The sequence below is a fragment of the Mesocricetus auratus genome, unplaced genomic scaffold, assembly GCF_017639785.1.
Source record: "Mesocricetus auratus isolate SY011 unplaced genomic scaffold, BCM_Maur_2.0 Super-Scaffold_4256, whole genome shotgun sequence".
In the NCBI taxonomy this organism is placed as follows: Eukaryota; Metazoa; Chordata; class Mammalia; order Rodentia; family Cricetidae; genus Mesocricetus; species Mesocricetus auratus.
The window spans coordinates 90,943,913-91,148,938 of record NW_024429182.1 but is presented as its reverse complement, the minus strand read 5'-3'; the positions used below and the strand labels follow the sequence as shown (position 1 = coordinate 91,148,938).

General features: G+C 44.3%; 3 protein-coding genes across 13 annotated transcripts; 2 read left to right on the top strand and 1 right to left on the bottom strand.

The window, feature by feature from the left end:
* Positions 1-12,394: 12,394 nt before the first annotated feature.
* Positions 12,395-34,476, top strand: Olfml1 (olfactomedin like 1). Its single transcript, XM_005075724.4, has 3 exons — positions 12,395-12,878; positions 16,224-16,512; positions 32,225-34,476. Exons 1-3 carry the CDS (start codon positions 12,753-12,755, stop codon positions 33,013-33,015), a joined length of 1,206 nt encoding a protein of 401 aa, XP_005075781.1. The 5' UTR covers positions 12,395-12,752; the 3' UTR covers positions 33,016-34,476.
* Positions 34,477-36,501: 2,025 nt separating this feature from the next.
* On the top strand, positions 36,502-176,206 carry Ppfibp2 (PPFIA binding protein 2). Of its 9 annotated transcripts, none has more exons than XM_040756744.1 (26): positions 36,502-36,740; positions 74,242-74,338; positions 92,568-92,782; positions 119,152-119,244; positions 123,320-123,433; positions 134,564-134,695; positions 142,218-142,400; positions 145,340-145,432; positions 151,289-151,400; positions 153,263-153,324; positions 154,280-154,355; positions 155,689-155,792; positions 157,557-157,624; positions 158,673-158,730; positions 159,318-159,359; positions 163,463-163,604; positions 164,537-164,569; positions 164,966-165,107; positions 165,697-165,825; positions 170,885-171,035; positions 171,305-171,416; positions 171,627-171,715; positions 172,015-172,137; positions 173,426-173,551; positions 174,395-174,583; positions 175,553-176,206. In XM_040756744.1, the coding sequence occupies exons 2-26, from the start codon at positions 74,275-74,277 to the stop codon at positions 175,745-175,747; spliced, it is 2,847 nt and encodes a 948-aa protein (XP_040612678.1). In that variant the 5' UTR covers positions 36,502-36,740; positions 74,242-74,274; the 3' UTR covers positions 175,748-176,206. The 9 variants fall into 9 exon arrangements, with proteins under 9 accessions (XP_040612678.1, XP_040612674.1, XP_040612683.1 ...); XM_040756740.1 differs by having other exon boundaries at positions 74,239-74,338; XM_040756749.1 differs by lacking the exon at positions 164,537-164,569 and having other exon boundaries at positions 36,504-36,740; positions 74,239-74,338.
* Positions 176,207-181,286: 5,080 nt separating this feature from the next.
* On the bottom strand, positions 181,287-189,188 carry LOC101828647 (NADH-cytochrome b5 reductase 2). 3 transcript variants are annotated; one of them, XM_040756797.1, is made up of 9 exons: positions 189,088-189,188; positions 188,304-188,430; positions 188,043-188,115; positions 185,842-185,948; positions 185,059-185,188; positions 184,421-184,504; positions 183,622-183,707; positions 182,485-182,584; positions 181,287-181,701 (listed from the first exon to the last, which is right to left on the bottom strand). In XM_040756797.1, the coding sequence occupies exons 1-9, from the start codon at positions 189,159-189,161 to the stop codon at positions 181,529-181,531; spliced, it is 954 nt and encodes a 317-aa protein (XP_040612731.1). In that variant the 5' UTR covers positions 189,162-189,188; the 3' UTR covers positions 181,287-181,528. The 3 variants fall into 3 exon arrangements, with proteins under 3 accessions (XP_040612731.1, XP_040612732.1, XP_040612735.1); XM_040756798.1 differs by lacking the exon at positions 189,088-189,188 and adding an exon at positions 188,931-189,046; XM_040756801.1 differs by lacking the exon at positions 189,088-189,188 and adding an exon at positions 188,743-188,873.
* Positions 189,189-205,026: the final 15,838 nt, after the last annotated feature.

Here is a 205,026-nt window from a genome sequence, read left to right as displayed (position 1 = left end):
ATCAGGAGTCCCACTCAGATCCTTGTAAATCCCAGGGCTACCAGGTCACAGAGATCAAGCAAACAAACACACAGTGCCTGTGGTGGTGCTTGGCTCCTGTTCTTCTGAGCTTAAAAGTCACTCCAGCTATCCCCAGAGGGCTGACCAACAGTAGCATGGCCAAGGGAACCTCTTGTCTAGAACTTTCTTGACCCAGTTCCTCACTGTTCTTTTCTTCATGGAGCTTAGCTTCTTAGTGTACATGCCACTGTACACACGTGTACACATGCAACCATGGATGGAGTCCAGGGCTCAGAACAACCAAGGGGAACATAGAAATTGTGGCCCTGTCAAGGCTAGGAGATCTGGCTCCTTTGCGGCAAGGAGCTCTCTAGGTCTTACAGAAATTGCTTTATGGGAATTGTATAAATAAGTTGGGGGGGCCTATGAATGCACCTGCCTACTTAGTACAGATAGTCAGTCTTCTCAGGAAACTTCTATTTCCCTAAATACCACCAAAGCCATATCAGCCTTCCCTTCTCATTTCAGACAAGATTCTACATAATACCTTCTTAATCAGGTTGCAAGTAGACAAGGTATCCCTGAGGTGATCTCAACTCTTCAAGGCCATGATATGTGATTTTTAATGGATGTCAGAGACTCCGGTATCAACGTGTCAGTTTACCAGAGCTGGCATTTCATCTGAAAGGCTGACATTCAAATGTAGTGTTTGCAAGAAGCACAGAACAAGGGACAGGGCACACCTTACATGCTATGGATGAAAACAGAGCTGTGGATGAAAGCTGAGGCCTAGAATTCTCTTGCCTCTGATTCCTGCACCTTCTCTGGGAAAACGTGTTTCTTCTCCCCTGAGAAATGGTTGACACTGTGCTCTGTGCTCTTCTACCTTTAAAGTTGGTGTCTCTGCATGTGGGGGCTTCTTGTGTACAGGACTAGAAAAGGTATGGGATTAGGGCAGAGCTGTGTAGCTTTAGACATATATGGTCCAGAAACCCCAGTTCAGTCTATCTCTGTGAGGGGATGGCAGGAGTCTGATTGTCAAAGGACATCAACAGCCTCTTTACTGTGTTCCTTTTTCTTTTTTTCTGTCCCCTTTTCAAAGGCTTTTCATTTTTAATAAGTAATTTGAAAGGAATTTGATTCTGAGTGTCCAGAAAGCCTCTATAATAACCACTAAAGCCTACTGCAGACCATAAAACTAGGATTTATACTCTCTATCTTGAATTAAATACCCAAACAGGTTCTCCCTATAGCCACCCTCCAGAGGGCTCATCATAGCTCAGCAAGTATGCCAAAAGGAAGGGAAGGGGAAGCTGAGCCACAAGGAGATCTCTCAGGAGGGGGTGCCTCTAGATAGAGATGAAAAAAGAGTGATTGTCTTTCTGTGGATGGCATAGCAAAGGTAAGGAGATGGGAGGGCACTGAGCACTCTTTCCTGGCCCACTTGTTTAAGCACCAGCCTGAAATCTCTTGCCTAAGGCACTGATAGAAGTCTTTATCCCAGGAAGCTCATGGATTTGTTCACAGCTCACCATCTACATTTCTGATAACATCAAGGCAAAGGTGCCTAGCAATGTCTAAAGCACAAACCCTCCTTCCTCAGACTGCACAGCTCCCGCAAGGCCACAGTATCCATCCCTATGCATGTCAAGGGCCTGATGTTCTGTCAACCACAAAAACCATCATCCTCCTTCCTTAGCCAATGTTTTAAAAACAAAAACTCAAAGCTCAGTTCAATCCAGATCAGTAAGACTGGAGGAGAAGAGAGGTTTGTAGAAGATTGGGAAGACAGAACAAAGGATGTTTCCAACAGCATGGAGTTGAGCATCTACCTGTCTGGACAGAACCCACAGGTCTTCTTTGGGGTCTCCTCTGGAGGACACGGCCAAGGCTTATGAACATAGAGGGCACACACAGGAGCCATTATAGCCAAGGATATGTTTTCTGGATGGGATGCATTCTCATTCAGTCTAAAAATTCAGGCGACTACCTGAAACTAGTGGTGAAAGGCTCCAAATAGTTTACAAGAAATTTGACTCTGTGACCCAGAGATACACAATGAGAGCAACAGGAAAGCTTTAAGTTCTGAGGAGTCCTGTGAGCTAAGAATTCATAGAACCCCAGAGACCTCAGTTGGGAATGTGCACAGCAGAGATGAAGGGTGAGTAGTACTCCCTGGTAGACACAGCTGTGTAAGAGTCATTTCCTCCTTGAGTCTTACAAAGAAGCCCTGTTCAGGTGATAATCAAGACACACACCATGCTTTTGAAAGCTGCTAATCCACATACTACTCTTCAGTGGCCCTCACTTACTTTCAGTCCCCACCTTATTCTATTCTCAAGCTACACACGCTATATGACAACCCGAAAGATTCTGGGAGCACTTGGCAGAGCAATGGTTTTCGGGTGCTAAAGAACAGATTCAGAGTGGGTCTGAAGCTCAGCACGTGGTGTGCCCAGCATTTGATGAGTGCCGGGTAGGACAGGACTCAGCCTCCAGAGAGTATCAGCTAACAGGAAACTGCACAAGTGATTTTCAAAAGCCAACACAGAATGATCATAACGAGATGTGAGAGTTCTAGGAACTCTGGTGTATACAGTCTTAATTTAAAAGAGCACAGGGAGGTTGTCCTACCACGTGAATGCTGGGTAAGCAGCTGCCTCCTCACCCTTGGGACTTGGGGGAAGCTGGACTCGGCTCTTTGCTTGAAAGAGAAGAAATAGCAGTACTGCTGGGCATTGGAAAGTTCTGGGGCAGAAAGCATTTCCAGTAAAACATGAGTCAATGCTGAGGTTTTATATCCAGAACTGAGAGGCTGCTCTAGACAGATTCAGCTAGGGTTAACAGAGGTAGCCAAAGGTCCACTGAGATGTCTCAGAAGGTGAAGGCATTTACCATGCAAGCCTGACAGCCTGAGTTGTACTACACAAGCCTGACAGCCTGTGTTCAATTCCTGGAACCCACATACATGCAAGTGGAAAAAATTACACAAAATTGACTTCTGACATAAAACTAACTGTACAAAATTGCCCTATGATCTCCCCAACACACACACACACACACACACACACACACACACACACACACACACCAAATCAAGTTGTGGTCCAGCAAAAGGAAGAAATAGAGCAGTTGCATAAGAAAAGGAATACACAGTCTAAACCTAATCCCAAACAGGGCTATTTCACATGCTAGGAGGAAGCGAGCCCAGCACTAGACCATTTAAAAGAACTGTATGGAGACAAGGTGGGCAGAAGGTCAGAGAACATATAAAAAGGAGGTCCAGAAACTAAAATTCCCTGGCAGTTCTCACCTGGTAAGCCTTTGCAAATTGTTCTACATACCTTCACAATCTCTAAAAGAGTACAGTACCACATATTCAGAGATTTATGTCATTAAGAAGCAATAAGTAGTGAGACTGCAGAGATGGCTTTAGCAGTTAAGAGCACGGGCTGCTCCTCCAGAGGACCCGGTTTCAATTCTCAAAACCCACATGGAGGCTCACAACCATCGATAACTTCAGTCCCAGTGGATCCACTGCCCTCTTCTGGCCTTTTTGGGCACTGCACACATGTCCACAGACAAGCTGTCAAAACACCAACATACATAAGATAAAATAAAAAATGAAAAAAAAAGATAAATGGGCCAGTGAGATGACTCATCAGTTTAATCAATTGACCTGAGTCAATCCCCAGATTCCATGTAAAGGAAGTGGGAGAGACTGACTCCAAAGTTGTCTTCTCATCTCCACAATGGGCTGTGGCGAGTGCCCCTCAGTAATAATATCAATAACAATATAATTACTTTTTAAAATGAAATCAATAATGTATTATAGAAAGTAAATAAGTCTGAAAAGTGCTTGAGAGGAATTTTATTAAAATATAGAAGCTTAGAAATGTTTTGGTGTTTTCCAATGAAGGGGGAAGGAAATGCCCCCCTGTCTTCTGAAAATGTATTTATTTGTGGAACCAGTCTCATTCCCCCAGCGTCTGTAGAAACAAGTTCAGGTCACCACACCTTCTGTGAGTTCATGTGTAGTAATGATATCTTGTCCAGGAGACAGTGTTGACAGAGCCCCTCGGCATCCTCCTGCTCTCACATTCTTCCTGTCTCCCCTCCACAGAAGTCCTTTTAAGGATTCAAGGAGGTGATATAGTTCTCCTCCGGGGAAGAGCATCCAGCAGTCGTTAGTTCTCAGTTCTTGGACCAGTTACGAGCTCTTTGATGATTACTCATTATCAGCTACACAAACGTCTCAAAGACGAGAGCAGCGCTAGACGGGTATAAACATTAACATTTAGAAGGCAGTTTGGCCTGTGTCCATTTAGCCAAACAGCAGTAGTAGATTTCCCCTTGCCCTTTATCTTTGTCCTCAAATATAAACAAAAATAGCTGGTTACCCGCAGAAGCCTTAAGGCCACTATTGCTCCCGTGGGCACATCTTGCCTGTCAGGTTAGTACTGTAGTTTACAGAGTGCACAGCTGGGTAAAGCGGTTGTGGATTTGCAGTCTCCCAACAGCCTGTATAGTATCTTCCTATACTCTGATACCTATCCATCCGGAAAGAGGCTTCCCTATCAGTTCCAGTTTGATTTTCTATATTCTGCCATCAAAGTATATAGTATCTTCATCAATGGAGTCTTTCCATCTACTTCTGGTTGACAACCAAGAACAATGGCAATGTCATGTGTTGTTTAGGGGGGCTTTGAGAACTTCCTGACTCATAGGGTACCATATCCATATCCGGCACTGGGGTTTTCATTGAATAATCTGTGACTTCTGGGAGCAGCATCCTCCACTCACAAAAGGTACCTTTATTCAAACTTTTTAATTATATTTTTAACTACCTTACCAAAAAGTTAGGTTTCCACATTTATCCTTAGTTTTGGTTAATCTCTTTCATACCTGCTGTTGTCTCAATTCCACCTTCATCCCACAAAAACCTTTCCACTTACAGTTAAAAGTATTTGCTATAATGAAACCATTATGTTTCATGAGCTCAGAAATCCTAATACAGAGAGTAAACGCTGAAACTGCTGACACACAGCAGTGTCAAGTCTGAGCAGAGATGTCTTGAGAGCACTGGTAGACTCTCATGCATGACAGATCACACACATCTGAGTATTCCAAACTTTTTCCCATTGCCACTTTTCACCACTCTCGTATCCAGTAATGTGAGCCCTACTGAGTAGTGTGACCTGCGGTTTGAGAAATTGTGACTTACACATGAAGAGTCAGTTCCAGAAGCAAATCTGAGCCCAGACCATGAAGATAGGGGTTAGTCCAAGCAAGGGTATAGTGTTCAAACAAGACTCCAAGACTGAGTGGAAGACATGTGACAAGGACAAGGCAGCATCATAGGGGCTGGATCTGGAAAGAGTGCCCAATTCTAAGAGGGAAGCTTGCTGGCCAAAGCTGTGTTAAATGGGACTGCATATGAGGGCCCCCTTCATTATTATTATTTCATTCATGTTCCCTCTCCCTTTTATGACCAGTTAGTCACTCCTGTAAATCTCAGCTAAGATATAGTTTATTTGCAAGGATTTCAATGAGTCTGAGGAATGTTGACTCTATTGGGAAAGAATTGGCAGACAATTGAGGCACCTAAGCAGGAAAATCACACAGTAAGTTAGCACATTAGCTCATCACCATGGCTACAGTGTAAACAATAGACAGAAGGGGTAAGAATGGAGATTGACCATCAGTCAGACTCCTTCATCACCGTGCCCCTTGTTCACTCAATCAGTAACTAAGTTCTGCCAGCTCTACATCCTATGTATGAAAGACATTCATTTAGAACTTTCTACACTGACTATTCTAGCTTTTATAGATTTTTCCCACAACACTCTGTAACAAACATTATAATCCATCTTGTACCTTAAACTTAGTCTTGGATCTCTCCAACTAGCCATCACCTGATCCCCAAAGAGGGGTATCCTTAAAATGCTGGACTACTTAGTGTAGTTCAAATTCTATGGTTCTCTTATTGTACTTCTGATGACTTCTGCAATATCTATCCTGTCCTACACACTTCACAATGTCTGGATTCTCCTTATGCTAAAGGACTCACTGATACACTGCCTAATAAGACAAGGATGCTCATCTCTGCAACTGTTAACCACTCTCAGGTCCCAGCTGAGGTATTCTGTGGGAATTGTCCTGGGGCAAAGAAAGCTACCTCATCAAGGAATTGACTACTGTTAGTGTCGGGGCAGGGACCTCTTGCCTCAGTTTAGGGAATACAATACATATTGGGCTCTTTGATGATTAACCTACACTGTCAACTTGGTCAGGTTCAGAATCATCATGGAAACACACCTCTGGGTGTGTCTGGGAGGATGCTTTCAGAAAGGATTTGAGTGAAGAGGAGTCACCCTGAATAGGCAGGGTTTCTGGACTGAATAAAAAGGAGAAAGCAACCGAGCCCCAGCACCTGTGTCCTGACTGCTGATGCAATGTGACCAGCTGCCTCATGCTCCCACCATCCTCACTTCTCTGGAGGTCAAACTGTGAATCAAAGTAAACCCTTCTTTCCTTAAGATGCTTTGTCAGGCATTTTTCTCACAACAGTGACACACATAACTAAAATAGACCATTCAGACTCCAACCTCCTTGTGGAATCAGTTGAGACTTTGTGTTACGTTGGTATTACAATTCAACCACTCTCTCTGCCTGGTCTTCTTCCCTTCCTCCCTCATAGAATTATTCCAAGAAGCACACCCTCAGAGACATCTCGTATGGGAATTGTCTCAGAGTCTATGTCCTAGGAATTCTAAAATACAGCATTCTCCTATCCCCATAGAAATGCCATCATGCATCCTTTGCATTAGTTCCCCAAGTCCACTAAGCCCCTCTCTGGGTTATTGTCCTGTGCATGAAATGCTGCTTCTACCTTAGGGACTTTTTTTTTTACTTCTCCTCCTTATTATCCATTTTGTGGCATTCATTTCTATGTACCCTTAGGGTCTCAGTTAAGATTTGCTTCCTTTGAGAAGTCATCCCAGATTCACTGAGCCCTGCTTGATGCTGTCAAGGCAATTAATGCTGTCTTTACAACTGTGTAATTATAACAATCATGATACACTGTATTAAAGAACCCACATGATTGACTTATTAGGACAAGGATTTTTTGTCTACCATGTCTGTCATTATATTCCTATAGTATAAGCAAATACCTGGAGCACAAATAGGTAGCAAAAATTTGGTAAGCAAATAAAAAAGTGGGAAATGCCATTAAGTGAGGGATTAGCAGAATAAAAAAAAGAAGGGGATATATACACATATAAATGTAGCGAGTTTAATTTTTGGTGATTGACTAAATAGATATAATCCAGGATACACCTCCATTTCTGCATTTGTTATAGATAAAAATATGATACTGTTGGCTTAAAGAAATAGTTCTGAAGGAAGTTTGATGGAAAGAAAAGCAAAAACAGGGCACATCTGTAGTATTTAGCCCATATCCAGTGGGAAGTTTGGAGTTGAGGTTCAACTATATCTCACCCAGGTAGCCCCCCTTGTCAATTCACTTCTGATCAGTAACACCCTTTACTCCATTATTAGACTCTCAATTCTTTTTATATGTCAGTGCTTATATTAGTTGCCGTGGGTGTTTAGAGCAAAATACCACAGGTCAGGTGACTTAGCTAATAGACATTCAGTTTCTCTCAGTTTCAGAGGTTGGAAGGTCAAGGTCAAAGTGTCCATGTCTTTGGCTCTCTCAGGCCACGCTCCTCAGCTTACAGATAGCCACACTCTCGCTGTTCCCCCACATAGTCTTTTATCTGGATCTATACCTATGTCTAATTTTGCTCTTTCTGTAGTGACATCAGTTAGACAGGTTTAGGATCCATCACAGGAACTGACTCTCGCTTAACCACCTCTGTCTCCAAATACAACACTTCTGTCTCCAAATACAGTTGCATTCTGAAATCGCATAGACTGGGATGCAAACAGGAATCCAGGGATGCAGTTCAGCTCATAAAAATGGCTCATCCTTTCCTCTTCCCGAATCCACTGTCCCAAAGCTGCCCACCCATGCCTCTCCACCAGAGTACCCATGTCCAGAAGAACCTTCCCTCAAATTCCCAGAATTCAGAATTCCACGTGTTCTAGAACAGATGAGGAGGAGGCTATTTTGCCTGGGTGGCAATCGGGTGGTAGGAAGACCTGAAGGAGGATGAACAAGAACTTTTGTTACAATGGGAGAAATATTCTAGGTTGTACCACTCCCCCAATTCAAACATAGAAATCAACTCATTATTAAATTTTGCTTTGAAGTTTGAAGACAATCAGACATGGCTCTTGTGGTGGATGAATGTGGGCAGTGGTGGACGTTGAAGTAAGAAAGGTTGGCTAAGGTCATATTGTAAAGAGCTTCTTTCATTTTGCCATAAATCAGTCAGTGCTTTATCTAGAGATGAACACAGGGAATTAGAGGCCACTGCAATCACTCATGCAGGAAACAAGGCAATTACTTGTAAGAGGTTGAAAGATTTGAGCAAGACATTAAAGCAATAGCTGTTAGGTGGGGGTGGGTAGCTGGAGTGAGGAATAGCCAGTAAAGGGATAAGGCTGGGGGAGAGAAAGGAATCAGAAAGGAAAGAAAAGAAAGCAGAAAACTTCCCCACTCAACACCAACAACAGGAATGCCTGTCCCCTGGTGGATTCTGCTGAGCTGAGTTCTGCCTCCTTGATGAGGCAGATTCTCCTCCTCACGGACATTCTCAGTGTTGTCCAGTATCTCTCAACACAGTGGAAGATGCTGAGAGCAAGAGGGCTCTGCTAGTCATGAGAGTGGTTAGTTAGCATGAAGAAAGTGTAGCAAAAGGAGCCACCAACAGTGAAGGTGTTGGTCAGTCACTTAGGGAAGGCACTTGGATCACACCTAGACTTACAGATCCAGGATTATTCACACTGAGGAAACAGCAGTGGGTCTCTAAGAGCTGGAGTGCTGGAGTGTGCCAAGACAGAGCCAGTCTCTTTGGAATCCACCCCACCCCCCATCCAAAAAAAAAAAAAGAGTAGCAGTAAGCAAGAGGCAGCCTGAAGACTTAGGAGACACCTAAGGTCTAAGCAAGGGGACATCCCTTCACTACTGCCTGGGGTTCTTTAAAGCAAGGGGACACCCCTTCACCACTGCCTGGGGTTCTTTAGGCTTCACTGTGTGTTTCCTTGTTTTAAAAAATCAATAATGTAAGCATGTTATAGAAAAGCTGGGGGAAGGCTATGCACAGTCACACCACCAGTGTTAACTGTGACACAAGGTCTTCCCACTGATCCTTTTGCATCTTAGCTCACAATTCCATGTGAGGGCTTGAGGCATTTGTGAAAGAAAACCAGCACAGCATGGGGCATTTTATTTAAAAATGTCTAGTACAAGAAGCTGTGAAGCCAGACAGTGATGGTGCACGCCTTTCATCCCAGCACTCGAGGCCAGCCTGGTCTACAGAGAGAGTTCCCGGACAGCCAGGGCAACATAGAGAAACCCCCCTCATTGACAAATACCAAAAGAAACAAACAAAAGGAGGAGGAGGAAGAGGAGGAGGAGGAGGAGGAGGACGAGGAGGAAGAGCAGCAGCAGCAGCAGCTTTGGAGAGAGCATTCCCACTTTGAAAGGATCCTGAGTCAGGAAGACTTGGGGGGGGGCATGCTGGAGATGGAACTCAGGGCTGTGGGCTTGCTCAGCAAGTACTTACTGCTGAACTGTTTCCTCAACCCTTCAGACCTATTTAAAATAACTCCCAACTTCGATATGTACTGTCCATATAGCTCTGGGTCTAGGCCTGTCCACTGGAACATGGTAGACCCACCAGGAGCCACACCCTTGAAGAACACTGACTCTCTTTCCCCCAGAAACCATCAGCTGTCCACAGCTCCTGATGGGTGGAGACTCATGAAGTCCTTCCTACTCCAAGCTGGAAGTTGTCTGGCTTGATCTTTTGCAGGAAACCATGCCTTCTGCGAATTAGTGGGTACAGAGGTCCTGTCATGTCCAAAAGATACTATTTTGCTCTGGTCCTCTCCAACCTCAGGCATTTACACTCCTTCTGTCCCCTTTTACCTGATAGTGCTTGAGCCTTGAGGAAGGGTTAGGATGTAGATGTCCCATTTGTAGCTGAGTACGCCATAGTCACTTATTTTCGGTAGTTTGATCAGTTGTCAGTTTGTGCGTCAACCACCATCCACTGAACAACAACAACAAAAATTGTCCTATGCTAAGAGCTATGATTATTTAAGGGTAGAAAGACACAGATTGGAAGTCAATTGTGTTTTTTATTTTTTCTTTGAGACAGGGTTTCTCTGTATTGTTTTGGAGCCTGTCCTGGAACTTGCTCTGTAGACCAGGCTGGTCTCAAACTCACAGAGGTGTTTTTTATTTTGTTTTTAATAAGGATTTAAGGGAAGTCAGCTAAAGTTCAGCTAGTTTTAGGAGGAGTTCACAGATTATTCTCTGAAACAGGAGCAATTATTCTTTTTATTCTTTTTATTTTTATTTTTTATTTTTGGTTTTATGAGACAGGGTTTCTCTGTATTGTTTTGGAGGCTGTCGGTCCAGCCTGGCCTCGAACTCACAGAGATCCGACTACCTCTGCATCCCGAGTGCTGGGATTACGACTACCTCTGCATCCCGAGTGCTGGGATTAAAGGCGTGCGCCACCACCGCCTGGCTAGGAGCAATTATTCTTAAGAATAAGAAGGTGTTGACTGTGAGCCTTCATCCTGTGACTGATGGAAGCAAAGGCAAACACACAATTAATCACTGAACTGAACCCAAGGAACCCAGTGACAGAGAGAGATGAGTGATGAGCAAATTGGCAAAGAATGGGCTGGCAAAACCAGCAGAGACAGCTGATCTGAACAGGGGAGAGTTCTTGGACCCCAGACCGACAGTGGGGAGGCCATCATGGGACTGATCTGGAACCCCCAAATGTGAGTGTCAGCGAGAAGGCCTGGGCAACCTATGGGGCCCTGAGCTGTGGATCAGTGTCTATCCCTGGAATACAAACAGTCATCATGTGCCTATAGCACAAAGAGGGATGCTCTCTCAGCCTGGACTCTTAGGGGAGTGCCTGGACCCTACCCAGAGTGAAATGACAGATTCTAGATATCCCCTATGTGGAAGGATTTGGCAATAGGGTGGGAGGGTGAAGGGGAAGGGGAGTGCGGGAGGAGGGGAGGGAGAGGGAACTGGGATTGACATGTAAAACAAGCTATTTAAAATTAAAATAAAAATGATAAAAAAAAGAATAAGAAGCTATAGCTTATGATTTTACCAAGGATGTAGAGGAGAACCAGTTAGGGACAAAAGTATCGAAGAAAAGTGGAGAGGAGCATCTGTTAGGAACAAGGATATTCAAGAGCTGCCAGTGGAAATTCTCAGATTTTAGGTTTTAGCTTCCTGTGCATGGACCAAATGCAAAACCAGGTCTTGTGACTCCTGGCCAGGGGTCTTTCCATACTTCACAGGTGCTCCAACTTTCCATATTTTTGAAAGAGATTCATTAAAAAAGAAAACATGAAGGTGGAGTCCTGGGCCTGCCTATGGAAGAAGAGGTAAAGACAGGTGGACAGCAGCAGAACAGAAAACATAAAATTGGAAGGTTTTCATGGCTTTGTTCTACCATGTGGCTTGTCTTCAGCTGGACTAAGCATCCTGTTTCTAGTCTTCTGCTAAAGGGAATTCTGACACTGGCAACTGAGGAATCCTCACAATGGAATTTCATCTCCTGATGGCTCAGTGCTGCAAGTACCACTGCGTCAATCATTCATTCTCCTCCCAGGATATTTCTTCTTCTAGGGCTGGAGAGATGTCTCAGCCCATAAGAGCACTTGCTGCTCTTGCAGAGTACTGGAGTTCAGTTCCCAGCAACCACATGAGACAGGCTGTAACTCCAGCTCCAGGGGATCTCTGATACCACCTTCTGGCCACTGTAGGCCCCGATATTCACATGTGTACATATATACATAAATTTAAAAAATAAATCTGAAAACAAAAGGAAAGAAATTTCTTCTAAGTTCAATCCTGACAATTCTCAGCTGTTGGCCCCGGTAGCCAGGCCTGTGGCCCATTGTACCTCTCTGCCCAAAGCAATTCAGCCCTGTACACTGGCTTTTATGAGATGTTACAGACTAGTGTTCACATTTCCTTGCTATGCCTTTAAGAGTTACAAGAATGCAAGAGAAGTTTGGAAAGAGAGGTGGGGTCTCCTAACAGAACTTCTTGGAAAAGGATCCAAAAGATTTTTGCCAGAAACTGAACTGAAATTCCAACGCTGAGAACTTGAGGGTGGCCTGTATTGAGTTAGGCCTATGATTGGACTGCACAGTCCATTAGGGAGGAGGAAAACAAAAGTAAAAGATCTGGGGGAGGGGAGGAAAGACCTCCCCACCCGTTTCCCAATCAATACACCCTAGACCTGGAAGCAATATGCAGCCACTAGCCTGGAAAGGGTCTGTGCATGCCCAGGCTGAGGGCAGCAGCTGCTGGACCCAGGGAGCTCTCTGCACCAAGTGAGCAAGCAAGGCCTCCAGGGACTGACTTGCCAACAGCTGGACTTGATCACCAGCTTGAAACTGAGATCATGCACTGCATAGAATAACAAGCAGACTTTGTTCTCTGGCTGTGCGAAGCGTTGTTTTCCAAGGAATTGCCACAGCAGCAGACAGAAAAGCAGAGATCACTACCTGGAACCTTGAGTTTCTTTAGAGAAGCAAAGTGTAAGAAACTCTGCTGCTGGGGAGGGTGAAGGATGATGGTGGCTCTCCGGGGAGCTTGTTTACTGGTTCTCTTCATCTCAGCATTTCTGCCCCCACCACAACATGCCCAGGACCCAGCTATGGTACACTACATCTACCAGCGCTTCCAAGTCTTGGAGGTAGGTGACATGTGTTCCCTTCACTGGGAGTATGCCTCTTGGAAGTCACTCTATGGACTTTCCTGTCAGCTAGGATGCATGTCTTCCAGATACAGAATGAATCATTGCTATGATTACATTTACAGACTTGCATAGCCTAGCAGCTCAGGATAACACTTCCTGTCCAGACCGCTCTAGACTTTGAGTGAGGCTTCACTCTACGCTTTGCCCTGGCAGTTTTCCTCACCTGTAAAATGGATGTAGACAGAATTTAACTTCAATTGATATTCTGAAGATTAAAAAAAAGAAATTTCTACTTTGAGAAATGGGGGATGTTTTATCCATACTCAGAACATGGCCTTACCAGCTAAGTAAATTTCCAGGTTGCTGAACGTTTAAAACCCAGTAGTTCAGTCTTCAAAGCATATATAAAATTGTAACTGTAGTCACACTTCATTCATCTTTCACTGTATTGGGATGCTAACTGATTCTAGCTTTTCTTTTTCCGTTTTTATGATGAACTGGTAACTGATCATAAAATGTAGTATCCACAGAGACTGATCATGAATTTTTACTTTTTAATCTTAACTGGATTTAGGCTGAGAAGTGGGATTTTTTTTTTCAGGAAATGTTAAACATTGAGCTTTCACCTTATTAGAATAGGCAAAAACCGGGGGCTGGGAACACGGCTCAGTCGGGAGAGTGCTAGCCTAGTATGTAGAAAGCAATGGGTCCAATGCCTAGTTCGGCATAAGCCCGATATGTTGGCATGTACTTGTAATGTCAGCACTCCGCAGATGGAGGCAGGAAGAGGACCACGCAGTTCAGTCATCTTTGGATACATACAAAGATTGAGACCAGCTTAAGTTACATGGGTCCCTATCTTAAAACAAAAGCGAATGAACAAAATTCAGTATTTTTATGAGCCAGTCAGGTTCTTGGGGACAAATACAACCTTTCAGTTTAGAATGACAGGCTCTTACATGAGTTAAACTGGCATATTATGCATCTTCTTTCAAGGACACTGTTATCTCAAACATTTATTTTCTGTGTTTTCCTAAAAGATCTGTAAGTTGAAATGATGGTGTTACCTAGCTATAGTCTCAGTAAAATAAGCCCACAGAGCAATCCAAACACATTTCCTCACATTGTCCCGGCAGAGGCCCGGAAGCTGTGCAAGAAGCGTTCCCAGGACCCAGGCCTCTTACTGCTCTACTGCTCTCTTTCTGGACCCACCACCAAACTAGCCTGCTTAAAACGCCAAACATCTGCTCCGGCTTCAGCACCAGCTAAATTCCTATGCATTGTCCTTTGCTGCTGTGAGAGTTAAACATTCTCTCATTGCTACACAGAGTAAGACATTCTCAGCCCTGAATGTGGATTTGGAAGATCAGATATGCTCTGTAGACACTTAGATATGTTCTGTAGAAGATAAAGATATGGCCGGGCGTTGGTGGCGCACGCCTTTAATCCCAGCACTCGGGAGGCAGAGGCAGGCAGATCTCTGTAAGTTCGAGGCCAGGCTGGACCGACAGCCTCTAAAACAGAGAAACCCTGTCTCAAAAAACCAAAAAAAGGAAAAAAAAAAAAGAAGATAAAGATATGTGCTTCTCTGACCACTAGGATCTAAAGTCAAGTCCCAGGTGACAAGCACTTCCGGCTAATGCAGAAGCTTGACAGCTCAGGGATAAGGGTCTGCTGAGAAGGTTATGTGGGAGAGTAGGAAAAGGGAAAAGAGATACTTGGATACTTAAGAAATATTAATATTCATTTTCTCCCTGTCTGTGTCCCTCTCTGTCTTTCTGTCTGTCTCTGTCTCTGTCTCTGTCTGTCTCTGTCTCTCTCTGTCTCTCTCTCTGTGTATCTGTCTCTCTTGTATGTGCTGCTTCTACAGCTTTTCATGTCTCTAGCTTTTTCTCTTCCAAGTGAAGGTGCCCTACATAATTATCATAATTATGTTTAGAGTAAAAAGTTTTACGTTCATGGAGAAGGTTTTGGTCAATGCTGCCAAGTGAGCTTTAACTACCAACTCTGTGACCCAGCAACCCATTTCCATTCATTTACTCTTCTCTTCACCAAATATTCATTGAGTATTACTACAGCCTTAGCTCATGCCAGATTTAAGGGAGTGTAACTTATTTCTTGAAATCTAGCCTAAAAAAATAACTAAGGGCATAAAAATGTAGAAACATAGGGTTTTTTTTTTTTGGTTTCTTAACACTGAGTGAGAAAATGAAGACTAAATGTTTCTTTAAAGGTGTTTAATGGAACAAACAACAAACAATGGGGTTTCAATTAAAAAGATTGCACCTTATTAAAATTATGTTACATATGGATAAAGAAAATATACATATACAATGTTGTTCAGCCTTTAAAATGGAGCTCAGACATGACACTGTAGATGGACTTGCTTCTGCTGCTAAGTGAAATAAGCCAGCCATGAGAAGATAAACACTGAATGAATGATTTCACTGTTCATTTAATTTGAAAAGGTTGAACTCATAAAAACAGAGATGTATGAGGAATGAGGGAGGATATACTGACAAAAGAATGCAAAGTTTCTGTTAGAATAAGTTCTTGTGGAAGAGAAATGACTCAATCAATACCGTGTGCTGTCTAAACATGAGGACCTGAGTTCAGATCCCCAGCATCCACATAAAAAGTAAGGGGTAGAAATGTCCATCTGTAAGCTCAGTGCTGTGGAGGTAGAGCCAGGTAGTTCTCTAGGGCTTGCTGGCTAGGCAGTCTAGCCAGCCAGTGAGCTTCAGATTCAATGAGAGACAGTGCCTCAGAGCATAAGAGGTCCAAACGATTGTTAAAGACACCTGATGCTGCCTTATGGCCTCCACATGTACAATATACACACATAAACACACAGATACACACACACACACACATACACACACACACACACACACACACACACACACGAAAGAGTTAAGTCCAAGAAGTCTATTGTACCTATCATTACTATAGAAAACAGCAATATGCTGCCTACCTGAATACTGAGAGAAAAGATTTTTACCACTTCAAAAGTAAATATGAGAAATAATACATAATTATAATAATATAATAATTATATGTAAATGTTATCATTATATCAGGAAGTTAAAATAAACAGATATTTAGTAAAATCATATGCAAATATATGCTTATATATGTCACAAAAATATATTGGGAAACTAAAAAACTAGTATACTAAATGTCAGTAGCACCTATGAATTTAGGATTATGGGTTACTTACCCCCTTTTGATGATACTTTTCTAATAATATGTTTCTATGAACAATAACTATTTGTATTACTTGAATAATTGAAATAATTTACAGTAATTTGGTAACTTTGGTAATTTACTTCCTATTTGAAGCAAGGGCTGGAAAAATGTACCCAAACAACAAGGGCATACATTCAAGACTTCCAGGAATTCTCAAAAAACATCTCCATCATGCTGGGGAGGTGTCAGACCCACACGAGTGAATACAAGAGTGCAGTCAATAACCTGGCACTAAGAGTGGAACGCGCCCAGCGGGAGATTGACTACCTGGAGTACCTCCGCGAGGCTGACATATGCATCGAATCAGAGGAGAAGACACTGGCTGAAAGGGTGCTTCAAGCAGCCGAAGAAGAAAAGAAGATCCGAACTCTGTTGAATGCAAGTAAGGGATTCTTCTACCGCCCCTTATGGGCCAAACACTCTTAGAGAGATGCAGGCAGTGTGCAGTTAGGAAGCGTGATCAAGAGATGAGTGAGAACTGCGTGCATTTCTATGTGTATGGACTGGGAGCCACGTGGCAGGGGTCCTGCGTCCCAACAGAATCCCACGTCAAGAAAGTGGCTTTCTTTCCTCAGGGAGTTTCTAAAGACCTCATGGAAGGTTATGTCTATAGTCTGAGAGGCAGCTTTGGGGTCCTCCCCAGATGACTTTGGTTTAATAGATCCTTGTAGGGAGAATGGATGCTGGTGCGGGCTACATCAAGTGCCCTGGTAGCAGAGAGCTCCTGCCAGTGTAACAAGCAACAGTCTGAAACCAGAAACTGTGACAACCAAACCTCAGGACTCGGTACTGCATCAAATTGCTGATGTGGGCTGTCTGGGGTGGTGGCATTTAGGAATTTGTCCCCACCCTTTTCAGTTCTAGGCTGTCAGTAATAGTATCTCATGGCTCATACTATAATAAGTATCACAGCTGAGAAGATTTGTCTGGTGTGTGAGTCCATTTCATTCAAACAGTAAGGCTCCCACCTGTATTTTGTATTCTAAAAAGATTTCACTGCAAATAAGGTAACTATTCATGTGCTAATTACACTTCCAAATTTGGAGAAGTTCATCAGGGAAATAAGATATAATCAGGGTCATCTTTGCTTTTAGGGCTTCACATACCGTCACAGTGTAATCCTTTTAAGAACTTATGGGCCATTATAAGAAGGGTCTTGGGGCAAAGATGTGGCTCAGTTGGTAGAGCACCTGCCTAGCATGCATGAAACCCTGGGTTCCACCTCCAGCATGAGGCAGAGGCAGGAGGATCTGCAGTTTAAGGATAGCCTCAGTTACATAGTAACTTTAAGGCCAGTCCAAGCTACAAGAGACCTTGTTTTAATACTGGAACAGAGATACTATCCCAGGTACCAAATGCAGGTGATGAAGTATCATATGGTCCGGGATAAGGAGATTAAATGTGACTAGAGAAACCCCCCAAGTATTCTAAGCAGGGAAATAAATGATATAAAGGAAGAAGCTATGACCAGAGAAGACAGACCTGTCAGAGATATTGAAGTAATTTAAACAAATTATGACTCAGCATGAAGTCTCACAGGATAGAAAAAAGCTGTTAGATTTAAAAGAGATTCAGAGTTGAAATCTACACGTTTTGGTAACTGACAGTTGAAAGTATAGGATGATTAAGAGACATGAATCCAGGATACTTTCAAGGTTTGGGACTTAGGTCATTAATTGATTGATAAGAAATCTGTTAAGACAAAAAACCCAGAAGTAGTTTGGAAGCTTGTATGACTTGACAAATTTTACCCAAGCACTTACGTCTTCATTTGTTTTTTTGTATCTATAACTGAATCATCCAATGTAATTTATAAAAATTTACTTAGTTTAATTAAAAGTTTTCTAGTGTCTGGGAAGTCTAAGAATATGATGTGGGTATCTATTTGGCATCAGGGGAGGGCCATCTTGCTGCATTATGACATGGAAAGGCATTGCAAGCTAGCTCAGAAGCCCCTTTTATTTATTTATTTTTGTGTATGTGTGCATATGGACAGGTGTGTGTGTGTGCATGTGTGCGTGTGTGCTTGTGGAGGTCAGAGGTCAACTTAGGATGTTCTTCAGATGCTGTTTGTCTTGGATTTATTAGACAAGGTCTTTCATTGAGAACTGGGGCTCACTATGCTGGTTGACTATTGAGTTCTGGGGGTCCTCTTGCCTCTACCTCCACATTGCTGAGATGTATGTTCCCTAATGTTGCAGGATTCCTGCCTGGGTTCTGTTGCCAGTTCAGCTACCAAATATCACACAAGACACTGTATTAATTATGAAGCTGTTGGCCATTTGCTTGGTTTCTTACTGGCTATCTCTGACTTAAGTATTTAACCCATACTTGTTAATCTAATTATTTCTCTTACTGGAGAAAAGGGTCTGGACTTCTTACTCTGGTGGCCTATATCGTGTCTGCCTTTGTCTCTCTCTCCCAGAATCCTCCTTGACTCCTAGTCCCACCAATCTTGCTTCCCTATTGGCCAACAGTGCTGTATTCAAACCAATCAGACACATATTTACAGAATGACATCTCCCAACACCCTAACACCAGGATGTTGGTTTATTTTTCATATTTCGTTTTTTCTTAAAGAGCCACTAATACAATCATAAAAGATACTCCCCTCAATTTTCACAACATTACCTAAACCTAATTATCTCCCAAAGGCACCACCTCCAAGCAATATGAATATGTGACTTTAAAGAGCAAGCCCCCAGTATGTGCCCTTTGAGGGAGACACATTAAAACTATAACAATTTAAAACTTCAAAGTTTCTTATTCATTTTTTGGCTCACTGCTCAGATTCTCCTCCATCTATGCCAGCTCCATGAGAGCTTAGAGACTCTACTGCAGGGCTGATGCTGTGTCTCCAGGGCCTAGAACAGAATATTTGTTCAAACAAATAATTATCAGTAAAGAAGTAGGTGAGCAAGTAAACAAATGGATGGAGTGAATGCCAGCACAGCTTATTTAGAGTTTCATCGAAAAAAAGAACACCTTAGTCCTGAGTCTGAAGAAAGAGCCGGGTGCCTTTCCTATAACATGAATCAGCTGATCGAGTTGGTTGAGCAGGGATCATTTTCAGCCTTGGCCTTGTCCTGCAATGACCTTTATTCTCTGAGAGCACATGTTGGGGTGACAAGGGAGCATGAGAATAAAAAGGAGATGGGAAATAGGGTCGTTGCTGCAGGGTGAGCACAGGGACTTCTTCCACATGGTAGAGGGATGGGAATGTAGCTCAGTGGCAGAGAACTGCAGGACTTGAGTTTAATCCTCACCTCCAGTAAGGGAGGTGATGAGGGGAATGAGGTGAAATATTGTCTGAGCTACAATGTGCCTGAGCTTTCACAGAGGATCACAGGCAGGCGAAGCCCAAATGGCAGGGCTGTGTCCCTGAGTTTTTCTATTTCTGGGGTACTCTCAGACCTGCAGACGTTGAGGTGAACCCTTACCCATTCTAGCTAGAGTACAGCAGAGTTCCTGACACTAGAGTTCATGCTTTCTCAACTCCATCCTCTGTCCCACTCTGCAGACACCAGAGACTGTCATTCACATGGCTGTCACCTCTGGAGCTCTGATTCGGTGATAGCTATTTAAAACTGGGCCAACCCTCATTGTCTTTCCCTGGTAGACGGACATTTCTGCAACCTGGGCCAGTTTCCTTACTGCTTCTCCTGCTTCCTAGATCCCCACTACTGTCTCACAGACCTTCTCACTTGTGTATGCCTTATTTGTCTACCAGACTGCTACTAAAGATCCTGACATCATCTTCTCTGTATTCATGGAGGGTAGAACAGGGACCTGACATGGAGGGAGAAGGGCAAAAAAAAAAAAAAAATGCAAGTTGGGGAGGAAAGGGTTTATTTGGCATACACATCCTGATCACAGTCAACTACTAAGATTAAGTCAGGGCAGTCACTCAAGCAGGAGCAGAGGCAGGAATCATGGAGGAACTCTGCTTACTGGCTTTTTCCTCATGGCTTGATTAGTTTGCTTTCTTATATAGCCCAAGACTACCTGACCAGGGTGGCACCACCTACAGTGGGGTGGACCCACTCATGTCAACCATCAATCAAAAAATGCCCTCACAGACTGGCCCACAGACTAATCAAAAGGAGGGTCCCTCTTCCCTGGTAACTCTAGTTTGTGTCAAGTTGACAGAAACTAACCAGCATGTGATCCATTATTTTCAAACAAGGCTAGACTTAGAACATTAGGTTAGTAGCTGGGCATTGGTGGCACATGCCTTTAATCCCAGCACTCGAGAGATAGAGGCAGGTGAATCTCTGTGAGTTCAAAGCCAGCCTGGTCTACAGAGAGAATTTCAGGACAGGCTCCAAAGCTACACAGAGAAACCCTGTCTCGGAAAGAAAAAAAAAGAAGGTCCCCTTTCCTACACTTATTTTATTGTGGTGGTGGTGGTAGTGGTTTGTTTGACTATTCTGGTAGTGACTATACCAGATCAATTTTCTAAATCTGTATAACAGCTCATCATAAAGTCAGTAGTGAATCAGTGTCCTAAAACAATATAAATTGATTGGCCAGGCATTGGTGGCACATGCTTTTAATCCCAGCACTCGGGAGGCAGAGACAGGTGGATCTCTATGAGGCCAGTCTGGTCTACAGAGTGAGTTCCAGGACAATCACCAAAACAATACAGAGAAACCATGTCTCAAAAAAATATATGAATTGATTATTGCAGAGTCCACACACGGCTTCTAACTGTATGACCAAGGCCAGGAGCTTCCTGAGGCTCTGGCTCTGTAGGCTCACAGCATGCCACTGAAAGGCAGTGTTTTCCTTCAAGAGGTGCTTAACTCCTCTTTTAAGAATTTCTGTATCTGATCACATCAGCCTGTCAATTATAATCAACCTTTTGATTAATCAGAGTCAACTGATTTGAAGCCTTAATAATTACAGAATCCTTGAACCTTTGTCTGATGGTACCATGTGATCACAGTGTACACCCTCTGATTTGTCCAGGTCCTGTCTGTGCTCTAGGGAGAGAGTTGGTTATGTGCAGTCTATACAGGACAGGGATCTTGAGGGCTACATTATTCATTTAACTCAGAGCTGCAACAAATACTGGCAAAAGCCACTTTGGGAAGAAAGGGTTTATTTTATAGTTCCAGGGGATGCCATCCATCATGGCAGACATGGAAACAGCAGGTAGCTGGTTATATTATGTTATCAGTCAGAAAGTAGAGAGCATCGAATCAACCATCAATCAATCTCTCTAGCTCCCTTCCTTCCCTCTTTCTCTCTCTCCCTCTTTCAGAGAGTTAAATTGAACCTAGGACCTCATCACTCAACTATATCTTCTTGGTGGTTACCTTCTCCTTTTTATACAGTCCTGGGCCCCCAGGCCATGGAATGGTGCTGCCCTCTTGAGGGTGGGTCTTCCCATTTCAGTGAACTCAATCTAGAAATGCCCCTACAGACATATCTAGAAATTTGTCTCCATTTCAACACTTATTTTATTTTACTGTTTATTTATTTTATGTAGACAAGTGTTTCCCCTGCATGTACGAACATGTACCACCTGATGCTGAGGACATCAGAAGGCAACCAGATCCCCAAGCCCTGGAGTTTCCAGATGGCAGAGAGCCTCCGTGTAGATGCTGGGAAGAGACCTCAGATCCTCTGCTAGGGCAGCCAGTGATCTTAACCTCTGAGCCATGTCTCCATCCTTCCATTTTGATTCCAAGTCCCATCAAGCTAACTGTCACAATTAACAATCGCAGGGACCACTTTGGAATTCCACCTACCACCATGCCTTAGTTTGAACTAATTATCTGAACTTGTCTTTCTTGAAGATTCTACTATTCCTATCTTCTTTGCCTACAAGGACTATGACAGTCACGAACACCTTGGGATTATGGGTCAGGGAGGGCTGAGGCTATAGGGTTTCATTCAGACATTCTGACTCTGAACATTTCTTTGGGAAACCTTAGAGAATGCAGTAAAACTACCTTAGAAAATTCTGTCTTGTACCTAGGATACAAGTGAATTCTAATGCGTGTTAGAAGAATGGTTGTCTTCTTGCAGACATTTCTCAGCAACTACTAAGGACCATGTCCTGAGGGACAGACAAGATAACTTTTTACTAAGCAATTCCCCATGGAGCTGTTCTAAAGCCTTCAACCTTTACTGTTTTCCCAGATGAGGTCAATATGGATCCCCAATCTGAGGAATGTTGAGATAAGTGAAATTCTTAGACTCTTAACTCCCCACCCCTTCTCTCCCCACCCCTTTCCCACACATACATGATTTAGAATAGAAATGAGTGACAGATTTTAAAGTCATTCCCAATGTTTGGTGCTAAGATCATTGTCAAAATAAAACTTCGTCCATTATAATTGCCTGTTATCACACAACCCCACAGCCCCACAGCCCCAGACACCCAGATTGAGAATTTATCCAGCTAAAGCCTTTCAGAGTCCACAGACTGCATTCCTGAGTGGATAAAAGTATTGACCTCCTTTTAACTTCTAAGTAGCTTTTGAAAAAGAATTCTCAAGGCAGTCAAAACAAGCCATTATAACAGATTTTATTTTCTTTCTTTAGTCCAACTCCTTTTATTGCAAGGAAGCATGGGAGTAACCTTATGTAACCTTCACCCTGCTGCTGTTAGATAACTCATATCTTTTGTTAGATCATATTTCCAAGAAGTCTGTGGAATATCTGGATGCCTCTGGAATACATTCAAGTAGACAGCTGCATGCCTGTATTCAAACCCACTACAAACAAAACGAACAACTCACTCACTGAAACACCTCACTCACTGAAAACTAAAGAAAACATCTCTGTGAGACAGCCCTCAAGGTCCCATGGGTTCTTGATGAGTAGAGAAAAACATTAAGAGAACTATGACTAACTTGTAAAAGATGTATTAACTATATAGGAGGGGACTGAAGGTCTGTCTGCAGGCAGAAATGGAGGAGATCAAAAGGGTGCATGTGCGTGCATGTGCACACAAACCCAGTGTTGCTGCATTCTGGAGGCCAGCAACACAGGACATATGTGTACAGTTTAGCTGCTACTGTACATTCCCTAGAAAGTGCAAGCCCATGAGTCAAGAAAGGTTTCTATTTGTGTTTTTTCTTTTGCTTACTCATTTAAAAATCCTGTTTCCTGAGAGGTTATTTCTAGTACTATGAATATTAACGAAAGGTCCCCAAACATGTCATCTGGTAGCTTTTGGTTCCGGTTAGTATGGACACTCACTCATTCTCTCTTACTCAAGTATCAAATAAGTTCAACAAATGTCTAACTAAATTCCAGATACATTTTGGACTTGTGCTAACATTATGGAATACTGTCTATGGTCTTTGTTCTTCTAACCACTTATAGTAAAGTGGAGAAGCAATCTAGACACAGAGGAAACGGTCCAGAGTGAGTACTGCTGATGGAGGGATGTATAAGGTGTCACAGAAACACGTTAGGTCATAGGGTCAAGGTTGTCATGATAGGGATGGGGCTATAAAACTAGAAAGTAACCCTCAGACCCAGTTTTAATCACAGAAAAGAACTCATTAGATGAGGTCTAGAGAGCGCCCTAAGCAAATGAAGCTACATGTAGCAGCACAGTTGTGCAATGGAGCTTGTTGTGTCACATGGAGCAAATTGTTTTATAGAACTAAGGCAGAGCAGGAGACTGTGGGAGTGGGGGGAACCAAAGGATAGCTGAACTTCCATGCTAAACAATCTCCCATTTGCCAACTGGACAAATGGGAGTAATGAGAATAGTAGCTAATATTTGTTGATTCTAACTAAATTTTAGGTCATCTCCAAGCAATGTGTGTATCTTTTTTTTCTTTTTGGTTTTTACGAGACAGGGTTTCTCTGTATTGTTTTTGGAGGCTGTCGGTCCAGCCCATCCTCACAGAGATCTGCCTGCCTCTGCCTCCCGAGTGCTGGGATTAAAGGCCTGCGCCACCACCACTCAGCGCAATGTGTGTATCTTAATGACAATTGTCACGTAACTGACAACAATCCCACCAGTTAGGTATAACCACTACCCCATCACCCTGTGTATCCCTGGCTGTCCTGGAACTTGCTATGTAGATCAAGCTGACCTCAGACTCAGAAATCCACCTGCCTCTGTCTCCTGACTGTTGGAATTAAAGGTGTGTACCACCACTGCTTGGCCATTTTTACCACATTCTTTTGGCCAAATTCCAATTCTTGCTCCAGGGTCCATCCTTCCTCTACAAATTCTGGTTGCATCTATATTGGGTTTTTGGTCTTGATGCTGATGGAAACAGGGAGCAATCAAGATCAGCTTTTAGTTATGCAAATGTGTGTGTGAGAACAGAGAGTCTGTTGGTTGATGAGTCTGAGGAAATGAAAGAGAACCAGCAAGAATGCTACTAGAGTTCAGGTTGAGATGAGTATGTCTTAGATCATCGCACAGTGAGGCAAGAAGGGAAGGAGAAAGTCATCTACACTGAGTTTTCTATCCAAAAAGGTCAGACAATGGCAATGTCACAGCTAGGAATGGAAACCATGCCTATCCTTTTTTTAGTTTGCTAAGAAATTTAATTAAAAATCAACAAAAGGGGGCTGGTGATATGGATCAGCAGTTAAGAGCATTTATGAATTGTGGAGAAGACCTAGGTTTGGTTTCCAGCACCCACGTGATGGCTCACATTCATCTGTAACTCTAGTTCCAGGCGATCCCATGTCTTCTTCTGACTTCCAATGATAACAGGCATACATGTGGTGCATATATATACATATATATATATATATATGCATACAGGAATAACACCCATACACATAGAGTAAATATATGAAAAAATGTAAAGCAAAGCATTGAAAACTCTGTGTGTGTGTGTGTGTGTGTGTGTGTAAAACCAACTTGTCCTACAAATGAGAAAAATCAAGGAGTTTATCATGATAACTTTGGAATGCTTGAGATGTTGCAGTCAGCAGATAGATACCTGATGTAAAGTGGCAGTTGTTTGAGATCAGAAATCCCCCAGATGACTGGCCAGTTCCCTGCTTTGCCTCACATGAATATTTTCCAGTCACAATGCTCTTGAGTAGCCATTCTCAAACGTTCAGCCACAGAAACTCCTTTGCCATCTTAAAACTTATTCAGGGCATGCTGAATTTAGTTACACATACTGACTTTGCCACATTCATAACTGAACTAGTGATGTTGTAGCATGTACCAGACATTCTTCCAGGGAGAACACAAAGTAATGAAACAGATATGACAAAGTCTTGAATGTCACCACATTTACTTTCTGTTGAAGGAACTGTGACAATAAATATACCAGCAGATGAGTATATAATGTATCATAAAAACGTATAGACACTCAAGGGAAGAAAATCTATTACAACAAAGAGAGCTGGTTTCTTCTAGAGAAGAGTGTATCAGAAGGAAATTTGGCCACATTGGGGTTCAGCTATAGGAGCCCCAAGGTGGAAGCTGACTGGACTCACACTCAGAGCTTAGACATCTTCCTGGCTTTCAGGAATTTTCCTAGTGCTCTCTGCTTGTTGCCGATGAATGGCATACACCTAAGTAAGTGAAGAGGCATGGATCAGATTTGTTTCCTTCCTCATACTCTACTGCTAATCATCAATAAGGCTGACTAGGTTTGGTTTTAGGTAACTTAGAATATTCTGAATTTAGCAACTGAAAATGTGGGAACCTAGAAACACCTGCAATAAGTGTTTACTGAGAGGCTCTGTGTAGTCATCAAGATCAACACATACTGTGTTATTGTACTCCAGGCCCTGCTAATATGACATACATGGCTCTCCAGCAACACCAAATCAGTGTGGATCACTGAGAAACATCCCACACAAGACAGTCATTCTGTTTTCCTGCCATCCATCCCCTGAAGCACTCAGACAGTGAGATAGCACTTGCTGATGTATTTGCTTTCTAAGTTAGCATAGTAGAAATTGGGATCACGTGCTTGGGCAGTGACAAACAACTGCACTATCTGAAACTAGTCGGTTCCTGAGTGTAGAGCATAAACAGAAAAGGTCTGGATAGTGAGGTAAGGAGGAAGAAGATGAGAAGCAGAAACACAAAAAGAAAAGGAGGACAAGGAAGAGGAGAAAGTGTTGGGGGAGGAGACTGCTTACAAGGAAATCTCTAGTCCAGCACAAAGCCTGTCGTAGTACTTTTCTATTGCTGCCAGAGACACAGTGACCACACCAGCCTATAGAACATGGTTCTCAACTTTGGTGAGTCAAACGACCCTTTCATAGAGATCACAGGTCAGATATCCTGCATGTCAGGTATTTACATCACCACTCATAACAGTAGTAAAATTACAGTTATAAAGTAAAAATGAAATAATTTTGTGGTTGGGATTAACACATCATGAGGAACTGTATTAAAGGGTCTCAGAATTGGGAAGTTTGAGAACCACTGTTATAGAAGAAAAAGTTTGTTAGCATTTACAATTTTAGAAGGAGAGTCAATTACCATCATGATTGGTAGCACGGCAGCAGGCAGGAAGGAATGGCACTGGAGTAGTAGCTGAGAGATCACATCTGATCTACAAACAGGAGGCAGAGAGACAGAAAGAGCTAACTGGGAATGACATGGACTTTTGAAGCCTCAAAGCCCAGTGATGCATCTCCTCCAACAAGATTATATCTCCTAATTCTTACAAGTCAGTTCCACCAACTGGGGACCAAATATTCAAACATGTGAGCCTAATGGGGCCATTCTCATTCAAACTACCATATTGTCCTTATTGTCCACCCTGAAAGAGGGCTACATAGATGAAACCATTCATTAACTGGGACAAGAGTAACAAAATTTATAACAAAATTTTATAACGTGGTGAGAAGTGCTCATGGCTTTAGAAATATTTTCTTTATTTTAATTAATTTATTTTTTACATTCCAATCCCAGTTCCCCCTTCCTCCTCTCCTCTTGCTTCCCTCCTTCCCCTCCTCCCATCTGTTCCACAGAGAGGGTAAGGCCTCCATTAGAAAGTCTACTAAGTCTGTCCCATCATCTAGTTGAGGCAGGACCAAGACAGCTCTCCACCCCCACACTCCTGTGTGTAGGCTGGGCAAGGTATCTCTCCATGTAGAATGGGCTTCACTAAGTCAGTTTGTGCATTAGTGTTAGGTATTGGACCCACTGCCAATGCCTCATGTATTGTCCCAGTCACACCATTGTCACCTATATTAAGGGAGTCTAGTTCGGTCTTATGCAGGTTCCCCATTTGTCAGACCCAAATCATTAATCTCTCACTAGCTCGGGTCAGCTGATTCTGTGGGTTTCCCCATCATGGACTTGACTCCTTTGTTCATATTATTGCTCCTCCCTCACTTTAATTGTATTCCAGGAGCTTGGCCTCTTGGTTAGTTGTGGATTTCTGCATCTGCTTCCACCTTTCTCTGGAAGAGGGTTCAAGCTTCTCTGGGGTTACAGCCTGTAGGCTGGGTATCTTTGGCTTTATGTTTGGTATTCACTTATGAGTGAGTAATGCTATATTTGTCTTTCTGGTTTTGGGTTACCTCACTTAGGATGGCTTTTTCTAGTTCTGTCCATTTGCCTGTGAATTTTAGGATGTCATTTTTTCTTACTGATGAGTAGTCTAAATGTAGATTTTCTTTATGCATTCTTCAGTTGAGGGGCATCTAGGCTGTTTCCAAGATCTGGCTATTACACATAACATTGCTATGAACACAGTTGAGCAAATGTCCTTGTGGTGTGAATGTGCCTCCTTTGGGTAGATGCCCAACAGTGGTATTGCAGGGTCTTGAGGTAGGTTGATCCCTAGAGAAATCGCCATACTGATTTCCACGGAGTCTGTACAAGTTTGCACTCCCACCAGCAATGGAGGAGTGTTCTTCCTTCTCCACATCCTCTCCAGCATAAGTTGTCATTGGTGTTTTTGATCTTAGCCATTCTGATTGGTGTCAGATGGAATCTTACACCTTTGGATTTCAACATGTGTGGTTTGCATGGGCCCCTATGGTAACACAGACAATGGACTGGGCTGAAGTAGGACCACTGGCTTAGTCATAGCCTTTGGCAGTAGCTTGGGCCTGTTTTTAACCATGGCCTGTGTGGTAGCACAGCAAGCCACCCAGATCAGCAAGGTTCCAGGGGCAGCATGGACCTCAGATACCAACATGGACTCAAGTGGCAGCCCAGACCCCAGGCAGCCATATAACCTTCAATGGTAACAGGAGTCACACACATCAGCACAGACCCTGGCTGTGGTATGACCACAGACCAAGGCCCAGATGTCACCCAGCAGGCAATCCACAGGAATATTTTCTTATATATATGAAACACATGTTCCTCATTCCAAGACACAGTCCTTACACAGCTTAGCTTCAAGTCTGTTCCTCCCTTGCAGAAGTGACAGGTACTGTGGGGCCACCTTCTGGAAGTAGATGTCTTATCATATTTGAGAGATCATTGCTTTCCATGGTCTTTCTCTGGGCACACCAGTATACATGGCTCCCAACCCTTCCTACCACACACTGTTCCCTACATCTGAGGCTCACTGAGAGTGTCCTGGCTCCCAACTTTGAGTTCAGAAGACCCCTTCACCACTGACTAGCTGTGTGACCTTTCCAAGAAACTAATGCAAGCCTTAACTTTCTTCAGTTGGAAACTAGTGATTAAAATATATGACAAGGTTACTTATTATAAGAATCACATAAAATATTATAAAGTCATACAGTACAGTAACAAATGTATTTTATGTATTTGTAAAATATTTAATAACCTACTCAACCCTTGTACTTGTTCTTTTACATGGAGTGTCATAGGGGTATCTTTAGGAACCCACAAACCCTCCTTGCCGTCCCCTGTACAACCAGTCTATAGTTATTTAAGAGCTTAAAGTCACTCACTTCTTCTTGGTGATCAGCATAGGATCAGGGAAGACCGGTGGCTTCACTTCAGCCAGATTCAGCTGTGTTCCGGTAGAGATGGTGCCCTGAGAATCAGGGTGCTGTTCCACCTCCACATTCCCTCAGTCCTCAAGAGCTCACTACAGCAGAGGCTCCTTCTGCCATGTGCTCCTGAGATGTTTAAAGTCCCTGGATTCCTTTTCTAGTGTCTACCTGCCTACAGTCAGGTCAACCATGACAATTTTGACACATGAAAGCAAACCATCATGTTGTTGGGGCATGTTAGGAGGACTTGGCAGTTCCTGGTAGCTGAGAGACTTCTACAACTCTCATCCAAATCTGGTCTCTGGCACAGCATGAGCCAGGTAAGGCCACTGTGCCTCCATCTAAAGAATTGGCTTCCCGGGATGTGACTCTGTCCATCTAAGCCTGCTCTCCGTTCTATGTGTTCTCTGCATAAAATCTGGGATCTATTTTTTTAATGAAATAATGGATTTGAAAGTATCTTAAAAGCTTTGAAGTGCTTTATGAATTATTATTTACTTAAGATGGTTCTGTGGTTTATACCCTAGCAAAACATCTAATATTTTATTTTCTTCACTCAGCTGCTGCACTGAATCCTCAAAGCGTTGGGTTAGGCATTTGGTATAATATTGAACATGAAGTTGAAGACCCTGTTTTTGGAGAGTCTTGTGAGGGAGACAGATACTAATCTAGTAAAGAAGCAGATAAAACAGTTAGTGTACTGAGTGATCTCAAGGAAAGAAGAAGCCCACTAAGGTGATGAGACTTTGCCAGGTATGGTAGTGCAGGCTTATAATTCTAGTACTTGTGAGTTTGAGGCCATCCTGTGGTACGTAGTGAGTTGGAGATATGCAGAAGTGGGTTAGTTGAAGAATGAATGGGATCCAATCTACTCTGCAAAGTTCAAGGAAAAGAGTGTTCCAGGTAGAAGAATTCTAAGTACAAGATTACTGAGTCAAAAAGAAATTTGGCATGCTCACAGAACATAAAGAAACTATGTAATCACAACACAGTTAGCCACAGAGGATGGCTCACTAATGATAAACAAGAGTCACATTTCACACTCTAGGGTAGAGGATTAGGATGCTATTCTAAGTTTGCTAGGGAAGGAGAAAGTTTTAAAATGTCTGCTCCCTCTTTCTGCTTTGTGGAAAGTATGACATGTAGATGAGCAAGCCAGATTAAAATCAGGGAGACAAATCAGATACATTTACAGTGATCTACACAAGAAATTATGACTCAGGGTTTGCAGAGGAAGAGTAGGTGGTAAGATATATAGTTGAATATTTTTATTGAATTTTGCAAAAACATTTTAATATATTAATTAATACTTTGATGATTTCATATATGCATGGATACAATATATTTTGATCATTTTCATTCCTACTCCTTCCAGCTCTTCTCAGCCCAACCCAAGACTCATTCCCAACCCACCTCCTCATGTCCTTTAAAAATTATTATAACCCACCAAGTCCATTTTGTACTGTCCACATGCACATGGATGTGAGGCCATCACCAGAACACAACTGACCTACTAGGAACCACACCCATAAAGAAAACTGGCATTACTCCTCTAGATATCTTCAACTATCAATAACCCTCTAGCTAGGGATGTAGCTCATGACCCTAAGTACCACCACCCACTCACCACAGCTGGAAGAGTGATTGGATTGATCTTATGCAGATAGAGTGAGTGCAGTAGTCCTGTCTAGTCCTGATGATAGTGTTTCCTTCCAGTCCTCCCTGACCCCTGGCTCTTATAGTATTTGTGGACCTTCTTCTGTGGTGGTCCCCGAGCCTCGAGGGGAGGGAGTATGATATGTATGTCCCGCTTGTGGTTGAGCACTCTCCAGATATTTACTTTCTGTGCATTGACCAGTTGTAAACTCATTGTCTTCTATTGCACAAAGAAACTACTCGGATGATGTCTGAGAATTGCACTAATGGTTGGGTATAGAGATACCAATTTATAGAGCAGTTTGAATCTATATCCATGTAGCAAAATAATAATAATTGTTTCATCCCTGTGACCTGTGGCTCCCTAACAATGGGTTCTTGGCCAGATTTATAGAGATCTACCAAAAAGTCCCAAATTAGAATTGATGACCTACTTTCGCTGAAATGGCCAGTAATGCTGACCTCTTGAACATAGTCACAATGATGTTTCCAAGGGGCTAAGGTCATCTGGAAGATGGCATACTTAAAGGCCAGGTGGAAGATGCTTATACCACTCCTGTTTATATACCACCAGGCAAAAACAGCCTAACCACAAAGAAGACTGTGAAATATAGTTTCACAGGCAATGAGGAAGAGTGAATTGAAATGGAATTGGAGGAACACAGATCATGATCTCTGCCACATTGTCAGAGGATAAAATGGAGAAACAAACAGGCAAAGATGGGGGAGAAGGCATAATCAAGGAAGAGGAACTGATCAGTGCTGTCATATTACAGAAGATGAAGTAACATCCTCACATAAAAGATTGGCAGGAATTTTTATTTAGGAGCTCCCTGATAGCATTATCAAGGACAGATAATGTTGTCAGTGAGAGTGGGAGGTGAGAAAGTAAACATGGAACATATAGACTGTTCTGTAGGAGAAGCTGGGGGTTAAATGGTGGGAAAGATAAAATATCCAGAGGTTAGCAAGTTGGAGATACTTATTTGTTATTAAGACAGGATCTCACTATGTAGCCCTGGAACTGCTATATAACCAAGCTGGTCTCAGAGTCACAGAGAGCTGCCTGTCTCTGCCTCCAGAGTGCTGAGCATACACACTGTTTCCAACCATGAGATTTAAAAATAATAATAAGCAAGATGCATGCAAGTTAAGACTAAGGGGCTAGTTATGAAGAAAAAAATGAAGATTATAAGATGATTGAGGAAGCTAGAATATATATACAGTGATTGTATTACTTACCGAAAGGAGAAACAACATAGCTTCCTCTAGGAAAATTCTATAATTAAGTAGCAGGAAATGGAGGGAGTTCAGGTCTAATGGTGTTTACTTTTTCAAAGGAGTACATGCCTGTTTTCCATTTTTTGTGCTAGGATTCTCTGAGGGAAACTCTTCTGTCAGAAACCATGGTATCGTATCAGAGATGAGAGGATAGTCTCTACTAGTATTAGATCTGAAGGCAAGCAAGGTTCTTCAGGTCTGTTGAGTCTTCTAGAAAGTAGACAGCTCATATTCATAAATAATCTGTTCTTTTTCTCCTGTCTGACTAGGCTGTGACAACATGTTGATGAGTATAAAGTCCCTGAAAATAGTGAAGAAGACCATGGACCCAGATGGCTCTTGGATGAAAGATGCTCGTGGTAACTCTGCAAAAGTGTATTTATTAATTGGATCCAGAAACAACACAGTTTGGGAATTTGCAAATTTGCGGGCATTCATGGAAGATAGTACCAAGCCTGGTCCCCGGAAGCTAATCTTACCACTTTCCTGGCAGGGATCAGGGCAAGTGATCTATAAAAGCTTTCTATTTTTTCACAATCAAGGAACTTCTAATGAGATAATTAAATATAATCTGCAGAAGAAGATGGTGGAGGACAGAATGCTTCTCCCAGGAGGGGCAGGCCGAGCCCCCATCTATCAACACTCCCTATCCACATACATTGACCTTGCTGTGGATGAACATGGGCTTTGGGCTATCCACTCAGGACCGGGTATCCAAGGCCATTTGGTTCTCACGAAAATCGATCCGGACACTTTGGGAGTAGAACATTCATGGGAAACACCGTGTAGAAACCAGGATGCTGAAGCTTCATTCCTCCTATGTGGGGTCCTTTATGTGGTCTACAGTTTTGGTGGACAGGGCCCTCACCGTATCACCTGTGTCTATGATCCACTGGGCACTGTTAGGGAGGAACATCTGCCCAATTTGTTCTTCCCCAGGCGGCCAAGAAGTCACTCCATGATCCATTACAACCCCAGAGATAAGCAGTTGTATGCCTGGAATGAAGGCAATCAGATCATTTACAAACTCCAGACTAAGAAAAGGCTGCCTCTGGAGTAATGGATGGCAGCTTGGAGGGAGAGTTGTGAGACTTGGGCAGCGGTTTTCCAGAATACTGAGATCACAGTCTCTTTACAGTGTAGTATCCTTCTGGATGCAAACAGGAACAGGATCTAAAAGTTTATATACATATTATTCTTTTCCCCCAATGTCACTGCATTGGGTATCTTTTGAAAGCATAAATGAGGCCATCATTCTGAAGTTTTGACCAATAACCTGTCCCCATCCAAATCTGATGGAGATTAAGGCTTCCTCCATCTGATCTATCATAGTCCCAATCTTTCCTTATTGCCTTCCAGCATTTTCTCTGAGTCTATTCCTCTTCCACCAATTAGGATATTGCCACTCCTGACCTCAACTGATTTCTTCTTCGGCTTTCACTTGGGCTCTACCCTCTTATTCAAATGTTTATAAATACATTTTCATTGCCCGACTTTATTAGTTGCTTTTCTTGTTGCTATGACCAAATACCTGGCAAGAAGCAACTTATGACACAAAAAGGTTTTGCAGGCTTATAGTTTTAAAGGGAAGCCATCCACAGTGGTATACCCCTTTAGTACTGGAACTCAGGAAGCAGAGGAAGGTGGATATCTGTGAGTTTGAGGTCAATATGGTCTACAATGTAAGTTCCAGGCCAACCAAAGCTACAGAGAGAAATCTTGTCTTTAAAAAAAACATGGATGTTGTCCATCACGGTAATAGTGAAGTGTTGTAGCAGGAGCATGAGACAGCTGTTCATATTACATCTGCTATCAGGAAGCAAGCAGCAGTTGAGAAGTGGGACTGCTCTAAGAAACCTTAAGGCTTGCCCTCATAGTAACTCACCTCCTCTAGTTAGGCCTCACTTCAAGGCCTGTACCCAGCTGGGAACTAAATGTTCAAACACAGCAGCTTTCACTTTGAGACCATAGCACCCAGGAAGCACTATTTCTTGTTGATTTTCAATTTTTATTTCCTCTAGCCTTGCCCTCTGCCAAGCCAAGTGGATACAGTATCAAATTAAAACCAATAATAGTGGGATGATACTTTCTAGTTACAAAGACTTTTAACATTGTATAATTCTCTTTTTGCCTTTGTAGATATGTACAAATCTTTATAGTTGCTAAGCCAGAGATGAGAGTCCAGGTGAGTTATTCAAAGTAGCAAACTATAAAATGAAAGAGCTAGAAAAGACTGCAAACATCATAGTCCTTTCCATCATCCAAGGAAGGAAGTATCAATTATATACTTTTACCCACCTATCCTTAATCATTATGTCCATCAGTTCAGCCTAAAAATAAAAGTTTGCCCCTTAGGCAGTTGTCATGTCTGCACAAGGTCTTCTTATACGTCTTTCAAAGTCAGCTTTCTCCGGCAAACCAGCCCAAGGGTAAGGACAAAACTCTAGCCTCATCTTGTCTTTCTGCTGCCTGCTTCTTAATTCTTTCTTTAAATATAATAAAAGTGAGATTAAACAAATAACCTCATCGGGTTATATTTGCCTATATCCCCCCAGCACAAAAGCTTTCCAGTATTGTCTGTGTTGGGCTTACTGTAAACAGATCCCTAACACACCAAGGCCCTTGGTAAATATACTAGTCTGGATGGAAGCCAGGTAGCAGACAAGCAACTTTGCCACAGCAGGCATGCCGGGCTTTATAGGGGGTAGTTGAGAGGGGCATCTGCAAAGTGTTTCCCACATGTGTGTCCCATTTGGCTGATTCTAGGTCACAAGTGAGGCTGTAGTGCCAGCCTGTGTCATGTGCTGAGGGCTCTGCCTTTCCAGGTTGGTCACATGACAAGGCTTGCTTTGTGTTCTTGCAGCTGTTTATATGACTTTGCCAAGTCCAGGCTGGGACCACAGGCAGTAAGAGAGATACCACCATCACCACCACCACAAACCATTTGAGTAGAAAGGAACAGCCCACAGTTCTGATGAAATGGCCTGAGAACCCAAATAGTTTGCAGAATAAAGCAGATATGAATGAATAAACATGACATAACTACTCCATGAATCTAGGGATCAATACCTGCTTTATGGGTAAAGTCACATTACCTACCTCGGAGATAAAGAAAGTGACCTACTCATATGGAAGGGTGCAGGAACATTATCAAAGGAGTGAGTTCTGTACACATGGCTCCTTTGAAGTCAAGAGAATAGTGTGCTTGTGGCGTGCTGTCTGGCTTCCATTTGGGAAATGCCTAATCGACAGCTCTGCAGGATACACCTCTCCCAAACTGCTCACCCTAGTGTAGAGAATCTCTACAGGTAGAGTATCTCTTTTAGGTGAAAAGTTCCTTCCTAAACTGCACATAAGGCCGAGAAAGCCAAGTTTATATGGCATTTTGCAAAACAATTGTATACTTCTGAGAAAATACTAGCAAGAAACAGGGACCCTTAGGCTACAAGTGGGATTTAGAACTACCCAGTTAACACAGGGGAACTCATGTGAACTGTGCAGGCTCTGCCTGCAAAGACTTAGACTTCTCAGCTATTTTAAGGAAGTGAAAGAGCCAAAGGGTGTCCTGTTGTGACACAAGTCTCATGGGCCCCAGCTTTTCTCTGCTGGCTTTGCCTTTGCTCTGGCCAGGTCCCTGCAGTGCTCACACACCTGTTTGCCAGAGTGCTTACGTTCTGTTCACATGTGAATCCTCGGGCCACATCAGCAATTTTAGACTACCAGGGTTAAGAAGAAAAGAAAAGAAAAGCTGTGTCCTGTAGAATCTGTCAGCACTCCTGTGTAAGCCACTGGAGTCCAGTTTAGTAGGAACTCCTGCCAGAGTCCCTGGTGTGGCTGCCATCTGAGGTCCTGGGGATTTTAAGTAGCTAAAATGAGCAGCCTGTTCCTGGAGGCCCCAGTAGGGCAAGCACCTGTGATACAACCACAGGCCTGCACACTGGAGGTAGGTGCTGGGACTCTGTCTCCAGGGCACAGTCCTTTGGGATTTGGAAATTCAGACCCTATGGGCAGATACCACCACAGTTTTCTTTGGCTTGCTAGTACCTAACCTTGTTGGACACCGGAAGTGTTATTCACAAGACAGGACACCAGATCTTTTCCTAGGTTGTCAGCCACTAGAGGTCACGAGAGGTCGCAGGGGTTTGAGCGCAGTCAGACCTAAGGGTGACGCGGTGCCCGCCAAAAAACAAATCTCAATGGAGTCGCAACGGCCCAGTGTGTGTGTGCGTGTGTGTGTGTGTGTGTGTGTTTCGGTGCTCCTCTCTGCAATTCAAGTGTCCTGCTTCCACGCTGTCACTTTCCGCGTCCCGCAGGGAAGTGGCTAGGGGCCGCCCTACCGGCCGGAAGGGTGCGAGAGTCCGAGGTGCAACCAGTGGGTGGGACTCAGGGATGGGCGTGGTCTCATGGGAGGGGTGGAGCTTGAGACCCGCACGCGGAGCGCTGCCTGGGGGCGGGGCTGACCAGGCAAGTGGAACTGGAATTGTAGCTCTTGGGTCCCAGCGGGCCACAGAGGGAGAGAGGAGGGGTGACAGAGGGGCGGTCCTAGGGGAAGGCCAAAGCAGTCAGAGAGCCACACTCCGGGACCAGTCTCTCGGGGGCCCCCGCCTCTGTCACGTGGGCGCCGGACCTAGTCGGTGCTGGCGGGTCGGCTGGTTGGTTGGCAGTTGGTCCTTGGGCCAGTGGCCTGTCGCTGGATTCCCGGCTTTTACGTTGGAAGGTGAGAGGGACACGGGAGCGACCCGCACACCTGAGCCTCCGGGAGAGACGCTGCGCTCAGGCATCCAGGTCAGTGTGCTCTCCTGGAGCAGGTTCACCGCTATCCCGGCAACTGAGCGCCCCAGATCCAAGAGACACATGGGTGATTTGGGGGTTCGTGGGCCTTTAGACCTCTGAACATTTTCAAGACTTGGGGACACATTTATTTGACTGGGAGACTAAAGGTTGTAACTCCTGTGGATTTGCTTGCGTTCCCCACCCAACCCGAATGTGCCACCAGCCTCGTGCTTTTCCATAGGTGCAAGGGTGGTCCCGGGATACTGGGGTGTTCCGAGCGATTATGTCCCAGCGTGGTGCCCCCTGAGAACGGCAGTGGCTTCAGTTGGTGGTGGTGAGGAAGTTGAGGACGGTTCACCCAGGTTAATCCCTGTTCTGAGCATTGGTCCTCAGCACCTTGGCCAGGAGCAGTTTTGTATATCAATTGCGGAGTGCAACAAGCTTCCCAAAGACTCAAGGCACCGAGTCGCTGTAGAACGGGGTTGGGATGTCAGGATGCTTCTATTTTAAAAAGTAGGTCCTCCTCCCTCCTTCCATCCCGACTCCAGACCCGTAGTTTTCCCTGCGATGAAAATAAGGTTATATGTTTAAAAACAAGCATTTCCAAGATTCAGGTAGGATTCTATGAGACATTCAACTCTTCCTTTTAGAGCATTGAGATAATTGATATGGATCAGCCTTCCTCTGCCATATTTTGGTCTTATTCCTATCAGTCTTCATCTCTCTTGGCTCTGAATTGATTATACTACAGATTTTAATGTTTCTAAGGTTCCCATGTATTTTGTGAAGTTAAGTGCTCAACTACTGGAAGGAACTCTCCACAGATCTAATTAACTTACAGTCTTGGATTACTATTGTTATATCAAAATGATATATAATTAGAAATTTATTTCTTTCTTCATCCTGGGAGAACCAGCCTGTTCATACTCTATTTACATTCATATTTAAATGACTTTAAAGTGGACTATTATTAAGTCTTTTGCTATTATCTTAATTTGGGATTTTATTTAGTGTTGGTGGTGGTAGGGACTGGTGAACTAATTTAAGACCTTGTGAATACCAGCTAGGCAAATGCTCTACCACTGAGTATTACCTCCCAGCCCTCACATAATATATTAGTGGTATTACGTTGAGATTTGATGATGTGCCAATTTTAGTTTATTGCTTCTGGTTGAGACACGCTCAATGCTACTGTGTGTTGTGGCAACTGAGGCAGATGTACTATGACTTTAAGAGTGGTTAATTTAAGCAATACTTCTAAGAGTGGCAGGAGAAGGCGGGAACAAACTTGGAGAAATTCTAGGTTTTTTTTTTCCCATCAGAATAAGGAAAACCTGGGATAGTTTTAAGAAGATCAATTCATGTGAGGTACCCCACTGGAAGACATTAGGGATGACTTGTGCCACAGAGAGAGGCTTATAAGGCTAACTCAGTCTGTCTCCTAGAAGTGGTTACTGTTCCTCCTTGATTCCTGACTTGAGTGATAGACTAAACAAAACAACAAACAAACAAAACCGAAGGTCCCAGCTGTTGCCTGAGGCAGGTACGAGCAAGGCCTTGGGCCTCAGTGCTTGGGATGTTAAGCAGAGACTGGCTTGTGGTCAGCTGAGCTTATCAGGGTTAGAGACCTTGAACCTTGACCTTGCCAACCCCCAGATTGACTGAAACCCAGTAAACATTTGTGGAGTGAGTGACTGGTCAGATGATACTTTAGAGCATCACTCTTCAAACACAAGCTTGAGAATCACCTGATGCTCTTCAAATGTGGGTCAGGGGTAGAGTCTGACATTCTGCTTTGTTTTCCCCCTGAGACAGGGTTTCTCTGTAGCTTTGGAGGCTGTCCTGGACTTGCTCTGTAGACCAGGCTGGTCTCAAACTCACAGAGATCCACCTGCTTCTGCCTCCCGAGTGCTGGGATTAAAGGTGTGCACCACCACCGCCCGGCCAGTCTGTTATTTTTAACCTATCTCTTTTCTGTCTGTATCAAGAATTCAAAGTATTGATCTATAAACCGTGTGCCTTGAAGGCCTTGGAATTGCCTGGGGGAGTTTTTCCAAATTTTTCAGGTTAAGCGGATCCAAGGCATTTTTACCAAGTTCTCGAGGTAACAGCCCAGTGGGATAGGCTACAGGACTTGGCAGTGCTTGGAGTACCACAGCTGGGAGACCAGTTAGGAGACTAGCAGAACAATTCAGACAAATACGATGAGAGTGGAGTGTGAGCAGACAGACCCTAGAAATACTGAGTCTTTAGGGCCGTGGCCAAGGAATAGGAGGTGTCAGCCCATTATGCCCCAATCATATTGATTTGGCAGAATAAGACACTAGGAGAAAGAACAGTTCTTGGAGAATTCTGTTTCAATTTTGGATGCAATTAGACGTAATGGTAAGCAACTGATTCGTTCCTATTTCAAATCCCCTCGTGGAGCTCCAAGTAAAAAAAATAGGAGGAGGAAGAATGAATGCAAACACAGTAGGTGACAGTTTTAAACATTTATTAAGCCCCACAGACTATGCCTCCATGTAAGATATGCACAAGTACACCAAAACTAAAACGAAAACTCTGGGGTTGGGTTTTCCTGAGTCACTGTTTTTCTTGCTTCCTCCTTCCTGGGAGAGTTCTACTTCCTTTGCCCTTTGCAATCCTAGTATCTTGTTTTGTTGGTGCTTGAAGGCACCTGTATGTGTTTATTTTTGGGATCTAGGGGAGGTAAGCTCTGTCCCTCTATACAATCTTAAAGGGCAGTCTTTGGGGCAGTCTGTTAGTTGCACTCCCCAGGGGCTGTTATTATCTCTGATACTTGTGATAAAAAGCCTTAGAGGAGATGGGTACCTTAAAGGAACCTGGTGTGCTTCCTGCTGGCATCTCCAGAAGGCCTCAGACTTCCAGTGACATTCTGACTGAGCTTTGTCTGCAACAAACTGAAAATTTCTCTGGGCCTTAATGTCTTTGGTTTGGTGCTCCTTGGTAATTCTTTTGCTTTCATTTCCTCTCTGTGTCCCTGTGCACATTTATGTGTGCCTTTTATTAACTCCTAAGTTATACAGCAATCTGGTACTCATCTGCACATGTCTGTAACACATCTGTAGACATGTGTAGGATAAGACTGCCTTTCTGATAAGATAAGCTATAATATCCTTGTGACTTTTAGGCTAATTTGTTTTCTGACTCCATCTCCACTGTTTCCCCAAACTGAGGAGCTAGACTGTCCCTATCCTTTTGTGCCTCTCTGTCTGAGGAATTATGCTTCTTAGATTATAACATTGAACATTGCTTTTTTGCTTGGCCATGAGTCTGAAATACAAATCTGTTCATGATCCTTTTCTCCTTAAAATCCGCTGGTGGCATCCCTCAATGCGAAATAAGAGAAAAGTGAATGCAAACAAAATAGATGCCATGTTCAAACACTGACCAAGGCCTGTAGATTTGTAACCCTATGCAAGATGTGACAGTTTCCTCTTCCTGGAGGTACCTGTTGTCTCTGCTCTGTAACGTTGGTGAGAACCCATGAATATCATACACGACAATAGAAACTGCTCTCTGCTGTGTTCCTACACATCTGTCCATACTCTGAGCACCTATAGCTACACTAACTTTTGCATGAGACTCAATACTTAAAGATATCAGCAAGAGTTTCCCAAGTGTGCGAGTCCCACATTGGCTGTCAGGCTTTGTGTCTGTAAAGGGGGAAAGGAACAGGTTTGTTTTATGAGAGAGAAGGGAAGGAAAGGGGACAGAAGTTAAAGGATAGGAAGGGCAGGCTCAAGGAAGAATGGCTCAATGGCTAGAATTATTGGGTGTGGTGGGGTGCTGTATGACTTTCCTGGGGAGACATGAGCAGATGCCTATTCAACCCAGATAAGACACTGATGACACACTAAAGAAATGATTCCACCCAGCCTAGCTTGGTGAACCAATGGATTTTATGAGGGGTTACTGACAGGAGTGTGGGCGACTTTAGGGCAGCTACATCCCTTAGTGTGTGGGTGAGAACTCAGGAAGACTGCACCCCTGGAGCTCATTGCTCAACTTGCAGGCAGCACAACTAGATAGTCTCTTTTCTTCAGCAATTATTTACCGCTTTCGTAACTTCGGGGCTGGGGGTGGAGGTGGGGGTGGGGTTATGTGTCCTGTAACTTTCCCTACTGAGACTCCCAAGTACCCCTAGGTAAGTTTCACCAGCTCCCTGGTTTGCGTGAATCTCCCTGCTCCCTCGAGTAGGACGTGTTTCAATTCAGGGGAAATGGCTCTACATCATGGGGACCTTTGAAGAGGAAAAGCTGGAGTTCGGGAAGGGAAAAGATGTCGGAAGGCCCTGAAGATTGGAGCTAAAGAACTCAGAATTTGACCTGCATGATAACACACACACACACACACACACACACACACACACACACACACTTAGAATCTCAGGTCCTTAGCAGCATGGTAAAACCCCCCAAAAGGTTTTCCTGGAAGTGTAACTATTAGTCAACTTACCCATTCACTGGAAATGTATCTTCTAAGGATGTAACATTCTCTTCTCTCCCAGACAAACTTTGGGGGCACATTCACTATTCCATATGATGTTCCTACTGTAGTGATCAATAGATGAGAGAAGGGAGGGGAAGGTGCTGGGATTGATAGCTACTTAGGGAGAGAAAACGGTCATAAGGACATCCTGTCTCCAGAAGGGCAGGGATTCTGATGATTGAGTGATAGATGGAAGAGACTCAGTGGCTCTCGTACCAGAAGTTCCTCCTCCTCACCCATCCTTTCTACACTTCTGACCAGCCAAGCTTCCCAGATGCTGGCAGAGATCACTTCCATCTGCTAAGGCAGAGGTAGGTAGGTTATTGTAGGTGACACAATTGGGATTATTACTTGGCATGTGATTGCTGGCAAACCCAAACAGTAATTCAGTTGTGCTGGGAATTTACTTTGAAGTTCATCAACTTGTCTAGCCATCCTGGCTTTTTCTTGCCTGTTTCTACCTCATCTTGTTCTGAAGTTGAGTTAGTGTCCTTGTCCAGTCATCCTAATGAGACTTAAGTAAGTGCTTGAGCCTGCTCACCCATGGTAATGTAGCAGGGATAGTCGTGGACTGCAGACTTGAGTTGCCTAAGGCTTAGGAATGACTTACACAGACATAAGTGGGAGGAGACGCATTAACAAAGATTAGTTAGTTCTGGTGACTTAGGAATGCTTGGCCACTCCCCTGTTGTGGAATCTCCACAGGGCTTCTCTTTGAGTGTAGCTGTCTCCTCCCAGAGATAAAGATTCTAAAGAGAGGGCAGTTATCTAAATCCTGGGACTTCTTTGCCTTCATGGGGATGTTGAGAGCCCTGTTGACTGCCTGGGGGTGTTCAGCAAGACCAGTCAAAAAACCTCCCTAGCTCTCTAGGGTGGAGATGTAATTTCACAATGCAGTTATGCCAGTCAAATGCAACTGAGCATCTCAGGCTGGGCAGTGACCTCTCTGAGCTGCAGGGCTGCTCCTGTGGCTGCACAAGGTGTCCCAAGACATCATCACTTTCTCCTCCTCCTTCAATATTTTGTTTTGTTTTTTAATTATGTCACTCCTGCATGTGAGTGTAAGTACCCTTAGAGGTCAAGGGTGGCAGGTTCCCCTGGAGCTAGAGTAAGTGACAGTTCTGAGTGCATTGGCCTGAGTTCTGAAAATCCAACTCAGGTCCACTGCAAGAGCAGTGTGTAGTGCTCTTGACTGATGAGTCATCTTTCCTGCCTCCAAGAGGCTTTTTTTTTTTTAAATCATGATTCTGACATTTTAGTTAATTAATTAGTTAATTAACTATACATCACAACCAGTTTCCCTCCCTCCTTTCCTCCCAGTTCTTCCCCGCTCCCATCAGCCCCCTCCCATCCACTTTTCCATTTCTGTTCAGGAAAGGCTAGGCCTCCCATGGATACCAACAAAACTTGACATACCAAGTTGCAGTAAGACTAAGCTCCTCCCCTTGTATTAAGGCTGGGCAAGGTGACCCAGTATGAGGAAGAGGGTCCCAAAAACCATTAAAAGAGTCAGAGACAGCCCGTGCTCCCAGGTAGGAGTCCTACAAGAAGACCAAGCTGCATAGTTGTTCCATATATGAAAGGCTTATATCAGTTCTGTGCAATCTCCCTGGTTGTCAGTTCAGACTCTGTGAGTTCCTATGAGCTCAGGTTAGTTGATTCTGTGGGTTTTCTTGTGATGTCCCTACAATCTGTCTCTCTCTCTTCAGCAGGATTCCCAGTCTCAGCCTAATGTCTGCTAAGGGTCTGTTTCCCTCAGTTGCTGGATGAAGTCTCTCTGATGACAATTGGACTAGGCACCAATCTATGAGTATAAGCAGAATATCGTTAGGCATCATTACATTGACATTTTTTTTCTCCAGTCAGTCATGTTTGGTTCTGTTGTAAGTTTGGGCTGTCCACCCTGTGGATCTTGGCACTCCAGGCAGTGTCAGTGGGGAACTTACTCTTGTGGTGTGGGTCTTGGGCTAGACCAGTCATTGGTTGACCACTCCCTCAATCTCTAGTCCACCCATAGGCAGGACAGACTGTAGGTGGAAGGTTATGTGACTGGGTTGATGTCCCTAATCCCTCCACTGGATGTCTTGCCTGATTACAGGAGATGGTCAGTTCAGGCTACATATCTGATATTGCTAGGAGTCTTAACTGGGGTTATCCTGGGAGATTCCCTTGAACCAGGTTTCTACCTGACCTCCAAATGCCCACCCTTTCCAGTCTCTTTCAGCACTCTCCCCCTCCAGCATCCCCCACCCAACCTGATCACTCCTGTTCCCATCCCCACCTGCCCTCTTCTATTTGCTCTTCCCTGGGCATCCCCCTTGAGTCCTCCTTGTTACCTAGTCCCAAGAGGCTTTCTTAATTAATAAATGTCTCCAGCCTGCTTTTGGTAGAAAGATGTGGATGTGCCTGGTAAAAGCAACTCCTTAGTTGAAAGAGAGAGAGAGAGAGAGAGAGAGAGGGAGGGAGGGAGGGAGGGAGGGAGGGAGGGAGGGAGGGAGGGAGAGTTTTATAGGAGCCTAGAAACAGGAAAGAGCCACACCTCAAACTAAGAAGACCTCGTTTCTTGTCTGTATATAGAATGACTCCTCTCAGCAGCTTCATTCTCTAACACAAGACGAAATTTCCCTTTATTCAAAGAGGCTTTTTCATGAATCTCTCTGTCAGTACTGGACTGCTTCCTGGAGGCAACAGAGGTATAGCCATGCATCACAAAAAGATTCCTCCAGAAGAGCTAGAATGGAATTTCCCCTTTGATATGCTTGACAAAGGACTTATCTCATGAAGCAGAGGTAGTGTTATTTAGTTTATGGGAAACAACCTCATATTGGGGTTCCAACTCAGAATTTTGTGCATACTATCACCTAGTGCTCCCATCTCTGGGAAACAGATTTTTTAAGGTACCCGAGTACTAGATTTAATTTTATATATTATATAGATTGCAATATGAGTGATTTGTCTCTCTGTGTGTTCATGAGGGGGCCCTATGTGTGCAGGTAGACGTAGGGGCCAGAGGTCAGCCTTGGGTTTCCTTCCTTAGAAGCTATCCATTTTGTTTTTCTTGCCAGGCATAGTGGCACACACCTTTAATACTAGCACTTTGTGGTTTTGAGACAAGCTGTCTCCCTGGGTCTCTTGCACTGCTTAGGCCTGTCTGGCTAGTTAGCAAGCCCCAGGGATCCTCTTGTCTCTGCTTCCTAGCTTTGGGATTACAAATGCACCACCATGGCCAGCATGGTGGAACTGCCTCAGGCATGCTGGGGTGTGTGGCATCTAATTTATCCCTACCCTGCAGCAAGGGGGAAGGGAGATAGGGCATAGTGGATTGGCATGCCTAGAGGAGAGAAGTTAAATTGTGATTTAAAAGGAGGTAATGGCAAGTTTTGCTCATTCATATTTTACCAGAGCAAAGGAATAGTTCATGTCTCTTGACACCTGACCTTGACTGGATGTCATGGAAAGGTTTTATTACATAAGCTCTTCCTGCACCCCGCCAAGACATCTGGTTCTTCAATGTAATACTGCTTACCTGGTAACAGCAACAACATCTCCATGTGTCTGTCTAGGTTTTCATTGTGCCAGCTCACTGGTGCAGACAATGCCTGGGGCGCAGATTATTGTCCTGCTTCTGCAAAGAAAGAAAGAGACTCCTCCTGCTCTCCCCACCCCCTCATTTCATTATAGCAGGCAGCTGGTTTTCTCCATCATGAAGGCTTGGCCTGCCTGATTCTTAAGAGCCTTGGCAGTTCTAGGATGCGACTTTGACTCAAAGGGTTCTCCATTCAAGTCCCTGTGCTACACAGGTTCAAGGTTGCAACTTTGAGCAAATCTGCTTACCTTTGCCTTTTTAAGTCTCTCATTTTTGTATTGGCTTAACAATAATAGAGGCCCACTTCAACTGGTTGTTGTGAAGATTAAATGAGATGGAGTGGTCATTGCTGGCTAGAGTCCTTGGTCTGGTGTGGGCAGTCAGTAAATGGTATTATCATTATTTTTCCTTTCTCAAGAAGCCTGAGAAAAGCATTTTGTCAGAAGGAGTGGTTCACATCATGAAGTAACCTTGAAGTCTCCCTTCTTATCCTCAACTTTCAAGAGGAAAGGAGCAGATGTGACATAGAAAGGACAGCCATGGTATGGGGAGCAGAAAGTCCTGGAGGCAAGTGCACAGTGGAGTCTGTAGCAGGTCAGCTTCAGGTGACTGGTCCTCAGCATACCGAAGAAGGGATGCACACAGCTCAGCTCCGTAAGATGTGGCTGGGCCAGGGCAAAGTCCTGCCCTTAAGCTCCTGGTATCAATTTGTGTTTTTCTTCACTATCCCGTTGGAAAAGCACGTGTAGATCTGCTTAGCTTGGCTTCATTAATAGAAATAGAGGGGACCTTTCCTTGAATTTACCCAGATTTATCACATTGATACAAATCAGACAAGAGACACCTCCCCCCTCCCCCAATGATGCAAAATTAGTGCTCTTGTCATGCAAGACCTGAGAAGAGACAGGAAGGTGTAAGGATGAGGCACAGTGAATGAGGCAGCTGCAGGCTTCTGTGCTTCCGTCAGGGTAGGTTTTGTGGGCTCTGGGTAGCCAGGGTAAAGGAAATTAAGGAGGAGGCAGGGATAGTTCAAAATAATGTAAGAAATTCCAGTTTAAGTGCTGGTGATACAGTTCAGTGGGTATAGTGCTGGCATGGCATACTAGAGTTCCTGGGTTCAATCCCCAACCTTACCTAAGATGGGGTAGTAGAGGTACACAAATCTGTAATTCTAACCACTCCAGAGGTGGAGGCAGGAGGGTAAGAACTTCATACTTATCCTCACCTTAACTAGATCCAGGCCAACCTGGGTTACATTAGACAATACTACAAATAACAAAATTCCAGGTAAGTCAGGCTTATCTCTAGGCCCAGAACTGTCTTAGAGCATGCATTAGAATCTCTCTGCAAGGACATTGTCTGAGAGGTTTCCTTTGGGCTGCAGTAGGTGAAGTAAGAGGAGAGGCAGGGTCTGCCGAGGGCATTGTGGTATTGACTGAAATGGTCTCAAGATTGGATTGACATGTTGGATCTTGAATAAAACTAGATTTGTATCTACTGGGCAGCTGGAGGGTTTGGTGTGAAGGAGGAGAGAATACAGGGATCCTTGGTCAATCAAATGCCATGAATTAAGAGAACAAGAGGCATAACTGAGAAAACTGGGTTCAAGAAATAAGGAGGAAACCTTCCATTGCCAAAAGTGGAACAAAGAAGCTGGGCATGGTGGTTTGTGCCTGTAATCCCAGCACTCAGGAAGCTGAGGCAGGAGGATCACTATGAGTTTTGAGCTAACTTGGGCTACAGAGTGAGTGCTAGGCCAGCCTGGGCTACAGAGGGAGACTCTGTCTCATAAAACGAGAGTCTGGTTCTGTGGAGTGGGATGGGAGGTGGGGGATGGATTTCAATTCTAAACTGAGAAGCTGGGCCTATCTTGTCTAGGGTTGGGAATATCAGATGGCTTCTGAGCAAAGACAACTGGCAAGGAATGTAGGGCCCAGCAAGGGCAGGAGGCTAGCGAAGGGTGGTCGGCATGCTTCTCTATCTCAAGTCACAGGCTGATAGATCAGGAAATGGAAAGGCTTTGAGGAAATTCCTTGTAGGCTGCCACTCTCTGGCCAGGATCCCCAAGACATAAGTACCATGTATATTCTCTGCTTATACTGCCCTTGGCCTCACCACAGTTAGGTTTTGCATACTCTTTCAGACATGGAGGCCCTCTGTGAAAATTGTAAAAACATGACATCCTAGGATGCGGAAAACCATGGCTTGTGGTCTGAGCCATTAGCCTCCCAGAATCCAAGAGAATATAACAGGTGTAGAAGGGAAAAGGGTCAATGTGACCTGAGGCCTTGGATTCCTAGGTAATGGTTGGTATAGAAGGGCCCTAGTAACAGCACTGAGAAGTCTGACTTAATGCAGCACGGGCCACAGTGAGGTTCCAGCTGGCAGTGAAGGGCTGTGGTCACCAGGCCCTCATATAACTAGGCTGAGGTTTTGGGTGTGGTGTGGTGGATGACAAGATGGGGGATGCTGTAGTTAAGCAATGTGGATGCCCAAAAGGCATGGTAGCCTTGACTGGAAGGCAGGGAGGGAACTTGGCTTAGAGTAGGAGCTAATCCACCAGATCTGGGGAAACTCCCACCCTTTAAGGAACAGAGGTAGACTATAATTCCTAAGTCCTCTAGCCACAGTATTTCAGTCACTAGATAATTTTCAGACCATTCTCTGTAGGCATAGTGAGAACTCTAGCTGAGTAGGTCATTTCCCCAGCCTCAGTGGAATTTAGGAGCTGGGACTTCAGTGTGTAGAAAACAGCAAGTGGTTAGGTTGAGGAAGGAGTCAACAAGGCTGATAGAGCCCCAGAGATGGACCGTTCTCATTTAGTAAGCACTCACCATGGCCTAGTCATTGAGTAAAGGGTTTGTGCTTACTTAAACTTCACTGGCTGCCTCTCAAACTTGAATTCTCCAGGAAACCGACTCTGACAGGACACATGCCTTTCCCAAGGTTTTCTAACAGGTGACTAGCATCACAGTTATACTCAGTCATCCTGACCCTAAACTCACGTTGTTTCCACCCTTGCTGCCATGTTTAGAGTCCAGAGTAAACAGTCGATTGCACTGAAGACTTTATTTTCCTTAATGATGACAAGGCAGGAAGATGGTCAAATCAGCATGTGCCTGGCCATGTTATCTTCAGAGGAATGTGGTAGATGTGACTAGATTGTCATGAAGCGTATTCTAGTTCCAGTTAGCAGAGCTCAAAGACAGTAACACATTGATGATCTTTTCTTTTTAAGAATTCTTGTGTGTGTGTGTGTATTTGTATGTGTATGTGCCTGCGTATGTGTATGTGCAACACATGTGTGCCTGACACCCATCAAGCCCAGAAGAGGACTTCAGAGCCCTGGAACTGGAGTTACAGGGGGGCTGAGCCACATGCAGGTGCCAGGAACCAAACCCAGGACCCATGCAAGAAGGAAAGGTATTCTTAACCGCTGAGCTATCTCTCCATCCGTACATTGCTGTTTTTTAAAGGTATCAGAGAAACTATTAGTAATGCCTCACTACTATAGATAATTTCTGAATTCTTAGCTAAATTCCTCTATTTTCTCTCATTTAAGAAAATGTATTAAAATAGTGCACAATGATCCTGATTGTCTCAGCACATACAAAAGGCCTCTTAGCTTTAGCTACTTCATTAGTCACATCACTTGCGACAACTTCATCATTTCAGGACCCTGGCATATTTTAGCAAGAGTAGTGTTATGGAGTGGGCTGGAAGACCATAGTGAGAGACGAGAGTCAGGACAACTTGGGCAGTAACCCAGGTGAAGTTGTGGGGGTGGAGAAGACTGACTGATCCAATGTGGTAAGCATTTACCCTGAGCTTGCCCAAGCAGGGGTTTGGAGTGGCTACTAGGATCCCTGCATGAAAGGACAACATTGTTCCCATGCATAGCATGTTCAGGCTCTGAACAGGTGGGTGCTGATGGGAGTTGTCTGATCAGGTCAGGGATCTTTCTGATTCTGTTTGTTGGAGAGCCAGCTGGTTGTTGTCACTGAGTGGGTAAACCCAGATACTGATCCTCTATCCGTGTGACTCCTGCAGCTCAGGACTCAGTTCTAGTCCTAGAGGCCATTCTTTGCTCTGTCTTCTGCCTGAGCCTGTGAAAGCTGCCCATCAGCCCAGGAAGTCTGAGAAGATCAGCCTAAGAGGTTGTAATACAGGGACTGTTCAGATCAAGATGCTACAGTGTCTTTAGATCTCATGTTAACAGGCTACTTCTTGAAGAGGGAGAATCTCTACTTCCATGTCCCACCTAAAAAATGTTGAGAGATAACCAGCACTCAAGTGTCAGGGTTACTTACATATAAAAGACAGTTTTGGATAAAGTGACAATGGAATGAGAAATGGTGTTGATGAAAAGAGTCTAAGGTATGTGAGAAAGGTGTGCCATTGCATTAGTGTTAGGTGCCATGTCTTCCTAACTCCTGGGCTGATTCCTTCTTTGGTACTGATGTTTCCCTCATAGTATGGCATCCCGTAAGAGTGTTTAGGGGGCTTCTGTAGAATGCTGGTTCTATTTGAATGTCTTCCCTCAAAATCATCACTGGTCTTGATATGGGCACTCTTGATACCAGTGCACTAGATAGAGGTCCTGCTGTTTTAAGACAAAACTAGCTGTGAAAGAGATCAGAACACGGCCCTTTACCCACCTAAATCTACAGAGCCCAGCTTCAGTTTTAGCTTCCATGATGAGTACCTCCCAGATCTTTTTCTCTGGTTGTGACTTCTCTTTCAAGTCAGTCCCCAGAAAGTTGTATGCACTATTCCAGAAGATGCATTTGGCCAAGACTCTCTGTGGTTTAAATGTTTGAGAAGTGGCCAAATACCTCCAGGCCAGCTCCAATATAAGAGGACACAGAGAGTACCAGAGCACAAACACAGTACATGTGTTCTGAACTTTCTGGGTCTCTCTAGCAGTACCTAACAGAAAATCAGCAAGGCCATGGCCTTCCTGAGCTGAAGGTCTTTTACAGGTCCCGTGTCCACTCTTAAAGATCACATGTCCACTCTTCAGTCCTGCGCTCTTTGCTCAGCCATTCACCAGAGACTTAGCAGCTAACCCTCCTGCAGGAAAGTAAGCAGGCCAAGTTTATGATGCTCAGGGGCCACTTGGGGACTGACTTGAGAGAGAAGTCACAACCAGAGTGGAGTGCTGAGATCCATTGGACCAGGTACTGAAACTGAGTGGTTAATTCTGTTGTCTTTCATATCCACTGTCTAGCCTTGTGTGAATCATGTATAATAATATCCCCAGTATGCAATAACCTGAGATGTTGATATATATTACCTAAGGTAGAACTGAACAAAACTGAACAGAGCTAGCATTTAATTACTTGTCCTTCCGATTTTGCTATATGATTCTTTTTGTTCTCCTCATCCATATTTTTTGAAATCCTAACTCCCAAGTTGATGGTATGAAGTGGGGCTCTGAGGGGTGGTTATATGTGGGAGTTGAGCCCTTGTGAATGAGATTAGTCCCTTACAAATGATAATCTTCCTTGTCTTGGACTCTCCACCTTCAGATTATGAGAAATAAGTCTGTGTTGTTTATAAGTTACCTGTTCAGTTAATAGTGACATTGTTTCAGCAACTCAAACAAAGAAAGAGTTGGATTCTGTCCGCTGCACCCTGTTCCTCTTATTCTGGAGGAGGGAAAGCCCATCTTTACTGGGCAACAAGGAACTTCCAAAGGCTCCGAGTAGGTTGGAGTGGTGTATGTGAACCTGGACTTTGTATGCCTGTCCTTGTTGTGGTCCTTTTGAATTGAGTCACAGGGGTCTCAATGCCTTCCACTTCTTCCTTTGACTTTGAGAAACTGTTGGGCTGTTTTCTGTGGGGAACTAAAGACTGTTTTATGTGAGAGAAGAGCTAAGGCGAATAATAGGTTTCAAGTCATTTTCATTTCCCTGTGAAGAATGAGACTGCCTGGGTCCATGAGAGGGGACTCTGCATATCCCATGCAGAGACCTGTTCCAGCAGGCTTGTGCTGATTAGTTTTTTCAACTCTGCACAATCAGAGTTGTCTGGGAAGAGGAAACCTTGCCTCTATCAGATTGGTCTGTGGGCAGGCATATCTGTTGGTCATTTTCTTAATTGTTAGTTAACATAGGAGGAGGTCCATCCCTAGGCAGGTGGGCCTGGAGTATGTAAGAAAGGTATCTAAGCAAGCTATAAGGAGCAAGCCAGTAAGTAGCGTTCCTCCATGCCCTCTGCTTCCCTATTGCTGCCTCCAGGTTCCTGCCTTGCTTTCTCTCCATGATGGAATCAAGCCGTTTGCTTTTGCTGATGGTGTTTATCACAGCAATGGAAACCTAATTAATACAGGCCTTTCTTTAGTCTGCAGCAGCAGATGAACCAGTTGGGGGTTTCTGGCTCTCTATTCTTGGGAAAGTCCCTAAATTACCATCTTGCCTAAGAACTAACTCACAGGCAGAGAAGTGATCTAAGTGACAAGTATCTCGTGACTGTCCATCTAATGTTAGGGGACAGGCTCTGCTCCAAACCTCCCTGCCCAAATGGTATGTAGGAGCTGTTGCATTGGGTTAAAGAAAAGAGGGCTGGGCCCAAGGCTCTTGGTTTCTTGAATATAGCTTGATTAAACTGCTTTCTTCAGGTCTGATGTCTTCCTTCTTGTTGTAACCCGAGGTCTGTCCTGATTACATGGTCTTAGTCCCTGAGTGCAGTTTACCCAAGAACTGACTTACATAGAATATGGATAGATGTTAAGAAATGCCTGCAGTTTGGTATTTAATGTGAGTGTAAAGCAGAACTCTCCCTTAGACTAAGCAGGAAGCACCATTGAATCAGGATGATAAAATCACCAGCTCCAGGGAGACTATAGCCTTCTGCACATGAGCTTTCCTGATTATGTATTCAAGGTCAAAGGAGAGTGTTCCTGAGTTTTCCCAGGCTTCCAAAACTAAGTATCAGAAATCAGGGGCTTCAAATTATAAGCTTTTTTTTCCCCACAGTTATGGATGCTAAAAGTCTGAGATCATGTTGTTGGCTAGGTTGGTTCTTGTGGGCCCTCTCTGCTTGGATTATAGGTAGCTGTCTTCTAGTGGCACCCTTGCATGGTCTCTCTTTTATAACTAATGGTTAGCCTCTTCTAAGAATAGCCGTTATATTTGATTAGGTCTCACTGTAATGTAATTATCTCTCTAATAGTCTTATTTCCAAAAGCAGTCATATTGCAGATACAGTGACATAGGGGTTAGGACTTCAACATGCAAAATTTGTAGATATAGTTATGCTCATAATAGAGTGTTTTCAGAACACTCAGCAAACAAACCTCAGTGTCATGGCACAGAACACAGAGGCACTCACTGATGATTCTGACAAAGAAGATGGACCTAGCCACCAAGCTGGTAGCAAAAGCTTGACTGACCTTGTCTAAAGACTCATGTCTGAATGCCCAGAGCCTAGGCTTGCACTTGTCCCTGCGGCTGTATGCAGTAGTGATTTTTGCAGTGACTTCATGACTCCCAGGAATCCCAGGCTGGTGGTGGGGAAGCCTTTTTTTCCTCTAATAGAAGCAAGAGCCTGAGTAGTATTATAGGCTGAATCTGGGAGGATTTGGTCTTCTTGTGATGTTTATTTTTTATTAGCACCTATTAATTATACATAACAGATATCATTATGACATTTTCATATATGTATTTAAACGTATTTTGACTGTACTCATCCCATATTATCCCCTCTTCTACTCCCACGGGCATCCTTTCCTTGTCTAGTAACTCTCTCAGGCATGGGTGCATGAAAGAAAAGGAACTAACCTTGGTGTCTTTTACCCCAGATTGAGCCTGAGCCTAATTTGTTCTGTAGAGTTCTGATCCCCTGAACAAAAGACTGTCTTCTGCATTGAACTGCACAGCAACTATGGTCTCTAAAAGGAATGATGTACTTTTGTTTTAGTCAGTATTTTACAGGGTTCTTATAAAGGAAGAAGTTGCTTTTCTGACTCTATTGACTCATAAGGGCACACAGTCACAATCATATGTTATCAGTCTGTGCCCACATGCTGTATGTGTGTGAGGTTCACACGTTTTCAATGGCTCACTGATTCTAGTGAATGCTCTTAAGGCCTAGTTACCATAGATACCCTATTCTGGGTCAAGGTCATGAATGGGTCATGAAGGGGAAATGGAAGATATAGCATTTGATCAAAGCTATGCACTTAAGTTAGCTTGTAAAAACTAATTATATTGGTAGTCCAAAACCAAGAAACATTGACTACATTGTTTTTCTTAAAAGGTTAATTCTAGACAAGCTGAGTGCCTAGTATGTCAGCAAATGAGAACATAGGTATAAATGATCTCAAAGCACATTATTAACTTGGTTACAGGTTGTGAGAAAGCTTGATTTGTAAAGATGTGTTTCAAAGAACATTTCCAGACAAAGCATTTCTATACCCTTCTGTGATAACTTTTTCCTCTTTGGTGACCTCATGAATTTCATTGGGGTTACTTACAGGAGCATGTTAATTACAAGAACTGGATACCCTACTATTTGCTACACCACTGAAGAAAATGTCTCTTCCTTTCCCAGCAACCATTTGCTGCCTACAGATCCTGGGGGTGGGGGGTGGGGAAAGCCTTGTGGGTCCCTCTACCCTAGTAACCATTAACTGCTGGCAAATCCTTGGGGAGAGTATGTATGTGTGACAGTATAATGAATCTCTCTTCCCTCTTTATTATAGGATTTTGCTAGAGCCAAGCTTGTGCAAGTAGTCACAGCTGCTATGAGTCCAGGAGTGTGAAAGCCATGCAATGCCTGGAGCCATACCTTTCTCTGGCTCTTATATGTTCTTTTCATGTTGTAGAGGAGACTTTTCTCTGTCTAGCTCGATCACACTTGACCAGTTCCTCTCTGCCCATCAGGTCTCTGCAGCCAGCCGCTTATAAAGTAACCACTCAGAGACTTAATATATAGTTATAATTGTTTGACCAGTGACTTAGGCTTATTACTGGATAGCTTTCTCTCTTATAAATCAACCCATTTCTACTGATCTGTGTATCAGCATGTGTACCAGCTTACTGGTGATGTCCTGACGTCTTGCCTCCCTGCTGGCTACATGGCATCTTTCGACCCTGCCTTCTCTCTCTCTCTGTTCGGATTTCCCACCTGGCTTTACTCTGCTTAGCCATCGGCTGAAATAGCTTTATTCATCAATAAAAGCAGCACATATTTGCAGCATGCAAAAGGACATCCCACATCACTTTCTTTTTTATTTTCCCCATTTTTTTTTTTTTTTTTTTTTTTTTTTTTGGTTTTTCGAGACAGGGTTTCTCTGTGGCTTTGGAGGCTGTCCTGGAACTCGCTCTGTAGACCAGGCTGGCCTCCCTAGTGCTACTACCTGGCTTCTTTCTTTCTAGCCCCAATTCTGCATTGTTCTCATAGCCTTGGACAGGATGATAGAAATGTACCATAAGCATTCAAAAGTCACTTATGCTCATCATTTTGACCAGGTACAAGTTTGCAGTTGAGCAAAGCTGACAACAACACTAATATGTGTATCTTTGTAAAAATAGGGGCTCAGGTGATCTTTTTGTCTCAGTCTTGCCAGTGTCTAGAGCTGTAAACCCATGCCAAGCAGCACCCACCACACAGCCCCCCTGTTCTTTTTTGAATGCAAAAGGAAAGCTATTACTTTGAGTCAGATTCAAGTCGTTCAACACATGTTAAGATGAAGGTTCAAATAAAAAATAAATTTTGAGTGATTAATGTGTGCTTTGTGCACGTGAAAATTTGGGGCCGAGGAGAAATGCCTGGCTTTATTATCTGCAGGGTAAGCCACATCCTCTGCTCTTGTCAGTCCTTTGGGAATACAACTGCATCTACCATTTGCCTGTTGTCCATTCATGCCAGGCCCAAGCACAGCCAGGTCCCCTAATGGCAGCTTTGCTGTTGCCTCTGAAAGTCAGGCAGAAGAAAAAAAAAGCTAGAGGTGGGAGAAGCCATCATGGTCAGCCCTCGACCATTTCAGAGTGCTGACAAAATATTGTTTTTCATCTCCAAGATGCATAGACATTTACTAAGTGCCCACCTGTGTCATGCTTTTTCACTGAATTCCCACTAGAGAAAGATGAATAGAATATAATCCTCGCTCTTAAATCACTCCATTCAGAAATGGGGCCAAATCTATCAAAACATAAATTACTGTCATTCTTAAAAGCAATGTGTAAACATCTCCATTGATTAATGTGACTTCTGTGAGGAGCAGGGGCAAAGAGGAGGCATCCAGCATCCTTGGGAACTGGGACCAGGTGTAAGTATTAGGAAGGCCCCCTGGTGCATTTGCATAAGGCCTTACGTGAGATTTTTGTTTGAATTTACAGATGGAGAAAGCATTTTCCTGTGGAGATAGGAAAGGCTTTCGGTGTATGGATTTTTTTTTTTTTAAGAGAAGGGTCTCGTGTTTCCCCATACTAGGCTTAAACTTATTGCGTAGCAGTGGGTGATCTAGAACTTCTGATCCTCCTGCCTCTACTCCTTAATGCTGGGATTACAGTTGCATACCACTATGCCTTGTTTACATGGTTCTGGTGATTGAACTCCAGTGTTGAGTACATGCTAGGTGCAGAGTTGCATTCCCATTGGCAAGAAAACTTTTTTGTCTTTCAGGGGTGGGAAATATTCTGGTGTGTTTAGAACTCACAGCTTGATGATAGTGCACCCCGAAGGTGGAGGACCTTTGTTATGCTACAAAATGAGGCTTTTTTCCCCCCATGACAAGCAGTCCGGGGTCAGCTGTGGAAGGTTGGGGATGGACTGAAGGGAAGTTGGTCAGAAGCCCAGAGGAGGCAGCTTTGAAAGTTGGCTTGGATGTTAGAACTTACTCAGGGCAGTCTGAATGTCAATGTTCAAGTCCATATGAGTCACTAGGAATTTAGGCATAGATCTTTTCTGGAAGAGAAGATAGAATCCTACATACTAACCCTACACCTCCCCCCAAAAAAAGCCCAGAGTATTAGATGGTGGATTTTTCTTTTTACAATCTATTATTTAAAATAAAACTATTAGCAGAATGGCCTACCAAATCTGCCACCCATCACCTGGCTTCAACAATCACCCCTTTCTGGTGTCATCCTTCAGGGATGGATTTTGAGATGAACCTTTGGGAAAGTTTTAAATTTGAAGTTGTATTTGAAGCTTTTCTCTGAATCAGCCCTTTAATTAATATAATAACAACTTATCCATGTGTTCATCCCTGAAGGTGACTTGAATGTGTAAGTGTATACTTGTGCAAGTATGTGTTTGCCTTGTCAAGAAGAAAAGCGAGATTGAAGGGTGGGTTCTGAGCCTGAGGAGATACATAACCCACAGAAACCTGTCAGTGGAGTAAGGGCTTGTCTAACATGGTGGCAGGTGTGTGGAGTGGGGGACAGAATGGAGATAAGTACTTCTGGGAGGGCAGTTTGTTAGATAAGACACCCCTAATGTCCACTGGAATGTTTGTGTTGGTGAGGACCTGATTTACTCTGACAGACCTGACAAGTCTTATCCAAACTCCAGACACTGAGGGATAATGCACTGTGGCAGGCATTGTCCAGCGGCCACAACCCAGATGCCTTTCCTCCCAGACCACCCTTTTTGCATTGCCTTATGCAGGAAAATGAGTCACAGCACCAACTTCAGGTTTCTGAGGAGCCAAGCTCCCAGTTGGAGCTTATGGGGAAAGTAGTGTACCATCCTTGGCTGTAAGCCACCTGGCAGCTACTGAGGGTGCTTCTTTCCATCCTCGAAGATGGTATATTGGTCACCAGTTGCATGGGGACCAATAATTCTATGGGCACTTTGTCTTTCACTGAGTGGTCTGGCTTCATTTGAGATATGCTAATTGTTCATACTACTTAAATTTGGCAGCAGTTGAAAAACAGGACAAGAATTTGGAGGGAGACTAAGCTATCAGCTTTATAGCTGATGGCGTTATTTATAGAGAATGTGGTCCATTGGGTCCTTATGCATCCCTGTGCAGAATTAACATGTCCACCTCTAGTGGGGGCATATATAAATGTAGTCTCTAGAGACAGGTCGCCTCCCTCATTAAGATGTCTCCAGGGAGAGAGAAAGGACAGGGCTGAGCTGTACATGCTCTGTTCACTCTCTCATGCTCATCAGACACGTAAGTAACCATTGCCAGAGAAGATGCCAGTCTTCTTCCATTGGATATCTCCATGGCAAAATGAAACATTAAATGAAGGTGTGAGTGCCTGCTGTGGGTCTCAGCAGAGATTATTTGGATGCTGTCATGGAGAGTATAGAATGGTTTGAACGTTGAAAAATAATTTTTAATGTCTTATAGAGACTGGAGAAAGGTGTCTTTAGGTTAAGGAGACAGTATGCAAAAGACATGGGCATGCTGATGCTCTCCTGTAGCTTGAGTGTCAGAGATCCCAGCAGACAGAGTCAGTGTCTAAATTGGGGTTTTCACCCAGGCAGTCTTAACTCCAGCTATGCCTTTTAACGCCACCCTAGACTGTTCTGGTACTGATGCTTTTTTTTCCTTTTCTTTTTTTTTATTCTTCGCATCCTCCCACACTATTAGTGGGATGAGTAGGTGGCTTCCAAGTGCTCCTTTCAGAGATGTGGTTGCCTGGAGGACAAGTTCAGGGGGTGAGTGGAGGTGAGACTGTTCTCAGGCTGGCCTCAGCTTCACCTGCTGCCACCCTTTCTCTGGTCTCTGGTCACAGACTTTGCAAAACAGAGCTGATGATTGTAATGTATCCCTCACTAATGAGATAATGTAGACAAAGTCTTTTCACTCCTGGGAGGTAGGAAACCTACTGTGAACTCCCAGAAGTCAGTGTTTACAGGCAGGTGGAAATTGCCCAGGCAGGAAGTCATTTGCTATCATTGTGATGCATTGCAAACAGCCATGAGGATGGGGGCCAGTCTGGGGGAGGGGCAGCAGTTTTGAGTTGTTCTTGGACCTTTTTTATCTCACCCATCACATTTAGGTTTACTTTGCAGACTTTCATTTTCTGAGGCCCTCCGAAGGAAGCAAGGAACCCTCCTTTCCAAGTTCTCTAAGTGGCTGCAGTGGCTCCTCCCTCTACCTGGAGTGAGATCAGTTCATGCTATGGTATGATTAAGGAGCCCATTAAGGAAAGGCTGTGATGCTCTGCTGCCTGCATGCAGCCTGGCTCCCCGTCTGTCTTACTTCTCCCAGAGGCATGCATGCCAACCTCCCTTCCCACCCCCACTCTGAGTCCTTCCCCTTGGTGCAGTGCCTGTGTAGTCTGCTCTGCCTAACAATCCATAATAGGGCCCAAGGCTGAGGACCATGGCCTTGGTCTCCAGTGTCACTGTAGTCTCTTTAAATTAGAGATGACCAGCTTGGGTGCTGAGCAGAATGCCAGGAGCAGATTTGGAGGTGTGAATGATCAGAGGAAGGTGGAGATGCCAATTGAAGACAGTAAATAACCAAATGAAGGGAAATGTCATACTCTTCTCAATGCTCCTCCATCTAGGGTCAGAGATGCTGTCTGCATATAAGCCACTCCAGGCATTGGTTTCCTGGCCAGACTGTATACTCCTTGTGGGCTGGGCTCAACTCGACATGGTTGTGTCTCCTGCTCTTGGGTGGTGTCTCTCATAAGTAGCTTGCATTTTAATAGGGAGGGAGATATCTGTTCTGTTCTAACACTGAGGGACAGCAAGGCCATAGGTATGGCTTTGTGGCACTTGGAGGTAAGGTCTCAGTGCCCTGGGATGCTCTTTGTGCCATGTGGAGGAGGGTGTTGAGCTGTGTGACTGTCCTGCTCTTGTTACCTGGTATTGGATTGTGATCTTGCTTAAAGGGCTGTGGTTGGGCGAGAAGGGCTTGATTATTTGGGTTAGTGCTTAAGTGGAAGCATCTGGGTTGGGCGGTGCCAAAAAAGGCTGGTGGTGGGTGGCGAGGACATGTGATGGGAGCTGTGCTGGATGGAACTTCCAGAAAGCCAAAGGAATCCTTCCAGTATGCTCATAGAGCGGGCTTGCATGCAGTACACATGTTCACAGCAATCTCTTGGAGCTCACCCATTAAGGAGTGGCTGGGAATGCCCAGTGTGTATGTCCAATAACCTGGCACAACAGGAGATGCTAAGGGAGCAATGCTGCTTCAAAACTCTACCCCATGCATGAGAAAACAGTGTTTTTGATGCTGTAAAGTTCCAGTGTTTGTTGTTAGGAGTTGCTGATGGTGTGATTAGATGGGGCCAAGTAAAGCAAGCCTCTTTTATTTAAATGGCATTCTTTTATTTTCTCCTGCTCAGTCCTTCCTAGACCATGTAAAGTAGTGCTGCCACCAACCCAGATATCACCCACCAGAGGCCTTTGTCGTCTCTGGCAACAGCTTTCTGGGCTTCATGCCTCTAGAACACCTTGACTAAATGCCTGTGGCCTTGCCCTTGAGTTATGACACAGAGTTTAGTTTGTCTGCCCTCTGAGGCAGGCATCTCAGTCCAGGTAGACTATGGGTCTCTTCACAGTCAGGCCTTTACCCAATGGACCTTGTGACCTCAGGGCTTTTCAGGACGTGGCATGGTCTCAGGGCCCCAGACTTAGAGTAGGCAGAAGCAACATGGCCTGCCACCCTTGGGAATCTCTCCATGGCAGATCTGTGACCCTCTTCTTCCTTCAGTCTCTCTCTTTAGGAATGGGGGTATCTATTCTATGCCTGTCCCACATCATGGTGTGGAAGCAGATAACTTGTTTCACAAACTCATAAATGGAAAGATTTTTTTTTCCTATTTCCTACAGGCTTCTATTTGGTCTATTCATTCCCTCAACTATATGAGCTGAGATCCAAGGTCAGAAAGAAGTCCTTGCAGGGCGTTGGTGGCACACATGCCTTTAATCCCAGCCCTCAAGAGGCAGAGCCAGGTGGATCTCTGTGAGTTCAAGGCCAGCCTGGTCTACAGAGCGAGTGCCAGTATAGGCTCCAAAGCTATACAGAGAAACCCAAAAAAACAAACAAACAGACAAAAACATAAAACAAAAGACAACAAACAAACGAACAAAACCAAAGATGACCTTGCCCTGAGGGGCTTACCACTGAGACACCAAAAAGTGTACATATAATATGGCAAGTACCCTGGAGAAATCTGTAGTGGGATAGAGTGAGTCCAAAGAGAGGGGACCTGTCGAGGAAGGTCCTAGAATTGGATGTTGAAAGAGGAGAGGCTGAAGAGCGGGAACAAGGGCCAAACATCCTATACTGAGAGAGAGTTGCCTGTGAGAGCAGGGACAGGTTGGTGACTGTGGCTGGGCAGACGAGGAATAAGTCTGTGAACTTCCAAGCACAGGCTTGAAGTCCGATGACCCCGCAACGAGTCCTGCAGCTTCTAGCAAAGATGAGGCTTGGTGGTGCTAAAGGATTATTTTCAAGGACACAGTTGGTAAAGGAAAGAACTGGGGTGCAAATGTGGTCTGGCCAATGTATGCCCCATGGGTACTTGCCTTCCTTGTGGATGTCCAGGCCTCTATTCATGTCCTGGGTGATAGGAAGCTGTGAAGCAATTTAAAAACTCTAGGAACACATCCTTCTGGCTACTATGGGGGAGGTTGGGGTGGTGGCAGTGGCAGAAGAGGCTAGAGACTGAAAGAATAGACAGCAGAGTCATTTTGAAGGCATTGCTTTGACCTGGGGACATAGCTCAGGAGATTGCAGAAACGGGAGACCTGGGGATTTCCCAGCTGAGGATGAAAGAAGGGGAGACCCAGGGATAATCACTGTCAAAGGGGAGACACAGCCCAGCAGCTGCAACCAGAGGCCTCCCCTTAAGACCTTCCATACACATAAAAGCAGACCCTTGACTAGGCCACAGGATGAGCCAGAGTGAAGCTGAGGACCTGAGTTGTTGATGGAGACATAAGAGCGCCTGCTTTAGACTTGCCCATAAGGATTTAGAGAGCAGGAGAAATGCCTAAGAAAAGGATAGAGAGTATGCCTCCCTAAGTCATGGGTCCTGGCTCTCAAGAGTGTCTTTAAATTGGTTTTATGCATGAATCTGTGACTTCCTGAGTTATCTTGTATAAGGGACAAGGGTTATAGATTAAGCCAAATATAAAATTAAATAAAAAAACCCAGAAACTGATACTGATTTACTTATTTTTCTTAAAGATTTTTCTTTGGTCAATGAAAATTGCAGGTGGTTTCTACTAGGTACATTGTTTAGCTTCTGGGAAGAGAGAGGAAGGCTAACACAGTTAAACACAAGGCCCTGTGTAAGCATTGCTTACTGCTTTTTTTTTTCCCCTCGAGACAGGGTTTCTTTGTATTGTTTTGGAGGCTCTTCTGGAACTCGCTCTGTAGACCAGGCTGGCCTCAAACTCACAGAGATCCGCCTGCCTGTGCCTGGGATTAAAGGCTTGCTCCACCAATGCCCGGTTGTTTACTGCTTTTAACATCTTTGTTTGAGATGTCTTTAGGAAGACATGCACTGTTTCTGTAAGCAATTTTGGCTTTTATCAGGCTTCCTGAAATCTCTGACTAAACAGATTCCAGTGTGAGGGGCTTTTTAATCCTTCCCATGTCCCATTAAGTTCTCCTGTCTTTCTGTCCTGCCTCAGTCTCCCTGCTAAAACTTTGCTCCTTTAATCTGAAGGTGTCATCATGATTGAAAGCTTGCTTCTGAAACTGCCTCTGGTTGAGACAAGGATGTAAAGAGGGTCAGAGGCTGTGGATCTAAGGAGCATTATTTATTGGAAATTTAGAAGAAAAGATGCCATTAACTGAAGCATCAAACTGAATAGACAGTAAAGCATTCAGCAGATTGTTGTCCCTAATTTTAGTATTGTCACTAGAAATAGAATAACATTCTTTTAACAAGGTGTCTGAGAGCCATGAAGTAAAAGAAAAACAAACAAACAAACCACATATTGGTAGCGGTATTTTTAGGCTATGTCAAAACCTACAAGAACAATTTACAAAAGAAATATGGAGGCTGAGGAGAGGCTTAGAGTGTAAGAATGCACTCTGAAAGCAGGAGGAACAGAGTTGCAGCACCCATGTTGAAGCTAGGCTAGGCCACGCAAGCCCCAGAGTACTGGCAGGCAGGGATAGGCGGATCCTGGGAGCTCAGTGGCTAGCTGGATTAGCCCCTAAAATGACAAATTTCAGGTCCAGGGAGAGATTGGGTCTCAAGAAATAATGTGAGAGTGAAAGCAGAAGACATCCTCTGATGGTGTGATTAGATGGGGCCCTATCTGCATATATACAATCATACATCAAGCATACACACCCAAACATGGCCGTCTTGTCTGTCTGCCACTCTCTCTCTTTCTCTCTCCCTCACCCCCCCCTCTCACACATGGGGGGGCATGGGATTAGAAGGTATATAGTATAAAGTTTTAATCATTGTGATTGAGAATATGTGACTACATTTCCGAGTGTCTAAAGGAAACGTAACACAAAGGTAGATTAGAGTTACGTATGGGTGTTTAAATGGAATTTATCTTTACTTAGAACTTGTAAGTCTAGTTTGCAGGTGTGAGAGACCTTCAGGATGATCTTGAGTCTGTGAGACTCAGAAGGGACAGGCTTCATTTTAGAGAATAACTTCTTGGTCTTCTTTTCTTCATTATTTTCACCCTGGACGGGGTTACCTCTATCTGAGAACATGTCGGCACACATCACATGAGCTGAATAAAATTGAGTTGCCAGTCTTCTTGGGAAAATGTCCCTCTCCTTTGGCCTTGGTTAAGAAGACTGTGGGTTAATCGCACCTCCTGGCTTCCTGCAGAGTTAGAGCAGACAGGCACTCATGACTTCTTGGACTGTGGACTTTGTTTCTGTTTCTGAAAGGCACAGGTGACTAGAACAGTTAATGTTTCTCTTTCCAGGTGACATGAATCACTGGGTCCTGTAATCAGTTTTCACTAATCTGTTTGGAGCAACAGAACCTTTTATTCACCTTGAATACACCAGCTGCTTTGTAGCCTCATTAGCTAGCATTGCTGTAGCTGCTATAACATGCATAATGTCTGCCCACTTTCTCTAGAGTATAGCTGGAGATGTGATAAGCTATGGGTGTGGAATGTCTATTACCTTTTAGATGATGACTTCTACCGTCATGCCTTGTCTTTCTGTTTGTTATAGAACAAAAGGTATTTTAAAATAGGCTTAAGGCTGGATGGCTAATTAGGAGGTGGTGCCACTTCTGGAGGTAATGACTTGGCGATAAGGGGAAAGCTTGGGGATGGGCAAGGAAGGAAACTTTGCCAGACCTGGTGATCTGCCAGATGTATAAAGAAGGGAAACTCCAGGAGGACTCCCAGGTTTCTGGCTTGGTAACAGTGCTGGGATCTCTGAGATGGGATGAGGAGCACTGAGGCTGTGATCTGTTGGGGACACCCTGTGTGAAGATGCAGGGAGGGAGATGGTGTTAGGCACTGGATAGTGGGGCACTGGCTCCTACTATCTATCACTCTGACGATGAGTTGGCTTATTTTAGTCAGTAAGTCTGTAGCCACTTCTCCACAGATTATATAGAGTTGACACTCCAGAGTCCAGACACATGATAAGGATGGAGGGAAGAGACTGGGCATATACAACCTCTATCATTCCTTTTTTGCAAGATGAAAGAGATTAGGTGAAATCACATTTAGGTTGGCAGGATAGAGCTCAGTTTCCTGGAACTATTGGCTTGAGAGGAACATTGGAGCTTAGTAGGAATAGGGAAAGTTGATGTCATAGCATAAAAACAGGAAAGAGAGATCGGGCAGTCAGATGTCAGGCGTTCAGGGCCACACCACTAGTAATAAGGCATTTGGTTAGGATGGGGCAGAGGGCTGCCAAGGGTTATGACGGAAGTTGAACTTAGTAAGTTGAGTCACAGATTTTACCCTGTGTCTGCTGGTCTAGGGCCTCCTCTATGCCAGGGAAGCTGGCACTCAGCTCAAAGAGCTGTCCAAATTATCCTGATAAACATCAAAGTTTAAGGATTGCTGAGATGGGTGATGTAGTAAGGGAGGGTGGGAGGGAGGCCACCAGTGGGGCAGCTTTTGGGTGAGGTAATGGAGGGCCAGCTGAGGCTGTGGAAGCAGATGAGCTCACACTGGCCAGAGTCTGGAGAGAAGATGCTGCCTGGCTTTACATAGAAGTGTGGGCACACCTGGTTGTTCTGTTCTGTCTCCTCACATGCCTCTCTTCTCCCCACATCTCACCTGGAATCTCCCTGGCTGCTGCTTCTCTGTGCTGGAATATTCTGGGGCATCCCAGGCATTCTTCTCTGTTACTCAAAGCCTCTCCACTTGATAGTACTGTCTTTCTGTAAGTGACTTTTCGACTGCTGTCAAGAGTTCTCTGAGAACACAAGGCTGAGAGTTCCAGGGGGTTCTTAGCACACTTTCTGGGTATCCTGGTTGGTGCCATTTGGATGTTCCTGTCCTCTAGGGACTAGGGTTGGAACTACATGGCCAAACTAAGCTTTTTTCTCGGCCTGAGAGCAGTCTGCCAGTAAATTGCACTGCCTCGCCTCCAACTTTGGTCAGAACTTAAGGCATCTTCTACAAGCATTCTTGCCCACACTGCCTTCTCTTGTGTGGCTTTCATGTATTCACAGCTGTTTCTCTGCTGTGTCCTTTTTCTTTTTTCAGGATCCCTAGTAAGTCCTTTAAAAAAGTTCTATCTGTCTCCATGTGCTCCAAGCCTCTCAGGGGGTTCCTGTCTCAGGAACAGGCAGGAAGAGTGTTCATTCTTAGGTAGGTTACCTTGTTTTCTCATCTAATTGAGGGAGAACTTGTGTGAGGATTAAATGAGATAAAGTTGGATAAATCCTGATCCATGTAGCTTACAAATTTCTGCCCAACAAAGGAAGAGAGTATAAAGAAGAATTGGGGCTCACATCAATTAAATTTTGGTTTTGTGCCAGCCATACCACGCATCTTTTCAGTCTTTTTTGTATTTTTTTTTTAACAAGTTTCACTATGTTGCTTTGAGCGTCCTGGAACTCTCTATGTAGACCAGGCTGGTCTCAAACTCAGAGATCCACCTGCTTCTGCTTCCCAAGTGCTAAGATTAATGGTGTTCACTGATACAACCTGACAGATTTTTATTTTCAGTTCTGAAGTTCAAACCCAGGGCCATAGGCATGCTAGGCAGGTGTTCTACCATTAGATTACACCCCAGCCCTGATTATTTTAAATTTGTGTGTTTGTGTGTATATGTGTATGGGTATACATGTGTATTAGTGTCCTTTAGAGTCATAGAACTTACAGAATGAATCTTTCTTCTCTCTATGTATGTATGTATGTATGTATGTATGTATGTATGTATATACATGGGAATTTATTGGAATGACTTAAAGGCTGAGACTTAACTATGGTTAGTTATGAATGGAAAGTTCAAGAATCCAGTAGTTGGTCAGTCCCACGAGGCTGGATGTCCTGGAGAAGTAGGGGCCAATGCCAGTGAGGGAATAAGTATTCTGGCAAGGCCAGGTCATGCAGGCTAAGAAGGAATATGCCCTATTCCTTCTTTCATTGCCTTTCCAGCAGAAGGTGTGGCCCAGATTAAAGGTGTGGCTTCCAGCATCCAGATCCGTGTCAAAGGCATGTTGTCTTCTTGCCTCAAGGTGAGGATCACAAGTGTGCCCTCCATTTCTGGACTGTAGTTCGTTCCAGATACAGTCGAGTCAACTATCAAGAATAATCATCACAATAGGCATATGTGTGCCGAGGCCAGAGGACAGTTTTGGCTCTTGTTCCCTCAAGTTCCATCCATCGTAATTTGAGAAGGATCTTGCATTGGTCTGGAGCTCATTTATTAGGCTAAGTTGGCTAGCCAGAGAGTCCCAGGCATCTTCCTGTGTCTGTCACCTTCGTGCTGGGGTTACAAGCATGCACCATTACTCTTGGCTGTTTTCTTTATGTGGGTCTGAGGGGTCAGAATGCAGGTGCCTCAAGCTTGTATGGAAAGCAATTTATGACTAAGCCACCTCACCAACCCCTGATTGTTTAATCTTTTTCAGTACAACGTAGTCACACACTTAATAGTTAAATAATTATACATAGCTTGTTAAAATAGACACTCGCAGGTCTGTGTATTCCCATTGTTCTTCTTGGGGTGCAGGCACTGAAATCCTTTTAATGTTTTTCACTTTCTTCTCTAAACCGTAGCATGTTCTGCTGCCTATCACACTTGTTTGTCATTATCTAGTGATTCAGGGGCTCTGTAGAAACCCCGAGGGTGAGGATTTAGCTGCGCTTCCAGCTCTACCCTGTCACCCATCTACACTTTTCCATCTATCCATGTCACCAGGGCAGTTTTGGTGGGATCAATATGTGGGGTTTCACTGTAAGGGCTGTGATTTCTCTCACTTTTTTGTTTGTTGTTGTTTGTTTCTATGGCATTTCTTTGCTATTTTCTTGTTTTTGTATTTTTCTTATCATTGAATTAAGTAAGCAAATTCTTTACCAACTATATAAACCTCCTGCCTCTGGTGTGCCGTGTCTGCTGCGCAGCCTGTGTCCGAGAACGTGCGGAGGATGTCGGGGATTGACAACACATAGACCCGAAGGCTCCTCAAGAAGGCTCTCTTTTATTCCTACTCTGGCTGGTTATTATATACCCTGATACCAGAGGTGGTGGTGGGTGGTTCTGAAGATGCGGTTAGTCTTTGGAAAAGGTTGAGGACAGGGCGGTTCCCGTGAGCCAGCCCTTTTCAGGAACTTATTGACCCAGGCATTGTGTTGTTTTTAGTAAACATGTTTTTAGTAAACATTGTCTTACAGCTGCCTACTCCCAGGCTGATGGGGAAGTGGGTCTCTGCTCAAGGTTTGGTGTCCCCACACTGGTGTTCTCAGCTTCGTATTACTGCAGAAACCTCTCCCAGAGCCTAGGGCTGACATCCTTCCATGTTTGGTACATAGCTGGAACTCTGACATCGCCTCTATGACTCCTACATTCTCTGTGTCCTAGTGGCTTGTGTTTTCCAGAGTAAATTCTTGTGTTGTTGTTTTAGTGGGCAGCTAAATTAGATGTTTGGGTTCAGTTGCCTTGTTTACTCTGCCCCTAGCAGTAAGATTCATTTTCTATGGATTTGAAGATGGCATTGTGGAGCCTCAGAAAAGTTATGAAGACCCACAGCCACAACTCAGCAGAACCCAGGTCTCTGTCTGTCTGTCTGTCTCTCTCTCTCTCTGGGTGTGTGTATGTATGTCTGTCTCTGTCTTTCTGTCTCTCTGTCTTTGTTTGTGTGTGTGTGTGTGTGTGTGTGTGTGTGTGTGTGTGTGTGTGTGTGTGTGTATGCAGGTTCACATAACTCTGAGCACAGGTCTGGAGACTAGAGGTAGATGTAAGATATCTTCCCTGTCACTTTCCACTTTTATTATTATTATTATTATTATTATTATCATAAGTAGAGTCTCTCACTATGTAACCGTGGCCGAACTAGCACTTACTATGTAGACCAGGCTGCCTGGGAACTCATAGAGATCCACCTGTCTTTGCCTCTTGGTTGTTGAGATTAAAAGTATGTACCACTATACCCATTCTTACACTATTTTTTGAGAGAGGGTCTCTCAGGGAACTTGGAGTTCACTGATTGGCTAGATTGTTTGGCCAGTAAGTCTCTGGATGCTCTTGTCTCCCATTCTCCATCTCTGGGATCACAAACACAACCACTGTGCCCAGGGTTTCTTTTGTGGTTGGCACTGGGAACCAGAACTCAGGCCCTCATCCTGTGCAGCAAGTACTTTACCCACTGAGCCATGTCACCTGCCCCAGGGCTTAACGTAACTGAAGTGTGTCTGGCTGCACATCTTACTTGAGGGCTTGACGGATGTGGTTGAGGATTTAGGCACTGCTGGACCTCCCGACCGCTTCTTTTCCTCCTTCATGCTTGAACAGTTCCTTGCTCTTCCTTTCCCAAAGAGATGTCTCTTTTAGCCTTAGAGGGAGCAGAGTGCGTTTCTTAAAATAGTAATTTACAAGCAGCTGTGGTTTCTGGGAGGTCTGTGTGTTACAGGAAGAAGGTTTCAATTTCTTGTGATGTGGTGGAACTCCTTTATCATTTCTTGGCTATCTGCGGAGATACTGGGTATGAGATGAACCCACACATCATGGAAGTTGTATGGCCCTTGGGTATGGGATTGTGTAGGTTGTGCCAACTTGTACGATTGCTGGGTTCAGCTGTTTCCAGGCTGGAGAACAGGGGTTCCAGGGAATTCCAGCCCTCCTCCCAATTTGTCCTGCCCCCTGTTTAGCTTCAAGGTATCCAACTGGTTCATGTTGTGCAGCTCATGAGATCATGGTGTCATCATCACAAGTTGCTTTTCTAGACATAGCTGTTCTTTCTTCATTGTCTGCTTTTGTTGGTACAAGGGTCATTTCCTTCTTTTCTGGTAGCAAAGAGGAAAAGAAGGTTTTGCCTTAGCTGGAGCTGCAGACTATCCATCCTCATAGAGAGGCCTATGAGCACAGGGCAAAGCAAATGATACATGGATCAAACCTTTTCTTGAACAGAACATCCTGCCTTATTTTTGTGATCAAGGATGAACCTATTTCTTGTGTCAGAAGCACGACTGCTCATCTGGGCCAAGTACATGGCCATGCTCAGTACTGACTTAACTGTGTCTGTTACAAGTATGGTCACTGTGTTGGGCATGTTGAGAGTGGTGTCCTTCTCTATACTGTCTCTCCTTCTTGAGACAGAGTCTCTACACCACATTGTTGATCCCAGTTGTCTGTGTTGTTTCTAGTAGGTTGCTGATATAGAATGGTTAAGGCATTCTACCAAATTATAAAAACAAACAAATCTTTCCCCCATTGGTAGGGAAGATAGCTTGTTCTACTTCTTACCATCTGTTTACAGGCTACCCAACTTCCTCTTTGGATTTATATTCTGGTGGTCTTTTTCAATGGCCTGTCAGATGGTGTTTAATTCTGATGCACCATTTACTTTCTTCACTTCCATTCTCTTTGGAATACTTCTCAGCACATTGCTTGCAGAGCTTTCCTTTATTAGTCACATGTGTACAATGAACACTGATGAAGGAAATATTACATCCTGTTATCTAACAGTTTTCTACAAGATTAAAGCATTCCATCCTACAGGAAGCTCCTTAAGTAGGAAGGTAAACAACTCAAAATAGCTTCAGGAAGTTCCTGAAACTGACCAGATTCACTAGGCTTCTCCTTCCTGGAGTAAACTGAGCCAAACTGGAAAAAACGAGCCTGAGGGAAGCTAGCTGCCAAAAAACCTCTCAGACAAACTGAGCTGCCAAGACGATTGAGAGGAAAAAAATCTGCTCTGAGATCAGACCAGCTACATGAAAGAAGCAGAAACCAGCCAAGCTTTATGGAAGAATTTTAGGCCAGTGTTACTTGGAAAGGACACTCTCCAACCTGTTGAGCTGCCTGCAGGCTGTGCAGTGTGCTCCAGGTACCCAGCTTTTCTGAACTGTCACCCCTGCTGGGATGGGCTTTGGTGATGTAGCTGTCTTTGAGCCATTTCTGCTCCTGACCCATATTTCTGTAAGTAGCCCTAATAAAACTCACTGGTTCACCAAGGTGGACTTTGGTGGTATCTGCATTTTGGTTTGTTGTGGGTTCCCAATCTAGGGTGAGTAGATGTGTGTGTTGTATATTCCCAGGAAAAGTTTTGCCACACAGTGCTTCCCTATGGGGAGGAACAGAGAAGGCAATGAAGACAGCACACATCGTTGTCCGTTATCAGATAATACTAGCCTCTGAGGTTTGTGTATTTTATGATAAGCAGTGATGTATGTGGTTGTTTCCCCTGGTTCCTAGCACAAGGCACCTAAAACTCTTGAGCTGTAAAGTAACTTTCAGATGTCTAGCTAAGGCTAGAGATGTACATAGAAAAGCTTTTGTTATTTATAATAGACCACTTTCAATAATATCTAAGTATTTGCAGATGATGTGACTCCTAGAGAATGAAGGCTGGTGACCAGAGGAACCGACCATGAGAGTGAAGAATTAGAACTAACTCTGTGTGTGTTTGTGTGATGAGTATGTATGTGTGTGCCTGAGTATATATGTGTGTCATATGTGTGCAGGAGCCTGCCAAGGTCAGAAGAGGCATTGGCTTTCCTGGAACTGGATTTACAGATGGTTGTGAACTGCTGCCTAGGTGCTTGGAACTGAACCTGAGACCTCTGCAAGGATAGTAAACATTCTTACCCCATGAGCCATCTCTCCAGCCCCATGGGTTAGAACTCTTAACCCTATACTTAACTCTTTGCAAAATACGAATCTTAAGCTTTGTGAGCCAGTTTAGCAGACTACCAAATCCGAGGAAGGGATTGTGGACCTTTGTTTCAGCCCAGAGACCTGAACTTTTCTCTGACATCTGGGGTGGGGACTTCCTGTGGGACTGAGCCCTCAATTTGGAATATGAGACCAAATCCTAGTATGTATACTGTATGCAGTTCACAGAGAATTAAAGAAAAGTTTAGTGTAGGAGGACCATATAGATTAAATGTCACACATGTGAAAAGAGAAGTGAAGTTTTCTTTTTTTTTAAACCCAGGATTCTGCAGGCAAAGGTTGCCCCATTGTGTATTCTTTGCTAACACAGAGTCTATCCTGGACACTTAGGAATGGGGAGAATGGCTGTTAGTGGGCAGAAGGGGAATGGCTGGAGACCTCCTGGCTTCCCTGATTTAGTACGATTGCCTGTGTTCACACAGCTTGGGGAAGCTTGTGGCATATTGTCTCCTGTACACCTGACACTGTAATGCTTGCTTCACAGTGGCACTGTGACAGCTGGCAGGAACTCATCATTACTCATGTGTTCTGCTGTTGCTTCAGATCCAGCAGGTCTAGAAATGAGCTCATCAGCTCTGCCTGGAGAAGCTTCCCCAGTCCTCTTAGACTCAATGTGGCAAGGATACCCTTTGACTCATGCCCCTCTTTCTGTGGGCTCCGAGGGTGCTCCCAGGGTTCACCCACTTGCTGTTTGCCAACTCATCACTGGGCAGACATTCTAGGTGGTTATTATAAGACCTCTCTATTGCAGGGGTCCATATCATGAACCCTTGGGGGTTGCCAACCACCAAACTGACCCCATCAATTTTCATCCTGGTCCCCATCATGACCCGTCAGTGGAGCCTACCTGCCTGCTGAAATATGGGATCTTTCCTTAAAAATCTTCACTCTGTTTCCAGCTGAGACCATTTAATACGTTATCTGTTGGGATTCAGAGCCGTAAAGTAGTGATTCCCAGGTTCCTCTTACTAAACTGTCCCGATCCTGCTTATGGGAGTCTGTGGAAGGCTTTGACTCATTCAGAATAGCTGGTTGCTCATGTATAATCTCATCAACCATTTTGACCTTAGCCAACTATGTCCTGCCCTTACATGCCTCCCTGCCTCACACACCACCCTCTCTACCTGGAAGAACATTCTCCTTCTGAGAAAGCTCCAACTCATCTGTCAAGACTCAATGACGCTGCCTATCCTCCCGTGTCAGTACACCTCACAGTGTCGTGATTATTTGTTCATATTTCTGTCTTTTCCAGTAGACTGTGTGGCCTATGGGAGCAGTTATCAATACTTCCCCAGTGCCAAGCCTGGCAGAGTTCAGGGGGTGCTAACTGCCTGGATTCATCATTTCCTCACAGTTATTTATTTACAAAGTGCTTATGCCAGGTACCCTGCAAGGCACTGAGACAACAGAGTACCTTGTTCCATTGGGAAAGTGGAAGTGAACACATGATGGATAAGATACTTAGGAATTGTGTACTTTAGGAGCGACGTCTAGGGAAGGCCCCTCTGGGAAGGTTCTCTGAAGCCAAGAACTTAGGGCGAGAGTAAAGCAGCCTAGCAGAAATCTAGGGAGAGAACTCAAGAGCGGAGAGGATGGCAGGTGGCAACTCACAGAGGAGGATGTGGTCTTAGAGTGAGGAGCAAATGGAAGACCAGAGCTATAGGAAGGGCGGCGCCAAGCTGGCCTGGCAGCACTGCCGTCATGGACCATGGGAAGGAAGGAAGGATTGTGTTCATTTTCCCTTCTAGGAGCAGTGAGGTGGTTTTTGGAGGGCAGTATGTCAAACCTCGTGCCCCTACGACTGAACAAGCCCTGCTTCAGCTACCTCTCCTTTCCCTGCTACCTTGTCTGTTCTAATCCAAGCTTTCTTGCCTTTCAGACCCCAGTAATGCCACACTCTGGAGCCTGCCTAGACCACTTTCCTGCTTCATGGGTGCTCTGACCCAGGAGTGTGTGGTCCCTGTACTATGACCTTGAAGTACTAGTTAGGTCCCCTGAACTCCTCTATGAGTGAATATTCATAAGCTAGCTGTGTAGTAGGTCTTGACTCAACACCGACTCCCTGCTCCCCCACTCTTCCATTCTACCCCTGCCCCTAGCCAAGTGCCCTCGCTTCTGAACTTTCTGTGGACCTTGGCCTTGTGGAATGCTGCTTTTTCCTCCATGTGCAGAGTGGCCTCCTGCAGGGGAACCAGCCTCTGAGTGTAGCTGGGTTCTTCCTCTCTGGCCCACTGCATTTTAGCTTCAAAGCTTGGCTTGTGAACTGGTCTGGCAAAGATATGTCCAGAGGTATTTATTTCCTTACTTTAAAAGCAGAACAGCCAAAGCAGTCCTTATTGTATGCAAGGAGAGTTCAATATGACTTTACTGACCCTTTGTCCCAACACCAATCTTGTGAGTTTGATGCTGTTGTCCTCATCTTGCAGTTGAGGAAGCCAAGGCTCAGTGATCACACAGTAGATAGTATATGATAGATCTTGGACCTGGACTCAGACTCATTCTTTGTGGTCTTAAATTCCTTAACTATTTCATCTCCCAAGCCACCTCTGATTTCCTTCAGAGGTCCCATGTCACAGGGGAAGCGAGTGGAGTCTCCTTCAGAACCATCTGTTTCATTCTTTGGCGTGGGCACTATGCCTGGGTCATTCAAAGGGTGATGCACATTAGACACATGTGTAGGTTGTGCTGAATGAGCAAACAATGACTCCTGTTCCCGGTTTACAGACATGAGCTCAGTATCTTCTTAGGATGACAAATGCTGTTGTAAGACCTCTCCCGTCACCCAGGAAGGTGAGAAATAGGAAATGTGAGAGGAGGCAACAAAAAGGCAGTATAGCTTCAGTGTCTGTCTAAGAGGCAGAATTAAGTACTTGCCCTGGGTGGGTGGGGATGGTAGTGAGGGGAGGAAGTCCATCATCCTTAGTGATGGGCCCTGAGAAAAGGGAGTGAGCATTGGGAAGTAGCTGGACTGGGTATCCTAGGAGGTGGTCTTTAGCCTGAAGAGGCTGGAATTTAATGGTGTTGAGTAAACAGCTAAGATAGTCAGAGGCAGTGTTCTTGGGACAACATTCTCTCCATATCTTTGCACTTGTGACCCTTCTAGATGGGACACACCAGTCATTTGGGAGAAGGAAAATTACAGTTGGAGCATTTCAGTCAGGATAACACACATCCGGGGAACGACTGTGTGGTAAGGGATACATGTGGCTCGAAGACAGTGGGGCCTTCCCCAGCAGTTAGAGCTTATGGGGCCTTGACTGTGAGCACGGAGAGATGTAACAGTTGTGTCTTGCTGTTGCAGGGGACTCTGGGTAAGTTGGTAGCTTTCTATTACAAAATGTGAATGCTCAAGATTCATGTTGAAAGAAGTATTCTTCCCAGGAAGGAGAGTGCATGGAGATGTTGGAAACTAAATACCCCTTACTAGGATCCCTGCTCCCCCACACATCATCATGTTCATTTGTAATTCTTGTTATTTTGTGTGTGCCACAGTATGTGTGTATAGATCAGATGACAACTTTTGGAATCTGTTCTCTCCTTCCACCTCTACGTGGGTTCTAGGGGTGGAAACTGATGTTAGGGTTATACAGTAAGCACTTTTCCTGCTAAACCTATCTTGCTGGCCCTGGCCTGGATTAAAATTTGTTTTTTTTTATTTTATGTGTGTGGGTATTTTGCCTGCATGTATGAAGGCATCAGATCCTCTGAAACTGGTGTTACAGATAGTTGCTGTCATGTGAATGCTGGGAACCAAATCTAGGTCCTGTGGAAGATCTGCTAGTACTCTTAACTGTTGAGGTATTTTGCAGGCCCCAGCTGGATTCTTAATGAAAATGTGTTGTGTGTTCGGTGAACACAGTATTCTACACTTAAGCATTTGTGGGAAAAGCAGCTTTCATTGTAACTGCATTTAGCACCAAAACAAATAGATAAAGCTTTTAAAGTAACTGGTTATGTTTATTGCTATTATTTTGTTCGTGGTGTCATGAGGTTTTTGTATATGCCCAAACACAACAGACAGAACACATTAAATATGTACAGTTCTTTATCAATGATTCCTCAGTACAGCTGCTGTTTTAAACCCTGAAAAATACATGCTGATGAACCTAAAGCACTTTCATGGTCTTGCACATATAATGCATACCTTCTGTAATTTCTCCTTTGTTCTGTATTTGAATTTTCAGTAGCAGCTGGAGGAGACTAAGCAGACAAAAGGAGCCATGGCTTCTGATGCTAGTCATGTGCTTGAAGCTGCCCTGGAGCAGATGGACGGGATCATTGCAGGTAAGCTCTCGGGTCCCTAGGACTGACTGACATACTCCCCCCCTACCCCCCAATCTCAGATCCTAGTTCCTTTTGTTGGCATAGAGAAAAGCCCTTTGTTTGACTAAGTTTAAGTGATTTGCATTTAAGTAGTTTAATGTACATGCCCCTCTCTCTCTTATGGAATTTTCTTTTATTGGTCTGATAGTTTCCGAGTCTCTGTTGGCTTAGGTGGGTGTACCAGAGCCTGTGTAGAACTCTGTTACAGTTTGGATCCTGGCTGTGAGGCAGTTTGGGTGCAACGAGATTGATTGTGTTGTAAAATTTTCAGAGCGCATCGTAGCTTATTACCGTGGAACTGAAGCTTGAAATTGAGCTGACTTTGTTCCCTAATCAGCGTCTGCTCATTTTCCTAGCTGTCATCCAGTGTGATGAGGAGACAGCAGGCAGTTTTGATTCACACCGTGATTACAGCATTCTTTCTCTCCTATCATTTTTAAAATTCACCATTAAGTGTTTGGTTTTTAATATCTGCATTAGTCAGTAGGGACTATCTTTAGAAAGGCTACAGTATAATTGTGGCTACGTGGGGAAGTCTACCAGTGGGCTGTTCTGGCTGATTGATTCCTTGACAGGAGTAATCAGGAAGCTGTACTCGTGCTAACAAGGCTGTTATTGCAGACCTTACCAGAAGGTCCCAGGTTTTCTTCCTGTCCTTACTGGACACACTTCGGTGCCCCTATTTGCAGAGTATGCTGCTTTGTGCTCCCCACTGTGTGAGCTGTATGGCTGGAGAAGGAGCTACAAGGCTGAGTGGGGCTTGACTGCAGGAAGTGCTCAGGACACCCGATACTGTCCCTTGCCTGTTGTTTGCTTCTCCCCATTGCAGAAAGACATCTGAGTCAAGGAGGGTTCTGGGAGTTGGAGCTTAGGGTGAGGGAGGCTGTCAGTATCCTACAGCTTCCTCATGTTACAAGATCCACTGTAACTCAACCAAGCTGTCATCTGGCAGGCTCTCAATTTCTCCATGAACAGAGGTGTCCTTGAGAGGCTGTGACCAATGTCCTGCTTTTCTAAGTCTCCATAGTTCGGGATGTCTTGTTCTAAGTTAGGGTGTGTGATAACTTGCTGAGAAGGCATCATCAAGCCAGTGGATGCTTCGCTCTTGTTCTTTACCAGTGTCACAGTGTGTAAGTCCCTACAGTAAGCCTTTAAAGTATTTCTTGTTGTATTAGTATTGCAGCTTTGTCAGTTGCCATTGTGTTGGCCAGCTTGAGTCTTGAGGCTCACCCCGTCTCTCCTTCAGAATCAGTTTGTCCAAGCACAGAAGACAACTTGTTGGGATTATGGTTGGAATTATGTTGAATTTTCATATTCATTGGAGCTAGGGATGCAGTTGGAATACAGAGCACTTGTCTGGCATGTACAAGGTTCTGGATTCAATCCCTACCTCTGCTCAAAAGAGCAAGAAATGATGTCTTGACAGTATTGAGTCTTGAGGAATGAATACACTTGTTTCCTAAAGAAGTGTGGGGTAAGCATAGGGACCAAAGCTCAATCCCCAGAACTGTATGAAATAGCCAAACATGGTGTCTTGGCTTATTAATTTCAGCATTGGGGATGCAGAGATAGGAGGGCTCCTGGGGCTCACTAGCCAGTCATTCTAGCCTAATCAGTGAGTTCCAGGTCAAGAAGAGGTCCTGTCTCAAAACATCAGGTAGGCAGCATCAGAGGACTGACTCTCTCTCTCTCTCTCTCTCTCTCTCAATGAATAGCTCACAAGGGAACTGGTGACATTGTATTAGAAATCTGAGGGATCTGTAGAGAAGCTTTCCCGGAGAGGAAACAGGAAGAATCATGGGCTGGAGAGAGTCGGTGTATATAGCTAAAAGTTGATATACCAGGGGAAGGAAAAGGGACCCAGCATAAGATGCAGAAGAGACAAATGGGATTATGGCATGGCCAGAATGGGGAGGACCTCAGACGTAATCCTGAAGGCGTGGGAGAAAATGAGAGATTTGTGGGAAGAGTGACTTCAGCTACATTTGCAGGCTTACTTGGATGCTCGGTGGGTTGAGACTAAGGGGGACAACAAGAAAAGCAGAGACCAATCAGAGCTGTATGTCAGTCTTATAGACCCTGGGTAAGTCCTTGGATAAATGTGCATGCCGTATATAACAGAAACCACCAAAACCTGAATGAGTGAAAGGGAGCTTCTGTTGTGAGAAGTGGACTCTTACCTTTGAGGACAAACTCAATGTTGGAAAAGTGTTCTGTCCCTCTTTTAATTTATCAAGAGCTTATATTTTAGCCAGATAGGATGGCTCACATCTGTAATCCCAGCATTTGAGACAGGAGGATCATTACAAGTTTCAGGCCAGCCTGGGTTACATCATAAACCTCTGTCTCGACGAATAGCATTTATTTTATAGCACTTACTATGTGCCGAGAACTGCTGTGAGCACTTTATGTGGGTAACACAGCCCCCTCCCCAGGGGGGAGCTGCTCCTTTCCTAGTCACATGCAAATATGAGGAAACTGATGCTCATATCACAGAGACAGTTTGTAGAGCTAGGATTAAAATCACGTAGTCTGCATACAGATATTCTTCCCTACCCACCTGCCCAGAAAATCTTAGGTTGTTTTTCCTACAAGACTCTCACAGTTGTTCCACATGGAGACCCAGAAAGTCTATCCAGCCAGATACACCCTTGCAGGATGGAGGGCAAAGGGAGAGGATAAAGAAACAGAGCTCTTTGTCCTGGAAAGTGAGGAAACAAAACGAGTTTCCCATGTTCCATACGGGCTGTACTAAGCTACACTCCCCCCCTCCCACTTGTCCCAGATTCTCACCTGGCAAGCCTCGAGGATCCCTTAAATAATCTGTCAGTGCCAGAGAGGACTGTTTAGAAGCGCTGTGTGGAAATCAGGAGGCAGGAGCAAGCAAGCACAGTATGGGCTGAGCCTTCTCTCCTGCCTTATTTATATTTGTTTATAGCACATGTATAGTGACCAGTTATATTCATATTACTCTTTTTTTATTGCACCAGAGTGACAGTTTCAAGAGGACAGAGGCTGTACTATGACATCTCTCCATTAGTCTGTAACACACAGTAGTGGCTTAGTAAGCATCTGTCATGTCCATATTTTATTTGCTTTTGTGACTAAACTATCCTTTCGTTGGTTTCCGTATATATCTTCTCTCTGGCATCATACTGAATTTCACTTTTATTTTCTCTTCTTGTACCTCTGGATAGGATTATTTTTTAAGGCTATCACTAGTTTTGAAGACTGAGTAGTTGCTAAATCCTAGTTTCTTAGTTGTAATTAGTCAACACCAGCATATTAATGGTTCAGCATTGGTTCAGCATTGAGTGTTTTACTGTCTAGAGGACATGCACTTCTGTGGTATTCTTAGTGAAGAGAATGCTAATTACCAAAAAGTGTCCTCAAGATTTTTAATACCACCCATGTTTTCAAGAGGGTTGGGACTTCTTGGGCCGAAGAGCTTAGAACTTGTATGGTTTATGGTTTATTAATATGGTCTATGGAGCTGTGGTTTGAATTTGACTTCTGTCAGTTATATCCTCTATGACATCTTTGACAGCTGTTTAACCCTTCTGCAGTTCATTTCCTGTGTAAATGAGATAGTAGTATTAGTGCTGTCTATCTCTTATTATTGTGAGGATTAAATTAATGATGATCAGGTACTTAGTGCCTGGTACTTGGTAAGTACTCTGCTGGTCTACAGTATCTCTGCTTTATTGATATTAGTATTAATGTTATTTTCACCATCAAAAGGTACAGTGCTATTCATTTAATAGAGATAATACTGACAATTCTGTCCTTATGGCAAATATGTCCCCCACCTCCTCCAGAGCCTCATCCCAAGGTGATCAGTGGTGGTGGTTTGCTTTGGGGGGTTGCACAATAAAAATTGGTTTTTGTACATGCAAAAAGAAATTCCTGTAAGCAAAAAGCAGGACTGTTAATCATATACTTGAGTTCTTGAAACTGAAAGGGTACACCATAGGTATGAAGATACTTGATTAAAATCCCAGATGTTTGTGAGAGAAAGTGGAGAGGAGGCGACTGTTACAGGCCCTTGGACCAGTGTCAATAATGATTTGCTTCTAATACAAAGACCATTGTTGCAGATTGCAGGAGGATGTTAACCTTCTATCCAATCTTCCTTCTCATTAGTCCCCATGACTCCATCTGCAGATAATACCGTAATTGAATTGTGCTGTTGGCAGTGGAAGTCCAGCCATGTGTTGCCTAATTACATCCCTGTGGATGGCACTAAGCAGCTGACATGGATGCTAAGTCTGCATAGAGCTTTACTGTGTAGACACAGGTTCAGTGGCTGTTCTGTCAGGCCCCTTTTGGCACAGGACCAGAGCCCCATGGTCAGGACAGAGGGCCACTTATTCCTCTTTGCTTTGGCAGAAGGTCACTCATGCAGTTATCTCTAAGATGTACTTATTGATAAGGGATAAAGACTGTTTTAGGACAGCTAAGAAAGAGGTTACCCATCTTTTGGGCCTTCTGCCAGCCCTGATTAGTGTCTGGCTTTGGATGAAGGAATAAAAGACTTCATGGGGGTGGGAAGTTCTGGTCAAGACTAAGATAGTTCCTTTGGCCCTTAAGTATCAGCCGTAGGGGTTGTGGCTGAGGATGTGGCTGTCATCCCAGTACTCATTAGCTGGTCTTGTCCACTCCTCTGAGTTACATCATCATAATCAATCATCAGTAACAGCACACCACCTTTACTGCCTGTCTCCCACTCAGGATTTATGTTGAGAGCCCTGTAACAGCTGAGATTTATAAGCTGGGTATATGGCAGCACATGTCTAATGCTAGTATACAGGAGACTGAGGCAGGAGGATTGGGAGTTTGAGGCAAGGCATAGGCAGATATTGTCACTAAGTAAAATAAAATATATACATACATGCATACATATCACCAAAGTTTTGAAAATAATGTTGTGTTTGTGTGTACATGTGGTGCACATGACATGCGTGCATGTGGAGTTGAGAGGACAACTGTGGAAGCTGATTTTTCTCCTTCCACAATATCGTTTCTGAGTTTTGAACTCTCTTTAGTTTTGGTGGCAAGCACCTTTACCTACTGAGCCATCTTGCTACCTCATCCTACCTTCTTTTAAAGGGAGAGATGGAGTACAGTTAGAGATGTCGAGGGACTGAAATGTTAGTGGTTGCCTTTAGTGTAAAGAGGTCAGAGTGCTCCATTGTGACATCTGCTGTTGGGAAGCCAACAGTGTACTTTTTCCCAGCTGGCAGAGCCCACGTCCCACTCTGCAGTGTGGTCTCATTTTCTGTTGCTGAGAGAGTTTGGATAAGTCAGGAATTGCTCTTTAAATGTTGCTGTAGTTGAAGATATAGGATAGACCTGTCTGGTACTTCAGGCCTATTGTTTCCTGTTGAAAGGGTGGTTGTAGTTGTTGTTATTGTTATTATTGTTATTGGTTCTGGATATTCAGGTTTTAGTTTGTTAACTTTTTGCAATTTACAATTTTCTAGGAATATGTTAATTTTATTAAAGTTTTTATTTTGCTAGCAGGTAGATGGTTATATTTTGTCCATCACGTTTGTTTTTATTTGTGTGTGTGTGTGTGTGTATGTACACATGCAGATACAAGTGCATGCAAGTATTTGTTGTACACATGTGTCCGTGTAAGTGTAGTTCAGAGGTTAATCTTGGATCTTTTTTTTTTGAGCATGTGTATATTTTTGTGTGTTGTATGTGTAGGCATATGTATGTGGGTTTACACTTATATAGAGAACAGAATATGACATCAGTATCTTCTGTTGCTTTCCAGCTTAATTTTGCAGCACTAAGCCTGGAGCTCTAGTTGACTGGACTAGCAGGGTAGCAAGCTTTTGATTCATTTTGTCCCCTCTAAATGCTGGGATTGTAGGAGTGACCTCCACGTCTGACTCTTTATATGTCTACTGAGGATCCAGACTCAGGTCCTGGTTCTTGCATGGCCAGCACTTTATCCTTAGCTGCCATGTTGCCTTTTGAGATAAGGTCCTTCTGTGAGGCCTTGGGCTTGACTGTTTGGCAAGGCTGGCTGACCAGCAAGCCCCAGGGATCCTCCTGTCTCTGACTCCTCGGCACTGTAAACACATGTGCATGATCCCACACATGGTTTTATATGTGGCTGAAGCTTGGATTCAGGTCCTTATGCTTGCGTAGCAGGACCTTTACTGACTGAACCATCTGTCCAGGCCCAGTGGGTATTCTTATCTGTGCCTTCTTCATATTTGGATCAATCTTGCCAGAAATAATCTTTCTGTTAGTACTCTGAACTAGCTACTTTTGGTTTTATCCGTCAGTTTCCATTATTGTATGTGCTTGGTTGATGCTGCAACGATAAACGGCACACTTGTTGAGGGCAACTCACAAGAGAAAATGGGCAACCCAGATGAATTAAGTCTTTCAGTACCAAACCGAAAGCCGAAAAGAGAGTGAGTGCCCTGCTGTTCAGTCTTTTATTCCTTCTTCCGTACACGCCCCTAGCCACGCCCAAAAGTGGGCCTGGCTAGTGGCGTAGTTCCCCCACCCTGTCTCTAGTCATGCCCAAAGTGGGTGTGGTTAGCGACGTGGTTCCACTCTTTCGTTACCACATCCATAAGCGTCTTTAGAGCCCCTCGTGGCTAATGGCGGAGTCCTAAATGTCCCCCTACACTTGGTTGTGTATGTTATTCTGTGAATAGCTGCGTATGCACATAGTGATATCTCTGCACTACATGTGATATCTTTCTATTTCTATTTAATTTCTTTGGTAACTTCATTTTACTTTCTTAGATGTATCTTTTCTTTCAGAATCTTACTTTCAAACAGAAATAATCATATGTATTTTAAATTGATTTCTACCTCGCATTTGGTTGCAATGACCTGTAGCACTTACATGGTGAAGTTTACTGATGCTCACATGATGGAGCTTACACCACTACCACTGATCCCTAACGTTCCTTGTGAACTCATAGGCATACATGTTTTTCTAGTTGCTACATGCAGTTATATATATTTTCCAATTACATTAACTTGAGTGTGGTTATTTGCATTTTCTTTGTTCTTGGTGATCTGAGAAATCCTTTGAGAACTCCTGTAAGATGGTGGGCTTTTTATTCATCTATCTTTGTGTGGTGCTAGGGATTGAAGCCAAGACATCCTGCATGCTGGGCAAGCACTCCACAACTGAGCATTGCCTCAGCCCTTAGATGAGAGGCTTTGGCCCCTCAATATGGCTATTTTGTATAAATACGGAGTCATTTGTGTGTTCTTATTCTGGTTCCAACCCAAGTTGTAAGACTGTGGTTTCAAAATTGATTGGCTGAAGTTGTTTACTTCTGCATCCTGGCTTTATACAGAGGTCCTCCACTCATTGTCACTCTTGCTCAGGCCTAAAGAGGTGTCCCCTTCTCTCAAGTGGGGCATTGAGGCTCAGACCTTAGGAGGCTGAAGCTAAGGCTCAGCATTTGAGAGTATGCACTGCTCTCACAGTGGACCTGACTTCAGTTCCCAGCACCCAAGGCACACTAACAGCGTTCTAGGAATCTACTGCCCCCTTCTGACCACTGAAGGTGCTGCAGAGCCTCACACAGTTGTACCTACATACATATAATTAAAATTACAAATAAAAATTTTAAAACAAAAAACTTCAGACTATAGCTCATAGAGGATTTGGCAGTGACTTATTTGCCAGACATTGACCAGTTGCTTCCACCACAGAGGTTCTGAGCCCCAAAGGCTCCCTTCAGTTCCACTGCTTTGAAAAGGACTTGTTTGTGCGTATGCTTTTGTAGCCATGAAGTGTCTTAGGAGTTTTTCTCTGTAACTTGCTTTGTATGCCTTCCCAATGGAAGTCAGAGTTCTGTGGCTTTCCTCAGCTCATGGCTCCTTTCTCTTTCTTTAGACCAATGAATGGCTAATTACAACTCTCTAAGCATCTCATGGTTTACCTCTCAATTGCACCTGTAAAGTCCTTGACGCATGTGAGGTAACAACGTTGACAGGAGCCAGGAACTAGGATATAGACACAGGGTTGGGTAGGGTGAATAGTTCATACAGTGGAGATGAAAACATTAGCTCTACTGTATTACTGACTTGAGAAGCTAGCTTGATTTGAAGCTGTAATGTCTGTCATACACTCCACCCCAAACACACAGCAAATTGAACTTAGTCTCTGGTTGCAGATGTCACTCTATAGAGGTAGACTGGTTTCAGAAAGATTTCCCCATAGAGGGAGCCTCCATTCAGACGATGGGCAACTCTGGAGAGAAACAGTGAATTCCTTTGACTACTTAGTCAGAGAACTATCTCCCCCCCCCCCCAAAAAAGAAGGAAGGTCAGGGTTTCTCTGTGTAACAGCCCTGGCTGTCTAGGAACTCACTCTGTAGACCAGAGGCCTCAAACTCACAGAGATCCTCCTATCTCTTCCTCATAGTGCTAGTATTAAAGGCGTTCACCACCACTGCCTGAACTATTCTTTTTTTTTTGTGGGAGAAATCAACTGAACAAAGGAATCTGAGAGACAATAAATGTGGCACTAGGGAAATCTGTCTTATTTTCCTGTAAAGTATGGAAATAGAGATATTTTAGTCAATTTTGTGCTCAGTAACAGAGCATCTGAGACTGGGTGGTTTATAAAAAAGTAAAGAAAGTTATCATTGTTGTAAACACAAGAAGAAAATTCCAGTGTCAAGGATGTAACATCTGATAAGGGCAGTCTTCTGTGTCATCCCATGGTAGATGGCAGAAGGCAAGAGAAATGCCTGAGAGAGAAAAGAAATGAGCGCAGAGCGCATGCTTTTATTAGAAACCCACCCCCTACGTAATTGACTCGTTCCCATGAAAGTCATCAATCTACTCATAAGGGGAGACCCTCACACATTTAATAATTATCCTTTCTCTGGTTCTCCCTTCCTTCCTTCCTTCCTTCCTTCCTTCCTTCCTTCCTTCCTTCCTTCCTTCCTTCCTTCCTTCCCCCTTCCCTTTATCATTTTATTTTCTTGTTCCTTCTTTTGTTTTCTTTCCCCTTCCCCTTCTTTCTTCCTTATGGTTCCCATCCTCCCCATTACACTCCTTCCCCCTTTCTTCTTGTTGCATTCCCTTCTACCCTTTTTGGAGACTAGGTCTCACTTTCCTAGGCTGACCTCCAGTTTATGATTCTCTTGGCACAGCCTCCTAAGTGTTGGATCCCAGGCATGTGACATCACACCTGGCTCCCAAGTATCTCTTCAAGATCCCACATTTCAACATTATTATGTTAGAATGAGGTTTGCATGTTTGTCTATTTTGTAACACTTGTAGCCCAGGTTAGCCTTGGACTCTTAGTGGAGCTGAGGATTCTCCTGCCTCCACCTCTGGAGCGCTTTGTTTACAGGCATGGGCTACCAGAATTAATTCTGGGGATCAAATCTAGGGCTTGGTAGCCCTTTACCAAGTGAGCCATATCCAGCCCTAGGATGAACTTTGGGGAAACCTTCAAACCATATGAACTCCCTGTGAGTTCTTGATTTTCTGTTGGGACCTCCCTTATAGCTTAGTATAAGGTCACTTTTGGGAAAGTGTTCTGTCTGTGTAATTTAATGAAACAATCTCTAATGAGGGCAGACCTTGGTCTCTGCATACTTTATCAAACTCGATCTTCACTACTTTCTGTCTGGTTGTGACTGCTTGGTTTATCATTTCCCCAGAGAGATGAGCTTGATTCTCATCTTTGAACGTTGTATGATTTGTTTTTCATAATTTTTGCATAGGATTTATATATCTGAGCTCACAGAGTGAGACATGCTGTAATTTTCTTTGGTAGTGATCAAGATGTCTGAAGTGCCAGTTCTGGGGTGGGCGAGGAGGCATAATTCACCATTTTCTCTAAAACCTGTCTGGGTACTCTGTCCTTGAAAATGAGTTTCCTCTTTTCTGGGATAAACTAAATAGTCTGTTAGGTTAGAACTATTCAGTTCTGAAATGTTTGATAGAATTAACTTGTGAAAGCATTTGTCTTACTCTTTTCTCTGTCAAAAAGATTAGAACAGTAGTATAGTTTCTTTATTAGGATTATTGATGATTCTTGTTACAGGATTTTTGGTTTGTTACAGATTATTGATAATCTTTATTTTATTCTTGTGGCTGTTTTTAGAAGTTGGATCCAAGTACCTATTCTTATGTATGGTATACACAGTTACACCCCCTGATCCCAAATATGTATGTGTTTATGTATATACATATATGAAAATACCATAACATATATTACTCTGTATATAGGTTATACACACTAGTAAAAAATCTTGTCATTAAATACTATTAACAAAATTCTATCCTTCTGTTTTGTCTTATCCTCAACAAGTATTTGAACATTAAATTAAATAAAGGGAATTACTATGTCTATAATGAGTTTGGGGTTTGCTTCTTAAAATAATAATTCTCAGGTAGCCTCTGTAGTTATCAAAAATCAATATTGGCTGAATACTAGCTAAAGTAATATGACAACTAAAGGAGATCAAGAGGATAAAAACTGGAAAGGGAGAAGTAAAACTATTGCTATTTGCAGATGACATGGTAGTATACAAAAGCAACCCCTAAAAATTATACTGTAGAACTTCTACAGTTAATAAGCATCTTTAGAAAAGTAGCTGGCTAAAAACGTACAGCAACAAAAAAAGAAAAGTAGCTGGATACAAGATTAATAAAAATAAATAAATAAATCAGTAGCCCTCTTCTATACAAATGATAAACAGGCTGAGAAAGAAATTAGGGAAATATCACCCTTCACCATAGCCACAAATAATATAAAATATAAAATATCTTGGTGTAATTCTAACCAAGCAACTGAAAGAACTGTATGATAAGAACCTCAAGTCTTTGAAGAAAGAAATTGGAGAAGATATCAGAAGATGGAAAGATCTCATGTGTTCATGGTTTGGCAGAATTAATATAGTAATAATGACTATCGTACCAATTTCAACTTACAGATTCAATGCAAGTCCCATTAAATTCCACACAGTTCTTTACAAACATTGAAAGAGAACAATACTCAACTTCATATGGAAAAACAAACAAACAAAAAAACAGGATAGAGAAAATAATCCTGTACAATAAAAGAACTTCTGGAGGTATCACCATCTCTGATTTCAGGCTGTACCACAGAGCAATAGTAATAACACCCACATGGTATTGGCATAAAAATAGGTTGATCATTGGAAATGAATTTAAGACCCAGATGTAAGTCCAAACACCTATGAACACCTGATTTCTGATAAAGAAGCTAGAAAGCTACCATGGAAAATAGAAAGCATTTTCAACAAATGGTACTGGTTTAACTGGATGTCATCATGTTGAAGAGAAAGTAGGAAGTAGCAATGAAAGCTTTGGCACAGGAAATGACTTCCTGAACATGGTACCAGTTGTGTAGACATTAAGGTCAACAATTAATAAATGGGACCTCATGAAACCGAAAAGCTTCTGTAAAGCAAAGGACACAGTCAAAAGGACAAAATGGCAGTCTACGGAATGGGTAAAGATCTTTACCAACCCCACATCTGACAGAGGACTGATTTCCAAAATATACAAAGAACTCAATAAATTAGAAATCAAGAAACCAATTAATCCAATTAAAAAATGAGGTACAGACATAAACAGAGAATTCTCAACAAAGGAATCTCAGATGGCTGAGAAGCAGTTAATGTTCAACATCCCTAGTCATCATGGAAATGCAAATATAAATGATTTTGAGATACCATCTTACTGTCAGAATGGCTAAGATCAAAAACACAAGTGACAGCTCATGCTGGAGAGGTTGTGGAGCAAGGGGAACACTCCTCCGTTGTTGGGGGAGTACAAATTTGTACAGACACTTTGGAAATCAGTACAGCGGTTTCTCAGATGGTTGGAATTGACTTACCTCAAGACCCAGCTATTCCAATCCTGAGAATGTACCCAAAGAATGCTCTGCCACACCACAAGGACATTTGCTCAACTATGTTCATATCAGCTTTATTTGTAATAGCCAGAAACTGGAAATAACCCATATGTTCATCAACAAAGAATGAATAAAGAAAATGTGGTACATGTACACAATGGAGTATTACTCATCTGCTAAAAACAATGATATCATGAAATTTGCAGGCAAATGCATGGAACTAGAAAAGATCACTCTGAATGAAGTCACCCAGACCCAGAAAGATAAATATAGTATGTATACTCACTTATAGGTAGATATTAGCCATACAATAAAAGATAACCATGCTACAATCCACAGACCACCCAAAGAAGCTAACTATCAAGAAGGTCTCAAAGGGGGACACATTGAATCTCACTGTAAAAGGGGAGAGGAGTCTGGATGGGGGGTGGGCATGGAAACAGGAGGGATCAAGTGTGGGGAGTACTGGGAAAGGCAGCTGGAGTCAGGGGCATCTCTGAGATGAGCTAGAATCTTAGTGCAATGGAAATTCTGAGGAAGGGTGACCATAGCTAAGACTCCTAGCAGTGGGGGATACAGAATCTGAACTGGCCATCCCCTATAACTAGGCAAGACTTCCAGTGAAGGAATTGGGACTCCAATCCAGCCCCCAAACCTCTGCCCTACAATTTTTCCTGCCTACAAGGTATGCTGGTGTAAAGGTGGCACAGAAATTATGTGAGTGGTCAACCGGTGACTGGTCTATCGTGAGACCCACACCATGAGAGGGAATCCACCCCTGACACTGCCTGGAGGACCAGGACCCAGAGGCTGGACAGCCCAGAGACCTAGGATAATGCCAAACATGGCTGACAAAAAAAAGTCACTGAAATGATTCCTAATGATATTCTGCTATAGTCATAGGTTGGTGCCTAGCCCAATTGTCATCAGAGAGACCTTACCCAGCGACTGATGGAAACAGATGCAGAGACCCACAGCCAAACATTAGGTGAACTTGACGAATCCTGCAGAAGAGGGGGAGGAAGGATTGTAGGAGCCAGAGAGGTCAAGGACATCACAAGAAAGCCCACAGAAAGAACTAACCCGGGCTCACAGACTCACAGTGACTGAACCACCAACTAGAGAGCCTGCGTGGGACTCACCTACGCCCTCTGCATACGTTACAGTTGTGTAGCTTGGTCTTCTTGTGGGACTCCTAACAGTGGGAGCAGGGCTGTCTCTGCCTGTTACCTGTTTTGGGGACCCCCTCCACTGGGTTGCCTTGTCCAGCCTCAATTGGAGAGGAGGTGCTTAGTTTCACTTCAACTTTGATATACCATGGCCTGGCTGATACACATGGGAGGCCTGACCTTTTCTGAAGAGAATGGAGGAAGAGTGGATGGGTGCAGGGAGGGGCGATTCCAGGGAGGGGAAACTGGGATTGGGCTGGAAAAAATTAATTAATAAAAAATAAAATGCTTAATGCAACATTTTAATGAAATTAAAAATTGCATACTTTTGTCTTATCCTCAACAATTATTTGGATGTTAAATAAAATTGCTATGTTTATATTAAGTTTGGGTTTTGCTTCTTAAAATAATTCTCAGGTAGCCTCTGTAGTCATTAGAAACCAGTGATGTTTGAGTGACCTTTCTAATGCAATAGTTTACACTTTGGCTTCATTTTAGAATGTCAAGAACCTTTTCACAACCCTAGATCATCTGAGACCAATTAAATTTAATTCTCTGAAGTGGGACCTATGTATCCATAGTTGGCAAAACTCCCTCTATGAATTCTGTAAGCATTCAAAGTTACAACCTTTGTGCTGATTTATATTCCCTAAATAGCACTTTGTTATTCAAGGTAATGTAACACTGTGTTCCCAGAGAGAGAAACTTGTTTGTAGCACTTGAGTATAAGTTGAATCACTTTTTTTTTTCTGAGAAATAATTGAGGAAGGGAATCCCTTGCCATATACACAGGCATCTCCAATACTAATCTATTGTCTTAATCTCTTGACCCCAGGATTAGGGCACACATTCTCTTATTTGCTGTATGTGGTTTTTGATTTAGGTTTGTGGTTGTAATTTTGTGTAGGAGTTGGCCATCTGCAGGGACTATGTGTGTCACGGGGAGGTGAGCCCTGTGGGAGATTGTGCCTTTGGCAGTGTTTGGCTCACATTCTGGACCATTATGTGTGCTGCGTACTGATTTCTGTTTGGGGATTTTTTTAGGAAAGAATGCACAGTAGGCATTTGGTGTGCACTTGTGGTTTGCAGAGACCTGTAGTCTGCATTTCTCACAGTGTGGCCATGTGTGGCTTTACAGACATGCCTGGGGCTCTGCATGTTTCTCTGCCATGGGTGAATTTTCTCAGAGCCCCTGAATGAAACAGATCATGCTTATGGCTATTGAAGCTATAGACTTTCACTCAACTTACTGCTCTCGCCCCTCACTGAGACTCCACCTCCAACCCTGGGTCGTTCCTCTGTCTGGGTCTTTGCTCGGAGCTGCTCTAGAGTCAATTTGAACATTTTTCACCATTCCGTTTTTTTTCCCCTGGGTCCTCTACATTTTAATTTTCTTTCAAGCATGGCTCTGAGATGGGTTGTTTCAGCTTTTCTGTTTGTCCATTGTGGGTGAAGGGGACTCCTGGTGGTTTGGTGTGCTAACTTGCCAGGAGATCCCCTTAGGCTTTGCATGACTTGTGACAGATCATGTGATCCAGCCACAGAGCTCTGAGATTGTTGAAAATATATCAGTTCTTCAATTGTACAATTACTGAGTGAAATAAAGGTCATCAGGGCTGAGGAAGGGAATGCGTCTGTATTCACTCATTCCAAAACTGTTTAAAGAAGGGCCAGAGGGCTGACCCGATGACTCAACAAGTAAATGCATGATGGGTAAGTGTGAAAACTTGATGGGTAAGCGTGAAGACTTGAGTGTAGATCTCCAGCACCCATGTAAAGGCCAGACATGGAGCATGCGCCAATAAATGCAGGCCTGGGTGGGGGTGGGCTGAGGGGCAAGTGAATGCCAGAGGTTGCTGGTTGGCCAGTCAAACAGAAGTGGTGAGCTCAAAATAATTATGTGAAGAGCAAAGAGGAACATACCCAGTGTCTCCTTGTGGCCCACATATGAGCACACTTGCATACATGTATACATATATACATACACACTAGAAGTCTCTTGTGCTAGTATTGTGTAGTATCCACTATGGCTTTCAAAAGCATGTTTAAACCTGGAGTACCTGTGCGCAAGTTGCAATATCTCACTGATAGTCACTGCCAACATTTAAAAATTGTTCTTTCTATTTATGTATACATGTTTAAACATCCATACATAGTAATTATATTAATTTTTTTATTATCTGTTTTATGTGTTATGAGTGTTTTGCCTGCATGTACCACATGCATGCTGTGCTCATGGAGGCCAGAAGAGGGCATCAGATCCCCTGGGACTGGAGTCAAACCAGGTCCACTGGGAGAGCAGTACTTTTGAATATTCTAGAAGTAATTTAAATACTCACCTAGTTGGTGGTATTTACCCTCATGTTTCCACAGTTAGCACACTATTGAAATCTTTATTGTGTGTTTGTCTTTGATGAACATCTGGTTGTACTTCCTCAGGTGAGATTTGTAAAACTGGAATCGCTAGTTAAAAAGTATGAATAGTTTTACAGAATCTTGTCAAATTGCTTCTTACAAAAAACTGGGCCAAGCAGGCTCTGCATGTTCTCAATGTGTGCTTATCAACATTGATCATTACATTTTCAGCTTCAGTTATTTCACCAGTGAAAAACCGAACTCCCATTTTAACTATTCCCTGAACTGTCCAGAAAACATTTTATTTCTATATTTTAATTTTCTATTTGTGTTTTTGCAGGTGTCTGTGAGTTAGCTGTGCAAAACTCTATACCTGTTTTGTGTATGAGAAGTGAGTTGGGACTTTAAAAAAAAACTGATTCATAAGGTGTCTCTATATGAAGGGTCTATCAATGTTTTATTATAATTGTTATAAGTAGTATTTTCAGACTTCTTTTTATGTAGTAGAAGTTAATTTTATATAGTAGAGGTGCAGTATTTGGTCATATTTTGTTCAGTTACTCTTGTGCCTATCAAATCTTAATCTAACCCAATTTTCATTTGCTCCTTTATAATCTTACACTTTGATATTTATGTATAATGATCATCTCTCTAAATTTTATTTTTATATGTGGTATTAAATACCCAGTGGTAACATCATGTAAAATTAGAAAAACAAAAGCCTCTGCATTTTCAGTTTCTTTCATTCCAGCTGAACGTATCCTTTACCTGCGTGAAACTCTGCAGTTAGACTGTGTGGCATGCAACATTGCCCAGTGGGTGAAATCACTCGCTGTGCAAGCCAAATGCCTTGAGCTCAATCCCTGTGACCCACAGTGGAAGGAGAAACCCAGCACCCCACAATTATCTGACTGCTGCACGCATACTACATGGCGTGTGCAGCGTGCACACACACACAGACAAACACACACACACACACACCATCTTTATCTGTTGTGCCATGTTGTCAGCCCCAGTATTACACACACACACACACACACACACACACACACACACACACACACACAGTTTAAAAACAGGAAAAGAATATGCATTCAGAACACACAGGAATGATTGCTGAGCAACTGTGTGGAGATTGGATAGCTTGCTGCGTTTCTAACCATTTTCTTCCCTGAGGTTTGGCTTATGCAATTCCCAATCAGCTCTAAATTGGACGTGTAGGAGCCAGAAAGTGCTGAGCACACATCAGAGCACGGATACTTGTGCTGTCTCCTAGCTCCCCAGAGCCTGACTTGTTTGTGGATTGTGACCTACGATTCCCTCTGTCATACATTTTCAGAAGGCAAACTGGCAATCAAATTCTGTGGTAATTGTTTCCTTCTGTGTGGATTTTTCCTTCCCAAACTGCTTGGCAAGGACGATGGTGGCTTCTAAAAGAGTAAAGGGACCTGGAATTACATGCCAGATCCATAGTGGCCCACCACCTCCCATTTTCCAGGGTTGTCCTAACTTTCGGTAGCTTGCCCTATCGGCCTTATGATCCAAATGCCCTTTAAAAAAAAAATCCATCCTTTAAACTATGTTTTACAATGTATTTTTTTTTTCCAGCCAAAAACACAGAGTTTGGTAGCCAGACTCTGTGGGGTCAGTTTGGGCTTTCCTATAGCTGAATGATAGGGTGTAGAAAGACACGAACAGTACTATTTTAGACACACTAAATTAGAAGGAACTGACCCCACATCCCAGATCTCTGAGGATCTTCAGGCACTCATTTCTTTCTCTTTAACTATCTATCCACTTGAGCATGTGTGCAGTCTTTTGAATGAATTACATTTCACCATCTAGTGGGTGCTGGGAACTCAGCTATGCCTGGCTTAGACTCTGTTTTCAGAGTCTGTGCAGTCCATCATGAGGAGATGGGCTGTGGATGTGCATAGGAACTGAAACAGTTTTAATACAGCAATCTCCCGATTAGAGCATCCAGAAAGATTCTACTTTGCCATAATCTATCACCAAAATGAGTATAGTAATCCTTGTCCATAAGTGTGGTCAACTAACCCAACTAACTGAAATCAGCTCTGCTATTTGTTTCTTTATAATTCCATAACTGTGTGATAATGTTCCATTGGGAAGGGTCATATGATATCATCTGGGATGGCTCATCTAGGTTTGGAGGACCCAGCATGGCTTCATTCACGAGTCTGTTATCACAGTGAGGTAGTTGGTGGCAGTTGGGGCTGTCTTTTCTGCAGGGTAGGTAGTTTTTGTTACAAGGAGGTGCACTGGACAGGAAGAGCAGGAGCTTTCAGCCCTCTTGAGCCCCAGACCCAGCATTAGCAGTCACTTCCATGGTATTCTAGTAAGAACAGTGACTAGGCTAGCCCAGGGAGAGGGATGCCCATAATGAATGGGAGGACTTTGGAGTGGCCATCTGTGCAGTCTAACACTGACTAAAAAGAAAGTAAATGTATTTGTAAAAGGTAAATAATTGGGTCTCATTGATTTTGGTCACTGGTGGGGACTGGCTATGTTTTTATCAGTTGTCTTCATGTTCAAGCTTTGTATGTCAGGCTCAGTGGTCTGTACCCATCTCTCATGGACCTCCCTTCCCACCATTCCAGCCGAGAGTAAAGATGCTGCTGCCATGTTTCCATGGTGAGGCAGGAGCGATCCTCCAGCCCTTCTTTACTTCTCACTATCTTTGCTCTTGATAAGTTCACTGACTGTGACATCCACTCTTCTCACCAAGCTCTCCTCTTCCTTTTTGTCCCAGGCACTAAAACAGTTGCAGATATTAGTGATGGTACCTGTGAGCCTGGGCTGTCTCCTCCATCCTCCTGCATGAACTCCATACCAGTGCTCCATCTCATTGAAGACCTGAGACTGGCCCTCGAGATGTTGGCCCTTCCTCAGGAGAGAGAAGCCCTCCTGAGCCAGATCCCTGGCCCAACGGCTGCCTACATAAAGGAGTGGTTTGAGGACAGATTGGTGAGTGTGGGTCCATGGCCTGATAAGGGAATTGTGGGACACATAATTATGCAGCAATGGAATGTATCCAACTGCTATCCATAGAGATGGCAAATCAACCTGTGAAGAGATCATATTACCTGGAGATGGGTAAGAAAAGGAGCTAGCTCAATGAAGTCAACTGGGATGTAGCCATTGGAGGGCTACAGGAAGGAAGCTGGGCAGCCAGAGAAGGAATGAGAGGGAATGAATGAGAGTGCACTAGTGTGGCCACTTAAGCTCAATTTGAGGAAAAAGGCTGGGTACAGTCTTTTAATGCTATCGCCCTGCAGTCCTTTTCAGACTTAGAAAACATGTGCAGAGCAGGAGGCAGGAACAGGAACATCAAATTGGGAGGGAAAGTTTGATCTTGGAAGTTGAGATATCCTTATCCATAAATCATATCATTTATGACTAAGCAGCCTTTATCCTGAATGTCCTAGCTTCCTTCCTGTTTTAGAGATCTGTCATTCCATGCCTTCCTCATTACTGAACAGTTCCTCATAATCTTCATTACATGTGCTATTCAGTACTTTCATTATATGAGCTGTTGGCCTGGTGCCTGTGTCATGTACCTGTACCAGGGTAATAGGTAGTATAATGATCTCCCAAAGGTGCCTTTGTAATGATGGCCAGAACCTGTGAATATGTTTATGACCTTAAACATGAAGGGGACATAAGAAAAGTTTCATATAAACTAACCTTAAAAGTAGGGGGCACAGCTTGGGCTGTTCAGGTAGGCCAGTGTAATCACAAGAGTCCTCATAAACACATCCTGTTCTGTTCTCTGAGTTCCTTTATGAGTCTCTGGGGCCTTGTTATTTTGCTGGTTCCCTTTCAACTTTGTCTAGAACCTTTCCATCATAGCTAGGAGAGTCACTGTTGTTTCTGAATGGAAGTCCTGTCTGCCCGTAGTTGAGCAGTTTCTTTGTCTTTCTTCTTCACTGTACAGTTTAAAACGAACATAAGTGTCCCTTGGTCATCTTATGGCTGTACTGTCCCATAAATGACTGTCATTTATGTGACAGTCTTTCTAATATTGACATTTAGATTAAGTCTTTCACCATATGTGAAAGCATTGCTGAGGTATTATCCATCCTGCCTCTGGAATTTTCTAGCAGTATAGTTGCAGAGATCAACTAGGGTCATCATCTAAAATATAGAGTGTTTAGTTAAATTTAATTTTAGAAAAGCAGTGAATAACGATGATCAAGTATGCCTTGAGCAGTTGGCTAAACCTGGCAGCCATAATCCAAGAATGTTAATATCTTAAAGCCTTTGACACATTTTTCCAAATCTCTTTTCAGAAGAATTTCATTGTTTTTATTTTCATTGGCTAAGTTTGAAGTGAGTCTATTCCATGTTATCCTGAGATCGGAAATAATTACCAAGATTAAAAAATGGCTTTAGCGGCTTCATAAGGGACAATGTTTTATTGCTGCTTTTGTACATTCCTTTCTTTAGTGAGAAGGTTAACCTTTTTATTAGTTTATTAGTATTGTCTATAGTTTCTAAGCTTTTAATCTCATACCCTGCATAAAAAAACACATATATACATGATTGCCTATGAATTATTTTGTTAATATAGTTAAATTATCAAAGTAAGGTTTTCAAATGGGGGATTTAAAAGGGTAAGTCCAAACATAATCACAACCTGGCTATTACCTTAACCCCTTGGGTGGGGCTATTCTGGTCTCTGTTCATATCTTGTGCTCATTTTTTCTTTAGGTGTTTTGGTGTTACCATATCAAAATGACATTTTATTTTATTTAGACATATTTTTTAAGTGCTGTGCTTTTCAAACCATAGGATTTTAGAAGGTTGTAGTTAACTCTGCCACTCTTAACTGCTTGAGTCTCTTCTCTTCCTCATAGCCTTACAAAGGCCTGACTTAACCTCACTTCAGATAACCAGGCACCTGTTCCTCTCCTGCCAGTAGGTTCATGGTTTGACTTCTGTGTGACATTTCACTCAAATGCATCAGTATTTTTAATGTGTGGCTTGAAAAAAGTTGATCCAACTTTTAAAATATTTTGGGGAAATACATTAAAAATACTTTCTTCTAAATGCAGTCATTGTGTTGCTTGGGGAAACATCTTGTGTTTTCAGAATTGCACAGTTTTTAGGGGCTGATTATTTACAGTGATTGCAGAATCTGCTGTTTAAGACAGATTTCCCTAAAAGCTATTGCATTCATAAATCTTTTAGAGTAATTATGCCCATCAGCCACATGTGAATGGTGTACTTTTCAGGGGTCAGAAGTTCACATAAACATTCCAAGAAACCAGAGCTACATGTTTGATTCTGAGCAGAAGTGACCTGTGTCTGCATTTCAGGTCTGGCGGACCCAAAGTCAGTTTACACTCTGACTCTGCACACATTCCACACTAGGTCTTTCCTGTACAGACACAAAATTTAGAACAGTTCTCAAAGTACTTTAGATTGGTCCTTTAGGTGAAACTTGTCACACAAATTTTGGTCTATTAGGCTTTTGATCAGGCACTAAAATATCTTAAAGTGGTTAATTAAAGTTTAAAAAGCATTGCTTTAATCACTGAGACTCCACTTGGTTTCTTTTTAAGATGGGGTCTAATTAACCCTGGCTGGTCTGGAACTTGTGATGTAGACCTGACTGCCTCACTGGCCTTGAACTCATAGAAATATGCTTGTTCTGCCTCCTCAGAGCTGGAACTAAGGGTGTGTGTGTGTGTGTGTGTGTGTGTGTGTGTGTGTGTGTGTGTATTTAAGGCTCTCAGATGGATTAGGACTGGAGTTGCAATGAGAGAGGTAGGTTGAGGTATGTTTCCTGCTCAACACAGGCTACACATCACGTGTGTGTTTGTACTGTTCTCTCCTGCAGATAGACTGCCTTTGTGATGGACCTCAGAGTTTCTGTTTTGTTGGCGTATTAGCCTGATATGGCTCAGCTCTGTCTGATAACATCACTATCTTTTGTGCTTTCTCCAACAAAGCACTGTCAACAGTAGGGATTAGAAAAGCGTAGAGAGGCTGGGCATCCCATCTGGCTCTAGATGACTTAAAAGGCCCTGGCTCCTCCATCTGCTTGTCCCACCATCTCTCTGGCCTAGATTTTCTTAGGTGTATTCTCCATCCATGGCTGATGGAGCTCAGGCATCATGTCTTCACATAGACATAGCTATATAGCTCTGTCCAGAGTTGATCAATTTCTTCTGAACAGTATGCCCATTTTTATTTATTTTTTATTAAAGGTGGAGATGTTTTTCTGAATCACTCCCTAGACTTCCCATTGGTCCAGTGGCCAAGGTGCTACTGAGGCATCAGAGGAAGCTGAGAAAGAATAATAGGGCATTAAACCAAGAACAAATTGGATAGCCTTCATAAAAAAAATCCAAAGGTTTCAGTTGTGGAGTATTTTGGATTTCAAGTTTTTTTGAAAATTTATTTCTCTTTTCTTGATTAGGGATGCTTAATCAGTAAATTCTGTGTAAATAATAAAAAAAATCCTTTTTAAAAAAGCAAAATAAAAAACAACTCAAGTACTGCTAGTCCCTGACTTCATTTTATCCTAATAAGTAGTTCAAGGTGAGCTGAGGCCTGGCTTGCAGGGAAGGCTGCTGTCAGAAAGGAGAAAAGTAGAGGGAAAGAATGGCCTCTAGGCAGATGTCCCAGAATGTCTACAGCAAATAGTGCACGCACACACACACACACACACACACACACACACACACACACACACACACACATTCTTCTAGCTAAGCAACAAACAAGTCATTTCTGTGTTTTCTTTTTATATTTTATTTTTGATACAGGTTCTTATGATAAGTATGTACCACCACACCTAGTTTTAGGTGAGACTGGGTATTGGACCCAGGACCTGGTACATACTAGCAAGCATCTTAATAACTGAGCTACATCCCTAGCACCCTCCTCCACTGAAACAATCAAACAAAACCCTCAAATCCCCAAAGAATCTCATTGACTTGCTAAATGACTTTGGAGCTAAATCCTCCAGGCACATGAAAATACCAGGTGCCAATGAAATAGAAATGTAAAACTTCAAACAAGTGCATTTATTTGGGAGTGTGTATGTGCATGCGTGTATGTGCGTGTGCGTGGGCAGGTGCCATAGAATGTATGTGGGGATCAGGGAATAACCTTGGGTGTTGGTTTTCACCTTTGTCTTGTTTCTAAGTCAGGGTCTTTCTTGGTTGCCACTGACTGGATACCCTGGCTTTCTGGCCCATGAGCCCTAACAAGGGATTCTTCTGTTTCTTCTATCTCCCCATCTCACCATAGATGTGCTGTGATTACAGATACACACCACATCTAGCCTTTGCCTGGGTACTGGGGATCTGAACTCAGGTCATCAGACTTGCACAGAAAGTACTTTTACTACCCTGAGCATGTCCCTAGTCTAAATGTAAACTTCAACAGAACTATAGATTAGCAGCTTTTGTGTCAAATGACCCTTGCTAAGAATCAGTGAACTCTGGCCAGAGAGGAAGGGTTGTGTCATGGGAAGTGTGGTATCCTGCTGACGTTCCTTAGGGATGCTAGCTCTTCAGACACCACAGTGTCCCTAAGATAAAGGGGCTTGCTAGAGTGTAGCATTGGATGTAAGGGAATGACTGCTGGTTAGAATAGGACAGATTGGCTGGAGCTGGCCTTCCATTCCTTTATGTCTTAGATGGAAAGGGCATTCCTGGTCTTGCTGCATCAGAGTGGACAGCTGGGTGTGTTTGAGTGTTGGGCTTGTTCTTTTCTATTGATCTTGCCAGGACTGAGACACAGCTGTAGCAACATGGCCAGCAGGAACCCTGTTGGCTAGACTCTGCCAGGATTATCTCCAAGAGCAACAGACATGCCCAAGATTAATCAGTGCTGAGCTGTAAGTTTCTAGAGCTCTGTGGCCTAGACCCTTGTCAATAAGTGGGTTGGGAAGTAGGCTCCAGACCTGGAAGGGCATGTGTAGGGCTCTCTGACTGGGATTTGTCTCTGGTGTCTTAGTGAAACATGGGACAAGAGGTTTGGATTTCCTTGGAGTCCATGTCTGAATTCTGGACCTACATGTGGAAAACTGATTGACAAGGCTTTTGTACAAGGATTTTCTTAGAGTCCAAGGCATGCTGAGGCTGCCTGCATAGAGGATTGAGTGAGATGCTCCCATCCATCCTATATGCAGCAGAAATGTTATCTTTAAGTGATAGGACTGTAGTCCTATATGTTTGGTGGAAGTGTAAAGCTGGGGTCAGTGCTCATGGAAGATGCAACCAGGATCCCCACTGGAAGTTTGAGACATCTGTCTTCTAATGGAAATTGAGCTGATTTCCAGCTGTGGCACCTTCCATTTTTCTGTGCTGTGATGAGGTGCAAGTTGATGCCCCTCAGAAGGATGTGGCTATAAGAGCTCCTGAATTTCACCAGACTGAGCAGCAGTCAAGAAAGAAGTGTTCCTTAGGGGCTTGACATGTACCACAGGCAGGAAAGACTTGGTACCACTAGGACTGCTCCTGGGACTTTGGCTGTGCCTCAAGAGAGGTTTCATGTGGTCTGCAAGGGGCTTGTCTACTTCATACCTGTTTGGTTGTCTGGGTAAAGTTTTGTTGATGTGGTCAGCTTCACTGTTTGTGGAACCTTCTAAAGAGGTTAGCCATTGAGACAAGCATTCAACTACGGGAGCAGACCTGTTTGCTAATATAGAGCTGAGTTGAACCCCAGAGCCAGCAGTCTCCAGATGGAGCAGCAATGGAAGTTTCTCTAACATTCTGGTACATACACCCCCCCCCCCCCATCTGCCAGCAGCTGGTATAGCCTGCTGTTTGATATTGTGGATATAGGCCAAGGAGATCCTTGGTGAAAGTTCAGGATGAAGTCAGAGAAGGGGCAGGGAAGCCCAGCAGCAGCAAAGCAAAGCAAGGGCAAGCCAAGGCAGCACCAGGTTGCTGGATGTGGGCCAGTGGTTGGCAGACTCTCCACGAGGCTGCTCTTCTCTTTGGAACTGGAGCATATACACGTCCCCACCCCTCCCCCCCTCCCGGGGAACCCAAGCTCTCCTTTGTAATGTAGCAGGTGTCCAGGTCAGTGAGCCTAGGCCTGTGAAAGAAAGCTGAACCAAAGCGGTTATAGGAGGTAGGAAGCTTGGCAAGCCAGTGCTCTGTCTCCCGAGACTCAGTTTCCTACTGGAAATACCAGCTTAGTTTCAGTATCTGTAACATCTGGCCAAGCTACCTAGCTAACTTGCTTGCTTTCTTCTTTCTTTCCTACCTTTATTTATGCATATACACAGAAGGGTTTCGTGTAGTTCAGGCTAGACCTTCAACTTACTGCACAGCTGGGAATTAGCTTAATATTTTCATTTTCATGCTTCTGACTCTCTAATGCTAGGATTGTAGGCCTGTGTTACCATTCCAGGGTTATGTGGTGGTGGGAAGACAGGATTTATGTGCATGCCAAACACTCTACCAACTGAGCTGTGTCCCCAGCCCCTGTGGATAAGCATTGTAAGCAGTGTTTTATTCTGGGGCTGGAGTAACAGACCTCTTTTGAAATGCCAGTCTTGGTCTTAGTCCAGATCTCTTACTTTGCACAGTGGAGACAGTTTGGGGAGTCTCAGCTGAGACCTGCTTCTCAAGAACAGTGCAGAGACCTGTCTTGTGTGGGCAGCCTCTGCTGCGAATGCTGGGTATGAGCGTGCCTCTGAAAATTTAACTAGTTAGTGCAGGCCCCCTCACATAGCCTTTGAATTAGTCTCTCAACAAAGAAAGAAATCCTGCCTTGGAAGGGGCCTGGCCTCCTCCCATACCAGCTCCCAGCTCCTCACACAAAGCCTTGAGCATCCTCCCCGCCACATTCAGTTTGTAATTCTTCACTTGGCCAAAGAAGCAAAGTCTGTTTTCCACATTGGAAAGCTAGAGGCAATTCAGGAAAGGTAGGCGAGAAAGCTGTTTCATGGGTTTTTAAATGTGAGCCTAGGCTTCTCTTGCCACGTGATTCATTTCTCTGTCACCATTCTCCAGCAGGATCAAAATGCAGGTCCAAATACGTTTATGTGAACATTCTAATCGTACAAAGCTACAGGCAGCGGATTTGTAGGGAACTTTTTCTCCTGGTTTTTGAAAAGAGAATATGGGGATACCATTCAGTGGCTTAAAGCAATAGTAGAGTGCATGCTTAGAATGCAGGCAGGAGACCTTGAGCTTGATTCTCTCTCTGTGTGTGTGTGTGTACACCCAGACACTCTCTCTCTCTCTCTCTCTCTCTCTCTCTCTCTCTCTCTCTCTCTCTCTCTCTCTCTCTCTCTCTCTCTCTCTCTCTCTCTCTCGCACGCACACATGCACACACTCACATGCACACATACAGGCTGGGGAGTACTTAGTTTTATAGAACAAAAAGGGTTCACAGATTAGTGTACGTGTGCTAATTTCCAGTGTGTGTTTCATATCTCTTTTATGGCGGGTATAGCGTGCAGCTGAGTGAGCTCTCAGAAACAGGTAGGGACCAGTCTCCTCCCACCCCCAATCCCTGGGCAGGCCCAGGGGCACAGGGTGAGGTGGTGGTGCTTTATCCATGTGCAGTACTTCAGGAAACCAGTAGGTGGGAGTCAGGGACAAAAGCTAGACTAAAGGCTGAGGACTGGGGATCAGATCATAGGTTTTATAAGAGAAAATAGTCCGGAATTTTGGGTTTCCTTCTCTCTGTGAGGCTGCCGAGCAGTGCATCTGGGTCAGTCAAAAGCAAGTGTCTTTTTCTCATTTTCCTTAGAAACCAGTAGAAAAGCAGCTGTCGGGGAAGGCTCCATTGTAGGGCTGGGGAAGGAGAGATAGGCTGCCTAGGCCTGGGTCCAGGAGCATGGATTTGACCTTCCTTGTTAGTTGCAAGAAAACCTCTCCAGCCTCCTTGACCTTGCTCCTTTTGCCGGGGCACAGGAGGATGGCTCTCCACATTCCAGGAGGCATTTCCCGGGCCACGTGGTGTCTGTCAGCCCTGCCCGAGAAACACTTCTTGTGCCTTGGGGGATTATGAACACAATTTTCCTGGCACAATAACCAACATTTGAGGGACTCTCAGTTACTGCAGATTTAACAGTTTTACTTTTTTTTTTTTTCCTCCCCAGGTTTTTATAGCTCCCCCTCCTCCCTAAGCAAGTAAATTCTAGCAATCTGGATCTTTTCATGACCTCACCAAAAGAGACCGTTTCAGCCCCCAGGAACCAGTGTTTATAAATGGCCAAGAATGTACAAACACTGGTGAAAGGGCAAATAAATCTTGCCCTCTGAGTTTCCTGCTTCGGTCCCAGGGGACGTGGTAAAGGATGTTGCCAGGTTAGCATGACCTGAGGTCTAAGCATGTAGACATCCACTTACCCTCAACCCGCAAAGAAGACCTGTCAGATACACTGCTCAGAGCCTTCTGCCCCCTCAGCAGGGCTGTGGCTGGCAGGCCAGCCACAGGAATTCATTCTCCCAGTCCTAAGTTCTTTGAGGAACTTGGAAGTAGGTTTTTTATTTTATCCTACTCGAGGTGTGGTCCTAGGATCAACCATGTGAATATCTCCCTTGAAGTTTGTGAGCAGTGTGCAGTTAAATTCAGGCTCCATTTCTACCCTGCTGGTCAGAGTTGGCATTTTCAGTGCAAGTCCCTCCGACCAAGATGGGGAAGCTTAGCCCTAACCCAGAGGTTTGTGAACTCTGACCTGTATTTGGCCTTTTGCCTGTTTGTTGTCTCCTTGGATCAGCTAAGAATGAGTTTTACCTTTTAATAACTGAGGGAAAAAATCACAAGAATATTTTATGATGTGGAAATGATAAAAAAATCAAATTTCTATATCCATATATAAGGTTTTACAAACATTGAGCCACACTTACTGGTCTAGCATTCAAGATTAGTGAAGACTGCATGGCCCACTGGGCTTCAGATAGTTCACGTTTGTCTCTTGTCCTGACCCATTGTGGAGGTGGGTTCTCAAGGCTTGTGCATTCTGGGGTCACAAGTGGGGTGGTAGTGGTGGCTAGGATGCAAGCCTGTAGTCAGGACTTGCTCCCCTGAGCTCATCCCTCTCCATACCCTCTTGTCACAGCTTTGCTTGGGTACAGCCTGTGTCTGACTGATGGGAGGGTTGGGGGTATCCTTACAGCTGTCACCATGACCCAGATGTCCTTACAGCTGTCACTATGGCCCAGAGCTGAGTCCTGTCCAGGATGCAGATGGTGGATTGGTGCATAGTTCTTCCCCATAATGTGCTACTAACTCTGGGTAGCTGGTAGGAGTCAGTACTGTTTTTCAGAATCTATTAATGGACTTAACTGATTCACTAAAGTCAGTGGACCACCCAGAAGGCACCTTGACCAGGATGGTCTCTGCGTGGGTGTGGTATAGCTGGGCTTCACCTGCAGTACCATGAGGGGCCTCTGGTGAGCTCCTGGAGGTTTCTGGAATTGTAGATGCCTCATGTTTCTGTGTTCATGCATCTCACGCATCCCCACTCCTGTCCTCCTTGCGAGCCTCATGTCCATGCTCTGTTCCTTTGGGGTGTTATTTTGTGGATTGGGGGTTGAAGTGAAATGAGTACAGTGAAGTAGAACATACTTTGGTATTTTTAACAAGAACTGCTGCTTGAGGACATGTAAAAGTGGAAAGAGTTTAGCTGAGCTTTTCTGTTTTTCTCCCTCTCCTCCCCCCCCCCCCCAGTCCATCACTCACGAGTTGAGTTAGTAGAGGATATTGGTCCTGGTTTTGCCTCTTTTGACGAACAGGCCATTAAACCGTTGTTTTCTCTTAAGTAGAATAGTAGTCTTGTTCATCTCAGTATTAGAGCCTCGTTCTTTCATTCTGAGGATGCATAAGTTTCTTCTGTGTAACAAGATTTGTACTGGGTGTGAAAGTTAAAAGAAATGGTCAGAAATAAGCCGTGTTTGCCATAACCTTGTGCAGTGGAGCCTGTAGTTTGCTGTGCACTGGATATCCCTAGGGTCTGGGGAAGAGAGCTCTGGCCAGCAATGGAGGGCTTGGGATGTACCAGGAGGCTGCTGAGGACTTGTCAGGGGATGCTTTCTGCCCTGATGCATCTGGGCCAACTCTCCTAGGGGCTTTGGTCTGTAGTTGATGAGAAGTATCTTCATACCACTTCATTCCTGACTCTTCTCCTAGCTGAAGTAAAGGCAGGCACTGAGCTCCTTTGTGGAAAGCTTGAGTTTCCATTATCATCACTAGACAATAATTTTGTTGTTGTTGTTGAAAAAGACCTCCCTACCCCTACATTCTTCTCACATTGTACTGAGGTCTGGGCATTGGATAGGAATGGAGGGTCCTAGACCATACCAGAACTAGGCTAGGGTGAGGGGAGGGACCCAGAGCTCATACATAGCAGGGCAGTGAGCCTGTTTTTTCTTTCTGGCCTCTGATCTGGGTGTGTCTGCAGGAATTTACTCCTCCCCTCGTGCCAGCTGCCTGCTAAGCCCTCCTCCCTGGCCTCTGATCTGTGACTATGCTGCTAGCCTTATTTGTGCCCTATTTTTCTGGCTCTGCTTGCGGGCTGTGGTGAACACTGATGCCATGTTGAGGGGGCTGTTGACACCCAGTGGAGTCTTCTCTTCATGCTGAGATTTCCAGGAAAGACGCAGGAAGGCCTAGCAATCACATGACATGCTTCTGCAAGTCACTCCCCACAGACAGCTGAGTGCAGAGACTGCATGTAACCACCGTTCCCACTGCACCCACATCAAAGATCACTTTCGTATCAGTCATAGCCAAAGGCCACACATTAAGGCTTGGGCAAGGGAGAAAAGCTGTTGTAGGGGGAGCTCTCAAAAGAGATGTCAAAGTATGAGGAGAAGAGGGGTGGTGGCATCTGGGGAGTGTTAGAGGGACACCCTGGAAAGCCAGCACGTGACCCGACAATGGGAAAGCACACAGTTCCCCCTCTCTTCCAAGCTCTCCAGGGCTCATTCTTACCTGGAACCACTTCCCGTGTCTCCCTGCTTTGTAAAGTAGTCCTCCAGAGGTGAGGATAGCCAGGAAGCAGTCCAGAGCCTGGACAGGAGCAGTAACCCCCTGGTGTGGTATGTGGCCTCCAGGGAACCCCAATGGTGGTGGCTCACAGCCCAGAGCAGCACCCCCTGAGGGAGCCAGCAGTAAAGGTCTCAAGGTTGTAGCAGTTGATCTCTGGTAGATAGTGCCAGCAGTGCCAAGGACAACAGACAGCCTACCTAGGCCCGGCACACCTCTGAGCCCACAACTGGGACCGGAGCTGCTTCTAAATCTGTCCTTTTTGGAAACCCAGGCTTTCCTTGGGGCACAACCTGTGGTCCATCTGTGAGAAGGGTAGGTGTGGGCTTCAGGGTGTGTGTGTGTGTGTGTGTGTGTGTGTGTGTGTGTGTGTGTGTGTGTGTGCGCGCGCTTGCTTGCTTGCTTGCGTGTGTCTGTGTCTGTGTGTGGGAACCAGCAAGCTCCTCTGGGAGTAGTGCTTATTTTTAGTTGTCTCCCTAGTCCCAAATAAACTGAGAGCAGCTGGGAGCCTGTGGGTAAATGCAGAGGGAAGCAGAGACAGGAAATCGGGGGCTCTCAGTAATGAGTTCCAGCCACGCCAGAAAGGAGAAGCCAGACAAGGCATTTTCTTCCGGACTGTTTCCCTCTGGCAGGCTCTGGTATTATCACTGAGAAGGTTCCCATTGCCCACGTGTGAGTGAGTGTATGCGTTCAAGTGTGTGTGTGTGTGTTTACAACTCCTGCCTCCCCTTTGATGAGCTTTGATTGCTCTGAAGGACTCTGAAGTCAGTCTTGGTCTCTGTGTGTGTCCATGTGTCTGTGTGCCTGCCTGCCCGCCTGCCTGCCTGCCTGCCTCCTGTGGGGGCGGTGGGGGAGGACCCTGGAGCAGCATCGTCAAGTCTGAGTCTTGTGTATCTGAGCCTGTTTAGAGAAAGAAAGGCTATAGGACACAGGCCAGGGAAGTGGGGAAACTGGAACATAACTTGCTGTTCCTGCGGGGGAGGGGGCAGAGGCAGGGAGGAGGAGAGGGCTTGAGCTCCAGCCAGAATAAAGGGCTTTTTCTCAACCAAGGACTCTAACTGCTGACATGGGTACCCAGCATGGATGGGGACATTGATGTTTACAAGCATTTCTCGTGGCTGAAGAGGGTAAGTGACTGGCTGCTTTGTCTGGGTCTCTCTGGAGATGAGTAAGGAGAGAGACACTTTGGGGTGTTTTGGCTGTGGTGTGTGTGTGTGTGTGAGTGTGAGTGTGAGTGAGTGTGAGTGATAGGGGGAGGCAGTTGTCCAGCAAACCCTGTTGTAGCCAAGTTCTTCATGAGAATCTAATTATAGACACCAAGGGAGAAAACAGGCAGCTGCCTTTGTTTCTGCCCTGACAGCCTAGTGAATGAACCTCTGTACTGAAAGGCAATAATAGAGTGAGGAAAGTTAAGTTCTTTTAATGTTGGCTCTTTAGCATTCAGGATCTCTATACACTGTGGCCTGAAAATTCTGCCCACTGTTTCTGGGTCCCAGGACACAGAGAGGAAGCTGCTAATGTCTTAAATGCCTGAATTCGGAAGTCATTTAACTCATTTTCGGCCCTGACGTTATCTGGAGTAGAGGGTATATCTGATGCCAGCCCAGTGAGCTTCTGTGTTTCTAGAGGAAGGCTCCAGGCTAGTTCTCTTTGAAGTGTTCTGAAGCCCAGGATTTCATTTGCAAGTTGTTTGTGCCATTTCTGTAGTCATTTGTGTAGGGTACGAGGGAGAAACGAATGAACCGTGGGGGCCAGGTGGCATTGTGCTCAGAGCTCTGGTGTTCTTCTCTTGTAAGGTGGGCTCACATTCATTTTATAGTGAAGAATTCTAGGCTGAGTGTGTTTGAGAGGGAGGAAGGGCAAAAGCACCTGACAGATAAGAGGTTTGACATTGTAACTGCAGAAGGACAGGAAGTGTCCTGCTTGGAAGGGACACACAGAACTTCGCTGTCTGGCTTCCAGGCACGGGGCTGGCTGCCTTTTTGTGTGCCCTCTGTAGCTGCAATGCTCCCTTAGCAAACACTCAGCTCCTGGTACTCTGTGGACAGCAGGGAGCAAAGCTGAACCAGCCGCAGAGGGGAAAGGAGGCCACACAGTCCCAGGAAATAGATGTCAGACTACAAGCACACAGTAAGGAAGGCTCAGGAGGTTGATGATTGCAGAAGAGGGCCAGGAGCCCTCTTTGAGGACATGCTTCACAGAAACCCGGAAGAGTAACAGGAACGAGTCAGGTGGAGTATGGGGTGAGAAACATTCCGGGCCAAAGCAAAGGTGGGTGGTGCACATGCAAAGGCAGGAGAGGCTGGTCCTGAGGCAGGAGAGGCTGGTCCGGAGGCAGGAGAGGCTGGCCGGTTTCTAGGCATAGAAAGCCATTGGTGCTGAACTCAGTAATGGTGCATAGAGACAGGTGGATGCCAGATCACACAGAATAGTGAAGGCCAGGAGCAGTAGGTAACAGTGGTCTGTAATGATCAGGCTTGTAGTGAGGAATCATCGTGGGATGTAGTGTGGGGACCAATTTGTATTTAAGGAGGTCTCCGTAACTGTAATGTAGTATGCGGTAAGCTGTGTTGGGAAAGTGAGGCATCCGAGACATGACTAGAGAGTTGGATGGCCGATAGGAGCCAACTAGTACCAGACTTCATTTAGCAAAACCCAAGAGAGGCCGAGGACATTGCGAGTGCTGGTTAGTTAGTGGTTCGGCAGCCTGTCTTGAATCATTTTCTCTGTCCCTTGGTCCTCTTCCTTCCTCAGTTCTGCTAAATACGCAGAAAATAACTGGTTCAGAATGGAACAGAAACTCTGTCTATATTCAACCCTTGCTTTGCAGGAAATAGGGCATCTCAGCCACCAGAAAGCATGCTGAGACAACAGGACCTTTTGGCAAAGATCAGTGCCATGCTAAGCTTTTAAAAAGCTATGCTAGGAAGATCTTGGAGTGAGCTAGGAAAGAGCATATTCCCACCACTTAGTCTTTGTGTCCTCATTTCCAAAATGAAGTTTTTAACTGAGAGGGTCTGCAAGTTGCCACGTGCCTGGGATAGGAACTGTACACGTGGGTGCTGTGATTGGTCCTTGGACAAAGGTTCTTTCTGCAGGAACCAATTCTGGCCATAAGGCAAACTGAGAAGGTTCTGTCTCTCTTCAAGTCAGGCAATAACTTCAGGACCCCCACAGAACCCATAGCAAATATATTTTCTCCACTTTTAGGATTTTAAGAGTCATTAACAACAATAAACCAAACACCAAGTATTGGATGTGTCCTAGGTAAAATATATTCTTTGGTGGTGGGATCTCTTCTTTACCCCAGATCCTCCTGCTCCTCCTGTGTGTGCCCGTCTGTGAGCCTCTGGGACTCATTTTCAGTCTGGAAGAGGAAATGCAGCCTCCTCAGCCTCTTCAGCCTTTGGTTCCAACCTGTACCTTTTTCATTTCATTCTTTAGTAACCCCCAAATATATATTTCCTGTTTTTTCTTTTTATTTTTTTGTGTTTTATCTCAGCTGCCTCTTTCTCTAATGCATACCTTCTTTATCTGATTCCATTAGGCCTGTTGTTTGCAACCATCCCTTTGCTGACCTAGGCCCTCAAGGGGCTCTCCTGTCCAGGTGTCTATCTACCTTCTCATGTGCTCATATAGAAAACAGCTTTCTCTGAACATGCTTTTGAAGGTAGAAGCACTGTCTCTTTCATTCTTTTGCATATAAGAAATTCTTGTATGAATTGTGAGCCTAGTGCACATGGTAGGAGCCTTGCCCTTTGACCTAAGACAAGAGGGTAATGTCTTAGAGACTAATATCAGTCCCTCATTTACCACGCCCAAGAGAAGTCAGAACAAAGAGGGCCTCTGTGTTGAGCAAGCTGGGAGAAAAGTATTTACATGGAAAATAAGCATCACTTTGGGGCCTGTGGGCACTGTTACAGCTATAGGCATACAGTTGGGGTGAGGCCTGAGTTTGAATCCTGGCTTTACCACACGTACCAGGTACGTGATCTGAGGTCGATTTACTCAAGAGCTGGGGCCTGTTTTTACCTATCAAATAAGGAAGCTTATAGTAGAGTTTTCTACACCGATCTTTTTAAGAACCAAGTAAGGCTGATGCTTATGCAATGTTGATTGTGTACAGCAAACATTCAGCAGCATGCTTACTGTTAACTGCTCATGCTACTAGCAGGAAAGAGAAACCGAAAAAGGAGCCTGTGAGAAGGGTTCTTAGAAGTACCTGTTAGGCCACTGACTCCTGAAGCTCTAGACTTCTTCTCATGTTGTAGATCAAGATTTCAAACCAAGCAAAATGAAGATGTAGAAGAGATGGCTGCAGCCTGGCCTAGCGTATGCAACCAGAGGCCCACTGACTGCTGCTTCTGCTCAACCGATCTCTAGTTGCCAAGTAGAAACTGCTGCGAGCTCACCCTCCAGTTCATTCTTTGGACAGATAAAGCCTAGGCACTAAGTAACTCCTGCTACAAGTACCCAGAGGCCCTCATCCTCCCAGCTGTCTGGTTCCTGATTCACCAACATTTCCTAAGTGTTCTGTGTTGAGATTGGCAGATCAATCCACATAAGCATGAATGAGTCTCTGAAGATTGCTCCTAGCAGTGTCTGTGGGACCAGCCCACTGCCCTCTAAGCAGGAGTTCATTTTCCTAGGAAGAGAGCTCTCAAAATGGTGGTTTTTCAATGGTGGTATTCAAACAGCAGTGCCTTCACCTTGCTGCCCTACTTAAGCACTGTGTAAGAGGGTTTCCTCCGTATCGTCACAAAACAGAGCCACCTGAGTGTGCCATGCACTTTATCTTAGTTCTGTTGTAAAATGTGAATTCATTTAAGCTGCAAACATTAAACCTTATTCTGTGCCATTGCAAACTCAAGTGGTTGATCCAGTAGTCTGGCCACTTGGGTCAGAGAGCTGCAAAGGCAGATAGACACAGGTATCTGACGCCCCTTTCATTCATTTAGATTGTCGTGGTCATTTGAGAAGTAGCCAGCAGCTGCTGTGATAGGCTACTTCTACTGGGTAACAGCACAGACCCTGGATCCAGGCTCCATGCATTCACACCTCACCTTTTGAGCACATAGGAAATGTGTGTAACTCTCCTGGAACTCCACTTCCCTGACTGTGACGTGGAGATTAATAATTCAGTACATGCAAAGCACTTAGAATAGGTATCATAAGTGTTAGCTGTCAATCTCTGGTTACTGCAGAGCCACATGCCCAAACCTTGACTCTGAGTAGGTTTCTGAGCCTGTGCAGTGGGCAGTAATGTGCAGTTTCTCAAGGACTTTTGCTGTTCACAGTTTCCTCCAGGTACCTCCAGTTTGTAGCCAACATACCCAATCTGTCTGCCTACCAAGCTCCCCAGTTTAGTTTAGGAGCAAGAATTTGACCATCTCTGACCCCTTGTACCCATGACTTCTGTCTCTTTGACAAGAGACAGCTGACCCCTTTACCCCATAGATTCTGGTAATGTGGCATGTAGAGGGTCACTCAAAGCAGCAGCGGCATTGGTAGTTTGATGGGCTGGCAGCAGCTCCTAGGCTCTGCACCCCTGTCCCATCCTCCGTGGTAGCTCTTTGTGTTTTTCCCTTTGCTCCGCATTCTGTTCTCAACTGATGTCATTACTAACTTTATGGGAACACGGCGAGTTTAGATGGATTTTTCATCCTCCTTCCCCTTCACAAAGTGTAACCCACTAACAGCTGTTACTTCTGAACTTCCTTTTCTTTCATGCGGCTGGGGTTTTCTCTCTTAGCCAAGGCTCTTCCAGTGTCTCCTCTTTTTGACCTCATCCTGCTCCAACTCTTCCTAGTCTTCTGTCTTCTCTCAGTGGCTCCCTGTCTACTTCATTGCTCTTGGGGGAAAATGTTTCTTTTTAGTTTCAGGGAAGAAACAAATCAAAACTGTCTTTTCTCTGCACTTGCATCATTGTACTGCCTTCTAACCCATGGGTTCTCGGAGGAGTGAGAAACTTACTGTCTCAACTCCTCCTTCCCTGCCATTCCCGAGCACACTTTCTTTGTCCCTATGGTCACTTTTAGAATTCCCCTCTTCAATGTCCTTGCTATATGTACTTCCTGAGCAACCCTTCCTGTGGATTTCCCCTTGAATTTGCTGCCACTTTTTAAAGTCTCATGTAGCCCTCAAGCTGGTTCTAAACTAAATACTGAGAATGATTTTGAACTTCTGATCATTCTGCTTCTACTTCCTGAGAGCTAAGATTATCGGTATGTGCCACCATATTCTGTTTATGCAGTGCTGGGGCTTGAGCCCAAAGTCATGGACATGGTTCTATAGCCTCAGAAGCTACAGGGAGTTGGCCAGGTTTTGGTACCAGGCAGGCATTCCCTAAGTTCTGTATTTTCTGTATTTAAAGGCTTGTACTTTTTCTCTGACAAAATACCTGTTACAAGCAATCTAAAAATGGAATGGTTTTTCCATGGCAGGGAAGGGGTGGCAGTAGGAGAATGACATAGCTGGTCACATTGCATCCAGAGTCAGGAAGCAGAGACAGATGAATACAGCTTGTATTGATGACTGTGAGAATGTCAGTAGCTGGAATGACTAGTCATAGTGACTGAATTTGGGGGCTCTGGGGAGATGACTCAGTGGGTAATCTGGCTTTCAATGAAAGTTTGAGGACTTTAGATCAAGTTCCAAGAACTCACAAAGAAAGCCACTTTCTACTTCTTTGTTCTGCCATGGATCCCCAATCCATGGAACAGTGTTGTCCATACTTGGGGTGTGTCTTCTTCCCTCAGTTAACCCAGTCTGGAAACTCCTTCACAGACGTGCCAGAGATGTATCTCCAGAGCGATTCTATTACCTGTGGAGTTGATGGTATTAACCATTCCAGTGCTGCTTTGGAGCTTCAGCTATAGTTTTAATGGCTTTGATACTTCTCCTGAAGCCCTGTGCCTAAAGTGGTGCCTCACTGACACTGGTTTTCAGAATTTGACATGCTCTCATGTCACATTAATCTAAAAGCACAAGTTATCTAAATGGCTAATAAAGAAAGAATCAAGCCTTGTAGTACATGTATGTAATTCTAGCATTCAGGAGGATGAGGCAGTAGGATCAAAAGTTCAAGGCCAGCCTAGGACTGTACAGCAAGATTTTATCTCAATTAAGGGAAAAAAAGCATTTCAAGAAACTTCATGGTGCTATATATTCAAAATCCCAGCATATTTACAGACAAAGTGCTTCGATATAAGTAAACATAGTCTGACCAGTTGGAACAGTGTATTCGCTATAACAAAGATCTTGAGACTAGAATCTAGGGCTTATAGGAAGTGCTGAAGGAAATGGGACCCTATCCTACTAAGCCTAAAGACCTTGATGTTTCATATCAAGACAGGAGAACAGATGTACTCTGACCCTGTAAAGCAGTAGCTTTAGAAAGCAACTCCTGGTTCAGAAAGTGGCAGGATTATCAGAACTGTTGTTAGGGATCTGCCTTAGGGTTTCCCTACACTCCTTAGTGTATTCCTGCATACCTGTGATACCTCGTTATAGCATCTCTCTTGCTTCACTTGATCTGGAACCTACTTTGTCGCCAAGTTCAATCAAGTTCAATGCTGAAAGCAATCTCCAAGTTGTGTCAATCAAGAAATGATGTAGAACTGCTCTCAACCTAGTATCCCTGAGATTGTACAGAGTATATATCTAATGAAGGCTGTGCTCTCCAAGTAGACACTGGACAGGTTATAACAGTTATGTCCTTGGGATTCTGTTTCATACCAGCCATGTCACCTAGCACTCAAGTGCCGTTCAGAACTCCATGAAGAAGAGCTGTGCATAACTAGTTATCCCTTCCTTGGTCAGGATCCAGTAGAGGGGACAGGCTAGGAACAAGCAAACATCATGGAATCTGATGAGCCAGTATTGTTAGTGGTGGCTTTTCAGAGGTTGCTGGGGGTGGATTTAGCTGGCCTAATTTCTAAATTGGAACAGAGTAAAACTCAGATTTTTCCAAAGTGTGTATGTGTGTGTCTGTGCATCTAGAAGCTAGAAGATGATGTTGTTAGATGTCATTCTCTCTCTCTCTCTCTCTCTCTCTCTCTCTCTCTCTCTCTCTCTCTCTCTCTCTCTCTCTCTCTCTCACTCTCTCTCTCTCTCTCATCTACCTTATTCCCATGAGGTGGCATCCTTGCTGAACCTGGAGCTTATGGACTTTTGTCTAGGCTGGTGGCCAGCAAGCTCCAACAATACTTCTGTCTCCACTTCACTCATGCTTCTCAAAGTTGGCGTTATAGATGTGTGCTGAGCCTTGCCTGTATTTTTATGAATTCTGAGGATTTGAACTCATTTCTTAAGTTTTCATGGAAATCTGGATTTACCTACCCCCCAGCCCCTCAAATTTAAGCTTTTGTGACTATTGAAATTCTTACTGTATTCATTATAAACATGTATGTACCTCAGTGTACTTGGAGTGCACAGCAAAACATTTGTAAAGAGGAAAAGCTTGTGGCCATGAAGATGTGACTCAAACCACAGGCACCTTTTTTGGGGCAGTGGAAAAGTGAACATGCTTTCAGCTGTGTGTGCCAAAGGCGTGACTCCAGTCCTGTTGGCCAACAGTGCATTTTGTGTGGTCAGTCAGACTCTTTCTTATTTTCCTTTCCAGCCTGAAAACATTTTAGTTATTGTTCCTGTAGGTTGTTTGCACAGATCTTTAAGATAATTCTTAAATGTCCTGATCAGAAATACTGGCTCTTGTTCTCTTGAACAAAATGGGGGAGTTAATTAAAACTCTCAGGAGTGGGAATTAACTGCTTTCAACTGAACCTTGGTCTCTGGGCTTAGACAAAGCCATGTAAATGATTTCCATATTGCTCTGAGCATTCAAAGGCTGTTTATAACACTGAGGAGTTATGAAAGCATCCTGCTTTAAAAAACATTCTGTACTTTTATTCTCACACATTCTTTATGTATGTAGACCTAGTTGGCCCTCACTGCTACATTGTGGGCAATCTCTTCCTTCCTTCCTTCCTTCCTTCCTTCCTTCCTTCCTTCCTTCCTTCCTTCCTTCCTTCCTTCCTTCCTTCCTTCCTTCCTTCCTTCCTCCTTCCTTCCCTGGATATCTGAGATGAGATGACCTGCCTGAGATGCCAGCCTGGCTCTTAAAACTTCTGATCTGTTCTCTGAAGGGATGCTGTAGAAACTCTCTCTGTAAAGGAATGTTGAAGCCCCCAGGACATGTTAGGGTTCCACTGACTGAAGGAACAGTTGGATAATGAATGAAGCCCGAGAACCTACATCTTTGAGTCTCCCAGTTCCCAGACCTGTGTACAGCTGTGTAGGACTTATAAACGCTTTCACCATAGCCTCTTAAATAGGTAGGCTTATATTCTTATACATCTCCCATTTCATCTTTATTTTTTGGACTTCAGTTTCTGTTTATTTCTTGCTTTCTTTTATCTTCTTTTTCTTTATCCCACCCCACCCTAGTACATGCCCCTGGGTCAGTTTATTCTTGTATTCATCTCTTGTCTTCACCTTCCTGGTGACAGGTGGTGGATAGAAAGCCATCCATTCCACACACAAAGGAGACTCACTGTCCTTTTAATCCCAGCACATCCCACACAGAGACATGCCCTGAGCCACACATCGTCTTTGAAATGATAATCCTGGTGTCCTGGTTTTAACTACAGTGGGTTTAGAACTGACTGCTTGATTTTTAAAAATTGCCAGCCTAAGCAAATCAAGCAAGGGAAGACAGAATTACTTTGTAACTTAGTACTATATGCAAATTCTAGGAATTCTTTCCTATATATCTATTTCTAGAGAAATAAACTTCAGTGATCACCCTGAGACAGCTGCACTAGCCAAGACTTTTTGGTCAAAAATAACAGAAACTCAAGTTTGATTTAGCCCAAACCCAGAGAGAACTAACAGGAAGGCTCAGTATGTTTCTCTGCTTTTAGACAGCACAGATGCCATCCTGGGTTTTGGATGACATATATTCTCTCTCTCTCTCTCTCTCTCTCTCTCTCTCTCTCTCTCTCTCTCTCTCTCTCTCTCTCTCTGTGTGTCACCCTCCCCCCCCTCCCTCCATTATCTCCTCTTTGTTCCCCCTTTGCTTGATTCCTTCCTTGCCTTTTTTTTTTTTGGTGTATGTTCGTTTTATCATTCATGACTCTTGGCTACAATAGAGGTGATGTTCTTGGCTCACTCTGGACAAGGGCTCATTCTATTAAGATGGAGTTGAGAAGGATTCTCTGCCAAGAGTAATTAATTCAAGCTTTCTTCATTTCTTTTCCTTAGCTAGAGAGGTGACTGCTCTTGCAGATGACCTGGGTTTAGAACATTTGCTCTTGCAGATGACCTGGGTTTGATCTTCAGCACCTGCATGGCAGTTCACAGCTGTCTGTAAGTCCGTTCTAGGGGACCTTGATAACCTCTTCTGACCAGGCACACACTTGATGCATAGACAGACATACAGTCAGAACAATCATAGGTACACACATGATGCATAGACAGACATACAGACAGAACAATCATACATGTACAAAGTAAATAAATAATTTTTAGGGGGGTAAACATCTTGTTAGGTCAGTATTCTTGTATGTACCTAAACTTCATTTTATGCAGATACTACCTACCCCTGCTGGATCTTGATAGCCAGTTACGTCCCTCTTAGACATACTTAGGCTTCTGTCCATCCCTTGAGACTGATTAACTATCAGGATACATCCCCAAATCTCCAACCAAAAAACAACATCCAGTGGCAGTAGATCTTCCATCAAGCCTGTCACACTGGTGTTTTGAGACAGCCCACCTACTCAAGCTATGTGTTAGGCCTGCTCAGACCCAGTGGTGGTAGCCAGTCTTTTAGAAAATGCGCTGACCTTTAAAAGTCAAAGAAATGTGTTGTTCCTGTTCCCGAGGACTTTGGAACATGACTCTCAAGTAATTTCCTCCAAAAGTTTTGAGTTTTTTGTTTTTGAAAAGATTTAAAACTCTTTATTTTATGTTGAGGGTCTTTTCCTAAGCCTTGTGTACCACATGAGTGAAGGTACTGCGGAGGCCAGAAAGGGGCAGCAGATCTGGATCTGCAGTTACAAGTGGTAGTGAACCTCTTGATGTTGGTGCAGAGAGATGAACCTGTGTCCTCTGTGAAATCAGTAAGGAGTCTTAACAACTGAGCCATCTCTTTAGTCCCTGGGACTTGAATTTTAAAGGATGGAGTCTAGCCTTTACCCTGTCTTTGAAGAGTCATGCTTTGAAAGGGACAAATATGACTTGTCTTTGACTAGAGAGTGAAACTTTACAAGTTCTAGATGACCAACATACAAGAAACCTTAGAGAACCTTCACTCCTTGTTCCAATTCAGTCCTGTGATATGAGGAAGGTAGTGTGTTTCACTGTGGCACTCCTTAGTTAAAATGCAAGGGACATAGGAATGTTATTGCACAACCCAAGTTTCACACAGATCACATGCTGCCTCTCCCACCTACATTTTTAGGTAACTACCTCAACTTAGAATGTTAAAACAATTTTTACCATCCATCCATCCATCCATCCACCCATCCATCCATCCATAGTGCATGCACCATGGTGCACATAGAGAGAGCAAAGGAACTTTCAAGATTTAGGGTTCTTGCCTTTCTTTGACCATGTGAATCCACACGGGCTTCACAGCAAGAACTTGTACCCCCTGAGTCAAGAAAAAGTATTTTTAAGACACTCAACTATTATGGCTAAAGTCTCATTGGCCTCTTACCTTCCCTCAGAAGACAATACTGCTAAAAGGCTGTGAAGTAACCTTGTGGAAGCTTCTCTGTTTTCCACACATATGTAAATAGCTGTGGAATTCTGTTGGGTTTCATCATCATTCCACAGCCACTTTTGTATCTTGCTTTGTTCATTACCCATCTTGTATTTCTATGCTAGGCACAAATATGAGCCTCATGTTTTAAATGCTGCAAGTAAGTGGCCCATATTATGGACAAGCCATCTTTTCTTCAACTGTTCCCCTAGAGACACTTTCCAACTGTGAGAATAGTTACACAGCAACTAAATCAATACAAAAACCCAAATTTTATAGTTGAGCTGTTTCTGAATTAATCCCAAACAACAGAAAGCATACTAATTTACTATATAGTTACTTGAGCATATGATCTACTTGCTCCATAGTTCTTTATCTGTAAAACAGGAATAAAAATAACATTCATTTCACGAGTTCATAGGAAGAAATAGATGAATGACTGTGTGCAAAGGTTCTGAGCAGTGTCTGGCTTCTGTTGAATGCTATGCAAATGTTTGCTGTGTGCTGAGGGTGCTGCACTTGGACAATACTGTGTTGATCTCAAAGAACTGCTATGACCTTTGCTGTGTGTATGTATTATCTTTCCATCTATTTTGTAAGCATCTCAGGAAAACAGTGAGTTTTATGAGCTGTATTTACAGTATCATCATAGACGTGGTTTATCCCATTGCATAAAGTCTCTGTGAAAGCAAGAGCAGTTCTTTTCTTTCTTAGGAATAGGTAGATCTCTCCTAGGTAGTCAGTTTGATTTTCTAGAACTGACCTATCTGCCAGTATCTCACTATGCAACCTAACCTAGCCTTATATAACCCTTATTTAGTCTCCTGCGTGTTCAACTTTGAGCACATTGTGTACCCTCTTATACTGGCTGCTAGAAAGGAGCATGCACCATCAGCATTTCTGTTCTGTGCTGTGAGCTCTGTGGCAGGCATTTTCTGTATTAACTGAACTTAGGACTCTAACTTATTTTCTTCCTGTAACTTAGTACAAATGGCTGCTGCAGTGAGTGGCTGTATAGGCCGACCTTGTACTATTAGGGAATGGTTTGAATGAGTTTTGGTACCAACTCAGATGGTAGGTACTGTTCCCAGAAACCTCCAGAGGCCCAGATGGAAGAGTAGCTATGGAAGAACCACCTGTATGAGGACCACCACCTGCATGGGTTTCCTAGGCCTCTCACAGTCAGGGGTCAGAGTTCAGGCATGGCATCAGTGGTGCAAACAAAGTGTGAGAGAGTAAGAGCTTCTGTTGTTTATGGACAGGGGATGTGTGGCACACCTAGGGGAATCACGGGAAGATCCAGGAGCAAACGCGGAGATAATGAGGCAGGATCTGGGCATCATGCAAATTGGTTTCCCATAAGAAGCCTTAATTGGTGGATTTAAAGAGAGCAGATGTTAGAATCCAGCTGAAGAGATATCCGCCACCTTAAGATTGTGGGCAAATGTCTAAATAGTACCTCTGCAGGAAGTGGCAGGAAAAGAGAGGGGCTTCTGAGTTATTGCTATTCACCCAGTTGGAGCCATTCTGGTTTTGTAGAGCATTGCAAACTCTCAGTGGTGACTGAACCTTGCTGCAGCCATTGGAAAGTTAGGCTTGTATTTAAAAATAGATGTTACAGCTGGGCCTGGTGATACATGCCTGTGATCCCAGTACTTGGAGGCTAAGGGACGATTGTTATGAGTTCAAGGCCAGCTTGGGCTACATGGTGAGGTAAAGGCTACACTGAGATAACATGGTGAAACCCTGTCTCACATAAAACAAACATAATGTTGCAAAAGAAACAAATTGCAGCAGTAACTGCAGGGGCAGACTGTAAATAACTGAACAGAGCACAGTGGCCTTGGGGACTTGCTGGGATCTTGTGGCCAGATAGGCCCTTTAGCCCCTGGCCTACTCTTATCCAACTTTCTGTAGGACAAGTTGTGAGTCTACAGCTGGACAGTGTCACTTATAAATAATGGTGGTTTTGACCTTGCAATCAAGCATGCATTGTCATTTGGGAGACTAGCTGCTTTCCTCTCTGTCTTCTGAAAATCCCTGTTCGTTGTGAGTCCTTCAGCAGCAGAATGTGTCCTGATCCTCAGCACTGTCTTCTACCTGGTTCAGAAACACAAATGCTGGTTGTGACCCACCTCAGTATGCCAGGAGCAAGTCTGCCATGTGGGAGTACCTGGATATTAACGACTTTAGCAGCAGTAAACTGCCATCCACAAAGCAGCCATTGGTGATTGTGAAGGCCCTTTGTCTGTCGCATGAAAGAGACTCTATTACAGTGGATGAGATGCTGCAGTCTTGAGCTGGACTGGAGGGAAAGGCAGTGGTGTCGCCATGAGCCACCTCAACTGTGCCTGGCACTGCTGTCTGGGAAGTGCCCCAGGCTCAGCCTACTACCGTCTCTTCAACAGAAACCCAGTGCTCTCTGTAGTGAGGCTCCATTTTATGAAACTCTGAGTCCCCATGCTGTTCTAGGATGGCTCTGTCATTTGTTCATCACCTGGAATGAGGGGCAGAGGCCGTTCTTTTCCTCACACTCAGAGCTTGGAGAACCTATTCTGGTAGTTGAAGTGTGTGGAGATGAGCTTCATGATAAGTTGGATATCTCTGACCTGCCCATTTGCACAGTTGTGCTTTTATCTGGTGATAAACACCTCCCTCAGGAATTGATCATTGACACTGGACCAGTCCAGATTATCAGGATAACAGCTCACTGAGCAGTGAGATCTGCTCTACCAGACAGGCAACCCTCTGTGTGGCTGCTGTGGACCCCTAGTTCCAGCCTTTTATTCAGCATGGAGGAAGTGAGCACTGGTGGGTTGGACAGTTTTGTACCATTAGGAACTCTTAGCCCACTCCCTGCCAAAGCAGGTTAGGCAACCCCTAGAAGGTGACAACTCCTCCCTCCTCTGCCACTGTGCACTGCCTCTCTTCTCTTTCTTTCTAGTTCCTAATTACTCAATATTTATGATTTGCCCTCTGTTTCACTCTTTGAGATCCTCTGGGTGTTATGTAGATTCCTTTCAAAACCGTGCCATTGACGAACACCGCTCTTGGCTTACGCACTGCTGAAACTTGCTGCAAGACAATGCTCTATCATGGCTGGGCTTGGAGTGGACCTTGCAATTGGTTTCTCAGTTCTCTATTTGACTGTTTAGGATGAAGCAAATCTGCAGTACTCAGGGTTGAGGATTCCAAAGCGGTTGCCCCACTTTTTCCCACATATATGCTTGACAAGTGGTGCTGACTCTAATCTCCTTCCAGAGCAGACCCTTCATAGTCTGTGCCTCCAGCTCAACCAGACCTAGCATGCCCCAGCCCATCAGGTCAAAGCCCTGATGGTTGGTTGGAAGCTCTTTTGGGGCCCTTCCAGCCCAGGGTGATGTCATCGGGTGGTTTCACCATCTCCTGGGACACACCTTGTAGTGGCATGTGGTCTGGTCTTTTAGCTGTCTTGAAATCAGGTTTCCTGTGTTAGGATTGATTTTGCACATAGCATCACTGAAACTGTCCTTATAAATGGCACACATTATGTACTGCATTTGGAAGTGGGCAAGTGTTTTCCTAGCCCTTTAAGTGTGTTCTTTTCCCCCCTCTTCAGTCCCAGGTAAATCACCACAGTACTGCTAGTAATGAAACCTACCAGGAACGCTTGGCTCGGCTAGAAGGAGATAAAGAGTCTCTCATACTACAGGTGAGTGCTCTCGCTCCATTGCCTCCCCAGGAAAGGGAGGCACAGGGGGAGTCCTTTGTTGGAAAGTATTGTTAGGCTGTGAATCCTCCATTTATCTTGTGCTGCCAAGCATCTCTCTTTGAATGCCACAAACCCTGTGGGCAGGCTCAGACTGGGTGCTCGCAATGAGCAAACTGGACCCAGTCATCTGGGAGCCTGTAAGTCTGCTAAGTGAGGTGAGTGCATCCTTTGTCACTAATAAAACTGAGCCTTGAGGGACATAGGCTTCAGGGAGCTTGCTAATGGAATCCAGTTCATGAGTCTGAAGCTGGATCCAGACAGATCACTTGGATGCCAGATCCCCTGCTCTGGTAACATGGGGTAGGCTTTTGCTGGCTCTCTTGCCCTATGAGAAGAGTGGTGCTTTGAAACTTCTCAAAGAAAAAGGGCACCAAAGCTGCCTCTCACTTTCAAAAGCCCATGTTCCTTTGTAGGACATCACATTGGGTGTTCTTCCAGAGAGCCTGCACTGTGGCAGGAGGTTTTTTTTGTTGTTTTTTGTTTTTGTTTTTGTTTTTTTTCTGTGTTATCCTTCAAATGCACAAACACACTTAGCAAGCAGGCATTCAGAGTCTGTTCTGCAATACATATGGGCCGACAGTTTGGAGAATGTAGAGATCACTGTCCTAATTTGAGCTTCTTAAGCTTGAAGGATGATGGCGATGGAAACTGGGGATGCAGTTGTTAGAGTGTTTGGCTACGATGCGCGAAGCCCCTGGATTCCATCGCCAGGGCACTGGGATGGCGCACACCTGCAATTCCTGTGTTTGGGAGGTAGAAACAGGAGGTCCAGAAGTTCAAAACTACATAGTTGGCTTAAGGCCAACCACATGAGACACGCCTCTCCATTTTGAACACAAAAATGTCTTGTGTTGAAATGGAGGAAGCGGGGGAGGGATTGGGGTCTGAAGTGTGGTCCTTCGTTTGGAGTGCTAGACATTGTGAATGAGATGGCGGTATGCTTATTTCTTATTTTATTTTATAAACATGAGATTAATCAATTCTTTTAGAAACTAGAAATTCTGAATATTTCAAGAAGCAGATTAGATTAAGATCTGTTCTTTGGTTGTGGTCTCTCACTTCCTTTAAAAGATTGAGCTCATATCAAACATTAATTTTATAGCCTAGTTTTATTCTTTTATTTGCTTCATTGTCTTCTTTTCATTTCTTCTTCCTTCCCTCCCTCTCTTTCTTTCTTCCTTTCTTTTGTGTTTTGCCTGCACAGATGACTGTAAGAGGATGTTAGATTCTCTGGAACTAGAGTTGCAGACAGTTGTGAGCTGCTGTGTAGATGCTGGGAATTGAACCTGGGTCCTCTGGAAAAGCAGCCAATGCTCTTAACCACTGAGACACCTCTCCAGCCCCTTCATTGACTTTTTAAATAATTTAATCATTATAAAGTAATTGAATATCTGATTTATCAGATACTGGTTTATAACTTGTGGGCATATTTGTATCAGTGAATAAAATGGAGGGGGGAGGGAGAGAGAGAGAGAACGAACTGAACCGATACTCAAAATATTTCAGGTAATGAAAAGTACCATGGGGAAAAGTAAATCCAGATAAGCAGTGTGCTGGAAGGAGGGAGCTTCCTGGCTGGAGGAAGCCAGGGAGGGAATCACAGATACCTGGAGGAGTGCATTCCAGGCAGAGGAGCTGGTCAGTCCCACCCATCCACAGAGTGAAGTGTCCTTGGTGTGTGGACAGAACAGCAAGGGGCTGTAATAGCTGGAGTCCCTAGAAAGAAGGGGGTGGAAGCCCCTTTGGAAGGGGTAGCAGGGCCCTGCACAGGTCACTTGAAGAATGTACAAATGTGAAACTTCATCCCCAAGACATGATTCATGAGTTGACAGTCCAGTTTAGGATTGTGTAGCCAGCAGTATGAAATTGAAAGCTTTTGAAGCAGCACCCTCCACAGTTAAAACAACACATAGCTTTTCAGAAGGGAATTACAGTTAATAAAGAAGCTCCATGTATTAATGCTCCCTTCTACAGCCATTTCTGTTCTTACCAGATTCTTGAGTAATCCCTGTTTAAATAATTCAAACACAGTTAGGAAGCCATTGACTAATGAAGGTGAAAGTTGACCCTCATGGTTTCTGTTCTGCCAGGAGCTGTGGTCAGACCATGCAACTTCTTGCTTCTGCCCTGTTTTGTAGTGTCCTGCAGAGCTGGTTCTGTGATTTGCAGCAGGGCACAACTTCTTGCATAATCAGTTGAGTCACACTGAATCAGTTGGAGCCCTGGACCCAGAATAAGTTTTCCTGGGTCTATTTGTAAAAGAATAAGATTAGTTTCTATCCTCTCCCAATACCTAAAATATGTTTAACATAGATCTCAAAAGATAGAATTCTAAAATCTTTAGTGCCAGTTTCCATACCTCCTGAGTCATAGTAGAGTTGACCTGAGGTTCAGAGGATCCCCGTAAGCCTTTGTCTTTGGTCTTCGGTACAGCTGGCCTGTGACCTGTACTACTCCATAAACCCCTATTAGTACATGGTCTCTAAGTACAGAACAGCTTTATAAATTTTAATTCTTGTAGAGGCACCAACATGAAACGCCTTCCCAAAACAGAAGCCTTGAATCCCAGCAAGCACAATCATTTTCTAGAATTCCACTCTTGAAAGTGTAGTTGCTAGTTGAAAAGACCAGTGCTGCTGATAGTATTCAGGAACAAGAATCCAAACCAAATAAAAACATGTGACTAGAGATATGGGTCACAGTGAAGAGCACGGATTGTTTTTCTGGAGGACCTGGCTTTGATTCTCAGCACCACACCCTCTTCTGTCCTCATGGGCATTGTATACACATACTTGCAGGCATACATGCAGACAAAACAACCATACATATAATAATAAGAAATATTAACAGTAACTCACACACACACACACACACACACACACACACACAAGTGTGCTGTTTAAATGGGCCTAGTTGTTGGAAGAAGCCTATGTTTGGAATGTCAGCACACCCTGCAGCAGCTTCAAGAGTGTTTCAATCATTCACTCATTACTAGAAGTAATAGGCTTATTTAAATATGTGCCTCTGAGAACAGGAACTTTCTAATTCCTAAAATTCATTTAAACACTCGTAAATGAACTTAAATTAACTTCTTCATGCTTCATTAATCATTACAAAATGGAAAATTAACTAGAATAACCTATATGTAAAGGACCACAATGTCTTCAACCAAGAAGATCAGGATTTACTATTCATTGATTCCTTCAGTTTTGGATGGTCACCCATTCTCTTTATTCTTCTTGTATGGCACTGTCTCATAATAAATAAAACATAGAAAGGATCCTAGGGGTCAGTTGGCTAATAGAGAAGGCTACCAAAACAGTTATAGTATATATATGGTGCATAGTTAATGATTTTGTGTAAATGTATTTTTCTTAGTATTTCCATAGACAACCTCAGGGTTCCTCAGAAAAAAAAAATGACTGCTTTCTGCCATGTGTGTGCAGTGTGGCTTTGGTGTTTGTATGACTTAGAGTCATGTTTTGGCCTGTGAAGCACAGAAACCTTTCTGGAGCCAAGTTTTGTCAGTGCTAATACATGCCCTTTACGTCCCGCATTCCTTAATTACTTCCAAACACTCACTTGATAGGTGAGTAGTCCCCACACCCCTGTGAGAGAGGTAAGGTCATTGGTTGTTTCCGTAAAGGTTTGGATCGCTTTTCCCCATGAGGTGTCAGAGCCCTGGCAAGAGCTGAGATATGCCTTGAAGTCGGGCTGCCCTGTTAGAGGAATAAGAAGCAGGAGTTCAGCCCAGAGGCAGCTCTCAGGACTCTTGGGTAGGTGCTTTCCTCTCAAGACTGTCAAGAGCAGGAAATGTGACCAAGGCATTTAGGCAGTGCCTAAGATTCCCCGGTAAGGAGAGATTCTAACTGGAGTTGCCTGCCTCTGGGATACTTACTTCTTCAACTCACTCACCTAAAGAGAGGCCTTCATCACAGCTCACCCACCCACAGTGGGGACTTCCTTGCCTGGTACACAGTCCAGATCCTCCACTATTGTTTATGTTCTATAACAGGTGAGTGTCCTCACAGACCAAGTGGAAGCCCAAGGAGAGAAGATTCGGGACCTTGAAGTGTGTCTGGAAGGACACCAGGTGAAACTCAATGCTGCCGAAGAGATGCTTCAGCAGGTACGGGCAGGTGGAGTGGAGGGCTTTGGGCTTGAAGCAGCTCTGGTGTTAAATGCCCCTTTATGGGCTCCTGCTTACTCTCCCATGAGGCCTGGAGGTGGAGTTGGTTGTGCACTGTGCAGTGTTTAGACAGCAGGTGAAACCAACCTGAACGTTGAGGGCGAGGTGGGGCGGGGCTGGCGGGTGGGAAATAACTTGTTGAGCTGGTTAGACAGAGCTCACAGTACTTTCTTTCTGCTGGCCATGTCACCTCATCTTATCATAGAAGCTGTCATCTGCCCATGAGTGGCATCTGGGGCTGTAGAAAATCAACGTGTCAGCTTATTTTCCGCCTCTTCCCCCACCCTCACTCTAGTCCCTCCGTCTGTTTTCTTTTGATTTAAAACTATCGCATAAGTGCCATCCGACTGTACTTCAGTAGACATCAAAAAGGAAAGCAGCAGTTAACTGCTTTCTTACTTTGTAAATAGAGTCCTTTTGTGGTACATGATTGGCAAAACTGTGGTCCCACAAAGGGACAGTCTAGTCCTTAGGGTTTGTATGCTTAAATATGATGTGGTGGATCTTTTTGATTTGTAAATGTAGCAGTGTAGCCATTTCCACTGTCACTTAAAATTATTTTAAGTCGAAATATCAGAATTGACCTAATGATCCTTTATCCTTCAAATGATTGTATTATATGGCAAAAAGTGAGTTGTGGGTACTGAATTGTCGTGAAAAGTCTTAAGGTCTTCTGGGCATGCCATTAGACTTTTGATCCAATCGAGTCAGAGATTTCCTTTGCTTAAATTATCCTTGAACTTTTGGCTACTGTGAAAATTAAAGCATGCTGGATGCTTATGTGTGTGTGTGCTTTGTAGCTGCTGATGCAATACCTGACACAGGGGAGAGTCTCACCCTCTCTCCCTTAAAATGAGTGGACTTACTTAGTTGACTGATTATAATCCTTTTCTCAGAGCTCTACTTTCTTTTTTTTTTTTTTTAACTCTCAAGATCAGCCTGTGAACACAGTCTTTGCATTCTATTGTTGGTCTTAGCATCAATGTCATAGTTTCAGGGTGTGTTAGTTTTGTTTGGGTGCGTTTGAAGAATCTAAGGGAAGAAAAGGTAAATCAGTATCCTGATGGATGTGTCTATAGAAACTAGGTGGTTATGGCACATGCCTTTAATCCCAGCACTCTGGTGGCAAAGGCAGGTGAATTTCTGAGTCCAAGGGCAGCCTGGTCTACAGAGGGAGTTCCAGGACAATCAGGGCTACACAGAGCCCTGCCTGTCTCAAAAAACAAAACAACAACAACCAGAAACACTAGTTGCATCAGTGTGGAGGTTATAATTAATTTGCTATCCTCTCACTCCTGATTAGTAGATTATACTGTTCTTGGCTCAATTTGATCTTGTTTAGATTATATACCATTTTTCTTATAATTTCTCCTAAGAAATTATAATTAGCAATAGTTCTTTTTGAGAAGAAAAAATGAATCAAGCTTTTGAATGCCTGGATAAAAAAATAAACTGATGGGGAAGAAAGTTTTGCATGAAACACATGTGGATCCAGTTTTTGGGTCTTCACGAGGTGTGGTTTTGATGGGGAGGGTAAGGAAGAAAGATGATTGACAGTTGTAAACAGTTGAAAAAGAGAACATGAAAAACTGATTGTAAAAGTTAATACATGAGAAAAATGTCTGAGGGCTGACATTTCGGGAAGGTGGTACCTGGCTAGAAGCCACATTTTCCGAGGTTAGAGAATGGCCACATTATAGTACTGGGACTGTGTGCCTGCCTGTGATGTCTTCTGTACTGTTCTGCTTTAGGCAGGGTTCCTATCTGTCCAGGAGTCTGATCCAGGAGGCCAGAACTGCCAAGGCAGGGGTTGGCTTTTCTGTCTGTCAGCATTATCACAGAGAAGGCCTTTTGTACTTTTTTTAAAGTCTTAGTGTGATTATCTTTTGTATCCTATTTATTATAATTCTTTGCCATGTGCTGGGAGTGAGGTATCAGGTGCTGGTTTGCCTCACAGTAGATGTGATGTCATCCATCACCTGCTACAATTTGGAATGAAGGCGACTCAACATTAGTTGCGTCTAGAATTTGACCAAGTTCTTTGTCTATAACTATCAGTATGGCCTCCCAATCTCTTCAGGGTAGAATTTCATAAAAATCACATGTTCAAATTGTGGGACACATTTGAGCCTCCTCTCCCATTAGGTGTCTATTGGACTAGTTCTAGATCGTAAGCTCAGTGCTACTGCTGTCATGGAATCTACTTGATGCTGTTTGTGAAGACCCTTGGTTCTTACACCACAGTGCTGATGCAGTGCTGCTTACAGCATGGAGTCTGTATATGTCCTATGAGCTGGGACCAGGTAGAGACTTGCCCAGTTTGGCTGAAATATCCTCGGCTGCAGGGCTCTTGGCTTCTGGTGGTTGGAACAAGAATGACTCATGGCCTAGAGGCAGAGAATGGACACAATTGCTTCTTTCTGCCAGCCAGGGAGAGCATTCCTATCCTGCCAGACCTAGCCCATTGCTATGGATGAGATCTTTCCCTGTCTCCAGGAAGGCTTCTGTTTGCCTGGAACCCATTACTTCCCCTGGAAGCACTGGTCCAGACAACACTGCACACTGATGCATCCTGTCTAAAGATAACAACTGTTAATTACTGCTAGTTTACTGCCTTTGTAGACCCAGTAATGCAAGACGATCTAGTTTGTTGCTGATATTGTTTGTTTTGCACAGAGGTAAAAATTAAAGATTTAAAGATATCTTAAAAATTTGACAAATCATTTCAACTTTGAAATGTCTGTATGAACTACAGAGTAAGTTACTATAGGTCATGCCTGGTCTGGAGATCTAGCCTACAATGTATGCTGTAGACCACCTCCCATCCATGGGCTGGAATAGCATTGGGAGACTGTCCCAGTTACTTAATCACTTAGTTAAGACACCATGACCAATGCAGTTTATAAAAGAAAGCATTTATTGAGGTTCATATTTCCAGAGGGTTAGCGTCTATGGCCATCATGGCTGGGAACATGGCAACATGCTGGCATAGGGCTGGAGCAATACCTTACATCCTGATCCACAGACTCAGAGAGCTAACTTGGTATGCACTTTTGAAACTTCAATCCCCATCCCCAGTGGCAAACATTCAAATGTATGTGCCTATGGGGGCCATTCTTTTAAATCACCACATGGACTTAAGAAAACCCAGATGCAATATGCGGAACCCAAAGCCAGTGCTTTGTTAAGTTCCAGAATTGCTGACTGTCTTTTCCCACAGATGGTATACCAGTGCCATACTCATTCTAGGAGCACAAGAGGAAGAGGTACCCAACTCATGAGGCAGGCCTCCTCTGACTTCCCCACACTGTCTCAATCCAGCCTCTGCTTACCACTGATCTACCGACCAGCTAGTGCAACTGAGCATGAACTCATCCAGTCTCCAGGAAAGAACACATAGGCCTCTCTTGGTAGTAGATAAACCAGAAGTATATAAAACCAACACAGGGTCTGGTCCACCAAGACTGCAATATTCTTAAAGATACCTTGGGAAGGAAGGAAGGATGCGAATTGTCCTGACATTGTGCAGGCACCACCCTGCTCGGAGAAATAGGGAACATCAGTGTATTTCAAGCCTCCAACCTAAACTATAGAACGCTAGGGTTGATGTGAAGCCAGCTGAGGTGTGGAGTGACTGGGAGTCAGTGAGCGTAGATGTTGGTCTGGGAAGGTCAGTAAATCTGTTCATTTATTTTTGTTGTTAATATTTGTGATGCTGGGCCTCATGCATACTGGACAAACACTACCGGCCACTGAGCTCTGGCTCTCTGGTTTTCAGTACGCATGGTTGCTGGCCCTACTATCATTGTGCACAGAGCTTGGTGGAAACTTCTTCCGAGGCAGCATAGAAGGGAAGGAGAGGGCTGTGTTAGTGAAGGAAATCCTATTGACTTAGAAAAAACTCCAGGGTGAAACGCGACCCAGACCTCATGATAAAGTCAAAGGCTACCCATGGAGGTGCCTTAACAGTCATGAAGTTGTATATGATTAGTACAGTTCTGTTAAAAACAGATTTTCATACAAATGGTCAGTGCACTTGAAGACACCATGCAAGGGTTGTGAGGCCTAGACACAGGACCATAACACATGAAGAAATGAAGATTTGTTTTTAAACCAAAGAGAATGTTAAACATAACCACACACATGATCTGGCAGGCACATAGACTTGTTTGAGGAGGTGAGACAAGGCAGCAAGTCGTGAGTGAAGAAAATGGGCATTTAAATATTCCCTAAAACCCCGCAGAGATTTTAAGGCACAGATGCCTAGTTTCTTCAGATTCATCTTATTTGATGTTGAATGTGTAGACATCAATGAAGAGTAGTGTACGTTAACCGATGTTGCAGGTGAGGCTGAGAGTTCAAAGAGACTAAGTTAGTGGGAAATGAGGCTTAAATAGAACCGGAGTTGGTTCGGAGACCCCTTTTCTGCAGTGTTCCTCGTGATACTAGCTTCGTGGCAGGGCCAGAGCCTTTGGCTTCAAAGGGCAAGGGGACAGGGTTTTGCTTTCTTGCCTTTCATTCTGGTTTCAGATTGCCAGACTGGCTGCAGTCCCCTGTCAGTAATTCCCTGGGTCATGTTCCACTCTTAAAGATGGAGGTAATTGCTTCAAGATGTTGCCCTTTCAGGAGAGAATGAGTTGAAAGGCAGGTTTCTTTTTATCAGCTCCACTCAGGACCTGAGCCTTGAGAAGAAGGAAATGGCCGGTTGCTCTGAGATGGAAACTTTCTTTCAACTGAGAAAGGAGATGTCCCTGTGCTTCTGGAAGAAGTTAGTGGTGATGGGAAGAGAGAGGGGCCAGTGATAATTTTGTTCATTCCATTTTGTAAAGTGTCCTTGCCCAGTTTCACAGTCCTTCACTCTAAGTGAAATAAGCCCTTCATGCCCCTCCTCCTCCTCCGTGCCCTCTTTCCTTTAAATTTCAGGCAACCTTGAGGAAGGGCAGTGCTGCTTGGGAGGTTTTCTTCCCTCATCCCCAGCCTACTCTCTGCCCGCCTGCTGCTGCTGCCTCCCCAAACCCAGCAAGGTAGCTGCAGGACTCTAAGCGGTGCCCAGTGGGTCCTCCCCTGTAGGTCAGGAAGCCTGGGAAGGTTTGTTGTATCTCCAGACAGGCAGGTTGCATCCAGAGCTGACTCCAGTGCTGGGAGTGATGGCTACAATGACACATGGACATTTTCCTTAGAGAAGACAGAATAAAGGCAGCCAGCAAAGGAGATGGGAGAGCAAAATGGTCAGGCATCCGGTGCCGGGAAGATGAGGTGGCCGACAGGAGCTTACGCTGAATCTGTGCTATGGAGTTTGTAAAAGCCTAGAAGTGTATTATGGCTAAAGTTTAGGCACAGGATCCTAGAAGTAAAACTGTTTGTTCCCCTACTTAGGTGAAGGCAGCAGGCAGGCAGGCAGGCAGACAGACGTCTTATTGAGGAGTGAAAGGAAGAGGAAGTATGGGGGAAGGGGTAGGAAAGAGGATTCTCTCTCTCCTGCCCCTCCCCCTCATGTATATGTGTATGTATTTGTATTTGTATATGTATATGACACACACAGCACACATTTACTTATGCAGAGACAGGACCAATATGTTGCTGGTGACTTTAAAGGCAAGGGAGTTCAGAAGGGAGGCTTCTTTAGAATGTCAGAAATTTGATCATGTTTATAGCTCAAGGAATGAGAGCTGATGGTGAGGACGAGATTAAATGCCGGTCAGAGTGCATGATTGATGGTCCTATCCCAGACTAGTGCAGAGCTTGGTGGGAACTCCTTCCAAGGCAGCACAAAGGTGAGGGAGTGGCTAGGTCCCAGTGAATGGGAGTCTATCTGAGTTACTAGCTAGAGGAAGACAGGGGACACCACCAAAGACTACGGGGTAGCTGCCAAGGTAAATGTGACGTTCACCAAGTTGTGTGAGGATGCTTTGAAGGGCAGAAGTGGGAAGGTCAGTCAAAATGGTGCAATTGAGAAACAAAACTCTAGAAGCATTGTGCTTCCTCTCTCTCTCTCTCTCTCTCTCTCTCTCTCTCTCTCTCTCTCTCTCTCTCTCTCTCTCTCTCTCTCTCTCTCTCTCTCTCTCTCTCCTTTTCTCTCTGTCTCTCTCTCCTCTCTCTCTCCCCCCCTCTCTCTCCCTCTCCCTCTCTCTCTGTTCTCATCTCTGTCTCGCTCTAGCTCTGTGGGGGGGGGCACATGTGTGCATGCATCTGTCTCTATTTCTGTCTCTTTAACCTGGAGAGAGTTTGTGTGTATGCACATGAGCATGTTTGCTCCCACTAAGATAGGGCTTTAAGAGAGATGAATGAGTTGATAGTGGGAAACTGAAATAAAAAGAATGTAAGTTCAGTGAACGATGGTCGATTTTTATTGTGTTGGCAGATAGAAGAGATTATTTGACAAGGACATTGCGGGGTCTAAGGCTTGGAGGGATAGGAAGGATTTGGAACGAGCCAAGGATGTGTAAAGTTTTACCAGACAGTTTTGGCAGATAAGCTGTAATCAGATAAGTTCATATTGAGACTGATGGGCACAATTAAATGACTTTCAGTAGCAACGATCAAGTCATTAGGAGTGGAAACAAATGCAGACAGATTTGGCTCCACCTGGGCCCTGGTAAACAAAAGCCATCAGGTCTAGGGTAGAGGTCATGGGGGAAGGATTTTTCTAGTGTGGGTATGAATACAAATGACACGACAAACCTCAAAGTACAGAGTGGCCAGGGAGACAAATATTGCTAAAGAAAGTTGATAGACCAGGAAAAGGGAGTTACTAAGTAACCAGTGGACACAGAAGAAGAAATTCTAGGTTGAGGGAGCAAGAGGGATAGTTGAAAAAGGTCAGTCACGAGAACTTAAGAGTTGAAGACTCTGGAGACAAAGCAAACACATTCTGGGTGCAGATGAGGACCTAGTTGTAACCCTGCCGTTGAGAAGCAAAGCCCTGAGGTGTTGAGGTCGGTGTAAAGCTGCACAGAAGGCTGCAAGTGAACTCGGGACACAACGGTCATCTACAAGGATTCACGACAGAACGGCAATTCACAAGATGCTGAAGTTCCTGAGGGGTCGTGGATCGTCTAATGTACGTAGAAAAGCCACTGATCAAAAGACTAATGCCTGGGGGTGGGGATGCAGACTGCCTTGCTTCTGTATTTGGGAGAATGTGCTGTACCTGAACAGTGCTGCCTTGGGATAAATGTGGACAATTGGTGGGAACAGATAGTGGTCTGGAGGCCGGCCTGAGATGGGACGTTGATGTTCCGTAAGCTGGGTGGGTGGGGTCAGAGTGTTCTTCCTCTGGGATGACTGGGGAGAGGGAAACATACTGTGTCAGATACAGCTGCTGTCCATGTAGAAGGCAGCATTGCGGCTGCAGGATAGTTAATGCCTGTTGAGTTGTACACTTTAGAGAATCTGGATCCTAATAGTGGCCAGGGACCTGACTGAGCTTGTGATAGGGAAACTGAGCTGGGTTGACTTAAGCTTATTGAAGACTGGCTGACTTTTTTTCCCCAACAATAGTCAGCATTAAAATTCTGTTTTCTGGGTTTTGGTCTTTTTTATTAGTCTATGTTAATGGTATGTAATTAGTCTCATTATGACATCTTCACACCAACTTGCACTTTCATGTCTTTCTTTTTATGGTCTAATGTGATTTTCAAAAACTTTTTATACAAGTATATGCTGCAGTCCAGTGGATCTCCCCCATACCCGGTGCCTCCCTTTCCCTATCTCTGCCGCTCCTGTAAATTCCCTTGTAGTTTACATAAGACTTTATATAGCTATGTACAATTGAGGTCCCAAACTGAGAGACAAAATGTAAATATCTGTGATTGACTTAATTGTTTAATATGATTATTTCCAGTTATTACAAGTGATGTAACTTTGTTCTTAATGGCTGAAAAAAATTTTCCATTCTGTATATGTACACATTTTCTTTATTACATTCATCAGTCAGTGGACACTATGTTGGTTCTGTGACATAGCTATTGTGAACAATGCTGCAGCGAGGGCAGATGTGCAAGGATCTCTGTGATGTGTTGACTTGAAGGCTTGCTTTTTTGAGTTCATGGGCTAGAATACTAATTTTCTTAACAAGGATAAGGCAGGAATATCAACAAAAGGCTTCAAAGAGGTGGAAGCGCTAGGGAGCCAGTAAAAACTTTATTATCATCAAAATGTAATCAATTAAACAACCTCAGGTTTCCAGTTAAAACTTGAGCATGTCCAACCCTAATGTCCACTAGTAATGTTAGCATAACCGCCTCAAACACTGGCGTAACTAATTAGGATGGCTATTGTAACTAATTACAGCACTGTCCTCATCAGCTCCAACATTGGTGTGACTAATTACAACCTGGGAGTTTAAACGACTAGAGGGACTTTGACAGTGGCGAGAGCAGAGAAGACTTAGATACACTGTAAGGCTTTTTAAAACTTCAACAAAGCAATGTCTGGAATGCTGATCCCTGTACAAAAGTGGATGGTTATCATCTTATGATCATCAAGCAGCCCACAGGGATTGTGCTTTCAGCTGTCATGTTTGTAAATGTTGGCGTCTGGTACGTGTTTAAAAGCAGATGAAGTCTTACGGAAGACTCTTCTTTTCCTTAGATCTCAGCACTTCAGAGTAATTGTCCTTGATTGTACTTTGTGGAGTTGTCCTTTGTCCTTTTGAATAGGTAGCTTGGAGGCTTGCGTATCTACGTATTGTGGTTCATCCCCAGTTGTTTGCAGTAACTTACCAGTTTTCTACTAACTATAAGTGTGCCTTCAATGTCTCCTCTTACCTGTTTTTAACTTTTATGTTTTTTTGTGTGTGTATATACAGTGTGTGTGTGTACAAGTGGTATACACATTATGACATATATGTAGAGGTCATAGGAAAACCTCAGGTGTCATTTCTGGCCTTCCATCTTCTCTGAGACAGGTATCATGCCTTGTATATATCAGACTAGGTTGTGTGCAAGCATTCGTGAACCCTCCTGTGTCTGCATCCCATTTTGCCATAGTAGCATTGGGATTATAGACGTTGCTACCATGCCCAGTTATCTTCTACATAGGTTCTAGGGATCTGAACTCAGGTCCCCACTTGAATGGCAAGTCCTTTATCCACTGAGCCATTTCACTAGCCTTGATGTATTTTTAACTGGAAATATATATTTTTCAGACTGCCTAAAATTAGTTTTAAAACAAGGCATGTAGATGCAAGGATGGAGACATTAACAGAATGAAGTATAAAAAAGATGGAGATGGGAAGAGGTGTAGAAGAGAATAAATGATAAGCAGGGAGGATTACAAACATCTTACAAGCTTCATATACTCAAGGCCAAGAGAACTCATCATTTTGGTGTGTCCTCCCATCCAGGGAAGACCTACTTATGATCCTTTGCAGATTATTCAGCCTCAACAACAGAGTTCTGTGTTGTATGTGTTCAGTGAAACCCTGTCAGTTTAAGTGGACATCTTCTGGGCTCAGTGAATATTTGCTAATTGCCTTTTTCAACATTTTGTTACTTCTCTTTATAAATTCTTTGATTCACAGCACACACCTTCCACCCCAGCTTGGAAAAGAGGATGATACATACAACAGAAATGAATTCTGAAGTCAAATAGGTGATAGTTTGCAAACTAACACTGCTTATAATTGGCATTATCCTTGGCTAGCAGATTTGCTTTCTCTCCCTGGACCTGTTCTCTCATCTGTAGAATTCAAATACCAGTATTTGCTGCCAAATCCCTGGAGAGGAGTGTTGAGAAGATGTGTATAAAAGCAACCAGCAGTCTTCGCTGTAAAGGAGGCTCTCAACAAACCTGAATGTCACATTTTATCTTGGACATCTCATCTCACTCATTCCCATGGTTCTAATGCTGTAGTTCTGCCCTATCATCCAGACTCAAGTCTGGCTGACCACGAGGAGCCTGTTGCCTTGGTCCAGGGCTCAGGAGGGCTCCTAGATACCCAGTTAGTTTGTAGTCCAGATTTATCAGGGACTGGTGGCCTTTCGGGTGAGGTTAGGGATAAAGTGTCTGTTCCTAGTCAAACTCTTCTATGGTTTGATTCATGATGGCAGGACAGTTTGAGACCTGTGGAATGAGAGACCATCATTCGATGTGCCAAGGTTGTTTTGCCTGAGATGATACACAATATTCAGACCCTGCAGGAGGTTGTTTCTTTTCCAGGTTCTCTTCTGATTCTCCTGTTAACTCCTCAGTGCTAGGACCTATGTGGACAAGGGTCTACCATGAGCCTGGATTGTGGCCATCAGGACATCACCATTTGCTGATGTGGAAGACATACTGCTTTGTACAGATGGAAGAATTTCTGGTCCTTAATAATGCTTCAGCAGCTGTCTTGCCTACATCCTCTGTTGTCTCCTTTTTTATGTTTAATAAGCGTGTGTGTTTATGGCAGGCTTGGTGTTCAGGAGCTGGGGTATTTGGTTGTCAGCCACTATTCTAGTGATAGCAGAACTAGAAATAATGTACGTGGTCTTTTCATAATCAGTAGAGAATAAATTTATCTACATCCCACAGTAGCCAGTTGTAATTTTGGTATAATTCAGGGAAGAGCCATCTCACAGGAATCCACTTTATACTCTGACTTCTCTCTGGATTTATTGTAATGATGTCTTATGTTGAGATTTGTAAAAGACTAGTTAGACTGATCTTTGACTTTACCCAGCAGCTAGTCTAGAAATTTCTGTTTTCAAAAACTGTGTCATCAACATGAAGTCATATTCATTTGTTCTGATTTAGAGGGCTTGCTGCTTCGCCTTGAAAACAGAGATGGGAAATGTTCATCCTTTGAAAGTGCCCATTCATTTTCTCTGGAAATAATTAATAATGGTTACTATGGAGAAATAGGTTTTTTTTTTTTTTTTGGGAAATGTCTTTCAAAGCATGCTGGATGATGTCAGGGGTTGTGTTGTCCCCAAGTGACCTGGGGTCAGCTAAACCTCTCCTAACAGACTCATGGCTGCTGTGCAGTAGTCCCCACCCTAGGCTGTGTAAGACACAGTGTAGATGTTGCCTTGTGCTGGCCTTGTGGCCTCGGTGGCTTATGATGCTGAGATCCATTTTTGCTTACAGGAGCTGCTAAGTCGCACATCTCTGGAGACTCAGAAGCTGGATCTGATGACTGAGGTGTCTGAGCTGAAGCTCAAACTGGTCAGTATGGAGAAAGAGCAGAGAGAACAAGAGGAAAAGCAGAGAAAAGCAGAGGTGAGTGAGGGCGGGGCCTGTATTGTACTAGGCTCCTAGGCCATCTGGCCAACTCCAGTCCCAACAGCTGCTGGGTACCAGGAATATTCATGTACTGTAGACACAATGATCTGTTTAATACCAAGTTATCAGGTTTTGCTGTCGCTGCACATTTCAGCAATGCCCAAACCACTCACTTTTGGCTTTAGGGCTCTATCCTCAAACTGCTGACAGGGATGGAAAGGGAAGCAGTCAAAGGGGAGGATTAGACACATGTGGAGGGACACAAGATGTCTTTTGTGAAAACTAAGGTAATGATAACAACAGGAAAGAAGCCATCCCCCCAGCAGGCCTGGGACAGTTCCAGACACATTTCATTGCCCACACTCCCCAAATTTGTGTGCTTTTTTTTTTTTTCTTTCCTCTTGATGGGTCGTGTGGGCGAGCCCACACTCAAGCCATCTCTGGAAGAATGTTTGCTTGTTTTGTTTTTCAGGCTCCATATATCATTGGTTAGAATGTGTCAGAGTCTATTTTGGAAAGAGTTTGGAGAATTTTAGGCCCAGAACACCTTCTTTATAAGGAACAGCATGTTTTAACTTTAGACAATGTATCCACACCTAGCATTGTGACACATGGAAAAAGGTAGTTTGAAGTTTAGGGAAACCTTGGCTTGTTTATTGACTGATCTATTCAGTAGCTCTTTGGACTTCAACAAATTAGTTATATAATTTATCTATAAAAGTATAATGTGTTCAAGACTAAATAAATTATCAATAATGACTTTGTTAAAGACCAAGTATATCATAGATGTTGAGTACTATCATGGTATTTGGCATTTTGTAAACACTTGGTTTCTCTTCATTTCCCTCTACTTAGCTCTCTCAAAAGGCAAAAGATGGAAATTGGTCCTTTCTCATAAGTGCCAGCACTATGTGCACTGACATCTGCTGTGTTTTTCTAGGTTGATGACAGAGCTCGGCCCGCTTCTAATATGCTCGTGGATGTTCTTCGAATTGTTTTTGTGTACATGTTTCTCAGTAAGACATGTAGTGCTCAAGGGAAGAGATCTGTAGTGAGCAGTGGACAAGGGCTCCTATTAAGAGTGTCAGCTGTTGGATCTCATCGCTGTCTCTGAATCACACTTAGATAGTCCCTAGCTTTGAGATCCTGACAGTTGATTTAAGTCCCAAATCTCTAGTTATTCTTTTTTGCTTATTTATTTCTATAAGGTAGTAGTAATGCTTACTATTTCCTTAGTCATTCTTAGGCCCGAAGGAGAACTTGTGTGTGTATCCTTTAGCCCTTAGCTAGTGAGGGCCATGTAGTAGTAGCTAGCTTTTATGATTCCTTACTGACAGTGTTAGTCACACTGACAACGGAAAGGTAGAGTGTGACACATCATTCACATGCTGCAAAGTCCACCTAGATTGAGAACTGATCTATGTGGATAGTTTCTTCATTGTTGTAGGGAAACAGTCAAATCTCTGGGGTTAGTCATTTTATCAGTGCTCTAGGGTGTGTGACGTGTGAGCATACATCAGGGCTCAGGTGGAATTCAGTGAGCTCTGTGAAGGCTGTACAATTATCAGAGACACAATTTAAAGTCATTTAGTGCAAAAAAATAGGGGAGGAGAAAAAGAAGTTGTTAGAAGACACAACTTGAGAAATCTAGGGTTAGAGAACAGCATGATTAGCGCCAGGCAATCTTGCCATGCCTCTGAAAGCCCTTTGTAAGGCAATCCTTGGCTCTGCCTTATTCTCAGCGAGGCTGACCCTTCATGACAAAGGTGGTCACCCATAGCTCTAGATCGACATCTACAGATACTCTTTCTTAATGATTCCAGCAGAAGCTGTAGTAGGGTCATTGTGGGTCTTATGCCTTCCTGGGCTTGACGCTCAGGTGTGTGAATGTGGGAGTCAGTTCATCTATGAAGAAAATACAGAATTAATGTGGTGTGGAGGCAGGTAACTCAGTTCCTTCTTGGGAGGAAGGAGGTGAATTTGTCTTTCTGTGATACGTGCACTAAAGCAGTCACTTCCCTGTTTGCTTGCTTTCTTCTCTGTAAGATTGTTTTTAAATCTGATTTTGAGGTTGTTTTCCAGCAGGCTGTTCATGCATGAGGCAACAAGCTCCTGGCCTCCATCCTACCAGATCACTGCCCTTCCTAGTTGCCAGTACAAATATTAGGTTTCCATGTGGAGGAATTTTGTAGGTTGTTCAAACCTGGGAGAGGCAGTGAGCAGCCTCATGACCTGAATTGCGTTCCTCTCTGCTTATAATTGAGCATACTCTGCTGGTCTGCCCAGGACCTCAGCCTCTGTTGAAAGCTGTGTGGAGCACCATTGGCTAAATACCATGAATGCTGCTGAAGCCTTACTGTTGTCATGTGATGGAAATGTTTGAGTGAGACGTTTTGCTAGCTCAGGTCACTCGTGGTTAGAATTGCATAAATAAAGGGAATGCCTCTTCCATTCGTATCCTGCATGGTTTTTACCAGTGAACGCGTATGCTCAAGGCTGAGTGTGGTTTAGAAAAGGCAACATTTGGTTTTTCGAGATAGCCAGATAGCGATTGTCACTATGTTAGATATTTTTCTTGTTGCTGTGACAAAATCCTTGATGGAAGCAGAAGTGAAGAACAGTTGTTTATCATCATCATTTTATTATTTGGTTTTTGAGTCAGGGTTTCTCTGTGTTGCCCTGGCTGTCCTAGAACTCACTCTGTGGACCAGACTAGCATAGAACTCAGAAATCTGCCTGCTTCTTCCTCGTGAGTGCTAGGATTAAAGGTGTGCATCCCTGCATCTGGCTTATTATTTATCTTTGATTCACAGTTTATGAACTGCTGTGTGCCTTGGTAAGAAAAGCATAGTGAATGGAACTCCATCCATAGTAGTAGGAGCTTGAAGTATGGCTTGTTACTTATCATTAGATCAGCAAACAGAACTCTGATTAGAACCAGGGCTTGGTTCAGTCCTAAGCAACCCTGCAGCTAAACTCCACCTCCCAAGTATTGCAGAGCCCCCTAAGGTGGTGCCACCATATAGACACTTGGTATTTAACTACATGAGTCTATGGGGGGGGGGTGTGGACTTTCATATGTAAACTCTAGCATTGCTGTGTAAAATAAAGTGAAAATAAACTTGAAGAAGACAGAATTATTTACTCGGTGTTTAAGGAGTTCCAGGCTGGCTTCACTGCAGTGAGGCAGAAGACGGCTCTAGGGACATGTGGCAGAGAAGGTTGCTCAAGCCATGACAGCTAAGAAGTAGAGCGAAATGGGAAGGGGTTGGAGCAAGATGCATGTCTCTAAGCTGGCCCTATCTATCTCCTATGACTTCCCAGTCTTACCTTGAAATTATGAAATCATCCATTGATGAAGTCATAGCCACCAAGATCCAGTCAATTCCCCCAAAATCACGTCAACAAAGCCTTTAACACATGAGCCTTCCTGAGGCATTTCAAATTCAAGCCATAACACTATCTTCATGTAACTGGGCCATTATCCTCAGACTCAGTGTTTCCATGAAAATAGGGTCAGTTCTTAGCAGAACAGAACACGCATGGTTCTGATCATACCATAAGTCATGTGGCTTCACTCAGCACCCTGCCTCTTGTCTTTGAATATCATAGATGGTTACTGGTGGCCTGTCTGTGAGGTTCTGGCTTTCCAAGGCCTAGGTCCCTAGTGGCCCATCTGAGATGTGGGTGAATACAGATGTTTGCTTTAGTTTTCATCATTAGCCTTTTACAGTATTCCCGGGTCATTTCAAGCTACTAAGATTGCCTTTTTAGATTTACTTCTGAAAGGCGGCATCACAGTAGACTGACAAGAGAAGGAAGTACCAGAATTGAGATGATGGAACACAAAGTTTCGGAGATAGAAGAAAACCTCTTTGTGGGACCCCAGAGCAGAAGCATTTTAAAAGCATGTTGGTCGGAAGGAAGGCGGAGACCCTTCGCACTAGGGTCCTGGGAGGGCACCCGATGGGTTTGAGCAGTTCTCAGAGTCCGGCTAGAGGAGAGCACAGGTCCAGGCTGTGGGGTTATCTCAGTTGATTGAGAACTAGAAATAATTTTCAGGCAGAACATACAGTGCCTTACGACATACTGTTTTCTTCCTACGCTCCATACCTGAGAAGGGAGAAGTTCTGACTTCAGAAGTAGAGCAGCCAGAATGATGGACTTGGAACACAGAGCAAGTACAGGGAAGAATGTATTTGCTCAGGGCTGAACTGGCCTGCTGAGGAGAATTTTAATGGTTTTGTTATTGTTTATTAATTTGTTTTCATGAATATGAAAGAAACTGCTAAAAAATCAATCAGTTCATAAGGATGTATAACAAAAGCTATCATAATAGCTGTCCTCCAGCCAGCAGACAGGATCCGTCCTTCAGTTTGTTTTGTATTCTCCCAGAGTTATCTTATGTAAGGACGAGTGACATGTGGATAGATGGATACACCACATGCATGCACACAGACATACAACACACCACATGCATATACTCATACCGCACGCTTGCATTCACACACAGACAAACCACATGCATATAGACACACATACCACATGTGCCACACACGCCACATGTAAACGCATACTCTGCTTCCTTTATTTTCATACTTTTCTTTTTAGAAAAGGAATGCTCTTAAACGTCTTTCCATGACAAGAATAGTAAACAACAAACCAGTCCTCATTTGTATCTATGTTTGCATATTTTGTAACACCTGACTATATCCTAATGTATTTAACAAAGTTCTTTTTTCGTGGATGTTTAAATTGTTTCCAAATTTTTGCTGTTCTGTATGATGCTGTAGTAAATAATCTTATACATGTGTGAGATTCTCACAACTGAACAGATGAGCCAGAGACACCTGTACTTGAAGTTTTGACATATTAGCAAATCTCCTTCTATAAAATATAGAGGTTATATATGCATCAGCAAGTATGCCAGGGGAGGGCCAGGCCACTGTTATACTGAGCATGAAGAAAGAGAGAGAGAAAGAACTAAGGATAATTGTGAGCAGGTTTAACAGGTAAGATGGGGTAGGGCAGATGATGATTATGGGAGGTGCTCCATAGCTGCAGACAGCTAGAACCCTGAAAAGGGGAGTGGATATTTGGCAAAGCAGGGTGAACATACAACGTCAGCTGAGATTACAATACGCAGTAGCAATTACAACCTCGTAAATGTCACCTGCACTTCATGATTGGTAGCCCAAGGATGCAACAGTGCTGCCAAAGGCTTTGCCCCATAGGAGACCTGGGACAAGAGGAGATGACAATCCTTGGAGTTAAGAGTGTTAAGTAAGTTTCGGTGTCAGGTCTGAGGACTACACACACACACACACACACACACACACACACACACACACACACACACACACACACCAAACCACAGCACATGATTAGGGAAATGTCTGAGGACTACACACACACACAAACCACACCACACCACACCACATGATTAGGGAAGTGTCCCAGCAGACCTGGAGTGTACCACATGGGAGGGAAAATAGGTGTGTAGCCAACCTATGACCTACATCTGAACTGCCTGATTCACATAAGAGCGGAAGGGGTGGGGAGGGAGCAGAAGCTGTCTGGATCTTTAGTCCACAGCCGAAGCCGATATGAATCAAACATGTTTAATTGTTTTTCTCACTCAGAAGCTAGGGAACGAGAACTGGGGAAACTGACTTGGTTTCAGTTTTGAAGCAAAACTAATACAGTAAAATGGTGGGGGTGTGAGAGTAAGTGGTCACTGGTAGCCCCAGTGAGGACAAAGCTAAGCATAGGCCGAGTGCTTAGTATAGCCAGCCTGGAGGAAACTGGGTTTCACAGGGACCCGCACCTCAGATGGAAAGGGCATTTACTAAGAACAAAAGTGCACCTGTATGAACCCTATGAGGAAGGTCAACCCCCAACAAAGGACAGTGCTGAGAACAATAGCCTTTTCAAAGAAGGTATGTTTTTTATAAGAGGAGAAAAAAAGGCACTTGATGGTTGCAGTGCCTGTAAGGAGGGCAAAGACTCAGGACAACAGTCCCCACACTGCAAGCTGCCAGTGAGGTTTGTGTTCTTTGTTTCTTCGGTCTGTTTGTTTGTAAATTTGAGAAGCAGATCAGGCCCTCCTGAGGGAGCCATCTCCTCAGCTCCGGTTGTGTGTGCTAGGAAGCTAAGCCTGCACCTCGCCATCCGCCTGCTAGGTTAGTGCTGCCCCACAGAGCTTCAGCGCTGTCAGTGTACGTGAACATTAAGGAATCGGGAATCAAGTGAGTTCAGGAAATCTGGAAGTGAAGCATTCTCATCTTAATTTTAAAGCGGGCAGAAAAGATTGGGTGGGCTCTGTGAAGTTAGAGCCACGCCTCTGAGGAGTGTGAGAGCCTTGAAAACCAAGTAGGAAGTCACAGCCGAGTGAGGTGCATCAGTGGTGAGGCTGCCCACTACTCAGCATGAGGACGGCCTTTGAACTCTGGAAGGCAGCCACAAGCTGGAAGGAGAGAACCAACTCCCCTAAGTTGTCTGCTGGCTGTGATAGGTGTATCTTGCCTCACTCCTATACATAGGTAAATTCACAATAACTAAAATTGTTTTTAATCTATTAAAAGAAGATTGAGTCACATCTGTGGCTGGGAACATAGCTTTATTGGGGCTGGGGATGAATTTGATTATCAGAATTTACAGACAAAAAAGCTGGATGTAGTGCCTGCAGCTGCAATCCCAAAGGGAGCTGAGACAGGAGGTTCTCTGGAGCTCACTGGCCAGCCAGCCTTGCCTAATTAGTGACTTCCAGGTCAGTGAGAAGCTAGCCTAGCCTCAAAAAAATGGTGGGCAGTGACAACCAAGCTTGTCCTTTGACCTTAACACCCATGTACGTACGTGCGCACACATACAGGTTAAGGTTCTAAGTTTCATCAGACCTAGCTCATTGGTTTGGCAGGAAATGTGTCTGACCTGATAGACCAGAAGCACCCACACTCCAGTGTAGTGCTACAAAAAAAGTTGCTTGAGACATCTTTTGACAAGATAGAGGGATGTAGGCTTGATGTTAAAATAAACCCATTGACATCTGAATGGGATTAGAGTTGGGGGTGCGTTACTATGCATACGCCTGGTGTATGCTGTGGTGCTCACCTGTATGCAGGTGTTGACGCGTTTGGATGTGCGCCTGGGTGTTGCTAAGTGTAGCATGGATGCAGGTGTGGAGGGAGTGTGCCTGGGCTGTGTGTCGTCTACCTCAGCTGTTGCTTCTGCTTGGATGAAGGGATCTGCCAAACTCTGTACCTCAGCTGTTCACTTAGAAGAATGGCCATGCAGTCTGAAGACAGGTCCAAGGATTGAGCAGGTCTCAGGAAAAAAAAAATGACATGTATTTTAGTTCATCAGAGAGGGACCTGGCCATGGACTGGCCTGGGCCACCCCTCCCCCATTGTGTTCACCCTCTGCAAACTTCCTTGCCTTCTCAGCTGCTCTCCCACGGAGGGCTGCATCTGCTGGGGACTGACCTTGAGTGCTTTTCTCTCCTTTCTCTTCCTTCCCACAGTCAGTTCTGAATGTGATCAGTGAGCTGCAGGAACAGATGTGTAGGCTGCAGCTGGACATCCACAGGCAGATTCAAGAGCGCCTGTTACACTCTAGGGACCACCCTGAGGAGGCAGTGGCTGATGACCATGAGGCCACGCCCCATCCCTGCAGCCAGGACTGTGCCCCTTGGGAGGGGTCACCTGTAGGAACCACACTTAAGTATATCAGAGCATGTGTGTGTGACATCTCATTGGCGGAAAGCTGGGGTTCTCCTAACCAGAACTGTGTGCAGTGGCTTCGCATGGATCTGCTGTTACCGTAGGGCAGAACTTGGCCTTTAAAAGCCTCTGTTGACGTGAGTGGGGCTCTGGGACCCTCATGGAGCAGGGTTTGAGCAGGTGAGAACAGCCCTCAGAAGGCCACATTTCCCCGTCTTCAGGAATAGGATGGAGGTGTGTAGCAGGCTGTCTCTTCCCAGTGTGTGATCCAGACACTTATCACTCCTTGTGGACTGAGTGTTTATGTGAAGCTTCGTGTCTGGTTCTCTTTGAGGAGAAAAACAGCATCATGGGAAAAAAATCCTTTAAAATCCCTGTTTAGAGAAGTTTAGCCCCACCCCCACCCCAGAGAGTAAACACAGAATTGGGGTTTTCATTTGTTATGGATAATTAAGACAGCATCTGCATTTCCAGGAAAAATAGTGCCCGCACAATAATCACAGTACAGTGAGTTCATGACCTTTTGGGCTATGTGCCAAAGAAGTCACAAGAACGCAGGGAGCAGTAGCCTGTGCTTTCTTGATTCTGCTCCCTGTGGGCACCGTGCCCTCTCATAGCAAACTGAGCAGCCCCACTAAAACAGGAGCAAAACAGGCAAGCCTCTTCCTACCTGCTGGGCGCTGGGATAGCTCAGGCAGGGCCACCAACATTACTGGAAAATGATTCTGAGTCTCTGGCAAACCCAAATAGGTGACCAAAGGTCTTAAAGTCCAGTGATGAAAATCAAGGGCATAGTCACCTTAGCCTGGAGAATTTTTTTTTCAATAGGTATCGAGAAATAGTCACCCCAACTGTAAGTCATTCTTAATAAATCATCTTATAAGATTCACATGAAAGCAGTGTGACTTCATGGTAGATTATCTCAGAGTGCAGCGACACCTAAGCCAGTTAAATAATGACTTGAGATTCAGATATTCATTCCTCAGTAGCTATGTGCCAGGACCTGCTGGGTTAAGAGGTCCACAAAGACACTCCAGGCTTTACAGAAAAGAACAGGAACTAGTCATTAGCAGCCCTACAGATAAACCTTATAGGAGACCCGTGGGAGACACCAGAGTCCTGCAGAGGGGTCTAATGTGATTTAGAGGTCTGGGTAGCTTTGCATGGGGAGGGTAAAGGATAGGCAGGTGCACAGTTAGCAAGAGAATGTTGTGTGCATAGAGGTGTAAGTTAGAAAGAGAAATTGAAACTTCTCCAGTGTGACATGTTAGAGCTTACCTGGGGTGGGACAGGTTGGTGTGAGTTAAAGTTCAGAAGCTTTGAGAAGCAGGGGAGTGCCATGATCCTGGATGTTTAGCAGTCAGTGTTTTCCACAGGGCCAAGGTTACAAAGAATAAGTCATTAGAAGATACTCAAGCTGCCATCACTCATTGCTACACCGGAGTCATGGTGGTATGTTGGGAGGGAAATGAAACATAGTATTCTTGGATGTGACATGGATAAAGCTCGGACCCAAGTGGAATTAATGGCCTTTGTGCCAGCTCTCTTGATAGGAAATAGTTGTTACCTAAAATGATTGTCCATTAAGTGAATTTTGGTTCAAGACAGTGTTGGCAGAACACACTGGTAGTTATGTATTATAATCTTCACTGTTTGGAAGGTAAAAGCAGGATTGTAAGTTTAAAGCCAATCTGTGCTACCTAATGAGTTACAGGCCAGCCTAGGCTATGAGACCCTATCTCCACCAACAAAGATAGCTTTGCTGAGTGTTGCCCCTTTATTGAGGAAATTTTCAACCAGAGGTCTAGATACTAGCTCGAATTCCTGTCCCACCTACTACTTGTACAAACGTGTATGTGTAAGTTGTTTAAACATCCCTTCCCAGTCAGGAAGCTTCACTGACTTCCTGTCCACACAGCGTCACTATGGGAGCCCTCACCTGCCTTAGCTCCCCCAGTCTCATCTCCAGTAAACGCTGATGACATCTAATCTCTGCTCCACAAGGGGCTGTTTCCCAGTCTGCCTCCTATCTCAACAGCACTCAGCATGCCTTCCCTGTTTCTCTGGCTTATCCTCCTCGTCTGAACAGGACACTCACACTGGCATCTGTATTTGGAACTCAGCATTTATTTTCTGAATCTTACTGGCTGTGCTGCCTCAGGGGATTGCCTCTTTCCTCCTGTGGGCTCCCCACCCTCAGTGCAGAGAGATGTTCCTTGCGGTCTGTTCCTTCCTCTGCACCACCAGGATGTTGCCTCCATTCGGCATCTCTGCTCCTCCCCTTCACAAGCTGCTTCTGCCTGCTTGTGACATGCCTGTGCATGAGCTGGGCTGGGGGTTCAGGTGTCAGAAAAAGGAACGACAGAATGTAAGAGCTAGAGGGTAATTGTGAGTTTTAGACTGGGAAGGTAGCTCAGTTGGTAAAGTGATGAGCACGAGACTCTCTGAGTTGCATCCCCATAACACCCATTAAACAAATACACACACACAAAGAAACACAGAAATGCCTGCAGTCCTGGCACTGGGGAGTAGAGACAGATAGATCTCTGGGGCTTGCTGCCCGCCAGCAAGAGACCTGTTCATAAAAAAGAAAAAAGGACCATGACTGAAGAATATACCGAAGGCTGTTCTCTGACCTACACATGTATGAACACACAAATGCACGCGCGCGCACACACGCACACAGACACACACACACACACAATGCAGTTTCTTCTCTCTTACGTCAGGAACTCCCTGGCCTTCATTTTTAAGTGACCACATGGCCTTTTCTGGATCACAGACAATGTTTCAAGTTCAAAGCTGCAGTCATAGAGCCTGCTACTGCCCCCAACTTCCTCTGCATGTGACTTATCCAGTTTGGAGACTTTATCTATCATGCTCTTAATCTGTCACAGCTCTGTGACTCTCTCTCTTTTTCCAGGAGTTACTGCAAGAGCTCAAGCACCTCAAAATCAAAGTGGAAGAGCTGGAGAATGAACGGAACCAGTATGAGTGGGAGCTGAAGGCCACTAAGGTAAAAGGCAGTATGAGGCACCTGAGGAGGGGGAGAGCTGGGGGCTCTGCTGGAGGGGGCTCACTCTCAGGGTTCCCCACAGCAAAACGTGTGGAAATGCAAACCCACCCCGCACAGTGGCACTCAGACTGTGGCTGGCAGGTCTGGTGTAGAAGGGCTTCTCCTCATGAGAGAGAGCCTGGGAAATGAAGTGAGAGCTGCTGAGGTATCCCAGTCATGTCTTCTGCCTCTGGCAGAAGTCCTAGTGTCCCTTGTTGGCTTAGCCAAGAAGGTTCCTAGGTAAGCTAGTGAATGGGCTGTCAGATAAGTGATAGCTGTAGGTGACACATCCTAAACAGAATTGGAGCAGAGTACAGGTGGGGGGGGAGGGGGTATGGGGAGTGTGTAGGGGGGTGAACACCAGTGTTTTGTTGGAGACATCATCTTAAAGTCAGTCTCCCTATTGTAATCAGTTTTCTAAAAAACATTGAAAACATAATAATCATGCTTTAGTTTTGGAAATGAACTCATTTCTAAAATGATAAAGTCTGGTTAGTTTTTAGTCAAAGCATTTTTACTGAAATGGAGAGTTTTTTGTGTAAAGGACACCAAGAATAAATTCTTTAGTGAGATAATTTTTTTTCTCTTTCTTGTTTGGTTTTTCCCAGTTGAACCGCAGGGGTTACAAGTCGTGTGTTAACTAGGTATGGTGGAGTACTTGTCATCCTAGCACTAGGGAAATCAGGAGGATCACTTGGAGTTTGAGGCTGTCTTGGCCTACATAGCATGCTTCTGTTTCAGGAAAGAACAGCAACAGCAAAAACAAACACACAAAGTTGATTGAATTATTTTTGTCTTGCATATTATATCTTTAAAATGTCAAAAATTAGTTGTCAAATGAACATTAGGAAACATTGAATTAAAACCCAATTATGCTGTTGTTAGTGTGTGACTCGGGGAGTGGGCTCTCTTGGGTTGTTAAGTTTGGGTGGCAGGAGCATTTACCTGCTGAGTCATCTTGCCAGCCTAGGAATCTAGTCTTTGAAAAATATATAATAAATTTCACAATGAAGAGTGTAAACACTTCCAATACACAGAAATGAGGGTTGCCGCAGACAGACCTTCATATCACCTTGATGTGCTCACAACATATTGTATGCCTCTAGGGAGGGCTGGAGAGTATGATTCAATAAAAAAGGGCTTCATTTAGGCATGAGGAGGAGTAAGGAGCTCTTTAACCACCTTAGATGAGTTTCTGCCTGGGCTGTTGCCCCTGAAGAGAAAAGACATCCGCTTTTCCCTGTGTCCTGTAGAACTGTCCACAGGTGACACCCAGTGATTCATGTGGGCATTTCAGTGTTCAGTTTGTGTTCGGGTTTTAAAAACAATGCTTTAGAGGGCTGAAAAGACTTGTCAGGCAAGCCTGGGGACCCTAATTCAGTCTCCAGTAGCATGCTAAAAGTCAGGTGTGGTGACTCTTACAACTGTGACCCCATCACTGAGGATGTGGAGAGGATGTGGAGGCAGGTAGATCCCTGGAGTCACTGACTAGCCAGCCTAGTCTAAGTGGTGAACCCCAGATCACAGTGGGATACTGTATTTCAAAGAAGAAGGTGACCATCTCCTGAGGAACTACCCATCTTGTCCTCTGTCTACACACAAACACGTGCACACGCAACCATGTGCACGCGCACTCTCTCTTGCATGCATGCGTGCATGTGTGTGCACAGACACATACTTTTGAACAGAATTATTGTGAGTTTGTATTTTTCCAAAGTTAATTGTTAATTATTAAAAAATAATTCTCATTGTAAAAAATTTCAGACCATAAAATAGAAATTAAAGGAGGGCAGTGTGGTGATACTCCCAGCACTCAGGAGGCAGAGGCAGGCAGATCTCTGTGAATTTGAGACCAGCCTGTTCTACATTGTAAGTTCCAGGCCAACTACAGCTATATAACGACATTGAAGAGGTGGCTCATCAGTTAAAGACCACAAACTGCCCTTCCAGGATACTCAGGTTCAATAACCAGAACCCATATAGCGGTTCTTATCATCTATAACTTTATTTCTAGGGAATATGAAACCCTCTTCTGACTTTTGCTATCACTGCCTGCATGTGGTACATAAATAGACAATGCAGGCATGACACCTGTACACACAAAATAAGTTTAAAAACATTTTTAAAAGAAAGAAAATAAAAACCATCCTGATCACCAAGCCTCTATGACCATTGTTAATATTTCCTTTCTTCCAGGTATTTTTCTCTGTAGTCCTCCTTCCTCTTTTTCTCTCCCCATCTCATTTCTTTCCCTCTTCCATTTCTTCCTCAGTTTCTGGTGCTGACAACTTACAATGTATATTGTGCTTTTTTCCACTTAAAAATTTATGCTTCCTTAAGTTAATAACTGAAAAAATGCTTAACACATTGTTAGTTTTATAATCATGTTCTTATGTTCAAATGTAAAAAACAAACAAACAAAAAAAACCCACAAAACCAACACACTTAACCATTTTACAGATGATAAAATGGAGGCCTAAAGAGATTGAGTAACTCTCCCACACTCACTGCCAGTCAGGCCTCGCCTGGCGACCTGCTATTGTCTGAGCACAGACAGCCTTGTGTGTGCTGTGCTTTGGTGTCATCAAGACTAGAAGCATTGTTTTTCCAGAAGCTCAAAACTTTCCACTACGGCGCTCACTCCTGCAAGTCCAGCCCCAGTGAAACCTTTGAAGTTGCACACATCACCCTTTGTTGAAAAACCAAGGAACTCTTTTCATTTTAATTCACGAAAGCTCTCTGCGTTGGCATGTGTCTCTGCCTTGGCATGTGGACCTGTGAGATGGCAGCTGAGGAGTCTGTAATGATTACCAGGTGTGGAGCACCTCCTGCCAGAACCCACCCAGCCCTTTGTACACTTTCCTCTGTTAAGTCAGAAAATGCATTGGGTGTATTTGATGCTGGTTTGTTGGTGAGGACCACAAAACTTCAAGTGGCCAGGGTGAGGTTCCGGCCTGGGTCTCTCGTGTCTGTGCTTTCCCTCCCCTTCCTGCAGTGAGCCCTTCTCCTGAAATCCTCCCTGTGTTTGTAGGCTGTTCAGTTTCCTCCGTAAGCTTCCTCAACCCCTAAAGGTGACTCATCTCCAATGCAAGCAGAGTTTGTCACTTGAGTTTAGTAAGGACAAGGCCCTGTAGGAATGTAGAGTGTCATTTCCTGCCCTGAAGGAACCCAGAGCACCCATCTTAGCTTCACTGCCCAGCTGCTGATTGTTTTGGACTTCTGGCAACAGAGTGCTGGTTTTTATGGCTGAGATAGCTTTCATGGTTCTCAATAGGGCTTCACATTTGCCTGTGAGTCAGATAACGTGAACCCCAAATGATGTGTGGTCTGTGGCTGCCCATCTCAGTAAGCTGGACGGAATAGTCAGACTTGGCTCTTTTGATTTTGGGTAGGGCCTGGAGTGGAGGGACAGGGCTCCATAGTGAGCTTTGCAGGAAGGAAGTCTGACCTTTCATCTCCTGTCTTTCTTTTACATCTCTGTCCCATTTAGAGGGTATAAGGGAAGGTTTATTCAGAACCATTGAGAAGGTTTGAAGAATACCAGGTCTCTTAAGAGTGGTCTTCATTCATACTATTAATGCTAGCATGCAGCCTGGAGCTCTCTATTGGAGTTCTGCATCAGAGCAGACTAGGTGAGTGAGTAAAACTCTGCACTGGAGCAGCAGGCTGGCTGATGAAGTCCTGTGAAGAAGCATGGAGACTGAGGTCTGCGAAGTTCCTTTGGAGCAGGCAGGCTGAGTGGGTGGCATTCTACATTAGAGCACAGGAACTCAGGTGGCATCTCTTGAAGGGGAATAGTTCCCATAGCTCATATATTTGAATGTCTAGTTCCTAGTTGGCAGACTGTTTAGGGAAGGATCAGGAGTTGTGGTCTTATGGACGAGATGTATAATGGGCAGTTTTCAAAAGCCCATTGAGGCCCAATCTCTTTCTTGCTCTGCCTCCTGCCTATGGACCATAATGTAAATCTCTTAGCTACTTCTCCAGCAGAATGCCTGTCTGTTTCCTGCCATGATGATAATGGATTAACCCTCTGAAACTATAAGCAAGCCCTTAATTCAATGCTTCCTTTCATAAGAGTTGTCTTGGTCATGGTGTCTCTTCACAGCAGTAGAACAGTAATTAAGACAGCATCCTTGCCTGGATAGTCATTGGCTGATTTCACATGGAGTCATGAAAGCTCTTGCTTTCTCCCAGTATTATCAGGAATTCTCGATCCTCCATGGGTTCTTATGGGTCTACCTGAGATTTGCAAGTAGTGAGAACAGTGATTGCAGGGTACTCAGTCATAACACTGACCAAGGCCTGGCAGGCTTTAAACTAAAAGGGGAATTGTAGGGATTGAGGCGCCTAGGGTGGGAGGCTGACCTCACCAAGATCGAGTTTTGGGGGCTGGGTGAATCGGTCTGACACACACCAAATATGAGGGGTCAACAAGTCACACTAAGAATGCTGGGAAAAGGTAGTAGGATATTTATTCAGATAGAAGTAACTTACACGAGAAACTGGGAAGCTGGGAAACTCTCCCGAAACATGGCCAGCATTCAAGGAGAGAGGGCCAGGTAGCCCTCTTTCTCTCTCTATTTATTCTCCTCTCCCTCACGTACCTGTAGCCATGCCCCAAAGGTCATGGCTAAAGCTGCAGGTACGCCTCTCTCTACTGCAGGCAAAAGAGTTGCCAATAGGACCATTGCTCATTTGATTCTTTGCTGTTCTCCAATGATTGACTTGGACCCCATGTCATACCATGGCAGCCAGAGTTGGAATATGTTTAGGTTCCTACATGACAGTGGGCCGGGTAGCTGCCTTTGCTGAGTGTCCTACGGCTCAGAGCTCAGTTCTAACCCCTTTCTTGGTTGATGCTCCAAGAAATTTATCCTAAGGGAAAGAACAGGATGGAAAAATTGTAACATTTACTGTGCCTTTAATATGTGATAAGTATTAGACCTAATCACTCAGAAGTTATATTATGTAGTCTTCCCACAGGCGATTACTTGTCCAAGGTCAGCCAACTGGGATGTGAGAGATTCTAGATTTGTTTGGCTCCAAAGAGCCTCTTGGAGTGAGACAGGAAGAGCTCTGATTTTCTAAAGAGTCTGGAAAGCATGGATAACCATGCATAGCTCTGTGTGTGAATTGTAACCTGTTAGACATAGTGGAGATATGGGAACTGCCCAGTGCCAATGCCAGGATGTGCATGTGTGGATTTGTGTGCAGTGTACTTATGTGTTTTCCCTTAAAAAAAATACATACCAAACACACTCTAAAACTTGTATGTATGCACACAGCAAGCATGCAACTGTGCCTGGAGGTTGGGCAAAAGTACTGACTGTACAAAAGGAAAGTATCTAATGAGGGGACTCTTAATTCACCTCAAAATCAGCAGTAGTGATTTTATTTCCACTCTATTTCCAAGCGTGGTAGAAAGATGGAGTTATATATGATTGTTAGAATAGCATATCTAAATGAGTATGTATATCTTGGGAGAGGAAAGACCACATGCAGAATTGGTGGTCCAACTGTGCAGCAGGGACAGAGCCTTACCAATGGCCTCAGTTTTACTCAGAGCAGGGAAGAGAAAGAGCTTGATTAGATAAGGGAATGAAGAGACAGAGCAAGATTATGGTAGGTAGGTGAGTGGGATCATTCTGCTGGGTTCCACCCAATGGAGATGGTAGTTATGCTCTCACTCCTTACCTATGTCTTTTACTCCTGTAGTCTCTTGGGGCCCAATGGGTTCTGTGCTATGACATGAGGTGCTTTGTAAGGATCTAGAATTCTCTCTGACCTGGAAGGGACTCTCTGTTGTTTCTTCAGGCTGAGGTAGCCCAGCTGCAAGAACAGGTGGCCCTAAAAGATGCAGAAATTGAGCGTCTTCACAGCCAGCTCTCCCGGAGTGCAGCTCTCCACAGTGACCATGCAGAGCGAGGTAACTAAATTGATGGCGACGGAACACGTTAATTTTGCCCCTGAGCCCACTCTTATAAGTGGACATGTGTACGTGAGTAACATGTGTGCTTGCATACGTGGTGTGCTAATGTTCATGCACATGCATAAATATATGTGAGCATGTGCTTATGTGTACATGCTGCTTGCCTGTGAAGCTGAGCTCTGGTGTGGTATCATTGTCATGCCCCTACCTTATCTAGAACACTCATCTCTGAAGGCTCTTCTCACAATGTTGACTGAAGCTCTGTGCAGCCCCAGGTAGCCCCCTCTGGAGCTTTTTTCCCTAAAACCACTTGACTTCTGGGATTGGAAGGCTTTGCCTTGATGTTACCACCAAATAGAAGGGTTAGCAGTTCATCCACCTGACATTTGTACAAGGCCCCAAGCTTGAAGAAGAAAGTTACTTCCTTGTCATCTTTAGAGTCCTACTTAAATGTCATTTCCCAGGAAGCTCCTCCTGGCTACCCAGCTTCAAGTGAGTGATTCTTCTTCTGTTACTTTCAAATTCAGCAGCCTCTTGGGAAGAGTTATTAGAGCTCATTCTCACAGCCAGTGGAGTCTTAGGGGTCAGCATGAGGGCGGGAAGGTAATTCCAGATAATGACTGTTAAATATGGATGCAATGGCCAGAACCCAAACCTAGCTGAGCATAAATGACAGCCTAAGAGAAGAAGATACCTGCTAAAGGATGGGGAGGAATAAGCCTGATGGTCATCAATTCCTTTTTCAAGCTCAGTTTTACTATTACAAGGCTACAAAATGTTTTCACTCCAGCTGGAAATTCAAGCCAGGCCATGCTGAGGCCAAGATAAGATGAAACTGTGGTAGCAGTCCATAGGACTGACATTGTTCAACATCCAGGTAGCTAATAGAGGAGCCAGGATGTATGTGATCTTTCTAGATTCTTGGAGAATTGAGACAAGCATACTATGTATGTTAAGGAGAATGGCTATGTATGTGGATATCAGAGGATAATTTGTGCGAGTCACTTCTCTCCACCATGTAGATCTTGAGGCTCAAACTCACATTATCAGGCTTAGTGGCAACTGCATTTACTCAGGGAGCCATCTCTCTGTCCCTTTTCCCTTAATTTTTTTTTCCTTTTGGTTTTGGACTGAGCCCAAGGCCTTGTGCATAGAAGACATTACTCTGCCACTAAACCATATCTCTACCCTTTTTTTTTTTTAAGGAAAAAATTTTTTATTTTGAGATGGTGTCTTCATAAGTTTCCCAGGCAGGCCTCAGACCTTGGATCTTCTACCTCACCCATGAAGAGTTATGATTATAAGAGTTATGATTATAGGCATGTAACTCCATTCCTATATATAAACATTTCTTCAGTCAGATTTTACAATTTTAAATTTAACCAAATACTAAGCCTTTGTATAATGCCCAGTGTCCATTTATCATCTATAAATTGTTTTGGATTTTATTTTATAAAAATTTCCTCTGTTTCTAGTTTGTCTGACTGCATGGTTTTCCCCTAACTTAGTTAGGGTCCTCGGCATATGTCTCCATAGAATATGAATATTTATGTTCTTAGGAGATGCTGTTTGTGAAAGGGTTATGATTCCTCTCTGTCACTTTTGAGTAAATGCTATTTTTGTTTTGCCCCTAGATGCCTCTCTAAAAGAGAAGACAAAACACTAGGTTATTCACAAATGAATTTAACAAAAATCTAATGAAACCCGCTGTGCCAGACACCATCCTAGGTTCTTTCAGCAAATAAAAAGGAGCCGCATTCACTGGTCAATCTTTATGTTTGACCTTGAGGCCCATCAGGATATGGCAATAGCTGTCAGCATTTGTACAAATAATTCCTTTTGCATGTCAATTCTTTCAGACCAAGAAATCCACCGCCTGAAAATGGGGATGGAAACACTGCTGGTTGCCAATGAGGATAAGGTGAGATAATCACTGTGATACCCTGTCCTTTCCTTTGCAGGCACCTCTAACTCTATTTGGTCTCTTCTGGTGTCTGCTCTATTGCACAACGGCATACTAACATTGACAGTGTATATTAGGATAACAGCTTTTCTCAGGAGATTCAACTTTAGTTCTTGTTTATGTGGCTGAGAAGTTTACCCAAACTCAGTCTCCCAAAGGCAGCTTAGAGCCCTGCCTGTTCATGGTGGTGTGCTGAAAAAATAATAATGTCAGAACTCTTAAAAACTCAGCACTGCGTGCAGTTTTCTCCTCACAGCAGAACTATCATAGACACCTGGCAGCATGCAGTGCCTTCTATCCTGCTCCCTTATAGTCTTCATGTCTGACTCTTGTATAATCGTAAAATAACCACAGCCTTACATTGAGAAACACTTAGCTAATGTAAACAGTCCCACATTCTCAGGTAAAGAAAGAAACTCAAAATTCTTAGATAATTTTGCACAGGGTCGTAGTGGATAACAGGCTACCCACATATTCCAGCATCTATGTGACCTAAGTGCCCAGACTGTAGCCTTGAAAGAAAGGACCCTCTTTTGGAATACACTCTGTTGTGTAAAATGCTTCAGACTACCAAGGGACAGGTGAGGATACTGGGATATGTCTTATGTGTGTAGCTCCAGAGGGTGACACAGGAGTCAGGGGCATTCTTCATTCACGCTGTTTTAGGAGCATAGGAGGCAGAGAGGTATATTTCTGCCTCTTCAAGGGTATGTCAGTGACTGCTGACTTACACCTTCAGATAGTGCTTTGAGTGTCTATGGATGCCAGTGAGGCAGACACTAGGGCCAGATGGACCCTGATGTTTTCTTTTGGGGGTCCTTGGTCTTACGGGATTTTCTTCATTATGTTCTATACGAAGCTAACTAGGGATTGGTGGTGGTATTAATCTTGATCTGCTCTTATACCATGGCAGGACCGCCGGATAGAGGAGCTTACAGGACTGTTGAACAAGTACCTAAGGGTGAAGGAGATTGTGATGGCAACTCAGGGTAAGAGGAGGAGGAACCTCATTTCCCCCGAAAGTTATTTCATCTTCTGTGTTAGAGACAGGCGAAATTCCTTTGTCCCCTGATTGGAGATGTATTGGAGAGCAGATCTGTGTAGACTCTAGGATGGTGCAGATGGTGATTCTTAGAAATATCATCAAATGAAACTTCTAGGAACTGCCCAAGAAAACACAGCACTCAGTTTTGGCTCCTGGGATTCCTCACCATGAGGGAGTCTCAGTCTGTCTTCTTGGGATCTTGTAGAGACCATGGAGTCAAACTGGGTCAGTCAGAGCCCTCATGGGCTTCAGAGATTTTGTGTTTGTTACAGGATCTGAAGTTCTCTAGAGATACAAAAGATAACATGGGGGCTTCCATGAGTTTCCAGGTACCCAGGTTGCCATAGAAAGGCTTGTATTTCGTATTTACCACCCAGACCAGTGCAGCATATAAACAATGCTTATATTCATATAATCACAGAGGGGCACTTGTGGCTCATGCAATGGGACTGGCCCTCACTGCAGACCTTGCAGGAGTAATTACTTGACACAGGAGAGTTGTTTGTAGGATGTCTGATTCTGGCTGAGCTACTGATTCGGTTTGGAAACAAACCTTGTCTCTGTTGGGATAGGAACTGACTGATTCCTGCCAGGCTCCACACAAATGTCTCAGCCTCTTTAATTCTTTGTTATCTTGGCCCAAATACCTCATGGGATCCAATTGCCCTTGACCAAGAAATAAGAAAGTTGGAAGTGGCTTATCTCTGTTCCAAGGATGAACTTTGACTTTAAAGTGACCTTCATGGCAGCCCTTGATTAGATGTCTTGAAGAATTTTCCCAATCACACTATTACTGTCTCTTTATGTAGTAATTGTTTCTTTTTTTTTTTTTTTGTTCTAATCAAATGCCCAACAACAAGTGTGATAAGGGAGGAAGAATTTACTTGAGTCACAGTTTGAAGGCACAGTGTGACATGGTATCAGGAGTGTATAGGGACACCTCTATTCTAGTTGACCAGGAAGTGGAAGGACTGGACAGAAATGGGCTGAGCAGAAACCTCCAAGGATCGCCTCTCGGCCCAGCAGCCCACATCCTCCAGTGAGGCTCCACCTCTGAAAGGCCTCCCAGCCTCCCCAAATAGCAGTGCCAGCTGAGAACCAAACAGGGACATGCCATACTCAAACCAGAACACTTTGCTTGTGTCTTAGTCTTTTTGTTTTTGAGACAGGATGAGCCAAACTCCCAAGCAATCCTCAGTATTTGTTGTTGAAGAACAAACACCATGGGGGTTTTGTCTCACAATAGTGATTTACCACCATTGCTTTACTATTTCCAGGGCCTTCGGAGAGAACCCTCTCAGTCAATGAAGATGAAATGGAGGGAAGCTTCAGAAAATGGAACGCTACAAATAAAAACTCAGAGGAAGTAGTGAAACAAGAGGTAGCACATTTCTTCCCAAAGTGTGCAGTTTACTTGTCTTTGGCAGCTTGCCTTGACCTAGAGAGGCATCTGGGAGGCACCTGTCCATTATTTATCTTAACTTATGAATAGTTCAGTCCAGGGAATGATCCTCAAGCTTTGGCAAGAAGGTTTAGGGAACAAGAACCCAGGCTCAGGACAGCATGGTGGCCACTGGAACTCTGAAGGACAGGAATTTTCCTCTTTAGTTGGCTTTCTGTTTATCTTTCCTCTCTGGCATGTAGCACAGAACAAGGGTAGTGTTTTGTGTTTTATTTACCAAGGATTCTCTAGATTCTGTAATCATGACTTATTCCCGGTAGATTTCAACATATTTAATGAACGAGTGAGTCTGTCTGGACCAGAGAGACACAGGCATATCCCACAGCAGTGTATTCCTGCTTCTCACATGCCTCTGTCAGCCCCTCTAACTGGCTCGTGGAGTTTCTTTTCTTTGCTTTAAAATCTAGTCCTACTGTGTCACTCTCTAGAACTTGGCTAAACACAGATAAACAAGTTCATAGACTGAGGCCTTGATGGGGGGTAGATGCTACACCAGGGTCAATAGACTTATGAGCTCTAGAGAGATCAAACTGCAAATGATTGTTTAACAGTCCAGCTTAATCATTTCTTTAAGGAAGAACCAAAAGTCATACAGTGAGCCCCCTCCCCCCATTATTGACTCCATGAAAGTATATTAAGTTGCTGGTGGTTATAGCTGAGTAGTAATCAGAACTCGCTCGGTTTGTCTCGTGGTCACTGACATGAGCAGTGTGCGTGGCTCAGTTCTAATGACAGCCTATATGGGTTCTTACTTTACTACAATGCTTTACTACAGAGTTTCAGAGAGGGTCAGTAATATTCTCTCTAAGTCACCTTATGAACCCCAAGGAGAGTAAGATGTAGGTCGATAGCAGAACGGGGCTTCAACCCGTATCTGTCTGACGAGCAAGCTCTGGTTTTTAATCCCCATGCTATGCTGTTAGAGATTTTCCTAGAGAAAGCCAGAAAGACCTGATGCTTGAGGGGAGGCAGGTTCTGTGGCCACTGCGTCAGTGAAGACTGAACTGTGTTCTGTCATCCTGTTGGCTCAGGCTCACCCTGAGATGGTGCTTTCTTTCTTACCTTCCTAATGAACCCCTTCTCACTTCTCCACATCCAGCCCCAGTGTTCTCCCCTCTGAAGCCTTGTCACAGTCTACCCATGGAGAGGGAACTTTCTTCCCCCACTTCCCATGTGTGTCATTGGTGTCAGTGCCGCAGCAGGTGGCATAGTTCCTTTATCCTTGCATATTAATCTGCCTCCTGGTGTGGGCTCTGCTTCATTCCTACTATAGGACTGGCAGGCAACAGATGATGCGGACACCTGCTGAGTGACTGTGTCACTAGGGTCCTCTCAGTGAAAGTCACAGAATTTGACTCTGGCTCATGTAAACCAAAAGGAGGTGTTTTAGGTAGTATGGGGGAGTGACTCACTGAATAAAAGAAGGTAAGAGACAAGCTATGGAAGAACAGGTTTTGGGACCTAGACTTAGGTCTAGGGTCTAGAGCTTAGGGACAAAAAGTGATTAGACCCTGGTGGCTTCATATGCCTAGTGTCTTTCAGGGCTTGGTGTATTACTGGATCCCTGGTGAGGTTTTTTTTTGAAAGAGGCAGAAATCTATTTCTCAGAGCAATCATTAAGGGGAAAGTTTGGTTCCCAAATGGCAACTGGCTTTCATTGCTGCTCTTCTGTTTGTGAATCAGGTGTCACCACAAGACAGCTCTTCCACCCCAATGCCACCTCCTTTGCCACAGAAGTCGTTGGAGACCAGGTAAGAAAATTGAACATCTTACTCTCCTTGGGGTTCATAATGTGACTGGGCAGGTGTGGTGAGCATAGCCCCAGGGTTCTGGGCACAGTGTCAATCCTCCTGGCTATTGAGGGGATTCCTCTCCCATAGGCTGAGAGTTGCTGACGTTGACTGACCAGTCAGGGTACTTGCTGGCTATCATCCCTCCATGTGCTCTGTGGCACCTGGTAACATTGCCCCTTTACTATGCATTTGATGTCCTTATCAGAATAGTCCTTATGATGACATGGGTCCCCTGAGCTGACTGCTCAGGGCAAGTAGAGCCAAGATGGAGGGCTGGAGGATCCTAGGCAATGCTTCAAGCTGTGGCTGCCTGGCTTTCCTGCCTCCTTTGGAGGGAGGGGCCTGCAGCTTCCTGCCAAGATTACTTTTGGATTTCAAGGCCAGCCAACGCCAGCATTTTTCCTCCACCTTGAGTTTGTAGACACTGCAGCTCCTCTGAGAGACTGCGTAGTTATATAATACTAGTACCACTCAACTGTTGGGCCAGGTTTTCCCCAAGCTCTTATCTTATATGTGGGTTACCTACTGAAAGGGTGATTTATCTAATCTTTACTCAAAGCCTAAGACAGGAAGCTGGTTAAGAATCTGACATGCCACATGCATGAATGACACCACATGACTCCTTCCATAGTCACTATGTGTAGAGAGAGAAGCCTTTTCCTTGCTAGCTGCTTGGTTTTTCCCCACCTGTCACCTGGGCTCTGCCAAGTTGTAGTCTCCAAATAACACACAAGACGCTGTATTAATTATGAAGCTGTTGGCCTTGCTTGTTTCTTACTGGCTATCTCTGACTTAAATATTTACCCTATAATTGTTAATCTAAGTATTTCTCTTACCGGAGAAAAGTTTCCGGGCTTCTTACCCCTATGGCAGTTACATCTTGACTCCCTGTGTTTTTCCTATCCAGAGTCGTCCTATCTTGCTTCCTTATTGGCCAACAGTGCTTTATTGACATATACACAGTACTTCCCCATCACTATGATTCCTTCCTTCTGTGTTTCTCCAGGGCTCAGAAGAAACTTTCCTGTAGTCTGGAAGACTTGAGACATGAATCGGGGGATAAGGTCAGCTCATTAACCAGCTGTGCCAAGTATCGAGTTACTCCTTTAGGCCCAGCACAGTGCTGGGATGTGTAAGTGGACACCAGCAGGTTTTGGGGAACATAAAAGAAGGAGGAATACGTCTGAACAAATCCAAGGAGGGCTTTGTGTCCTCCTGTGTAAGAATGGACTTGACCGTGTGACTGGGCCCAGTGTTGAAGGGAATGGTGGAAGGCTTTGAGCTTAGCAGTGACTGAGTACCGAGTCCTGTCCTGACGGACCCTCTGGGGAGCCATGCTTCCTACTGTGCCCTGGTCTCTATCAGAGTAGCATGGTAGAAACCCACAGAAGTTGGAGTTGATAGGAGCCAACCCTCAGCCATATGCCTCTTGCCGCATTGCACAGACTTCTGGCACCTGCCCAGGGTATCTATTTAATGGTTAGACAGTGGCTTGTCTCCTCTGTGAGTGGTGATCCTCTGACATGAAGGGTGGGGGAGTGTACTCCTCAGTGCATCAGATGTAAACAGGCAGGTGGTTCTGAGCTGCTGACTGGGACTAACACAGCTTCCTTTTTCTCCTCATGTTTGAATCCTTTGTGTCACTCCATAGTGTGTCGATGGGAACCAGCTGTCCCTGGTGGGAGAGCCCAAGGTACATTCAATCATGTTTTTATTACCTATCCTTGGTTGTAATGTTTGCTGGAGTATTTTAACAAGGTACAGCTTTTGTAGCCTTAAATACGTTAACTGTAAGAGTCAAGAAGGAATGAGGATAGGGGAAGTGTTTTATGTGCAGTCCATATGCATAATGCATTTTCTCTGCCATTATCTGTGCTGTATCTTGTATCATGATTACCTCTGCTTTGTAGGCTCAGAGAAACTAATGTTTGAAGAAGAAGGTTTGGCTTAGTTATACATCTTCTGCACAGAAGAATGTTGGCAACACTCCTCTTCTGTGCTCATATGCCCTCAGCAAACAAGTTATGTTGTAAAAACTCCATTAGAACCAATTTTCTCCTAGAATACTGCAGTTGCAGATGATTACAGTTCTAGACTGGTAGACCAATATTTCCCCCACCATACACGGAAGCTTCATATAATTAGTGTCAGCCCTACCCAGCCACTATCTATAGCATTGTAAGGGAATGCACTGTGCTTTCTAAAGGAGACCGAAGGCTTCACTGCACGTGCCTTGAGAAGCCTTTTTATACTTTCACACCACTATGGCAGATTGGGGACATGTCTGCTCTTCTAACTCTTTGTGGAAGGAAGATCTCATCTGCACCCTCATATCTTGGTAAAAGGCTTCTCTTCACTTTTGTACTTGTGGCACTCAGGCTTATGGTTAGCCAGCCTTTCCTCCGGCCGTGGAGATTGTTGAACAAGTGTCTGCCTGCTCTTCTGTCCTAATGCTTTGGAGACACGGTGTCTTGTGTTTTGTGGCCTCTGGGACCCAGCCATCACTCTTCTTGTCTCAGCTTCAGAGAAGCCATTCACACTTATCTCTAAATACCAGATGTAAGTGACTACTTGCTTCTTTGGGGATGCAGCTGGTTCATCATTCATGCTTTAAGACCGTGGAAGATGAGCAATGCAGGAGTGCTGACAAAGAGTACACATTCCAGGTTGAAACTAGCTCTCCCACACCTTTGATCATAATTACATTCTTATGAAACTTCACTTAGCTCAACATGACTACCTCTTCCCTCTACACACACCACCAGCACCATTCCATAGGTGCAGCACTTTCACCACAGTGTCTCCTTACTGTGGTCCCTGGGCATCAACTAAGGCTCTCTATGCTGAAGTATTCCTTATGTCACAGTCACCCTTGCTTTCTAACTGCTAGCCATGTCTCCTGCACCCGACTTGCTCTCCTGTGGAATGAGTCAGTCTCTTCCACTCTCAACACTAGAATTGAGTACCCCCAGCCCTCTGTAAATACTTTCTTCTCAGAGCTGACATTGTCTTCCCCTGTATGTGGGTCAGCAGACTTAAAAACACTCATTCTTCAGCAATTCTTTAAATTGCACCCTGGGACAGATAGGCCTGATATCCTAGATGCAGCCTGTGGTATGCCTTTCTGAATCTAGGGTCTGTTCTTCTTGATTGCTGGCCTGCTTGGACCTGGCCTGTTATGTTTTCTATGCTTGTGTTTGTCTGCTAAAAGCTGTCAGCTAGGCTCTGTGCATATTATTTTCAGCTAGCCCAAGGGAGGAATTGTTATCCCCCTGTTAGAAAGGCCAGAGGGTTTGAGAGGTTAAAAAGAAAGGGTTTTCCTTGAGTCATTCTGACCCAAAGCTTAGCCCTCTCCATGCTGGCAGGCCACCCTTCTATTCTGATTTAAAGAAGCTGGGTGATAGGTTCTGCTCTGTTCTTTGGCTCTCCACTGCTGGGGTTATTCTTGAAGACAGGAAACAGGACTGGGGTCAGGTCTTCCTGTCTGCTTCTTGTCCTGCCTTGACATGGCACTTCTTTCTCCAGTAGTGAGTCATTCCCTCAGCTTTGAGTTTTTGCTGAAGCAGAGACCAGAGAGCCCACTCCATTACCCTCTGTTAACCTTATAGGTCTGGAGTCTCACTCATTGGCTTAGGGATTATCTCCTTCTACCTCAGATCTTCAGCGTAATCTCTGGGTGGTCATGATCAGAGTCTTTCTGCTGTCCTGGCCTTATATTGGGGGATCTTATATGGTGATACAACACAAAAACCCATATTGAAAGTCCTTCCCCGTTTTGTATTTCTTTTTTTGTTTTTTTTTTTTTTTGTTTGTTTGTTTTTACGAGACAGGGTTTCTCTGTATTATTTTGGAGGCTATCGGGGTCCAGCCCGGCCTCGAACTCACAGAGATCCGCCTGCCTCTGCCTCCCGAGTGCTGGGATTAAAGGCATGCGCCACCACCGCCCGGCCCGTTTTGTATTTCTTACGGAAGATGGAACTTGGTATCAGGCCCTTTGATTCTCTAAACTTAAAAAAAAAAATAGCAACAATTTTATTGTGTCTCTGCATGCCTATGCATCAGAGGACAACTTAGGGTTTTCACCTTCTCCTTCATTGAGGCAGGACCGCTGTTGTTTCTGTTGCTGCCTTCTCATTGCAGGCTAGCTAACCTTCAAGTTTCTCAGAGATTGTCCTGTCTCTGCCTCACATCTCATCACGAAAGTGCTCATCACATGCCACTGAGTCTCACTCTTTACGTGGGTTCCTGGAATTGAACTCGGGTCATTGGGCTTGTGTATCTAGCACCATCTCTCCAGCTCACAATTCTCTGTTTTGACTACTCATTTCCCATGGTCTGAATCTGACTAAGTATCAGAATAATCCAAGACGCTTGTTAAAAATACAGACTCCTGAAGTGGGTGTGTTTTCAGCGGGGCTGATTCCCAGGGCCAGGGAGGAGCCTGGGAGTTAGTGTTGTTTTTGATAGTGCCTCGGGTGAGAGTGAGGCAGCTGCCAGGGCATGAGCTAGCCCTGGGAAGCTGCTGGGCTGGTCCACATGTCTGATCATGCTGACCTCTCTGCCCTGCAGGTCATCACAGGCTTGAAGATGTCATGCTTTCAACTGGAAGTTCTGACATGTTTACTCATGGATCAGATTTCTTTAACAGTCTTGTCTCTTCTGTCCACATGTCTCATTTCTAAGCTCATCTGTGGAGGCTCTTGTCAGTGTGCAGTGAATGAACTGAATTTCAAACATGGAAGCAAACTGAATTCAGAAATGTCTTCCTCACTTGACTTGCAGGGAACGAAGCTTCAAAGGGGCGTCTTGGTCTTGGCAGTCACCCAACCCCATTCTAACTTGCCAGTTTTAAAATTGGTTTTACCTCTCATATTACTTTTCTTCTGGGTCCAATCTGATCCATGGTTGAGTCTCTCAATGATGTCATTTCATTTTTCTTTATCCTCACACTTTCAGTGCATTATATGTTTTTCTCAGGTTTGTAGTGTTAGTGATCTTTGTATCCTTCTTGACAAAATAAGTGCTAGTCTTTTTTTTTTTCCTAATCACTCTGCTTCTTTGGGGTTTCATTTTAGCCAGGATCCAACCACCAGACTTGTTGCATCAAAGTGGTGATTCTAAGTTCCTAGTAGAACTGGGTTGGATTGTAGTCTCCAGCCTCCTAAATGTATACCTAGGTTCTTGCTTTGTCTTAATATGACATTGAACAAAAGAACTATTATCACAAGACTGACTTTTCCTGGTGTTATTTCAAATTTAGACTCTCACATTACTGCTGTAGCATGACCTTCCATCAGTCATGGTTCAGTATAATCTATGCTCATGGCAGAGATCTGCCTTGGTCTGAGGTGACTAAGGGTCTTACTTAGCAAAAGCCTCACTCTCCTCACCATAGGAAAGCAAATATGGGGAGAGCAGGGAAACCTGGACCAGACTTCCCTTGCTCTCCTCTCCCTCCAGCAAACTATGGATTGTGTTTTTGAAGATCCCAGGGAGAATTCATGACTATGAATTTGCTGAACCTCTAATATGGGACAAATGGCACAGGGCTCTTTTTTTTTTTTTTTTTTTTTTCAAGCAGTTACAGTCATCTCTGGATTTGGGTTTGATGCTGTCTCTGTTTTCACTGTATGAGTAAATCTTTACCTTTCTTCTGGACTAGGAGAGGCAATCCTAGAAGGATCTTTGAGACAAGCTAAATGAAAAGTAACTCTTGCTGAAAGAGTTTATGTACAGATTTCCTGATTGGTTTGAGCTGAAGTCTGATGTTTAATTTGGCGTCTCTCCTTCCAATAGGACAGCTCTTTCCTGGTGGAGCAGAAATACCCTACATTACCTGGGAAGCTCTCAGGAACCATGCCCAATGGAGAAGCTGCTAAGTCTCCTCCTACTGGCTCCCCCCAGCCTGACTCTTCAGGGAGCAGCCTGCTGAAGCTGAGTAAGTGTCCAGCCCTGGGTTGGTGGCTTCAGAAACTCTGTCCTTAGCACTTGCTGTCACTGTAGCTATAACTGCAGCCCACGGTTAGGAATTGTAGGGGGTGTGTCCCAGAGTGGTTCCACTTTTAAAGATTCCCTGTCTGGATAAGCTGTCTCCCAAGTTACTGTCCCTCCATCCTCTCCTCTGTCCATTCTTCCTCGAATCCCTGCCTGTCCTCCCCACCACTGCTTTTTGTCCTCTTCCTTTTAAACATCTCCATTTAGTCTTCATACCCTGCTTTCTTCATCTGTTATCCTGGTCACTCTCACACATCTATCTGCCTTTGATACAGCCCGTGTTACCACTAGACTGACAGTATGCAGGCTCCCACGTTAGAGTATTTAGATTTGGTCAGTAGCAGCGGATCTGATGTGGTCTAGGAGCGACTGTTTTGGTGTTCACAGAGTTCTCCCTACCTACCCCCAATTCATCTACCTCCCTATTCCCTAGGCCACCTTATGCTTTAGTTCTCAAAAATTCAATTGTGCTCTGGGCTTCTATAGCTCCAGATAAACCCTTAAATGACTGTGTTCAGTTATACTCAGACTGTTTGGGGTCATTGTAGTGTGAGTCCTGGCAGGGGCTACCTATGATGCAGAGTGTCTCCCCTCCCCCGCTGCTGGCCCTTCCTCACTGCCCATGGATACCTCAGCTTGTTAAGGAAGTGGCACCAGGACCCTTTGTCCTGATACCTCTTCTTAGCATGCTGACCCTGTGGGCCAAACTTGATCACCCTTTGCCTTGTCCTTTGTGGGATTGTTTCCGTTTCTGTTTGAGTTTTTCTTTTTTGCTCGATGATACTCTTTTTATTTCTTTGCTTCCCCGTTACTGTTGGGCTGGACTTTGCCTCTCTTGCTTCTTCATGTGGCCTCTCTGATTCTGGGTTGCTGGAGATCGCAGCTGGAGTGTCAGTGCTCCCGTATTAGGTACTGTGACTGTTCCAGGTGACGTAGAATGTAAGAATTCCTTTGTTTTCCATTTCTATTGCCCTGCCCACGTTCCAAAGTCTCCCTCTGATTATATAGCCAGCTCCTTGTTTGAATAGTCTACAATTACTTAGACCCCAAAACCTTAAAATTGAAGACATTAAATCACCTCGATTTGAAACATTGGCCTCAGTAGTTCTTAGTGAGGGGCCTTGGAGGTCCTTTTGAGCTCTTTTGGTTCCCAGTGCTGTGGGATAAAGCTCTGTCCTAAAGGCAACACTGGGAAGAGTGGTCTTGACTCCCACAGAAGGATAGCTCTCTGCTGTAGGGGTAGGGGTGGGGTTCTGAGGTCCCTCTCACTCTCATTCACATACGTTTCCATCCTGCCCACCTTAGGAGAAACAGAAAGTGGCTGGGAAGATACAGTCTTGACCACTGAACTCTCATCTACTTCATCTGGTACTGAGTCAAGTCCCCAGTCTCCCCTGACACCAGATGGCAAACGGAGCCCCAAAGGCATCAAGAAGTTCTGGGGAAAGTAAGTTGGTGGTAATGGTCGTAATCACATGCTTAGACAAGGCAGATGCTGTATGTGTCCCTGCTCCATCACACATTTGCATAGCTGCAAAGCAGAATGGTCACAGTCAGAGAGAAGAATGTAAGTTACTTTGCAGAGAAATGTGGCAGGCAGGCATTAAATAGAGCTAGTTGCCACGTGTCTTTCATTCTAGGTACCCATATGTCCCACATACCCTGCTCCTATTCACAGCTCATACCTAGCCTTCTGGAGATGCACAGATAAGACTGGGTCCTTCTTTTCTTAGGAGCCAGTCTGGGTTTCAAAATCTTTTAAAGACCAAAAGCCGAGTACTTGCTAGTCCAACTGATTGATTCTGCACAGAGGCAGGAGCTGGAATCTCCTCAAAGGCATCAGCCTTCACTTTGATCCTGTGAGGACTGGCTCAAATCCCAGAGTTAGGCTTAGCATTGAATCTCAAAGTCTGGTAGACGCACTGTTATAGGTCATCTTTCCTGGCTTCAGGATAGGGACTGGGAAAGGCATTGCGTCAAACCATTAGCCTGACCTGTCTAACCCTCACAGTCACTTTGGCTTCCTCTCCATGCAGAATCCGAAGAACTCAGTCAGGAAATTTCAACACTGATGCACCAGGGATGGCAGAGTTTCGACGAGGTGGGCTCCGGGCAACTGCAGGGCCAAGACTTTCTAGGACCAGGGACACCAAAGGACAGAAATGGTAAGGCTCTATCCAGCTCATCTGCAAAGAGCTTTGTGAAATCCTCACCAGGATGTAGTGTGAGCAGGGCTGGGTGTTCCACAGCCTCAGAGGCTAAAGGCAGGAGTCTTTCATATAGAGAACTTACCTATTGCCCACACTCACAGGTACTGAGGTAAAGCATGAAACTCCCTGCAGCTGGCCAGGGTTGGGGTAGAAAAGCTGTATTAGTTACTTTTCTAGCTTTTGGGGAAAAAAAAGACAGAAAAACACCAAACCTGACATGCAGCTTGAGAAAGGAGCTCATTCTGACTTACAGTCTACTATGATGGGGAAGGCATGGCGGCAGGATCTTGAGGTTGTGGCTGCTCACATCCTCAGCCAGGAAGCAGAAAGAGATGAGATGAATGCTGATGCGCAGCTAACTCCTTCCTTTTTATCCAGTCTGGGACCCAGCTGATGGGATGATGCTGCCTAAATTTAGGATGGGTCTTACTGTGTCTATTAACCTAACCCAGAATCTCTCACAGAAGTGCCCAGAGACTTGTCTTCTAGGTGGTAAGAGATCCTGTCCTCTTGACAGTATTAACCATCAGAAAGTTTGTTCACGGCTCTGCTCTGTTCTCACTCATTGACACTGGACTGTGAAGCTCTTGTGAAGTGAAGCAGAGCAGATTCTGGAATCCCAAAGGTTGGCTGCTCTCACTGCTTATCCATGCCTCACTGCAAGCTGCACACTGTTATGTGGCCTCTGCCCCTCCCTCCACTCCCCACATGTGAAACGGGCATCAAAAATAAGCATTAAAATTTCTGGGAGAATTATGTGAGCTCTTGTACATCTAAGCCAGGCATCCGCCCCATGGCCACCCAAGGGTCAGTATCCTCTTGTCTTTGGAGAGTCTTGGGGCATCCTGCATCTGCCAGTATTCCCGATAACTACACTGCAGCAAACGGAGCTGAAGGCTGGTAACTGAAGGGGACTGCTAAAATATGCATGGCTGCTAAAAATGCTGAGTTTCACATGGCTGCCCCATCATGCCCTAGTAGAAAAATTCACAAAAACAGCAAATCTGTTTGGAGGTGTCCCTGATGCAACTCTTCTGTCATTCTTCTTACTCCCTTGCTTTTGTTCTCTCTGTTCTGAGAGATAGTTTCCCACAAACTTGTGGATCCTTGCTCATGTTCAGTGAAACCCCTTTCCCTGCCAGCAGCCTCCGTGACACAGGCACCCCGAACAGAGTCTCCGGAAGCCCAGTTTGCAGAGCCACCTTTGGTGTTTTGGGGTCTTTCACAGGACTGGAATGTGCTCCTTAAAATCTAACCAACGTGAAATGAACTCTTTTGTTTGTCCTCAGGATTGGATCACACCAAGGAAAGAGGTTCAGGAGATGCTCATGATGCAAATTCTAGTTCTCAGAAATAGCAGTTTTCCAACAAAGAGAAAAGAGCATTTCCTGAAACAGGCTCTGTTATTCACAGACCTGGTGCGCCCCACGCCCCTGCTCGAGGAAGGAATCCTTGACTTATTACCACTCCCAAATTTCAAGACTTTGCCAGATCCTCGTAGTGTTTGAGACACAGGACCTTCCCACATTTACCTCTCACTGATGGATGTTGTTACACCTGAGTTATAATCCATGATCAAAGGAGGAGGGTAGTAGTAGACCCAATAATCTCTGATGTATATCCTCAGGAAATAGCAGCCTTTGAGGGATAGGGAATCTAAGGGCACCATCTGAAAAGCTATCCTTTAGTTTGGAGCTGAAGAAAGCTTATCTATATATTTCACAATTAGATATTGTCATTTGCCTAGCAGTTTTTCTAATTTAGACATTTTGTTTCTGGGTTTTCAGAGATGAGAAAGTAAAGGTACAGAAAGCTTCTGTGTTGTGTCTTTAAGAATTGAGTGCAGCAGGGGAATCTTTACACCAGGGTAGAAGAGCATTTATAAGACCAGCAGGCATTTCCCTAGCCAGTTTGTTGTGCTCCTATCACTCCAGGGCCTAGGGGAACTAGGGAACTTCCTTTGCTGCACTGCAGGGCTGATCTGCTGGAATGTCTTTTACTTGTTGGCTGTGCCAATGGATGATGCAGGGAAGAAGAATGAGGAGGTCCTAGTGCACTTGCTCTATTTGTCTTTACAATGCCTATGGTAACAAATACAAATTGTCCCTGTGGAAAGAATTATTACCTGTAAGGAAAATATAATTATATGGCAGTGTCCTCTGCTGCATAATTTGTAGTTATTTAATGCATAATCTTTTACCAAAGGTTGCCACTGGCACTAATTCTTTTTCCAATGAAAATTAAGGTATTTTGACAAAGTTTTATAGAAAATTTCAGATCATGGAAAAACAATTTTTGTATTTTCATTCCCCCAGGTAACATCTTACTGACTTTTATCTCATGGCACACTATGTAGGGAGAGTGATGCCACCATAGCCTTACCAAAACTCTGCATTCAAATTTTTTCTCTGTTTAATTTTCTCTACTCTTACAGGTCAGCTTACAGTGTTTGTCAGTTTAATTTTCATATTTGGTGGTTTAGTTTGTGGGCCAGTTTTAATTATTGTCTTCTTTATAGATTTCTGTCCACTCTCCACATATTGAAGTTAAGCCATGTCTTGGAATTATGGGTGAGAGAGTTTGGGGCTTGTACCAGAATTTAGTTTCATTAACAATACTTCCATAAATGGAATTTTCATATTTATATATAACGAGGTTCACCGATATCTTTGTTTTTTGTTTGGGTATCAGAGTTACCCAAATAAGCTCAAAGCCTATTCCCAGTAACAGACTTCCATTCAGCAAGCCTATACCTCCTAAGCCTATCCCAGCAGCGCCACCAGCTGGGGGACAAGTATTCAAATCTGAGCCTATGTGGTACATTCTCAAATTTTGTAGGCTTTCCAAGTTGATGTACTTACTGAGAACATTTCCCTTCAGAACTTTGGCATCAGGAGGCATTTCTAAGCAGATGCTCCCTACTGCAGATATAGTTGATTTCCTCCTTCCCATACTCACTGTCAAAGTCAGATTCATTCCTTCCAGCAGGGGCATCAGACTTATGCTGTCTTTATTGATGTCAGTACAGTATATAAGATGAGCAAGAAATGACAACCTTCTTACAGTGAGTTCATGTGACTCACCTTATATTAACATCAACACACCATTTAAGGGGTCTTGTCAACTCAAAAGTCTAAGACTGATCACGACACTTTAAAACTTGAGCTGTGTGGTATTATCCTTTATATATTACTTAATAGAAAGTTTCTGAAATATCACTAGTGGTTCTGAAAATGCACATGACAGTGCCAGTTGTAAATTGTGTTGCTAGCGGATGCTGTTTTATTAGTTCTTATAATAAAAAAAAATGAGGGCTGGTGATATAATGCTATTGTAGAGTGCTTGCCTAGCATGTATAAAGCCCTGAGTTCCATCCCTGCAGAAAGTGGGCATAATGGTGCACACCTGTAATCTCAGAAATCCTGAGTTGGAGAAGGCAGAAGGATCAGAGGTTCAAGGTCATCCTTAGCTACATATTGAGTCTGAGGTCAGTATAAGCTGCATTAGACCTCATCTCTAGGCTAGGAGTGTTCATTACATATCCCAGTATTTATACTAGAATACTCGTTTCTTTCTGGTCCTTTAAGGAATTCTCTGTGTAAGGACAGCTTATCCAGGTATTCAAAAAGTTCTTAAAATCATTCCTGCATGGTAGGGGTGCAGCTGGCCCTAGACATCCAGGACTTCTGTATCTACCAATTGAACTGAACGAGGCTAGACAATATAGGTGGTTCTACAACGGTTATATAGATTGTACTGGATCTGCATGGACTTCTTTCTAACAATAAAATATAACATCTGTATGTACGTACATATGTGCCATTTATGTTGCATTAGGTGTGACAAGTAATTGGGGTATTATTTAAAGTATTTGGGAGGATGTGTGTAGGTTATATGCAAGCATTATATTTTATATCTGGGGCTGGAGCATCCTCCTGGAATCCATCCTCCATGGGTACCAGGGGAGAACTGTTCTTTGCTATAAGGGAATCGCTCTGAATAACTAGTGTCCTAGATCCATAAATCCCCATTGATATATAAAACTGGATATGAAGTTGTTTTGTCCACCCTTTTCTGTAACTCAGTTGGGACTTCGAATCTGCCGTTGCATTTACACTTCAAATGAAAAATTGATGTCCTTAAGAATGAATGGTTTTTAATACCTAGTCTTGTCTAGGAACATCACCCAGCTCTTTTTTTATTCATATTTTCTTTTATGTTGCTTAGTTGAATGTTGCAATGATTTCACCCCACTGTATCTTTACCCAGCCTGACACACAGCCAGAGTGTCCATCCTTCTTGCGGCAGTACCTAGGAAGGTTATGATTTAGTTGGTTTGATGATGATGTGCTTCATTGTTTTCATAAAAGCTGTGTTATCTGTATGGCTAATATCTAGAAAATTGACATTTGCATGTAATTCTCATTGCATATTCCAATGACTGGGCTTTTGTGGGTTTCTAGGTGGAAAATCGTGTCATCTGAAAAGAACTGAGTTCTTTATTTCTACTTTTCTAAAGCTGTACTAATTTTATTCATTCTTAGCTGAATAATCTCTCAGACCGATGTTATTAATAAGCACTGGTAGACATAGCATGTATGTTGATTATAGTAGAAATTTCATTGTAAATAAGGTACTCACTGCTGTAAGTTAGAAGAGCTTTGGCTTGGGTTTTCCCTCTTTTTGTGTTAGAATATGGACTGTCTTTTCATAGTTTCCCAAGCAAAAGTGTTGAGTCTTACGGACACAAAATGATTTGCTCATGGGTGTTCAGTGCATTTCTCCACCTTTGTGCACTAAACATGCCCCTGGGGATCATGGAGGCTACCCCATGCTCAGAAAAGCTGCAGTTGAAACATACAACCTGTTATTAAGGTGGCTCTAGAGTCTTACAAACATGTGCTATAATGCCGTTCGCCTTGTTGGCTCTTTTAAAAAGCTTTTTTCTGAGGCATTGTGTTGTACAAAGCCCTGGTTCCTTATAACAGAAGCACACTCTCCCTCTGTTTCCCAGCGATGCCAATGCCCCCTTTGCCCAGTGGAGCACCGAACGTGTATGTGCATGGCTAGAGGATTTCGGCCTGGCTCAGTATGTGATTTTTGCCAGACAGTGGGTGACATCTGGCCATACACTACTTACAGCTACCCCTCAGGACATGGAAAAGGTAAGGGCTGAGCATGAAGAGAAACTGCCCCTACTTTCCCCTAGGACAGTGCATGGGGACTAGTGCATGGCAAGTTGGTGGCGTCCATCTACTCCATGTACACAGAGGGTGGCCAGGGAAGGCTGAGATTCCCTCCCTACTGCTTCAGGTTAACATCTCAGGCCACTGTGAAAAGATCTACCACCACCCTCAAGCATCTCTATCATGACATGACATCCCCTGAGGACAAGTTGTCTGCCAAATTTCACATGTTCATCTTTTGCTTTCAGGAGTTAGGGATTAAACACCCCCTCCATAGGAAGAAGCTGGTTTTAGCTGTGAAAGCTATCAATGCCAAGCAAGAGGAGAAGTCTGCACTGCTTGACCACATTTGGGTGACACGTAAGGACAGACCTATATTTATTAAGAATGTTTCTGGTTGTTCCAAAGGGCAAAATAATTTCCCATTGCATTTTTCCCCAAAGATGGCAGCTTTCTTATGAAAGATGGTGGATTCCTAGTGCTTTGGAATAAAACAGGAGCCTTTGTCGCCTTTCCCCTTGGTACTCACACTGACTGTTCTTATGAATCCTAACATCTCTGCTTTTGTAGGGTGGCTTGATGATATTGGCTTACCCCAATACAAAGACCAATTTCATGAGTCGAGAGTTGATGGCCGAATGCTGCAATACCTAACTGTGGTAAGGATTTGATTTCCCCTTAGGTATGTCTGTTGTTCCAGTGAGCACTCAGTCCCTATGATAGTTGTTTTAAGCTTGACCCCTCCCCCCTCCTCACATTGTTAAGGTTCTGATATAGTACTGCTATTACATTAGGCATGCAAAATGCCAGCGTACAAACCATGGTGGTAAGCGGAGCTGTTGAGATGTTATGAGCATCTGCGATGTGGAAATTATGTCTGTGTTTGATCAGGAGAGAACTGCTGCAGTCTTTTGTCACCTTGGAAACTGCCTTGTCAACCAGAACCTTTCTCTTCCAGAATGATCTACTCTTCTTAAAAGTCACCAGCCAACTACATCATCTCAGCATCAAATGTGCTATTCACGTGCTACATGTCAATAAGTTCAACCCGCACTGCCTGCACAGGAGGCCTGCTGATGAGGTGAGGGAGTGTACTAGCTGTCCAGGTGGCCCTGGGTCAGGACACCTGGAATATCATGTCTGAGAAAATGAGGATGACACCATCACAAAATGGACCATGGTACTTAAGATTCTGGTATCTGTAAGTGCCCTATTGCCTACACTTTGTGTCTAATGGTAGTCACTAAAACTCTGATCCCCCACCCAAGTCATCATAATAGCCCAATGATTTGTTATGACATAAAACCGGGGGTGGGGGTGGAGGGGAGGAAAGACAATATGGAAACATGGTGTCAGAGGTGGCAAGATCCAGGGTACTGGAGGGCACAGGGTTCCAAAGTACTGGACAGTTCATAGTGTGTTGCTCTCTTTGTTGGTATAAGATTAACTAACCTTCAGCCTAGACAGGTAGGATCTTACTAGAGGGGAAATAGTGTCGACAAATGTAAAGGACCACATATAAATGATACACATAATAATGTTCTATAAACTTCAGGACTTCCCGGTGGGCCCCAAACTGAATGCCTACGGCTCACATAGACCTCCTCTTTTATGGGTAACTGGCCTGACTCTGGTTCTTTAGGGATTTAAAATCCCCACTTTTGTCTTCTGTCCTCTTATTTCCAAGCTACTGAACAAATAAATCTTGCAAGCCTTCTTTGTGAGTGCTGACCCTTTTGAAGCCCACAGGCCATGTGAAAATATGTAAACATTATTATATTTTACAAAAAAGATTTACTTTTAATTTTTGTGTATGTATATATGATATATATGTACTCATAGAGGCCAGAAGAAGACATCTGATCTCTTGGGGCTGGGATTATAGATGGTTGTGAGCCATCTGGCATGGGAGCTGAACCTGGGTCCTCTAGAAGAGCAATAAGCAGCACCCTACACTGCTGAGCTATCTCTCAGTACCCAGCTGCACTATCTTAATGTGGATTCCCTTAAAACACTTGCCCATGCCAGAGAGTACTTTTACCTAGAAAATACTTGGCTTATAATTGAATCTTTAAAATTCTGTTGGATCACAGAATAAAAACCCACGTCTTCATTTATTTGTGCCAAAGTTATCTAAAAGGCTAGGTCATAACAGGATGATGAAGTCAGATATTTAAGTATAAACTCTGCAGCAGAATTCAAAAAGATACTGATTTCTTAGAACTGGGCAGGTTCTCAGGCAAGTCACCTGGTTGGCCTAGATTGCAAGGCCTAAGAATCTGCTGTCACGGTGAAGCATCTGGGACAAGACTTTTGGACCCCACAGAGGACAACATGGAGCCTAATTTCTTCACTCTCCTCCATCACAGAGTAACCTTTCTCCTTCAGAAGTTGTGCAGTGGTCCAACCACAGGGTAATGGAGTGGCTGCGATCTGTGGACCTGGCAGAGTATGCACCCAACCTTCGAGGGAGTGGTGTGCATGGCGGACTGATTGTGAGTGGCTCTCTGGACCCGCCCACATGCTCTGGTGTAAAGTGGGCCATTCTAAAACCTCCTGTCCATCCTGGTTTTGTTTCTGTTGCTGTGTTAAAAGTATCCCGACGAGAAGCAACATAAGGAAGAAGGGGTTTATTTTAGCTCGATTATAGGCAGTCAGTTGAAGCAGCAGATGTGTGGGATAGCTGGTCACATGACACCCGCAGTTCAGAGGAGAGAAGGAACACATGAGTGTTTCAGCCCAGTTCCTTTTGTAACACTTCATCTGAACCATTTTTACAGAATTTGAAATCTCATAGTGTTTCTGGTTGAGTACTACTGTACCTTACACAAAGAACCAAAATGGCTTCTGCAAGAGCTTCCCCAGCTCCAGTCCAGAGGGTCCCAGTTAGGATGGTGGCTGCATTAGACCCATCCTGGGCAGGGCAACTCCACCTGTTCCCAGAGGAACCTGGGGCTGGGGAAGTGAGGGGGAGGTGGCCATATGTAATGTCTTGATTGCCGAGATATGATCTTTATCACGACTTAACTCTATCAAGTGTCAAGGCCAGAAGGGAAGTGTGGAGGTGGTGGCTTAGATGCCATCAGACAAGACTGGAAAATAGGCTTATCAAAGAGGCCTGCTCTCTGTCTGCTAGCCTGTGGAGATGAAGTGGTCAGTCAACAAACATGCTAGTCTGCTCAAAGCCAGGTCTCATGCTGGGGAGACAGAGTGGGTGGGACACAGAACACAGACTGTGTTCCAGAGGCCCAGGGAACAAGTCCTTACTGCCCCCGCCCCTCCCACCCAGGACATTCTACAGTAGCCACCATCTAGGCGTGTTTGTGCTTTCTCTTTAGATCCTAGAGCCACGCTTCACTGGAGACACCCTGGCTATGCTTCTTAACATCCCCCCACAGAAGACGCTCCTCAGGCGCCATCTGACCACCAAGTTCAACGCCCTAATTGGTCCTGAGGCTGAACAGGAAAAGCGGGATAAAATGGCCTCGCCAGCTTACACACCTCTGACCACCACAGCCAAAGTCCGGGTGAGCCGTCAGAGCCATTGTGGGTGGGTTCCTGTGGCCTGGCGGGTCTTCTGAGCCTTCTGTTCAGCATCTGTTAGTTCAGTGTCTGGGCCCAGACCAGTAAGTGCAGCCATAGTTGAGGAGCATGCTTGGCTTTTGCTGTAGGAATCTGTTCCCGAGGTCTGTTCATCTTTATTAGATCCATTCCCTCCTTGGCCTAAGTCCCAGGAAAACAGCACAGGTTTCTGTACACTGGGACCGTGTACAGGAAGTAGCTCTTCTTGTGAAGCTGTTCTCTATTCCAGTTCTGCCAAGCAGATGAGTGCTGGGTTCCCTTCAGACAGGGCCATCTGTGTGCCATAGTGCCCCGGGGGCTTGCCGTTTGCTGGCACTGGAAGTGTTCCCGTAGCAGCTGGTCCTGCTTGCTGTGGCCCACGATGAAGCCAGCACACAGCTGACCTAGTATCATCCAAGCACCTGTCTCATTCTCTGGTCTCTCTGAATCCTACGAAGTCCAGCCTGAGTGAAACCTCAGTTGGAAGCTAACTGCAGGCCCACAGATAACTCCAGAGGCTGAGCTGAACTCTCCCTGTGCAACCCAGGGCTCTGGGGTCCAGAGGTTCTCATGGGTCTGGGTGTTCCTCACTCTTATGCCAACAGCTGTGGTGAGACAAGTCTCCTGCACTTAACCTCAAATGCAGACAGTAGCATTCCAGGGACTCCTTCAATTCATCTTGGGAAGTAGGAAGCCATTTTGGGGGGGCATCAGGCCTGAGTTTTGGGCACAGCCTTGGAAGAGCCGCTCTCTGTGTTCAAGGGTATTTATCTGTTGGCTTTGTTTCAGCATAGAATATGTTATCAAAAACCCTGTTTCCCACAAGCAAGCACTTTCATTTCTTTACTCCTGAGCTAGCTCCCAAATGCCTTGCCAGTCACATCTGCACCCTGACCTGGGAGCTCCTTCTCATCATCTTGCATTTGCTGTTTCAGCCCAGGAAACTTGGATTTTCACATTTTGGAAACATGAGAAAAAAGAAGTTTGATGAATCTACGGATTACATTTGCCCCATGGAGCCTGGCGATGCGGCCAATGACAGCCACAGGGTCTATGGTGTCTGTAGGGGTCTCAGTCCCCTTGATAATCATGAACTAGATGGGCTAGACCAGGTGGGACAGATAAGCTGATGCCCGTCATCTGCCTTCTTTGTGCACGGAGAGCTTGCTGTAACACCGTGTGTCTCCATATAACTGCACTTCACCGCTGTCCTTGTGCATGCTGTGCAGGAAAAAGCAACTGTGTCCCTTGGGGCTGGTCTCTACACACCATAAAGACGGTCCGGGTAATGAGTTACACGGCTGCAAAGGGGACAGATGTTGGGGGCTATAGCCAAATGTGGACGGAGGGGAAATCACATGAAGATACCTGTACATAGTTAGCCATTCTTAATATCCGTATTTCAGCTGGCAGGCCCAGAGATCCTGGGCAATCCCAAGAGGCTCAGCTCTCAGACACTGCCCCTGTGCTCCATTTGAGGGAAGTATTCCAAGTGCCTTAGGCCCATGGGCCATGGTGGTAACATGGTTTGATTGTACCTTACTGTGGGTGTCCATTTCTTTCTGGTAATAAAAAACAATATTTATGTAGAGAGTATGAAGCATCTTTAATTTGGCTGGAGGAAGAAAGCCTGACGTGGCTACAGGTAGAGCGATGCCAACTATAGCACCCCAGGGCCTATAGCTTAGGATTTAACCAAGGGAATGGGGCATCTGTTAGAGGAGTCTGTGGCCCTGCTGTCTTGGGCCTCATGTCCCTCTGTGAAGCAGGTTGGGTGTCACACACACGCTGGCTAGAGGTTACATCTGTCACACAGACCCTGGGTTGTTTTCCATCTCAGCAGCATGAGCCTCACAATGAAGGGTGAGGAGATGAACAGACAGCCTTTCTGGAAAGACTCTGCTTTTTACATCTAGCCCCCTTTTGTCTCCCGGAAGAGCAGAAACAGAGCTGCTGTCCTGCTTTAGACACTGACTAGTTGGTAATGGGCCCACCAGATGGGCTGTGTCTGACCGGAGACTGACCAGGGACAGGGGTGTGTACTCTGCCAGTCTGAGCTGGCCAGGAAATTCCAGTTTGGGACTGGACAGTGTTTGACTTCTGGGTCCAGTGGGCTTCATCTACAGAAAACAGCAGGGTTACCAACATCTGGAAGTGAAGGCGGGACCACTGGACTATTACAGCATTCTGATTCTGCCTCAGATGTAGAATTTGGCTATTAATACACATGGAAGATTCAGCCATGGTCTGTTACCCAAGGCTACTACTCCCCTCAATTCCAGCTAGTGGGAGAAGTGGCACAAGCTTGCCAGATGGCAATAGTAGTATTTGATTCTGGCACCCAGGGTCACTGAATGGCCAATGCTGTTGTAGAGCAGGTCAGGCCAGGTTTTGTGCCCTGTTGGTTATGTCTCAGTAAGGGACTGCATGTATCTGTTTTCAGACCTTGCATGGAATTTCACTGCTGCTGAATCTCTGTGTGGCCTCATGTAACTCTTATTCCTTTAGTGGACCTGAGTTTTCCCTGCTACAAGGGGTTGCCCTTGATGCCTTCAAGTCTGCAGCATCCGGTAGGCCATCAGTACCCAAGGAGGAGGAAGGCAAGAGAAGGAAGCGCCTGTGCTATGGAGAGGCAGCAGTCTCCAGATGATGTGCTCTTAGACCACAGTACTGATAGCTGGGGTCCTGTGTCTGGAAATGATCCTCTGTGCAGTAGTAGTCTGGAGGCTTCCATCCCTGTGAAATAGCTGGACCACTGGACATGTGCAGGAGGCTGCTTCTGATGAGCTCTGCCTGTGCCCGGGTTTCTCCACACAGAGTGCAGATGCTGAGTGTGTCTTCAGCAGGGCGCATGCATGTAGTGCAGGAGCTTTTCTGCCCGACTGCATGCTTCTCACCAGCTGTCACACCATGCCCATGCTCTAGGGAAGAATGTCCTGCAGGGGGCAGGCCTGAGTAGAAGGGGCTGTGCATGCTGCTGTCTCTGCAAAGCATAGACTTCATCCCTATGTGCTGACCAGGCTGCTGCCCGTTTTACAGATGGCACCTTCTGAAGGCACCATGACACAGATAGGGCTCCTCTCCCAAGACATCCATCGCCTCACGGTAGGATTCCGATCCCCTTCCTAGCGGTATGGCGAGTGAAGCCCAGGAAGCTTGGTGTGGTGGTGGTCATGATCAGATGAGAGGAAAGAATGGTGCTTGATAACGGGTCAGAGTCTGAGCCAGCCCCGAGGCACACAGCAGCTGAAAGACCTCCTCCATTGGCATGTTGTTGGGCTCTGAGTCACCACAGGCTCCACAGGCCTTTCATCAGAGTCAGCCTGAACATAACAAGGTGCTGGAGCCTTTCCTGGTCTTAGATCTGGTAATAATAAGCTGGTTCCCAAGCAGTTGTGGGTCAGCTGTCCAGCCACATCAAAGCTCACTTGTAAGCCCAGTGAACACTGTCCTGCCTTCTTGGCACAGGAGAAACATGCAGTCCCACCACTCCTCCGACATTGTGAATATCTTCTGCAAGCTAGGGGGGCCTGCCGTGCCAGGAATACAAACCAGTCTATAGGGAGGCAGCTTGGTCCCAATGAAAGAACCACACATTTTTTGAGAGGGGGGATGGGTAGGAGTGGTTCAAGTCCTTTGCCTTTTACTAACTCTAGGAGCATAAGTAAGTGTGCCATTGTCCCTCTGAGACTGGCCTTGGTTATCTGTAAAGCAGAACTAATGATGGCCCTCTTGTAAATCACATGGGAAGACCAGAGGTAGCAAGAAATGGCCACCCATGGCCGTTTAGAAAACTGTCTAAAGGCAAGGCGGAAGAGTCATTTCTAAGCAAGACCACCCTAATACAACAGTCTTGGTCTCTTGGCTTACGCAGGGGAAAGTCTGTACAGTCTTGGTCTGTGATCTCTAACAAACCCTTGGTGGTCTTAAAATAGTAAGTTTATCTCTAAGACGAAAGGCCTAGTTTTATCTTGTGTGTATGTGTGTGCTGGTGATGGGGATTGAACCTAGGTCATTGTGCAAGCAAAGCAAGTGCTTGTGTACTTGTGGAACCAAGCTTCGCCCTCACCCCGTTTTTATCTTAACATTACTGTCTGTTCAGGGTTCAATGCTCAGGCTCCCTGGGTCACCACAACTGTGTAGGTCAGTGGTGTTAGATATGGGCCACTCCCACGCTGCAGGGTGGCCTTGGCCTATGAACTGTTAAACTGCCCTATTGGCTATGTTCTTACAGACTCTACTGAGCGAGGACCAACTCCTGAATGACTCACCTGACTGTCCCTGACACTGATGACTACGGATGACATTCTTCATGACTGAGAGCCCAGGGAGGCACATGCGGGACCTGAGTGTTTGCCTCAGTGGGGAGTTGGCACAGAGCCATCTACAGAACCTAGATGGGGTTCTTTGGGGCACCTCGGATATAGGTGCTGGCAGGAGCAAAAGCAGAGGGGTGAGACAGGGATCTAGAAGTGTCCTTGTGTTCCTCGGTGTGGCCAATGCTTTCTTTCCACTACAGCCTTTCTACCTTTTGTACTTTTCTATACAAACTGCAGACACTGTGGGAGAAAGGGAAGGGAGATGTCAATGCAGAGCAAAGACTGTTAGTTCATAAAAGCTTCTGTTTGGAAAAAGTGTGCAAACTGTTCTGAGCATCATGAGGTGGCTGGGCGCAGGGGATCCTCTGGGGGCTGCTTCATAGAAGTATGTATTTTCATTCGGGGATCCTGGCTGTGAGACCCAGGCCTCCTCTCTTGATCCTCCAGCAGCTTTCTTCCACCTGCTTCTGCAGTGGGTGTCTGAGCAGGAGTGTTCTCAAGATACCTACAGTGGCAATGACACACTTTCCCTCACCTGCCTTAAGTAGTGTCTGGTCAGATACCTCCCCCTAGTGGACAGTCTTCAAATTCAAACTTTTTTTTTTCTGTCCCATCTGAAACAATCCTTATTCCTTTCCTAGCTATGGTTGTTCTAGTTCCTGATTTGTTGTTATCAGGTTGCTACCCATAATTTCCTACCTGACCCCTCACCTTCCTAGGGGTCCCTGCCAGAGGTTCCCCACACCTGTCACCTTGTCCCTGCTCTGCTTTGAATTCCTTAATCAGAGTGTCCACAGAGGGGCCTGCCAGCCCTTTGCCAGCATCTCACCAGCCTTTGGGACCCCACTGATAGGTCTTGCTTCGCCCCATTGATTATTTACTCTGGTTCCAAATCAACTCTGCCCTCTTGGTGCTGTCCGCCTTTGCCTCTGAGGTGTTCACGGTCTATTTCGGGGTTATGAGCCATCTTTCCACGAGCTCGTGCTCTCTGCATAAGCCCGCTGAACCACTGTAGTCTGTGTGGCCTAAGTGGGCTTCAGTTGATGTACTACTTTTGTAGTCTCCTTGGTCTTCCCTGCAAATGTCATTCGAACCCCCACAACCCCCGTTAGACAAGCCAAAATGTCTTCAGACTTTGTCAAATGTCCCCTGGAGGATGAAGTCACCCCTTCCCCAGTTGAGAACCATTAGGCTGGAAAGCAAGGTCAGAGCAGAAGGAAGGAAAAGTCCAGTGAGGTTGAGATGAGTCCAACGGGAAAAGGCTTTGCAGCTGGGCCTGGAGGCGCATGCCTGTAATCTTAGCTTCTGATGGTTGGGAGGCTGAGGCAGGAGGACTATGGGTTCATAGATGACGTGGGCTACAGAGTGAGCTTAATGCCAGACCAGGCAGTTTAGTGGAAGTGGGCAAGAGTGTTTCCCCTGAGTTGGGCTTTCCCCAAGGAGACACTAGTTCATGGGTCAAAGTGGGAGTGTCCCTTTCAGGCTATTCTGAGACTGTTTGGCCCCCTGTGGGTGACATTCAAGGGTACAGCAGAGCCTCCAGGGCCACGTTCCTCTTTTTCTTTTGTGCACCCCCCCCTCACATGTGCACATCTGGTAACCAACCCCGCAGTGAGGCAGTGAATTCTAATACGACTGCTACTGTGCTAGTTTTTAAGAAAGGGGAACAGACTTGGAATTAAACAGATCTAGGTTTAAAGGCAACTCTGCTACCCTCTGTCTGAATGACTTGGGAACTTGTAACTACTGTGTCTGTTTCCTCCTGTGTGACTTAAAGAACAAAAGCTTCACAGACTCTCTGGCCTGTTAGGAAGGATATACGAAAACAAGTTGGAGTGGGCTTGCCCACAGAGGTAGCAGAGCAGCAGTGTGTTACTCTTGCCATGAACATGACGATACATGTCCCTTGTATCATGTAGGTTGAATGATGGGATTTGAGGCAAAGCTGCTGGAAATGGTCAGAAACTTCTGTCTAACAGTGAAGTCAAACCTTGGCCCAGTTCTAACGTGGAGTCTGACACCTAGAGGATGCTAAAATACAATATTTCCCTATATCTCCATCTGTTGTACAAAATGGAGGGAGTAAGGAGTCTACCTTCTATGAATTTGCTGCCCTCACGTAACAGTTTTTTTTAATCCTATTTGTGTCTCAAAGTGTCCCACATGGGAAGGGAAAACACACAAGCCTTTGCCCTCTGTGAGTCTGACCTTCAAAGCAGAGAAATGTAAAGATGTTCATGAGTGGTAAGTGGGAGTTGGTGGAACCTGGTTTGGATCCTGCTGGCATTCTACCCAGGCAAGTTCTGGCTGCCCAGTGTGTTCCCTACATGTCCACACACTGTGAGCTAAATGCAGAGCAGTCCAGTTTATTATACTAAACCATGGAGAAAGAAGCCTCATTTCCAGCCTCCAAGCCTGGAAGCTTAAATACCACCTTGTCTTAAGTCCTTTGAACTCTTCTCAAGTCCACACTCAAGAGAACAGCACCATGCCCAAGGGTACGTGGCGAGGTACTTTGCAAATAGTAGTTAAAAACAGTGAAGTCAAACTCATTCTGAAACAGAGAGGGGGCCGCAAAAGACAGGGGAGGGGTTAATAGGTAAAAATCATGTCCTTGGTATAGCCGAGCTGCTCCAGGCTGGGGCGAACTGCTTCCTGGATCATAGGTGGTGGACCACACACCAGGATGAGCGTGGCCTTCCCAGGGGGAGGGAGGTGCTCCTTGATCATGTCAGCAGTAACAAATCCTGAGCTGTACTTCCAGCCTGAAATGAAGCAGAGCAAGAAAGAGGCGTGGTTCTGTATTTGCCCTGATGCTAGAGACCAGGCTGCTCTACAAAAGCAGAGAACTCTGCATTGATGGTTCCCACAGTAGATCCAAGAAACCCACATAGGGGGTTCCAGGCATCTGCAGCATTTACTCCAGATTCCAGGGTCAAGCCTTGTACTCAAACTCAGGATGATGTCTCTGCTGTAAGCACTGAGTAGGGTGAGGTTGTTAGGTAGGGGTGGGTGAGGAGGTCACATTAGTACAGTGGAGTGTTTGTGGAGTCAGGCAGCACCCTCTGCTGGACAGCTTGATCTGTGCCAACACAGGTATAGAACAGGGAAGCAGGTGATGTACCAGGTGGTTCCTGGGTGCTAGCTGAGGCTGCAGGAGCATATGAAGGCTCACTATTATCCAGAAGAGATTGGCAGTGAGAGGCAGAGTAGCCATGAGCAATGCGAGAGGATAAGGGGCCAGTGACCATATTAGGTGCAATGTGTTGATTGTGGAGGGCAGGTGTTCAAGTAGCCTGGTGGCTCGGTGTCTATACTCAGTGCAATGTGTGGAGGTGTTCTGCAGCTGTCCTTGACTCCCCTTTACAAACTGCTGTTCCAAATCTCCCATCAGATACTTGCATGCCCTGTATAGACCAAGAGCCCCAAGACTTAATCTCTTGAAGTAAATTTAAAGGCAAAGCGAGCATACAAGCGAGAGACTGGTCTGTAGGAGTGCCAAGGGCGGAGCTGACTCAGAATAAGAGAGAGAGTAACATGGAACGTACTGTCGGGAGGCCTGTCCAGGGTGTACCACAGGTTGAACTGGTGAAGGTGAGTCGTGGCGATTTCTTCCAGTTCCTTTCTCAGCAAGATGTCCTCTTCTGTCTAGAAAAGAAGCAACGTTGCAAAGGCCCCTCCAGGAAAAACCAACATGCCACTGTCCTAGCTGGAGAGCTTGCCAGATGCCAGGGCAGACAGCGCCCTGTTCCTCCTGCATACTATATGCTCTCTCTATCAATACGAAGAGCTGGTGGGGCTGAAGGGTGACTTAGAGGTGCCACCAGCATGGCTGCCCTCTAGCTGGAAGGACTGTCTGCACAGATCACTGTCTGCATGCAAAAGTCCCCGCTCATTTCCCTGCATCCCAAGATCAGGCCTAGCAGGTTTAGTACAGGGTGGCCTTCTCTAAGGACGCAGGGGAGAGTGGTGCTGGTGATGTAAAGAAGAGGAAAATGGTCCACGTTTGCTTCTGAGAAATGGGGCACAAGGCTCCAAGAAAATGCTGAGGCCTGGCTCATCAACCCCCCCACCCCCATGGCTTTTGTCCCAGTAATACTGCTTCTGACATTGTTTCAGAAAATAAAGTTTATCAGGTCAGGCCCAGTTACTCATAATTACTTTGTTTATGGCAAAATATGGAAAGAACCTGAATGAAATTTTAGGAAAACATTACTTTGATTCTAGTGTGAATTAAAGTTAGTGAGGAGAAGATGCCTATATGATACTAAGTATATAATATATAGATATGTGTGTATATATGAATATATCATATATAAGTATACAGCACATATGGGGGGAAAGACAAAAGAAAAAGTATTCTTTTGAATCTCTCAGAATGTCCATCAGGAACACCCATTATTTAATACTCAGAAAAATAGAACTGGGAATTAAGGAGTATGCATGTTCAGTGTGGAGTGGGTCTGAAGGGAAGATGTAAGAGTTAAGCAGAACAAACAGAACAGGCCTGGCCTTGGCTTCTTCAGCTGCCAGCAGACTTGCAGAGCCCACTAAGCCTCCCACAGCCCAAGGCACCCAAGCAGCATGTCCCCAGACAGTCGGAGGGGAATGAATTCATATAAAGCCCCAACTCAGGGAACATTCCGTGCTACTGTGGCAAGCTCTGGGCTGACTGCAGAACTGACCTGATTGGCAAAGAGGAGGGACATCCTGGTCCCATCATTGCTGCTCTTGGTGATGTGGCGAATGAGCTGCAGCATGGGCGTGATGCCTGGAAAACAGTGGAGTGGCCAGCTTGCTCCCATCTTCAATGCCCCAGTTCCTGGCCATTAATGGACTAGCAATTTCATTTGACCCTGATTCTACCATATTCCCCTCTGTTCCCCCAAACCCAAAGTAGAGAAGTACCTTCATCTTGGTGTTCCTTTCTAGTGTAGTAGGTCAAAGAACCCCCTTCCTTTTTGAGACAGGGTTGCATATATCACTTCTGACCATCTCAAGTGGGATTACAGGCATGTGCTACCATGCCTGTTTTTGTGTGATTCTGGGGGAAACCAGGGCCATGTGTGCTAGGCAAATATTCTACCAACTGAGCCTTATGCTCAGTCCTTTTTATCTTCCTATGGAAAATGAGTGTTCTGTGAGTTAGGTCATGTCCTCGCTTCTGTAATAGAATTAACAGCCGGTAAACGTGATAGTATTAACCCTACCCGTGATGGTGTCTAACACCTATGTGTCTCCCTGAGGGTTCATTCTCAAGGGATTTAGAGAGTCAGGCTGGAATTGGATCTCCCACCATGTGGAAACCGTCAAGCAAAGCCTGCCCAGCCTGGCGTCATGAGAGAGGCTAGCATGGCTTCTAGGGAGCCACTATGCTGGTAACAGGGTCAGACTTGGTATCTGACACCACATTCCTACTACCACCTCTCATCAGGTCAAATCTTCCCAAGTTAGAATGGTCTTAGAGGAACCCAGAGACCTTACCTGTGCCCCCAGCAATCATCCCCAGGTGATGAACCAGTTTTTTTTCAGGCTCACTCGTTTTGTCTGTTTTGACTATAAGGGAACCTAGAAACATAGAGAATGGTTCTGACTTCTACAGCCTTTGTCTGGATACCTACAAAAGATTTCTGACTCTTAGGAGGCAAGTCAAGCTAATGTTGCAGCATTCCAAGCAAGAGAATCAGACACAGTAGCTTCACTGGTCAGCAGTGTACAGAGTAGAAACCGAGGCTAGGCATCCCATGGGATAGCTGGGCCTTGTCTTAAGCAAGACGAAATGAACTTGGAGCCTTGCAGAGTCTCCTCCACAATGGTGAGTGAGTGAGTAAATGGAGAATCTGGATGAACCAATCAGTGTGGACTCCCTCCACTGTCAGCAGGCACCTTTCGTGTTTCTGTGCCAGAGACCATTCTAGATGAAGCATACAAGTTTGTGAAATAAATGTGAGCAGTGACAGAAGTCAGCATATATGCAGTCACATGAATGAATGTGTGAAGACTTGAAGTACAAGCCCATGTGCCCCAGAGCTGAGGAAGGTCATAGTAAGATCACTGCAGGATTCTCCAAACTATGAGAGGAATTGCCCAACTGTGAGACCCCACTGAACAGCACCTGGTACCTGGATTATGATAGAACAGGCGCCCTGTTGGCCCCCGAAAAAGAATGGTATCCCCAATTTTCATGTTCTCTAAGTACTGAGTCATCTTTCCTCCTTCAGGATACTTGGGGTGCACATTTTTGAAGTATATCTGAAAAACAAGCACAGGTCTTTACGCTTCCAAGCCCTTGGCTACAGTTGTGCACAGCTGGAAAGTACATTTGCTATCAGAAGTCATGCAAGTAAACACTGTCACACTCACTGTGAACAACTGTTTTAGTTTCGTTTCTGTTCCTACAGTAAAATCCCCCAACAAGACTACTTAGGGAGAAAGAGTTTATTTTAGCTTACAGTTCCAGGTTAAAGTCCATTGTTGCAGGGAAGTCAAGGCAGGAACTGAAGCAGCTCACCACATCACATCCAACAGAAATTAATGCATGCAGGCCTAGTAGTGCTTGGTTCATTCTCTATACTTACATGGTTCAGGGTCTTCTGCCTAGGGAATGGTGTCACCTACAGTGGGCTGGGTCTTTTTATATTTCCACAGACAAACCTGGTATAGACAGTCCCTCACTGAGACTCTTCTCAGGTAATTTCTAGGTTGTGTCAAGTTGACAATTAAACTGAGCACAGCAATCCATTCAGATACTACAGGATTAAGTGTAGCATTGCTGATCAATGAGACTATTGGAAAGCACTGTCCAGGCCATAAGTTCCCTCAGAGAAAAAGTACTGCTCTCCATTCTACCACACTAAAGGATACCTGGGGGTTCCAGATAGCTGGTTAAGGTGGTCATTCTTTACCTTTATAATGAAGTCCACAAAGCCTTGATCATCATCACTAGAGACAGGAGTGTAAGCCCTGATCACCAATTCATCCTTAATTTGGGCCAAGAGATGGACATAGTTACCTACAAAATATATATTGTATGTATATATGTTAATAGTCAAATAGAACTCAGAACTCTACCAAAGGTTCACTTTGATGATACTTGCCCAGCTATGATCACACTATAACTTTTAGAGTAATACTTAATTAAAGGTGAAAATGAATACTGAAAAACAACAGAAAGGAGCCAGGTGTGGAGGTTCACACCTATAATCCTAGCCCTTGGGCATCAGAGACAGGATTGACTTGAGTTCAAAAATAACCTGGACTGTAAGTTGCAGGCCATTCTAGGCTAAGTGCAAGGCCTTGTCTCACAGATCAGAAAAGATTTTTTTCCATTTAAAGAAAACTATAGTCTTCATGGAATTTTTTTTCTTCCTAACTCGAAGTCTGGGAGGGAGCTACCAGTACCCCATCTGTGTCTCAGCAGAGAACAGTGCTTAGCCTTATGGTGCTTCAGGGTCCTAAGAGCTAGATAATTCTGTTTCAAATAAAGCAGCAATGTGTGCCATCCTGACCATTGGTTTTGCTGAGAAGCAGCAGGGACATTTACATTGTGTCTTTGCCTGTCCAGAGTAGAATTCGATAGACCTGGAGGGTCAAGGACCTATGAGTCAAGATTCTAGCCCAAAGTCAGATAATGAGCCAGATTGAAGTCCAGACTTCAGAGACCAAGGCGATTAGTATGAAGGGGAGCAGCTGCATCAAGGGATGCTAAAGGCTAGAGACAAAGAAAGCTCCAGGCACGTTCAGATGGAGTAGAAATCAAGCACTGGGAAATTAGAAACAGGTAGAGATGGAAACTGAGAGACAGATGAAGAGGTAGAAAGGAAGCAGGGGAGTGGGGTGCTTCAGGACAGACAGAGCCTACTTCAAGGTGTTAAGCAATATACATCTCGGTCTTTGAGGAGTACATAGATGAGGTGCAAACTTAATAGCCATCACCTGATTGGACACCAGGGACACTTGAGAACACAGGCCTGAAGCATCAGCTTCCTTCCAAGATCTCACTTGACACTGAGGACCTAGGAAGTCAGTCACTGAGTCCCCGCACAGAATGAAGCTGTGCTCCCAACCCAGGACCCCACCTCTAACCATCTTCGCTTCAGCTGAACTGTGAGGCGTCAGCCGTTTTACTGTCAGACTCTTGAGGCCACTACACAGCCTCGTCACACTGACCATACTGCTTCCACTGGGGCTGAAGGGAGGGTGGGTCAGAGAAGTCGACAAATTCTGTTTCTCAGGTGACTTGTGCTGGCCTCCCAAGCAGGATGGTGACCGGCTGACGGAGAGGAATGGAAGGCCCAGGGACAGCACTCATGAACAGAGGAGTGAAGGACAGCAGGCAGGCTTGGGGGCCCAGCAGGCTTCCTTGTGTTATAATTGCACCACTTGTCAGAGTTGAAGCCATGGCTTTCTTTGAAATTTGGCCATCAATCAGACTGTCCGTCCACTAGGAGGCAAGCAGCAAGGCTTCTCTGCCCCACACCTGTCCCTTAGGTTTTCTACCGGAGGAGAGTGAACTCACTGTCTAGAGTTGTTATCGATGGAAATGGAAGCCGAACGACTCAGAATCTGAGGAGGACAGCTATGGCTGGTTTCCTTATGTGTCTCTCAGGCCCCCTCAGACTATCTATCCATTTAGGGCATCTGCGTCACTAGTGACTGCCCACACATTTTGGGCTTTGACTCTGAGGGATATCTGCTCTTTTCATCCATGCATAATGCTATGCAGTTTCTGAACTTTCATATCTATCAATCATTTTACCCTCGCTGTACCTGAAGTAGACTGACAGGCCTGGGAAATACTGGTTTATAAGATGGAAGGTCAGTGAGGTTGATTGAGGTATTGGCCTTAAATTTCATGGGCAGGAGACTTTAATGAGATCTTAGCCCTTCCAACTCTTCAGTGTTCCTCAAGATACTACTTTTATGACAGTCCAAGTGGAACAATGAAGACAGTATCTTCAAGTTTATCTGCCTATCACCCTCCATTCATGTGGTCCAGGATTATATCAGTGTATCCTTCATATCCCATGAGAACAGGAATCCATTGCTAATAAGAACTGAACATCCCAAAGACCCAGACCTGGAAATGTCACCAAAAACTGCTCACCTACAGGGAGCCCTAAGATATGGTCGGGTGAGGGCAGTCCAAAGCGGAACCTTCGGGTGTCGTGGTTGATTTGCTAGTTAAAAATCAAAACAAAACAAAACAAACAGGTTCTTTTGGCTCTCTAGGAGCTTTGAGAGTAGGCCAGATACTTAGAAAGGCACTCCATTTGGCCCTGAGGTCACTGCTCACCCCACCTTCCCAGGCAGCATTCCCCCCTCCTCCCCCCTTTCACCTAACAAGAAGGTTTAGGTGACCCACTACCTCCTTCTCAATCAAGGGCAGGGGGTACTTGGCTTCAGGGTCCTGTAAGGTGATGTGCTCTTTCTTCTTTGAGCTCATTTTCTCCAGTGGCCCCGACGACACCAAAGGCCAACAGTAGGGAGTGGTCCTAGCAGACAAGAGTACAGACCTCAGATCTCACCCATGTTGGGCTAGGCAGCTCCAAGTTATGTCTCAAATGACTAGCAGGGGGGAAGGTATTAACACAAAAGGCTGCCTGTGAGGGCCAGAGGACAGAGAGGACGCCCGCCCCAGAGGGCTTCAAGCCCTTCTTAGCCACCTGCCTCCATCCTGGCTACAGCCAAAGATGCAGTGGTTGGGGAGGAGTGAGGGCATTAGTTATAACACACTGCCTGAGAAAGAACTGTGCTGTCCTTGCCAGGTGGTTGTGGCTAGCAGCAGGGCTGGAGACAGGGCTTACCTCTCCTGAGACTTCCCACTCACTTCCGACCGGCTGATGTAGTGGAGAAGTGAGTGGCTTGGGGACAGCACCTTCCAGGGCCAGCAAAGGAGGCAAATACCCACCTGCCAGAGGTGTGGCCCATCTCCCCACAACAGCCCTCAGCTCCGCCCATTTCCCTAACCAGGCCAGTTTGTTCATATCCTGACCTGTTCCGGAAAGGTCCGCTGCTGCCCAGTTCTCTGGCCCAGAGGCCCAACATCCCCCCTACCAGCTGGGAAACCGCCCACGAGTCCTGCTCAGATATCGCCTCCAACCCTGGATTCCTTCCTGCCCCGCGCGCCTTTCCGGGGAGGGGGAACCCACCAGGAGTGAGATGCCCAACTTCTCCTCGAGCTAGACAGTGCCTCTTGCTCGTCTGGATGGCAAACACCGGGCATCGGCTAGGACGGGCTGACTCCGTCCTGGATAGCAACATATTCAGGCTTTTGTGTCATGTGACTCTGGCACCGCTCCAACTCTGAGCCTCCGAGGTTGGCCCTGTAGGGATGGGGCACATACTCGCCTCCAGATTTCCTATTCATGACAGGGATCCCTCTGCATCTTAAATCATTTAAATCACCTTGTGCCTCCCAGAACCAAGTGTTTGCAGGGTGGGGCTGACTGCAGCCTGTCATGCTCCAGGACAAGACTCTATGGGAGACAGAATGAGAAGTCCAGATACAAGGATTCTTCACAATGCACTTCAGAACCTTGGTTTCCTTTTCCACTCTTGCCAATGGCAAAAGTAAACTCTCGTTTCAGTCTGAGAGAGCCAGATGCCTGTCAGCTAGGGCCACAATAATGGAAGACCACAGACTGTCTAGGTAGAGGGGGCTGAGAATCCAAAGTCAAGGGATGGGCCAGGTGTGGTTTTTCGGAGGCCTGTTGGGGAACAGAGAGCTTCTGCCCTTCTCCTTAGTTTTTCTCTTTACATCATCTACCCTCTCTACGCATGATCCTGAGTTCAGTTTCCCCTTTCAGTGAAGACCTCAAGCATACTGGATTATCTCCCTTACCTCAGCTATCTCCAACGAAGACACATTTGTTGGTATTAGGAGCCGGTGTAAGGTAGGAATGTGAGAAAAATCAGCTCACATCACCACACCACCCTCCATTCCAAGCAATATGCTCAAGTAGGCACACAGTGACACCTTCCATGATTCCTTCCTGGGCCTCAGGTCACTTCCAGATAACTTGATGTTTTGACAGCTGAAGTGTTTAAAATATAAAAGTCAGGGCTGGTGGTACCTGCCAGAATCCCAGCTGTTTAGGGGGTTGAGGCAGGAGGATCAAAAGTTCAAGGCCTGTCTGGGCTACAGAGTGAGTTTAAGGTCAATTTAGGCAACTTAGTAAGTCTCTGTCTCAAAACTTAAAAACAAACAAACAAACCAAACAACAACAAAAAGAAAGAACTGAGGATATATAAGACACCATTAACTTAGCATTAACTTCAGTCTCCGGTATGGAGAGGGCATGATAGGCTGCAGTCAGCCTCACCCTGCAAACACTTGGTTCTGGGAGGCTCAGGGTAGCCGCTCAGGAGACATGTTAAATTAGACATGCAGTCACTCTAGTGCTCTTCCTCTAGGCTGTAACTCCCATTTCCTCAGTTTGCACTGTAGACAAGTTTATAGCAACCTCTTTCTCCATCTTGCCATGGTGTTAACAAAATTGGGGGGCTGAATTTTCCCCAAGGCTAGATTTTTACAAGAAAAATCAACTCTTGGTTGAATAGTTCATTCCACAGGAGGTAGTTAAAGCATCTTAAACTTTTTTCAGAGTTTATCAAGATTTTATAATTGTTAGTGCTGAGACTCTCAACTTTTCATAAATACATAGAACAAGTGACAGAAGGATGTTTAAGGCCTGTCAGAAGTTCTTTGAAATTCTGCTCAATCCTAATAAAAAAATTCATTTGTATTATGCAACTCAAGTTGGTAACTCAAACAACAATTTTATGTATTTGTCTTTTCAAGACAGGGTTTCTCTGTGTAGTCTTGGCTGTTCTGGAGCTTGCTCTGTAGACCAGACTGGTCTCAAACTCACAGAGATCTGCCTGCCTCTGCCTCCTGAATGCTAGGATTAAAGGCGTGTGCCACCACCCTCAAATAGCAGTTTCAAAAAACAAATCCTGCAACAGAATCCAAGCCAAAAGAGATATTGATTTGATACTTACATGCTAAAGAATGATGGTGGAAAAGTGATAATTTTGTTTTTATAATTGGACATTATATTTCTATAAAAGCATGGAATGCTGTTGAATGGGGGGGATAGTAAAAATACTTTAACTTCTTCCCTGTGTCTCAGACTGTGATTTAGAATCCTGTGGCAGGGAGATGTACCTCGGCTGTCTGGGGAGCCTGAGATGATTGGGTCCTTCAGAGAAGTCAAGACAGAAAAGTCAGGGCAGTAAGAAGACACCAGCAGTGTGGAGTGATGGAGATGGAGGAAGGGGCTGCAGGCTAAGATGCCAGGTAGTCACTAGAAACTGAAATTCAAGGACTTGAAAATTTCTCCTATAATCTTTGGTAAAAGAACGAGCTCTGTTGGCTCCTTGACTTTAGCCTGAGCAACTGTTATGCTTCTAGGTTCCAGAACTGTAAGAGAATAAATATATGTTGTTTTAAGCCATGGAGTTTGTAATACTTTGTTATGATAGCAATACATTAAACAAACTATTTTTTAATTTCTATGGACTTCTTTGTAATCTTTTAAATATTTAAAAAGTATTTTTCCTGGCTCAGGCATTTCTTTCCCCTTTCCTAATGCCCTAATTGCTTCCATGGCCAACCTCTTCTCTCAAAAGCTGCCTCCTGCCTGGTCACAACACCAGCTCATTGTCTCTGCTAGGCCACGTGAGCAGCTTTCCTCTTTTTTCTGGCATGAGCCCATCATTTGTGTACTCCGCTAAAATGTCACGTAGGACAAAGAATTGCAGCAGCCACATTTATTTGACTGGAGTGAGCTTTATGAGACACAGGGAGAGCCTAGACTACTCTAAGCACCAAGCTGACCAATGCAGAGCTGGGTTTTCCCCTTGTTGCTTCTTTAAGGATTTGAGACGAAAGTATATCTGGCCAGGATTCCCCACTGAGCACTGCAGACAGGGACGGAACAGTGGCTGTACTTGAGTTTTTGAAATGCCTTCACCCAGACACTCATAACAGAAATGCGACTATGGTAGGGTGGGAATGCAGCTCAGTTGGTAGAGTGATGGCCTGGATGCATGAAGCCCTGGGTTTGATCTCCGGTACAACATAAACCAGGAGTGGTGACGTATAGCTGTGGTGCCGGCAAGTGGAGGCAGAAGAAGCAGAAGTTCAAGGTCACCTTAGGTTATGTAACAATTTTGAGGACAGTCTGGGCCGTAGGAGACCCTATCTGAAAACAAAAAGAAGGTGGCCATGGAAAACTTGGCACATTTCTGTGGGACCCCAGCGATTGGCCCAGGCAAGACTGCAGAGAGACAAAGGGGATTGAGACTCCTGACTGCTTAGAGTTGGTGTGAGACCGAGACTGGGGGGAGTGAAAAGAACAGCTTGCAGAATCCTATTCCTGTGGTCCTTCCCACTCCCAGGGATCTCATTCCTTAACAGCTATGTCTGCTGAGCTATGCAAGGGTGCTAGTCATGCTCTCCACCAATATTTACAGCAGTTGCATCAACCCTTCCCAAACAGCATCTGTTGTGGCAGAGGCTGAGATCCAGCCTCCAGAAGGCAGTGACTGTGAGTTCACAGCTTGGAGCAACAGCAAGTTGCTGGGAAAGCAACTGCTGTTCCTAGGGGGAACCTGCCACCTGCACAGGGTTGTACCATCTGGGGATGAGAGCTTCAGGCCCCCAGTCAGAGAATGAGGGGGGGCTTCAGGAGGAGGGAAAGGGATGGTGCATGAGGAGAAATGAGGTGACATGTCCCAAATATCTTTTTCAATACAGCTGGGACTGGTGTAGAAAGCTTTAACATTTTCCTCTTCTCCCTGTAAGTGTTGGTTATTTCATTCTATGAAATAACAGACACACAAGAGTTAACAAGAAGGTGACAGAAACACAGAAGCTCTCAGCAAATTCTGAGTTTCACTGAAAGGGCCAGACCATTGTCACTTGTATGTGACTCAAAGGAAGAGGGTCTTGGGGCTATTTGAGGTGGTGAGGTGACAATGCAAGCCAGGGGATGGCCAAGGGAGGAAGTGTAGGACTAGAGAGATGATTCAATGGTTAGGGGCACTGGTGGAACTTCCATGGGACCCAGTGTTGATTCCTAGCACCCATCTATGTAACTTCAGTCCCAACGGGTCAGATGCTGCCTCTTGGCTTCTTTGGGCACACAGACATATATGCAGGCAAAAGCACTCAGACACATACAATGAGAATTCACAGTTAAAAACTTAATTTTTAGAAAGGAGAGTGAGGACGTGTGTGTATAACTGTCCTGGCAAGAGGGAAGACATTCTGGAAGCAGACACCTGTTCTTTGGCTCTCAGACTACTGATACAGTTGACCTCAAGGAAATGGAATTTCTCCAGGAGTGCTGTGCTGGGGAAGGAAAAGCTGGAGTGGAAGCTTGTCTCTTAAAGAGAGTCACACAGTTGTGATGACTTGCAGGATGGGCAGGGAGCTAGGAGACAGTGACAGAGCAATGATAGGACTGCACTTTGGCCAGGATTGATTGGTTACACATACCTTGTGTCCTCAATTTAAACTTAAACCTCATGTCAGGGCCCTGGAGAAAGAACTGGGTGGTCACTGGATCTCCTCACTTGTTCCTCTTCCCAGTGTGGTCACACTGAATCACTTTCTCTGCTTTTTGTTATCACATGTCTTTTCATTAGTATGTTGAGGGTCACTATCCACATCTGGCCAGTTAGGCTTGTTAGACCTCTATCCTAAAAACTCCGGCAACACAAGGCTCCAAAGATTGTCTTATAAAGCACAGTTACCCACATGGCAACTCTCAAATGACCCGTGGTGATCTCTACTGGGCAGGCGGTAGGACCCTCCCCCTACCTGTTCTTCCTGTGAAAAGGTCTTTCTTAGATATACAGGTATATACATCTCAGAGGACACATCTCTGCCTTCTTCCTCAACTTAATTTACAAGCATACTTAGATATAAATTGCTTTCATAAAAGGACATATTTTCAGAGCTATTTCCATCTGCAGTTTCTTATGCCAAGGAAGTATGTTTAGAACTGGATATTTTGCTTCCTCACACTTGAGATAGTCACAGATTTAACCCAGTGTTTATTTCATCTCTTAAAAGCACAGAAGTGGAAGCTTTTCAGAAAGGAGTTTTGTTGTAAGGACAATATCAGTCTCAGAAGTGAGTTTAAAAGCAAGGGCAAGTAAAGATTCAGCAAATTGGACTATAGACAATTCTAAGAGGAATTCACAAGTCTTCATTTCCATAGAGTCACAGTGAAGCCTCAACAGAAACGTAACCTTTGCTCTACCACTTGAATAAAAAAAAAATGATTTTCAGAGAGATCCCATGCTTTCTCCCAGATCAAATAGCAAAAACAGAATGCATGCCCACGTTTCTGAATCAAGTTGTGTGTCTTCCTATACTACGCATCCTTATAGCACAGCACCCGAGTACTACAGAATACCTATATTACAGTATCCCTATACCACAGAATCCCTCTACCACAGCATTACTATATCACAATATTCCTATACCACAACATGCCTACATCATGGAATCCTAAATCACAGTGTCTCTCTACCACTGCATCCTTATACCACAGCACCCTTATATAATGGCATCCCTGTAGTTGGAGGTTTCTCATTCCACCCACCAGTTCTCAAATAACCACTCCAAGTCTTAATATTAATTATAATTGTTTGGCCAATGCCTCAGGCATATTACTGACCAGCCTCCACAATTAAACTAACCTATTTCCATTATTCTATATTTTACCACAAGGTTTGTGGTTACCTCACATCTTGCTTCCCCAGTGACTGCATGGTGTCTCCCGACTCTGCCTTCTTTGTCTCCATAACTCTGGACTTTCTGCCTGGCTGCACTTTGTTGAATGTGTTTATCTGGTGTAGGAGTTCCCCGGTGGAACTTTTAGAGCCACTTATATATACTATCTGCACATAAAGATACTTTGACTTCTTCCTTCCACTTTGTGTCCCTTTGATCTCCTTCAGTTGCCCTATTGATCTAGCTAAGACTTCAAGTACTGTATTTAACAGATACAGGGAAAGTGGACAGCTTTGTCTTGTCTCCGATTTTAGTGGAATTGCTTTGAGTTTCTTTGCATTTAACTTAATGTTAGCTATAGACTTTCTGTAAACTTTCTGTATCACATTGAGGTACCTCCCTTGTATTCCTAACATCTTCAGGATTTTTATCATGAAGGGGTATTGGATTTTGTCAAAGGCCATTTCTGCATCTAATGGGATGATCAAATGGTTTTTGTCTTTTAATTTGTTTATGAGGTGGATTACATTTATTGGTTTACATATGTTGAATCATTCCTGCCCCTCTGGGATGAGGCCTGCTTGGTTATGGTGGATGATATTTTTGATGTGTTCTTGAATTCATTTTGCAAGTATTTTATTATTTTTTACATTTATGTTCATAAAGGAAATTGGTCCATAGTTCTCTTTCTTTGTTGGGTCTTTTTTTTTTTTGTGGTTTAGATATCAGGATAACTGTGGTCTCATAAAATGAATTGGGCAATGCCCCTTCTGTTACTGTTTTGTGGAATAAATAATATGAGGAGTATTGGTGTTAGCTCTTCTTTGAAAGTCTGATGAATTTTTGTGCTAAAACCATCTGACCTGGGGCTTTTTAAATTTTTAAAATTCATGTATTTATTTTAGTTGGGAGATTTTAATGACTGCTTCTATTTTGCTGTAAGTTATAGGTCTGTTTTAACTACTTATCTGATCTTGATTTAACTTTGATAAATGGTATCTATCAATAAAATTATACATTTCCAATTTGGTGGAATATAGGTTTTAAAGTATGTTTTATGATACTTTGTATTTCCTTCCTCTCTGTTATGTTCCCCATTCTTTGTTTCTAATTTTGTTAATTTGAATATTCTCTTTTTGACTTTTCATTTGCATAAGGGTTTACCAATCTTATTGATTTTCTCAAAGGACCAACTCTTTGTGTCATTGATTCTTTTTATTGTCTCTGTTTCTATTTTATTTCAGGCCTGAGTCTGAGTACTTCTTACTGTCTATTCCTTTTGGGTGTGATTTATTCTTTTTGTCCTATAGGTCTCAGGTGATCTGTTGAGTTACTAGTTTGAGATTTCTCCACATTTTTTTATGTAGGAACTTAATGCTATGAAATTGGCTCTTAGAACAACCTTCATAGTATCTAATTTAAAGTTTGAATGTGTGGGTGTGGTCATTTTCATTCAATTTTAGAAAGTCTCTAATTTATTATTTTTCTTTTGAGACATTTTTTCATTCAGTAGTGAGGAGTTGTATGTTCCATGTTTGTAAACTTTCTGTTGCTTTTATATTCAGTTTTAATCTGTGGTTGTAAGATAGGATGCAGGGTATTATTTCAGTTTTCTTGCATCTATTGAGACTTACTTGGTGTCTGAATGTGTGGCCAATTTTCAAGAAAGTTCTATGAGATGGTGAAGTTTTTGTTAAGTTCATTTGATTCATAATATTGGTAAGCTCCAGCATTTTTTTTTGTTTTTTTGAGGCAGGGTTTCTCTGTATTATTTTGGAGGCTGCCTTGGAACTCGCTCTGTAGACCAGGCTGGCCTCAAACTCACAGAGATCCCCCTGCCTCCGCCTCCCAAGTGCTGGGATTAAAGGTGCGCACCACCAACGCCTGGCCATAGCTCCAGCAGTTTTATGTTTAGTTTTTGTGTGGATAACTGGTCTATTGGCAAGAGTGGGGTATTGATGTCTCCCACTGTCAGTGTGTGGGGGTCAATATGTGATTAAGATGTAGTAGTATTTTTTTGTGAATTTAGATATGCTCGTGTTTGGGGAACAGATATTGAGAACTGAAATGTCCTCTTGATGGAGTTCCCCCCTCCCCAGTGTGTAGTGTCCTTCTCTATCTCTTCAGATTAGTTTTTGCTTAAAGTCTAATTTGCCAGATATTAAAACAGCTACAGCAGCTTGTTTCTTAGGTCCATTATCTTGAAATGTCTTTTTCCAGTTCTTTACCCTGAGGTGATGTCTATCTTTGATGGTAAAATTGTTGTGCCTGACTGTGAAGAGTGTGTGTCCTGGCACCACACATATTCTCTCTGTGTGTGACTCAGTCTCTGTCTCTGTCTCTGTCTGTCTGTCTGTCTGCTGTCTTTCTCTCTCTCTCTCTCTCTCTCTCTCTCTCTCTCTCTCTCTCTCTGTCATACACACGGTAAATAAATATAATTTATTTACAAATAAAAAAACAAAACAAAAATCAAACCTGAAGATGATGCAGTAAGATATATCTAGGAGTCTGAAGGGGTTGGGCACTTGGTAGAAGTTATTACATTAGAGCTTTCTGAATTCGAAGAACAGACAAGCTTTTCTAATGAGTCAGGGATTTATAAGTCTTCAACCTTGATGCATAAGCAGTAGATGGATTATAGTGATATATTTCATCTGATAACGTAAGTTCTTAATCTTCATGTTAGTAATCATTGTGGTAATTTCTGGGGAGGGATAAATTATGTGGGATTTATGGATCACACCCTACTTTCTCAAGTAAGATGAGATCCTCAGAGGCCACTGGGTTGCCTGCCTCGTTCCTTGTTCTATACATGGGCGATATCTATTCAGAATCAAGAAGGAGGCCAAACTCCTGAAATTAGACATGGAAGACTTGCCTCCTTATTTCACACTGGAAGTGGGGTTTCTAAATATTGACACACAGTGTTTTACATGGGAACTTTCACTTCTTAAAAGAACTTTCTTAAAATGATTTAGAATGTGTCTCTACAGATAGAGAAGATTTCTTTTTTTGGAGATAGGGGTCTCTCTGTCTAGCTCTGTCTAGCCTGGACCACCTCTCTCTACCCTCCTAATGCTAGGACAAAGGACCACCACATGTGGCAGGAAAATTCTTACAGTCACAGCCAATCTATCCAGAGGCTGCCTTTTCAAATTACCGGGTGAGTTTTCCTTGCCACCAGAAGCACTGTGGGAGAGAAGAAAGACTGTTAATGACCAGGTTATCTAGCAGGGATACTTGCTTCCTTCAAAAGTGAAGCCAGCATCTACTGCTCTTCACTGTATCTCCATGGTGAAAGAAACATGATATCCCCAGTGTGCTTTAGAGGCAAAGATGGGACTTTTAAGTCACTACAGCTTGTTGGATTTATCTACTGGAAGAATTCTTGTTGTTAAAGTCAAACAGTTCTTTTCTAAAGTTTGAGGCCAGCCTGATCTACATAGTACATTCCAGGCCAGTAGCATTATGTAGAGAGACCCTTTCTTATTAAAAAATAAAATAAAAATGTATTTTCTCTCCTCCATGTCTTTTCTTTTTGCTAACCTGAAGACCTTCTAAGACACAGCACGGGTCCATCATCTTTAACTAGGGGGCAACTGTACTCAGTTATCAAATTGGGTGTTTGAAACCAGAGACTGGGCTTTATTAGTGTTTGTGCTCCAGGACCAAGAGAGATCCCTGTCAGGAAGACAATGCTCAGTGGAGATTTTCACAGCGTGAGTGAAAGAATGAATGAGCCAGGTGATCCATGTTTGGAATGCAGACAGGGCAGGGAGGATGCTATCAGAATTGGGGGAGTTAGCATCACATTCTCTAGGGCAGGCAGCTTGGGGGTAGAGGAAAGACCACTGAGCTTCAGTTGAGTTAGCCAGCAAGAGCTGACTTTCAGCAGCTGTGTGACTCGTGTTGCTCTGCACATGCCCAAGCCTATTCTAGTCACTTCTCATCATTGACAAAGCCAAGAACGCAGCTTAAGGGAGGCAGAATTATTTTGACACACCAGCCTGGCACCTAGCCTTCAATATATGAATTTTTAAAAATGATTTATTTATTTTTATTTTATATTTATGGGTGTTTGCCTTCATTTTCTGTATACTGTATGTATTCAGTGTCTTTGGAGGCCAGAAGAGGGCTTTGGATTCTCAGGAACCAGAATTACAGGTAGTTACGAGCCACTATATGGGTGCTGGGATCACACTCAGGTCCTCTGCTAGTGCGCCAAGTGCTCTTACCACTGGGCTCTCTCCCTAGCCTCAACACATGAATTTGTAAGTGGTTTCATACCTCAACCATAACAAAATCTTATTTATTTATTAAGTGTGTGTGAGAAAACAGCTTTTAGGAGTTGTTTTTCTTCTACCATGTGTGTCTCAGGGACTGAACTCAGGTCATCGTGCTAGGTGGAGGTATCACCTACTGAGCAATCTAACCAATCTAACAAGCCCATCTACTTTTCTTAGACATGAAGACAATTACCCTCAACTTTCACAGCAATGAAAGATATTTTAGAAGCAACCAGAGAAAAGTGATGCTGTGTCCAAGTTGCAAAGATCCCCAGAGACCACCAGGAAGACAGACCCACCAAATTGTAAAAGCAAGGTTTTAATCGTGTTGATTGTTCATCCAACCATGACCAGTGTCTAGCAAGCTGATGCAGTAGCCTCCAGAGGGAGTGAAGTCCCCTGTCTACTGCTAGGTTTTAAGGCAAAAGTTACAGGATTACATCAGTAGGTATGGGTTGGTTTCTGATTGGTTGACATTTGGAAACAATTAGGAGAATTTCTCAAAGTCATATTTTGGTATGAAACACCTGTGTACCAATTATTTTCATTGGTCAATGCTGAGAGGGAACATTCTGTGGTTTCTATGGCATTGTCTTGTTACTTGCAGGTGGCCTGTTGTACATAGATACCAATAGTTTTCAGAACTATATTCTGGAGACTACTGGGGAGGTTTTGGTCTCCCCCGGAGTTTCTTTTGTGGCCAAACAGTTCCCAGGAACCAAGTATCTAGGCGGCTTGTGGGGAGGGGCCTGGAGTTTCTTTGTGTTCAGTCTTGGACCTAGGCTCCAGGAGGCCAGTGGATCTGGAGTTTCCTTGTGTCAGAGGCCTATGTGTCTTTTCTGTAGTCTGTCATGGCTGCTAAAGCAGGGGACTGAGTGAGGAGGGTCTGGTCCCTTTATTTCTAAATTATTAGAAATGAAGCCTTTGAGTTTAGTTTACCCCTCTCAAGTGACACTAAAACACTGAGAGTTTGTAAAGAGCTGTGAAGTCAGGTACCAAGGACATGGTGGGAAGGCTTATTTCAGACTTTGAGGACAGCCCACCTATGACCCTACATACCTGGAAAGTGGGCAGCCCAGAGCCTCTCCCAGACAGACAGGCCAGATGAGTATGCTGATTGCTCTGACATGGATCAGCTGAATTTGTGGTACCAAGTAATAGTCCATGGTGATGCTATCAGAGGCAGGGTGCATAATTACATACTTGATGGACCTTTTATGATAAAATGAAGAAGTGTTAACTATACTCACTGATGGGATGAAGAATGTAAGGCTTGGGTTCCTCAAATTCTTCTGATGGGGAACCAACTTGCAGTGTCTGTACCTGGTGCCTCCCTATGGGATAGTGCCTACCTCCTCCTTGAGGTTCAAATGCCCCACCTCATCGTAGGCAGAAGGTGAGCATTGGGAAGGGTTTCCTAAGTCAGTGTTTCTGGTTCTGTGCATTTGCAAGGAGACAAAGGGAGAGTCACCTAGTGGGAGGAAGAGGGCCCATGTATGTCAGCATAGGCCAGTCAACAAACTTGAATTTGGCACTCAAATACACACACACACACACACACACACACACACACACACACACACACACACACACACCAAACCCATTTAAAGTCTTACATGTCACTCCAGAAACACCTAAGACTCAACCTTGGTGAACACTGGAAACATGGAAACCAATTCAGCAGTCACAGGGAAAAGCTAGCATCCAAGGCAGCTGGAGAGATGGAGGACTTTGAACCCTCTGGCCTTGAAGAACTTCAGTCTAATCATAGGCAGCTGAAATCTGTCCAAAGAAAGTGAGAGAAAAAAGAATTTCAGGTAAGCCTTCATTAAGATATTCAGGGAGGTGACGTTCTCAGAACTTCTAGCATTGTGGGGAAAGTAAGCCACTCACCACTTTGATGCTCACAACAAAAGTACAAGCAGTTCTTCCAGCAGCCCAGCCGGGATATAAGGAAGGGTTGTCTTCCATGTGTGTTTTAGTTTGGTTTCTACTCCTACAACAGACACCAAAGGCAAGTCTCTTGGTAATCTATATGGTGCCATTTTTTTTTAATCTGGGGAGAGTTTTGAGGCAGAAGGGTCAGTGAGCTCAAGAAAGACAGAAAGAAACAGAGGCAGAGTGAACAAGAGAGAAAGAGGGGAGCCAAAACACATAAGAGTTTACCTTGAAATTACTTCCATGATCATGGTGTGATGGTGATGGTAACAATTAATTTTAATTATCAGTTGGATTGAATTAAGGAACTCCTAGGAGATTAGGATCTTGGAAGTGCCTCTGGTGCTGTCTCTGGTAGCATTTTAAGATGAGTAGATCCCAAGGATGTTGAGCTAATGAATGATTGGATCAATCCTCGGTGGGTTAAGCTATGAAAGTGGGAAAGGGTGGGAAACGCAGCTTTGTAGGATGAGGACTAACTGGGGGATTGAACTTGGGGTTGTTCTTTATCCATGGCTTCTTGCTCTGAGCCCTTTGTTCTGCTTCCTGGCCACCAGGATAAACCTTGTCTGCCACACCTTCCTTATCATAGTGGACTGGCACCTCTAAAATGTATTTTTGGATCTGAACCAAAATATTTCCTCTTTTGTTACATTGTTGTGTTAGAATTGGTGATGGTCATTTATTAATGAGTTCTTGAGATTAGAGCTTTTGGGACCCAAACTCTGTTTAGAGGCCTCACTTTTCAACCCTCTTACAGTAATAGTAAAAATTTAATAGCAGGTTTGGATAGGATGTTGAAATCATAGTTCTGTAAAGGAGTGATATTAAGCCTCAGAAGCAGGCACTATACATTATCACACACAGATTCAGAGCTCTGACAGGAACATAAGCAAGTTTCAAGCTTCCTTCTAAGATCAGCATGGATTATAGCTGCAACTGTCAGCCACATGCAGACAAGAGCTCAGCATCGTTGTTCCTGCCTTCATTCAATCTACCTGTTCAGGTCAACTGGAATTACTAAATAGGGTGCAGTCAGAGGAGTTAGGATAATTGAAAATTTAAGAACATTTTTCTAAGAAAAGCAAACATTTTAATAATGACAGAAACACTAGCTAGTCTACTTTTCAAAAATTATTTTCAAAGTATATAAAATTTGGAACATAAAGTAGAAGCTATCTCTAAGGCAGGAGGATTGACCAACAGGGAATGTTTTATTTAGCTCAAGACAGTGAAGAAGAAAACCTGAAATTGCACTAGGAGATGATAAATTATCCCAATTATATGAAGAAAAATTTAAATAAAAAATCAGTGATTGTGAAGAAAATTGAGACAAGTGTTTTCAAACTATCAAGGAATAGGTATTGTCCATGTAGTTACATAACTATTATTTTTTTTCTATTTTATTTTTTATTTAAACTAGAAACAAACTTGTTTTACATGCCAATCACAGTTCCCTCCCCTCATTCCCTGTCCCCCACTAACTCCCTATCCATCCTCTTTCTGCTCCCCAGGGAGGGTGAGGCCTTCCATGGGGGATCTTCAAAGTCTGTCATATCATTTGGAGCAGGGCCTAGGCCCTCCCCCATGTGTCTAGGCTGAGGGCATATCCCTCTGTATGGAATGCACTCCCAAAGTCCATTTGTATGCCAGGGATAAATACTGATCTACTACCAGAGGCCCCATAGATTGCCGAGGCCTCCTCACTGACACCCATGTTCAGGGGGTCTGGAACGGTCCTATGCTGGCTTCCCAGCTTTCAGTCTGGGGGCCATGAGCTCCCCGTTGTTCTCTCCCTTGTTCAGGTCAGCTGTTTCTGTGGGATTCGCCTGCTTGATCTCGACTTCTTTGCTCATCACTCCTTCCTCTCTGTCACTGAATTCCAGGAGTTCAGTTCAGTGTTTAGCTGTGGGTGTCTGCTTCTGCTTCCATCAGCTATTTACATATTATTCTCATACATGTTAATAACATAGTGCATTGTTCATTAGTCTTGTGCTATAAGTTATGTGCAAAGCGCAGGGACAATTGCTGGTTGTTTTCATGGTAACTTGCCACAGGATGGGATGTTAGGGCATAGGCTGATAAGAAACAGTGCTGTGACAGAGAGGGGTCCAATAGCTGTGTGTTGAGCAACAGAATCAGCAAGCTTTTGTTGATTTTCTGGATGGGTTAAAGTTTGATAGAGTTATCTACTGGTAACGCACACAGTTTCAAAAGATGTTTGTGTCTTGTGAGCTACCATTCTGATGTTGGGCTTTGTAGGCTAACAGGTGTGATTCAATCCAATAACTGTCAAATGACTCATTATTTTGCATAAGTATCCTGATCTCATGGATTGCTCTGGACAAGGTCCCAGAATTTACAAGGAGGCTCATTAGGTGCTTGAGCTTCGGAGAAACACACACCCTCTCTAACAAGTTAGTCCTGAATTATTGTAATACTGGCAAAACTAACTTAAAAGTTCAATATGAAGAGCTGAGAAGAATCTGACCCAAGGGTCAAGACAGCAATGGTGCTGATATAATGTGAATACATAGATGCTGTGCCTTTCATTCCAATTTAGTCATTTACTGGGAATCTTAGGCTCCAGTAAAGTGTTACTGTTATGGACAAAGGTAGCCTTTAAGTATCTGCAAAGTAACCAGGGGAACTGTTATCAGATACACATGTTAAAAGTGGTCACTATAGCAAAGTTAATGGAAAGCTAACACAGTGCTCAGTTGGTGACTTCCATCCTTAGTGATTTTAAGTTATCTAAGACTATATGAAGCTCCAGGGCTTCTGATAGCATCAAGAGAGATTTGTTATGAATTATGTAATTTAGTTCTGATAAACTACTTGAAAATCAACTCAGAAGTTGATTCTAAGAAACTGCTGAGAGTATATTATAGGAATTTCCCTGTCAGTCACAACTCTCTGTCTCTCTGTTTTTTTTTTTTTTTGTGTGTGTGTGTGTCATTTATCTATCTCAGGCTCGTCATAGGATGGCCGAATGTGTCACGGTTCTGACATTGTGACTTAATCTTGAGTTTTATGGTAAGCTGCCAAAAGCTTGCTTTTAGTGGGTAACTGATGAAGGGTCCAGAGTTTCCCTTTGTCCCCTTGCTGTGGTCCTTGCATGTATCACGTGGAACTTAAATAGGACTCATGCAAAAATTTTTTCTTATTATTTTAAAGTTTGTATGATACTTGTGTGAGGCAAGACATTTGTGAAAAAGGTTTGAGTTCAGTGAGAAAAGTCAGGAAAGCCTCTCACTGAAGTTTGACTTCAGGAGCTATTTGTGGATTATTTAATTTTATTTACCAAGTTTTTATTTGACACCAACCTTGCTCTGGGCATCCCAGTAGTCCGTTGGAATAAAATGATGGCTGTCTTGCTCATTGTTGTAATGTGATTTTAGAAAATACTGTTCTTGGTTTAGAATGCTAAATGTGCCCCCTGGTGGCCAAGAGAAGAAAACACTGCATTCACTCTTTACCTGGGTTATCTTTTCCATATCAAGAGGTCAATGTCAAAGATGCCAGATCAAAAAGGTTCCGGTTACTCAAATCCTTTCTTTAAAATCAACCTTTTGCTTTCTACACTATATTACCCTGTGGCTGTATGTGTCAAAGAATGTGGAGAACTAACAACAAATAGGTAGAATAAAACTATGTGTTCTCTCTCTCTCTCTCCCTCTCCCACTCTCAACAGAATGGCAAATAATAAAACCTTCCCTGCCTTCATCCTCTGCCTGGTCCCCTCTCTACTGTGTCTGCATCTTCCATATGAAATAGGACAGTTCATGGGTATCATGGAGAAACCACATAAAAGAAAGGACCAGCCCTTCTCAATGCTCACTGACATGAAACCATAGCAGAGCAGCTCATAGTATTCAGTGTAGGGGTTTTATGAGTCAGACCACTACTTGACACACAGGGAACCCTCCTCAACAAACTTGGGATCAGATTTTTTTTCTTCTTATGTCTGGAAATACCTTTTCACTGTTCTTAGCAGAAAGGACAATAATTATATCCCACACATGTCTGTGATTTCTTTTTGATATGTCAACTTGGCTAGGCTACTACCTGCAGTTATTCAAGCAGACGTTCATGTAGGAGTTGTTGAGAAAGGA

Coding starts and splice junctions, on each gene's coding strand:
- LOC101828647 (XM_040756797.1), bottom strand. CDS start 189,161: ATGCCCGGTGTTTGCCATCCAGACGAGCAAGAGGCACTGTCTAGCTCG. Junction 185,949..188,042: donor TATCTTAGGGCTCCCTGTAG/GTGAGCAGTTTT, acceptor TATATTTTGTAG/GTAACTATGTCCATCTCTTG. Junction 182,585..183,621: donor CCCTCCTCTTTGCCAATCAG/GTCAGTTCTGCA, acceptor CTTCTTTTCTAG/ACAGAAGAGGACATCTTGCT.
- Ppfibp2 (XM_040756744.1), top strand. CDS start 74,275: ATGGCTTCTGATGCTAGTCATGTGCTTGAAGCTGCCCTGGAGCAGATG. Junction 92,783..119,151: donor AGTGGTTTGAGGACAGATTG/GTGAGTGTGGGT, acceptor CCCCCTCTTCAG/TCCCAGGTAAATCACCACAG. Junction 158,731..159,317: donor GACATGAATCGGGGGATAAG/GTCAGCTCATTA, acceptor GTCACTCCATAG/TGTGTCGATGGGAACCAGCT.
- Olfml1 (XM_005075724.4), top strand. CDS start 12,753: ATGATGGTGGCTCTCCGGGGAGCTTGTTTACTGGTTCTCTTCATCTCA. Junction 12,879..16,223: donor AGCGCTTCCAAGTCTTGGAG/GTAGGTGACATG, acceptor TCCTATTTGAAG/CAAGGGCTGGAAAAATGTAC. Junction 16,513..32,224: donor CCGAACTCTGTTGAATGCAA/GTAAGGGATTCT, acceptor CTGTCTGACTAG/GCTGTGACAACATGTTGATG.